The sequence below is a fragment of the Miniopterus schreibersii genome (assembly GCF_964146895.1).
Source record: "Miniopterus schreibersii genome assembly, chromosome: 1".
Taxonomy (NCBI): Eukaryota; Metazoa; Chordata; class Mammalia; order Chiroptera; family Miniopteridae; genus Miniopterus; species Miniopterus schreibersii.
In genome coordinates this window covers 8242031-8465022 of record NC_138101.1, presented here as the reverse complement: position 1 = coordinate 8465022, position 222992 = coordinate 8242031, and the positions used below count along the sequence as shown (strand labels likewise).

At 46.0% G+C, this 222992-nt stretch overlaps 6 protein-coding genes across 8 annotated transcripts; 3 read left to right on the top strand and 3 right to left on the bottom strand.

Annotated features, from left to right (window-relative positions):
- Nucleotides 1-6969: 6969 nt before the first annotated feature.
- DCAF16 (DDB1 and CUL4 associated factor 16) lies at nucleotides 6970-7800 on the top strand. Its single transcript, XM_081162206.1, has one exon. It carries the CDS (start codon nucleotides 7062-7064, stop codon nucleotides 7710-7712), a length of 651 nt encoding a protein of 216 aa, XP_081018332.1. The 5' UTR covers nucleotides 6970-7061; the 3' UTR covers nucleotides 7713-7800.
- A 12277-nt stretch (nucleotides 7801-20077) lies between these two features.
- FAM184B (family with sequence similarity 184 member B) lies at nucleotides 20078-81548 on the top strand. Of its 3 annotated transcripts, XM_081162172.1 has the most exons (18): nucleotides 20078-20378; nucleotides 44384-45136; nucleotides 45879-46014; nucleotides 47394-47533; nucleotides 48093-48299; nucleotides 53282-53392; nucleotides 57227-57334; nucleotides 64474-64580; nucleotides 65108-65237; nucleotides 66024-66236; nucleotides 69072-69225; nucleotides 72303-72466; nucleotides 73113-73282; nucleotides 74866-75012; nucleotides 76905-77022; nucleotides 78619-78723; nucleotides 79559-79758; nucleotides 80360-81548. In XM_081162172.1, exons 1-18 carry the CDS (start codon nucleotides 20232-20234, stop codon nucleotides 80451-80453), a joined length of 3204 nt encoding a protein of 1067 aa, XP_081018298.1. In that variant the 5' UTR covers nucleotides 20078-20231; the 3' UTR covers nucleotides 80454-81548. The 3 variants fall into 3 exon arrangements, with proteins under 3 accessions (XP_081018298.1, XP_081018299.1, XP_081018300.1); XM_081162173.1 differs by lacking the exon at nucleotides 66024-66236 and having other exon boundaries at nucleotides 80360-81547; XM_081162174.1 differs by lacking the exons at nucleotides 64474-64580; nucleotides 65108-65237; nucleotides 66024-66236 and having other exon boundaries at nucleotides 80360-81547.
- Nucleotides 81549-84738: 3190 nt separating this feature from the next.
- On the bottom strand, nucleotides 84739-91928 carry MED28 (mediator complex subunit 28). Its single transcript, XM_081162223.1, has 4 exons — nucleotides 91743-91928; nucleotides 89664-89730; nucleotides 89027-89139; nucleotides 84739-86795 (listed from the first exon to the last, which is right to left on the bottom strand). The coding sequence occupies exons 1-4, from the start codon at nucleotides 91899-91901 to the stop codon at nucleotides 86598-86600; spliced, it is 537 nt and encodes a 178-aa protein (XP_081018349.1). The 5' UTR covers nucleotides 91902-91928; the 3' UTR covers nucleotides 84739-86597.
- Nucleotides 91929-96215: 4287 nt separating this feature from the next.
- Nucleotides 96216-116124, bottom strand: LAP3 (leucine aminopeptidase 3). Its single transcript, XM_081144219.1, has 13 exons — nucleotides 115756-116124; nucleotides 113526-113641; nucleotides 112147-112201; nucleotides 111576-111681; nucleotides 110367-110526; nucleotides 108850-109014; nucleotides 107473-107631; nucleotides 105097-105221; nucleotides 103831-103919; nucleotides 102844-102946; nucleotides 99408-99487; nucleotides 97473-97582; nucleotides 96216-96764 (listed from the first exon to the last, which is right to left on the bottom strand). Exons 1-13 carry the CDS (start codon nucleotides 115855-115857, stop codon nucleotides 96575-96577), a joined length of 1560 nt encoding a protein of 519 aa, XP_081000345.1. The 5' UTR covers nucleotides 115858-116124; the 3' UTR covers nucleotides 96216-96574.
- Nucleotides 116125-131913: 15789 nt separating this feature from the next.
- On the bottom strand, nucleotides 131914-140283 carry CLRN2 (clarin 2). The gene is made up of 3 exons (XM_081144961.1): nucleotides 139761-140283; nucleotides 135184-135363; nucleotides 131914-132832 (listed from the first exon to the last, which is right to left on the bottom strand). Exons 1-3 carry the CDS (start codon nucleotides 140011-140013, stop codon nucleotides 132567-132569), a joined length of 699 nt encoding a protein of 232 aa, XP_081001087.1. The 5' UTR covers nucleotides 140014-140283; the 3' UTR covers nucleotides 131914-132566.
- Nucleotides 140284-143165: 2882 nt separating this feature from the next.
- On the top strand, nucleotides 143166-159359 carry QDPR (quinoid dihydropteridine reductase). Its single transcript, XM_081161509.1, has 7 exons — nucleotides 143166-143341; nucleotides 146262-146354; nucleotides 150055-150151; nucleotides 152165-152305; nucleotides 156144-156252; nucleotides 157564-157647; nucleotides 158693-159359. Exons 1-7 carry the CDS (start codon nucleotides 143246-143248, stop codon nucleotides 158796-158798), a joined length of 726 nt encoding a protein of 241 aa, XP_081017635.1. The 5' UTR covers nucleotides 143166-143245; the 3' UTR covers nucleotides 158799-159359.
- The last annotated feature ends 63633 nt before the right edge of the window (nucleotides 159360-222992 follow it).

Genomic DNA, 222992 nt, shown 5'->3' with positions numbered 1-222992 from the left:
TAATTCCCGAACCGTTTTAGGCACTCAGACGATAAAGTAATGAATATGGAAGCATTGGGGTTGCCCATAATTTCAAAATTATCAAGATGTCTAACTTCTCAAAAAGCATTTTAACTTAGTGCAAAAGTATAAAGGCCTAAGGGTGCATGGAACGTGCTGATAACATTTGTAAACTGGCTGTAGTTCACATGTGGACTGCCCGGAAAGTTGTGGTAAAAGAAACCTAGAAAGGGCATTCATTTTTTTAACCAAGTATATTCAGATTATCATTTCAACATGTTAGTAACATAAATAATTAATGAGATAGTTTACTTTTTTCCTGCTAACTTTGAAATTGGGTATTATTTTACACTAACCACATTTCCTGTGCTCAGTAGACACATAGAGTGAATGGTACAGTATTGGATAGTGCAGAACTATTTTTACTTTGAGAACCTCTATATGTACCATTTGTTTTTATGTAGAGTCCAACTGGTAAACTATAAATTAGAACAAATATTTGGAGGCATTTACTATTTTGTGGCCTTTAATTGCTCAGCTCTCTTCATGCTTTGGGTGCCTGCTACCTTTGTCGCTGTGTTTGTGAAGTTTCTAACAGTACTGTTTCCTTTACTGTATTTTAGTTGGCTGTCTTGCTGCCTCAAATGAGAGATGACTTCATATGAGGCATCTGGCCACCAGAGGTCAGCCTAACTATACTTTAATTTTTTTAGGATTAATAACTTTTTTGTTCAGTATTTTTTGAATATTATAATCTGGAGAATTTATTAAAAGATAGTAGATTGCAAAATGAAAAGATAACCTTTGCAATAGGAGAAGATATTTGCAAACCATTTATCCCAAAGGAGGTTAATATCCATAATATATAGGGAACTCAATGTCCAAAAAAACACACAAAACTTTCTTTTAAAGTAAGCAAAGATCCTGAATAGACATTTTTCCAAACAAGACATACTAATTGCCAACAGGTACATGAAAAGGTGCTCAGCATCACTAATTGTCAGGGAAATGCAAGTCAAAACCACAATAATATAACACCTTGCACCTGTTAGGGTGGTTATTATCAAAAAGTCAAAAGAAAACAAATGTTAGCAAGGATGTGGAGGAAAGGGAAACCTTGTACGTGTTGGTGGGAATGTAAATTGGTACAGTCAGTATGGAAAACAGTATGGAAGTTCCTCAAAAAATTAAAAATAGAACTACCATATGACCCAGCAATCTCACTTCTGGGTATACATTCAAAGGAAATAAGGTCACTATCTGAAAGATATCTCTGCATGCCCATGTTTATTGCAGCATTATTGACAGTAGCCAACTTATGGAAACAGCCTAAGTGTCCATCAGTGTATGAATGGATAAAGATGTGAGACACACACGCGCGCGCGCGCGCACACACACACACACACACACAGGAATATGCAGTCTTAAAAAGAAGGAAATTCTGCAATTTCAACAGCATGGGTCAATTGGAAGATCATTCAGCTAAGTGAAATAAGGCAGACACAGAAAGACATATACTGCATGATTCCACTTATATATAGAATCTAAAAAAGTCAAACTCAGTAACAGAGTAGAATGGAAGTTAGCAGTAGCTAGGGTGTGTAGGAAATGGGGAGATGTTTGTCAAAGGGTACAGACTTTGAGTTATAAGATGAGTGAGTTCTGGAGACTAAGTGTACAGCATGGTAACTATAGTTAATGATTAGTATGTATACTTGAAATTTGCTAAGAATGGATCTTAAGTGTTCTTTCTCACCACCCCCAAAAAATGGTAACTGAGGTGATAGATAATGTTAATTAGCTTGATTGTGGTAATCATTTCACAGTGAATGCGTATTTTAAACACCATAGTTTCACTGTGTTGAGGCTTACCTATTTCTTGAATTTTACTTTTGGAGCTATGATAAAAAATAACATAATAGCAACTTTGGGAATAAATATTTTCCTGTTCTTGGGAAACTTAGTCAAAGAAATAACAAAACTAAAGAATTTGTATGGTGAGACTGTTTAGTTCCGAAATCATAGAAAAATCATTCTTTAAAGGTAAATTCTACATGGGCATATATAGAGTAGGCGTGGTTAATTCAGTTTTGATATGGGAAAACTGTGCACACGGAATGTAAAGGAATACCAGTGATGGGCTCATTCTAGAATTTATATATGCCTACAAAGAGACTGTCTTATTTCTAAAGTAGAATGAGCCTTTTAAAGCATGCTTTGAGTAACACAATGACTGAAATGTATTCAATGATCTTGCAGATGGAATTTGGTTGAAATGAACATAGTAAAAATATAAGATGACAGAAGTATTTAAAGCCAACAGCTTCTCCTTTCTCAATAAAATAACCACTTATGGTATGTTTTGAATTTTCTTTTTCAGAGTGAACTAGGTAAAAGTATTATACACTTAAGTATTTGCATTCATGTTCATTCTTAAAGATCAAGTTATAAGCAGTTCTCTTTATATTGCTTTAGTAGCTTCATGTTTGTTGGTCCTGCTGTAATAAACTGTTTAATGTGCCTTTGTCCAACATATTACCAAGTCAGTTAAATATAATTTGGGAATTTTGTCTCCCTAAAATAAAAACAGAACATATTTGTATAGTTACAGCAGGCCTTCATCATTCCCTTACTAATTTTTTCAAAAAACTTCCTAAGTCCCTAATATGTGCCAGACACTGCTGGGAACTGAATTAGATAAAAAGAATGTATAGAAGCCAGAGAAATATTTTTTAGAGGACTATTCCTGACATGAAGCCGTAGCATACAATCTTATTACTACAACTCTGTGTATATTTGAAACTAGAGATGTTTACTGACTTTCACTTTGGAACTCACTCCTACAGAATGGCATAAATAGGATTTGATATTTTGGTTTTTGCTTTTTTTATTTAGAGCTATACCTTTAGTACAACCATATTGCAATGTATACTTCTAATGTGCTTTCACCACGTTTTACCTAGCCACTCTAGGTTTCCAGTGATGGAAACCTAGAACTCTTCTAAATTTTTAGCATCAAAGATGAAGCATCAGAATACATGTTGGTCTTATGAGAATTTCTTTGCTATATTTACCCAAGAGTAGAATTGCTAGATCATGAGATGTGCAGATAGTTTGACTAAGTAGGACTACCAATTGCTCTTCAGAAAGGTTGTCCCAGTCTATAATCTTTGGTTCCTAAAGGGGTTCTTTTAGTCTTCTCACTAACACTTGACATTGTCTAGCTTTCTAATTTTTTACCAAATAATGGAATAATGTGGTATCTCTTTACTCATATGGTTAATGGCTTATCGCTTTTCCCTTCTGTAAATTAGTTGTTTTTGTCCTTTGCCCATTTCTTTATTGAGGTTGCTACTTTTTGTTGTTGATTTGTAAACTTTGTTCTTTATGTCTTTAGTTCAGTCAAGAAATGATTAACTTTGATGTGATCGAATTCATCATTTTTTGGTCTTGTGATACCTTGTAAAAGGATTTATGTAATACATTTTCTAGTTAGTATTACTGGTACAGAAGTTAAGAGAGCCTGGGTTCAAATTCTGACTCTATCAGTAGATGAGTGAGCTTAAGCCTTGTGTAAATGGGAACAATAAAAGTACCTTTCTTATAGGGTTTGTAGGAGAATTTAAAATGAATTAACATTTAGGCAGTTTCTAGAACAGTACCTGGCAAATAGTAAGTGCTACATAAATAAATTAATGAATATTCATAAGCAGTTAATCTCAGATCCAGAAACTTTGTTGAGCTCTTGTATTAGCTCTAATTGTTTATACATTAGTCTTTTTAAAAATTAGATGACCATATCACCTGTTAATTAATAGTTTTATCTCTTTTCTTCCAGTTCTTATACCTGTCATTCTTTTATTATAACATTGATTAGAACTTTTCGTTCTTTGTCAGATCATGGTCATCCTTATCTAATTTCATTTTTCAAGGGAATATATCTAAAGTTTCTCATTTAGTATAATATTTGCTAAAAGATTTTGGTTGTTAACTTTTACCAAGTTGAGAAAATAACTTTCTTTTGCTAGTTTGGTAAGTGGTTTTTGTGCTTTGTTTTTTAAAGCATAAATAGGTGTTAATCAGGAACTAACAAAGGTTATCCACAGTTGATAAAATTATTCTTTGTTTTTTTTTTGTGGGGTTTTTTGTTTTTGCTTTATTACTGTGGTAGGTTACATTTAGACATTTTTCTGAAATCGAGATATTCTTTCCTGGGATAAGCTCAACCTGATTAGAACATAGTTTTCTTTTCTTTAATATACTACTAGTCTTGTTGAGTAATATTTGGGATTTTTTGCAAGTGAAATGAACATATACTTATTTGGTTCATAACTAGATTTAGAATTAATAATTATCCTCATGAAAGCTAGTCAGTTTATATACATTTTTCTTTTTTCTGGAACAACTTATATAAATAGGTATGAATTTTCTAGGAATTAATGGGACTCACTTATAAAACCATAGGGGCCTGTGTTTTAATAGGCAGTTGTTACCTTTTTATTTTATTTAATACTTATAGTTTATTCTATTGAAGTTACCTGTTTCTTCCTGTATGAATTTTAGTATTTTCTTCTAAAATTTCGTCATTTCATCTAAATTTTCATATTTTAGCATATATTTGTCATATTTTTATTTTTAATCTGTTACTTTAAGTCTTTCTTGAATAAGTCTCACCAGTTTTGTTTTTTTATTCATACTTTCAGAAAATATTTTAGTTTTATCAATCTTCTTTGCTGCTCTTTTATATACTATTTAATTTCCTTTATTATTTCCTTCCTGCTTATTTTACTATTGCTCTTTTCCAATATCTTGAATTGAATTCTTAACTTGTGGATATTTAAACTTATTTGTTTTCTCATCAGTGTGTTCAAAGCTATAAATTTCTTTGAGGGACTGATTTGGCCATGCCCCACAAATTATGCCTTGCAGGTAGTCTGTATTATCATCCTGTTTTACAATTTCTTAATATCCTTTATAATTTCCATTTTAACCCCTAAATTAGTTATGTCCCAAAATAGGATTGCTTTTAACTAACATTTAGTATCTACTTCTATTGCATTATGGTCAGAGAATTTAGTCTGAATGAAATGGCCCTTTGGAATCTAGTTATATTTTATAATTTAATGCATGATCTATTTGTGTGTATGCACATTCAGATATCTATTGGTTGGTATTATTCTGTTTACTTATGTAATCCTTAAAGTATATTAATATTTTAACTGTTTTCATGCTTTTTTTAAATCCCTGCTTATATTTCCCCCTTCAGTCCTATTAGTTGTTACTTGAGAAATTTTGAGTATGTGTGTTCAGGTGTATGTATGATAATAAGTACAGCAGGTCCTCAAATAACATCCTTCCCATAGGGGCTTAACTCTTGCTTATATCAATTAACCTATAGTAACAGCATTTTGTTTAAAGTTGCAGAGCCTATTAATGACATTACTATGAGGATTTAACTGTATATCACTTTATTCAGTTTATTTTACTAGTATTATCGTCCATCTTTGTCCCTTATAATTTTTGGCTTAAAATTTTTTTTTTTAATATATCTTTATTGATTTTGGAGAGAGGAAAGGGGAGGGAGGGAGGGAGATCAATGATGAGAGAGCCATTGATCGAGCCCGCAACCCGGGCATGTGCCCTGACTGGGAATCGAACCCCGATCTCCTGGATCCTAGGTTGACGCTCAACCGCTGAGCCATGTCCAGCCGGGCTTAAAATCTTTTTTTGTCAATGTTAAAATTGCTATCCCATCTTTATTCAGGTCGACAGTTGCATGATATTTTTTTTCATCCTTTTATTTTTGACCTTTCTATGTTTTTTTGCTTTAAAATGTCATTTGTTAGCAGCATATTACTGAATCTTGTTTTATTTTTTTAATCCAGTCTGAGTGTCTGCCTTTTAATTGTGAGCTTAACCTGTTTACATTCAGTGTAATTCCTATTGTATTAAGATTTTTACTTGCCAGTGTCACATAACGTGTAGAATGTGATCATATGATCACAACCTCTGGGGTCCCTGCAAGAGTCCTAATATCTAGCAGCTCTACAAGGACAGGTCTCTTAAAACTAATCCTACCAAGCATATCTAAAGGTAAAAATATATATATATAAATATAAAAGAGTTTTTATAGTTCTCTCTTTGGAGTTTGGGACATAAGGGATCTACTTTAATGAAAGTAATTTTATGGGCTAGAACTGCATATTTTAAAACAAATTGGCCCTGATATGTACCAACAAAGGATTAAAATGGTCCCAGGCTCTCTCCTTCCCAATTTTGTGATTTTAGGGGCCATTCCCAGTAGGAAAATCTACCTAAGCCTATAAGATAGAGATGGGAAAACCAAAAAGGCTTCTTGTTCAGCATCCATGTATTTGGATACTCATAGATAGACAGTAATATTACCTAGTGCTTTCAGGCTTTAATATCATGTGTCTAGTCTTCTCATTCACAGGTTAAGGCTACCTTTCCAGATAGTCCAACAGCTAAGTCACCAGTTTCCAAGGGCATTTGCACCACCTATGGAAAACATCGGATCCGTGCACACCAGATGTCCTTGACAACTCATCCCACCATTCCCCTGCACAAAATTTGCTGCACCAGCAGACTATGAAAGTGACCGCTGAGCTTCTTTTTATTACCAAGTAGCTATAATATCCCTGACATCAAAACAGAGGACACAAGTGTCTCTTCACAGTCATGACCAGTTGAGACCACGCTAAGAAAATCAGCTTGCCTACATGAGGACCCCTTCTCTTCTTGGGTAGCCAGGATTTAAAGGAGAGACTCTGACCTGTGCCACTGGTAAGTGACTAACACTTTTACACACACTGAACTGGTCCTGAGAACTGAGATGTCTTCTTTGTAAAGTGAAGACTATACAACATAATCTCGAAGAACCGCACAGTGGTGCAAGCCAGAGGCGTGTGTGTGTGTGCTGGACTCAGAAACAGGCAAGTTAATCTTGTTGAAAGGATTTTCCATCTTTTGTTTCTATTTGCCAGTGTTAGTGTTTTGCTGGCTGCAGCTGTTACCTTTTTCTGGTTCCTTCTTCTTTTCTAATGGGTCCCAGAAATCCCTCTCCTGACCCCTTGTCAGAATCAGAAAGTGAGGAAGAAGGAAGCACTCACTACCTAAATGAGAGTTCTGGGGAAGAGTGGGAGTCCTCTGAGGAAGAGGACCCTGTGGTGCCCAACCTCACACCTCTTGAGAGTCTTGCCTGGCAGGTTAAGTGCCTTTTAAAATACTCAACTACTTGGAAACCTTTAAATCCTAATTCCTGGTTATATCATGCTAAACTCTTAGATCCAAGCACACCAGTCCATATACTTCGGGAGATAGGTCTAAGGCTCTCCCATTGCTCCCATTGTGTACCCAAACTGGAACCAATTCCTGAATGGCCACCTCTGGCTTCTTGTGGAGTCCCACCTTTTCAGAAGCCCCTGACAAGTCCCAGCCGGCTTTCTAGAGATCATGCCACTCTAAATGGAGCACTGCAATTTGCCACCAAACAGTTAAGCCGAACCTTGAGTAGAGCCACTCCCATACCTGAATACCTAAAACAGATCCCTAATTCATGTGTTTCTGGTTGTTGCTGTGGCTGGTTAACTAAAACAGTTAAGGAAACAACCCGCACTGAACCCATCAATACCACTTACTCTTATACTGACTTCCAAAAGGCAGTTAACAAACTCCTAACTGCATCACTATAAAGATTCACCATTTGTTCTGATATCTCTTGTGTTTCTAATTCAGAAAATAGTACCAAGTTGCACAGCCCATAGCTGAGAAAGGAATGCCTCCCCAACCAAACCACTCTCTCCTGACAAGCCCAAGTACTACTAAGTACTGAATATCTATCCAAGAGGCCCATCACTCAACTACAGAAAATACACAGTGTGAGCATTCCCTTTGACAGATCCTGTGGATAAAACGAGAACATCAATAGAGAATTAGTCAAAAAGGACCATATTGCAAAGGATAAATTGACTATTCTCCACATTCAGTTCTCCCCCCAATTTACTCTGCCTATCTGAATGGACTCTAACTAGTTATCTAATTATTAACGGAAAGGAAAAGGTAGGCTACTACCCCTTTAGTTAGTAACAGCCGTTGTGGAAAGTGGGAAGTTATCTGCTCCAAATAATACCTGGCTGAGCAAACTTTTCTCTGACATTCAGTTATAGGGAGGTAGTTGAATTAAATTGAATAACTAGACAAAAGAAAATGGTGGGACTATAATTTATCCCCCAGCTTATATGGATAGGTCTACATATAGCATTAAACAGACAACTATTCTATAGAGAATGTATTTCCTGCGTCTTGGCACACAGACTTTAGTCGAAATAAAACACACTCCAAAAGACCAAAGTGAAAGGATTATTAAGAGAGCATTTATGTTTTCTGTATTAACTGCTAGTAGATTAAAGTATTTCAGTCTGTCTATTTCCTGGAGCAGCACTAAATGCACTTTCCCATCCATTGCAAACTTTTTAGCATCACTTCTAACTTTAAAGAACTTTACTATAGAAAATCTCATCCTAATACACCCTGAAGTTAGAGTTTTTTAGTGTCATTGTTTTTCTTCATAGATTAGCTTTAGATCTATCTGAACAAGGAAGTATATATACTCTTGTAAATGAGTCTTGCAGTGTTTATTTAGATGAGTCAAAATGTAGACGTCAACATAAATAAAATGCATGAGACTGTTAGATCTTTTCACATACCTATAATAAAGAGTGAAACCTGTGTATGATCCTGGTTAACTAGGTACCTACAGGGTTCAGAAAATAGATTGTTAAAGTTATATCGTACTGCCTTGTTCTAGTTTTGCTTTTTCCTATTCTCCATAACTAAGTGCTGTCTATAGTGTGGCATCAGAAACTTAAAGCATTAATGGAATCACAAATTCTATAAATGTGTAGCAACTTTAGGAGAGAGAGGAGTGTTTATAATCTAATGAGTATTTCTGCTGAGCCCTAATTGTCTTAAGGAAAAAAAAGGAGGGGATTGTAATAAGTAGAAAAAACATTTGTTAGTGGAAAATTACTAAACTGAAACCGTATCATACTGTTAGTGTAACTGAATGTATCAGAAACTGTTCCTATGTAGATGTTTTCTGTGAAACTGGTTTTTAAAATGTTACAGCCTGTTTTTCAAGGGGGAGGTGGGAAAGATAGATCTGAAAATTAAAATATGTTGATGTTTATGTAACCACAGTCTGTTCCTTCTGTGTGGGTGTGTGTGCGCGTGTGTATGTGTAAAAATGCCTTGCTCATAAATGCATTTTTGCTATTCACTCCTAAAGGATGCCTTTCCCCAGCTTTGCGGCTGAATAAACCAACAGCTTTGTACATGCTGAACAGAGTATGGTCATTTATTCTCAACAAATGAAATAGATCGTGCTTTGCTTAAGGTATATTCAACATTTACTAAGTGCTGAATAAAGTCAGTAGTTGTAGTGCCTGTATCTGTGCAGTGTCTCTGAGAGGAGGTGACTTGGCAACTCTAGAAAAGAAACATACTTGAAGAAGATAATGTGAAATGTTGTCAGTACCCATCGTGGAACCCACTTGTTTACATAATAACTAATTCCAGGTTGCACAAAAGGATAGGCACCTGAAGAAGCCTTAAGCCTTCACTTTTTGTGTGCCATGGATGTGGGGTTAGGGGTGAATTTACCACTTTCGTACTCACCCTACGTGGGCCTTTGGTAAAATGCAGTCACCATAATTAAGATAAAGAAGGGCACATTTATTCTCTATAGAAATATTTATCAAAGGACTAAGGAAACAATTTCTAAACCAATGGCCATTAATGTTATTTAAAGGTATTCTCTCTTGGTACAGATAGCCAGCCTCTCTTTGTTGAAGTTGTTCAGATACCTTAGGCTCAGAGAAGACCATAGTCATGTATTTTAAACCCATCAGCTTCCTAAGAAAGAAAAAGTCTGTGCATTGCAGAAAGACAGATGTTAGGTCAGCTTTAGGGAATTATCCTTGGGAGCTCCTATCACAACTATCCACCTAAAAAAATTGCTCTCATGAAAACTGTGTTTTGATATTAGAGTAGATTAGAGCAATTTAGGGACCTTAGAAGTCACTTGGGTTATTTTCTTTCTGATACATAAGTACTCATATCTTTAATAAATGATTCTCTGATTTTTGGCTCCAGTGTTAGAAACTCAGTATCTTTTGGAGTAGCCCATTAGTTTTAAATATCTCTTGTTAGAAATTTAGTCATTCATCTAATAACGTTAGGGAATGCCTACTGTAATCCAGATACTGGAAATGCAACATTAAATAAGATACTATACATAAGAAGTTAGTTTTAAAATATACTGATCCAAGATAAATTATCCCAAAGCTTTTGGCCATTGATGCTATTTCTGCTCTCTGGTAACATTAAATAAGCCTAATCCTTACAGTAGCCCTTAAATATTTGAAAGTGGGGTAGCCATCCAAATGTAGTGTAATTCATATGGAAGGCACGCTCCAACAATTAAACCCCACAAGGGAAAATCAGCTAAGGGTATAGATAAAATAAATAGGTATTTTTTACACAGATTTAAGTTGTGTATGCTAAATTCACAAGACAATGGCATACAAAGATCAGAGCCAGAAGTATTTTGCTCATATATATATACATATACACACACACACATGTATATATAGATGTAGATATATATAGAAAGTCTGGGTAAACGCCTGACTTAATGAGACAGTTTTGTAGAAGCTACTAGCATATGAGTCCGGCATGTGAGCAATATCCATTGGACTGAGGGAAAATTGAGGGAGCTGTACTACATGACACAAGCTACTTCTTATTTCTTCTATGCTATCAAATCTATGGTGTCTCTTTGCCAATTTTAAACAAAGTTTAGTTAATGGCTCTGTCTGAGTCTAATCATTGTATACAGTCTTCCACGTTCTTTCAGTTGGTGGCAGCTTTGGGATTATATAAAAGCTTTGGAAGTAGAACCAAGAAAATGGAAGGAAAAGGGGTATCACAATGACCTGACACTTGCTGGCTACCCAGCTCTGACCTAACATTTGCTAGCTACCCAGCTCCTGTTAGCTGTGAGAGCTATGACAAGCTCTTCTCAATGAGATATGCCTATTTAAAAATAATTTAAAATGGTGTGGCAGGCAGACAGTACCAGAGTTGTTTCTTATAAACAGCACTGAGTCAGCTGTTAAAATGTTAGCAACAGTTTGGGGTTGGATTATAAAACAGTAAATTGAATGGTGCTTGGGCAGTTTATTTGGGAAGACATAGATGAGTCCAACACAGGATATGAAAATCCCTGGCTAATTTGAAAAGTGATGCCCTATTCCCTGGAGTAGGACATAATCAGTAATCATCTAGGAGACTCAGGATCCTGATTGGCCAAGATTAAAACTGAGTTCCTAGTATATACAGAAACCAAGCTGGTATGGTGTCCAATTGGATTTCAACAGAAACCAGATGGAAGGGTCTTTGAGTTTGTAAATTAAGGAGCTGGTAATGTCTTCTTACTTGGATGACACTATGTTTAGGTTAACTGTTAAGCCCTTGCTCAATGTTACCTTTCCAGACAGTTTCCACTGTGGAACCTGATGCTCCAATATATATACTAGTGCTTTACAATGTATTAATTAGTCACTGGTCTAGTAGGGGCAACTTCCTTTGGAAGGTACCCGAAAAAGACCCTGGATTAGCTTTTATGATTGCACTCTGAACAACCAGAATGACTTGGTAATGTGGCAAGAGTTCTGTTGACACAGTTAAGCCAACCACAACCGAGAGAGAGACTAAATTCCTGTATCAAAAGCATTAATATTGGCCACAGCCTGTGCATTCCATGGGGACTTACCACAAAGTGGGTTTTATGGTGTTAGCCCCTAACCACCTGCCTGGTAGTGATGTAGAATTACCTAATGGCTTGAATGCTTTGGTCCAGAACCCAAATTCCTTCTTTGAATCCAGCTTTTTTTTTTTTTTTTTTTTTATGTTGGTCATTTTCTAGTTATAACATTTTTTTAAATGTGTTGGGTTGCTGGGTTTAGCACATAAAAATGCAAGACACCCAAATTTCAGATAAACAGTGAAATATGGGATATACTTATACTAGAAAAAAAATTTCATTATGTTTTCTGAAGTTTAACTGGCAGCCCATGTTTTATCTGGCAGCCCTATAAATGTGCTGGTAGCATTAATTCAGCTTGGGTTGTAGTAATGTAATTGTTGCCATGGGACAGTATGGTTCTGTCCATTATGTGGTGGTTTCTTACCTTCAAATTTCTTGATTGGGGGAGAGGGAGGCTGACATATTTGACACAAGATTAGAATGTTATAGGAAGGTGAGAAAGGAAGACCAATTACAGATATGAGAGTTTTTATGAAAGACACATTGTATTAGGCTAAAATAATCACATAACCATTAAACATTTCCAAACATTTTTATAATTATTAAAATTCTGTCTCAATAATAGCTAGATTGGGTTTGTTGTTTTCTTTTGTGTGTTTTTTAAGCAGTTACTTTCTCATGTTTGCAGTGAAGGGAAAAATTAAATATTTTTAAAATTTTAAATACTTGATAAGTAGCACAGTTCTGGCAGCTGTTCTTCATTGCAGGAAAGGTCCACAAATTTGGATCACCTATCTTTTCCTTCCAGAACCCCCAAAAGACTCAAGGATTTAAAGCACAAGGTACCCTGAAAGGTGAGGGTGAGGAGCAAAGTTTGAAACAAGGGGATTATTCGAAAGTTTATTTGTGCCCTCCTTCTCTAGCCAAGTGACTACTATACCCCTTTCTAGCCAAAGATTGGAGGCTTATATCTGGAGAAATTGAACCAAAGTCCCAGTTAGAATTGGGACCTGGGGGAGAGTGGTAGTGAGGTGCTGTACTGAAAACAGGAAGAGAGAATGCCTGTATTCTGAACATTATGAGCCATCAGTCCCTTCTGTCCACCCAGCTACATAATCTGGCAGCCAGGCTAATACCCAGCCCTGTCCACCCAATCCAGGAAAATGAACAATTAGAAAAACAGCTGCCCACTTGATTATTTGTTACAGTGAAACCCAGAGCCCACAAGCCCTGCTCATTCAGGCAAGGCTTTTGGTGACGAACTTACCATAAACTGATACCAAGAATAGTTAAACATTTGCAGAGACCTTCAGCAGTGAAAGATGAATACCAGAATAAAAGAGCCAGAGAGAAAACGAAATAATGCGGAAACATAAAACTCCCAAAGGATGCTATAAAAACATGAACAATCAGAAAATACAAGTACTGGAAAAAATAGGAGAGCCAAAATTAAACATTCAATAGGTGTGTTGGAAGACAAGCTGAAGAAATTTCAGAAAGTAGAACAAAAAGGCAAAGATGGAAAATAGGAAAGAACAAAAGGGGAAATTAGAGATCAGAATGGGATGCAGCATGTGAGAGCCTCAGAATGAGAGGACAGACAGGAGATGAAGAGAGGAAACAAAACTAAAGAACATGTCCCAAAATCATAGGGCATGAGTCTCCTAAACTAAAAGGGTCTGCTGAGTGCCTGGCACAATGAATTAAAAAATACAAAAGCACATCATGGTGTTTCAGGATACCAGGGTTAAAGATCCTAAAGGTTTCCCAAGGTGGGAAAAAACAAGGTTTACATAAAAGGATGTTTCCAGAATGGCATTTAGACTTCTTGGTAGCAACACTGGATGTTAGAAGACTATAAAAGCAAGTCCTTCAAATTTAAGGGGAGAAATTAATTCTGATCTAGAATTCTGTATCCAGACAATCCAGCCAAGTATGGGACTAAAATAAAGGTTAGACTTGCATGGTCTCAAAATTTTACCTTACCATGTACCCTTTCTTAGGAGGCCACTGGAGGATGTGCTTCACCAAAACAAAGGAGTAATCTAAGTAAGAAGGCATGGGATCCTGAAAACATAAGCTCTCACAAAGGAATGCAATGAAGGAAAGTCCCGGGATGACTACTGTGTCAAGTAAGTAGGATGGGGGTTTCAGAAAGTAGGTCTCTAGAAAACTTAGGGAAGATGTAGAAAAGAATGAGACAGATACTGGGAAATTAGGGGACAAGAATAAAATAATTACATAGAAAACTAGGTTAATGATAAAATAAGAAGTACACCACATACACATTTTTGGATGAATGTCACTGTGTCACAAAAGTAAATCTGAAATTTTATTTAAGTGTAATTATTACAGTTTTAGTAGTCAGATATAGTGGTCACATTAAAAATATAGTACAGTTGTATTGTCAGCAAATTGACTGATGATTCGGCATCATACACCACAATTGCAGTAGGTGCTCACCTTCGATAAGATGTGCATTGCAGAAAATTTTTTCAGAAAGTAAATATTATTCAGTAATTTGTTTTGTAAAAGAAACTATGTCCCTTGCTTAGTCAAGTCTCAAAATTTTTTATTTATAGAAATGATACATATTCTACAGCAGTATTTTCAACAACCTTTCATTTAAATTTTACCTTTGTAGGCTCAGAAGCGTAACGAATTATCGACTTCTTTAAAAATAATATTTTGAAATTCCATAGTTTTACATCTTCCATACTATTTTTGCTATCAAGATAGTTATATCCAGTGACAAATCCATAATATATTACTACATAACACTTTAGATTTTTTTCCTATGAGTTATGGTTGAGGTTTTTTCCTATACTTTGTTTATATTACTATTACATATTCTCAGAATAAATTTGACTTAATTGCAAATAATTGTGTGGTGATGTGTTTTTCTTTGTCATCATATCTATTGAGTAAACCATGCCAGACCAATTTGTCCATCTGCCTTTTTTTAAAGTAAGGAATAACATACCTACAGTGAAATACATAAAGTACACTAATCATAAGTGTACGTGATGGTTTTTCACATATGTATACACTCAGATCAAAATGTACACACTCAGATGAAAGAACAAAAAGTTTCTGATTCCCTGGCACCCTTTCGCAGTCTATACCTCCCCCAGAAATATCCACTCTTCTCTTAAATATCAATTAGTTTTGCTTGTTCTAGAATTCATGTGAATGGGATCATGTGTTGCTTCATGCTTAGCTCCTTTCATCAGCATAATATATGTGATTCATTCGGGTGTTTGCATGTATTGGTGGGTCCATTTCTTTATTGCTGTTGACTGTTCCATTGTGTTAACATGTCATAATTCATTTATCCATTCACTTGTTGATGGCATTTGAGTTCTTTCCAATTTTTGCCTATTACACATAAAGCTGCAGTAAGTATTCTTGTACCTGTGTTTTTGGTGGGTATGTGCACTTAACTGATTAGGAAAAAAATTACTAAGCAAAGGCTGAAAGATTACCTTAACAAATTTTTACTAAAGAAATCACCTAAGGCAGCACCTAGACTATCAGCGTGGTAAAGGTGAATTATTCAATACCTGTTGGGACAACTACTTAGCCATCTGGAAAAACATTATGCATACCAGCCTCACTCCATATATCAACATAATTCCAAACTTTAAAAAAATGTAAACATAAAAATGCTAGGAGAAACTAATCTTGGGTGGGGAAGGCCTTTCTAAGCATGATGAAAAGCCAGAAAATATAAAAGTATCAATACATAGATTTGCCTATGTAAAAATTCAAAGTATTTATAGAACATTATAAAACTAAAATAAATTACTAACTGGGGAAGATGTTTGCTTTTATATTATAGGCAAAATGCTAAAAACCCCTATGAAGAAAGATCTTGGAATAAGCATTAAAAATTATTAAAGACAATTTCAGGGATAAAAACGGGACAGGCTCCAGAGAACTGGAAAATGGGGCAGAAGGCAGGAAGCTTTTCTAGGATAAAGAGTATCTGATTATCTGGGTCACACAGTCAACCTTGTTTGGGGTGAGAAGTAAATAGTATAGAGCCCAGAGTTGGCTTGGCGTTGGACGATTGGCTGGCTGGTTATACTGCGTGTCTGGTCAAGCAGAACATTTTTAGGGACACAAAGTTGTCTAAGTTTCAGTTTGCTGACCTGGCACTCTGGGCAGGAGCAGCTCCACCTTGGGCCTAGAAAGTTATTTCAACAGAAGGAAAAAAAGGCAAGCAAAAGCGATATGCAAAAGGTTTAATTCAATTTGTGGAAAGGTGTTCCAGCAGCCCTACTAGTAAACAAATGGTGTAGGGGAGATATCCTTCACCTATCTGAAGATATTTGAAGATCAGTAGTGGCTGGCTTGGGCAAGGATATGGGAAAACATGCATTTTTGTGCACTATTAATGAGTGTACATTGGAATAACTTCCAGAGAACAGTATAGCAAAATATATCAACATTTAAAATTTTCTTACTCTTTGGAACTGGTTGTTCTAGGATTTATTCCTATGGAAATACTTGCACATCTGTGCAAAGATGCGTGTATGGTATTGTGTTGGAAGTTATCTTCACACAATGATAACCTCCAAATAAACTATCAGGCAGGCTATCCCAGATGTCATAGACAGGAAACTTGACATCTCAAAGTAAAGTGCTCCAGTCACTTGGTTTATTGACTCACTTTTAGGCAGAAGTCAGTTGGAAAGAACAGTGACAGTTAAGACATTTAAGATAGGGTGTCGGGGAGGTGAGAGGCCCACGTTACCTGAGTCCAGTGTTACGCAGTGTCGTGTCCTTTCTGCTGCACCAAACTTCCCTTCTGATAGTGTGGTTATGTGAACCACAGCTAAAGTTGAAAAGGGGGGCTGAGCAGATGGAAGATGCCTGGAGGCAACACATGCTTGCTCTGTCAGGATGTGCAGGGGCAAGTGTGCCTGGGCAGCCACCTCCCGAGGGCCATGTGTTTTCATCTGTGTTTCTGGGGCAGAACATACACGGGCCAGAATGGGTGTCTACAATGACTGGCACTTTAGGGATGACGTAGCTGTCCGCCTGAAGGTGGCATCACTTTTACCTTACAATTTGTTCTTTCCATCTTTTTCTGTTAGTAACACTCTCGTTCATTCCATCGTCCTCTTTACATAAATTCCATTCTGTCTTTATCATGTGTTACGATATACTGTCTGAACTTAACACATCTTAAGAATTCTTTCTCACATGAGTTTCATGTACCTTTCTTGGTTTTCCTGTTCTTTAAAACAATTGAATATTTTCATAATGCAGCAAACAAATTATAAACATATATAAAGTACCTTGCTTAAAATATAAAAATATAAAAGAATTGTTTATTAGGGCATAGGATAAATATGTTATTGTTGTATATAATGGAATCCTGGTTGTTAAAAATGGGAATGATCTTTATTGGCAAAAGAAAGAAATATGTGCATTTTAGATTGGATGAGTAGGGTTCAAAAACATTTCCAGCACCTCACTTATATTTTAAATAATATACGTATGTAACATTTTCTGGGCTGTACAGAGAAATGTCTGGAAAGATCTTCTCAAAATATTAACAGTTTTCTTTGAGTGTGGGATTTGGGGTGATTTTTGCTTGCTTATACTCATTTTTTGCATTATTACAGGTGAGATGGAGGGAGGTTCTACAAGCAGCTTATATTTTTGTAATCTAAAGAAAAAACTAATCAGTTATGGTTTTTAAAAGTTTCCTATGGCCAGCATTTTGCTCCGGGAAGAATAGCCCTTGAAGTCATCTAGACCACAGCCCACCTACTAGCTGTGTCACATCGGATTCTTGGCCTCCCTTGACTCAGTGTTCTAGTCTGTAGAATGAGGATAATGAGCACCTTAGTGGAGGTAACATGTCCAAAGGGCAGAGCACAGTCCCAGGGTCACCTTAGTGGGCCAATAAAGGCCCTTCCACCCCCATATCTGATAGAGTGCTGACCCCTCTTCTGCCCCTCTATTTCACTCCTGATAGTGTGAGAGGACCTACTCATCACAGTGCTGGAAAATCCCAGCAGCTGCAGAAGACTCCTTCCGAGCAGGTCAGCTTGTGGTACCAAGATAACAGTAGCTGCGGTCCAGCAAGACTGGTAAGGGAGTCTGGTTTTCCCAGTGTCTTCCATTATAAAGTCGAAAGTATAATATGACATTTTCTACTGGAAAATACTTTGGCCCCAGAACCTAATAAGATTGTATTTAAGTAACTAAAATTTAGGGTTATACCAGTATTACTAAACTTTAGTGTGCTTTTGATCATCTAGAGCAGTGGTTCTCAATCCTGTTCATACCCAACATCCCCCTTTTTATAATATTCATGTTGCTATCTTGAAATTCATAGGTAAGTTTTTAAACTATTGCACACATTTTTAAAATCAATATAATTTCTTAACAGTAACGTAAAGGAGAAAGAAAAGGAAAGTGGTTATAATTAAGCCATATGCATGCATTTCAGCATAGAAATACTCTGGTATGATTAACTGTATGACATTGTAGTACTCAGATGCTTGCTCATGTAGGTAGACTCACCACAAATGCGGCAGTTGTAATACAGATGTGTTGGATTGACAACCGAATACCATGTGCCACATGGCCATTGATGATGTTATTTTCCAAAATGGTGAACAGCTTTTGGTAAAGTTCTGGACCAAAAAGGCTAATTTCCCTTTATTGTTTACACACTGGTTGAATTCCTGTAAAATTTAGTATGTTAACACCCTACAGAAATTACTCTAAATACACAACTGGAGTAAGTAGAGAGCTTATGTAAAATACGGATTTCTGAACCCCCAACTCCAGAGTTTTGACTCGGAGTCTAGGACAGGGCCCAGCATCCACATCAACCTCCTGGCAGTGGTTCCGATTCAGGCATTGTTTCCTAAGTGAATGGGGGGATGTGTAGTTGTTCTAGAGAGGGAACCTAAAATGGTAAACTAGGAACCAAAAACTCAGGTTGGTCATTCCTTTGTAGTGTAATGTATTGGGGCAAAGATAAGGAATTTAGAATAGGAATGTCTCAGTTTCAGACACAAGTGTGCTACTTGTAATTGCTGGATGTGGTACACATTTCTTGTATCTATTTCCGCCCCTATAAAAATGGTTGTGACCTATAGTGTGGAAGGATGGGATTGTGGTTTCTGAGACTGAAGCTTGCTTGCTCTGTCAGGATTCTTAAAACTCTTGATATAAGGCATTGTGTAAAATGAAGTATATTGACCATGCTAACTGCTTATTATGATGACACTATTATTCACACTTATGGAAAATCTGAATGGGGTACTGTCAGCTTCCTAAAGGCCCAGAGTAAGCAAGCCACAGAGAAATCAGGCCCACTCACCTCTCCACACACACTCCTAATCCAGGATCATGGGCAAGGGCAACTCGCTTTCCCTGGCTTGGTTTACTTGGACTCAGCTCCGTGTTCCTCCATTCCTTTTTGGCTCCTCCTTTCCCACCAGCCTTTCTACCTTTCTATTTACCTTCTCCGCGCTCCTCCCGCCTCCCGCGTTGTGCGTTCCCCTCTGGGTTTCAGTCACCAGCTTCTCCGCTGCCCCTTTGGCTTCCTCCCTTTGTTTGGTAATCCCTGGCAATTCTCCCGCAACGTCTGGGCTCCTCCCCAAGATGGGGGAACTGGGGACTCCCATTTGCAGGCCTTGCGGGGAACCACACTGTGCACCCGGTCCCCTGCACCTCCTTGTCCCCAACACTTGCTCTCACCTCCCTGCCCCTCTTGGCATCCTGCCCCCCCTCCGCCCTCAGATAGGGCTTCGAGGCTCAAGAGCCGCTGGCTAAGTAAACTGGTAACGGTGCCAGGTTCCTCGTCACCCCGTTCACCCCGCAGCTCATCTTCAGGGGCTCCTCCCGAGACCCAGAGCACCCGCTGCCAGCGGCTGAGGCAGGCTCTTCCTCCTTAGCCGGGGTGCCCACCGCGGGCGGGGTCAGTCACCACCGAGTCTAGAGCCCAGCGCCACCCACGTGTCCGAGAGTGCCGCGCCCCGCCAGCGCCAACCTCTCCAAGGCCAGTAGCTCCAGGCCGAGTGAGCTCTACACTGCAGGCAAAACCCGCGCGGGCTGGGAGCGGCTCCGATCGCTAGGGGCTCGTGCGGCCCTCCGCGCCTTGCCGCAGGGTGCGGGTGCCCGCCGGGGCGGCGAGCCAGCGAGAGCACCAGGGGAGGGGGAGTGGGCGCGGGTGGCTGGGAGGCGGCCACCGGGCGAGCAGGGACCACGCGGCGGGCGGCGCGGCGGCCGGACTGCAGTGCCACCTCTCGGGAGAAAGCCCACGCGCTCACACGCTGGCGCGCGCGCACGTGCACACCGTGGGCAGCGAGAACACGAGCGAGAGCCCTTGAGCGCTGGACGCGTTTTTGCGATGGCTTCTGCCGTCTCCAGCAAAATTCATGCGCCCGGGACTTGCCCGTGCTCCAAAGCTGATGCCCACGGTGGCTCCTGCTGGAGAATGGATTGCGACCCCGAGATGCACGTGAAAATGTGCAAGAAGATAGCCCAGCTCACCAAGGTAAGGTGAGGCGCTGCGAGCGGGGTAACTGCGCTCCCAGGGCTCCCCCGGCCGGGGAGGGGGCACGGGCGGCCCCCGGGAGGCCCAGGCCGAATCCAGGCTGAAACTTTGTCTCCGAGGCCACCCAGGAAGGGAAGTGGTCCTGAATCTTGGTGACTTGCCCTTCTGGAGGCACCATCCTAAAGCAGCTGAGAGGATCCTTGACAAGGAAACTCCTACACCCTGCGTGCTGAGCAGGTGGTCTGTGCTAGGAATGTGACTAGAGTTGAATCAGTGCGTGTGTGCGTGCGTGCGTGCGTGTGTGTGTGTGTGTGTGTGTGTGTGTGTGTGTGTCTCTCCCTCCTTTGCCGGCTCTGCTCAGGCGATCCTGCGGGAATGTTGCGATTTTATTCATCGCCGTACTTTACGGTCCAGAGGTCAGGTGCGCCCTGTTTAAACACTCGATTTATTTATTCCTTCGTTCAGCAGGTATTTGAGTGGTGTGTTGAGTGCCCGTGGCTTGCGTGGCGCCGTACTAAACCTGGACGGCAGCCCAGGGGACTTACTATCAAACCGGGTGCGGACGTGTGTGGGAGTGTAAATAAGCAAGTGCAGGATTCACCATTTAATTATGGGCTTACAAAGGACCTTGGGAGGTCAGCCAGCCCATCTCCTCACCTCGTCCCAGGGCCCCGATGGAACCTGCAGGGACTGTGGTGTCCTCCTTGTGCAGAGCAGGGAAGACACCACTCTGCCCTTTATTAACCCCCTGTGGCTTCCCAATTTAGGAGGTCCTTGCCAAGGTTCCCCTGGTGTATCTTGTGGGTAGATTGAGGACAGCATCCCTCTCTGCCTCCTAAGGCTCCCTGTGCCTGAATTAAGTTGTTTCCCCCAGGGTTTCCTTTTTATCTCATTATCAACTCCAGGTCCAGGTTCTGTCCAGTACTGTATGGAACACGCTCTCTTCCCTGACTTTTTCTCTCCCACTTTCCCACACCTACTTTTTTTGTAGAATCACAGGCATTTTCCTCCCTATTTTGTCAGAAGGGAGCAAGCACAGAGACCTGGAATTGGACAGTAGCTGCCTTCTCCCCCCCAGCCTCCACTCCCATGTTAACTTCTCCACATTCTTTGCACATAACCCTGTCTCTAAATAGTGATCTCTGTAGTCAAGGATGGAAAAGGGGAGTGGGAATAGTCCCTTGGAGGTCATGGCATGTGCCGCTGGCAAAGGTGTCGATTCAAGGCACTGTAAACAGTATAAGTTATCTTCTCTATATGCAAAGAATCTAACATAATTTTAGAGGAACAAGGTTGAATTGAAAACTAAAAGACACTACTATATAATCAGTTGCTAAATTGGGTACTTCAAATTATGAGTGCTATAGAAGCAAAAACAAAGGATAAGTCATCACGGGTAAGAGCAGTTTGGAGAGATTTTGTGGAAGAGATGAACCTTGAGTTCACTGTGAATTTATGGAGTGCCTACTATGTGCTGGGTATTGATGTCATAAAACTGAGTAAGACAGGACCCCTACCCTTATGGTATGACAGACACATAAACAGGTCACTTCAATATAATGTAATCATTGCACTCATTAATATTTATGGCACACCTACTATGCACCAAGCCCTGAAGATGCAGCAGCGAAGAAAGCAGACATGACCCCTAGCATATAGTAGGTGGCCTGTTGCAAAGTGTGTTTTGCATTAGAAATCACAGTTGATTCTTACTATGTAATGCCCCTTTTACTATATGTCATGCTGATGGTTTAAATTAGACATTTCTGATAATGTTACTGATATCTCACCTTTCTTTTGGCTACTGTTTGTATGTCACATGTTTTTCATTTCTTCATATTTAGTCTTTCTATAAGTTTTGTTTTAGTTGTCTCTCTGATAGGTGAATTTAACCCCTTTGCATTTATTATAATCACTAATATATTTGGACTTATTCTTGCATCATATTTTGTGCTTTTCGGTTAGCACCTTTTTCATTCTTCCTTTCTCTCCCTCTCTGTCTTCTGTTGGATTAATAAAATGTTTTTTCATTTTCCACTGCTGGTTTGAGGGCTTCACTCTTTATGTCTATTCTTCTCAGAACTGTCTTTTCTTTTTTCAACTTACATACTTATATTGTTTTTAACAAAATAATCAAGTAATATTTTTCTTCCTACAAAAGCGCTTTACACACCTTACCCGTTTAACAGCCCTCCCCTTTGCCATCTTGCCATCATTGCCTGGAGATTTTTACTTTTTTAATTTAAGAATTGTTTTTATAGTCAAGAGTCAGTTAAATTTACTGACATTTCACCAATTCTTGTACTTACTATTTTTTTCTGGAACCCAAAGTCTTCCCTTTGGGTTCGTTTTTCTTCTAGCCTAAGTTCATCATTTAATAGTTCTTTCTGTAGGTGTCTCAGTGGGAGGAGGAATCCTTTGTATATTTAAAAATGTCTTTATTTTGCCCTCACTGTTGGATAATCATTTATCTGGGTATAAAATTCTAGTGAATCGTTACTTTTTCGTAGTACATTGGTGATAGTGCTCCATTGTCTTCTGAAACCAATTGCTGCTGGTAAAAGTTCTACTGCCAATCTGATTTTCATCCCTTTGTAGACAGTAGGAAAATGTGTAAATAAATTGTGGTATATTTGTATAATGAAATACTACCCAGCATCAAAAAGTATGAACTAATATGCACAACAACAGGATGAATCCCAAAGATGTTATGTTGAGCCAGCGATTTTCAACTGGTGTGCCACAAGAATTTTTAAAACATGCAGTACCTGGCTACTTAGGGGCACTGACCCATTTTCCCTGAGATTGTCAAATAAAAACATAACAATAGCCAACCCAACAATAGCCATCCAGTGTGAATGAATCAAAATAATACCTATTTTTTTGTCAGGTTGGCAAAAAATATAACACATTTTTTGGTGTGCCACAGAATTTTAGTAATTAGCTTATGTGAAAATCGCTGGTCTGTAGTATAACCCTTAAAATAAGAAACTCCTCAATTTATTCACAATACTTTGCACGTGGTAAACAGCTAATATATGTTTAGTGTAGTGAATAAATATCAGTACGCACATTAAATCCACCTGGAGAGCTTTTAAAAACACATCAGTGACCCGACAACTAAACACAATGCCTGATCCTAGACTGGATTCTGTACTGGATGGAAAAATGCTATAAGGAGATCACTGCATCAATTGAGAAACTGTAATATGATAATAGGGAAAATGCAAGTGTTTGTGTAAATGTTAAATGTACTGGCGTTGACAACTACACCTGGGCTATGCAAGAAAATATCTTTATTCTGAGGAAATGCACATTGAAATATGTCTTTTAAGGAAGTATGTCTTACTCTCAAAGCATTTTATTTTATAAATAAAATAGAGAAGGAAAGCCAATGATAAAACAAATGGGACAAAATGTTAAGAGTAGATGAATCTGGATAAAGGGTATGTGGATGTTTATTGTACTATTTTTTTCTGGCATTTTCCCCCTACATTTGAAAATATTTCTAAATAAACACAAAAACAAAAAGTATACAAGGCCCAGGCCCCACCTTAGAAGGAGAGGGGAGAGTGATGGCAGGGATTGCTATTTTTCCAAAAGCCCCTAAAGAGCTCTTATTGTTCACACAGTGTTAAGAACCACTGTTTTAGAACAACTGAAGGTTTACACTATAAAGTGGGCACAGAGGAGTTATTTAGGACAACAGGAGGTTCCAAATCCATCCCCACCTGTTAGCCTCTTAGGAGCTGTCTGGGTTATGAGATCCACTGTCCTGGCAGTGCTTGTGTTCAAGTCAGCTTTGTTTTACTTAATAATGGCCCCAAAGCCATTCACATAATTGTTAAAGCTGTTCTATTTTATTATGTTACTGTTGTTCATCTCTTACTGTGCTAATTTATAAATTAAATGTTATCTCAGTTATGTATGTATAGGAAAAAACATAGTATGTGTATATATATATATAGGGTTTGGTATTGTCTGCAGTCTCAGGGATTCACAGGAGGTCTTGGAACATAACCATCGCAGATAAGTGGGGACTCCTGTATATGTAAATACTTCCTTTTTTTCGTGGGGAGCTCTGGAGATCAAAGCCACTGTTTCTGTCACATCCAGATCAAAGGAACCAAACTGTGTGTCGCCGTGTCCCAGAACCTCACCAAGGTCTACTAAGACACACAAGCAGAAACAATGATATTGGATGGGGGTGGGTAGGGTTGGGTAGGGAGGTGGTAGGGATGGGGTGGGGGATGTTGTTATGAAGAATGGGCACTGAGTATAAAATTAGAAATATTAAGGAAAAATAATTATACTTTCTACTTGAAGTTATCTTTTAAATGAATTTAAACCTGATTTATTTCCAGAGGGATATTTCTTACTCTTGTTTGTGCTAATACACATAGATTTAATATAAACTGTTAATAAAACTGAAGACACCTGGAGAGCTAATGAACAATTTGAGGGTTAACCTTGGAATGCTCTTCCTCCTGACCCTCACTCACATGGCTGGTATCAGCTAAGAAGCCATCTCTTCAGAGAGGCCTTTTATGACCTTCCAGTCCAAGGGGACCAGCTTTGCTCATCTTGTAATTAGGAAAAATATTTCTTTCTTCCTCTGTGATTAGCTATGAGGTTTCGCTAACTAAGGAATGTTAAGTGGGCACCTCGCCCAGGGCCGGGCACATCGTGAACTTGACAGATGTTGGCTGTGCCTTTGCTTCTTGAACTGGAAGGACTTTAAAGGGACAGAACTGCTGCCCAGTTGTCAAAATCAACAGCCTAGAGCAAAGCCAGCCCTTCCCTGGAGCTGGGAGGCCAGGGCAGGGTCCTAAGGCCACAGCAGTAAGGCCTGTTGCTACCCAAGTCCTCAGCAACCGGCTGCCACTTGAGCCCTGTGTTTTCATGGCTTGGAGGTGTGCAAGTTTTATTGCACCCAGTTTCCCTTAGCTGCTTGCAGGAGCTTGTTTGGGGAGATGTGTAAGCAATTCTACACCAGTTTGCCTTAGGATTCTGGATTTGAAAACTGCAGATCTGTCTTAACAAGTCCTCTCTGTTGGAATCGTTTAATTTAACCATGTGATTCATGATGCAAAGACGGCTATCTCGCAGAAATCTTTTTGCCATAAACAGCATGAAGAACACCGTAAGTTGAGTGTCTTTAAACACTACCTAAGACGCCGCTACTTTTGCATAACTGTTTGGGTCTCTGCACTCTCCCTCACCTCCACTCTGGCCTTCGTTTATTCCATTCCCCACATAGCAGCGAGAATGATCTTAAAACTGACTCCAGCTGGCCAGTGTGGCTCAGTAGGTTGAGCGTCATCCCATGCACCAGGAGGTTGCTGGTTCGATTCCGAGCGCATGCCTCGGTTGTAGGCTTGATTCCTAGTAGGGGACGTGCAGGAGGCAGCCAGTCAGTGTTCCTGTCTCTCCCTCTCCCTTCCTCTCTCTGAAATCAATAAAAACATATTTTTTTAAAAATACCATGTTGCAGCAGCTTTGGCAGTTCCTCAAGCAGTTAAACAGAGAGTTGTTGTACAAACCAGCAATTCCATGCCTAAGTATATGCCCAAGAGAAATTAAAACATATACCTACACAAAACTGCTAACAGTAGTCACAGCAACATTACCCATAATAGCCAAAAAATGGAAATAAACTAAATGTCCATCCATTGAATGGGTAAATAAATGTGGTAGAAAGTACAGTGGGGATAGTGGTTGGGGGATGCAGGGTTTCTTTGTAATGAGAATATTCTAAAGTCAGTTGTAGTGATGGCTGTACAACTCTAAATAAACTGAAACCTGTTGAATCGTACACTTTAAATGGGCAAATTGTATGGTACGGATATCAGAATTATATCTGAATAGGTAAAATTAAAACAAGCAAGCTGAATCTTGTCTTTCCCCTGTTTAAATCCAGTTCTGAAGCAAGTTCCAGTGATTTAACAAATCAGTCCACCTTTGCCCGCCCTTTTCCATGTCCGTCTTAGTCCAGGCCATCTTCCCCTCCGGCCCCACCCCCTGTTGTGGCCCCTGACAGGCCTTGTGGTCCACTTTTGCCCTCTCACACAGTGACATGAATGACCTTTTAAAATATAAACCAGAGTATCTCATGTTTCCATTTAAAACCACCAATGGCTCCCCATGTCACTTGGAATTGCATTTGTTCACCAAGAATGAATTTGCTGCCATGGTCACTCAGGGTGGCTGCCGTCAGCTTTTCAGTGTCATGTCCTCGCCGCACCAGCCTTCCTTCGGGCCTTCGGGTGTGACAGGCTTGTGCTGCGCCGAGCCTTTGCCTCCGTGGTTCCTCTGCCTGCCTGGCTGTGCCGACTGGCCTGGCTCGGCGTCTCTCCAGACGGGGCCCCCCCTGGCCCGGACGGTGCTGCGGCCCTGCCCGCTCGGAGCTGCCCTCCGCGCCACCTCTCTTTCCATTTTTGCCTCCGGCTGTTTATTGCGTTCTCTTCTCCCCAGAGGACGTTCCATGAGGACGGGGTGTCTGCGTGCTCTGCCCTCTCCTGCACCTCCAGCGGCTGAACCAGAGCCTGCTTAGCGACTGGTGCGAGTTCATTGATAGGCTCGTGAACAGAACGCCCTGGGCCCCCCGTTTCTCCTCCGGTGAAACACCAGACTTCACCCGTGGCGTACACGGTCATCTTGGGGGCAGTAGGGAGGCTCCTTTCTCAAGGCCAGAACTTAGGAAGTGCTAGCATCAAATTCCTGGTTTTCTGAGTGCGGTGGAAAATGACCATGTGACAAATGGGTGGACTTCCCCTGTTCCCTCCTGGGCCAACGTCGGACTTAGTCACTCCAGCCCCTGACCACAGACTCAGGCTGTGACCAAACTTAGTGCTTCCATTTGGTCAGATGCAAATTCCTTCAGGACACTGGTGTTATAAGGAAAAATAAAAATAACTGACCTGTTATACATAGAAAACACCTATTTTAGAAAAATCAAATATACAGATAGGGAGAAAGAAAAAAATTTTAAAGCATTCCCAAACCTGTGATAACTATAGTCGTGTAATAACTAATAACATTTTTATATATTCTACTATACTGTTTCCCATACAGATAGAGACATAGTTTTAAAATAGACTTACATCGCCCTGGCCAGTTTGGCTCAGTGGTTAGAGCGTCGACCCGTGGACTGAAGGGCCCCAGGTTCGATTCCAGCCAAGGGTACATTCCTCGGTTGCAGGCTCGACCCCGGCCCTGGTCGGGGTACGTGCAGAAGGCAACCAACCGATGTGTCTCTCTCACACTGATGTTTCTCTCTCTCCCTCTCTCTTTTTCCCTTCCCCTCTCTCTGAAAAGCTATGGAAAAAATATTCCCCGGAGAGGATTTAAAAAATTAAATTAAATAGACTTACATTATTCAATACTGTTTTGTTACCCATTTTTTTCTCCCTTCACAATAAATCTTGAACTCGCTGAAATAATTTTTAATGGTTGTGTGAATATTGCATAATTTCACTTCATTTATTTAAGTAACATTTACGGAGCACCTATTTTTTTGCCAGGTAGAACCCTTATCTCATGGACCTTACAAGCAAGAGAAGTAGAAAGAATATGAACAAACAGAATAGAAAGCCTCTTGTTCATTGTCATTTGAACATCTGAATAATTAAAAATGAAAATCATAGAAGAAAAAACCTAACACATACAAAACATAATTTATATTTTTAAATGTAAGACGGGGTCAGCAAACTATGGCCAAATCCAGCCCACTGCCCATTTTTTGTATGGCTGTGAGTCAAGAATGGTTTTTATAATTATAAATGCTTGAAAAAATATCAAAAAGATTTTGTTACATGTAAAAATTATGTGATTCAAGTGTGAGTTCCAAATCCTTCTAAACCTTTAAAACTTTTCACTTCTGTATTCACACCTAATTTGATACTAGGTTTTTTGCTTTAGTAACTTGCCTTTATTCAGTCTTTCCAAAGCATTCAACCCAGTTTTCAGAAGCACACCACTTACTTTTGACATTCATATATAATCAATGTAGTATGGTGTTAAGTTACCTAGTTACAATAGCAAATACCACTGGCATTAGCAGGTGACAATGAATGTGAGCAGAAGTGTGGTGGTTTTCCAGTGCAAGGATGAAGGGTATTAAGTTGTCCACATGTTGATTGAATGGAGACTGGTTAAAAGAGCTTCTACTATTTTTATGCAAAAACTGAATTACCATTTTGATGTGTTACCGAGCAAGAAGTTCGAAAACACTGAACAGTCCGAGGGATCAAGGAAGGTTCCCTGAGACAGGCAGGGACTGTTATTGGTGGACATTTTGATTGATTCCAGTTTTCCATTATTATAATTAATATGGTGATGGGCCTTTTTTTTTTTTAATCCTTACCCGAGGATATTTTTTCCATTGCTTTTCAGAGAGGATGGAAGGGAGAGGGAGAGAGAGAGAAACATTGATGTGAGAGAGACACATCTATTGGTTGCCTCCCACACGCACCCCAACCAGGGCGGGGGATCGAGCCTGCAACTGAGGTACATGCCCCTGGCTGGAATCGAACCCAGGACCCTTCAGTCCTCAGGCCGATGCTCTAACCACTGAGCAAAACCAGCTAGGGCATGATAGGTGTTCTTGAGACTTCATCCCTGCACTCTTGCTAGGTTTTTTCCCTTGGGGTAGGTTTCTGTGAGCAGCACTCACTTTTGTTACAGTTAGACTCTTGTAAAAGAACATCTGGAAGATTGGGAGAGCGAGACCTGGAGAGAGGAGTATTCAGCGATCACACAGACAAGATGAACTGAAATCCTGACTTGTGCACTACGAAGCTTGCCATTTTAAAAGGCATTTACTACAACGCTCTTCTCTTGCAATCCAAACACCCGCACAGTTTCGTGGGCGGAACTCTCACAGTTACGGAGACAATGGCATAATTATTTTCAAACTATAGTGACATAATCTTGGGCTCAGGCTGTCAGTTCACATTATGACTGTTTAATGGACCTATTTGAAGTTACTCGCTATATTCTGAGCCTCCAGGGCAAGAGGATGTAGCTGGAAAATGCTCCCAGGTTGCTCAAGGCGTCAGGGAAACAGGCAGCTTTCTCTTTCACAGCTCAGGGTCCAGGGGAGCCAGCAGTGAGCACACCAGCGATTCTCCAGGTCTTGTTCCTGTCTCACGAGGACGCCTTTTTCTTAGCTGTGCAGCCTTCGGCACACAAAGCAGAAAGACCTACTGCCAAACTTTGACGTCACCATCAGAAATAATGTTGTGCCCAGTCTTCTGAGGCAGAATGGGTGTCAAATCTTCCTGAAAAGAGGTGCCCCTGCCTGCGGAATCCTGAACAGCTACCATAATAACCTTACTCCTTGAACTTCAGGCTCTTGTTTTGTTAACCTTGCAAAGCCCAACAGACTGTTCAGTCTTTTACTGCTTTGTGCTAATTGTACACTTGGCAGGTGCTGTCATCTCTTGATAACTGCTGTGGGAAACCAAAAATGGCCCCCCAAAAGTTATCGAATCCCTGGAACCTCCAAATGCTGCCTTATTTGGGAAAAGGATTGCTCTGCAGATATGATTAAGTATGTTGCAGTGAGATTGTCTTGTGTTATCTGGGTGTGCTTATACTTATAAGAGAAAGGCAGAGGGAGATTTGAGACAGAAGAGAAGACACAGAAGAGGCCAAGGCCATGTGAAGACAGAGGCAGAGACTGGAGTGATGCGGCCACAAGCCATGGAATCTGGAGCCACCAGAAGCTGGAAGAGGCAAAGAATAGATTCTCCCCCTGAGCCTCAGGGGATGTGGCCTTGCAGGCACCTTGATTTCAAACTTCTGACCTCCAGGACCAAGAATAAAGTTCTGTTGCTTTAAACCACGAGTTTTTGGTGAATTGTTATGACAGCCACAGGCATCAAATAGACTGACTTTCTATCATGATAGCCTCTTGACCGTGACCTAGGGCTTCTTCCTTCTCAGACCCCTGCTGAGGTGCTCTCCTCTGATAACTGTCAGAATCAATTCAGGAGCATATTTAATACAGATTAAAACCAGGGAATTAAAACCTTTGGGTGGAGCTCAGGCAACTGCGCGTTTTAAAAACGACACTGGTGACTGTGACTTTAGCCTAAAACTACTGCAGCAGGCTGGTTATCTCTAGTCTGTGTGATAGTTCCTGGCCTGTTGCCCCCTCTGGGAGCAGAGAGACTTTGCGTTTGTCTTATTTCCTCTACTTTTCTAGAAGTTCTGTAGGCCAGTTTTGCTCACATATTAATATTAATCGCAAATGGCCAGGGCCACCTGCAGCATCTGTCATTCAGCCAATCAAGGGTGAGGCCTGGGCATTTGCATTCTAAACCAGCCCAGGTGATGCTGCAGACTATGGTTTGAGCAAGCCAGATCCGGACTCGCCCTGGCGGGTGTGGCTCAGTGGGTTGGAGCTTCGTCCCATGCACCGAAAGGTCAAGGCTTTGATCTCTGGTTGGGGTGCGTACAGGAGGCAACCGATCAGTGCGTCTCTCGCACATCGATTACAGTTTCCCTCTCTCTTCCTCTCTCTAAAATCAATAAAAACATATCCTTGGGTGAAGATTTAAAAAATTAAAAAGATAATCCAGGCTTGATTTTGTCTTTCTCATTTCTGAACTTCTAACAGCTTGTCTCACAGCGCCTGCTCTCAATGACATCTCAATAATATGAGCTGGGTTACTCTGAGCTGTTAAATCCTTGAGGACAAGGACCTCATCTTATACCTTATTTATATGTCTCTAGCACCTCCATTAGGGCCAGGTCCCAGGGGGTGCCAGTAGGAGACATATTACAGGGCAGGTGCGCCCGCATCTGTAAGGATGCTGACGCATTGCTGGGGTGCAGTACACCCCAGGAAGTGCCAAGGGATGCTGCCAAAATGGCAGAACCCCCTGAGGAGAAGTTCTCCATGTCTTCAGTGAGCCATTCCCAGTTGGAGGTGGGACTTGGAAGGACCCTGCCGATTAATGAGATGAGCAGTAAAGTGCTCTGTGAAGGAGGGCACCACTGTTGAACCAGAAAGCTTCTGTTTTGCTGGGCTTGGGGCCAGAGCTGAATGGCTCCAGGCAATAAAGAGTGATGTGAAGATAGTGCTGTTTATGCCACCCCCACCCCCAATGTCCTCCGTGCGTGCTCCTGCTTGGCTCTCATCCACAGATGCTCCTGGCATCCCGATCCCAATGAAATCATCAGCAGAGTGCAAAGCCAGGCCAAGACGTGGGGAAACCGAGCAGGCTAACGCTGGTCACCCTGCACACCTGCCCTTGGCCAGTGCCCGTGAAGAAGCCTGAGCGTGATGTGAGGAGGCCTGCTGTGGGGAGAGCAATCTGTCTTTAAAAGTTTGTCTGCATTACAGTTTCAGTTAAGCCAGACCATTTCCAAGAAAGTGAAAAAGAACCTGTTTCTGGGTTTCGTTCATTTTCCTGCCAGGGGAGTCTGCCCTTGGAAAGCATGCCCCTCAAACATCTGCCAGTCCTGGCTCTTGCAAGCTCATTAATGGCATTTTCCCAGAGACCCAGAAATAGCAAATTCCATTAAAAGGCTTATCATTAAATACAATACAGTCTTTATGTGGGAGAAAGATGGCCTCTGAATAAAAAGTCCATTAGAGCCATGGGCTAGAAAAATGGGTCAGCTTCCTTGTAAAGGAGAAATTAATACAGCAGGCCAGGGCCAGCAACACTGCCGACATTCATCTCGCAAAGCTTCGCCTCCTCGGGCTGCCAAAGTGCATCTGTCCAGACTTGCTATTCCTGTCCTCAGCCCCTGGAGCAGGGCCCGTTTGTCCTGAGAAAGCCTATCAAATTGTCCGGCGACAGCCCACATAAAAATGAGGGAGGAGATTAGAGCTGAGTCTTGGGTTATGGTTGTGTGTGTGCGTGCGCTCTGAACATAATCGAAACCAGACCACAGGAAAGCAAAAGCTAACAAGTGACTCACTCGCTGACCCCTCTCTCCTTTGGTGGGAGAGAGGTGGCTCATGGCAGAGTCCATGAGCTGCTGTCCCCAGAAAAGAGCTGGTGCAGAGAAGCTCATTTCCAGAGTAGAAGGTGAGTGCTCAGAAGGACCATCCAGCATCCAGTCTCCTCTTTGTGACCTAGGCAAGCTGCAGGGCAGGGCGTAGTGGGCCCTTGGGAGCTGGTTGAGAGTCAGGGAAAGAACCAGCACTGAACCAATGGGAACTGGGGAATGAATGTCCCACTGAGAGTAGCGGGGACACAGCGTCTGAGAAGCACAGACGACAGAGGAGTGAAATGAGCTTGTGTCTGCAAAGGGAGAGCTGTTCCGCTGTGGGGGCCAGGGCAGCAAGGGGCTCCATGATGCAGAATTCAGGATAGTTGGCAGTAGAAGTAGGTGTTCTGGCCCGGCCGGGCGTGGCTCAGCGGTTGAGCATCGACCTAGGACCCAGGAGATTGGGGTTCGATTCCCGGTCAGGGCACATGCCCAGGTTGCAGGGTAGGCAGCCGATCAATGACTCTCTCATCATTGATGCTTCTCTCTCTCTCTCCCCTCCTTTCCTCTCAATAAAGATATATTTTTTAAAAAAAGAAGTAGGTGTTCTGTCCAATTTCAGTAAGATCCCCTGCTAGTGGGTTGTGGACAAAGGATCCACCCCCACAGAAGGAGGGAGTCGGCAGAGTGTCAGGTTCATAGCAAACAACATGGAGAACTTAAGGGGCTTGTAAGACATTGGAGGGGGGCTGTCCCGTAGGAAATCCGACGTACATTTGTGCTAGTTCGGATGTTCAGCAGACATGCACTTGCTCCTATCCCCTCCCATGCCCACGGGCAGAGATCATGCCTCATCCCACTGATGACGAGCTTCTCCCTGAGACTTGCTTTGGTCTTTGGAATGTTAAAGGATGTGAAAGGAGCAGAGGCCTTAACTGTGTTGTGCGGTTTGGTGATCACCTTGAAAAAAGCATGTACTGGGTGGCCACTGCCCCTACAGCCTGGCCCTAAGGGAGCAGACCTGAATCCAGCTCAGGGCCTGGAGCCAAGCCCAGCAGACATGGAACCTGAAACGTAAGGCAGATCTCAGCCCAGTCCAGCCTAGATCAGCTTAATCCCAGTTAACCTACGTGAGAATAAATGCACCTCGTTGTAAGTTCTTTCAAGTTTAGGAGGTGGTTTGTTACATGGCATTATTGTGGGCAATCCCTCCCTAAGGCAGGAGGGCTAGAACTCAGAAAAGATCTCTAAACTAGAGATTCAGTTTTAGGGTTTCTCAGCTCGTAGAGGATAGTTTGTTTATTTGTTCATTTAGTACAAGCCCACTCTATGCTAGGTATTTCCATTCATTGGTATGGAGGAGATTGTCCAAGATCCTCATGGAAATAGGTCTCTTGGCAACATTCCCAGGGAGAATTTGCAGAGGGAGAAAAGAAAGCTGTCAAAGATGGAACCTTGGGCATTGCTGACCCATGAAAAAGAGCCTTCAGAGAGGTGCCAGGAGACACAAGTGAAGGTGCTGTTTCAGAAACCAAGGGAGGAGAGCCTTCCAGAGGTAGTGTTGACTGGTGGCAGATGGTGCAAAGAGGGAAAGTGGGTTGGGCTCTGAAAAAAATCACTATAATTATAAAAGTCATTGGTGGCCTGGGTGTCATTTGAGTGATGGGCTAGGGTAGGGAGAGCCAGGTGTTGGCATCTGTATTAGCCAGCTCTGGCTGCCATAACAAAATACCACAGACTGAGGACTTCAGCAACAGGACAGTGAACTGATCCCTAAAGAGAATGAGTCCAGTGGAAGCAGGAACCTGGAGCTAGAGGGGACTGAAAACCCAAAGGCGGATGGTGTTGGGGTTCCCACTGTACATTTAATGGAAGTTCAAGCCACGTTTCCTTTGAATCTCAAGGATAGGATAGGATGCCCAAGCTGACGTCAGACTTGGACTGCCTCTGAGAAAAGTTCGACTGAATTTAAAATGTGTTGTCTTTATAACAGGGTTATAAATTATAAGGTCTGAATTGACCAAAAGAGGCCGATCCACCTTTTGCCCACCTTTTCCCAACTATCTTTTATTCCCATTTGTATTAAGCTTACCTGACTTTTTTACGCCCTTCAATCAGGTAAACTTTCTGAGCAGAAAGGGAAAATGACATCAGGTGCCGAGGTCATGTGCCATGTAGAGCACTGTGGCTTGGAGTGCATCGCATGATCCCCGAGCAGGGGGCACGTGTCACTCAGGCATCGCACCTGCCAAGTGCCATAGAAAGGCCTCCAAGAATCTTATTTATTATCCTTCTGCCTCACCATGGGCGCAGCCTCACTTATGCAATAAAAATGACAGGTCGCTCTCCCCCAGATGCTTCAACAAACTCGAGAGGTCAAAGCCATCTCTACCTCTTGCCTTGGGGAAAAATGCACGTCACATTTCTGAAACACATGCAAAAGCCCAGGCCTGAAAAAAATAGCCATCTAAATTATCTTCACAACAAAAAACAGCTCTTTGGCGAAGGAATGAAGAGGGAAACGTGGGGAAGTGGCTGATGGAAGATGGTATCTGGGCATCCGGACCCCTTTTCAACACAGCAGCCCGAGTGAGCTTTCGAAAATGTGGATCATGCCCGGCTGGGCGTGGCTCAGCAGTTGAGCGTCGACCTGGGATCCAGGCGATCGGGGTTCGATTCCCGGTCAGGGCACATGCCTGGGTTGTGGGCTCGATCAATGACTCTCTCATCATTGATGTTCCTATCTCTCTCTCTCTCTCCTTTCCTCTCTCTGAAATCAATAAAGATATATTTAAAAAACAAACAGATTAAAAAAAAAAAAAACACGAAAATATGGATCAGATCATGCTGCCCTGCTCAGGGTTCTCTAGGGCTTCCCATCTCACACGGGGTAAAAACCCAAGTTCTTCAATGACCTGTGGGACCTCCATGACCTGGCCCCCTCTCACCTCTGCTGCACTCCCCATTGCTCACCCTTCCCCAGCCACACTGACCTTGCAGATCCATGAACACACACACACACACACACACACACACACACACACCCCGCACCTCTAGGACTCTGCTCCTACACCTCTGCCAGGAGTGCTCTCCCTTGGGCACTTCACTGTTCACCCTCACTTTCATCAGACCTTCATTCACACGTTGACTTCTCCATGAAGCCTTCCTTCAGTGCCCTGTAAAATGTTAACTCCACCCCCTAAATATTCCTTCTTTGCTTTGTTCTTTTATTTAGCCTTTATCACTACCCAGCAAATTATTTATTTTACTTATTTAACATGCTGACTGCCTGACTCTCCAGAATGTTAGCTTCATGGCACAAGGATTTGGGGGGGTGTTAAGCGTGCTGGTAGCCCCACGACCGAGAACAGTGCCTGGCATATCGCGGGTTCTTGGTAAATATTCTCTAAACGACTGAACAAAAGGGGAATGTGTGTGTAAGGAGAAGTATGTTTCACTTTCTGAGGGTCATTTCTTTCTCCTTACAAGAAACTGGTGGTGGATATATTTGTTAAGAAAAATCATGAGTTGTTTGTTTGTTCCTATTTGCTACAAAGCTCCAGGACATGGCTTTGCAGCTCACTTTGCGTGGAGAATCAACAGTGAAGCCCGCTGCGCTGGAAAGGAAATACATGATATGAAACATAAGCCCCACGAGGCTGTACGTTACAGAGCACCTGGGGGCCTAGAGGTTGGCTCCCGGTGACAGTTATCTTTTATCATATTAAATACAGATAATCCTGAAACCACTCGCTCGCCGATTGTGTGTTATCTCAAGACGTGAAGAGTGTAAACAACAGCCCAACTGGCTCCTAAAAGCTACAGTGAAAAATTCCTAACTACCCCCCAAATGTTCCCTGAACTACAAATACCTGCATATGCTTTATATATGCAGGCATAATATTCATTTTCTATTGTCTTTGTCATGTGGGCCATTTAATAGATACAGATTTGTATACGATTCATCAGACATTTCTCATGAGCACCTATTTTGTGCCAAACACCGGGCAAGGTAGAGACACAAAAGTGAGCAAGACAAAATATGGACCTCTTATTACTTCACATCAGGTTTGGCTATGTGTAACAGAAAAACCCAAACTAATGAGAATTTTATTCCTCTCTCACGTAAAAGAGCTGCACAGTTAAAGGGTGAGATGGAGGATTCGTGCTTTTCTATTTCTCTGCTCTGCCATGCCAGCTGCAAGGCTTCATCCTCAAGCTCACCTCATGGTCCAAGATAACTGCTGGAGCTCCGGCCGTGGCACCCGCTTTCCACAGTGCTGGAATGAGAGGGGTAAAGAAGGGTATACCACCCTTCCCACTTAATGAGACCTCCTGGAAGCCCACATAATACTCTTGCTTAGATTTTCTTAAGTAGAACTTAGCCATGTGGCCATAACCAGCTGCAAGAGACTCTGGAAAATTGAATATATTAGCAGGATATCAACTAAAAATTGAGATTCCAGGGGTAGGCAGCGTGTGGAGCAGAATGCCGTCCACTGCTTACCAAGGCCAGGGGAGGACTCCAATTTCATGGAGAAAAGCAAAGATCATAACTATGCCAGCTACCAGACATGAAAGTCCAAACACTTCTACCCACTACTTCTTGGTGTTGGAGTTGCCAAGGAAAACACAGCGCAGTCAAGCACTGGAGAGAACAGCCAATGCTCTAGTCATATAAAGACAGGAGAGAAAGATCAGCTCCCATATTGTGCGTGGGTCCCTCCTGGCCAACGACTGCTCCAGCAGCCAGCACAGCAATTGTGCAGCAGCAGGAGGATCCTTCCCTCCCTCGTGCAGTTGCAGTCGGAAATACTGACAGCTGGGAGCATGCCTGGGGGCCATCGACACACAGGCTTCAGCAGAACAAATGAGCACACATTGATCTTAAACCTGGGAAAGATCTGTACACGAGGTGAAAAGCCCGGCACAGGCTGTGTGGGCCCTTTATCTTCAGGTAAGGAGGTGTTTCAGGCCCAAGGCCCTTCTTCCTGTGGTCGAGCAGGGGTGGAAAGACTGCCTGCATGAGACTGCCTTTCCCAACATGAGTGGTCTCTGCCACAGAACAGGATCTGGTGCCATAAGGGGCTCCAAAGAGGAATGGATATGTGGGAGCAGAGAAGGAAGTCATCAGTTTACCCCAATCTCTTTGAAAAAAAGAGAGGAACACCAATAAGAGAATGCTCATCTCTCTCCCTGTCTTCATACTGGAAGAGACCTGTCCTCAGGTTAGAAGAGATAACTCATGGTGCCCAGCTACCTGCTGAGGGACTCAGTGAATGAATGAACCCTCATGGAGGAGCTTTTGGAAAGCAGGTGACATTGGATCGGGACTGCATGTTGAGGATTTCACCAGGGAGAGAATGGCAGGGAGGCATTCCAGACAGGCGGAGAGGTGTGAGCAGAGGGGGCAGGATCTGAGTGTGCTGCTTGTTTAGGAATCAGTGTGTAACCCAGCATTGCTGTCACTTGGGGTCTGAGGGGCAGTGGCAGGATTTGATGCTGGCTTGTGCAGAGTCTTAAATGCAGGGCTGAGGAGTATCGTGTTATTGGGTGGGCAGTGGGGAGCCCCCCAGGCAGTGCTGTGAGCTGCTACCTTCAGTGCAATGACTTGGGATGCAGCATGGAGGAAGCCTGGAAGGAAGGGAGCTGGGCACCAGGGAGACATGGCTGGGATGGTGAGGGCCTGAGGGGCAAGGGGAGGAGGAGGAATGGCAAGAAGGATGGCAGCGAGGACTGTCCAGCAGTTGAGCCTGTACAGTCTTCAGTACCTGAGTGGACGTGTCCTGGGAGGAAGAGGAAAGGACCAAAGAGAACTTCTGGGATCCCACCTAGGGTGATTGTCTTATGACATCGAGAAGTAGGTTGGAGGATGGGGTAACAAGAGGTAGAGGATGACTTCACTGTGGGACACATTGTGTTGTGATTCCCGATGACTGTCCTCTAGATCATTGCCCCCTAATTGGCTCCCTCCTCCAACTCTGGTCCCCCTATGGTTTATTCTCAACCTAGCATCCAGAATGATCCCCTTTAAGTCAGATCATGGCCACCCTTCTCATCAAACCCACCAGGAACTCTCATCTCTAGGTAAAAGCCAAAGTCCTTGACTCTACAACTCAGGCTCCTCAAGATCCCCAGCAATTATGTCATTTTACACCATTTCCTGATTGTTCTTAAATATTTGTCACTAAATTGTAAGCTCCCAGGGTAAGGACCATGGCTTTCATATCTCTGCATCCCTCTGCTCCTAACATGGCACTTGATGAAGACAAGGACTTCCATGAATGGAGATTGTTGAATTGAAACTGGCTGGTTTCTGAATGTGAGCTACATCAGAGAACAAAAAAAAATCTGTAACACTAGACAGTAATGAGACTTGCCTGCTGTGGGATTATTGTGAGAATTAGATGAGAGAGGGTGTATAAAGCTGTGAGCCCAGTGCCTAGCACCTTATAAACTCCCAGGAACTGTTAGTTGCCATTATCAGCATTGTCAGAATCACCCTCACTGTCAGCATCACCATCATCATCTATTTGTGTCCTTTTAAAAGGGGCTGCTGAGCATCCCAGGTTTTGGAAACTGTGTAAGAATAGTCACTCATCCTGAATTCAGCACTGCAGGATTCTCTGTACCTCTGTTTGACACGCGATGAGTTCAGTACCATGTGTGAGTGTGTGTCCTAAAGACACCTGCTGCTTTTGCTTTTGTGCTGCTTGCAATGTCACCTGCAGGTTGACTGAGCGTGCATTCACTGTGCCGGGGCTTTGCAAGTTCAGCATCCTCTCAGGGTCCAGAGCACCTGAACTGAGAGCCGGAGAAATGAGGAAAAATGAGACATTGAATAGACAATGGTTTGTTTTTTATAATCGTCATCCTTACACTTGCTTTATTATTTTAAAAAACGCATTTAAGAAAGAAGCCTTCAAAGTTACCATTCATGTGAATAACTTTCCTTTTTTATCAAATAGATATTAGATAGAAAAAAGTCACATGATTAATTGGCTTATATCATTTTGGGATTTAAAAAATATTTTATAATTTTTCTTTCCTTTGATCATCTTAATTTACCAAGTAATATGTACTTTGTAGGAAACCAGAAAATGCAAAAAAGCAAAAAAGAAATTTTTAACAATTAAAATCCCCTCTAATTCCACCATCTAAAAATGACTATAGTAGCATGCTGAGATCCGTTCTATGAGTCTTAAATGAGTATTTCTCACAGCTCTCCAGGGGCATCATTCGCTCCCTCTGCGCCTAGGCCCAGACTCTCCACAGAGGTCTTCCTCACCCTGCCCCCAGAGCACACCCTGCCTGTCCTCGGGGCCTGCCTGCACCGACTGTGCCCGTAGAAGGAGCTATAAGCCCTGAGCTCTCCATCATTTGTTCTTTGACACTTTAGCTCACAGAGGGCAAAACCTGAAGAACTCCTGGCCTACCACATCCCAAAATAAGTGAGGGGTATTAATTGGCATTATAATAAGAAAGGAACTCGGTAACCAACTGTTGGGGCAAAACCAATTAAATGTCTTTATAACAGAACTGCCTAACCACGCCTCAAGCCCATTTGACCTTGAGCTCCCTTGTTCACATCCACTCCCTTTGGAAAATATCAGTTTCATTGAACCATTTCGTTACTAAGAGAATAAACTTAGTTTTCTCAGAGAGATTAAAGGACTTGTCTTAGATCCTGCTGCTTGAGAAGGGCAGGACTGGGCCTCGGAACTCAGGTCCCTTGTCACTGGCCCTGTGCATCCTCCAGTGCCCCACAGGGCATTCTTTCCACCTGGATGTTTCGCATGTGCCTGTGTGCGTGCATAAGTGCTTCTTGTTTCCTCTATGAGAGTAGAGACCAAATCCTAACCCATTGTTCTATTTCCTCCAGTTCTGAAGTTGGTGCTCTGTGAACCTCACTGGGCTTTCTTTGAAGGGTCAGGTCTATCAGCTGTGTAGACGTCTGTTCTTGCTGACACAGCATCCATTTTTCTGGCACTAGACTTCCAGTTTCCATTGAGATGCTGGCCGCTCACCCCATTTCATTCCTCAGTCCATGTGGTTGAGGAAGTTCAATCCCATTATCCGGGACCCCACATGACCTGAAATTAACCAATCGGTGTATTCTATCCCATTGGCCGTAGGAATTAGCGTTAGACCCATGACCCTGCTCAGGCGAATGGAGTCAACTTTGAGACTTACTGGAACTGTTGACAAAGAGAAACTCTTTCTGGGGACACACTGAGCTGACAAAATGTAATCTTGGTGCTTGCTGCCTGTGGCTACTTTGCCAAAAACCTGCCAAAGGATAAAGCCGACTCAGAGAAAAGCAAAACTGTGAGATGGTAAGAGATAGTCAAGGTGACATCATTTAAGAGCCTGGATCTATCTTTACCTGAAGCTAGCACTGGCTCTGGGCTTCTCGGGTACATGAGCCAAAAAATTGCCTTTTTCCCAGCCTGGGTTTGGGTTTCTGTTTTTGTATCTAGAAGAGTCCTGATTATTAAATCTGTACATTTCTAGTATTTGGTTGCTGAAAGATTTTAAAGGGGATTTCACATATTTTTACTGGACAGGGAGGCTCAGGCCAAGAAATGCTGAAAGGGCATTATTCCATAGCCCCTGGACTTTTCTTTTTAAAAGCAAAGACGAGACTTTTAGGAGAATGTGCCAAATACATTTTCTGCCCTTAGAACTGGCAGACTTTAAAAGACTGGCTAAGGGAAGTCAGCTAAGATAAGAAGACTGTCACCATTAATGAAAATAGAGGTGATTTTATACTTGATTTCATTATCAGAACCCACCCTGGCACCTCCCAGATACTCACTCCCAGAATGTGCTAATAGGAGTTTGGCAGCTATTGCTTTCCAAAAGAGGTCTGGATTCAGAGTCTGGTACATATTAGGTGCTCACTAAATGTTTATTGATGAATAATTTCTACTATTTTCTGATTTTATAACCAGGGGTGAGTAAAATCACCAAAATGCAATTTTTACCAGTTAGATAGGATAACAATTGCATGCCTTTCTCCCAAGGCAGCCCACCATAAATTTCACGTGCATTTAACACACCTGAGTGGCGTTCTCTCTTCTCTCTGTCATATAGAATTGTTCATTCATTTCTTTCATCACTCATTCATTTATTCATTTACCCTCTGTTGAATTCTGGACCAGGGGCTCTGCTAGATGGTGAGGAGACAATGATGTGTAACAAAACAGCCCCTGCTCATTCAGTAGCTTCTCACACAGGACCTACTGTGTGCCTCCTGGCCCACTGTTTGGAGACTGGACACAAAGTTGAGTAAGTCCTGACTCTGTTCTCCCCTGGATGCTTCTAGCAGCACAAGTCAGAGACAAAAGATGGTCTGGCCCATGAACTTGACCCAGTGTGGCCCTCTCTTTCTGGCATAGATGATCAGTGAGCAACATCTACCACCACCCATAAATTGAGAACAGAACTCCCTGCTGCTGTGCTGAAGGCCACGTGCAGCCAGAGCACAGAAACTCAGCCACGGCTGGGAAGAGAGCTTGCAAAGGTGACCCGTGTGTCATAAATGGATCTTTGGGTTTTGTTAAGGTGTTTGGACAAGGATATTTAGCTCGAAACATACTGTTTATCTGAGGATTATGCAGAAGATACAATAAGTGGATTGAAAAATGTTTAAAGAGATTTTTTCCCCCCCAGAGAACAGTGGAGAAAGTAAAAATTTATTTAATATGGGCATTCAATGTCTTTATGTTTCATACTGTGGGGTTGGCCTTGTAAAACTGCTTTGTGAAGTAAAACTGCTTTTGGGAAGTAAAAGTAACAGCACTCATTGTTGTATCACTTATATGGAGCAAATGGATATACATGTCTATGTAGATATGTACACAAAGCCTGCTTTCAGAATTTACATTTTTAAAAGCATAATTAAACAGATAAACTTGAGGAGTGGCTATTTCTGCTTTTGAGGTCACACAGTTCTTTCGTATGCGTGCTTACAGGTTTGCTGCTCCTACTGGATTACGTCTCTGTTAAAATATTTCCTGCAAGAGGCATTAAGATTCCTCTGTGCTGGTTTTATTCACAGAATAAAATGTATCACTAGCACATATGCACATCTATGGACTAAGTTGGCCAACCAAGGGAGCTGTTGCTAGTCTTTGCCTTCCCAAAAGCTGTAAACAAGTCATTCAGAATTTGAATGACAGGATGGTTCCTTGCCAGGTCCCGCATCTTGTGCAGCTCACTGGAAGGCAGGCAGGCCTGTGTCTGTGTGAGTGTTCGCTTGGGCTCGTAAGGGGGGGGCTCTAATTAAGAGCCTTCTGGAGAGACTGCCCTTACCTTTCAGCTAGGTCTCCATCTGAATTGGTTTGGGAGACATTTGGGCTGCAGTTAATCGGAAGCTCATGCCTCGCAGCTCAATGCCTTGTACAGCTAGGCGCCTAGCAACAGCTTTCTAATAGTGATGGTGAGATTTTAATTAAGCATCTTGGACTCCATCTAAAATTCCACTCCAAGCCCGTTTGCACAGCCCAGGAGCACAGCCTTCTTTGGGACCTGTTCCGAGCCATTTCCATTAAGGGAGGGACAGCAACTACATGACCTTTGCGCTTCTAGGGCATTTCCACACCCAAATCCAGGGCTCTGGCTATTCCTGAGTGTGCTGGGAAGCCATCAGAAGGCTTTGAGCATTGACCGGACAGGAATAGAAGTTGACTGACTTCAAGCAGGCTCTAGATGGCAAGATAGAAGTAAGGATTAAGAGGCCATTGTGGTCCAGGTGAGAGGTGCTCATGACCCAGATTAAGGGGAGTCTGGAATGGTGAGAAGTGAAGAGGTTTGGGATCAGCTGATGGGGTGGATGTGGGATGTGAGAGACAGGGTGGCTCCAGTAAATTTTTAAACCATTTTTTTATTGTGCTAAAATATAAATAACATAAAATTTACCATGTTTAAGCACACAGTTCTGTGGCATTAAGTACATTCACACTGTTATGTGACCATCACCACCATCTCTAGGACTTTCTCGTCCTTCCAAACTGAAACTCTATACCCATTAAACAACAATTCCCCATTCCCTCCGCCCTGTGGACCCTGGCAGCCACCATTCTCCTTTCTATCTCTGTGAGAACCTTATGTAAGTGGGATAATGTGACATCTATCCATTCGTAACTGACATTTCACTCAGCGTAATGTCTTCAAGGTTCATCTGTGTTGTGCCATGTGCCAGAATTTCTTTTAAAGGCTGAATAATATCCCATTATATGTCTGTATCACATTTTGTTTATCCATTCATTTGTTGATGGACGCTGGGCTAGCGTGAATAATGCTATGAACGCGTGTGTACCAATATCTACTCAAGTCCCATCTTTCGGTGGTTTTGGAGCTGAAATTCCAGAAGTGGACCTGCTGGGTTATTGGTAACTCTGTGGTTAATTTTTTGAGGAAGCTCCATATCATTTCCACAACAGAGCCCCATCTCACATGCCCTCCAGCGATGCACAGGGTCCTGATTCCCCCACATCCTCATCAAGGCTGATTTTCTGGTTTTTTTACAATAACCATCCAAACGGAAGTGAAGTGGTATCTCATTGTGGCTTTTATTTGCATTCCCTGCTGACTAGTGATGCTGAGCATCTTTCCACGTGCTTAGTGGTCCACTCTAAAATTTGACCTAAGCAGCTGGAAGAAGTGAGTTGCCATGAAGTGAGTTGGGGAAAACATCTTTTTACGTATTGCTGAATTCTATTTTCCAGTGTTTCGTGTCCCAAGGTGATCTTTTTTTAACCAATTAGAGCTTTAAACCCTCACTGGATTCCCACAGCGCTGCCGGGGTCCCCAAGGGCGCACTGCCACAGACACCCACTTGGGGCCTTTATGTCATATCACCCCCTCCTTTGCTTCCACCATGTCCCTGTTCCCTTACGGGTTTCTGCTGGGGACGATTCTTCCACACAACCCTCTTCTCAGGTGCTACTCGTGGGAATGGGCCGAGTCACCACCACAAAGGAGCACCTGTGGTCACTTGGCCCTAACCCCCCCACACCCCCGCACTAACGGCTCTGTGGCTTTAACTGCAGGTGATTTATGCCCTGAACACCCGCCAGGACGAGGCGGAGGCCAGCATGGAGGCGCTGCGCGAAGCCCACCAGGAGGAGCTGCGGAGCGCGGTGGCCCAGGCCGAGGCCAGGCTCCTGCAGGAGCAGGGCCGCGCAGAGGAGGAGGCCCTGCTGCAGCGCATCCAGGCCCTGGAGGGCGCCCTGGAGCTGCAGAAGAGGCTGACGCAGGAGGCGCTGGCCCAGTCGGCCACCTGCAGGCTGCAGACCAAGGAGCGGGAGCTGAGGGTGGAGGCTGAGCACGCCGAGCGGGTCCTCACCCTCTCCAAGGAGATGCTGGAGCTCAAGGCTGACTACGAGAAGAGACTGCGGCACCTGATGAGCCACGAGGCGCCCCAGTGGGGCCGGCTCTCCCAGGAGGGCCCTGACCCCAAGGCAGAACCGAGCTCGGGCCCCGAGATGCGGGAGGTCCTGCTGGAGGTGGAGCGGCTGCGAGTGGAGAACCAGCAGCTGAGCAAGGACTATGCGCGCAAGGCCGAGGAGCTGCAGGCCACCTACGAGCGGGACAACGAGGCCATCCGGCAGGCCATGCAGCAGTCGGTGAGCGAGGCGCTCTGGCAGTGGCAGGAGAAGGAGACCGACCTCCGCAAGAACTTCCAGGTCCAGGAGTCGGCCCTGCAGGCCCAGGTCAGGAAGCTGGAAGGGGATCTGGAGCACAGAGGCCGCAAGATAAGTGACCTGAAGAAGTATGCCCAGAAGCTGAAGGAAAGGATCCAGGTAGAGCAAGATCCCTCCCTCACTTTCCAATGGGATAATAAACATTCCCCCTAATTTTGAGCACCTGCTATGTGTCAGGCGCTGTGAGAAGCACTTGATTTCTACTGAAGTGAGCTTTATTATCCCCACTGAGTTCAACCACATTGATTCGGCAAATATTTATTGAACACCTACTATGTGCCAGGCCAGGGCTATGTGCAGGAGACACATGGTGAGTTAATTTTGGCCCCCGACTTCAGAGAGCTTAGACTTCCAGTTAATAGATGAGAAGACAAGACCGAAATTGAGGGGTTTAAGGACTGAACTAGCTGGGCACACAGCTAATAAGTATTTTTACCTTAGGTCAGCCTATTTCTAAAGACCCTGCTCATTTCATAACGACTTGCCCATCCTGAAATCCTTGGGACTTTGTATTCGTGGACAGCCAGACCACTAAGTCAGTTATGTGAGCCCCACAGACTTGCAGAGCCCCATCCTTAAGGAGCAATGGCTCATATTCCTAATACGTCCTGAGCATTTTTTCTGTCCCAGATACTTTATCTTATTTGATCCTCACAACATAAAGGTTAACTAACTTGCCCAAGGTCACACAGCCAATCAGAGGATGGGTAGTGATTGGATGAACCCTGGGCCACTGAATTCCAAGGACTAAGGGCCTGTGCTCTGCACTTCCCCGCGGCTCAGATCTGATGTTGGCTATGAAACTGAAACCTGAGAAATGAGACACTGTCTCTCTGTTTAGGACCTAGACATGCAGCTCAAGGAGGCTCGACAAGAGAACTCAGAGTTGAAAAGCACTGCAAAAAAACTCGGGGAGAAGCTGGCCGTGGCCAAAGACAGACTAATTCTGCAGGAGTGTCACATGACACAGAAAACTGGTGAGATGCCCTAGAATGATTTCCTCCCAGGTGGATGGTTAGCCGCCAGCTTGGACTGGCGCTGTTGAGGGAGCAGCGTGGAGGGGCAGGGCTGTTTCATCTGCTCCGCCTGGTGGGCCAGTCCCGTCCCTGGGAGACACAGGTGAGCCAACACCTAGCGCTGCTCCAGGCCAAATCTCTAAAAGGTGTGATGCAAAAGGAACCCTTGCTCCCAAATATTTCCCCACCAGGCCCACTATAGTGCCCGAACCTCTTAGCACTGGCTTTTCCCCCTCACTTAGACAACACTTGATACTCTTTAAAATTGTAATTTATTGAGATAGCATTGGTTAAATTTCAGTTGCACAGCGTCATTAATGCACCTGTGAACTCTATTGTGTGCTCACCACCTGAAGTCTAGTTCCCTTCAATCACCACATGTTTGGCCCCTTCTCCCCTGTTCAGCCTCCCCCCGCCCCCTTCTTCTCTGGTAACCATCGCACACCTCATATTTTCAACATTATTTTACACAGTGACGTTATTGGAAATTCCCAATAATTTTGTGAGATAGGTGGTGTCAGTATCACATGTCCACATGTCACAGATGAAGAACTGAGTCTGAGAAAGGGTAAACGGCTCCATCAAGGCCAACCAGACTGCTTGGTGACAGAGCTGGTGCTCGTGTCTAAGAATATCTGATTCCAGAGCCCCTCCCCCTAGGCCTCCTCATCAGAAAGTTCTCCAGTACCTATAGTGTGACCAGCTTGACACTGGGAGAGACAGCAAAGGCACACAGCATGGGTTCTGCCTCCAGGGGGTGCCGAGGACAGTTACATGGCAGCCCACAGCCGCTTTGGTATCACTGGCATGGCCCAGGCTGTGGGAAGATGAGGTGTTGGGAAAGGAGGAGCCACCCAGGACTGGAAAGGCGCAGAGGAGGAGAGGTTCGAGTGGAACCGGAGCATGTGGAGGGTTTTGAGCAGTGGTCTCCAAAGCAGGGACTGGGTACCTTGGGGAATGCGGGAAGAAAATGATCGATTTTAGTTATATTTATTTTTATCTTATCCTTGAAGTTCCTCTCAGTTTAAATCCTTTGAATGTACAGATATCCAGGATATGCTCAATTTTTTTTTTAACCTATGGAAGATACAATCACAAAATCTGAAGATAACTAGCTTAAGAAGAGAGGACAACTATGTGAACTCAGGGTGCTGCTCCAGTAAAGATGACAGTCATCACCTTGACCATGCTTGAAGGCCAGGAGGCCATGGAGCAGGGATTTCATAGGGGGTTGGTGGGCAAAATTGCTGAATAACAGAATGGGGTCCCAACTGCCAAAGACCTCAGACTGAGGCCAAGGCCAAGGGCATTCCAAACCATGTTGAACCTTTTGCTCGTAGATGACATGAAAACAGAGCGAATTTCAGAGAATGAAGTCTTAGGGAAAGCGAAGGATGTGGAAGCCCTCAGTCCCCGTGCTCAGCAAGATGAGAACCTTCCCAAGGAGTGTCCGTGTACGAAAGGAGGCCCGGATACACAGGTGTGTGTGGCCCAGCACTATGGGTGAAGACACAGGAGGCTTTGCCAGAATAGCTTCAGGTGGAGACCCATCCCCAACCACGGGGGATCCACCTAGAAGCAGCAGGTGCATGGCTCCAGGGGTGGACGCGTGGGTCTGAATTCCAGCCAACTTCCCGGCAACTTCATGTCATTAAAAACTAGGAGGCTGAGAACGTAGCAGAATTCTCCCAACTCCTTATCGTCAACTCCTGGGAAACTGGAAACTTGCTTTAGTATTCCCACTACATGTTCCCAGTCCAAACAAAGAAAGCATTCTTTAGAAACCATTACTCTGTGGACCCGACTATCTGGTCCTGTGACAGGAGATACACTCTTCCAAAGAGCCCTTTTCTGATGGTGCGTAAAGTCAAGTCTCTTACAAACCTCAAATGTATAGTCTTATAAACTTTATTGCACCTTGTGAAACAGGCTGTAAAACCAGCACATAAACATTGTAAAGGCTGCATAGAAAAGAAACGGTGGTTCCCGGCTCCTCACCCCCCTCCGGCCCGCTTACAAGGCCCTGTCTCTTTTTATAGACCGAGAAGGAGGCGAGCGTGGAGACGGAGCACATGAAGCAGCGATACGAAGAGGACCTTCGTAAAATCAAACACCAGACAGAGGAGGAGAAGAAACATCTCAAAGAGCAGCTGGTGAAGCGCCTGGAAGACCTGGTGAGGACACACAACGCGGAGATCAAGTCGGTGCGCTCGTCGGCGGAGGCCGACCGGAGGCGGCTGCAGGAGGTGAGATGGCTTCCACGGACGCGGCTCCCTTTCCTTTTCCTGACTCCCCCTTGCCTCTTTTATTTCTCCTTCCCTTCCTCAAACGTTTACTGAGCCCCTGCAGTGTACAGATCTAAGCTAGTTCTTCGTCCAGAGGGGCTTCAGGGTCTTTTGGAGGAGGTGGGGACACCCTAAGACCGTGGGCCTGGACTCATTGACATGGGCTAGAATAGTGCCATCTGAGCGTTTAACAGGCAAATTCAACTCCACTCAGCAAAAACAGAGAAATAGCGTGAAACAAGCACTCAGGCTGGCCGACTGCCTGGACTCAAATCCCCAACTGCGCCACCCTCTGGCTCTGTGACCACAGCCTGTTAATTTAACCTGGGCCCCTCAGAGAGAGATTCTGGGAGCCTCAGATTCCTCATGTATAAAGCTAGATGACAAAACACCTCATAGAATACGAGAATTAAATAAGGGAATCCATGTGCGAAAAACAAAGCATCAGTCTAGCGCCTGAGGCTGAGTAGGCTCTGCGCAGATGCAGGTAATTAATCAGCGCCTGGCGATGTGGGGGAAGATTTTCTGCCTCCGGGTCCTGTTCCAACCTCCCACCAAAGGGGGAGGCTTTCTGCTCAGGAGGAATGTAAGGCTTCATCTCTCCTGTTTGCTGGGAAAGCAAATAACGTATGTGAATGTTTTAGGAAAACAGTTAATATTATTGTGAACATAAGTGGGGCTTTAATTATAGCCATCACTCCATAGCCACGAGGGATACATTCCAAGACCCCCCTGGTAGATGCCTGAGACCTTGGATAGTACTGAATCCTATATACACTGTTTCTTCCTATGCATACATTACCTGTGATATAGTTTAATTTATTAATTAAGCATGATAAGAGATTAACAACAATAATAATAAAGTAGAACAGTTATAACAATAAACTGCAATGAAAGTTATGTGAATGGCTTTGGGGCCATTATTAAGTAAAATAAGGGTGACTTGGACACAAGCACTGTAATACCATGAGAGTCGCCCTGATAACCCAGATGGCTACTAAGTGACTGATGGGTGGGGAGCTTATACAGTGTGGAGACGCTGGACAAAGGGACGATTCACGTCCCAGCAGAACGGAGTGGGATGGTGCTGGATTTCATCACAGTGCTCAGAATGGCACACAGTTTAAAACATGAATTGTTTATTTCTGGAATTTTCCATGTAATATGTTTGGACTGCAGTTGACTGTGGGTGACCGAAGCCACGGAAGGCAAAACTTCAGATAAGGGGGTGCAATTGTATTCCAAGAAGCCTCTTTACAACCCAAGAGTCTATACCATCAGCTTGTAAGTTTTCCCTAAAAGATAATCATATGTCACTTAGGAATGCAGCATGTGTGACAGTTGAGAGTAGTAGGTACTCAACACATATGTGTTGGGTGAACGCGTGAATTCATGAAAGACCCAGACTAGTCCTGACTCTCCCACTAGCTGTATGACCATGGACAGGTCACTCAAACTCTGAAACCTGGTTTTGAAGTAAGGCTACATACTTTGAGGGCTCATTATTTGGATTTAATGTGGCATTATATCTGCACTCTTAGCTCAATGCATGGCATGTAGTAAACGTTCAATAAACGGTGGCTACAATTAGTTACCATGTGCATTGTGTGACATCATCTGATAATACTATTTAGAACCCACTAGGCTTTATACTTAAAAGGCACTTAATTCTTATTAACACATCGAATCCTCCCAACAGCATTACAAAAAGGGGTGTTCATATCCCCATTTTAGAGGTGAGAAAACTGAGGCTTAAAAAGGCTCTGTTTCAGCTCACACAGACAGTGAGTGGTAGAGGCAGTATTAAAACCTGCCCCCCGAGTCCATGGTTTCCCACCCCGGCGCCGGGGAGGAAGCAGCTGTATTGAAAGCACTTTTCTCTCCAGGAGTTGTGACTGGTTGCACAAATGCAATTCTCAGACTCACAGCTGAACAATCTTCCCACCCCGAGCCACAGTCCGCGGGAGGGACGGTAGCTCTCCCGGAGTTGCAGGTTGCCCTGGTAACCTGTCAGCCAAGCCTGACTCTGAGCGTAGAAATCCCACTTCAGCTTTAATCAGGGGGCAGGAGTCTATTTGGGAAGTGAATCGTGTAGAAATAAATTGCGTTTCTTCCTGGGTTTGGTGTGGGGACCAGTTTTTTACTTTTTGGTAATCACTATAAATTGAGGATATAAATTGTATAAATTAGGCCGTGCAGATTAGGTAAAACCTGGAAGAGGCCCCAAATGTAGGGTTCATGGACTAAAAATAGACAGCATCTCCCCTCTAGAGTGAAGAGCACACTATTTCTTTGAGTCCTTTGCTGTGGGTATGTGTATCCTGAATGCTACCTTAACCTGAAGAAGATACTCCAGGGGATGGGCTGGAGGTGACCCAGAAGGCCTGTCTGTCTTCTTTATCCACGGAATTAGATGCTATTAACACATAATCTTGACAGACAGAACACAGCACACGTCCTAGAATAAGCACTTGCCTACATCGATTCCTGGGGAGAGCGTGGGAAAATGTATTGAGTGCCTCCTGGGCTGTGCTAGATCCTGCTGCGTTCCGCAGCTCTCCTGTATCACTTAGGAGGCTCGGTGGCGAGCATCACACACACACCCTGCGCCGTTTAGGTGGAAGAGGAATGTAGTAACGGGTAGTAATGAGTAGTTTTCTGGAAGACCAGGGAACTGGGCAGCTACCCAGCCAGGAATGTCCATTTACTGAGGACACCCCCTGCTGCCACCTCTGAGCCCAGACCTGCAGTTTCACTGCCGACACCACCAGTACTGGACCCTGGCCTGGAGAGCCAGCCTGTCTCACATGGTAGCAACTAGACACATGTGGCTACGTATGTTTAAATTAATACAATTAAATAAAATTTAAAAGTCAGTGTCTCAGTGGAACTAGCCACATGTCAAGTGCTCAATGGCCATATGTTGCTAGTGGCGACCGTATTGAATAGTCTATCTTAGGGCACTGCATCATCACAGAGTTCCGTTGGTCAGTGCTGCTCTCGAATGACCAGTTCTTCTGCCCTGGAAACTGAAGTCGCTAGATCTGTGTGCCTCCTGCTTGTACAAAACCTGGGCTGGGCGTGTCTGGTGGAGCCTCAGTCACATGCCTATGCCCAGTTGCAAGGGAGTGTGGGAAGGTAGGTGTGCCGTTTTCAGGTTCTGTGGTGGAAGGAGGGCTCTGATGCATCAGATGGAGGATTTCCCAGACACCGGGAGGAGGGTCAGATGCTGAGCAGCCAAAAGGAGCAGCTCTCCACTCCCTGATTCCACCCTTACCTCCGCCCTGTGGGCAGGGGCTTTCCTGTTTCACACATGGGGAACCCAGGAGACTAAGTGACCTGAGAGTCACACAGCTAAGCGATGACAGAGCTGGATGTGTATCAGGCCTGTCTGACTCCAAAGCCTGTGTGGCATAAGAAAGGACACATGCCGTGGGCCTTGGAGAGCAGCCTTCAGGTCCTCACCTGCTGCTATCCACTCACTGTTTGTTTACCGTTTATTGAATGTGTACTCGGTGTTTTGAGCAATGCAGAGGTACAGGAATCACTCATTCCTTCAGGGGGCTTGCCTTCTAGTAGGAGAGACAAGACACACCCTCAAACACCAGACTCAAGTCAGTGTGTAAGAAGCACTGTGTCTGGGGAAACAGACTCACTGTCAGACTTTAAAAAAAAATCACCCCAAACCATTCTAGGTCTCTGTTTTCTACTTTAAATAATAATTATTGGTGTGCATGATTTTCTCAGATTTTATCCCTAACTTTTTTCTATCAACTCCAAAAATATTCCTGGTTATTTGGAAATATGTTGCTTAATATTGGGGCCTTTTCAGATATCCCTTTGCTATTGATTTCTCATTCAGTTCCCTTGTGGTCAAAGAATGGATTCTATAATTTCATTCCTTTTCAATTATTCATCTTGTTTGTGGCTCAGATATAGTCTATCTTGATGGATGGTCCTTGTGCACTTGACAAGAATATGGATCTGCCACTGTTGGGTGGAGTGTTCTATAAATGATGATTGGGTTGTGCTGGTTGATAGTGTTGTTCAAGTCTTATTTCCTCACTAATCTTTCTCTAGTTGTTCTGTTGATTATTAATAATTATTATTATTATCAAATTTAAACTGTCAAATTTTCTATTTCTCCTTGGTTTTTGCTTTATATAAATTCAGACTTATTTATTAGATGTATGTACACTTAGGATTATTGTCTTTTGAATGACTTAGCCCTTTAATCATTTGTGAAATATTCCTGTCCTGAAATCTACTTTGATAAAAATATAGACATTCTATTTTTTTATGGTCAGTATTGTACTGTGGGTTTTAATCCATTTCTTTACTTGTAACCTACCTGTGTCTTTCTATTCAAAATGCTTTTATGGTATAGCTGGGTCTCACTCTTTAATTCATTTTGACAATCTCTGACTTTTGGAGGTCATTTAGGCCATTTACACTTAATGTAATTGTCACTGTCTACCATCTTGCTGTTTTTCCTATTCACCACTTCTATCTCTTTTCTGTTTACCTCTTTTTCTGTTTATTTTTTACTCATTTAATATTTTTGGTATTCCTTTTTTATCTCCACTAATGACTTAATATCTCCTATATATATTGCCTTTACTATTTCCCTGAATCTGAGAATGTAATTGGCTTTTTGACTTATGGGACACTGAGAACTGTATCAGTAATGAGGATTCTCTTTCCTTATTTGACACTACAAAACTTAAAGCGAGGGGTCTACCCTTTCTTCCCCCTACATGTATCAGACTTCATGGTAAGAACTTAACACTTCTCTTCACCTTTTCTTATATCTCTAATTTATGTTCCTATGCAATATTTTATGACTCTCATAAACTTCTTTGAACCCCTTTGGGGCCAAGGCAGGGTGTATCCTGTTCATGTTTTTGTGCCTGGTGTGGCTAATTCTCTTAATCATCATTTAGGAAATAGAGGCACAGCTGGAGGAAGTGAAAAAGAAATCAGAAAATGAAATAAAGCAGTTAGAAGAAGAGAAAGCGGCTCTAAATGTGAAGCTCCAGAATTCTCTTCTCCAGGTAAGTCCCAAATCAATGCAGGGCTTGGGAGGGATGGTTCTGGGCCTGAGGAGTTGCGGGTTAACTGAGATGACAGGAATCTCAGGGAACTGCCCCAACCTTGTTACATTCAGCGTCCACAGAAGAAACAAAAGGGCTTCGGCACAAGAAAGCTGAAGCTCTCAGGGAGCATAACTTTAGCTGCAAGTAGCAGAGAACCTGACTTACAGAGGCTTATCAAAGAGGCATTTCATGTCGCACATGAGAGGAGGCAGGAGGCTGCTAGTGTTGATTCTGTGGCTAGAGGATACCAAGCTAGTAAACCTGCGATTCTCCTGATCGCTCCTTCACCCTGGCTCGCTATCCCTTCTGTGGGCATTAGACACTTTTGCCATCATGGCCTCTTTCCTTCATCAAAAATAAAAAATAAAAATTCTATTTTATGACTGCATTCATATGATGATGAATATAGCCAGGCTGTATCTTTTTCTTTCTGATTTTAAAAGAAATTAAAACCTTTTCATGGCCCCTAAAAGTAGCGTGGGCCCTGGGCACTGTTCCTGCTGCATCGAATGGAGAAGTCAGCTCAGGTTCCAAATGTCTGTTGCCGCTCCAGTTGTCAGGTCCAACTTTAAACCAGGAAGCAGGGCGGAGCAGTGATGACCAGGCCTGCCCACTCCATCAGGCATCAGAAAGCATTCGCGGAAGCCCCGCTGACTCCTCCTCTCCCCGGGGCTAACATCTGTGTCGCATGGCCAGCCTGGTAAAGCGAGGATTTAGCTGTCAGGCCTCGATGGTGGAGGCAGGCAAGGGAGAAAGGGGTAGGCACTGGATGTAGACCAGATGAACAACAGAGTTGGCTTCATGGGCCCACCTGTCCAGACCACCCAGAGGCCAAGGTCAAAGTTTAAACGAGCTGTTACCCATGTTACTAAGGAGAGGGGGCTGGAAACAGGGTTCACTCCTGAGGCTGATTAGACAAAAACAAACATCTAAAGAGATTTTCTTGCTTCCCCTGCCATCCCTCACACCTTCCAGATGAGCCCTGCACCCACCATCCCATAGGAACCCCTGAAATTGGTTCTTCAGCCCAGGCCGTGCATCACAGCCTCCTGGGGGAGCTTTGAAGATCCAGAGCCATGTGCAAAGCAGTAATGATGTTTAGGAATACACGCAGTGGAGTTCAGTTCAGAGACATGCGTGAGAATGGTACAACCAAGTTTGAGCCCGGGGTCATCTCTAGAAGGGAGAAAGGCTGACAGGGCTGGGGAAGCACAGGTGGCAACTGTATTTGTGATGTGTGGTTTCTACAGCCCAGTGATGAGTACACACATTATATTTTTCTCTAACCTTTTCTTTTTTCTTTTTTTTTAAAATATGTTTTATTGATTTTTTAGAAAGAGAGAGGAAGGGAGAGAGGGAGAGAGAAACATCGATGAAAGAGAAACATCCATTGGCTGCCTCCCTAGTAGGGATGGAGCCTGAAACTTGGGCATGAGCCCTGACTGGGAATTGAGCTGGTGACCTCTTGGTGCACAGATGGTGCTCAGCCAACTGAGCCACACCTACTGGGCTCTAACCTTTTTTCTATCTCACAAATTAGCATTTTTTTAAAAAAGATGAGCATGCCATGCCTTACACTGGTATATCAGGGGCTCTAGAGATGAGGTCTTGGTGAAAATTCTCTGCTATAGAGGTTTCTGTTCTGCCTCAGCCCAAGGTGGGCTGCCCAGCAAAGAAACCCATTTCTCTCTCCCTTTCTCTTTTCTCCCTTCCTCCCTTCCTTCCTTCATTTCCTGCATCCCGTCCTGTTGACCTATACTCCAATCTTCATATGAAATCGGGACCACCTCGCTCTGCAGAGCTCAGGGAGGCTTCACATATGTGTGTGGGACCAGCCCAGTTCTACTTCTGACTCAGACGCCTGGATCATCACTGGCATTTCTCTGAATGCCCCTTAGAACCCTTCTCTTTAAAAGTAACAATGGGGAATCTCTGTTAAGCACTTACTCTAGTTAAGATACTATCTAGGCAGTTTACATGTATTAACTTGTAATCCTTACAACCACTGAACTATTAGTATCTCTAATTTACAAATGAGAAAACTGAGGAACAGAGAAGGTAAATCTCTTCCTTAAAGTCACACAGGTAACAAGTAGCAGATCTGGGATTAAACCCAGGTAATGGGGCTCTAAAGACACCACTGTTAACCTCTTTGCGAACACTGCCTCTAGTGTAGTATGCTGCCTCTGATGACCGGGCCTCAATCAGGACCTGAGTGTTTACAGACGGCTGGGCATGACCTGGACATTGACCATGGACAAAGTGCCTCAGGCCTGCTCTTCAGCCTCCAGTTCTTCTACCACCTTAATGGTGTCATGATCTACCCACCCACCCACCAAAGACAGAAATGGAAGAGTCACCCTTGACCACATCCTCTCTCCTCCTCTCCCCGCCTCAGCCCGAGTCCCTGCCCTGCCCCACCATCACATCCAATCAGTTGTCAAGTCCTGAGGGTCCTTCCGCTTAAGGCCCTAGGTCCTCTCCCCTCTCTTTCCACCAATGCCTCAGTCAAGACCCTCAGAATGGCTCGCTCAGGCTATTTTTTTTAAAATCTGCCTGTAAATCTCACAGGGCTCATTTAAATATTTCATAAGCCTCAGCAAGATGCAATGTAAGTAGTTTCATAATCTTTAAATATTCCCTCCGCAAATATTCATTATGTAAAGCCAAGAAGACATTCTGATGGCCTTGCTGTTCTGGGATGGTCTCTAGAGTCTCGCGACAGCCTGGCCTGCATTGCCTGCCTCCACATACTCCCCAGGTCAGCCGATTCCAGAACCAGTGCTCCAAAACCCTAATCTGCTCAGGGCCCCACTCTTCTTTCCCTAAAATCTTTCATTCCCGTGTTTTTCACAGTTCAGGCCCAAGTTAACTTACTACCGCCCGGAACTCTGCTCCCTCCTGTCTACTCCTTCATGTTGGGCCCCCGACATGGAACCTTCCTTCAGTCCTTCAGTGCCCCTAAAGCTGCCCTGGACTTCCCTGGACAGTTTATTGTTGTAAATTATCTGCAATAGTACCCACCTCACAGTAGTTGTGAAGATTAAAAGAGTTAATACTGTAAAATGCTTAGGTCCAGGCCTGACACAGCCAACACACCATTAGTGGTCCTATTACTGTTTTGTACCTGTGTCTGTTGAATGTTGCTGTGATTATAAACATGTATCTGTCTTCGCCATCAGAGGACAGCTCCTTGAAGGCAGGGGGGATATTTTGATATCTTACCATTTTGCTCTCACTCTCTTCCTTCCCCTTCCCTCCTCATGCCGAGCTCGGTGCCTGAGAAGTATTCTGTTTTCTGCGAAGACTCGTTCGCAGTGCCCGAGTTTCCCTTATGGTTATTGGCCTCGTTCTCAAAGTATGGAGCAGGGACGCCGTCTGTTTAACTGACACTTAGCAGTTAGTCGGTGAATAATAATTATCATAATTAACGCTTTACAATTTAATAGCACCTTCTAGCTAGTCTTCTCTCGTATTATCTGTACAGTTATTAAACATTGTTTCTTTTCTTCACCAATTAACTTTTTAAAAAAGAGATAGTGTGAAATGGTGTGGAAGCCGCTGGAAACTACCCCCACGCCAGTACAGACAGGTGATGTGAGTAATGTGCCGGGAAGCGGGGACTAGAGAACTGGCCGGAAACACCGCGTGACCAGCTGATGATTAATGGCCTTTCTGGAAGCCCTGTCCCCAGAGCTGACTGGCCCAGGAGAAGGGATTCCCCGATTAATGCCCACATCCAGGAGACAGGACCCAGTTTCAGTGCCAAGCATTTCTGTTCTTCTCTTTTAGGTTTTAAGGCTGGAAGAATTTATCCAACAGAACAAGGCCTGTCCCCAAAGAGGCGAGGACGGGCCCCCGGAACCAGACTGCCCGCACAGCAGCGTTTTAGAGACCCAGGTGAGCTCTAGCTCCTCTGCTTTAATTAAGGCTATTTCTCTGTTTCAGCACTTCAGTGTCCCCTGCGACACACGCTGGCATTAATGGGCTCTTTTATTGGCTCCCTCGGAGCTGCCAAAATGCCTGGAGAAAATAAATCACCACAAAATCCTTCTGCAAAAGCTGCGAACAAAATAGAGTTCTAAGTAATTATCCACATGGCTTGAAAAAGAGCCAGGTTTGTCAGATGACTCTTCTCTCCCTCCCTGAGAGCAGCCTGCCCTGCGGATAGAGGGGCCCTAGACTCACCGGGGGCCTGTGGTCCTGTTCAGCACGCAGCGGAACAGCCATAAAACGCCCCGCTGCCTCCCTCCGCATCCCTGCGGTCGGTTCCTCCCACACTGGCCCTCCGCTCGCTGCCCTTTTGGGGACCGGACGCTGCTCCAGGTCAGAAACCTGTCCCAGTTTGAGTCTCTGTTTGGCTCTGGTGGCTGTATAACCGTCCTAGGTTTGTCATCATGAACTGCCACACGCTTGGTGGCTTAGAGCACAGAAATGCGTTCTCAGTTTTAGAGGCCAGAAGTCCAAGATCGAGGTGTCGGCAGGCGTGGCTCCTTCCGGAGGCCCTGAGGGAGGCCCTGATCCACGCTCCCCGGCTTGGCCCTCGCTGAGCTCAGGGTCTGCAGGGAAGTGCAGACGCCTGGGCTACACGGGGCTGCAGGGACACCTCATGAACGCCAGTTCCATTTGATTCAACTTAACGTGCACGTTATTTGTTACTCGTTCTTGCCACAGTCGCTTGTGGGATCCTAGGAAGTGCCAGCCTCTGAGCTGGACGCTACAGGGAAGAAATACGCAGACACAGACAGCGTTTAAGTGAAGTGGACATTCAGTAACAGCGTCAGCCATCCGGCGCTGTGTTTTCTATTTGGCAGCTAGCATGCACTTTGCAGGTGTAGTTTGTTCTTTTAAATTAAGTTTTCAAATAGGTAACCCACGCACATGGTGCAGAATTCAAAAGGTGCAGCAGGTGTCCAGTGACAAGCATGCCCCTCCCCCTACTTCCCCATTTGTTTTTTCTTTTTATTTCTTCTTTATTTTTTTTCCTCCTTGCAGAGCCATACCGCGTATGTGCAGGCGTGTTTTCCCCCCCTATAAATGGCAGTATACTCTCCTGCACTCCACTTTTCCTAACTTAAATTTTTATAGCTTCAAGGCTGTAACACCTCAGTACACTTCCATCTCAACTTTATTTATTTTTGAAGAAACAACTGCCCAGTTTTCTGGTGTTCCCTTGAGCAGAAAAACTACAATATATTCAACCTTCCCTTATGATGGATATTTAGGCTGTTCTTAGGTTTTCTCTATTACAGATAGCACGTCAATGATAACAGGTAACACAGAACTGTAGAGGGATGTAGCATCGTACGGTAGTTAAGTGAGCTCAGCCCCGAGCTGGACGCCTGTGGCCTTGCTGGCGGGAGAGGCTTGGACACACGCTTTGAAGCCCCCTTGCTTGGGCTGCCTCCCCTGTGAGATGGGATGGGGTGCCGCCTGCCTCCGAGGGTCTGAGGGCTAAATGAGCTCCTAGGTGTGCGGTGTTGGAAACGGCACCTGCCCTTACCTGTGAATGCTCAGTAGCTGCTAATTCTTTCAGCTGTGGAACTGGCTCGGCCCCATGCATGTGCCTGTTTTTCTTTGTCAGCTGCAGCTGACGTTCAGTATTTCCTTATGTTACTTTCAGGTGTGGTGTGTATGTTTTAACTTTTGACAGACATGCCACACTGCCTTCCACAGTGCTGTGGCCCCACAGCCTTGCCAACACTGAGTTGCAAACATTTCTGAGCTTGGCCGATCAGAGGATGTTTGAAGCTTAGTTCAAATATTGGTGGTAAGCCAGCTATCTTCCAGCCCAGAGAGTCAAAGCTTTGCCTAGGCCCTGGAGATACAGAGTCCTAGAGAAGTTCCCAGGGTCATCTGGGTGATGTGTGAGCATCACCTTGCAACGTGGGGCATTGCAAGGGGCAGATCAGCCTGAAAGGAGGCGACTGAGCAGGGCTCCAACAGCCCATGGCTGATCTGGGGGTGGAAACGGGGATGTCAAAACAGCGTGTAAAAGGACAGCTTCCCCAGTGACGGTCTTGCTGGGTTAGGCACTATAGAATTTAAGCCTCTTCAAGATTCGGGAGTTTTTGTTTAGGCCCTTGGCTGTTCTGCCAAAGCATTTCCGTGAGTCCAAAGAGATATAAATAATGATGCCAACTGAGAGCAGGCTTTACAGTCCACTCTGAGAACACGCGAGGGAAGGCCGCCAACCCTGGGCGTGTCTCCGACCCCACCAAAGTTAGCTGGGACCTTCCTGAACCTTTCGTCCTGGTCTCCCATGTCTGATGTCCTTGATTCACTTGGGGTCACCGATTTATTCACTGGTTTTCAGAAAGCCAGTTCGGTCTTGGTTATTCGGAAGGGAAGTCTTTTTTTCTAGAAGACTTCTCTGGTACCTAGGTTGCACTGCACTGGGGGAAAAGCAGGTGGACATTTTCATAGGTTTCACTGCTTGCACCTGTTCCAGGAGACAAAGGAGTCTTGGTGCTAATTACTATTCAAGCTATTTCACCTGGACGCTATTATTCACAAGGCACGGGGCTGGACACCCGGGTGAATGAGGCCTGGTCCTGGTCCTTGGAGAGCTCCATGTCCAGTGGGGGAAATCAGTGTACTTAAACTGTGTGATAAATGCTGTAATAATGACAGGAAGATGCTTGTGCAGCCACTGTGGGAGAGGGAGGTTTCTGCCCAGGGGATCTAGGAGTCTCACAGTGACATTTGCTGCCACCTGCCTAGACACTGAGGCTGCACATGACTTCACCAGGAAGGCAGCATTGGGAGGGCCACAGCTCTGGTCAAAGAGTTAGGACATGAATTCCACCCCAGCCTTACCCCACACCTGCATGGGGATCTCATATCGGAAAACCTCTCTGAGAGCAGTTTCCCCTTTACTCCTAGTGGCCACTCAGATAAGGCCCTGACGGTGAGCCAGGCCCACAGTGCTTTACCCAGTCCCACAACAACCCAGTCAGGCAAGTGTTATTATTATCATTGTTCTGCATACGGGGAAACTGAGGCCCAAAGAGCAGCACCAGGGCCATGCTGTATGCCACGTAACTATACTGCTTCTAGTTAGTAAAATGGAGGTGATGATCCCTGCCCCCCACACCCCAGAGACCTGTGGTGATGAACAGAAGAAAGCACACGAAGGCACTTTTCAAAACTATTAAACACTATAAATGTAAGGTGACTATAGTATCTATTACAGTCCGCTGTGATCGTTTCAGCAAAACCCCATTGCATTAGGTGTTCTATTTTAAGATACACATAATACACCTTTGAAAAGTCAGCCGAACTTGAGAATGACTTTGACTCTTCCCTTCCAGGGGATTTCCTGGGTGTGGGGGTTCCTTTAAATTAGGAACAATTGGAAGAGGTTACCTGCCTGGAAGATGAAAGACAAAGACCTAATATGAACACAGGTTGAAAATAAGCAGCTGTTTGCCCAGGAGGAGTAGGGAGGAGGTGTTTACTGTGGGTGGCTAGAGGAGCAGCAGAATTATTTTTCTGTGCCGTTTATACTCAGGTCACTTTAACACTGAAGAGAGCGTGCTGAGCTGAACCTGAGAAAATGCCTGATGGGGAACCGGAGAGTGTGGATGAGGGGTGGGTAACCCAGGGCACACCCAGGGTGGGTCAGGGCTGGCCCTGGGAGCAACTCACTGGGATGGATCCCAAGCTGATAACCAGAAAAGGAGCAGCTGCAGTGTCTGTTCCATTTGGAATTCAAGAGTGCACATTTGAAATAAGTGCTGGGGAGCTCGAAAACCCTCTGTCAGCCAACTCTTGATTGCCATGGTCAAGTCCATTTGTGAAATATTTAAATGGACCCTACCTCCTCTGGAATGATATACTTTGATCCAAAACACCAGGTAAACGGTATGTAGGAGAGAGAGGAAGGGGACGTTTCGTCATTTACATGGCCCGTTGGCCCCCCCACTGGACCATAAGTTTGTTGAAATCAAGAACTGTGTTTTGTTTATACTTCCTGCACCTCGCGTACCTGCATGTGGCTGATGTTTAGCACTTTCTTATCCATACACTGATACAGGACAGCTCAACAGACAGACTGAGAGAGCCATTTTGAGTCCTGGTAGCTAAAAGGTGAGATGAAGAACTTCAAAAATTTGCTTTGGCTGGAGGATGCTTTAGAAGAACCCTGGGGTCCTTTAGTACTTGCAGTGGGAGGGGATTCATCTCCTTCGGGAAGGGTGCCCCTGTCTCTGGTGTTCTGGGAGCTGGAAACAAGTGAATAGAAACAGGGTTACTGAGCCCTCCTCCCTGTAGATATGGGAAACAGCCTTCATCTCTCAGGCTGATTCTCAGTGTCGGCTGTGTAGCTACTTCTCAGCAGCACGTTTGTAACAACACGGTTTGAAATCACACCCAGTGAGGTCCTGATTCTGGCAGCTGGCGGTCGAGCCAACACAGCACAGCCAGGTGCCAGTGCGGTCACATGGAATGACCTGGATGGGAGTCAGAGGACCCAAGGGTTCCAGTCCTTGTGCCACCCTCCCGTGGCCACGGGACCTGAGACGTGTCGTCGAACTTTCCCGATCTTAGATCCCCATCCGTGACACAAGGGCAGCGGAGTCCTTCCTGCCCGCCTCAGAGTCGTAGGCACCCCCGAGTCAATGTGCGGAAACAGACAGATGCGATGTGGCGGGAGCAGGGGAGCCACGCAGGTGCGTCGTCAGCTGCTTCAGCATTTTTCACGCTCTCCTGTTTCTGGACGCCTGCCCAGGGTGCCTTTAAATGAGGTCGATAAGTTGGCCCAGCAGTTACATCCTGCACATCCCCTCCCGGCCTTTGCAGTGGCTCAGAGTCCATCTGAAAGTCTAATAACTGCCATGAGATCTCTGCCCATTATTCATGTTGCTTTAAGTTCCTTCTCCTGTTTTCCTTGACTGGGCTTACCAGCTGTTTGAAGGGGTTTTTAAAAAGTCAGCCTTCAGCTGTGTTGGTCAGATCTGTTTTTTCCTGTGTCCTTAATTTTATCTTTTGTATCTCTTTCCTTCTACTTACTTTAGGTTTATTCTGTTAGTCTTTTTCTAACTTCTTGAATGTTTTTTAATATATACATCTGAGGCTATAAATTTCCCACTAAGTATATATCATTAGCTGTATTTCAGAGCTTTGAATTTTACCTTTTTTTTTTTTTTTTTTTTTTTATTTAAACCTGCTTTCTTGTTACTTTCTCATTTTATCGCATTGCCATCAGATAGCATGATCTGTAGAATGTCAACACTTTGAACTGTGTTGAGATTTGCTTTGTAGTCTGCTGTGGGATCATTTTTTCTTTAGGGTTTTTTTTAATGTTCCCTAAGTGATAGGAAAAAAAGCATATATTCTCAGTTTGGTAGTTAAAATATACATATTTGAATTCCAGTTCTGCGATATACTCACTGTATGACCTTGGGCAAGTCACATATCCTCTCTTGCCTCTGTTTCATCACCTTTAAAATGGGATGACAGTGCCCAGCTCATGGAGTTGAGGACCAGGCACACACTAAGCACCATACAAATGTTATGGGAATTAATAGTCTTTTTTTTTTTTTTAGCTATTTAGTTTTAGCTTATTAATCTTGTTCAAATCTTCCAGCTCATTTTGTCTACCTGATATGTCAGTTTCTGAGAGGTGTATATTAAAATCTCCCCTTTTAGTTATAAATTTACCCATTTCTCCCTACAGTTCTGAACATGTGGCGTATGTTTTCAGGCTCTGTTGTCAGGTGCCTACACTTTCATTTTTAGTGTCTTAATGACCGATTTCTTTCATCAGGATGGATATCCATGTTGAACTTAGCCAGTTCATGTGTATCATGATTACTGCTACTATTTTGGTTTTGCCAACACATTTTGTGTTTCTGTTTACCAGAAATTTCCTTATAACCATCAGTCTTCCTTTTAAAACCTGGACCTAATTAACTTTAATCATTGTTTATGTATTTATATTGTAGCATTATGCTATTTGATTTTTGGTGGTGGTGGTTCCACATATACTGTGCAATTTCATCTGTATTATATCAACATATATTTATAACTGTGTCTCCCAAAGCTGTTTTGCTTAGACTATGATATTTGCTTCTGGGTTTTATAGGAATCAGAGTTGTCCAAGGTACTTTTAGTGCCCCAAATACCTGGGAGTAGGAGTCAGAGATGGGCCATTTAGCCTCAGGTCCACATGGAGGTTGTAAACTGGCCAGTGACATAATTTCTGAGAGTACACAGCCATGAACCAAACTCGCCGGGCCCTGTGACTACTGGCATGGAAACCGCAAGAATGAAGGAATCTGTTCCTAGCCTGTCTTACTCTACTGTTTGCTGTGGACAGTTGTTACCTTGACAAGCAGAAAAACCAAAATAAGAAAGTCTTTCTCACCTCTGTGCAAAGGGGAGAATAACATGAACAAATTCAATTCACAGAAAATTCCGAAGCCTCGACATTAACTCGTAGTTTCCACATTCTCTTCCCACCACACCCCATTTCTCCCAGCAATTTCCATGTTTTCTGATCTTTGGAATGAGATGTCACAGACTGCCACCTGGAAAATGGGAATAATAATAATAATAGTAATAATAACACCAACTGCCCACATTTACTGACCAGTGGCTGCTGCGGGCACTCTTCTCTGATCCCCACAACAGCCCGTGGGCAGGCCTAACAAGGACCACTCTCCGTGGATCATACACAGAGAGCACCACGAGGTGGTTCAGCATCCAGGCCCAGAGTCAAACTGCCTGCTTGCATATCCTATTTCCACTCCTCCCTGATGGTGGCACCCTGGACAAGTTACTTACTCTCTCCATGCTTTAGTTTCGTCAGCCTGTGAAATGACCGGTCGCCTGGAAAGCAGGACAGGAGGACCTGATAGGGCTCCTAAGCCCGGCACTGTGCTAGGCACCGAATCATCACAGGCCCCCCACCCAGCCTGCGAGCCGTGCACCAGCAGGGGACTGCGGGAGCTCTTGCCCCTCCGCTCTCCGGGTTCATAAACCACAGCATGGCTCAGGGAACTGTACTGTCTCAGGGTGCAACTGTCTTGCCCTAGGATCCATGCTTGAAGCTGAATGAGCCTTCTCAGACCCTGCCCAGAGGAGAAGAGCATCAAGATAAGTTAGCAGCTAAAGAAGGAGCCAGCGGTGATGAAGAGGACAGGTACAGGAGGTCGTGCAGCCCCTGAGGGCCCCAGTGAATGAGGACCCAGATGTGGGAGGATTCATTCATTCATTCATTCATTCACACATTCATTCTGTCCTCAAGTATTTGTCACTGCCCCTTGCATCATGCTTAAGGAGGGAACGGACATGTCTTATATGCCTTCAGCACAGCTATGGGCTTTTCCTAAACTATTTTATGTAGTTAGACCATGGAGACCCCTTCTTCTGGGGCCCCCAAGGACCCCATAACTAAGTAACTAAGCTCAGTCATCCTGACAGCTGATCGTCATTTATTCAGCACCCCCTAAAACATATCAGGAGGTTCAGCTGAATCCTGGTTGTAGCCTAAGGGCAGTAACACTTAGAAGTCAATATCAGGTTGTTTTTTAAATCCAAAGGGAATGTTTTTCATGCCACTAACTGCCCTGGGAGCTCCCTCGCCCCAGCAGGTTGGGAAGTTATCAGGGTGGCAGGGCCATTTCTAGCCTGGGATCTTCTGTGATTTTGGCCTCTGTGTCTTCAAAGGATCGAAGTTCCCCTCCAGGAAGGAGGTGATCTGCAGTCTCCCCTGGGCTCCTTGCTGAAGGAGAAGGCACCCGAAATCCAGCATCTGCGGGAGGAGTGGCAGAGCCAGAAGGCCAGGTTGCAAGCCCAGGTAGGAGGACAGCCGTGATAGGGACATGTGCTCATGCTGAGTGACACCCCGCCGCCAACTCATCCTTGCTGACAGCCTTGGACGTGGACGCAGGGCCTGACTCTCTTCCAAGCTGCGGAGGGCATGCTCGGTCCACGGCAAGGTGGGAGCCTTAGTTCTGTTCTTTCTTTCAACACCCGTGTGGCTCATGAGCTCCCACTATGAGCCAGGGGCCCTTCTCGGTGCTGGGGGTCTGTCCATGAACAAACCAGAAAAAAAGTCCTGTGTTGAAGAGCCTATATTTTAGCACAGGAGGTGGCTACAGACCATACATATTAGACATAAAAAATGAATAAAACCCATAATGTGAGAAGGTGACAAGGATGCAGGAAAAAGAGCAGCAGCGTAAAGGGGAGCGGGAGGCCGGCTGGTGAGGAGGGCGTGGGTGTAATGCTACGTGGGCTTGTCGGGGAAGCTTCAGTAAGAAGCAAAACTTGAGCAAGCACCCGAAGGAGGCGAGGGAGGCCTCGTAGGTCCCCAGGGGGCATGCTGGTCCCTCTTGGTTTCTCCTGGACCGTTTGCATCCTAGTCCTTCCTGCTCTTGCCCAGCACTTGCGGCTGTAGCTGCAGAGCCCCCAGGAGGCCTGCCGGTCCCCAGATTCCTCCAGCTTGAGGTTTCCACCCCTGAGAGTTTCCCAGGTGGAGGCGGCTCAGCTGGGTCAGGTAGACATTAGAAAGCTTGTATTTCTCGAGGGCAGTCTGGGAGGGTTGCGGGGCTGGGCTGAGGGCAGGCTGCCCGGCGGGCAGGTGTCGCAGCTGCAGCAGGCCCTGGAGCAGTGTGCCAGCAACTACCAGGAGGACCTGCAGGAGCTCCGGCGGCTCTCCGACCTCGAGAGGGAGAAGCTGCAGTGCCAGCTCCAGGAGACCATCCAGCAGAACCAGGCCGGGAAAGCCCAGCTTGAGGCCTCTCACCAGCGAGCCCTCCGCGTGCTGGAGAAAGCCAGAAAGCAAGAGCTCAAGGTGAGGGTGCTGGTGATGAAGCCCACCCCTGACTGAGCACTGGCCGTGCCGTCTGCGGGTGCCTTTTACGCGCCATCCCAACCCCTGCAGTAACCAAGGTCGTGATTATCATATCCCTTTTCCAGATGAGAGACTCAAGTTCAGCAGCTTGCTCAGGGCCACAAAGCAAGGACTCAGACTTAGGTCCGTTGGGTTTATTATACTGCTTTCCCTGACCTGCCTGGGACCTTGATAACAAGGACAGTTTTCTTTCCTGATTTGGGGATTGTCATGCATAATGCATGCTATCGAGTCAGGCTCAGCCCAGCAGCTAAAAAAGGGGGAGGGCAGCCCAGAGCTGAGAAAGACCATCTCAGCAGAGACCTTCTGAAAGGCTTGGGGAGCTGTGATGAGGGGGGTTCATCACAACTCCAGCAGGGGGGTTTGAACATGGTTCATCCATCACTTCTACCTCCTGCTTTCTCAGAAGGCTTTCTCTCCTGCTCTCTTGCAAGATGAGGCTCCTGCTAGGACTGCCACCAATGACATACTGTCCCTCCTCTGTCACAGCAGCCTTCATACTAATTACTTCTTTATATAATCATATCAACCAAACTGGAAGCCCCTTGAGGCCAGGAATCATCTCTATTTGTTCATCACCGAATCCTCGTGCAGCTCATAGTAGCTGCTTAGTCAAGGGTCTCATTGAATTTTTCAGTCTCTCTGGCTTAGTTTATCCAGGCTGATATCTAACAAACAGGAGTTCCAGAAAGAGACTGTGGCGGAGAGGATATTTTCAAAGAAATAACAGAATGAGATTCCTAGAACTCAATGAGAAAGACCCTTACCGAGGCTCATCTTGAAATTTCCAAACGTCTGGAAAACAGAAGAAATTCTGAAAGCTCTCAGTAAGGAAAAAAGACACCAGGCACAAAGTGCTTGAATCAGAATGTCATCAGGCATTTCAACTGCAGCAGGGGAAGGTGAAAGACAAGAAAGCAATCCTGAGCTGTTCAATTAAACTATTAATAAGTGTGAGAATTGAATAAAAGTCATCAGACATACAAAATACTAGGAAATTTGCCTTCTGTTATCAATTTACTGCCTCTTAGCTCCCAATTCAGCCTTCAGTGCCCGCCCTGCAAAAAATGATCTGGATTCTTGAAGCATTTCTCCTGGGCAAAGAGCACAGTGATAAGCTTTGTCAGCAGAGGGCGCTGGAGGCACCTTGCAGGAGGAGGGCGGCTTCTCTTTCTGATTCCAGCAACTACGTTTTTGCTTTGTTTCGGGCTTCTGGTGCACAGTTGTCCAGTGGTGTAAGTGTGTGTGCGGACATCAGGTAATGTTCTGCCTCAGTGACTTCACAGTGACCTCAGAGTCCTGGCCCAGACCCAGTGACTGCCTTCCTGTGGCCTCCTGATGTGGATGCCACACATTCCTGCCCTCCCACCTGCAGCCGGGGTGCCCTGACTCTCTCTGGGATCCTACGGATTGGCCACTCTTGCCTGCTCCCCAGACGTTTGTTTCCTGCAGCCCTCTCAAGGCAAACCCTGTCTCCCCTGGCCCTCGCGCCTGCGCGGGTGCCCCAGGCTCCCCGAGCCCCCGCCCACCTTGGCTCCCTGTGCTGCGGAGGCTTGTCCCTGCCTCACCAGTAACTGTGGACCCACTCTGGCTCACACAGCCCAGAGATCGACTGCCAGTGAGCTGCCACCAGTAGCTTCTCCAACACGGTCTTTTGCCAGCCTTTGCTGCCGTCTCCCCATTCCTGTTTCACGGGGCATAAAAATGTCACCAGGTGGAGTTCTCTGAGCCTTACAGCAAGTACAAGAGGAGGAACTATCAGAGAGTTTGAATAGCGGGAGACTTTGCTGCCTTATTACATAAACTCACCGCAGGATGGCTGGGTCTCCCCTGGGAGTAAGACCATTTCTCCCCATTTGCTGGGGATCGGCAGGGCAAGGCCGCTGCGGCAGTCAGTCAGCTGCCTCGGGCGCAAGGCTGGCTCTGTTCCCCCTAAGGGGAGCCTCATGCATTTGGTGGAATCCTGTTTCTCACTGTTCCCGGAGGTTGCAGGGGGGAAAGGCTTGGGCCCTGGACCCCGCAGCCCGTGGTTACCATCTTGCCTCTGCCATGTCCTGCCTCCACCATTCCCTGTCGACCTGTCCTCAGTCAGATCACTTTCTGAGCCCGTTTCTTCCTCTGTAAAAAAGATAAAGAGGTGAGGGAATGATGATTCCTGAATCTTTTCTGTGTGACCTTGGAAAAGCAAGTTTATCCCTCCTAGCGTTAGTTCCCTCACTTCAGAAGCGGGGCTGTGTATTAACTGGAACTCTCCGTTCGGAAGGAAAGAAGGAAGGGAGGGAGGCCATTAGTTTCCTATTAATGCTGTAACAAATTACTACAAACTTGATGGTTTAGCACAACACAGTTATACTATACAGCTCTGACACTCAGAAGTCCCCAAATCAAGGTGTTGGCAGTGCTGTTTTCCTGAGTGTGCTGAAATCGAAGGCATCTAGTCAGTGTCTGCCTGTCTCTCTCTCTCTCCCTCTCTCTTTTTTTCCTCTCTCTTTCTCTCTTCCCACTTCATAACACCAAATTCCCAATGATTGGTCCAGCGTGGAACAGGGTGCACTCTGGTCCAGTCAGCTGTGGACCAGGGTTAGGTTCACGTGTTACGAAATGGCTGCTGTGGCCAGGCCATCACTGCCATCCCGGGCAGGTTGGGGCGTGGACTGATAAGCCCTCTGCCAGAGGGCGGAGATTGCTCAGCTGGGGCCGAGGAGCTTGGCAAGGGGACAGATCTCCCCCTCTGTGCCCACTTTTATGCCTCCTTCCTCCCACTTTTCCCCACAGGCCACAGAAGAGCTCTTGAAAAAGGAATCCAGCCACAGCCTGCAGATCCAGCACCAGGCTCACCGGCTGGAGCTCCAGGCCTTGCAGGAGAAGGTCCGGCAAGAGCTCCAGGCAGAGCAGGAGAGGACACAGGCTCAGCAGGCTCTGCAGCTAGGTACACAACCAGCCACATCCCGCAGGCCCCAGCTGGGAACCAGGGACAGCGTGGGCCCGGGGGTCTAGAGGCACACTGGCCAGGGCGACTCCTGGCTCTGCTACCAACTAGCTGTGAGCCCCAGGGAGGGTGGCACTCGGCCTCACTTCTTTTTTATAAAATGGAGTTACAGGTGCCCCAGGCTCATAGGGTGTCACGTGGACTTGATGAGATATTGAACATAAGACACCTAGCACATAACGTGAGCCCGGTGAATGTAGATAATACCATCATCATCATTACTATGGAACATACACCACATTTCTGGGCCTTCACAAGAGTTTCATGGCATTGCCTCAACCTCTCCTCTCCATTCTGAAGATTCCTGCAGATTTGGGGGGCAGAGGCCTCCAGGCTCCTGCATGTTTTCTGCTTCCTTTGCCTGCCCGCTCCTGATGCCTAGCACAAAACTCACCTCCTCTTCAGTTTTTCACATCAAAAACCAACCACACAGAGTTACCAGAGGCAGGAAAGCTCTCCAGAGCCAAACTGCCTGGGCTTGAAGCCCAGCTCCCACCTTCACTAGCTGTGTGACCTTGGGCAAGTCACTTCGCTGCTCTGTGCCTCCATTGCTCAGCTGCAAAATGGGATTAATAGCAGTATGCGCCTTGTCGGGCTGTTATTAGATTTGCATGAGTAAACCACAGGCTACGTAAATTCACACATTGTATGCGGGAACGTATTTATACGTTTTACGTTGACTGGTAGTAGAGCGTGCAATAAAAACTACCCGCAAACAATGTGTTCACTGTTACTACCTCTGTATGGTCCAGCGTTGCGTGGCCCACTGCGGAGCCTCTCCATTCTGCAGATGATCTTTCTGCCTCATTTTATGCTTTTTTCTGCTCTTCCTCTCATTCTCCAGAGCAAGACAGATGCCTCTCCTTATTTCATGACCGTGTTGCCCTTACTCAGTATTTTTTCAAACCCAGACAGGCCTCTCCTTACAAGGATTATGGAGACAGCAGTTTCTTTCCCGCATAAATGAATAAGCTCAGCCTGCTGCCTGGTTGAGTTTTCATTAGACCGTGTGTCCTGGTGGAAGTGATGGGGAGCAGGAAGGAGAGAGGCCCCCAGATTTCCTGGGTAGCAGCTCCCCGGAGTGGAGGTAGTCATGTTGGAAATGCTCAGGTTAGCAGACTCTAAGGAAGGCTCATTATAGAAGATAAAACTCAGGCTGTGCCACATGTCTCAGGTTCAAGAGCCCCCAGGTTGAGATCAGGCCGGACATCCAGCAGCTGTTGGCACAGATGTCCCTGCCGCCTTCTCTGGCCCTTATGCTCACACAGCAGTCCGGTCCTTTCCGGGACAAAAGGATCAGGAGAGGCCCTGGGGACAGGCCGGGATTCTCAGCATCAGTCCCAGGAAGAAAGGGCTGGGTGGACTCCTAATGATGATAGCAAATCGTGGGCTTCCTGGGTGGTGGTGGGTGGGTGGGAGCACCTCCCATGACGACAGAGTGATATTACGGATTCCTAGTCCCTGTTACTCCTAGTCCAGTGTCAGTGTGAGACACGCCTGGCCCGCAGTGCAGGTCGGTGTGTGAGGGGCGAGAGGGAGAGTGTCCAGGAGATTATATGGTACACTGGGGTGGGGACCCAGGCATGCTGGATAGATGGGTGGGCGGATGGGTGGGTGGGTCTGTAGATGGGTGGGGGTGGGGGGCAGGGTGGATGGGTGGGTGGGTGAGTAGATGGGTGGTGGGAAGGAGGAGAGGGTAATGAATAAATACGCTGCAGTTCATGCTTTGCTAAAGGGTTTTATTGCAAGTTTGTGATAAAGGATTTCGAAAAAATGGGGTTGTATCTGGATTTTGTTTTTAAGAAAAGAAGCTTTAGAAATTACTTTATTAAAATTATACTGGGGAGAAAAGATAACCAAGTAAGTTTTTCAACAGAATGTTATCAGAATATATTAAGCTCTTATATGTGTTTAATATACTAGACCTTTGAGAGAAGCTTAGTGGGCATATGGGAAATCTTTCACAACTAATATGCTTTTATAATATCATTGATTTTCATTCTAAATATCATTTGTTTATTTTAAAAATACTATATATGTTGGGCACTTGCTATGTACTGAGGCCCATGCTGGATGCTTATCTTAGAGTTTATGGAATTATTGGAACAATATTTCAGAAGTTACTTGCAGTAACTAAAATATAGTGTCAAAAGTCCATAACAAAAAGGTATTCAACTCACTAGCCCTTAAAAATTATCTTCTTTTAAAAAAAAAAACTCACTGAATAGTGTGTGTTCCGTCAGAAAATACTCGTTTTGAAAGGATTGCTTCCCTTGCCTTTCAATCACACCAGCGCACCATTAGAAATCACTCGCGTCCTCAGGGGAGAAATTTGAGTTTCTGGCCATACCCCTCCCTGAGTTAAGGACGGCTTATCTATTTCTCCCGAATCATTCTGGTTTTAGTCCTGATTCTGTTGAGGTAATGTATAATCTCCTGCCTCCATAATCCAGCCGAGACCTCACACCTATGGGAAGGAGAACCCATGAATGTTTTGTCTCCTTAAGAGTTGGCATAAATGGTAAAATTTCTAACTTGAGACCTGCAACCCCAAAGAGGCTCCTGGTCATTGATAATCCCCTGTTCTCCCATTGATGCTGAGGCCCAGAATTGCCTCAGGGTTCAGCTCCAGCTCAGGCCATCCCACCCTAACCCACCACGTTCCTACCCACCTGACTGGTTCAGCAGTGGTGCAGAGTGAAGGAGAACCACTGGAAATGTCTAATCCTGACTCCACAACTTCCTAGCTGTGTGGCTCTGGGCTACTCACTCAACCTCTCTGAGGCCCAGGTTCCACGTCGTAAAATGGGGAGGGGTAGTACCAGATAGGATGGTTGCAGGGCTTCAGCGAACAGTTTTCCAGGGTTTAGCACAGTTAGTGTGCCATACGTGGAACTCTGGTTACTGTCATCTTGAAATAAGTCTGGAGAACTCTATCCAACGCCTTCAGCAGTCCCCACCCCCAGACAGACCAGCCTTCACCACGCGCCTGACCTTCGCCGCTCTTCCTTCCACAGAGTCCCTTAGGCAGGAGCTGCGGGAGCAGCGGGCCGCCTGCTCTGAGCACCAGAAGGACTTGGAGGCACTGCAGGCTGAGCTGCAGGCCCTGGGCAGTGCTGACAGGAGGCCGGCCATGGCCCAGTGTGCAGGGGACAGCGAGGACCACACTGACACCACAGAGGTCAGCCCCCTGACCCACCCGCCCACACCCCTCTCCAAGTAGTGAGGGCTACCGCAGACTCGTAAAGAAGAGGTCCTTGGTTCTTGATTCCCTTGTCTGGAATGGGAAAGACCCTTCTCCCCCTAGAGGATACCTGGCCAGCCTGCAGGCTTCCCTCTTTGTAAAGCAAAACACGGGTTTTATTACGTTCTGCATGTTATTTTTAATTCAAACACATCTGCCTCTCAGATTGTTGGTACCAGGCAGGGCTTAGAGGCAGCCAGTCAGGGTCACTTCAGATCTTCAGGAGAATGTCTCTAAGCTCCTCTCCCTGTCCAGACCTCCCTGTTCCCATGAGTGGGAGCAGCCTTGTCACCCCAGCTCACTGCCCACTCTCCGTGAACTTCCCGGCCAGACTTGGCCCATTGGCTCCTTCCTTGCACATCCGTAATTCCTACCCAGCTGGGGAGCACAGTGACCTCCTAGGAGCCCAGACCTCTCTCCCCCATCCGCTGTCTGCCTCTGGTATTCATCTAAAGTGCATCTGTATGTAGCCGTCTGTGGCTCCCTGCTGCTGTTGAGGCTGGAGGCTAGGTGGAGCACATCTGAGGCTCTTTGAGCCTTTTGAGCCTCCTGAAGACATCTCTCCTGGCTACCTTCTTCCCAGGATGGGGACGGCCTGGTCCTGGCGGGCTCCCCAAAGGGTGGCGCTGAGCAGACTCCAAATGAGGGGTGCCTCTTCTGGGAGAACTCGCAGCTCAAGGACACGGTGAGGCAGCTGCGGGCAGAGGTGGAACAGCACCAGCAGGAGGCGCTGCAGCTCCGTGACCAGCGCAGGTCAGTCTGCAGGCCCCAGAGCTTCCCTCCCTCCCTTCCCTCCCTCCACTGCCGCTTGGTGAGCCTCGGAGATCTAAAATTGGGTCACCCCACTGCACCTTTCCAAAGAAAAGACTCCCTAATCCACTAGTACTTCTCTGATGTTACTCCCTGGACACACAAAAAGTATCTAGGAATTCTAGGTCAAAACTGCAGAGGACTGGCCCTGAAATAGAGGTGGGAACCCAATTATTCTACAAATCAGGGAATGTATGGAATCAGACCAAATGATACCAAAAGTATCTCAAAACCAGCCTTAGGGAGACAGTGCTGTGTGCCCTTAACTAGCTGTGTGAGCTGGGGCAAGTCAGCTAACCTCTCCAACACTGTCCTCATCTGTGAAATGGAGATGGCACTGCCACCTCTCAGGGCTGCAGTGCTGTAGACCCCAGGGAAACGTATGTGAGAGGCTCAGCAGCGCCCCTGGCATGGGGGAAGCCCGGGGTAAACTGTGGTGTTACTATTACCTGATCCAGGTTGGACAGCTTGTTATCAGTCCTGAATTCACAGCCTTTCCCCCCACTTCCTGGAAAGTTCGTAACTACAATTTAAATTTCATTAATAGCTACCTGACTTTTCAGGCTGTTTCTTCTCGGGTGAGCTTTGGTAGTTTGTATCTTCCGAGGACTTTGTCCATTTTATTATCTCAGCTCCAGTGAAAGTAGTTGTGTGAGTGAAAGGCGCAGCTAAGAAACAGCCGTGGGCCCACTTGGCCAAGGTGAGACACCTCGATTTCAGTTTGGGACTCACCATGTGACAGTGACTAAGGAGCTGGGACCAGGGTAGGGAGTCCCAACCATTTCTGGTTACGGCCCCTGCAGTTCAGAAAAGCAGTGTTCCCTGTCCTGGGGGAAGGGTATAATCACACCAAAATGTGCACGTAAGGTACTTTCTGAGGGTGACACTCCCTGAGAGGCTTGTCTGTGTCACCCCCACACCGAGGTTAAGAAAAGAGAGCTGATGGTTGAGCACATACTTTGTGCTACAGACTGTTCTGGACACATGAACATGGTCATTCTTGCAATAGCCCTGTTAGGTGGCCACTGCTGTCGCCTCCAGATAAAGACACTGAGCTGGGCCTACTGTCACACGGCTAGGAAAGGACGGAGGAGGCCGCGGATGGACGCTGCTCTCCTAACCCCATCGCTCCCTGCCCTTGCACCTGGACTGCTGGCCTCAGGGTCCACCTTTCCGCAGTTCTGATACAGAATCTCCGCATCCAGGCCTCCCGCCCGCCCCGAGTGAAGGGGGTGCTTCCTGGGGCCCCCCTCCAGAGCTGCCTCCATTCCTCCCCCTGCAGGCTGCTCTTCGGGGAGTGCTGGGCTGGGAGGTGCTGAGAAGGGGTCCCCCAAGCAGGGCTTATCCCGGACCCCACAACTCAGATGCCCCGGGTCTCCTTCCCGCGGTGTCCTGACCTCAGATTCATAACCTCCCCACCCACTGTCTCCAAACCTGGCCACCCAGCAGAGGGGGAGGAACACCCCACGCCCTTGAGATGGGCCCCTGGAGCCGGGTCACCAGCTGTGCTTCGGTCCTGTCCGCAGGCAGCTGGAGGAGGAGCAGCGAGCCCAGCGCGCCCGGGAGGCCGAGGCGCTGCGCCAGGAGCACCGGAAGGAGATGCAGGCGGTGGTGGCCGACTTCAGCAGCGCCCAAGCCCGCCTCCAGGCCCGGCTGGCTGCCCTGGAGGCCGAGTACGTGAGCCTCGGCCCCAACTTAGGAGGGGCCGGTGGATAGGCCATTTTATGCGGGTGATTAACTCATCCCATGTCCCCAGGACTACCAGTTTTAAAACCAGAAGTCCTTAGTTCTAGGAAGTGCCTCAGTCCCAGAGGAACAGGAATGGTTGGTCACCTGTCACGTTACGACACTGCAGTCCCCTTTCGTGCAGGACCCTGGGGATCTGTGAGGAGTGGGACTGCCTCATGGACTTGGTTTGACCCTCACACTGGGGAGAAATCAGAAGGGTCAAGGCTACCTTTCTTATTAGCATTGGCCCTCTTCCGACACACATTATCTCATTTAATCTTCATAGCAGTCCTTCGAGGTGAAATTGTTATTCCTATGGACAGATCCTACCACGGGCCCCTCGTGCATGTAGGCATGCATTCGTGTATTCATTCACAAATATTTATTAGGGCTTACTGTTTTAGACTCTGGATTACCGTAGGGAACAAAACAAAGACTATGTGCTGATAGAACTCACAAATTCTAATGGGGATTCTGACCAAAAAAAAAAGGAAACAAATATTTAACTTCATATAGGTAGTGAAAGTGCTTGAAGAAAAATAGGATCAGTTTCTAGAGAGTGGCAAGGATGGGCAAGGGAGGCCTCTTTAAGGAGGCGACATCTATACACTAGGGGGCGAGGGAATGAGAGAGCCATCTGGAGAAAGAGCATTTCAAGCAGAGAGAACAGCAAGTGCAAAGGCCCTGGGGCCCGCTTCCTAAGCCTGAACAACCAGAAGGCTCATGTGGCTTACGTGGAATGAGCGAGAGGGTGAGTAGTAGAAACTGAGGTTGATGGGGTAACTCGGCGGGATAAAGGAAATTCTACAATGAACCGGAGGAGTTTGGATGTATCCACAGTACACTGGGAAGCCATTGCAAGTCTCTGAGCAGAAGTGACAGGGTCTGATTTCCTTTTTAACGGGGTCACTCTGGCTGCTAAGAGTCTGGGGGATTGGGGTGAGCATCAGGGAGACCAGGTTCATCAGCACTAAGTGAATTTAAATGTCACCTAACTGATCCTGAGCTTATGCTCTTAAAAACTGTCCTCCACTGTCTCCAATACAAAGCAAATCACCCGAAATCTGGAGTGGAAGCTTTTACCATCTGCCCTCTAATGGGTACTTACCACGTGCCAGGCACCCATTATCTCACTGAATCCTCACAACCACCCCATCGACACCCATTTTAAAGGAGCAACTGAGGCTCGCAGGTGACATGCATACCCAAGGTCATAGCTAGAAAAAAGCAGAGCTGGGATTAGAGCCCAACTCGTCTCACCTCAGAGGCCTAGGCTCTTATCAAATACAGTCAGTAGGCATGTGCAGTCCTAACCCTCCCTCTCCCCACCACCCGGAGGGCTCTTTCTCCAGCTTCAGGGGTGGGCCGTGGTACTAGCTGCCCTCGCCCCTCTGCCCGGGAACTAACTCATGCCACAGTCCATGCCGGCCAGCAGATGGCGCCAGAGCCACAGCGGTATTAGCAGGGCTTATAGGCATCGGTGGGGTGCGGGCCTGTCCCTGCTGAGGCCTCTTCTCCCAAACATCCCTGGTTCCTGAAGCCCCACTGAGTGCAGCATCTCTGCACACAGGCCATTGGTTCCTGGGCCCCTGCAGTCCTGCAGGGACTGACAAATGTCATACTGGGAGTTGGGGTCCTGGGCTGCACCCCGAGCTCTGCAGCCAACTCCACTGGATGGCCTCCGGCAAGCTCTCTGGGCCTCGGTTTCCCCTTTTGTGAACAGAGAGAGTGGCTGTCCAGGCTGACCACCCAGTGGTGCCCCTACCACGCCATCACCTCTCCTGCCTGCTCGAGGCTAATTGCAATGAGGGGCTAACTGCATGTCTGCTCGAAACAGGCTGAAAGACTCCGGAGAGAAGCCGGGGAAGGGGGCGTCCAGGCCGGAGGACGTGCAGCTCATAGGCCGCCTGCAGACCCGCTTGAAGGAGAGGGAGGAGATCATCAAGCAGCTCACGGTGAGGCTGCCAGCCCCCGGGGGGCCCTGCACGGACGCCGCGGAGTTCCTGGGGGGCGGTATTCACCTGCACCCGGCACTTTACCGGGCACCTCAAGTTTTAATCCTGATAACCATAAAACCACCTTACAAAAGATCCTTGGTTATTTTTTCTATAGTACAAAAAAACTCATACTCACTAAAACAGTTAACACGGGAAAGTAGAAGGCAAAAAATCACTCTGCTCCCAAGCCCCATAGCGTCTGCCCATGGCTGGTATTGGTTTGGGTTTTTTTAAACCAACAGAATTTGGAAAGATCTAGAACAGCTCGCCTTATGTTTGAATTTCAGTAGATCCAAGCAAGCCAATTACTCTTCATTGATCTTCCTTTTGTAAAAATGACCACCTGTTTTCCAGTTAGCAAAGCCACCCGCAGGATCCCTAAAGAGAAGAGTTTTCTTGGACTCCCTCTGATTCTGTACCTGGTGCCCCCAAGGCCTCACGGCCATTTCTTTGAAAGGCCCCTCCCCTCCACCCACCCCGCCCTTTCACTGGCTCCACCCACCTCACACTGGTGCTTGAGGCTCTAACCCAGCCTTGCGGCGCTCCCTGCTCTGGCCCGTTCTTCATATGGCCCATCGCACAGCTCCCGACGCCGTACAGTCAGCTCTGGGGACAGGGCGACAGACACTCCTGTCAGTATGGCCCACGGGGCAGAGCTAGTCAGCCCCGCCAGAAGTCCAGGGGCTTCCCACCGCCTAACCCCAAAGCTTCGCCCACGCACAGTGGAGAATCTATTGGTCTCCCCCTTACGTAGTCTCGCTCCACTATGCTGACCTCAGAGTAACGAGTGATCGTATGAAAACAGAAGTCCTGTCACAGCACAGCCCTGCTTAGTACCTCCCGTGGCTTCCCGTCTTTCTCAGTAAAATCAGCGGCCTGCAGAGCCTCCCGCCCTCCCACAGCACGCGCCTCTCGCGTCGCGTCCCACTCCCATGCCTGCCCCGCCGCTCCCGGCCACGCTCTTTCATGACGAGACACAGACAGTCAGGAGAACTTTACCACTAGCTGAAAATTACCCGATACTAACGAGGGGCCCTCATCTGCTAAGTGTGACAAAGGCGTGGTGGTTTTATTTTTAAAGAGTCCTTATCTCTTAGAGATACGTGTTGGTGGTTTTATAGGTGCAATTGTACAATGACTAGAATTTGCTTTAAAAATAACACAGAAGGAAAGAGAAAAGTGGAGGGTTGGCCATTTAGTGACTGTAGCTGGGGGTCTTCTTTCTTTGCCTCAATTACTATCTTTCTGCACCTTAATTATTAACGTTCTGCAGTACTCTTCCCAGATGCTACGAGTACCTGGATCTCTAACTTCCCTCCGGCCCTCCAAACAAGCGTGCCCTTTGCTTTACAGGAGAGGCTGGGGACACAAAGGTCCCAAGAGTAAAGGTGCTTCCTCACAGCTTCCGTGGGTGGCAGCTTGGTTCCCACTGGCGCCCCTGCCTGCCCTGGGCTTTTCTTCTCTGTATTCCACCCTCACACGGCCACCTTCCGCGGGGTCAAACCCAGTGCCGCGTGGTTAGGCTCATTTAGACTCAGTTGTGTTGTTTCCTAGGAGGAGAGAAGATTTCACTACGCAGCGTTCCCCGGCGCTGTGTCCCATCGGAACCGGTCCTTCTCTTTCAACCCTCACCCCGGGTACTTGACCCCTTCCATGAAGGTAAATGGGCTCTTCTAGTTTGCATTACACAGTCTGCCGGTTTCATTTTTCCTAAGGTGACTGTAGCTCATTTATCAATAGCTGGGATACATTCAGAGGAATACGCATTGAAAATAAGGCCCACAGAAAATAGGCCAAATGAACAGTGTTTATATCTGGCCAGGAAGACAATGTGCATTTTTTATGGGATTTTTTTCTTTTCCAATTTTTCTATAAATAAATGTGTTGCTATTAACAGTGGCTACAATAATAATTGGTAGGAAGAAGAGAGAGAAGAGCAGGAATCTTCTACTTTTTAACATTTTGTCCTTACATGCTTTCGGAATTTGTTACAGTAAGAACATTCACATCCAAATCTCTCATCTGCTATAGCAAATCCTAAAAGTGCTAAAAAAATTAAAATAAAATTAGTGTTTTTTATAACTCACAGGACAATAAACCTAAGCTGAACTGATGTGTGATCATTGATAATTTTTATATATCCCTCTTAGTGTAACAAAATGTAAGTTTCACTTCAGAAATATTAGTGCATTTGAGGACAGGATGGGCCCAGCCCTTGCTGCGATGTTATGTGGCCTTTTAAAATCTAAAAAGAGATTTTTGAATTATTAAACACATCTGTTTCCAGAAATTTTAGATAAGAGATTGTGAACATGTGTGTTTTTTAAAACACAATATAGATCAGAGGGGAAAGTGCTTTAAAAAATAATACGGAAGTCCATAAATAAAAGTATGGCCTCCTTGCTCTGTAGTTTCAGGTGGGTGGCCCCTACTTACTATCACAATAATGCTTCCTTTGGGTGATACTGAGAAGCCTTTCCTTTAATACAAACAGAAAAAGAAGATGGAAGAAGTGCCCAGCCGAGTGGTCAGCGTGCCCAACCTCGCCTCCTATGCAAAGAACTTCCTGAGCGGTGACCTGAGCTCCAGGATCAACGCCCCGCCAATCACAAAGTCACCCAGCTTGGACCCGAGCTCCGGGGGTAGCCGGCCTTACAAACCCACCCAGTCTCTAGATGTGAAAACGGCCACACGGTAGGGGGCAGAGCTGTGATTCCATTTTCCCAAAATAGGAGAAAGACTGGAATTCCAATCTGGCATCTGTTAAATACCTGGCATTGGGGCAGATACAAGGAACGGCAGACCAAGCCCTGCCTTGGAAAAGCAACAGTCCAGCCAAATGGGGAGATTGTGTGCCTTTCTTTAGAAGAGGGACTATTCCTGGTACCAGATTCCAGAATTCTTTTGTTCCTCTGGAGAATTTTTATGAGTGTATTTGAGCCAAACTGACAGCATATGTTGGGGAGCAAGATCTCAAGTGCTCCTCTTTTATTTTTTGTGTGGGGTTTACTTACTAATTTGTGCCTGAAATAAATGTTGCAAATATGCCTTATGGTCTTAAGTGAAACAATGGAGAACCTTCTGTTTTCACAACAGGAATTAGACATTCTGTGCCCACCCGTCCTTGACAACCGGCTTCCAGATACTAATGTTGGCCAGTGATGTTCCAGTATCTTTGGAAGAGTAAAGAAGCAGTTATCTTACCCTGAAAAGATGGTGGGGTAGTAAGTTGTTTATTGAATAATTTTAAAAACCTCAAAACCACCAAAACCTTTCTGTTTCTGTTTGTTTTTAGAACACAAGATGGTGAAACCACCCAACCCAAAGAAGCCCAGCAGAAACAGGGCTCTGCCCACCAGGAATGGTTTACCAAGTATTTTTCTTTCTAAATCGATCCTTGGGATCCATCACAGAGAGGACATTTGAAAAACATTTCTTTTTAAAACATTGGACTGAGGGAATGAACTAAAAAAACCAATCAACCAAATAACTTGCTTTGTAATATGGTTTGCATCCAGTAGCTCAAACGAATTTGAGCATTGACATTTCATACCGTTTCATTGTGGCGCCGGTTCATGAAAAAATCTTGACCTTAGGGTAAAATGAGTCGTGTTATCAGAAAGCATCGTAAATGTTGTGTTACTGATGACCTACCCGTTGTATCTCGTGTCCATAGACTGCACTCGCCTTGTGGTTTCCGTGGTCTGCTTGTAAAGGGATTTCATTTTCCATGAGGATGTGACTCAATCCACTTGAAAAGTGTTTCTATGTAAGTGATATCATTCAAGATGCACACTAACCTCAGTGAGAAGAGGAATGAAACCAAGATCCAAATAGCCGGGAGAGCCAATTAAAACACAAAACAAGGAAATCAAAACGACCAGGACAGGGCAGTTGCCGACCTTGACACTTGGAGTATTTTGATTTCCTAATCCAGGACATGAAGTAGATGATAGAGGGGATAACACCTACCTCAAAATGGGGCTTTATGAGAATTAAGCAAAATAATATGGGCAATGATTCCAGTTACAAATTGGAATTAAGTGCTGCCAGGACTTCTCTGTGAATAACTGAGCCTTGCCCCGCCGTGCATCTGTTCCAATGACTGCAGTGTCCACTTGGCCACTTGTGAAGGTTTCTAGATTATCTGTTCTTTCAAGTCAAAGATCTACTGAACCTCTGGTCTTTGGGTTTGGGCCATCTGCCTCATGGTGCACTGCTTCCCCATTGCATGGATGCTTGGTAGATTAAAGGGAAAGGGCAGTGGCCATCCTAGGCGTTGACCTCGCTGTCAGGCCACACTGAACTGTCTGACCCTCTGAAGGAGCAATGCGATTTGACAAGACTCAATACATCTTTTAATGGGCAAAATATGTTCCCAATCCTCTGGTGCTGGCCCAGCTAGGTGGCCCATAAACAATCGTCTATTCTATGCACTGTCAAAGCTTTGCTCTTTGAATAAAACTTTAAACAACTGGATGATGAAAATGGTTGTGACTTATATTGATTTGCCAAAGAAGGGTGAAATTAGATGAAGACTGAACTTGGAAATGGGAAGTTCACATTGACCTCGACTGTATCACCTTCAAATAAAAAGTGGCTGCTTTCATACTTAAGTCCTTTAGAGAAATGCAATTATAACTCAGAATTCATCATTTAAAGGTAAATTTACTAGCTAATCAAAACACATGGCCCCAATAATTTTTAACTGCAAATACTTGTTGCCATACATGTAACATGCAGTATTATTTTTCAGCATCAAGTATTTTGCAGTTGCCTTTTGTTTCTTGCTTAGAGCGAGCATTGTAGGATTATGTCTGTATCTCGTGTTTTACAGATGCACACAGATAGTTCTTCTTTTGTTTGCTGAAACATTTTCCCACCACCCTGCAACCCCTGATGACTAACAAGGTAGGCTTCACTTCACGATACTGCCCTGTAACTCGGTGTAACACCTGCTTCGGGAATGGAATTGTATTCATTGAGACTCTGCATCTGTTTTCACTCCTTTCTTGTTTCAGGTGAGTGAAAGATCTTGTTAAATTTCTAGATTCTACCCAATCATTACGTATTTGTTAACTAAACCTTCGCATGCTCCTATCATTTTTTCTTTAGGACATATTTCTTGAGCATTACAGTAAAGCTTCATAGGACACATGCTTAAGCTTTTTGTTTGATATGACAAATTACCATCCAGAAGGTATTTCTAACAGTTTTCCAGCTATTTACACCTGGACCAGCAGTGAGAGACATTCTCTCTGTACCCTAGATACTATTAAGAAACTCAACTTGATAAAACCATCTTCTTGGTTTCTATTCCATCAATCTCTCAAGAGCAACGTGATCTAGAGATGGTGGTGATGGTTTAGAGGGAACAGCGGAAACGAAGAAAAATGAACAGCTCGGGACTGAGTTGGGAAGGAGAAACAACAGGACTTTATAAGTCTCTAGGTTAGATTATGACAGAAGGAGGAAGAGTTAACATGTCCCTGGAGCAAAACTGGAAAGGAATATTGCTGCAAATGGTTTAACTGGGGTAGCAAAGAACTCACTGAATCCATGGCTGCAGACGGTGCACGTGAGCCCTTAGTAGCTGTTCTGGCATTGATACAACTCCCAACACAGCAGCTGGATTGAGGCTACTTGGTCTATACTCAGTCTCCAGGCTCCATCTGGGTTCTGCAGATTAAATGGCGCTATGATAGGGTCTGCCCTCCCCGAAACCTTTAGATTTCCAAGGGTCGCACTAACTAATCTCCACCGTCACCACCAGATGCAGTATTATTTTTGATCTACTATCTCCTATTAGCTTCTCAGTGGCCTGCTCTCTCCTTGCAGGAGATAACCAAAGGTGGCCCAGGCCCTCATAGTGGCCTTTGCCTATTAAGCACTGTTAGTTTATCACCATCTCTCTACCGGAAGTCAAGACAGCGTAGTGATAACCAGCCAACTCTACTGTTCCTATAGGCAACATTCCCTTTACCTTCCAGATGTTTGAGTCCCTGCACTGACAATGTTCCCTTCCACTGGAACACTTTCCTCAGGCACTGCTGGTGACATCTTCAGCAACTAGGCCACCCCTTGTGCCGGAAACTATCTGTACTTCCCACACCACTCAGAATGGGTCCTTCTTGCCAGCTGGACAGTGAGTGAGCCAGTCACCAAGCCTCATCCACCTGCCTGCCCTCTCAGACCAAGTCCATAGCAGCCACGTCAGTCAGGTCCTCCAGAGACAAACCCCAAGACACAATCAGAGGTGCAAGAAATGTACTGGGAATATCTATGCCGTTCAGCCAAAGGCCCTCAGAAACACACCTGTAGTTGAAGAGCTGGGTTTATTACTCGTTGCATAGAGGGAAAATGCTCATCATGGCAGGGCTTCTCAGAAAGGTGTTAGAACCTACTTGAGATTTTGGCATTGGGTGATTTGAGAGCCTAAGGAAGCAGGGAGTCACTTTAGTTACTGCAAGCTGTAAGTGGGGGCAATTCTGTGACTGTCTTAAATCTTACCTGTAGGGTGAGGGTAAAGCTGTAAGTGCTTAAAAAGTGGTAACTCAGGAGGATGCTTGGTATTTGGGTTGCACAGTGACCTTGTTTTTCTGTTTAGACAAAGTTACGACGCCGTTTTGGCACTTTATCCTGGTCTCCGAGCAGCTCTGTCTGAGGTTGGTGCTCTGAGACTGCTTATGTCCAACAGGAGAGTAACATAGCCAAGCAGCACCAGGTCAGCGTCCGGATGGCAGCGAAACTTTCTCTCCCCGCTTCGCAGGGGAAACACCTGTGAAAGAGAAATGAGAGGAAGCCGAAGCCAGGAAGAGCCTTGGGACTAGGACGCAGGGCTGACAGTTGTGAAAGGAAGGTTTAGACAAAAGGACAGCCCTCAAGAGTCTTGGCCAGGCTGATGGGAGCTCCAGAGCACACTGCCCACCAGGGGAGTCCTGTGTCAGGCAGAATGGCCTGGTCCAGCACCCACACTATGCTTAGTCACAGCAGGAAGCGCATGGTCTTCATGGGACCACTGCAGCGGGTCCCCGAAGGTGGGAGCCTCGGAAACTGCACTCCCCGCAATGGCTCCTCTGTGCCTCCAGAGGCCAGGACCACTCAGGAATGCCAGCATGTAGGGGGTGGGTAGAAGAGGAAACAGAAAACGGGAGGCGTGTTAAAGAGGATGAGTTTGAGTAAAGCTGAAGTGTCCATTCGATTTGGCCACAGCGAAGTGGCTGGACACTGTCAAAGCACAGTTGTGGTCACGTGGGAGGGACAGATGGCAGCCTGGAGAGGGAGGGAGAGAAGGGGAGGAGCTGGAGACTTGGTGAGGGGCAGGGAAGTGGCACAGCGCTCAAGAGTGGAGGGAATGGTGAGCACGGGTGATCAAGAGCTCCTGTGAGCAGCAGGAATGGTCCAGTAGATGGACGATGCAGGGGCTAAGGGGTCCCGTCCTAGAGAAGGAAGCTGTCCGGGGGCCAGAGCACCTGGGGAAAGGCTGGTCATTCACAGGGCCAGCACCTCAGCAGATGGAACAGGAAGGAAAAAGGTGCCCTGAAGATGTGGGTGGGTTTATCACGGGAGTGAGAGGGAACTCCCAGCTGATGGCTTCTTATTTTCTCATCAAAGGAGGGTTTTCTATGATCAATCAGCAAGATGTCATTAAAAGGAAAAAGATATTTACAAAGACAAGATTGAAAAATTATTTATTTGCTGGAAACTTGAATAAAAAATGGCAATAACTGATACATGTTAATTCCAAATATTTTCACTAAGCACCAAGTAGGACAGTTCCTGAACCTTTCACCAAGAACTTCTTTATTATTGAAAGATGCCTAAACCAGTTTATTAATCTGTTTATTTCAATTTTTAACGAAGAAACCCAAAGCTGCCAATCAGAGCTTCTAATCAGCACAAGATGGCCATGTTAACAGCCTTGAAGTCAAATAATGTGAGAAAAAAACAATCTTAAAAGTTTTGTTTAACCCAAAGCTTTAATGCATGTTCATTGAGGGCATTCACTCACCTCAAGCTGTATACCACACATGCACAAACAAAAATGGGTAATATGTACCACTCTGTATAAAAGATCAGTAATACATGATCCCTATATTCAGAGGAAAACGATGCCTAATTCTCATGAGGGGCACAGAGACAGATACAAATTACTAACCCTCGAGGGAGCACCAAGCAAGGTTGGTAGGAGACAAGAACTCCTGTGTGTCCTGCGGTGGGGTGGAGAGTCTGCAGGAGGGCATTTGGGGGCTTCAGGGACCAGGTAGCATCCAGGCCAGACGGCACCATGAGTGGACGTCGATGGGAGTGGGGAGGGGCCTCCAAGCCTGGAGAAAACAAAATGAGTCAAGACACCAAGGCCCAGAGGTACTGCCTGTTCAGAAGACAGTAGGGTGTTTGTTTAGGGTAAAGGGGTGTAACCTAGCCAGAGACTAAACCACCAAGAAAAGAGGGCCTTGTTCAGGGAGAGCCAGACAAGCACCAGTCTGTACTTCTCAGCAGCAGATCAATCAAGAATCGTATTGGGCTGTGTGACCAACGAGAGAATAAACCATCTTCCCAAACGCTGAGGCTCCACATGCCCTTTGTGGAGAGTAAGTCACTGAGGGTCACCCTGCAGGCCACTCCCCACCTGAGGCCCTGTCCCTTGGAATCAGTACATCCATTAGCAAGAACCTTATTTTATGGAAAATTCCTGCTCCAAAAAAGCAAAACACAAATCACACAAGCAAACAAAACTCAAAACAAGAGACTATCGCAGTGAGTCTGAATCCCCACACTTTACTTCTGCCCCAGTCATGCTACTGGGAACAGGGTCTGCTACTCAGACTGATTCATCACTGCAGAAGAAAACAAAATTTACATCACTGCTCCTACTGCAGCCCCCCAACCCCAAAAGTAAACATACATCACACAAAATATAAACTCACCCCAAATAAAAGTCAACATCAACTTAAGGATCCCACTGTAATATTTCTACACTAACCTAGGACATAACAATCCTCTTTGACCTATTTACAAAATACCTCATTCTGAGAGCTCTGGAAGCATTACAGACATTGCTGCATTAGATTCCTCTTCTTGAGGTAGTTCAGAGTCTTGAAATGGCAAATTTACGTGCTGTTACCTACCACCACTGGGGGTGATTAACAAAAAAGGCCTACAACCCAGATCTTCACCCTGATTAACAGATCAGAGCAGACAGGCTGTTTTTCCTCAAATTATATACACTAATCTTAAATTAGAAATACAGAGATTAAAAGTTACACAAAAATTTTAAAAATAAAAAGCAGGGGAAAAAAACTTTAAGAAGTTTTTTCACACTAACAGTTTAAACGTTGCTAAAAACGAACATATTTACTTGGTTTACCAAAGCGCTGCACATTTTATAAAGTAATAAAAAAAATAAGAGCTTATAAAAATAGGGGGGAACATTTTAGGTGGGAGCATGCAACTAAGATCATCTTGTTTTCTGGCAGAGTTCTCCCAAAATGTCACACCACCCAGAAGTGACACTTTCAGGCAGCTTCTACTCAGGTCTGCTTCATAGGCGCAGGGATGTTGGCAGACGCCTGCTCGAGGTAGGCCAAGGAGCCCTGAGGGATGTCAGCTGGCTTCTTGTGCTGCCCGTTGATGTCCTCCAGCACCTGCTGCCAGTGCCGCAGCTTGGTCAAGTGCTTCTGGACCAGAGCATCTTTCCGCTGCAATTCATTCCTCAGCTCTGACACATCCTGCAAAGGAAGGTGACGAAGTCAGGGCAACCTCTTGTGAAAACCGAATACAGTTCCTGAGTGAGTGAGAGCACTATTAAACCACACTACGCCCATTATTCTGCTTGGCTCTCCTATCTGAATAAACCAGAGCAGCTCTTCCAATGGCAGATGTCTGCCTAACACGGAGAGTTTTTATTTTTAATTCATTTTCTTTTAATAAATAATACCCAAATTATAATATCCCAAAGTATCAAAAAGCAGCCAAAAAGAAACCCTCTCTTTCCCATCCTGGTCCCCAGGCACTCAGTATTTCTGTCCAAAGGCTGAACCTAAAATACTGAGAATCTGAAACACATGGCTACAGCTGTTTAAAAGAATCCACAACCACTGTTCTATCATTTCAGATTACAAAGAGTTAAAATCTCAATTTCAAGAGCTTTTTTAAAGAAAACTGGCATTGTAATTCTTTATCAAGACCTGGCCTTGAACACACCTATGTTACTATTAAAGTATTCAAATCAGGAAATGATCTTCAAGAAACTATAAAAATCCTGGAAGAACACATAGGCAGTAAAGTCACAGACATCCCACGTAGTGGAATTTTCACTGATACATCTCCTAGGGCAAGAGAAACAAAAGAAAAAATAAACATATGGGACTACATCAAACTAAAAAGCCTCTGCACAGCAAAAGAAAACAGCCTCAAAATACAAAGGAACCCCACGGTCTGGGAAAGCATATTTGCCAAAGATGCATCTAATAAGGGGCTAGTTTCCAAAGTGTACAAAGAACTCATACTACTCAACAAGAGGAAGACAACCCAATTAAAAAATGGGCAAAGGACCTGAATAGACACTTCTCCAAAAAGGACAGATGGATGGCTAAGAGACACATGAGAAAATGCTCAACATCACTAATCATCAGAGAGATGCAAATTAAAACCACAATGAAGTATCACTTCACACCTGTCAGAATGGCTCCATCAACAAATCAACAAACGACAAGTGCTGGGGAGGGTATGGAGAAAGGGGAGCCCTGGTGCACTGCTGATGGGGATGCAGACTTGTGCAGCCACTATGGAAAACAGTATGGAGTTTCCTCAAAAAATGAAAAATGGAGCTGCCTTTTGACCCAGTGATCCCACTCCTAGGAATGTATCCTAAGAATCCTGAAACACCAATCAGAAAGAATATATGCACCCCTATGTTCATAGCAGCACAATTTACAATAGCTAAGATCTGGAAACAGCCCAAGTGCCCATCAGGAGATGAGTGGATAAAAAAAGCTGTGGGACACTTACACCATGGAATACTACGCAGCTGTAAAGAAGAAGGATCTCTTACCCTTTGGGACAGTATGGAAGGACCTGGAGAATATTGTGCTAAGCAAAATAAGCCAGGCAGAGATAGACAAACATCACATGATCTCACTCATATGTGGAATCTAAAGAACTTAATAAACTGATGAACAGAAGTGATTCAATGACATGGAGGCAAGGATCAGACTGATGAATCTCAGAGGGAGGGAGGAGGGCAGGTGGGTGGAGGGGGAGAGAGTAACCAAAGAATTTATATGCGTATATGCACAACCCAAGGACACGAACAATGGTGTGGAGAGGGACTGGGGAGGGGGGGTGGGATGGAATGAAATGGATCACTGGGGAGAAAAAGGGACATCTGTAATATTTTGAACAAAAAAATGAATAAATAAATAAAACTTAAATTTTTTTTTTTAAAAAGGGAAATGATCTGACAAGATTAAGTGTAAGAGCATCACCTAATCATTCACCTTCTCAACAGTTATCATTGAATTAAAAGAACATTTTAATTGGTCAGCTTGTGGAGTATTTTCTTCAAAAACTGCCCCCAAAATGATCATCTCAATTTAGTGTTTCTCATTAGGGGCACCACTGGCCTTTTGGGCAGGATGATTCTTCTCTCTTCCACACTGCAGGGGGCAGGCCTGGCCCAACACATTAAATGCCATTAGAACTCCAGTCATCCTGGCAACCCCAACACACTTCCAAATGCCCCATTTTCAAGCAACTGAGATAATGAAATCCTCAGCTTCGAGGAGCCTGGGACAGAACATTAATTTTTGATTCCTTGAACAACTAGCAACATTCATACTTGATAAAGCCCTACTATAGCTAACAGGAAAGGGATTTTCATTTAAAACCATTTAAAGCACAGATGGAACCCTGACAACATGTGCTCTTCCTAAAGTTGAGGAGAAAATGGAGCTCATACCTCTTTGATGACCTGCTCTGGTTTCTGGACAGATAGCTGCAATCTTTTTTGTAGAAAAAAACATTCTGTTTGTCTTGCAATATCCAGAAATTTCTGGATACACTGATCAACACCTTAAAAAACACACAAAATATTAAATCAAGAAAAATATTGGACACAAATATCTCCCTCCTACATGAACAGTCAGAATATCAAAACATCACCTTCTCATAGCTATAATCTGGGATTTTAATCCCCAAACCTTCCACATGTTAACCACATTAAATAGCAGATAATTTGTACTTCTATCAGGTGCATAACAGACCTTACTACAACACACAGTTCTTCTGAAGAAAGACAAGTAGCATGGCTCCAGTTAAAATGTAACTTATTTTAAAAGCAGTACACACTATGGTCTTGTTTGTCCTAATACCACTATGAAAAGTTCATCATTAAGTGGTCCATCGTGAATGACATAAGATGTCGATTAATAAGCTGAACAGAGAACCAGCAGTACACAGGCATGACCTGCATAAATCTTATCCCCCAGAAGAGTTCTCTTAGGATACCAGCAGGGCTGAAACATAGCAAGTGTAAAATCAGCAATCAGGAATCCTGCTAAAGGCAAGAACATTGTCCAAAAAGAGGGAATTCTTACCAGTTCGAATTTCTTCCTGATCCGTGCCATTGACGTAGTCCTGACTCACCAGAGAGGCGAAGCAAGCCTGTTGTGATCAAAACAGATCACAAAAGAAAAATGTGATTTGCACATCAAAAATCTTACTTCAGGGAAAGAAATGAATTCTCTTAAAGTCATTCAATGAGTTGATAGCATCTGGTTTGCACACCAGACAAGCTATCATGCCAGTGAAGAAACTCGGTAAATTGACCCCATTAGGCCCACAGAGGACGAGCCAAATGAGGCAGCTGGAATTTGTCAGCAGCCGATCTGGTCTCTCTCCTGCCACTCGCTCCTTTCCCCACTATCTCATTCCACACCAGGGCCTGGACCCCTATTCCAGTCCTACCCACAGCTCCTCCCTCCCATGCTCCTATGATCTGCGTCACCCATTCAGGACTCAGGTCAACCATCACCTCCTCAGAGAGACCACCTCTCTCTCTTTTGAAATGGTGCCCACCCCTCCTGCTTGAGCTCTAGCCCCAAGCCCAGCTTTGTTGTTTTTCAAAGCTGACACCACTCCATGCTTTTAGTGCATTATCAGCTGCCCCCTACCAGGAGGTGGGAAGTTAGCCTTGTTCACTATGCGCCTAGTGCGGGAATATTGCTCCGGGCTCAATAAACACACGCCAGTGACTGACAGGACCACCCACGAGAAGAACAGGTTGGTGTCACAAGGGTAAACAAGTCCCAAAGCGGGAGTTCTCCCTCAAGGGACAATGATCCAGATGTTTATGTGACTCAGCCAGGGGGCTCTACGAACAAAGGCGGCCTGACACAGGGCAGCAGGCCAGGAGAACCGATGGGAGCCGAGGGAGCAGGGGTCAGAAAGGAAGCCTCAAGCCCCAGGAAAGCAGAGTCCTGCCACCGTAAGCAAACACGCTTGGTAAGAGGCAAGTAGATCTGGGCCCAAATTTAAGCCACTGGCGAGATGTGAGGGCCCTTCTGCCTGCAGTTGCCACTATTTTATTTTATTTTATTGTTAATCCTCACCTGAGGATATTTTCCTGAGAGAGCGGAAGGAGAGGGAAGAGACAGATAGCGAAACACCGATGTGACAGAGACACATGGACTGGCTGCCTCCCGCAGGCGCCCTGACCGCCCGGGATCGAGCCTGCAGCCGAGGGACCTGCCCTTGGCCCAAACCGAACCTGCGACCCTTCAGTCTCGGCTGATGCTCTAACCACTGAGCGAAACCGGCTAGGGCACCACCCTCTGACTTACACAGAAAAACCGCAGGATACCCCAGGCAACCCCCTGTAATCGCTGAATACATCAGGAAAAGACTTCCCATTCCGTGTGACATTGAAAGATGACTCCTGTTGGATCTGGGGTACGAGTGGGGTGGCCCTGCTTGGTGAATCCTGTGCTGTTGGAAAGCACCCCACCCAGTCGCACCTGCCCGTCAAAGCTGGGCTGCTCCCCCAGAGCCGCGGGGCCGCCAGGCAGGGCGGGAGGAAAGCCGGTCTCGGGGGTTTTAGGGGGGATTCTCATACCCCTCAAAAAAGTGTAAACACACAGGCCTCTATAGAGACCTGGAGAGTTGCATGGCGAAGGAAATGTGTGGTGGTCTATTAAAAAAAAAAAAAGATGCTTTTTAAAAGTCCACTCATTCAGTCCCAAGAGTCCCACTGCTTCAGGATCGCTGAGGGCCGCGCCCCGCCGAAAGGCTGCAGGGCGCGGGCGGTGAACCCGCGTCCCGGAGAGGAGGCCGGTACCGAACACGCGGGGACGCGGGAAAGCGGGGGACAGAGAACCAGGGGGACGGCATCCGGTGGTGGGGAACCGGGAAAGACCCCAAAGTTAGGACCCGGCAAACGTCAAGCCCACTTGCTACCGGAAACGTCAAGTGTACGCGGCCCCGCCGGTAGACCTGAGTGGAACACTGGCCACGACTCCCGGTGGCAGCTAAAGCGAGTGACACACGTTCTCGGAGCCACTTCCCCCGTTTGAAGGCCGGGGTCCGGCATCCCTGAGGGAGATAACCTGCGCATGCGCAGCTTCCATTGCAGGCCAGAAGAGTGGGAACACGGATCCCCCTTCCGCGTCTCCTTTTACCTCGAAAGATGACTCCAACTCATCCACCAAGGTACTGGGAGAAGATCTCGGAGCTCCTGGCGCGGCCTGAAGGAGCGAAGCCTGGCCCGGGAGTCCCGGCGGCGGGGGTGGGGGTCCGGGAGGCTGCCCGGAGAACATACCTCCCAGCGGAGCCGCCATTTCTGAAATGGCTGGAAGAGGCCCACTGCGCCTGCGCGCAGCTGGCGTCCCTGGGTCAGGTGACCACCCTGGTCACGTGGCGGTGCGGCGCGCCGGGAGATTCTGTTGGGCGTCCCGGAAACCGGAAGCTTGGCGCTTTGGTCTCCTCCTCCTCTCGCGCGCGCGGGGCGCCAGCTTTTCCTTTTATTTTTCTTAAGCAGTGAGGACGCTGACTGCGTTTGACACAGTTGTGTGGGGGAGAGAACAAACTCGTCGGCCCGAGCCCCCCCCCCCGCGGACGCCAGGACGCTGCTGTGCTGGGCGGGCTCTGCCGTGCCGCCCGGAGTGACTCCGGCCGAGAGTCGTTCTTCGGGCGCCGTGTACCCGCGGCAAACGGCTGGAGGTACCGTTCATTCCGCACCCGTGTGCTGTGTACCAGTTATTAGTCCAGTCGCCGTGGCTATAACGAGAACAGGCAGGCGACCCTGCCCCGGATTCTGTCCGGGGCGAGGCAGGGAACAGAAACGACTCGCGTGGCGGCTCCTTACCGATGTGCCTGACCCTGTCCCTCTTAGGTCATTCTTCTTACATCAGAGAGGAAGTCGCTGAGCTAATATTTTAATAATTTGCTTTTTTAACACTTGCTTTCAGAAGGTAAAAATATTTCTGTTATATTTAATTTTACAGTTATATATGTGGTAATGCAGCACATTTATTGAGCCCTCCATGTCCCGTGTACTATTTAATGCTCCGCGTGCTACAGCGATCCTTCCAAGCCTCTGCCCTCTGCCCTGGTGGAGCTCACTGTTGTTTTTGTCGGAGAGGGAGACACACACGTAACTATATATAGCAATATCATGTAGAGATAGGTGCCCAGACAAAAAATGTTCCCTGGTCAGGGGATGGCTAGTGATGGGTTTGATAGGTGATTGGAAAAGGCCTCTGGAGAGATGTGCACTGGAGTGACTGGAGAAGAAGCTTAACTAGGAAAGCTTTCTAGACAGAGGACGGGTCCTAGCCTCAATCTTAGACTCGGCTCTCAGCCACTTTACCCTGTTTCATTTTCTTGGCAGCCCTTAAACGTCATCAGCAATGATCTTGTTTAGTTGTTTCCTTCATCACTAAGTTGCCTTACACACACACACACACACACACACACACACACACACACACACCCCAACTGGAATGCAAGCTCCATGAGATCAGGGCCTGCCTATCTTCACATGTATTCCCAACACCCAGAACTGTGCCTGACATAAAGTAGACATAGTCATTATTTGTTGATTGAATGAACAAAAATAGAATGCCAGTTGGAAACTAGTCTGCTTCAGCAGTTCCCAAACTTTTGGGTCTCAGGATCCTTTCCTTTACATTCCAAAAATGTATTGGGGACTCCCAGGTGTTTTTATTTATGTGGATTATGTCAGCCAATAGTTACCTATTCAAATTGAGAATAGGTAAAATATTTACCTGTTAAAACAGAGGTTTTTTTAATGGTTTTTATTGATTTTAGGGAAGGAGAGAGAGAGAAAAATCAATGAAAGAGGAACATCGATCGACTGCCTCCTGCATGCCCAGTACTGGGGATCGAGCCCGAAACCAGGGGATGTGCCCTGACTGGGAATCGAACCTCTTGGTGCATGGGACCACGCTTAACCGAGCCACACTGGCCAGGCAAAACTAAAAATTAAAAAAAATTATTTAAAAACTCACTACATATTAACATAAATATTATTTTAATTAAAAATATAAATATTTTCCAAAACCAGAAATAAATTAGTGAGAAGAGTGGAAGCATTTTACTTCTTTGCAAATCTGGTTAATGTCTGGCTCAAAAGATTGTATCTCATGTCTGCCTAACCGTAAGTTGCCTGAGAGAGTGGTTAGTGGTATCTCTCTTGGATTCACCCAGAATAGAGCACATTTGGATTTTGCTGAAAACACATTTCCTCGTGTAAAAAGTAGGAGAATACTACCTTGGAAAGCTGATGATGTATGTAGGGAGCTGAATACAGTACCAGATTACCAGTGAGAAAAGACAACATGATATATTTTGTTTAAAAATAATCTCTCCCCAGTACAGAAACAGAAGGTAAGCAAGTGGAGGCAGAACCAATAAGATCTAGGAGTAATCTGGTAATCCATACACAGAGAGATGTGATTTGTACAGTACCGGGGCAGTTGAGGCCAACTGTTTGGGAATGGACTGTGTAATAGAATTTGATTATGACTTACAGTATTTGAACGATTTTTAGCTAACATTTCCCCAGTATCATGATGAAAGGAAGTAGCCCAAAGTTCAAGAGTGGCAGAGCTGCAGCCACAGAATATGGTGGGCAGTAGAGAAAGGGCCCCAAGGAAATGGCCAGGCCAATACCATTTAACTGATATACCGAGTGACAGGGTATGCTTCCAGAATTATTCTTCCTTCAACCAGACTGATTTTCCTAAGGGCAGGGGCTACATCTTGTCTACTTTCCCATCTTGCACAACCACCTTCTATAATGCCTAGCATAGGTTAAGCATGGAGTAAAATGTTTGCTGGACCAAATTCTTCAAAACAGCAGCAGTACCTCCTCTTTCTGTGACCCTGAGGGCATTTTTGCATTTATTCTACCGTAACTTAAAACCTTTTAACCACCAAGATTTCACCCAGTTCATTTTCCATCCAATACTGACACTCCTGTGCTGTGAGCAGACAGTAATAGAGATATGGTCTGCCCTTACTGCACTTACAGTACGCACTATCCCTTTATAGCGAGGGCTTAGATACTGCACTATGTTCAGTAATGGATTCTTGTGCTCAAGGCCGTGTGCTGGGTTGCAGATGCTGGGCCTTGCAGATCCACTAATCTGGGTTCTAACCTTTTTTTCTACTTTCTAGTTCACAAACATTAGCAGTTTACTTTGAGATTTCTTTCCTCATCTCTGCAGTCACAGAGACTGTCAATTGCCAATCTTATTCCCTTTTTCTCCTCTTTTATCAGCTAATCTTCACCTCCCAAATCCCTGGGAGTAATATGCCTCACTCTGATTGATGATATCAGCACATTATGTGGGACTTCAGTGAAAGCTCCCTTTCCTCATCATGTAGCCTTCAACCCCAGCAGCCACCTGGACTGAGGGAGCCTGAGGCCACGGTGGTGACCCACATTTGTGAGCCCCTGGGGCTGCTTGACCTTTGGATTCCCTTCTTCAGCCACCTTTTAACACTGTTGTTCTAAACCACTGGTAGTTTGAATTTGCTGCTCTCCACAGCCATGCCTAGTGCTCACTAAAACCAATTCACATACCACTGCTTCAGATTGTGGCTCTGCAGATCAGCCAAGAATCTGTGAAGTACCTGGCAGGAGATGCCTGGGCATCGCCCAGATTAGATAAGCACATGGATCAAGGGCTTGCCAAGCCTTTTGTGTCTCACACTCTAGTAAACACAGGAGTTCTATTGTTCTTTGATTTATAAAAGGGCTTTGATAGAAAGCCTTCATCATATCCCTACTTGACCTTCTGAATCACTCAGAAGGAATCTTAAATGATTTTCGTTCCCTTCACAAGCTGGTAGTTCCACCTCCCAGTTTCCCCTTTTCTGGACATGGATGCCTGGAGAAACGCATTTACTCACTATTCCTGCCTGATTTTAATTCTAACACCACAAGTACGCACGGCCATTTCCCTTCCCCTTTATAAACCAGTTTAGACACTTAACAGTATCTTTTTTTTTTTTTTTAACAGTATCTTCTTAAATGTCAGGTTTTAAAAATATAAAAAATAACTCCATAACGAGCTTTTCCTGTCAAACTTCTCTAAGTCTTCTTTAAAAAGGCACACATCCTATTCATAGGTAATTTGATTAACCCCATCCTGTCTTCGAAATCTGCACAAATGGAATGCTGTTGATTGGTTGTAGTCCCAGGTGGTAAGCAAATAGCTTACCTATTGTCAGCCCCCTTTATGGTCTTCTTATTTCAGTATTTCAGATAAATTCCACATTCATTCAAGTCACTGAACTAAAAGAAAGCAGCGCAGTGTAACAAGAATGCCAGCTCTGGAGGCAGGCTGCCTGGTTAAATCTCTGCTTTCCCATTTGCTAGCTGTGACATCACTGGCATGTTACCCTCCCTGTGCCTCATTTTCCTCATCTGTTATATGGGGATGATAGTACCCACATCACAAATTGTAAGCTCATCAAGTGCCCCAAAGTGATCACTAACATTGAGGTAATAGCTGTATCACTGTGCCTCAACCTACTTCCCGTAACAGGGCCACAAGAGATTGGTTGTGTTACAGTAGTCACTGGGTTTACAGTAATAAGGAAATACCAGAGCCACACCAGGGAGCACAAAAAGCTGGATTTATTGTTTCTGACCATGTCACAGTAACTTTTAGTTTGTTCATGTTCCTGGCATCACAAATCTGAATACAGTTTTGCTCCTCAAAAATATATACTCTGAAAAATGATTAGGTAGTTTTTTAAAAATTCAATCATCATATATAGGATATATTAAAAATCTTTGCCAACCAAGACACTAACTTTACATTTTCAAATCTCTTCATAAATCAAGGCATACAAATTTCATTCTGTTCTACATTTTTAAACACCATCCTTTGTTTCCTTTATAAAATTTTCATTCATTCCAAAATATTTTGAAGCTCAACTGCTCATTTAAGACAGAAGGCAGGAATTTTAGAGTGAACTAAGAACTGTCGTGACTGAACCGAATCAAGAACTCTATCAGGGTCCTCGTGGGCCTCCCGGTCATGCCTTTACGCAGATATGAAATCTCATCTTTGTTGGTCATCACACCTGCTATGTCTAAATGTGCCCACTTCGGATGATTCACAAATTCTTTCAGGAAAGCTGCAGCTGTGCATGCTCCTGCGGATCTAAAAAGACAGAAATGATTGGTTTACCCCATGTACATGTGTATGGAACATTTTATTGAGATCCACCATTCTTGCTAAGTAGATTCCATGACCAGAGAGCAAATGTCAAGCTTATGAGACCTATTAAGACGTTAACCCAGAAATCACTTTCAGATATTTATCTTCAGACATGGCTTTAATTTTTTTTTTTAATTCTCACCAGAGGATATGTTTGTTGATTTTAGAGAGAGCGAGGGAGAAGGGGGGAGAGAAACATTGATTAGTTGCCTCTCGCATGCGCCCCAACCAGGGACCAAACCCTCAACCTAGGTATGTGCCCTGACTGGGAATCAGACCCACTACCTTTCGGTGCATGGGACAAGGCTTCAACAGACAGAGCCACCCAACCAGGGCTTCAGACATAGCTTTAAGCAGTAAAAGATAAATTCCAGATTCTCTTTTTCCCAAGGTAATGAATTCCTATATTATCCATCTCTTTCCCTTACCATTTGTCTAAAATGACCTTTAGATTTGAAAATATGCAAAATTTTGAGAACCAGTTAGGAAAATACCTTAAAAACTAAAGACACTAGAAATTGTGTTTATAAGCACTACATGAAAAGAAAATTGGATAGTTAAACCTTTTACGAATGGGCTAAAATTGAAAATGGTCATTCTGGCAACCAGTGATGCTTCTGAAAATGCACTTTTGTAGCTCATTTTACATACCTGTATTTTCCAATGTTATTAATGTCAGCAAGCTGGCAGTCTACAACCTGTCTTGTATAATGTTCAAAGAGAGGCATCCTCCAGACACGGTCCCCTGTTTCAACACTGGCCTAAAGAGGAAGCAGACACAACAGTTGGAAGACTGAATGAAGTAAGGTTTGGGGTAAATTCACAGCACTGAATGTGAAGTGTTCAGTGCAGGAAGGAAAGGGCTGTTCTGACCTGTTACTCTAAAACATCAAGCTACATAGCAAGTTCCAGAATAATTTTTTATTAATTAAAACATTTACTTAAGAATTACAAAAGAAACCACGTGTTTTATAAAACAATCCCACAGGTTTGTAGGGGCATTTGCTAAAATCAAAATTATAATATTACGTGTCTCAGTTTAAATTATTAAGCTGGTATCCATCCTATCGTATGTACAAGCTGTGCAACAGTGATGCTTGTCATCTTGGTGGACTGGGGAAACACATGCCTGGAACTGTACCACTGAGGCCCAGATTCCAAGACAAGGTGACCTCATTCATTCATGTAATCATTTAGACACATTCATTCCACATTTACTGAATGAACTTCTACTGAGCACCACCAAGTGTTAGAGAAATAAAGAACTTAATATCTGAGCCCTGGCTGGTGTGGCACAGTTGGCTGGGTGTCATCCTGTGCACCAAAAGAACTTAATACCTGAGCCATCAAAGGGACCAGTGTTTTAATACACTGTGGTGAAAGATGAGAGTGAAAAGTAAGTCAGGAAACAGCAATATAAACTGAGTAAATATAAGATAAATTGCACGTATCACTTTGACTCTTTCTCAAAGCAGCTTAAATCCAAACCTGACAACAATGTGGGTGCTAAGATAGAGACACTGGGTGCATGGGAGGCTAGAGGAGAGGCCCATGGCCCAACCTAGAAGGAGACAACTGAGCTGAGATCACGGGGGTGGAGGGGTGAGGCGGGGAGGTCTTCACAAACTATGAGATGATGAAGATGAAGAGGAAGCGGTTTAAGGTGAAGAAAGTTTAGGACCTTAAACCAACAGCAAGAATGTATTCAGGACATTTTGTATTTGCTCCCATTGGCACACAGTCGACTCCCATTAGTTACTATCTCATAACCAAGTGGTGGATGCACAGAGTCTGGAGCTCAGGAGAGACGGGACTAATCATCGGAGGGGCTAGCTGAAGCCACAGAACAGATGAGCTTCGGGTGCGGACCGTGAACAGTAAGAAGGGTGCGTGTCCCAGGACTGAACACCCACCAAAGGGGCAGACAAAGGAAAAAACTGGCAAAGGAGGCTGAGGAAGAAGTCAGTGAAGAAGGGGAATGAGAGGAGATTATCACAGAAGCAAAGATGGGGTGTCACCAAAAGGTCACCGAGGTACATGCTGTCTCTAGACAGCATAAGAGGCTCACAGTGGGGCTGGAGGGGAAAGCTGATGGCAGTGAACTTAAGCACGGGGCTGGGACAGGGTGGTGGTGACAGGAGACTGATGTTTGAAGAGGCTGGCTGTCACGGCACAGGAGGCAGAGCACAGCAATCGGAAGGCACCCTTATCACCTCCGACTAATGGGCCAGGGCAAGCCCTCTTTACACGCACGCCTACTTTGCTCATGACACGCATTCATTAAAGGCCACTCCTTCCTTCACGAAGCTGCCCTCATCACCTTTTCTACCTCAGAGACTCTACAGTATGGCCATGGTACATGGGAGTCATTTTACATCACTGTGAGCTACTGGAGCAGGAAGAAGGTGGGATCATACCTGTAATTTTGAGACAGAAAACCCAAAGCATGATAGATCAAGGTTATTGCATTTTCAATTCAAAGGCAAATCTACAGCATAAAAATCACTTTAACTGGGGCTGAAGAACTGGATCATTCTGAGGCTAGAATAATCATCCCCACAATTCAGGTCTGTGTGTGACTCCTACCTCAAATAGTTTGTTCCACAGCCAGGATGAATTGGTAAAGACCCCAGTGGCACCAGAGCCCAAAGCTATGTCCATGGCACCTGCAAGACACACCCTCAGGTCAGTGTTCCGTCTCTTCATGCACAATGCGTTTTTCTGTTACTCGAACCAAAACTTTAGCCTTTAAATATCTCCCTCGTTTTCAAATATAAATAAGCTTAGGAAATCCTTACTGTATGTACCTTTACAGTTTCTCAAGCTAGAATTCACCTTCAGTTGTTAGGGAAAATGCAAAAAAGATAATATTAAATATCACCAATAATCTCACCCCAGGGATAACCACATTTTAATATTTCCAGATTTTTTCTAAACTTAAAAAACACACACCATAATTAAGACCATACTGTATATGTCCAAGTATGTGTTCTTCCTTTTATGCTTTAAACATTCATTCCTTTTTTATAAACAAATGTTTGAAAGTAGTTTTAATGATTTTAAAAGTCCACTGGTATGCATACACGCACAACCCAAGGACACGGACAATGGTGGGGAGAGGGACTGGGGGGGGGATGGGACAGGGTGAAATGGGGGTCATTGGGGAGAAAAAGGGACATCTGTAATATTTCAAACAACAAAAATAAGATGTGCATGTGTCAACAAGGGAAATAAAAAAGGTGCTTAAAAAAAAATCCCATTGAGTAGAAATATCACAATTTACTATTGGATATTTAGGCATCTCTAATTTTTCAATATTTTAAATCACATCTCAGTAAGTATCTGCTACGAGTTTGATGCCTGTTTTTAAAAAGTCTGTTATTTTATCATATTTGTGTCATCTTTGTTTCCTTCTCCAACAAAGCTGTGTCCCATTAGCTGATTTCAGAAGTAAAGTTGATCATTTCATGATGTGAATTTGGTTAATGTCATTGGCCACACACAGCACCACAGTGCTTAACCTGACTCTACAGGGACGGAAGCAGGCCTTCTTCAGTCAGATACCCCTATGCCTTTATGATGCTGGATTATACACTTGTTCCAAGAAATCACAAGTAAATTACATTAATAATTGGTTCATAGTAAGAAATCACAAACAGTTAATTTAAAACAAATCACTATTTTGATGTGGTGACCCTATGCAAAAACCTGAGATTCTGCATGACATTTGGGCAACTTGGGTCTGTTGGGCCCTTTGTTCCTTCAGGTTTTGTTACTCTACCTCCCAATTATCTCTCAGACCTACATACACTTCCTTCCACCGCGACTGCTACCATCATCGACCACTAGATTATGGTAGTAGTCTTCTAAAAAACACTTACTGTGGAAAACGTCAAGTACACTCAAAGCAAAGAGAATACCATAGTGAACACACAGGTACCCATGAGCCAGCATCAACAATGATCACCTCACGGGCAGACCTGTTTCATCTACACCCCACACCCGATTATTTTGAAGCCAATCGCAGATACTGTAATAGTCACCCTTAACACACACACACGTCCACAAAAGTCAACAACTTCACACCATTCACCAGCCTAACTGGCCTGCCAGTGTCTCCTCTGGCCCTTCTACAGTCCATTCTGCACACTGGCGGGAGGGTCCCTGTCACAGCACAAAAATGACCTTACTGTCTCCATGCTTAACCCTTCAGAACTTCCTGCTGCACTGGCTCAGGACCAAACGCTGCAATACACCAAGGCCAGCCGGGGTCTGGCGCTCCAGCACGTCGGCCTCATGGGTCCCCGCACCCCCAGCCACAGTGCTCTTCTCAGTCCCACTCACGGCTGCCTGCTTTTGCCCCACACACGTGTGCCCTTGGCTGCTGGGATGCTCTTCCCTCCCTCCACGCAGGGATGCCACCTCCGGCAGATCCCAGCGCTTCTCAGACGAGGCGCCCAAGCTCCCTGCCCATCGGACCCGCAGCTGCACAGGCCCCCACACTCCTTTTAACTGTGCGGCTTATGCTGGTCTCCTGCAGCTTCAGACCCATCAGTGAGAGGATCTGCTGACCAGACGCCTCACATCTGTTCGGACCCCCTCTAAACCCAGCCACTAATAGAGCTGAATACATGCTGTGTTGATGACCACTCATTTGGCACCCACTGTATACCAGATACTATGACAGGGCTGGCTATTCCCTGCCTGTAGTCCATCTATACGACTGGAGGTGGGGGTGGGGAGCACATCAAGTTATATGTACACACTCATCAATGCTTTACTTTTGAAGTCAGTGGGTTTTCCATACTTACTCATTTATCCTCAAAACATTCCTATCCACCCCAAAAGTCCTGCATCAGTGTATAACTGTCTCAGGGAAAAGATGAGCGCTAACCACAAATAAGAATGTGTATGCTTCCTCAAAGGAACAGAAAATGACACACTTCCCTCAGGCTGGAAAAAAAGGGGGACTGATTCCTCATCTACAGAGGGGTGTACTGCTACCCACCCCACCACTGTCCCCAAACACCTGCCCCAGGACCTCCATCACTCAGCTTGAAGTGCTGGCTGAACTGAACAGGGAGACAAAGGACCGTGAAAATGCTGTGATACAATTGCAGCTTAAAGGACTCAGCAGCACGTTGGAGGACCACTGCCCGACCCACACCAACGGGGCACAGGGAGCGCCCTGCTAAAGCGCAGGCTCACATGACCAGGGGGAGAATGAAGAACAAAGGAAAAATGACCTGAATTTTAATCTTAAAAGAGGCACAGACAGAATGACTCCCCAGAAAGAACTGCTGGAAGATCACGAACATGGGATTTCTGAAATACGGCAACGCCCGCGGTCAGTCCCTTAGGAACTTACCCATTACGCTACAGAGCAGGTGGTGGTGGGCCTGCCTTCACCCCGTGCCCACCGCATGCAGGCCAAAGCACCCTCCCACCTTCACAACTCTGCAAACAGACTTGCCCCCAGGTATTGATGCTCAAGGGGGTCAAGCACCTTGCCCAAGGCTGATGGACTAGTAAGCAGCACAGCTGGGGGTCACCCCTGGGCTGGCCTTAAAGCCAACATGCTTCACAACACATTACGATGCCCTGCCTCAGTTAATGAGGATCTTACACGCCCCCGCTGGTACAAAATGTTCAGAAAACTCTGGGCATCAGATACATCGTGATTAATTTTTAAAAACTTGATTTTGGAATTTATCACTAATCTTTTCATATATGTAGCAAATGGTCCTAACAAAACGTCTCAGTATCGTTTTTGGACGTCATTCTGGAAGGGCCGATCTGACCTACTTGTTATTTCTTGTTTTAAAGCTATAGCTTGGCATGTTCTAAAACAACGAACTTTTTTTCAAAGCAGTTTACAACTGCTGCACAATTGCTCTGGTGAAAGATCTCTGAATGCAAAGAAACAAGCCAAACTTCAGTAAACACTGCCCTGAGTGCATGTGTGCTATATGCCAACACATGGGACTCTCCTCACACAGGCAGGAAGAGCCCGCTGTCTGACCTGTTAGGGTGGCAGCATTGATGATGACCTTTGGGTTAAAGGTATGTGCATAACAGAGTGCGTCAGCCAGGATGAGTCTCCCCTCGGCATCGGTGTTATCCACCTGCAAAGAAAAGCGTGAAACAATAATGAATATCAAAATTAGACACATCAATGATCAATTCAGAAGTGAGAAAAAGCTGGTGCGATGTTTGTCACTGAGCATCAAAAACATGCGTCAACTTCAGTTAGAATAGGAATATAATTAATCTGAAAAGCAAATATTTAATAACCCCTGTACCAGAGCTGATGACTCTGGAAGTTGAAATCAAGAGACAGCATCTGATGTCATTTTACCAACAAGTTTCTAACAGAAGGGAGAAAACTCCAAGATTTCTGCAAGCTGAAGAATGGCAGTCTGGACCTCCAAACCCAAGAACTCTGCTGCTTCAGCAACTATATATATATTTTAGGTTCCCTTCTTTCAAAGAGGCCGGACTGTTATGGGCAGTATGTGCACACGTCCCAGCAGAGGACCCGCTGCCACATCCCCAGAAATGCAGCGCCCGTGACTGGGGACAGTGTTCCCCCAACACACCTACATGGAGAGAGTTGATCCTGGCACAGGTACACTCAGAAAACAGCCAACTTTCAGTGCTTTGCCACACTCTGCGGGGCTAGCTGCAGATCATGGGAATTTGTGTGCAGAGCACACAGGATGTAGGAGGAACAATAAGAGAGGAAAAACACTCTTAAAATTCCCACATAGAAGTACTTTTGACTTTGCATGAAAACCACTTGAAATAAAGACACCGCCCTCCCCTACACAACACTCTGAAAATTCCCATAGAGAAGTACGTTTGACTTTGCATGAAAAGCCAGTTGAAATAAAGACACTGCCCTCCGCTACACGGAGCCTGCCCCCTGCACCCATTCAAGGTGTGTCTGTGGCTGAGGGGGATTCCTTCACTATCGCAGAATGGGGAAGGCCATCTTCCACTTACAAACCTGTATGGTCTTCCCGTTCTTGGCTCTAATGACATCCCCAGGCTTGTTGGCCTTACCGCTGGGCATATTTTCACAAAGAGGGGCCAAACCTATTGGGAAAAAAATAAATGAAGGAACATGGCATGTGCTGGGTCCACATATGCCACCCATAGGAGAGATGCCACTGGTGGGCCATCGGAAGTGTACTAGACAGACATCACCTTAACCAAGTGATCAAATTCAGCATTGCTCATGACCCAACTGACATTACATGCATCAGCAACAGAAGAACATGTCACCTAACCTGATTCTATCATGAAACAACCAAATAAATCCAAATCCTGGAACATCACTACACAAGCCTGGGCCCTTCAAAACCTCCAATGTCATGAAAGGGGGGAAAGGCAGGAATAGGGCTCTAGATTAAAGAAAACTAAGGAGGCACGGCAGCCACATGCAATGTAGGATCCTTCATTGGCTCCTAGGTTTAAAAAAATAAATAGAAATAAATAGGTGTGTGTAAACACACACACACTCAACATTTTTTAGACAGCTGGGAAGTCTGGAATTAGGTTACCATATCAATCCTTGTAAATGAAATGATATTGTCGTTACACAGAATGTCTTGTTCTTAAGAAACACAGGTGACATGTCATGATGTCTGCTACTTAGGAGTTCAGGGGCGAAGAAAAAGACTATGATATTTTAAAAAAGGACTATGGGGGTGGGGGATGTCAGAGAGACCTGGATTCCAATTCTAACTTTCCGTGCTATGGATGAGACACACTGGGCATGTCTCCCCTCCTCCCTACCCCAACTCTGAAACATGGCAGACTCCCAGCATTGTGTCTGGCATCCTGTATCACACAAAGAGCTGCTGTGTACAGAGCACTCTTTCAGTTTCAAGCATTTACTGTGCGTCATGACATTTAATTGGCCACAACCCTATGGTGCAATCACTAAATGATCCCACAGTGTCCTTCCACTCTGACAACTGGGCATTTTCCACCGGAGGAAACCACAAACTCCACTTTATGTGTCCCCGACTGCTAACCACTTTTTGCAGAAGTAAAACAAATCAGTTCTAGTTAGAGCCCATGATTGCAAAATGCATTTAACTCAATCAGTTCGGGCAAGACTTATCCCAACTAAACAGCTTCTACTTGATGAAAAGCTACTTCAAAACCTTGATCTGTTCAGCCTAGAGGAAACCATGTGTGTTATCTTAGTTCTACCATCTGTCTGGATTCCAGAAGCTCTCCACAACACACTCCCTCGCCCACTCACCAATGACGTTAATGGGCAGACCAAGCTTGGCGGCAAATACAATGGCTGAGCATATAGTGGCAGCTCCTCCCATGTCAGCCCTCATGAGGTCCATATTTGCAGAAGGCTTGATGGAGATGCCACCACTATGGGGGGAAAGGACAACATGCAATATTAATACAAAGGAGGGCCACTGTCTCAAAAAAGAATACATATCCTGAGGGCTAACTACCACATAAAAGCACCGTCTACCTGGCAAAGAAAATCTGAATTTTTAAATTGAGAATCTGAATGATTTCAACATGTTAAAAGCTGATATTGCAGCGTTTATAAAACTATAGATGGGTGTCTTAGCTCATTTTGTTTCTATTTGAATGAAATTTAAGCAGTGCCCCCAGAAACACTATTACATCATGCAATCAACCCTGCTCAAGTTCCATCCCTGTATTTCCTCACTAACTCCTGGCCCCACAAAGATGTGTATCTTCAGCAAATTTTATGACTCAATCAACTTACCGAACCTGAACAGAGGTCTCTTTCCTTACAAACTATTAAGGAAAGCTGACAAGCTCACAGAAGATGGAGGATCTTACCCCACAGAAGGACTGGAAAACAATTCCCCCCAAATCCCCAAGGTGCACCAGATCCTGCTGATCGCCAAATACAACCTGAACCAGGCACTGGCACAAGGAAGGCGCTGACCAAAGCCTCGGAAACAGCACCCAAACATGAGAGCTGACCCGGGTTTCAATTAACAAGAAACCCAATCCACTCCCCCAAACAGCTTTCCATAACTAGTGACCTTCTGCTTTTAGGTGTAAGAATCCAGAAAGCACTTGCTCTGCATGTCAGGCATGGAGTCGGGGCTTCAACTCTGAGTTCTGGGATCTGCTGCCGACTTGCCCTGGTGACTTTGGAGAGTCTGTTCCCTGCACAGAGGTCTCTTTCCTTACAAATCAGATCCTAATTCCTACTCACCTCAGAAGCACTAGATAGATGGCTGTCACTGAGACCTAGAATTAAAGATTATCTACTGACTCAGAATAAGAAAAGAAACCCTCTTGGTCCAGGAAGTCCAGGAATAACCCCATGGGGGCAAAGGCAGTATGCTAGCTCATCAGGTGACCTACCTACTTACCACTTCTAGCTCAGGGCCACTTTTGTTCTGGGAGTTCCACTCTATCTCTAGGACTTTCATTCTAAAGTAACCAAAGATCAGCAGTTATCTTTGTTCACCTTCTAGATCTCTCTCAAATGCATCCATTCCTTTTCTACTGCATCCATCCTATTGGAGGCTACTACCATCTGTCATTCAGATGTTTGCGTGGCCATACGTACTCAGGTCTCCCTGTATCAGTCTTACCCCCTCATTTCATTACCCACACAACCACCAAATTTTTACCCCAAAAAAGTCTATCTCAATCAAAATCCCAGCAGATGTGTATAAAAATGGCAGATTCTAAAACTAAGAGGCAAATAAATGCAAAGGACACAGCCAAAGTAATTTTGAAAAAGAAGAGCCAAGCGGGAGGACTCAGTTACTAGACTTCAGGGCAAGACAGTAGTAATCAAGATACCTGGCAACAAGATCCTGGTGGAAGGACACAGAGCAGCAATAAGTCAACAATTATATGGTCAACTGACTCAACAATGGTGCCAACTCAGTTCAATGTGGAAAGGATAGTCTTTCCAACAAACAGTGTTAAAACATGGATATCCATATAGAAAGAAAAAAGGGGGGAAAAGAACCTCAATGCATTCACACCACACACAAAAATTCAAAATAGATCATAGCCTAAAAGCTAAAACCATAAGACTTACAGAAAAACAAAACAAAACAAAAAAACACAGACTTTGGCATAGGCAATTGTTTCTTAAACAGGGCAAAAGCAGCATGAACTATAGAACTGAAAATGGATAAATTACACTTCATCAAAATTAAAAACTGCTCTTTGAAAGATGCCACTTAGAAAAATGAAAAGGCATGCCTCACAGTGGCAAAACTGTATTTTCAACATGTATATCTGATAAAGGACTTGCATCTAGAATACAATTTTAAAAACCTATAACTCAGTAAGACAAACGTTTCTAAGAAAAGCAAAAGATTTGAACAGACACTTCACTAACGATGTACCAATGGCTAATAAGCACATTTTTTATCTGTAGAAGGTACACAGCGCCTATCTCCTAAGGGTAAGATCAGGACTAATAGATGTGAAATGCCTCAAAGTCTCCAACACACAGTGAATATTTTATAAATGGCAGTTTAACACATTTAAAGTTAACATATAAGAGATGACTAAACACCATGCTTTTGAAGCAAACCCTACACCAAATAATACAAGTGTATGCAAAGCATTCACCAAAACACAAAGCAGAGGTACAGTAAAGACCTACCTATCGAAGGTAATTCCCTTCCCAACAAACACCACAGGTGCGTCACTTGCATTGGGGCTGCCTCTGTAGTGAATTTCCAGAAAGACTGGTGGCTCATCTGATCCTTTGGCTACACTTAGGAATGATCCCATTTCCTGTTCCTCAATCCAAGATTTGGGTCTACAGGGCAGAAAGGGAAAAAAAGTAAATATATTTTATTATCTCTATTTCAAAATAACTCAGAAAAAACTCATCCATGTATAAAAAAGTCTAACTATTAGTTCTTAAAATAAGCACATGTCAATGCTTAATTAACACATCCTATTTGGCTCAGTCATTTGTTTCTGAGTCTATTTCCTCATCTATAAAATCAGGTCAGTCGTACCTCCATCAAGATTAGCTGCAGAATTACTAAAAGAGTTCATGCCTGATACATAACACAACGTCAGGTAATAATGCATAGTAGATTGTTACTTGATTTTTCCCCCCTAGCCTACTCACATATTTTTAAAGTTTTAGTGTAAAGATAAGGCTCTGAGACCATAAAGGGTGCTTAAAGATAGTTAAGGGGCCCATTGCTTTACTTTTGGGCCTCCTAAAAAAAGACAGACACAATCAAGCAATCAACCAACAACAAAAAAAAACCAGCAAAACTACACTTTACTATTTCCTTGTTTATTTAGAATTGCTGGAATCCAGTCTTTTCTGTGTTGTCACTATTTCTCAGTTTCAATCCCGGTTTGAGAAGTCTGGTTGAGTGGGGAAACTAATTACTTCACAAACACAGGACCAACGGTAATATGACGGGAATGGTCCTACGTGCCAACCAGCCAGCCAGAGGCCACATTGCTATGCTTCTGGGCTGGGGGCACAAAGGGCTTTGTGTTGCCTTCTGACCACTGTAACGAGGCCGAGAGAAATCCTACACTCCTACAGGCAGACCAGCAACAACCGTAGCCAAGGAACGCTCCTCTTGACTTGCCTATCCACTTGCTGAACCTATTAAACTAGGGCTGCATTGTGGAGAGATGGCCACCAAACTTCAGAAGGAAAAAAATATTAAAATGGAAGGTATGGCAATAAAAAAAGCACTTCAAAAGGAGCAAGGCTGTCTCATGGGGGATTTTTAATCACTAACTCACTCTAGGTGTTTTATTCAAGTCCTGCCCCTCTGGAAGCACTGCGCACTTCTTTGATTTAGACACACTACACTTGGTGGGTCTGGCGCAGCTGTCTCAGTTTAATGGGTCACGCCAAGCCCATGGGTCACCTGACCCTCCCTGCTTCTGGCTGACTTCCTTTTGCTCCGCCACAAGCCTTGCAGTTTCCCACAGGGTCTCCGCACACTGGCTCCTCCTGGCTAACTTCCTATGAGCCTAAGACACAATCCTGAATTACCTGATGTGGACTTCCGTCTTACTACTAGCACTTTTGAGATTCTTCTCAATAATTTCGGCAAATGTGCTTGGCGTCATCTCGTTGGCAGGAGTCTCCATCAACTGGCGTGCCAGGTTCTGCGCAGAAGCAAAGAGGACCCCTTTCTGCCAGGCCTCCTGGTCACCGCTGGCAGAGGGAAGCACAGGGTCACTGTCAGAACCGCTGGAGACCGTCAGACTGACCATGTCATAGCTTGTGCAATCAAGAGGAAGACTACACAGCTGGTGGACATGTGGGAACTGGGGTCACTGCTGGATCTGACCCAGGGTGGCTGACAGTGCAGCACAAACAGCTAGACAACATAGCCGCACTGTGTGACCTGGGAGACCCAGTGATCGTGTCACCTCAGAATCCTCGTGTGTATGAAAAGGGGTTGGACTAATGGGTCTTTGAGCCCTAAATCTACCACAGCTGACAGAGGCGTCCACAGAAAGGCACACTGTGCCCTCCTCTGCATCAGGAGTCATGCTTCCCCAAGTGCTAACTGTAGAGGGCCGAGGGTGTCCTGCTCGATGCTGATGGAGAATTGAAGGCCTTTCACCTAACTTTTGCCTGGGACAGGGCTCTCTCCGCCAAGCCACCAGAGGGCAAGAATCAGCTCCAACAGAGAAAAGATGTGGCCATGTTTTGATCCTAGCTCCTCTTGCACACAGTAGGAATTAGTATGAGCAGTGTGGAGACAGAAGGAACAGGAGCTCATGGTTTGGGGGATTACCACTTGCACTTATGCCTTTCGATCACCCTGAGCCCTATGGAATCGGAATTACAATGCCACTAAACAAAAGAAAATGGAGCAATGAGAGATCTCAGTCACTTAACTGAGGTACCAGCCAGTGAGTGTCCGGGAAGCCAAGATTCAAAGCCAGGCTGATGGGCCACACAACCCTCATTCGCAACCATGACATCACAGCTGCCAACCACCAGACTATGCCGAGACCCCCATTGTTCTCACAGCATCATCTCCTGAAGGGTTCACGCTGTCTGGTCCTGACATCAGGGACCTTGTCTCCCAGAACCCAGAACAGAGCTGGAATGTAGTAGGTGCTCAATAAATCTGCTGAAAGAGGAGTTTTCCCACGAGACCATGAGGGCAAGGACCGCTTCCCTTCATCTGTGAAGCTCTGGCATTTAGCACAGTGCTAGCAGATGCTGATGAAATGGGAACTATCTGGGTTGAAACCCGCTGGGACCTGGCATCTTGTTCCCTCCCTCTTCAGGGAGCCACCTTGGTGTGGCTTCCTAGTAACCAGCAAGCATGGAAGGGCCTAGGGAGCCACGGGGAGACACGCACATGATGAAAGCCAGGAGCAGAATGTGGGGTCAGGTACCATCCTCTTAAAATGGCTAAGGGGACGGCAGAGGTCCCAGACAGGCCATGCAGCAGTGCCCGATACTAAAAGGCAGGCGACTCATGTCCAAGAGGCCCCGCTGTCAGGACACCAGGGAATGCAGCCCTGACCTTGGTTCCGTTCCCTCACCTCCCATGGAGCTTCGCCGACACCACTGCCTTCTTCTTCTGCTTCAGGTTATCGTACTCATAGAGACCAAGCACCGCTCCCTCCGCAGCCGCCTGCGCGTCACCACAGGGATCCACCTCCACGGAAGAGATCTCCAGGTCCTGAACCTGCCTGCACCCCGCTTCGAAAGGACAGAGGAACCAGAAAATCAGAGTCAGTCAGAGACAACTTGAACAGCAGAGGCACGGTGAGGTGTGCTGAGAAAACAGCAGGACTGAGGCTCGAATCCAACTCTGACATTTGACAGTTCTGAGCCCCCATTTCCTCTTAGGTAAAATGAGGGTGTGCACACACCTCACAGGTCAGGGAGGACCGACTGACAGATCACATGACTGGTCTGGCTCCTCATAGAGTGATGAGGACTACTAACTAGTATTACTTCTGATACGCTAGGGTTTACTGATGAGGCGTCCCAATTACCGGGAGCTTGCCAGATTAACAATGACAAAGATGTGAACTGGAAATCACACCCAAGGAACTGAGCAAAGTCCATTATTAACACAGCACTTTATTAATATCAGGTCAGCAAAAACTCCCCCATCAAAGTTATGAAATAATCAGTCACCATGAACTTTGAAAGTTAATCGAATAAGCATATATGATACACCCAGGGCCAAAGATCAATGAAGCTAATTCTCCCCACCCTGGCAATGCTGTCCACAGCATCCTAACCAGTCTCTGTGTGGGGGCCTCATCCTGCCACTCAGCTCCAAAGGGACTCGATGGCACCCTCAACTTTTAAACTAGCCACACGATAAACTGGGACCTGTGGTAACTAGTGATAAGTACCCCACCCTTTGCATCCATTTGCTCTGATTTGTAAATATGACACTTCATGTGGCTTAAAAGTTGGGCAGCACCAGGGTCGCATTACAAAAAGGAAAAAATCCACACACCAGAACTTTCTGCTAAAATCAAGCCTCTGAGGTCAATACTGTGAGAGTGAAAAAATGGCCGTGAGACCTCCAAACACAAGCTAAAGAAATAGAAAAATAAAATTCCGCAAGCTAACCATTTGTATCTAACATAAGACCAAACATGCTGGGTAAGGGAAACTGAATTATTTCTCTCTGAATGTGGTAGGGGTGGTGATGGTGAGAGAACCAAAAGAGTATAAAGAGTTTATCCTTAGAAATCTCCACCAGTATTAACCCTCAGAAGTAAAATAACCTGCAACAGCCGCTCTGATGTTTTCTTTGCCTTCATGCCAGTTTTCCTGGTCATCCACTCCAACCCCCTTTTTGCCGAGGCCAACCACCACCACGCTGGAGAAGTCCTGTTCCAGAAACACACAAAATCAACCACTCTGTACCTTTAAAGCATTCATTTCCACAGGAAATGGTATCTAAACTCAACTACTGTGGCCTCAGCACATGCGAAATCAGTGTCAAATTTGGTTGTTGGGTTTTCTGAGCCCTACATTTAGCTAAAACTTTGTAACATGTGTGTTTGAAAGGTAAAGAGTGAGAATAATCCTGCAAATAATTCTTCTATGTAAGAGTGCCTTAAGTCCCACAAACAAAGAAAGAAAGCCTCCGGATTAAGTGATACAAGAGAGGCAGTACTTTCTGACAGCAAGTCACCTCTTTACAATCTTAACTAATACTTATGGCTTAATACTAGGACTTAAAGCAATACATAGACTCCGATGCAAGATTTCCTGCACGGGTAGGCAGTCACAGTCCTTGGCATGCAGCAGGTGCTCACTAAGGGTTTGCCAAACCTTATCTTCATCTCATACCTCATGCAAACCATAAAAGGTTCGGGTTTTGCCTGCCTTCAGCGGAGGTCCAGATCTGAAAGAAATAGTTGTTTAAAATATTAGTTTGCTCTGCTCCTTTGAGAAGTGACATATATGTACCTTTAGCATTATTAAAATACTCTACTGCCAAAAATTTAAAATAAAAAAATTAAAATTAAAAGGAAATAGTCTGCTGCTTCTGTTAATTTGCTGCACTTATGTATTTATCAAAATATGGAATTTTCTCAGGCCAGGTTTCTTAGATGCAGCATTTCTGAGTCTAGCTCAAAAACTACTTAGCATACTTCCAGGTTAGATTAAATACAAACTTATTTGAAAGCAAATATGGAAAGCATGGGATGGATGGATAACATGTGGCCTCAAAGGGGAACCACTGGTGAAGGCTGACCAGAATCATAATTCTTTTTAATATAAGACACCAGCCCCAGCAGCGGGCTGGCTGCAGTGTGCGTGGCGTGGAGGTAGTTTATGGGGGCTTATCTGCAAATAGGATACCAGGCAATTCCCTCACAAACCAGGTGGCCATGCAGGATTATGGCCTGGATATCCTGGTGCTGCTGAGAGTTATCAGTCTGCTAATTAAGAGGGTATGCAAATTCTGTTACCTAATGATTAGACAATTAGGCAATTACTATCATTATTAGACTACCTGTATTAGATCCAAGAAATTATCTATAATCCCAGTAAGATATAGTTGCAGAGGTTTATGTTGACACTTTGATTTCTGCCAAATGTGGCCTGCAGCTCAGGACTTGAAACTCCAGCGTTTCCCACCTTCTCTAGACCCTGGCTAACCCAAGAGAGGTCAGAATCTCAGGCCCACCTAGACTTGCTGACCGCAAACCTGCATTCCAACTGCACCCTCAGGAGATGCGCACGTACCCTCACATTTGAGAAGCCCTAGGAACTCAAGATGTGCAATGAAGGCAGCAGTGCCCTTAGGCGGTTCTGAACTAGTCCAGGGACATGAGGTCCCCCATAAGTGTGGGGGAATTAAAGGAAGAAACAGAGGCTGTGGGAAGGTGAGCGGGAGGGTAGGATGAGGGGTGGGGAGAAACGAATTTCAGCCAGGAGGATGGACAGAGGAAATGTGGTACTTTCCAGACCCTTCTGGGTCAGTCTTGCACAATAAATCTGTGATATGGTTGAGGTGGCCAGATTTCCCAGAACTGCATACCCACTGATACTGAAACACAAAGTACCGAAGTACATTCCAGAGACACAGACTTTCACTTTCACTTTCACCAGCAGTGTCCAGCATGCTTCCAGGAATTTTTATTTACTAATAACAAAGCACAGAAAAATACTGTTTTGTTTTAAGGCATTTTAAAAACTAGCACCCACAGGCGAATACTTACATATTCAAAATTTCTCTCAGCTTTCCAGACACCAGTTTATCAAAAGTCTCTCCTGCACTTGTAAACTGTGGCACATCATTTTCTTTTTCTCTGGTGTAGATTCCTAAAATAAGGCCCTAAGAACAAGCAGAAAAAATGAATATAATCTGGGCCCCCAAATTCCAAAGGAGCAAATAATTCCACCCAAACCGTGTCCCCATCAGGTCAGAGAACAAAACCAAAAAAGCAGGTGCTGGGCAGGCAGTTACACTCACATCCTGTCTAATGTTTCAAATTCCTGCCAAAGCAAGACTAGAATTACTACCTGTCCTGGGTCTTCATGGTCCCTTCCCAAGAAAGGGTTCTTACAATATAAAGGGCTCCCTTTACATTCAAGTAAGAGCAGAAAGGTGTTTTGTTTAAGAAAACAATTCCACCTGAAATCTGGTCAGAAAGGGTTCAGAACATGAGACCCCAGAATCTGACCAATTTGTCACATTGATTACTTTGAGCTACAGGTATTTGGGCAACAGCAAACGTAGGAAGGGCTCTCTGACCTCCCACTTTCTACCCCAAAGCAGGTCATAAAATGTCCCATGAGAAAGGTGGTATCCCTGTACCAGCAAGAGAACATGGTTATCACTGCAGACTGGGGGTCAACACCAAAATGGACGTGTACAAACCAGACCACTAAAATAACCCTCATCGTCCACTGGTCCTAGTCACTGTGACACAATTTACTGCCCCTCACCCAAGCCCCTTTGTCTTGTAATCTCCCCACAATTTTTTGTTCTCTGTTAAAAGAGGTATATAAGTTTGGGGACCACAAAATAAAGACCTTTTGGGTCTTTATTTTCCTTTTGAAGACTCCATGTCCACTAAAATATCAAATAGAACTTGAATGCTTTTCTCCTGTTAATCTTATGTCTTTTAATTCTTTGGCCCAGCCACAGAGCGTAGGAAAGCAGAAGGAAGTTCTTCCTCCCCTGTGCGAGTCTCAGGGGTTCTGGGAGCTACCCGAGTCAAGCCCACGGCCAAATCGAAGAACCCGGCCAGCTCCCAGGCCCAGAAGGAGAGACAGGGTGCAGCTTCCCGGAGGGCAGGAGCAGAGCACTCCGCCCAGCACTCAGGGACCGACCCCCGCAGGCCCCAAATAACTGAACTAAGGAAACTCAGACATCACTCTTTGCCTTTGCCCAGCAACTGATGACTTTAAAAGTGTTTTCTGCCTTATGGCAACTTTCTGAGATGGAAAAAAGAAGGCGTAATCTCTCCCCTGACAGGTGAGGAAACCGAAACCCGGTGTGACATACTAGCCTGCGGGCAACTGAACTCCGCGGGAACCCTGACCCCTTCCCACAGAATCACGCTGGTACCTAGAGGGAACTGTGCCCTTTCTGTCCTTGCCATCGGAGAACATGGGCTTCCTTGGTGCTGGTCGCCTTTCCAGGTTCTAACTCTCCCAGGACCGCTCTTTCCCGGGACTCCGTGGGACCAAGGACGGAACTGAGGAGACAGGGCACTGATGCCACCTGGGCAGACTATCGCACAGGGTCGGAGAGAGCACGGCAGGCGTCTGGTGCCCCTGCCACCTGACACAACCAGGGCCTGAGCTCCAGCCGCTAAGGACAGCCATCTCCTCCTGGTCCTCGCGTAGCTCCCCATCTTGCGCACCTTCCACCCTCCCACTCCCCTCCCCGGACCCTCCACACCCCAACAGTCGTCTCAGTCTTTTTGGAGTTCAAGCAGGTGGCGGAGGCTTTTCTTCTGAAGACACTCTCCTTGCAGTTCCACGCAGAGATGGGTCTCTGTGCAAAGCCCCTACCCCCAGAGGCCCTGGTCCCCTGCAGAAAGCCTTGGGGCAGGCACCCGGTTTCCCGGCTCGCGCCCCAGCGGAGGGCGGGCCGTGGGCCCCGCCGGCCGACCGGGACCGCAGGTGACATTCGCCTCGGCAGACCTGGGCTCCCCCAGCTCGGGCGGCCGGGGCGCGGGCGGCGGGGCACCGGGAGCGCTGGCCGCCGGGTTCGCCCCAGCGCTCCTCCCGGCGAGGCCGGAGCGGGAACGCTCGGGGTCCTCCGCAGCCCGCCCCGGCGGCGCCCAGGCTGCGCTCTGCGCCGGGAGGGACCTTCTCTTTGAGCCCATTTTTGCAACTTGGCGCAGAAGCCCGGGTCACTGCGGACTCGCCCCGCCAGCCCCGTGGCCCGCGGGCCGGGCTCCCGGGGCGGCCCCGGACCCGGGCACGGCCGCTCACCTTCGTCATGTCTGCGGCGGCGAAACCCCGACTCCAGGAACGGTGCACCCCGAGACGTCGGACGGCGACTCGCCCCACGGCCGGAAGAGGCAGCAAGAACATCTTCTCCTCGCGGCCCTGGCGCCGCCCTTCAGCGAGCACGTGGCGCCCGGAGGGCGGCCGCGGGCCTGGGGGCGGGGCCTCGGGGCCACCGGCGCGCGCCTAGGCGCGTGGCGGGAGGGCGTCTAGGGGCGGGGCTTTCGAGGGCCGGTCCCTGCGTGCGCGGGCGAGCGAGCGTGCGTGCGCCTCCTGCGCGGGGCAGGCACCGGGGCGGGGGGACGGGGGTGCAGAGCTAGCGGCCATGCTCTGAAGACAGGGCGGCGCTGGGATGGGCGCGAGGCTGCGGCGGGGCTCGGGGCGTGCCAACGTGCGCGTGCGCCTGGGCGACGGGGAGGGGCTTGGGGACGTGCCAACGTGCGCGTGCGCCGGGGCCAGGGGCGGGGCTCGCGGAGGCGCAGGCTGGAGAAGGGCGGAGTCTGGGCTGCGATGTAAAATCGGGGCGGGGCGGGGCGGGGCGGGGGCGGGGCTCGGGGAGCCCGGGAACTAGGAGCCGGTGGCTTTACCGCAGGGGCCAAACTGTAGGCGCGAAGCTCCTGCTGAGGTTTTTTGAATTCCTGCCCTTTTTCCCCACCCCAGTTTTTTTGAACTTACATCTGGTCCAGAGGTGTAACTCTGTAGGGCAGTTAACCCAAATACTGTTTTTGAAGAGAGGAGCTTTGCGAATAGTGTTCGTTGTTTTAATATATTTTTCTTTTTTAGAAGGGATTTAAAATGTTTTGTTGTAAAAAAAAGCACACAGTTGAAAAAAGAAAAGTACAAGGTTGAATGTACAAGGTTGAAAGTACAGAGAACATGGGAAGCTCAAGGAGGCATACGAAAGCCGTCCTAAATGTCACAGCTGATCCCAGGCTTAACTGGATTTTGGGTTTAAGCTCAGGGCCCAGGGTTAGGCCCTATGCACAACCCCAGTGCGCAAAGTCTCCGCCTTGGCCCCAGTCGCAGAAAGGAGACACTGTCCGTTTCATTCTCCAAGGGCTGGCCCAGCAGGGACTGACTGACCTTTCTTGAAGCCTGGGAGAGTCAGGGATGATAGGTCCTCTTCGGCTTCCACCTCCTTTAGGTAGTTAAAGCAGAGCTGCATCATACACTCAGTAAATTCTCCAAAATTTATCTATATTCGCTTCAGAAAGAGAGAAATCTTTGTAATCAGTTTATAACTTTTCTTGTTTCAACGAAATCAAGCTGCAGTTTCTACAACCAAAAATTAAGTGCTAAAACCTGTCCCCCAACCTTGTGTTTGAATGGGGGGGGGGTCTGTGAGCTTCAGAGGAGACCATGGTGCACAGCTGTTGCTACTGTCTCCCCAGCTGAGTCGGCTCCCTTCATTTTACTTGTCTGCTGCTCCCAAACGGAATAACTTGTTTCCTGGCATATCCTCATTTACTTTTTTGCTTCAACGACCACAGCATTTACGTTTTCATGTGCCTAATGGGATATAGGAGAAAGAAATTTCACAGTCCCCCAAAAACTTTTGTCCTTGCTGAACAGTATTATTGACCACTGTGGGATGTAAGATTTAGTCATCCATCAAACTCGAAGTACAAAGCATTTACTATATTTTTCTGTTAGGAACCATGAGATACAACCGAATTTGTGTCCCTGTCCTCAAAGGCTTTATAATCTAGTAGAGACAAGAGATATGATGACTGTAAAGGGGTAAAAATCAACAGTGTTCATACAGTTATATGTGCATATGCTCCAGTTCCTTCTGCCCCCTTGTCTGCTTGACCAAGACTTTGGTCTATGCCATGTCCTCCAGGAAACCTTCACTGACATTCCACATCTGGGTTATGTGCCTGCCCTTTGCCCCCACAGCAACCTGTCTGAAAGTACTAATCACCTGTGTGCTCATTGTTTGTTACCCTGAGGCCTCTTGGGAGCCATGACTTTCATCTCTGGATTTCCAGCGCCTGAATCTGGAGCCTAGACTGTGGCTGGCACATACACGAGGTGTTCATAAAATGTTTGAATGAATGCATGATCGAGGTCTAATAGATGTAGCCTTGATAATTAAAGAACGGGATAGGTCCCACTCGTGTCCTTCAGATAATAAATGCAAAATTTTAAAAAGCGTGAAGTGAGCCAGTAGAATGAGAAGGATGCAGATGATTGAGGAGGACATCAGGATGTGGAGAGGTGTGTGGGAGGGCGTTGGCTTGGCTTGGGGTGTAGGGATCAGGCCTGTCTGGAATAACAAGTGGTTATAAAAGACAGTGAAGCTGGATTAAAGAGGATTTTGAAAGGCTAGAAGAGTTTATTATTGATGTGGGAGTCAACATGGACTCAGTAATGTTCTTTGTAGAAGCTAGGAGGAGTCAAAGTTATGTTTTAGTATGATTGCTAGGGATTGAACTAAAGGGTGGAGAAAGACTGAACAGTATAGGAAAAAGCTGTATTTCAGTGGAAACCTATGCATGGTCCAGAGAGGCTGTGAGGAGATGGCCTGGTCTCAAGGAGGGGGCATGGTCTATAGATGCCCCTTAAAACTTGCACTTTTTAAAAAAACTATTCCACAGAGAAGAGTAGCATCATGAGGAGCGTTTGATTTTCATTTGAGGCTATTATGTACTTTGTAGGAAGAAAGTCAATTTGTATTTCATTAGATGTATGAGAATTAAGATAGGGGGACTTTGAGTTGATCGGGACCTATATTTCTGGTTTGGTCCACTACTATTTTAGAATCTTTTACCAGATTGGGTGACATCATTTTCGGGGCCCAATGCATAATGAAAATGTGGGCTCCTTGTTCACATGATTAAAAATTACAAGATGGTAATGGCAGAGCGTGAAACCAAGCTCAGGGCCCTGCTAAGTGTGTGGACCTGTGTGGCCACGCAGATCGCACACACACAAGACTGGCCCAGTCCCTATACTGCAGATTGGTAGGCAGAGGGCTTCCTGACTGGACAACCCCATATGTGGCTCTGAGGTTGGTTACTGTGCTCAGCTTCATGACACTCATGGTCACCAAAGCCAAGGAAGGAGCAGTGACTACTGACTGAGTGCTCAGGAGTTTCAAGTGCTCCTGAAATTAAGCAGCACAGTGACAGAACATTTTATAAGTGCCTATTATGTTATATGTACAGTTCTAGGTTCTGGGGAAACACAAGTGAACAAACTCTCTTCCCTCGTGTGACTTATATTTGAAGGGGGATGGAGTGACAGACAATAAATTAAATAAATAAAATAGATAGTATGCCAATGGTGATAAATGCTATGAAGAAAAATAAACTAGGGAAGAGGGATAGGGCTTGAGCGGAAACAAAAGTGATTTAAATTGAGTGTCTAGTAAGGCCTCACTGAAAGGTAACATTTGAACAAAGACCCAAAAGAAGCAAAGGGGTGAGTTTGACAAATCTAGGAGCATCATTTCTGGCAGAGCCAACAGCAAGTGCAAAGGCCCTGTGGCAGGAGCCTTCCTGCCTTTTTAAAGACACAATAAGGAGGCAAGTGTGAAAGGAGCAGAGAATCGTAGGACAGGAGGTCCAGGTGGTAACTGGTTGGAGATGGAGAGACCAGATCACTTGCAAAACATTGTAAGTCGGAAAAGTGGAGGTATGACATGAGTAACCTACATTTTCACGGGATTTGATGAGGATGGAAAAGGCCTTTGAAATTGCTCTTGCCAAGATAAATAATCTCCACTTTGCAGAATCCACTGGACTCTCCTCAGTCTTTACTCTTGCTCACTGACCTTTCAGCAGCATTTGAGCTTGTTGATGACTCTTGTCCTCAAATCGGCATCTTTATCTCCTACCTCCGAGGCCACACCTTTCCAGTCTTTTTTCCTCCATCTATTCGTAAGTGTAGGCCTTCCTCAAAATTAGGTATGTGGCCCTCATGTCATCCAAGCACAAATACTCTACTTGGGCAATCTTATCATTCCCCTAGTTCCATTCCAGCTATGTGCTAATACTTGCAAAATTGGTATCATTAACCAGGGTGACTCACCCAAGCCCCAGACCCATACATCCAACTGCCTGTGGCCTATTTCTACTTTGATATCTCAAAGTCCTTCAAACTCAACTCGTGTAAAGTGGAACCATTTTGTTCTGCTTTCTCTTTCCTTAATCCCCACCAAGTCTGCTTCTGCTTCTACTTCTGCTTCTGTGTTCTCCATCTCAGTTAAAAGCAGGGCATCCGCCCTGACTGGTGTGGCTCAGTTGGCTGGATCTTTTCCCGTGCACCAAAGGGTCGATTCCAGGTCAGGGCACATACCCAGGTTGTGGGTTCCAAGGGTCGGTTCCAGGTCAGGGCACATACCCAGGTTGTGGGTTCCATCCCCCACTGGGGTGCACACTGGAGGCAACCACTCGATTTTCTCGCTCTCTCTCTCTCTCTCTTTCTCTCTCCCTTTCTAAAATCAATAAAAAAGCATATCCTCCAATGAGAATTTTTAAAAAAAAAAAAAAGCAGGGCATTCACTTGATTGCTTAAGCTAGATATTTAGGAATCACCTTTAAGTCTTCACTTTCCCTCACTTTCTGTGAGTCCGTCACCAAGTCATCTTGATTCCAGCTTAAACGTCATGGGAATTGTCTCCCTCTCACCCTTGCTTCAGCCACCGTGTGGGACAAGCTCTCCCCAGTGCACAGCAAGCAGACGTGAGGGGACGCCCTGGACTGGAGGGTGAGCCCTAGAGCGGAGGAGGGAGGCAAGAGTGAGGTCAGACAGAAGGTCAGGCGCAGGTGACTTTACAGGTTTGGGGGCAGGAACCCAATGGCTTCTCTCCTCCCCATTAAACAGAGTGGAGGCCCCGCTGAGCGTGAAGTGCTCTAAGATCAAAGGACTGTGGTTGAAAAAGGCTGGGAAATGCTGCCTCTTGTTGCAGCTCCCTAGGTGTTAGCACTTTACAAGTTTAGAAAAATCTCAGGGGAAAGAGAAACCGGTCATATTCTTTGGCCTGAACAAATGAATGAATGTTTGTGGTGAAGGATTAATGTTTTTTCCTCCACATTTATTTCTAAACTCTCCCTTACCCTGCACCCCACACCCCAGAGAACAATTTTCCCCCCACACAACGCTGGAAAGCTCTGGGAGAGACTAGAGCTGCGATAAAACACTCGTGGAATTCCACCACTGGAGGCCTACATCTAAGCTGAAATCTGCGTGGGATTAGAGTATCCCGATCAGGTTTTTATTAAAATCTCCTAATGTTGCAAAAGTATTCCAATATAATTTATTTTGTGCATTACATATGCCAAACTGATATTGAAAAATGAATTAGGGTTCTTATCTGAACATCTGATTTATTGTAGGTCTTACTGCAGAGCTGTGGAGAAGTAACAGTCTTTTTTAATAAATGAAGCTTTTGGGTCTGAATAAATGAAGCGGGTGAACTGGATATCCATACGGGAAAAATGTGAGTTTTGACCCTTACCTCACATCAAACACAAAACTCATTTCCAAGTCAGTGTGAACTGTAAACGGTCAAACTTGTAGGAGACAACACAGGAGGTGATATTAGTGAACCTGAGGTAGGCAAAGATGTCCTAAATCGGGAACCAGAAACCACTACAAGAAAGAAGACGGATAAATCCAATTACATTACAATTAAGAACTTCTCTTCAGCCCGGCCGGGGGTGGCTCAGTGGTTGAGCATCGACCTAGGATCCAGGAGATCTCGGTTCGATTCCCGGTCAGGGCACATGCCCGGGTTGCGGGTTCTATCCCCAGCCGGGGACGTGCAGGAGGCAGCCGATCAATGACTCTCATCATTGATGTTTCTATCTCTCTTCTTCTCTCTGAAATCAATAAAGATATATTTAAAGAAAAAAAAAAAAAAAGAACTTCTGTTTAAGAAAAATATATCAAGAGAGCGGAAAAGCAAAGCAGAGCGTGGAAAGGAAAAGATATTTGCATTCCATGGCTTTTGCTCGGTGGTTAGAGCATTGGCCTTCGAACTGAAAGGTCCGGGGCTTGATTCCAGCCAAGGGCACGTGCCTCGGTTGCAGGCTCGATCCCCTGCCCTGATCAGGGCGTTTGCGAGGGGCAGCCAGTCGCTGTGTCTCCCTCACATCGATCTTTCTCTCTCTCTCTCTGAAAAGCAATCGAAAAAATATCCTCGGGCACGGATCAAAAGCAAAAAAGAAATACTGGCCCGGCCGGGCGTGGCTCAGCGGTGGAGCGTCGACCTAGGATCCAGGCGATCAGGGTTCGATTCCTGGTCAGGGCACATGCCCAGGTCGCGGGCTGCAGCCGATCAATGACTCTCTCATCATTGATGTTTCTGTCTCTCTCTCTCCCTCTCCTTTCCTCTCTCTGAAATCAATAAAAATATATTAAATAAATAAATAAATAAATAAATAAATAAATAAATAAAAGAAAAGAAAAGAAATACCGTAAATGAGTCGCAGGCAGACACTGTCGCAGTAAACTGGGCTTGAGAGCCACACTGCGCACCTCAGAGCCACCTCACCGTGCGACTTTGGGCGCATCATTCAATGTTTCCTGCCTTCGTTTCCTCAGTATGCCCACATCCAAGGGCCGGTGTGAGGATTACATTAATCAATACAGATAACCAATTTGAATAGAGCATCGTACATTAACAGGGCCCTACCAAGCCCTGGCTGGTATGGCTCGGTTGGCTGGGCATCATCCCCTGCACGGGTGGGTTGTCAGTTCGATTCCCGGTCAGGGCACCTGCCTGAGTGGCTGGCTCGGTGCCTGGTAGGGGGCGTGCAGGAAGCCGCCGATCGATGGATGTTTTGATCTCATGTGGATGTTTCTCTCTCTCCCTCTCGCTTCCTCTCTCTCTAAAAATCAATAAAAAATCTTTTTAAAAAAAGAATTGGTATATTTTCTAAAAAATAAAAATAAAATAAAATAATAGAGTCCAACCAAGGTTAGCAATTCTTATATGTCCCCTGCATGTTTAAAGGTGAATGCTTGTTGCAGAGAAGTTAGCATACTCTCCTCATCAGAGTGACTGTCGCTGATACACCTGCCATCACATTTCCTAGTGCCCAGCAACTGTGTGCCCGCGGGAGGTGCCACGCCATGAAATAGGAACCACCCCTCCCATAGTAACTGGGAGGCAATTCTCGCTTAATTGACCTGCAAGGATCTTGGCCATAGGGTCCTTCACCCAACAATTTTGACACATTTATAATCCCCTCACATAAAATCACAGCACCAACTGCACAGCTGGGCAAGCCACTGCTTCTGGTATTAAATTGGGATGGTTTTCTGAGAGTTAATGGAGAAAACAAAATTCCTAGCATTTCAGGCCTCACCTGTGAGTCTCCCCTCTGGGTGGCAGAGGCTCGAGTTCTTCCCCTGCCAGGGAAGCATCGCCAGGCGGCTTAGTCCCAGTTCCGCCCTGTGTCAACCGGCTTTCATTGGCGTCACTGGCATAATAGAAGCGCTCGTAAAGCCAGCACATCTCTGGAGCTGCTCTAGTTGGATCTCTCTTCACCCCTGGGGAGGTGGCCCGCCTTCGCCTTGGGGTGAGGAGCGATCATGAATCACCCGGCCCGTGTTTCTCAGAGTGCGGCTGTGGCCCTGGTGCCTGAGGTTTCCCTGGGGCGCTTGTAAAGACGCGGGGCCTGGTTTCTCACCCCAGGCCCTCTGACTCAGAATCTCCGGGAGGGTGAGCTGAAAGTTGGCTTTTTAAAAAGCTTCCGGGTGAGCCTGAAATTTGAGAACGACAGAAATGTGTGCCTCTCAATCCCACAGAATCTAGTTCTAGAGTTAGAAAATCGGTGCCCAACAACTCGAGTGGACTATAGTTGGTGGGACTGGAGGCCAGTTGCATCTATGTAGGAACTGAATTTGAGGAAGAGATTTGTGAAGTGCCAGGAAGAATGCCTGAGACATTGTGAGCACACAGCACGTGCAGTCATGCTTTTCCTGGAGCTATGGAAATGGTTTGCCTTGCCTCTGAGAAGTGAAATACACAAAAAACAGATTTATTTCATTTTTATCAAGCCCACCAGTGAGTTCAAATGTAACTCTAAACTGCGTCTTGAGCACTCTGTTTAAGATTGGGGTAGTTTTCTTATCTGCAGGGAGTGTATCGATCAACCTACCGATTCAGGTAATTCTACACCTACGTCAGAACCCTCAGCTGAAAGTCTTCCTAAGCGAATGAATGAACAAGTCCGCTGTGGCCATTCTTGGTGCCACTCACTCCCCACCACGGTTGGGTGATCTAGGACTCCTGACCTCAAGTACATAGAATTGCCCGAGGCTCTTACAAAAAAGCAGTTTCTGATTCAGTGGTTCTGGGACAGGGCCTGAGACTCTGCCTTTCTAACAAGCCGTCTGGAGATGCTGATGAGGCTGGACTATGAACCACAATGAGCAGCAGTTTCGCTTAATAAGCACCATCTTATTTCTGATCCCAGGAGAAGCTTTTCTGAGGCTCTGTGGTCCTGGGTATCTCTGAGTTGGACTGCCGGCCCAGGCAGGGGGACACCCCTGTGGACTTTCCTCTCACAGCTCCTGACGCAAATGCCATGTTGGCTGCCAGTGAATCATAACAGTCCTCTCCCTTCTGTACCTGACTCAGGGCTCAACTGGGAGTCTTTCTAACCAGCTAGTTCTTTCTCTGGGAACATAAGATTGGACTTCTGGTCTGTCTGTCCTCACATGTCTCCTGAACTGTTGACGATGACCATGACTCACCTTAAATGTCTCCTAAGCCTTCAGTGGCCCGGTGGTGTCTGCATCCCAGGATGGTTGTTTCTATTTTTCGATTCTTGTCTTAGCTTTCAGGCCCACTTGAGCTTTCTGTTCCTCAGACACCTCTGGTCTTAATCACCTTTTTTGTCAGGACTCTAACCTGGGATGACTGGCCTCCTTCCCCAGCTCCCCTGTCATCCAGCCTTAGCAGGGAATCCAGTCCTGCTTGCCTATTAGAGCCAAATCTCAAGGTCTTTATACTTGAGCGTGTGCCCACGTGCCTTTTACAGAAATTCCTTGCATTCTCCTGCCTCCATGAGCTGAGTAAAGATGACAAATGGTCTTCTCTTATTCTCACCACTAGCGGGGCTGGGACCTTCCTTGAACCATTCCCTGAACTCCGTCTCCTTGGAGACTAATCTTCCTTGGGATGTGAACGGAGGTCTTTAGCGAGTGACCACTCACTTCCTGTCCAGCAGTTTGTTCTCAATATTCTGCCAGAGACAAGCTGATCTCAGGAGTGGAAGTTTCAGATAAACTCCTTTCTCTAATAAAATATTACTGACTTAAAAAAGGAAGTATTATTGGATCTCACTGTGTCAAATATATGCCTTCTACAATTTTTCCTATTGCAAAATCATTTCTTTTCTTTTTTTTTTTTTTAATACTTTGATTCCAATTTGGTCTCCACAATTTAGATTCATTAAATTTAAGTACTTAACTTTGCAGGCACTGAATATTTTCTGTGGCACCAGCCACAAACTCGAGCACATCAGTAGTTTCCAAATGCCAACTAGAAACTTTCAACTGGAGAACTCAGAACACACACACACACACACACTTAGGAGTCTACTACCTTCTTTTTTGCCTGCTCCCAATAGATTCTGATTTAGTTTTTTAAAGCTCACCAGGCAATTTTGACCATCAGCCAGGTTTGGAAACTATTGAGATGGTTCCTGTGTATCTATCTGTCTTTCTATTCATCCATCCATCCACCCATCCACCCATCCACCCATCCATCCATCCATCCATCCATCCACCCATCCAATCATCCATCCATCCATCCATCCATCCACCCACCCACCCATGCATCCATCCATCCATCCATCCATCCACCCATCCAATCATCCATCCATCCATCCATCCATCCATCCTGCTTTTCTTATTCCAGAGAAGATTTAAGCTATTGCCTTAAATGCAGTAACTTAGGAAATCAATCATTTAAGAAAATAAATTAAATATCAATAGCAGGTTAATCTTTATCTGCTTTCTTATAGTTTTGTGTTTTCCAAATTTTCTTGGCATGTATTATTATAATGATAATATATTTTAAGGAGCGAACTTTTATGGATTAAAAAAAAAAATCAGTCAGGACTGCCCTATTTCTTTTTGTACTCGATGAGTTGTCAGTTAACTAAATACTTTATTTTTAGAACTTGTTTTCCCCCCAGAGGACTAAGAAGAAAACCTTTTATGGCTGTGACTTTACTGATTAGTGGTAAAATATAAGACCTCTAAAGTTCTAGCAGTTTCTGTCCTCGAGGGTCCTGCAACACCCCCCTGAGAAATGATTCCCATAATACTTAGCCAGCAATTTTATATAAAATATAAAATATAAAGGGACTTTTATTATTTGATTGAAACTTGAAATTGCTTATTAGGATCAGATTGAATCTGAGTTGGAAGAACCATTCAAGGTCCCCTGTCCAGACAAGGGTGACACCCGGGGACACAATGTGATCATAGTCAGTGGACTGCCTCCCCCTAGTGGTGAAAAGTGATCATACCACTTCAGTTTTTAAAAATGTGTTCGACCTCAGAATCACAGTTTATAAACACCAGAAATTTATTTCTCACAGTTCTAGGGAATGGAAGTCTGAGCTCAAGGTGTCAGCAGGGCTAGTTTCTTCTGAGGCTCCTGTCCTTGGCTTGCAGATGGCCTGGGACTTCACAAGGGGGTCTTTGTGTGTATCCAGGTCCTAATCTCTCTCTCTCTCTCTTTTTTTTTTTTAAGTATATCTTTATTGATTTCAGAGAGAGGAAAGGAGAGGGAGAGAGAGATAGAAACATCAATGATGAGAGAGTCATTGATCAAGCCCACAACCGGGGCATGTGCCCTGACCAGGAATCGAACCCCGATCGCCTAGATCCTAGATGGATGCTCAACCGCTGAGCCACGCCTGGCCGGGCTCTCTCTCTTTTTTAATATATCTTTATTGATTTCAGAGATAGGAAGGGAGAGGGAGAGAGATAGAAACATCAATTTTGAGAGAGTAGTTAATTGGCTGCCTCCTGCACGCCCCCTGCTGGTGATCGAGCCCACAACCCGGGCATGTGCCCTGACCGAGAACTGAACCGAGATCTCCTGGATTCTAGGTCGATGCTCAACCGCTGAGCCATGCCAGCCAGGCTACATGTGATTTCTTAAATAAACACTTGTAAAAACAAGCAAAGAGTACCATGTGCTATGAACAACAGGCAAATAAACAACTATCTTGACAGTCGTATCTGTAAGCACTTCTAATAGGGCGGAGTAGGCTGTTAGACATGTGCAGAGTAGGGACTATAAACCAGGTTCGGAAGGTCACCAGGGTGGAAAGTCCCAGGTGCCTAGCAACTGGAAAAATCAGAGAAAACTTTTATAGCTTAGGGCCTTCCCCCAGGGTGACATTTCCTCCCCAGGCTTGCCCTAGTTACGTGATTTAGACCCCCTTAGAGGAGGAACGAGGGGGGCAGAGAATAAATAGCCTCATAAGACCCCCATATAAGTCTTTGCACAACCACTCCCTTAAGCATTAAGCCCTCAGGACAGTGAGGTTCTGACCCACATCAAGTAATCTTAGGAACAAAGCCTCTGGTCTGCTGACCACAGAGTCAGAGTTTTGGTCAAACTAGAGATAACATCTAGGCCTTAGTTGTGTTTCAGCTCCAGGCCCAGAAAAGCAGCAAAACCTGTCAGAGTGGCTGACTGGTTGCTGACCTCAGGACCAGCTGCATTGACTCTTGAACCCCCCCACCAATCAGTGGAGACCATGACCCTAAAAGGTCACACCTGGAAAGCTGATGAATATTCTGTTGAGATCCTCCCCTGGGACCTCCTCTAAGGTCCCCACCTTTGGAAATTGGATAAAAGTCCTCAAGGCAAAGGACTCAGCTCTCTCTCCCCTTCTCCCTCTCTCTCCCCTTCTCTCTTCTCTTCCTTCATCTCTCCCTCCCTTTCTCTCTCTAAAATCAATTTGAAAATAAGATTGAAAAATCATAACATTTTAGAGTGAAAAGCAAAATCAGAGATCATCTTATTGAAGTTGATTATTTTACAAGTGAGAAAACTAGGTTTCTAATTCTTTAACTCAATAATCGGTAATTCGAGTTGCTACTCAGGGTTTTGTGAGAATGAAATGAGATCATGTGTGTGGAGGACTCAGCACAAAGCCTGGCACGTGGCAAACAGCCAGTGGGGAGGGGGCCTCACTCGTGTCCAGTTGCAACACTATCTGCATGCTCATGAAATCATACCAGCAAAGGAGAGGGCAACACCTAACTTATTTGGCAAGAATTTCACGTGGGTCTTAGTAGCTTAGGTGTCTGATGAAGTCTACTCTTACTGTACAACCACAACTGAAAGGAAAGGCGGAGGAGCGTGAGTGATAATCTGTCAATGAACACAGGGGGTAGTCACCTTTAAGGGACATATGCAAATCAGTCGTCTATTACACTGCAATCCAGGTCACAAAATAACAATTGGCCTTTACATGGACTGGGATGGGCACTGTGAGCCCATGGGACACCTTGGTGAGCGTAAGGAAAAGGCCCCCCTCCCAGCCAGGAGCATCCCCGAGGGTTCAGGCCATGACAAGCCAGGGGAAGACGGACTAGATCTGAGCAAATACCCCTTGGGTGGGGGGGGGCAGGAGGGCAGGGGGGCAGGGGTCAACCTGCACAGCCGTCTGCAGAAGCCCTGGGAAGGAGCCTCACAAGTCTTCCAGGAAAGGCAGTCGTGGGCCAGTGGGAAAATGGTGCCCTGACATTATGTAGATGGGGTTGAATCCTTTGTCCACTATTTATCAATAATGTGACATGAGCAAGTTATTTAAGTTCTCTGGAGCTTGTAAAATAAAGACAGCAATACGCATCTTGAATAATTGTTGTCAGACGTAGGAAGGATGTCCAGCTCCCGGCCCACACTGGGTGGTGGGTGTTATCACGCAGTGAAACTTTCTCCTTCTGTGAGTGAGGAAATGATGACCCGGAAAGGGCTGGGCCGCGCCTAAGGCAGGGACACTGTCCCCACCCCCACCGACCTGCAGCCAGTATCAAGGCTGCCGAGGTGTCAGGCAGGAAGTGAGTTGGTGACCCCTTTTCTGGGGGGTGTGTGTGTGTGTGAATATAACCATCTTAATGGGCTCTGAGGGTGAGGTTTTACTTTCATACCAATTATATACTTACAGCCCATTCTGGTGATTTTGAAAATTAGAGACTTAATTTTTAAAATGGAATTTATTTCATATTTATTTCATATTTATGTCATATTGGCAACAGGAAGCCTTTTAAGTGCAATTTTGGGGAGATTAATAGTCTGTGAATCACCTTAATTACTCTGTAAGTGGGAATAGAGAGGAGCCCTGGGATGCACCATTCCCCCTACGCCCCTGGCCCACCGGGTCAGGATGCTGTGTTGACACCAAGTGGGGCTCCTGGGCTGCTGAGGCAGGGGGGTGACTGCCCCAGGGCCTGGGTGTGGACCAGTGGACAGGTGAGCTGGAGCGAGCGGGTACTTGGTGGTCACTCAGGGGTCTGCGGCCAGTAGGATCCAAGACAAGGACAAGCCTTCCAGCAGTGACTGGACTCCAGTCAGTTGAAAGAACGTTTCATGAATCATTATTCCAGCCTCAGACAGCGCTGGGGGGCTGGCAGGGCAAGCAGCAGTCCGGGGGGCAGCAACCCAGTGAGCCCAGCCGGAGCACCCCCAGAACCAGCAGGAGGCCAGGAGATGTCCTGGAAATTGGGAGTGTGTGTGTGCCTCCCTCTTCCATAACCTGACAGCCGCCTTCTGGAGAAAGGCAGGGACAGAGAAGGCTGAGCATTACCTGGAGAGTTAGTATAAATGATCAGGTCAGCTGGAATTTAAACTGGACTGGGTGTTTATTATTATTTTTTGCTTATTCATAAAATGACAGATTAACCGTTGTCAAAATAAAGGAGCTACATTTTCTCTACACATTTGAGTGATCCTGCAAGTGAATTGCGTCAACCTGATTATCTCCAGCAACATTGCGGCTGCACCTGATGGGCCGTGGCTTAAAACTTCTAAGGTGTTACAGACGCTCCTGGAACTCTTCTGAAAGTTGTGACCTCTGTCCCTGGAAATACGCACACATGTACAAAAGCCTGCACTTCGAGTCCTTGGAGCACGTCCATCTGATCAAGGTTACCATCTTGATAAGGTAATTCTGCTATTAGGAGCAAAATCAAATTCACTCTGTCCCTACATGACAGTCTGCACATACCTGAGGGCTACAGTCATGTTGAAGGTCTGGCTGGGCTCCGGGTCTAGTGGCTGCATTACGTGCTTTCTCAGCGTGTCACCCCCAGCCCCTCGGAGAATGAAATCTCTGGGGGGCAGGGATTTTTGTCTGCTTGGTCATTGCTCTGCTCCCAGAGCCAAATCAGTTTCAACACTCGTTGAATGAATAGCTGTAGCCAGATCCCCAGGTGTTAACCTATGAACTGTTGCCTGAGAATTCTGTATTTGTTATGGATTGTTTTTAACTGGCAGCAGGGCTTTATATTAAACTCGGTAGGACACTGACATTTTCACGTGTAGTCAGCACTGTAGTCTGTCACCGTCTTTTGGATCCATCTCTTACTGAGTTAACTATCCCTCCCAGCCATGTGCTATCTGCATATTTGATGAGTGACATCAGTCTACTAACTAGTACTGCAGCTGTGTCTGGGATGGAGGTAGAGGGCTGGAAGCAGCAGATGGGCCCCACAGGGGGTCACAAGCAATTAGAACAGAAGAAATGCCATGGAAACCTCCTGAAGCTCAGCATTAAGCAAAGGCAGAGTGAGTTCAAATCGTGTCATGTAAAATGGAGCTAATTTGGGGGATTAGATAACTTTTACTTGGCATGAAGACAGGAGAACTGGGAAAGGATTCACCCCAGCTGGCATCATGGGAAAATGAATTAATAGGGTTGTATGCCTGTATGAGTGAGGATTCTCCATAGAATTAGAATCAATATAATGTGTGTGTGTGTGTATACACACACACATATTTATATCATGTATGTGTATATATATATGTCTATGTATGTCCCTCTCTCTCTCTCTCTCTCTCTCTCTCTATATATATATATATATATATATATGAGAGATTTAAAGGAATTGACTCACATGATTGTGGAGGCTGGCAAGTAAAAAATCTGAAGGGTAGGCTGGTGGTCAGGAGATTCAGGGAAGATCTGCATTTTAAATCCAATGGCAATCGTTGGCAGAATTTCCTCTCTCTCAGAACTGGAAAGTCTTTTTCTTAAGGCCTTCAACTGATTGACTGAGGCCCACCCACATATGGAGAGCAATCTGCTTTATTCAAAGTCTACTAATTTAAATGAAAATTCCATCCAAAAGATACCTTCACAAAAATATCTAGAATAGTGTTTGACCCACTGTCTGGGTACTGTGGCCTAGACAAGTCTACACTTGAAATGAACCATCACAGTATCTCTTAGGAACACCCAAACCCAACGCAGAACATCTGTGCTTATCCAACAGGTGAATTAGTTCTAGTCCCACTGGGTATTCGCAAGCTTCCGAACCCTCCTTGTAATTTCATACCTTGTGTCTCCCCTCATCACTGACACATCCTGGAATGCCCTTGCCCAACCCTGCTTCCTTCACCACTGGAAAAAACCTACTCATCTTTCAGAGTTCAGATCAAATGTCACATCTGGGACACTTTAATTCCACATCCTGTCCTGAAGAACTCTTCCTTCTCGGCCCTTTAAGTCTGCGCTGTTACAGCACTGGTCACACTGCGCTGCAATTGCCTGTACGTCAAACATCAGGTTAGCAAAGTGGCTACAATTACAAACACTGGCTCCAGCTGCCACGATTCAATTCCTGACCTCAGCAAGTTACCCAACCTCTCTGTGCCTGAGTTTCTTCATCTATGAAATGGAAATAAAGCCGTACTGACAATCTGTGGTTGTAGTGAGGACCTAATGTGTGTAAAACTCTAAGGACAGTTTCAGCATGGAGTAACCAGAAAGATGGTTATTATTATTTTTTTTAATCCCCACCTGAGGAATGAGGATATTTTTTCCATTGATTTTTAGAGAGAGTGGAAGGGAAGGGGAGGAGGAGGAGAGAGAGAGAAACATCGATGTGAGAGAGACACATCAACTGGTTGCCTCCCGCACGAGCCCTGACGGGGCCAGGGGTCAAACCTGCCACCAGGTACATGCCCTTGACCAGGAATCAAACTCCAGACCCTCCGGTGTGCAAGCCAACACTCTAACCATTGAGCTACACGGGCCAGGTGGTAGTTATTTTTATTCTTAGTGCTATTGTTGCTCTCTGATTCCTGTGTCCTATGGAAAGATTCAGTGTTTCTGGGGGCAGGGACATCAACATATGCCCCCTAACATTGCGTGGAATAGCCCAAGGTCTGTAGACATCTATCAGGGTTCAGTGTCTTATGTTTGCGGAATGCTCTACAATACCCAAAGGCTGGCGGCATTATAGCGCTCTGAAACCTCATTCCAATCCCGTGAGGTCATTCCTATCCCCATTTTACAGATGAGGGAACTGAGACCTAGGCGTTCAGTGAACTGTCCAACGTCACACGCAGCTGGCAAGTGCAAAGTCTCCAAGTCCAAGTCCAAGGTGAGTGCGTGAGAAGGACAGAGATGCCAGGAATTCGAGAAAGTTTTTCTTTTTCAGCCCAGGTACCACCTTTCCTCCTTTCATCTCCTCCTTCCCGTTGCCCAAATCATGGACATTCTGGACTGGGAAGCTTGCGAAACAGACGAGGCCTCCGCTCCTACTGCAGAGCTGACTTGGGAAAGGCTGTGGCCAGGAGGCTATTAATACAAGATATCCTCGGCCGTGACCGTGGCCTCCTCTACTTTGGTCTGGATCTCCGGGAGCGGGATCTGACTGATGGCCACCACCAGCAGGTTGGCGGCGTGGGCCGAGGCGCTGGCCACGCAGATCCAAAACGACTCTTCGTACTTTTCTTCCACCACGACAAAGCGGAAGAGCCTCTCCTGGAAGTTGGCGATCCGTTCGGTCAGGTCGTGGAACCTCACGGCGGCCATGAAGCTGGTGATGGCCAGCGCCACCACCCCACCTGGAACCCAGAAAGGAGGCTCTTAGCGACCCCTTGGCAGGAGTAACAACTTTATGGGCGGTGGCGTTTCTGTGGCATGCGCATCAAACTGGCTTTGGGTTTTAAAATAATCCTTAGGGAGGCACAAATTTTAAATTGCTGCTTAAGGCAGCAGCTAAGCTGCCTGCGTGAGAGGCGGGAGGTGGCCTTTCCCCGGCCCTCGGCCCCTCGCGCTCCCGCCCGGGGCTGCTCCTTCCCGCCCGCAGGCTGTTCCAGGCGGAGCTCTCAGTGTCTTAGGGTGGGATGGAGGCCCGGGGCGGCTGGGGAGAGGTGAGGGCACCTCCCGCGCAGACTGGGCTTTCAGCCCAGGGGGGATGTTCTCGCTTTTCAATGGTCCTCTCCGAGCTTCAGGCTAAGAGGGAGGGATGGAAGCGGGAAGGGGAGCAGAGGGGAGGCTGGGCGCCTCCAAACTTCACTGCTCCCTGCCTATTGCCTCCAACTTTGACCTCTCTCCCTCTCTCTGTCTCTCTCTCTCTCTGTGTCTCTCTCTTTCTCTCTGTCTCTCTGACTCTGTCTGTCTGACTCTCTCTGTCTCTCTCTCTGATCTCTCTGTCTCTCTCTGACTCTCTCTCTGTCTCTCTCTGAGTCTCTCTGACTCTGTCTCTCTCTGACTCTCTATGTCTCTCTCTGACTCTGTCTCTCTCTGTCTCTGACTCTCTCTGTCTCTCTCTGACTCTCTCTCTGTCTCTCTGTCTCCCTCTCTCTGTCTCTCTCTGAGTCTCTCTGACTCTGTCTCTCTTTCTCTGACTCTCTGTCTCTCTCTGACTCTCCCTGTCTCTGACTCTCCTTCCTTTTTCTACTGTTTAAATTTTAGTTAATACTTAAAAAAACACATTTACTATGCTTTTTGTTTAGAATCTAATTATTACACCTTCATTGAAGAAAATATGGACACCAGAGAAAATCATAAAGATTAAAGTACAAATTTACTTTTATCCTAAAAGCCAGGTATAAACACTTTAAATATTTTAGTATCTTTCCTTACATTTCCTTCTCTTGAACAAGATCAGTGTTATGGTTCTTAGCATTTTACACTTGATTTTCCCCCTTACTTGGGCATTTCCCCACATTGTCAAATATTCTATTAGAGCACCGCTTTAAACTGGTACACAGTATTTTATCCTAGCAACACACCTAACTAATCAAGTTTAATTAAGTGTGATCTTATTTCTAGGTATCTAGATTGCTCTTAATTTTTGATATTACAAAGCGTGGCATCGAATCCCTTTTTGTGAATATCTTTGTGTTCTTTTCCAGTTATTTCCTTAGCAAAATCCCCATTGGAATTGTTTCATGAAAAGATATTCATATTTTTATGCCTTTTGATGCCGAAGTTTTATCAAAATGCCTCTTTTTAATACTCTGGTCAGTGGAGCTTGAGAGCCTTGCGTCTGTGAGGAAGGAAGCTGACAGAGATAAGCATTTACTTAAGGAGCAGGACTGAGCGCTTTGACAGGCCTGCACCGCCGAGGCCCAGGACAGACCAAGGGGACGCCTTAGTCCAGGTGCGGCCAAGCAGGGACAGAAGCGATGCTATGGGACGGCCACAGTCCCAAACACAGGCAAATGCATAATAATCGACTTGCAGACACCGTATTCTAATATAGGATCAAACCATGGTGCCTGTTTTTGTGCTTCATGGTCACCCTGCGTAAAGTAAAGGAAGTGGAAGATTACTGCTATGCTACCTTGACACTGGACCTGGCTTTTCACAGACAGCCCTCATTTCTCAGAATGTGCTATTTTCATTACAGATGATTTTTAAAGTTTATAATTGTGAATTAATTTCTGTGTATCAATATACATCCAAATCAACACACACACACACACCCCTTTTGCAGTAATGTTTGGCTTGGAAAATAGGTCACGATGGTCATAAATGAGACCATGAATTAATGAAAAGGCAAATGGCTAAGACTCAGCTCTACCTGGGTGGGAATCCCACCTCGGCTGCTCAATGCTGTGTGACCTTGGCTGTGACCTTCAGGCTCCTCATCTGTAAACATGGGTCTAATAATCCCTCACACCCCTTACATGGAGGTTGTGAGGTTTAAAAGAAACAGGCGGGTAAACCCCCAGGTTTTTCCTCTTCTGTCATTTGTGAGGGTTCTTCCCAGCCTCCCAGCAGCTCCTCCGGCACACTAACCGTTTAGCTCTTTGTTGTGACAGAGGTTCTGCCGCACTGGGAAGGTTACAGACCCAGGGAAGTGAAGGCTGAGGCGGGCATGTTAATTCCTCACACCTTCCTAAGTTCTGGGAACTCAGCCTGGGGACAGTGGGGACATGAATTTTCCCCCAGGGGCCTTCCTTACCCGCCAGCACGTTCCACAGGCAGATGCCCCCAGGGCCATTGACTGCCTTGTAGGGAACCTGGGTCATGTTGAGAATGGCGAAGCCCATGCTGACCAGAGCCAGGGCCAAGGCCAGGAAGAGCAGCAGCAGGATCATCACGTGCAGGCCTGCGTTGAGCTCCTTCACCAGCTGCGGGAAGACTGCAGAGAGAAGACACGGCCATTATTGCAATGCCAAGCTCGGCTCAAGTTCATAGGGCCCAAGCTTGCCTACCACGAGGCTTTAATGAATAGAGGGGTGCGAGGGCCGCGCAGCAAGCGCTGGGCTTTCAAAGAGCAGGAGCACTCCCCAGATGAAGTCATGGCCCCAGACTTGCCACTTGTCAGCTGACCAACAATTCTCTCTTCCTCGGGGTTGAGGGGGGAGGTGCAAAGTCAAAATGTGTCCTGGTTGGCAACTGAAGTTGCATTGACCCTGCAGCTCTGGGATCTGGTGTGAGCTGGCGCACGTGAGCCCAGATGGCGTCTCTTTCAAAGGAGGCTGGCAAGAGAGTCAGCGAATGAGGGCCGATCACAAAGCTTGAATCTGGGTCAGAGAGTTGCCTTCATGAAATCAGAATTGGTCTCAGGAGTATCTGCGAAGAGGGTAGCAGGGTGTAGCCAAGTGAAGCCTAGATCTGGCATCTGAAGATCTGGGTTCAAATCCCAGCTTTACTCATTTGCCACAACTGCAAAATAGGGTCCTCTAAACCCTGCCCTCCATTCCGCATCTTACAAGATTGTCAGCGGATCAAGCGTATGGATGATAACGCCCACTCCTGGGCACTGTGGGAAGCAAGGACCATCAGCTTGCGTCCCTCCTAATGACTCAGCAAGGGAGACATTATTTCCCGTGTCTGATGGGCACTTACTCCTTATGTTGCATATGCATGTGGCAGGATAATCCAGGGAAATATTCATTTGTATTTGTTTTCTCTATATTTGCCACCATGTCCTAGCTGTGAAGATTGAATGACGTAAGAGTATTTTAAATATTGCCTGGGAAAGAGTCAGTTCTCAAAAGCGTGGCTATGGTTGTTGCCGTTACTATTTTTACTCTCTGACTTGGGGAAAGTCATGTGACTTCTCAGAGCCTCAGTTTCCTCATCAGTGCAATGGGGCTAATAACAGCATTTACTGAGCAGAGTCACGGACCAAGCATTTTACATTTGTCGTCTCCTTTAACCCCTTTAACCCTCCAAGGAAAGGAGGTCGATTTTATGAGCAGTTTTTCCCACAGGCTTGGAGACTTTAAACCCCTTATCTTTGGGCAAGGTGACCCTGAACTCTACATATAGGATGATAGTCTTGTACAGCATACGGTATACAGAGTTCAGATCACTGTTTTCAGTAGCTATAAACGAAGACTTTAGTGATGAAAACTACCCACTGTTCTGCAGCTATTCCAAGGCTTCTACTCCACACTTCCTGGTCAAATTGGGGTCCATCTTTGAGCTCCAAACTCCCTCCATCACCATTTGACACCACTGACCAGCACCTCTTTGTCCCCCTCAGGAGCCAGGACTCAAAGCTTTTCTGGTTTCACTCCCCCCTCCCCTTTCCCCTCTGGGCCTTTGCTGGCTCACTGCCTCCCTTTATTCATGGAAGGTTGGGGTCTCCCAAGCCTGAGAACTAGAGTTTTTGTTCCTTCGCCCTTTTAAAAAAATCTTCTTTTAAATTGATTTTTAGAGAGAGAGGAAGGGAGAGGAAGAGAGAGATAGAAACACAGATGAGAGAAACATCGATCGGCTGCTTCCTGCAGGCCGCCTACGGGGATTGAGCCCGAAACCAGGACGCGTTCCCCGACTGGGAATTGAACTGGGGACCTCTTGGTGCCTGGGACGACGCTCGATCCCGAGCACACCGGCCAGGTGCACTTCTCCCTTTAGAGTGTCCTTTCCACTCAGAAGTTTCCAGACCCTCCACGTTAAGGTCTTAGTTTTGATCTAACTTCCCAGTTCTGTGTTTCCATTTATAGTTATCTCCACCAGGTTATCGCGTCAGCGTTGGAAACCTTACCCTGGAAAATAAACTTCTTTCCAGGGGCTTTCTCTCAGTAAGGCTTCTCTCTCCCTTTTCCTTCTCTTCCATCTCAGTGCCCCTTAGATGTTTTTCACACTTTCAGCCCCTTTTTATTCCAGACGTGGTAGCTTAGGCCTGGGTACCTAATTGTTTCATAATCCCTTCTTCAAGTGCAATCCTGAGAACATGTGACTAGCATCCTAACCAGACACTTAAAACAGAAAATAATCACCTATGGGATTGGCAAGGATAAAAATATTTGCTAAGACACTGTGTTGGTAAAAGTGCAGAAAGGGAGGCATTGTCAAACTGGGTAGGAATATTAATTCCTACACCCTCCTCAGAAGGCAATTTGGTAACGTCCATCGAAGCAATTTCACGAGAGCGCACCCACATGTGCTCAAAGCTGTACATATTGGCTCTTCATCACAGTAGCAAAAGATTGAAGAAAAACCAAAATATGAAACTGCCAGTCCTGTGTTCTCGGAGGTAGAAAAAAAGACCTTAACTGGGTGTGATGTACAGTTGACGTTTTCCCCCTAAATTTTTATTTACTGATTGATTGTAGAGAGAGAAAGAGAAACAGAGACTTCAATTTGTTGTTCCACTTATTTATGCATTCATTGATGGATTCTTATACGTGTCCCAACCGGGGATCGGACCCACAACCTTGGTGTATCAGGATGTGGCTCTAGCCAATTGAGCTACCTGGCCAGGACTACAGTCGACTCTTGAAAAACACGGATTTGAACTTCACGGGTCTGCTTACATGATGATCTTTTTCATCTTGTAAACAGATGGGGTAAACTTATGGTATGGATCGATACAGTACAGTACTGGAAATGGGTTTTCTCATCCTTGCGACTTTCTTAATATTTTCTTTAGCTTACTTTGTTGTAAGAATATGGTATATAATACATACATAACCCACTATTTATGTTATTGGTAAGGCTTGTGGTCACTGTAGGTACGTTTTGGGGGAGTCAAAAGTTATACAGATTTTTGACTTTGTGGGGTATTGGTGCCTCTAACCCCACGTTGTTCAAGGGTCAACTATATATTCTTTGGTTTTCTCTATGAATGGTTTGGAAATTGAATCTCTGGGTTGAGTTTCCTTTTAACATGTCCTTTATTTGATTTCTATGTTCTTGTGTGTGTGTTTGTATTTTCAGCCTTTTATGTTTTTTTTTTTTAAATTCTCACCAGATGATATGTATTTTTAGGGGGGGTAGGGGGAGAGGGAGAGACAGAGAGAGAGGGAGAAATACTGATGTGAGAGAGAAACATCAATTGGTTGCCTCCCACACACGCTCAGACTGGGGATCGAACCTGCAACCTAGGTATGTGCCCTGACCTGGAACTGCACCTGCAGCCTTTCGGTGTCCAGGATGATGCTCCAACCAACCGAGCCACCCAGCCAGGGCTATGCTATGTTTTTAGTAGAGCTATTTTTTCCAATATCCCAGTTCCAATTAATTATTGGGTAAATGCAACTATTCCTAGACGCCTTTTTTCTTGAATGCACATAACAAATATGTATTTCCTTCATGTATATAAATGATGTCAATTTGCTTAGAGTATTTGTCAGTGGCCCAGCTTCTGTCTTTATAAATTTAATAAGATACTAACCCTGGCCAGGCTCCTAAGAACTACAATTCTGAAATACAGAAATCAAATAATGAATTAAATTCCTTATCCCCTTGCATCAGCAATATGTTGATTAATTATGATTTTGTAGAACACTGTTCTCATCAGCGATCTGTTTAATTCTAAAGGCTTGTAGGATATAGCCTTTTATTTTTTGTTTTCCTTCCCAGAAGACCCTGCATAGGCCAGTCACAGAGTCCTGCTCTATTTACATCCAGAGCAGCTCAGCTGTGCCTGTCAGCCGACATGTGTGCCCGCACGCGTTCTGGGCCAGCAGCCTTGCCTGAGGTCTCCCCGCCAGCAAACACACAAGCTGGGCTTGGACCAGGGTAGTGGCCGGAGCCCCTGTCCTCTTATACAAACAGAGGTGGGAGCAGTCGCTGCTCCCTGAAGGCTCGTTTCTGCAGGCAGCCTGCCTGCTGGACGGCTGAGCGCCCGCGTCACGTGGCGCGGCTCTGAAGTCCCGCTCTGCTGTTTCCTGGCTGGGTGACCTCAGGCAGGTTACGCAACCTCTCCGAGCCTCAGTGTGGTCCTCTGCAGAATGGGATCATTAATAATTCCTTCTTTATAAATGTGCCAATAAGGCTTAAGAGGCAAGGTGTACAGCCCGAGTAGAGTGTCTGACACATGCAAGCGCTATTAAGCACTATTAAGTAGTTCTTATTAATAGTGGTAAACTAACAGAAATGCAAATCCCTATTTCTAATGTCTCCATGAGCCTCTACAGGGGGAAAAAAGGTCTCTTCTGAGCAAGAACCCCTGGCCAGTGGGCTTTGCGATTATGCCTCAGAGTGAGACAGAAGTCGAATCCCACATTTAGACATAAGCACCCTCCACATTCAAAAAAAATAAGTGTTCCAAAGCATCGTTCACGCCCCAAATATACTCACTCGTGAACTGGGACTGGCGGCCCCCGAGCCCACACTGCCGCACCTTACACCCTCGGAAGAGCCCGTAGTAAATGTCCCCAATGAATTTCACCAGCTCTGGATCCGTGGCGTTGACCAGGTCCGCTCCCGTCTGACAGAGGATTTTCCCACTCAGCCAGCGGGGCACTGCCAGGGCGACGATGATGAGGGCGAAGGACGAGAAGCTGAGTAAAGATGCCAGCCCGTACCACACCTTTTTGAACCATCCAGGCATCCTAGTGGGCACGGGTCACCCCCCAGGTGTCCGAGCTGCAGGGGGGGCGGCTGACATCTTCCGGGCACTGGGCAATCCTCTGGTCCGAGGTCGGCTCTTGGAAACACAGCATTTCAAGGTTCCAAGCCCATCCCCGGGCCTCCCCGGGCGCCTGCGTCCACGGCCGTGTTTACTACGAGCACGTCTAAGTCCCTGCAGGGCCGGGGCCGCCTGACAGCGCAGAGTGTGTTACTGAAGGCCGTAACCCTACACCTCCCACTAGACTAGGTTTCAGCCCAGGGTTTAATTGTTCCTCCTTTCAAGTATTTAAATCCCCCTGGTGTGCACCTCTTCACGACGGGGACGCCATCAGCAGGCACAACCGGGTGGGTCCGACTGTAAAGAGACACCAACAATTTTCAAAAATGCTTGCGGCGGAAAGAAAATAAGACAATGGCTGGACTTGCACACTGCCAACAATGCATGGGATCAAATGTCGCTCGCTCCGGCGTGTGCCCGGGCGCTTCTTTCTCTAAAATGTCACGGCTGTCAGAATCCCCAGAACTGCTATTAATACCATGAGATGACCTCCGTGCTCGGGCCTCTTAACTGAAATGTATAAACAAGGCTTGATGGCTCCTGGATTTATCCCTGGGTGAGTCTGCCGTGGGTGAGCCTGCAGCCCGGGCCCATCTGTGACCGCTGGGAAGCCTGGATCCCAACACTTACCTTCCTCTCTTCCGCCCCCTGCCTGTCATGTCACTGAAATGGGAAAGTGAGTTTCTAACGTGTTGGCAAATAATGATCACGCTGCCGGGGTGTTCTCTCTTTTTCTTTTAATCTGTAGGCACCAGGAATGAAATATTCCCATATTTCTGTCTTATACTATGGCTTTGAAATTTTGACTTTTAGTCTATTGCTTAAATGTCAATATATTATCTTGTGAGACTGGCAACAGCCACTGTCCATAGTTTTAAGGAGCAAGATTGGGCAGAAGGGTCAAGGCAAAATTCCATTTTTGGTCACAGAAGTCTGGGCGGGGGTTCAGATTTCCTTGCTAACCAACAGGAGTTTCAGGAACTTTACCTGGAGGGAGCTGAGAGGGGAGAGGGACAGAGGAATGGAAATGCCAGATTCCTTCCCCATAATCAGAGTTCACTTCTGTGGTCTCTCCACAGTGGACCCAAAGAAGAGTGCCCCCAAAGCTTCTGCAGAGCTCGACCACCCACAAAGGGCTTTCCCATACGCTGGCTCGCCCCGACGCTCGGTAACCCTCCGTGGTGGGCAGGGGATGCACTATTCCAGCCATTTCTCTCCCGAGAAAACTGGAGGTCAGGTCTTTGACTTGCAATAGCTCATCTTCATCACAATGACCTTAAAACAGCAAATGTTTTTCCGGTAATAAATAACAAAATACATATAAAAAAAGGCTTGGCACATGAAGAGTTCACCGATAATGATTTTCTATTTAACATTGAGCTTGCTTTGAGACGTAGGAAACGTCTACTGCTTTTGCATCACATTTCGGCCCCAAACGATGGACCTATGTCAACTTTTGGTGTTTTAGAGGTTAAGCAATTATTTTTAGAAAAATTATACGGGAAACAACTGATTCCCCACAAGCTCTTGTCAGGACCAGCGGAGGTGTGGTTAAGCAGAACTGCTGAAGACCTGGGTTCAAATTCCTGCTCTTCTGGGCAAGTGCCTGGGACTCTCATGACTCAGCTTCCTAAGCTGTCATAGGATTGCTGTGCGAGGTAAAATGAAATGGCACAGGCAGGTCTCTGGCATACAGAGGGCCCCAAATAACTGCTGTTCTCTCCATCCAGTCTCCTAGCAATTCTGTTTCCGGTAATGACGTTTCTGATAATAAAATGAGCTACAGGATGCAGCCTGTTTTCTCAGGATGCACTCCTGGCAGCCTTATCTGGCACAAGCCTATTGAGCAAACATGTGTGTCTGCTGGGTACAGGGCCTGTGTTTGGGGCAGGGTGACACAGAGGTGCATAATAGGGGATCCTGCTGTCAAGGTTACAAGCGTTAGGACAGCGGTTCTCAGCCAAGGGTGATTTTTGCCTCCCCCCTCCTCGGGGGACATTTGGAAATATCTGGTGATATTTTTTATTGTGATGACTGGAGGGGTGGGGCGCTGCTACGGGCATCTAGGAGGTAGAGACCAGAGATGCTCTAAACCTACTAAAATGCACAGGACAGCCCATCTCCCCACCCCATGCTGCACAAAACCGACAGAGCTGCAACTGAGAAACCTCGTCTCAGGGGCACAGGCCATGCGAAGAAGTGAACTAATTTGCAAGAGAGAAAATGCCAGGCTCTGTTGGTGGGGCACGTGGTGCCATTTGGTGGGGGCTCACATATGGCCACAGATGTCCAAGGACAGTATTACAGGACTTTACATCATTGAACTTGTGTCCCTACCAAAACAAAGGCCTTCGGTGCACTCCTATTTTTAAGCAACTTTGTAATCATTTCCCACAGTTGTGTTTTTTTTTTTTTACTATTAAAAGCATTAATTTGTAAAGTATAAACACTTAAAATATAGCATACTACAATTTTTGTATCACTTGCTAGGCAATTTTTAACGCTTAAATATGCCCCCAAGTAGGTATTTAAATACCCCTCCCCCCTCCCCAACTGCGAGCAGCCCGGAGCTGACAATCTCTAAGGGGCCCAAGTGAACTGCAGCAGAAGCAGCGGCAAGAGCAGTATCACCGACGCCCAGCCGGCATTTACCGAGCTCCCGCTACTCGCCTCTCACGCTGAGTACGCCAGCCTGGCTTTTAAAATCCCTCCGAAACCCGAGGGGGCCAGGCCACCAGCGCCCCCACTTCACCGGCGGGGAGACTGAGGCTACGAAACGGCAGCGAGGGGAGCGGTGCCGGACGCGGGCCGCCTTCGCCCGGAGCAGCTCCCGGGCTCTGCTGCTAAGCGGCGGGGGCCGCCCAGGCCCCGCCCAGGCCCCGCCCAGGCCCCGCCCAGGCCCCGCCCAGGCCCCGCCCAGGCCCCGCCCCGCCCCGGACACCGGCCCGCGCAGGCGGCGGGCGGGCCAGCCGGGCTGCAGGCCCTCGTCGCCCCGCGCGGCCGCCCGCTAGGGGGCAGCAGCGGGCGCGGCGGGCGCGCGGCGCCTCTCGGCCGGTTGGCTGGCGGCCGGGGCGGGGCGCGCAGGGGCGCGGCGCGGGGGCTCCGGGCGCAGGGAGCCGCGGGCGCCGAGCGGGAGCCGAGCGGCAGGCGCAGGATGGCGGCGGCGGGCGAGGCGCGCCGGGTGCTGGTGTACGGCGGCCGCGGCGCGCTGGGCTCGCGATGCGTGCAGGCGTTCCGGGCCCGCGACTGGGTAACTCGGCGGGCGCGGGCGGCCGGGGGGCGAGGGCGCCCCGAGGAGCTGGGGGGCCCGGGGTCCTCCCGGTGCATCCTGGGAGGGCGGCCTGGAGGAGGCGGGGTCCCTGCGCCGTCCGCCCGGGGCCCGTCCGCACGGCCGTTCCCGCCTCCGAGCGCGCGCTCGCGCGGCCGTGGGCTCGGGGCCTTTCCGGGGGGGGGGGTGCCCCGCGGGCTCGGTGGGCCCGGGGAGCCCGGCGTGACTCAGGAGAGGGGCCGGCGGGCGGGGCGGGCCCGGGAGTCGCTCCCTCCGACCCCGGCTGCGGGCCCCGCCGCCCTGAGCCGATCGCCCACCTTCCCCAGGCCGGGTCCGCATCTGTAAAATGGGGGTGCCGGTGTATTTGCCCCTAGGGGTGGTGAGGAAACGGCGCTCGCTTGCGGGGAGCCCGCGCCGGGTGGAAGGTGGTGGGTGGTGGGTGCCCGGTGCCCGCCGTTCCTGATGCCTCTGCCCTGCGTCCTGCGGGGCCCACAGGAGGCTCCCAGCGTGTGTCACTGGCTCGCGTTTATTTCGTGTGAATTCACTTTAATTCACTCGGGGGAGTTATTTTGAGCTTAAGGCAACAGACCTTGTGGGTTTGGGAGAAACTTTTCCCTCTCCCTTCAAAAATTTAAATTAGAGGCCTTGCCCATAAGAAGAGGTATTACCAGAAATATTTTTTAAGGACCTACCTACCTACAGGGCAGTGCCAGCTTCCCGATACTGGACATCTGCTTCTCTTATGTCCTTCAAATGACCTTTCTCCCCGTGGAGGCCCGAGGCGCCCACCTCAGCTGTCAGGCAGAGCTTTCTGCCTCTGACCTCCCGTGTGCGGGGTTCCCATATGTGCCTATGTGATTACGTCTGGTTATTTCCTCTTGTTAATCTCCGCCTCGTTGATTTCATTATTGGACCAGCTGGAAGAACCTAGAAGGGGAGAGGAAGGGGAGAGGTTTCTTCCTCCCCCTGTTATCGATACCCCTGTCCATTTAGCCCCCAGTGGACCCCGATGCAGCGAAGGCTCAGCCCCTCCAATACTGGCGGCGTCTTTGCTTTGGGGACCATTTCAGCTACTTTGCACAATCAGCTGTTCACTCCCTGAAGGAGGCAGGTGGGAGCTGAGCTGGTCGCAGGCCAGGAACCCTGACCCCCGCCTCTGAGCGGGGATCGGTGCACTCCCGGCGGAGACTCTGCCCTGTGTCCTCCTGTCACTTGCTCAAAGTCCAAGCTGGAGCTCTGGGGAGTTTTCCTGAGGGTTCAGTTAGCAGCCTGGGAGAGGGTGCCCTGGGACCGGGGGGGAGGGGGGGCCCAGGGCTTGCTTCTGGCTCAGAATCCGGTCTAGGAATATGCTTCTAAGTGATTCTGAACATGCTGCCCCCCCTTCCTGCCATACACTGCCCTGGAACCTAGGAAGTCTGCATGGACGGAAGGAAGGCGGTGACAATTGTAACGTGTAAGGAGTTCCAGCCAGGCCAGGCACTGTGTTCCTACATACCAGGTCCCTTACGTACTCCTGTTTGTTTGTTTTTAAATATGTCTTTATTGATTTCAGAGAGAGAGGAAGGAAGAGGGAGAGAGAGAGAGAAACATCAATGATGAGAGAGTCATTGATCAGCTGCATCCTGCACGCCCCCTACTGTGGTTCTAGCCCGCAACCCGGGCATGTGCCCTGGCGGGGAATGAACCTCCATCTCCTGGATCATAGGCTGATGCTCAGCTGCAGAGCCACCCCAGCCAGGCCCTTACATACTCTTACTTTCTTTTACTCTACCCAGTAATTTTACTACAGTAGTCCTGTTGGTATCCACATGTGACACATGTGAGGGCTGTGCTTTCCCCTGGCGGGGGTGCTTTGTATTACCTTTGAGTTGGTGGTGGAATTTGGTGAACTGGTTTACCTTTGGCTGTCCCACCCCCTTCATTCCTGGGAGTTCTGGGATAGAAACTTTTCTTTGTCTCGGTGTCTCCCTTGGCTGGTGACAGAAGAAGTGAGTGTTCTTGAATGGATGCTGTGTTCTTCCAAGTTTGTGGTAGGTAGAGACCTTTATGTCTGGGGCCTTCAGACCCCAGGGCCCTGGAGCTTTCGAAGAACCCTGTGTCACCTGTGCTGGCAGCCGTAGCCTCCTGTTTCACTTAATTCTCACACTCACTCTGTTCATTGTTAATCCCCACTTAGCAGCATGAGCTCGAGAAAGCCACTGTATGGCAGAGGCAGGATTCAAACCCCAGTCTGCCTGATCCCGAACCCAGAGCCATCCTTCCCTCTGTGCTCTGCGGCAGGGGTACAAAACTCTCATCATCCATGGGCCGAGTCCAGCCTGCCGTCTGTTTTTGTACAACCCAAGAGCTAAGACTGCTTTCCTGTTGTTAAATGGTTGAAAAGAAATCAAAAGAGGGATAATATTATGTGATGTGTGAAAATGATATGAAATTCATATTTCAGCACGTGAAATGTTTTTGGAACATAGCCACGCTCGTTCATTCACTTGTGGCCTATGGCTGCTCTCCCACGGTAACAGCAGGGTTGGGTAGTTGCAACAGAGACCACAGAGCCAGCACAGCCTAAAATATTTCCTCCCTGGCCCTTTACAGAAAAAGTTTGCAGACCCTGCTTGAGGAGGGTCTCTGGAAGTGCAGGGTTTGGCTTTCAGAGGTGAGAGTGGAAGAAAAGGAAAGTGAGGCCTTTGGAGGCGGAATGGGCTGGGCTGGGCTGGGCTCGGCTGGCGTGGACTGGCTCAGGTCAGACCTCCCTGTAAGTGCCAGAGGTCAGTAGCTAGACCCTTTCTCTCATGGGTTTTCCTTTAGGCCTCCCCTCTGTCTCCACTGCCCCCATTTCTGGGCATGGACCTTTAAAGGAATAAGAGCTTGTCGCCTCCTGACCAGAGCTATTTCTTTGCTGCAGTGGGTGGCCAGCATCGACGTGGTAGAGAATGATGATGCCAGTGCCAGCGTCGTCGTCAAAATGACAGACTCGTTCACCGAGCAGGCTGACCAGGTAGTTCCAGAGAAGGACCCCCCACGCCTGGGGAGAAGTGCCCACGGGTGACGTGTTCTTCCTTTCTCAAATATTCTTTCTCTAATTATGAAAGCCATGTGTACCCATTGAGGGACATTTGGAAAAAGTGGAAAAAGAAACACAATGAAGATAAATTACCTATTATCTGTTTCTAGTTAGCCGACTGCTCACATTTGGTCCTGTTTTCCTGTCTTTCCTGTGGATACTAAATGTTATTAGCATTGCAAGTTGAGATAATCTTGCATTTTATATTTTATGATCAGCTTTTAAAAAACTTAAATAAAATTTAATTTCAGTATTTCTTCAGATCACTTAAAAAACACACCTGTCTGTGTAGTTTTAATTCTGTGGATTGGCCACAGTTTTTTTAGTTCCCACATGTTATACATTTAACTTTTTTGCAGTTTTTTATTTTTACCATTAAGAAGTGGTGAACGTCTTTTTCCCCATTACCGATGATTTATTTAGGATACATTCTAAAGAGTGGAGCTCTCTAGTTCAAAGCAAGAATACCAACAAAACAGGTTATTTTGAATTATAAAGTGATGTACTTATTGTACAACAAGAAGTCAAACAAAACTCTGTAAATGTGTCAGTCAGTGGTGAAGTGCCCCTGTGACCCCGAGACCGTGTCCCTCCCAGAAGGAAGCTGTTAGCAGCTTGATGGATGTGTTGGTATCAGTAGCTGAGATGCTCATAGGTGGTTCCCACAGGCCACCTGAAGGATGCTCTGTGTGGTCTTCCTGCCAGGGCTCCAGGCCACATTCCCCAGGAAATGACATCCTTCTTTGTGAGATGGGCTCTCAGTGAGGCAGGTGGGCACGGATGGCAGCCCCATTTATAGCCGAGGGGACTGAGTTTCAGACACTAACTGACACAGCCAACAAGCTAGCTAGTGGAAGAGTTGGGAGCATGGATCTCCTAACAAGAGACTTGTTCACAGTTTATTAAGAACTATAATAAGTCCAGGGACTGTTTTTCATTTAGTTATGCCCTCGCTAGTAATCTGAGCACAGCACTTTTTTTAAAAGCAGCCTACATTGGTTTATTTATTTAATCTCACCCGAGGATATTTTTTCCATTGCTTTTCACAGAGAGAGGAAGGGGTGCAGGGTGGGTGGGGGGGGGAGAGAGAGAGAAACATCGACGTGAGAGAGACACATCGGTTGGCTGCCTCCCGCCCAACCCCTGACCAGGGCTAGGGATCGAGCCTGCAACCGAGGTACGTGCCCTTGGCCAGAATTCAACCTGGGGCCCTTCAGTCCTCCAGCCAACGCTCTAACCACTGAACCAAATGGGCTAGGGCTCCTCAGCTATTTTTTATAACATTTAAAAAGTGATGCATGTATGATGTAGGAAATACAGTAAAACCAAAAGAAGGGGGAAATTGTGTCTAGTCCCATTATGCAGTTAATGTGTTGTGAGATTTCCTTCCAATCCATTTCTCCAAACGTGCACATGTATAAATTTAAAATAAGAACACCCTAAATCTTGAGCATATTGCCCTGCTCACTTTCTCTTTTGAAAGCATCAGTTAGACATAGGTTGGAATATGAAAAGCCAGCTCCCTTATTCCAGACAATGGATTTTTGTTGTTCTTTTTTTTTTAAAAAAAAATATTTTTATTTTAGAGAGGAGGGAGAGGGAGAAACATCAATATGAGAGAGAAACATTGATCGGTTGCCTCCCGTGCGCGGGGATTGAACCTTCAGCCTGGGTACGTGCCCTGCCCTGACCAGGAATTAAACTGGTACCCTTTTGGTGTATGGGACGCCGCCCAACCCACTGAGCCACCGAGGCCAGGGCTTTGTTGTTCTTACGTTTTATAATACGGTCCTATGTTTCCTGTGCTATTGGCCTTACCAGGCTTAATAGGAAAACCTGACGTAGCATTGTTGTGTGTCAGGCACCATTCCAAGTGCTGTATTCACGTTAACTTGCTGAATATCTGTAACACCCCAGAACAAAGTTTCTGATTTATCTTCCTTTTAGAAATGGGGAGTCTGAGGCACAGAAAGGCCCTGGTATCTGCTCACGGTCAAGCAGGTGGTAGGTGGCACAGCCAGGATTTGAACCGGGCAGTGGGGGTTGGATGTCTGCTCTCCTAACTGCATGCTAAGCTGCCTCGGCAAAGCAGCTCCGTGTGAATGAAGTAACAGAAGGTAAAATCAATCCAGGGGCAGCCCTGGGCTCTGAGAGCAGCCTGCCAGTGTGTTCCTGCAGTCAGCGTCTCCTCTTGGTAGCTGCAGGTGCTGATGGCTGTGTGCTTTTTGAGTGTGAAGTTGTCTGTATCTGAGACTTGACTATACAGTGTATTTAAACTCTTTAACTTCTCCTACAACCCCCCTTCCCCTCCCCCTCAATTAAGAATTTCCGGACAATAGCATGACATCTAGTTTTTGTTTGTAAAGCTCCAGAAGAGGAAATTCAACCGTAATACATGTCAGATTGCCCCCCTGGGCAGGTGTTCACTAGTGACAGTGAAGAGATGCAGAAATGAAGAAGGCACAGAATCTAGAAAACTGGGCAGAGAGCAAAAGTTAAGCGGGAGGAATTAAAAAATGCTGCGGGCCCCTTGCTTTCTTAAAATTAGGACATACAGATGTCAGGGGAGATGATCCAGCCCCCCGCAGCTGGGGTCTGGGCTCTTGGCAACAGAACATGGATTAAGAATGAAGGGAGGGCCCAGCCAGGGAACCAGGGTGGCAGGAGGGAGGCCAGCAGAGAAAAGTCAGGATTAGGTGAGATGCTCATGAATAGGGCCAGGGGGACTTCAGGGGTTTCTTGAAAGGAAATCGCTAGGTGTGGGGTGTAGAGAGGAAAGAATGGTTTCCACTGCCAAGCGTTCTCTTTGAAGGAATAATCGGAGGCTCACACACTGCTGGGGAGAGGGCAGGGACTGGAATGTGCCGCTGAGACAGATACTTCGTCTTGCGATAAGTCTTCAGAAACCTAATCGTAAGGAAGCAATTGGGAGGCGTCATCTCAGCCCTTCCTGAGAAATGGGGAAAAGGGCCCTTGCCAATGGCTAGAGTGGCCCCTCTCCAAACTTTTGTTTTAATAAATTGTAGCAGAAGGACATACATGTGTTTTCAACACTTAAAAATTTTCAGTCAAACAGAAATTGAGAGAGAAATAAAATAAACCCCCATGTACTCTGTATTTACCAACATTTTGCCATTGACTATATTTTTGTTACTGCTTTAAGAAAATAATTTCTCTTTAGCATTTTCTCTTGGAGTTGCAGTGAGAGGGGTTTTTATATTGGGGAAAGAGTAGAATCATCTCAGATTATGATTCTGTGATTTGCAAAGAAAAGTCTAGAAAGAAATATGCAGAAGGTTAGCTGCAGGCACTGAAGCTCTAGGTGACCTTTTAAACCTTTTACCAATCTTTAAATTAATTGTTTTGTTCCAAGGATGCTTATGGCCCCACCCTTTAGAGGGCTCAAAAGAAGATTCAAGATTGCTTTGTAAAAGTCACATTGAAATGTAGGTGGGCCTTACTGCCCGAAATGGTTATTATAGATTCATCCTACAGCTAGTGTTTAAACTGCTATTTGCCAGATACTGTTACCCGCCTTAAAAGAGAGTGAAAAACAATGTGAAGTGTCTGTGCAGACGGCAGCCTGTTTAGGTTTGCCCGAGCATTCATGATCTTTCTGCCCTTTGCGGTTAAGGTGACGTCTGCGGTCGGCAAGCTCCTGGGTGAAGAGAAGGTGGATGCGATCCTTTGCGTGGCCGGAGGATGGGCTGGGGGCAACGCCAAGTCCAAGTGTGAGTCCCCTTCCGAGCTGATCATTCACTCTGTGGGCAGGGGCTGGGTCCACGCCGTGCGCCAGGCCAGATGTTTCCCTGCGTGTCCCAGTCTGTACAGTAGCTCTGTGAGGTAGGGACGCACACCCCGTTTTACAGACACAGTGACAGCTTCCCATAAAGGGATCGGGGAGGGGGACATTGAGCTTGAAGTTTAGAGGCAGAACAAAATCAGCGTTATTCCTGCCCCAGTGTTACAGGGCCTATTACTGGGAATCGGGGGATGTATAGGAAATGGGGAGATGGTTCCGCAGGTCAGAACTCAGAATTGAGCTTTTTTTAACGCCAAGTACATTTTCCAACTTCTTTATTATTATGAACATTTGCAAACACACAGAAAAGCTGAAAGAAAAGTTCAGGGAACCCCCGACACCCTCCATCTGGACTCTGTAGCTGCTAACATTTGCTGTCCTTGCTCCCTGGCTTCCCTGCGTGTGTGCTCTGTGTAGGTGTTTTTTGTTAACCTCTTGTAAGTAAGTTCACACTTCACCGATTTCAGCATCCATCCCCAAAGAGTGCACTCGTTTCCCTACGTTATCATGTCTAAGAAAATTACAGTGATTCTGTAAGATTAGTAATATCCATCCCACATTCCAATTCCCCAATTTATTCCATGGCTTTTATAGTTTTTTGTTTTCTTCCCCCTAAACATCAGGGTTTATGCCTCATCTTGTTGTTGTTTTTAGTCCCTTAACCTAGATTTTTTTCTTCCGGCGATAGAGTTGGTGAATCAGGGCATTTTTCATATGAACGTGTCTTCCTGTTTCTTTAAATTGTCATTTACCTTGTTCATCTAGCCCTAGTATTTCCTGTGAACTGGAATTTAGATCTAAGGACGGGCTTAGATTCAGGTTAAATATTTTGGAGGTGAGAATCCTTCCTGAGTAATAAGTACTTCACGCTAATCACATTGGGACTGTCACCATGTCACACGGCCCTGCCCATCCCTAGTGATGCCAAATTTGCTGCTTGGTCAAGGGGGTAGCCGATAGGCGCCCATTATAAATGTCCCTTTGTCTGCTTGCAGTTACTAAGTGACCAGTGGGATGGTGCTTTGGCTTTGCGTGTGAATATCGCCTTCCCAAACACCTCAAGAACCCCAGCTTTCTAAAACCTCAGGGTTTTAAGCGCCCATGGGTTACCCCTGCCGGAATCGGTTATTCCAGTGGGGGTTGGAAAGCGGTAGGGGACAGCTGCCAGCTGCCAAAGTTGCATATGTTACCACTTGTTTCTGCTTCCATTTTTAGCAAGGCCAGAGAGTTAAAATAAATGTGAAATGGTTGTCATTTCAGCTTTCTTTTAAAGGGTCTTTAATGCTGGCATTAAACTTTCGGCCATAAAAAACATAGCTCTGTAAAAGCCCTTTATGTTCATGGGGTAATATTCCCTCCACTTTTTATCATAAGTAAAACCTGACTTAGAATACAAGGTTCCTTTTTTTTTTTTAATTCTCACTTGAAGATATTTTTCCCATTGCATTTAAGAGATTGGAAGGGAGAGAGAGAAAAAAACATGAGTGTGAGGAAGACACAGGGTTGGGGCTAGAGCCTGCAATTCAGGTGTGTGCCCTTGGCTGGAATCGAACCTGGGACCCTTCAGTGTGCGGGCCCACGCTCTAACCACCGAGCCAAACCGGCCAGGGCAGAATAGAAGGTTCTATTACAAATCTGACGCCCTTCCTAAAGCAGAACAATCTCTGAACGGACGCCAGTCCCAGTCCTGCAGGGCTGTTCACAGTCCTCACTTATTGGCCAAAATGTTGCCAGTTTCCAGATGAGGAAGCTGAGACTGGGGCGATCCAGCGGCCTGGATTCGGACCTGCATGTCCGACCACAAAGCCCTTGCTGCTTGTACTAGACCTTGGTGCCGCCCGGGCCGAGAGGCTGGCGCTGCCTGAGTTTCAGCGCCGTGAGCTGTGCTTCCCTGTCAGTCCCCACGCCAGGGGCTGAGCCCACCTGTTGTTTCCTCACTCAGCTCTCTTTAAAAACTGTGACCTGATGTGGAAGCAGAGCATGTGGACGTCCACCATCTCCAGCCACCTGGCCACCAAGCACCTCAAGGAAGGAGGCCTCCTGACCTTGGCCGGTGCCAAGGCTGCCCTGGATGGGACTCCTGGTAAGCCTTCGTTTCCCCGCCTGTGAAATGGGAATGCTGATGCCTGCTCGCTGGGCCTCTGGGCACTTCCATGAGCCCTTTACGCTCTGTGTGGGTGGGTTTTGCTTCCTTGAGGCCTGAATCTTCTCAGGAGGACTCCTGATCCTTTTTCTGCAGTGTCCTCCTGTTCCTGGTGGTGAAGGAATGCTGTACCCTGCCCTCCCCCCGCCTGATTTATTTATCCATGACCCACTCAGGGAATGATCGTGTTGAGTAGGTATGAATTAGTTAATGAACACGTATTATCACCATCACGTCGTGTTCATGTGTCCCAGGGAAGCAGCTCGGCTGCTGGAAACTGGGTGATAGAGTGAGAGAGGCTGGGGGTGGATTCCTCGTCCCAGCTGCTTGGTTGCAAACAAATTATGTATCCGTTTGACCAAATTTCTGCCTAGTTTCCTTGATTGTAACTAGTGACAGTGTCACCTGCCTCTAGGAGCAGCTGTAAGCATGGGAGATATTAACATGTATGAGGTGCCCAGTGCATGGGAGTCTTCTCAAAGGTCGCTTCACATATGTCCTCATCGGGTCCTGGGGCCAATGGCATTATTGGTCTTTTTCCACTTATAGGTAAGGAAACAAAAACTTAGTGTAGCTAATTCACTTGTAAGTTGTAATCTTACTTTGAACCAGAATCCCAATTATTTCTAAGCTGTGTGCTTTTCCCATTATATCAGGTGGGTCCAGGCTTCCTTTGCATTTTTTACTCCCTGGGTTAGTTTGCTAGGGCTGCTGTAACCAGGTACCCCGGGTGGCTTCCACGGCAGAAATTTGTCTCAGAATTCTAGAGGCTGGAAGTTCAAGGTCAAGGTATCAGCAGGGTCAATGTCTTGATTTCTTCCTGGCGCCTGTTGTTTTTGGCTTGTTGGTGGCCGTCTTCTCCTGTGTCCTCATGTGGTTGTCCCTCTGTGCCTGTCTGTGTCCCAGTTCCCTCTATAAGGACACGAGTCACTACATTAGGACCTACCCTGATGACCTGATTTTAATGACCTCTTTAAAGACCCATCTCCAAATACAGTCACATTCTGAGGGACGGGGGGTTAGGACTTCAACATATGAATTTGGGAGGGGGCACATTTCAATCCATAATACTCCCTTTCAGACAGGGTTAAAGGAATTTAAGTGGCAGTTTGCAGGGTACAGCTCAGAGGCAGAAAGTGTCCACCTCCACTACCTGAGTTAAACTTCTTTAATAAAAAGGGGGGGCTGTTTTTTGGCTCTTTAGTGTGTTTAGTGTGCCGGAGACCTTGAGTACCCTTTTCAATTTTTTTTTTTTTTTTTTTAATATATCTTTATTGATTTCAGAGAGAGGAAGGGAGAGGGAAAGAGAGAGAAACATCAATGATGGGAGAGTCATTGATCGGCTGCCTCCTGTGTGCCCCAACTGGGGATCAAGCCCGCAATCAGGGCATGTGCCCTTACTGGGAATCGAACCGGGGAGCTCCTGGATCCTAGGTCAGTGCTCAATCTCTGAGCCACGCCCCACCTGGCCCATCTTCAATTTTAATGCAGCTCACTGAACTGTGAGGCTCTTACAAATCAACAATTTCTTGGCTCTTATTTTCTTACTACGTGTCTCGGAGCATATGATCCTACCAGTCCATGGCTATTGCAGTCAGTCATTAAAGCTGTGTAAATGTCAGATGTTAGTTTGGTTGAGCTCTGATTTTTATTAAAGGCGACGGAGAGCAGAGGCACTGGAAAGCAAACAGAGAAATGAGTAAGAGCTTGACATTTAGGAAAAAAAAAGCCCAGGACTGAAAGACTAATTTTTCTGAAGGACAAACCAGTCTCCTTCTTTCCTTTGGCTTGTAAGTATCGTTTTGTTTATAGCTTTGGGTACTGGTTAAGACTGCACACTCTGGGACTGCACAGGTTGGGTTTCTGTTCTGTTTTTCTGCCACTCACTGTGTGATAGTTGGCAAGTTCCTTAACCTTTCTGAGCCTCAATTTTATCATCTGTAAAATGGAGATAAATAATGAGGTCCTTTATATAGCGGTTGTGACTTACAGACATCTTAATGGTTGTAAATGTCTTAGAAAGGTATGACCGAGGCAGCAGTAAGTGTGCACTGGTGTTATTTACTCCAGGCTTGCTTTTTCTCAGGTCCTCTTGCTTCAGGTGTTCATGTGTTCATCTCTGAGTTCTTAGTTAGATATTGCTAAACTCATTTGAGTCATGAAATCTTTCAGCTTTGATTCAGACCCCAGAAAAATCTGGGGAAATCTATGTATAATTTGAAAGTAAACGATGAAGAGGCTTAGTAGTCCTTCAAACCCAAGAACAGTTGTTCAAAAATGAAAATTTTTTTTTTTTCACTTGGGAAGATACTGAGAAACCCCAACCCTCTTATTCCCAGGGCTGTACTTGTAGATTATCTGCTGGAGGGTAAACTGGATTAAAATGCTGGTGACCACTTTTGTTTTGCTGTGCTTGGAAATCAGTCTTGAGGGACTGCCTTCCCTATAATTGGGAAGAAAGTGTTTATCTTCTTATGAAATCCGCCCCCCCTCCCCATTTCTTGCAAATGACCTCCTTACCTGCATTGTGCAGAATTCTGTAGAATTAAACCGTTAGAGCTGCGGGTTGCTTATTGCGTCATCAGATCCCGGCTCTCATGTTGTTTGAATGAAGAGTGAGCCCTGGAGTTGGCTGCGGATGGGGCTCGATGAGTGAGACTCATAAGCTGGTTTTTTTTAATCCCTGCAGAGTTTGTCCGATCTTTCTGCCACTGTTGGCTCCCTGCCCCTGATTAAACGGAGAAGCCGGGGATGGTGAAATATTCCGCTTGTGCTTCTAAATAACTGTTTGAGACCTTGACCGGCTTTTGCAATTTGAGTTTGCTTTGGAAGCGGCTTAGTGATTGGTTCCCTGGCTGGGCTATAATTCTCCACCTCCCTCTGGACCTTTGATGCCTCCTCGGCTGTTACACTTTAAAGAGCATGCTTGTTGGCTGTTTTTAAAGAGGCTGCTGACTCCTGGAAGAAGTTTTGTGAAGGAAGAGAGGTGTTTACAGCATTTAGTGAGCATCCACAGCTGGGTGCTATGGGGGCCTTTAGAGAGGAGGGGCCCTGTTCCTGCCATGTGTCTGCAGAGCAGGCAGAAACCTGTCCTAATAAAAGGCATGCCTTGCTCAGTCAGCAACAGCCACTGATCAGTGGGAGCAAGGGAAGACTAGTAGGCAGCATCGTATACATATGTCAGAGTTGCTCACACTTTACACGGGGAGGTGGGCTCTGGGGCACATGACTTCTGTGAATTTATATGGGAAACATTACCGAGCTCCTACCCTGTGCTGAGCCCAGAAATAAGTACATCCCCAATTTGCAGATGGGGTAACTGAGGTTAGAAGGACGGTGAGAACAGCTCGGGATTTCTTTAGTGGTAAGTGGAAGAGCTGGGATTTGAATCTGTGCAGCCTGACTCCAAATGACAGCTCGATTTTGCTCATAAGCAGTTGACCATCCACGGGGTCAGAACCCAGCTCTTGCCTGGCCTTTTGCCTCTGGGGCAGCCTCAGTGCAAGTGTGTGTGTGAGCTTGGGCGTGCCGTTCACCCTGTTGGAGCCTTGGTTTTCTCAACAATCAAAGTAAAAATATGTGCATCTTTATGGCTTTTGTGATAAATGTTAACTGTCAGGTGACAGGGTGCACGTGAAAGGTTACGTCCCTTCCACGCTCTCTCCGTAGATGTCCACCCTTCTCTTCTTCCAGGCTTCCTGTGGACCCTGGCCCGGTGGTCGTTGGACACACCAGCGGTCGCCAGTGGTCACTGAACCGTTTTCTCCCCGTTTCCCAGGGATGATCGCCTACGGCATGGCCAAGGGCGCCGTCCATCAGCTGTGCCAGAGCCTCGCGGGGAAGAACAGTGGCATGCCGCCCGGGTCTGCCGCCATCGCCGTGCTCCCGTAAGTGCTCGGGGCCTCTGCCCGCCCCTGCCCAGGGTCCACGTGTCCTAGAGCCGCTCTCCCCCAGGGACTTGTGTGTGCCGTCGCCTCAGTTCCTAAAATTCATCCCCGGCGCTGAAGAGCCTTCTTCGGGTGTCGCATGAGCCTCCAGGCAGATGGATGGGTCTGCCTGTCTTGCCTCTTTATTTCTTGTTTCCTTCCCTTCCTCCCATCCATCCCCCCCTTCCTCCTAATCATACCCTACACATTTTTATTTTTTTAAATCCTCACCCAAGGATATGTCTTTATTGAATTTTTTAGAGGGAGAGGGAGAGGGAAACATCAATATGAGAAAGAAACATCAGTGGATTGCTTCCTGTACTTGTGCCCAGACCGGGAATCGAACCCATGACCTTTTGGTGTAAGGGACGACGCCCAGCCAACTGAGCCGCACCAGCCAGGGCTAGTGTACACATTTTATTTTAATACTTGTAGTCCTGTGTTTCACACCATTGGAGCTCTGTGGAAGGGAGACTGTATTTAGTCTGTGAGGGTGCGGGGTGGGGAGGAGCCTGAGGGAGGGCACTGGAAACTGGGCGACGATGGGCCCAGCGAGTGATGGGCATGATCCCCACCAGCTGTGCAGGTGAGGCGGCAGCTTTGGAGGCCGAGTTCCTTTTGGCTGGAAGGGTCCTGGGACCATCGGGCTCGCCTCTCGCCTGTAGTCCTATAACGAAGCTGTTGGGACTGCTGGGGGCCTGGACCGTCCAGCTTCCTTTCATTCGTGAGCATCTGTGGCCCCGTGACCTGGTCCCACAGCGGTTTTGAACGATTCCCAAGGCCTGAACGTCCTTGGGAAAGTCGCACGCAGCTGGATTCTGTGTTCTCCCTGAAAAGCCTACGATTTCGTGGGAAATAGCCGCAGAACGAGGAGGCCGTCTTTTCCCCATAGCCAAAGGGTGTTATTGTCACACTTCAGAAGTCCTCAGAGTGAGCCTGCCACGTTTCAGGGAGTGAAGGGAGACTTGAAACAGCAAAGCCGGTTCCTTCCATAAAGACTGTATTTTTTAAAAAGCCCAAATGTGGCTCTTTCATTTTGTTCCGTTTGCCCAACGGTGAGCCACAAAGCGCCACATGGAATTAGGCTCGGATGCGACCTCTGTGCTCTGCCGGCTTCCTGGCCTCTCTCCGACTGTCATCCCGGGATCTCCCCATGGGAGATGCTGCCTCCCGTGGTGCTAGGGGCTCCCGGCGCGTCTTCCTGCCCGAGGAGGCCGGGCAGCTGGTGTTATAAAGGGAGGCACAAGTGACGAGCTTATCTCTGCACCCCAGGATTACCCTGGACACCCCGATGAACAGGAAGTCCATGCCCGAGGCCGATTTCAGCTCCTGGACGCCCTTGGATTTCCTCGTGGAGTGAGTATCACAGTCATGACGTCGGTGACCGGCAGCTCCCGCCCCCTTTCCCTGCCCCCCAGCTATGGGCAGGAGGGCACGTGTGTTCTCTTGGCCTAACCACACAGGTGGTCTTGGGCGTTCCCTGGCCTGTGAGTGCCCGTAGTACCTTAGTGTGGATCTCATAGAGTGGGGGGTCGGTGGGCTGGTGGAGCTGCCCCCGGCTCTGCCCGGCCCCTGGAGATGGGGTCACGGCATGTCAGCACTTCGGGAATTTCAGCAGCGCTTCGCTTTTCGAGCCTTTGTCCCTTCCCTGGAGTGGAGCTCGAAAGACTTGGACGTTAGACGTCAGTTCTGGTCCAGGTGTTACCGCTGGACACTCAGGAATATCCCAGGACCTCGGAGTGCTTGCCAGTTAAAGAGGGTTCAGGGTCCCAGCTGGGGGACTGTCAGAGGGATGGTGCACTCAGCACTCAGAGGAAGTGTTTTAAGCAGCAGCAGCTACTTGTTCAACCTCGTGGATTTCTTAGGCCTTTCCCTATTCTGTCTTCTTCGAGGGGGTCTTCTGGACTCCCTCAAGCGGGGTTGGCTATTAAACGCCCCTGTTCTAGCATTTAATGTATTTTACTCTAATAGTCTGTGTTTTGTATTTATTTCCCTATTGCTTGACAGAGCTGTGGGGTTCCATGTTTACTGTTAATAAAAAGAATGAGTTTCTTCTTTCTCTCTCCCAGATTTCTGGGAAGGTAATACAGCAACGTATTAAATATTGTGCACATGTCTATCTTTTAGAATGAACTGAAGTTTTTTTTAATTACTTAAAATCATACTACTGTGTTATAAAGTACTCCAACAATGCAGGAAAATACAAAAATGAGAGTTAAAATCTTGCCAGCTCCTGCCACTCGGAAGTTAGAGGAGTGAAGTACTGAAATCTCAGGGAACCTGGTCTGTGTCCTCGATGCCTCAGTGGCCTTTTCACAGCAGCCCCCAAGCCATTGATGTGAATATAAGCACATATCAGATTTTTGCTTTTAAAATGTAACGCTCTTCTCGTTTGTTCTAGAACCTTCCATGATTGGATCACAGAGAAAAACCGACCAAGCTCAGGGAGCCTGATCCAAGTGGTGACGACGGAGGGAAAGACGGAACTTACCCCGGCATATTTTTAAGCTCCATCTCAGTGCCCGAGAGGAGCCTGCCAGGAAAGCCAACTATCCCAGTGTAGCCTCGTCTGGCCGTTTTCTGTAATTCTGTCTGTGATATGAGATAGACCTGTTTTCCTCTCACCTGATGTGCATTTGCCTTCCTAAGGTGGTGTAAAATGTTTGTGTGAAATAAAACCGTGTGGGTGGAGGCCTGCAGATAGCGCTGTCACCCATCCATGCTGACCACCTAAGCTTCGGAGGCCTCCGAACGGCCTCTCTGGGTCGGTGTCACGCTGAGTTGCTTTTGAGACAGTTTATCTGCCCCTGATAATGCTGTCGGTTCAACTAGTTCAGAGGTTTGTTGTCATCGGGGGCAGTTGGGGGCCTGAGTTACTGTTGAATGTTACGTTTCTGTCACACATGTAGTTTTTGCAGCATTGAATTAAACTGCCTTAAAACTCCTTTTGTGGTGTAAGCAAAACCCATGGATTCTGTCAGATGTCTTTCCTGTGCGGTCGCCAAGTGTGTGTTAGGACCACTTGTGATTATTTGGAGTTTATCTTCCTAATAAATGCACTTCATTGATGTGTTGTCGTCTGTAATTGAAGCGCGTCTTGTACACAGTTATAGATGAATGCACTAGAACCGCGGGCTGCTAGCGGGCTTCAGTCTGCTGTATTCAAAAGGGGGTAGTCTTAAGCCCTGAAATACGTTTTTTGTTTGTTTTTTTGATATGAGAGAGAGACACAAGGAGAGAAACATCCACTTGTTACACTTATTTCTGCATTCATTGGTTGCTTCTGGCTTGTATGTGCCCTGACCAGGATCAGATCCACAGCCTTGGTGTATTGGGACGATGCTCTAACCAACTGAGCTACCTACCTGGCCAGGGCCTGAAATATGTTTTTTCAACAGTGACAGGCATGACTCTTCCTTGGGCGCGTCAGAATCTGAGGTTGCAGGTTGGCCCTGTGCATTTAGAAGCAGCTCTCCATGGGAGTGACACAGGCTGTTCTCACTGAGAACCAGTGACCCATCCTACCCTTTGTTTTACACACGGGGAGACCGAGGCTACTTAGCCCCCTCATTGCCAATAGGTGGCAGAACTGAGCTCAGAACCCTGGGCACCAGGTTGCTGTTTTTACAGGCCTGTACCATGCAATTTCTTTTTTGATTTTTAAAAAAATTTTTTTTATTGAGATAAAATTCACACCGCAAAATTAACCATTTTAAAGTGAAAAATTCAGTGGCATTTGATATGTTCATGATGTTCCCTCACCACTAGCTCTGTCTAGTTCCAAAATGTTCATCACCCCAAAGTGAAACCCTGTACCCACTAAGCAGTTACTGTCCTCCCCCTGCCTCCAGCCCCTGGGAACCACCAGTCTGCTTTCTGTCTCTATGAATTCACCTGTTCTGGATGTTTTATGTAGAGGGAATCATGCACTACATGGCCTCCTGTGCCTGGCTTCTTTCACTTGGCGTGTTTTTGAGATTCATCCATGTCAGAGCAGCTGTTAGGACATCACTCCTTTTTGTGGCTGAACAACATTCTATTGTTTGTCTAGACTACAATTTGTTCTTCCATCCATCTGTTGAGAGACATTTGGGTCGTTCCCGTCTTTGGCTGCTGCGAATAGTGCTGCTGCGGACATTCGGGTACCTGTTTTCAGTTCTTTTGGATCTGTTCCTCAGAGCAGGTTGCTCCTCCGTCGTCGGGCATTTCTGTGTCTAACTATTTGAGGCGTCTTTCTTGGTTCTTGACATTCATTCTTCAGGGTGACATCCAAGTCTTATAGGAAATAAGATGGGGGCTCAGAAAAGTAGGACTGGTTTGTTCCATCGCCCTGTGCTGTGGTCTGAATGTTTGTGTCTCCCCTGATTCATATGTTGAAACCCTCCTGCCGGAGGTAACGTGAGGAGGTGGGGCCTTCGGGAGGTGAGTGGCACTTCCTCAGTTGTCCTGCCTCTCTCACCCTTCGTCCCTCTCTTGCCTGACTTTGAGGCATTGGATGCCTGCAGAAATGGGCTGGGAAGAAACCTGGGAGGCGAGGCAGTTCACACTCTAAGATGCAGCTGTTGACCTTTGGGGCTTCGGAGCTGGTGGATTAATCAGTGTCCTCCTTCAGGAGGTCAACATGAGGCACGTTCCTCATGGCTCCTGAGTCCCAGTGGGATCAAACCCAACTGCCCACGTGATCCAGCTTCATAGAGCACCTTGTAGTGACTTTCCTTCCTGCCCAGGTTCACTCTTCCCAGGCCCCCATCCCTCCATCTCTATTTCCTAGGACCACTTCCCAAAATAAAGTCTATCATCCTTTATCTTAGGTTTGCTTGTTGGAGGAGATCTCAAACTATCTTTAACTTTACCACTGCCTTTGGCAAAATTAAAAATAGAAGAATTATGTGTCTATATTTCTCCCTCTTCCACCTGCCTACAAGGTCGTTAAAGACTGTGCCTTATTTGTCATCCACGTAGTTCATAATAAATGCTCATTAAATAAATGGCTCAGAGGTGGAAAGCACACGATGAGCTTACAAATAGCAGCTGAAGGGAACTGGAGAGCTTTGCATTTGTAAGATGCTTCTCAGCCTTACCTCAATCACCTCTCCAGCATCTCTAGGAGATAGGTACATCACTGTCCTCACTTTACAAGTGAGGTCCAAGCTGAGTCACCCAGAGTCCCCCGCTAGGGGGAAAGGGAGTTAGGGTTTTGAACCCTGGTCTGATCCCCAGGCTGGTCTCTTATCAATGCTATTGTTGGGGGGCTACAGAAGCTTGCTATGACTGGAGCTTAAAGTGCTGGTGGGGAGCACATGGAGAGGAGGTTGTCTTGGTTGGCAGGGGATGGATCGTGAAGAATCTATGTCGAGGGATTTTTACCTTGCTGATTGAGCCTTTCCAAGTTTTCTGGTCTTTTAGAAAATACAGGCAGTTTGAGGAATGTCCACGGGGGGGCGGGCGTTGGCAACAGATGCGAAAACGTGGTGGTGGAAAACCAGCCTGCAGAAACCTGGTTCGATTTGCTTTTCCTCATGGGGCCTCTGCTCAGCTCTGAGTAGATCTGGGATCGATTGGTAACCTCAAGCACTGGAGACTCGCTGCTGTTCGTTTTTCCTCCCTCCCTCCTTTCCTCTCCCCCTTTCTCCCCCGCATTCCTCTTGTTTACTTTCTTCGCTGAAGCGCAAAGTCAGGCCTAAAAGAGTAGTAGATGCTTCCTAAATATTATCAAGCTTGTAACATCTTTCAAGTCCAATCCACATACAAAGAGATGACCACACACACCACCACCACCACCACCACAGTTTAAACCACTCGAGTATACACCAGCCACTGGGAAAAGATCTTATCCCCTGTCGCTACGTCAGGAGTCCCTGCAAAGTTTCCATCACCCCTCCATACTAGGCGATGGTTATTGATTGCATTCTAGGCCTCACTAGCATTTACTGAGTTCCTACTGTGTGTCAGGCATGGTGCTAGATGCTTTCTTATATTATCTTTTTAGTTCAAATGGGATTGAGAGATGTAATCAGTCATTTGGGAGGGCTTTTGTAGGCTCTCTCTATACAAGTCATCCTTACAAAGCAGTTGTGATAGCCCAACAAAGACTTAACCTAATCTTCCGTCCTATTCGAAGGACCAAAGCCCAGCTGACCCTTCAGGCTGCTTGAAATACAAGCCATTAATGACAGAGTTTTATGCATAATCAGACACCTCTAGTGTGCAGCTCATTTAAAAAGCAGCAACTCACCCTAGCCGGGTTGTTCAGTGGTTAGAGCATCGGCCCACAGCCTGAAGGGTCCCGGTTTGATTTCGGCCAAGGGCACGTACCTCAGTTCCAGGCTTGGTCCCTGGTCGGGGTGCGTGTGGGAGGCAACCAATCGATGTGTCTCTCTCCCTTCCACTCTCTCTGAAAAAGCAATGGAAAAAATATCCTAAGGTAAGGGTTAAAAAAATGAAATAAAAATTAAAAAATAAAACAATGAAACTCAGCAACTCCATGGATGTCAGTTGTTCCTTTAGTCAGGAAACGGTCCATGTACCAGGCGTTGTTACGTGAAAGCAAGCACCCAGGTTAAGTTCTAATTAAATGTTATTGTTGTTATTTGAAAAATAACAGCTCAGTGTTGGTGTCAAATGGACTTTTATCAGCAGATGGAGTTATGAGCATTGAATCATGTTAGGGCTGAATCACATGGGTGACACTGCTGAGAGCCTTTCCTGACTTCAGTTAAGGACGAAACAAAGAATTAATCTGGTGAGAATGTAAATGAGGGAGTCATTTAGCACAAGAAAAGGATTCTGTTGTATTTGGTCTTCTCTGAGCCTCAGCTGATGCTTTGTAAGCGGGCTGGACATTGCCCTGCGTGGAAAATTCCAAATAGATCTTGTGTCCCTGGTTGACAGTTCAGTGGACAAGTTGTTCCCTTTTCCTCTGTGCAGTTTCCCTAAACCGACAGTCTGAGCAAGGAAATGAGTAGCAGGGTAAACCAGGGGAGAACTTTGAGTTTTTAGCGAGCATGTACTTATCAAGAGGACAAACAAATCAAGAGTCATCTCAGGATGGGCGGTAAACACTGATCGACAAGCTGCTGGAAGGCGGCATGGTGGCAGCCTTGAACATCGGAGATTTATTCACTGGTTCTAGGGATGTCCTCCTGTGGGCCGGCACCTCGGGGTGCCCTGGCCACCCAAGATAGTTAACTGCCTTGAGGCCCTTAGAGCCCAGAAGACTGGGAAGGGTCTACAATTCAGGGTGACTGAGAAGTGGACAGACCCCACACCCCAGGTCTTTCTGTTTCTATCTGTGTGACCTTGGACACGTCGCTTCTCCAAGCGATGTCCTGTTCACACCAGAGTCCAGGGCAGCAGACTCTGTAGAGAGAATCCTGAGCAGGTAACTGCCGTCCATAGTTATGATTAAGTGAAGAGCAGGAAATGTGACCACAGTGAAGAAAGCTCAGCTGTTGACTTAAAAGGAGGGCACTGCTCTGTTTTTTGATTCTTGAACTGCAAGACTACCTTGAGAAGAAGCCTTCTGTGAACTGGGAATTAGGAGGTGCTCTGGATAAAACATCTGAAGGCAGGAGGCCTCATTGCCGGGTGGAAAGAGGGGCCCAGAGAGCCCGATTCCCACTCTAAGACCCTCCATACACGTTTTCCTCCCCCCTTTCCAAGTACCCTTCTTCCAAACAGCAAATTAATTTCTAGTTGTCCTTCATAAGCCAGTTACAGCCCTTTGGAGCATAGGCTTTCTATGCAGCTAAAACTAATGGGAAGAATTGGAAGTCAGCCTTAGAGAGGGGTAGAAATAATGAGAATTGGTTGTGTCTCCCATGTGGCTGTGTCTCCCACGCCTTCCCGCACCCCCGGGCAGCCACCCAGCCAGGTTCTCCGTCCGCAGGCCGCAGCACAGGCCTCCAGAGAGAAAGACAGTTGCCGAGCTCGGTTGTCTCCTGCTTTCGTTTTTGCCTCTGAACTTTCCTTAAACTTGCACCAACTTACTTTATGATGCATTTCAAAGATACTTTTAAAAATTTCTTTTAGTATTTTAGTGATTCTTCATTGGAAAGGTGATTCAAAGTACCTGGCCTGTCATCCTGCCAGAAATAAAGTCCCATCAATTATTACCCAAAAAAGGCAGTTCTCGTCCCAAGTTCAGGTCTAGCATTCATTTCCAACACTTCAGGATGGTTCTCGATTTGTCTTGGCTCCTCCATATTTGAGCACACAATTGATCATGTTAAGCCCCATGAGTACCTGTTTGAAGCCAAAGATTTGTTACCTTAGACGCGTGTATACTGAGCTCTATGTCCGTCTCAGTGCTATTAGGCTTATAATATTTACACCTCCATCAGAGTATTAGCACTTTATTTTTTCAGGTTTTCACTCATTACATGAGATAAGAATCCAGTGCTCTATAACTTTACCAAACAAAAGAATAACTGATTTAAAAAATATATATATGTCTTTATTGATTTCAGAGAGAGGAAGGGAGAGGGAGAGAGAGAGAGATAGAAACATCAATGATGAGAGAGTCATTGATCAGCAGCCTCCTGCATGTTCCCCACTGGGGATGGAGCCCACAACCCGGGCATGTGCCCTGACCGGGAATCGAACTGGGATCTCCTGGATCATAGGTCAATACTCAACCACTAAGCCACGTCGGCCGGGCTGAATAGCTGATTTTTATAAACTGCTTACTCTGCTACGAGCTCTTTGTTAAGGAAGCCTTACCTCATTTAATCCCTGGGTCGGAGAGCATCTCTGGATCATGTTATAGGACTACATTCTGTTCTGTTAGTTATTAGAGAGAGAGGGAAGTTTAGGGAGTTGGAAAGGTCACTATGGAATAACATGTAGTACCCGAAAGAGAGGAATGGCATTCTTTCCAATTTCAACTCCCTCAAATAGAACTGTAGTAATTTCAATGAAATGTTATGAAAGCATAAAATCTCTTGATTATATGCTTCAAGGAATGCTAAGTCTAAGAAAGGCTGTGTGCCAATAACTCCTAAGTTCTAATTGATTTGGGGTTAATTTGTGGGTCTCCCTTATCATGAGCCACTCTTACTAGTTGTGACCTTGGACAACTACTTAATTCTCTGATTCTCAGTTTATTTGGCTGTAAAATGGCAGCAACCATGACAACCTTAAGAGGTTATAAAATAGATAAAATAACTTACCATTTGTAAAAAGCATATAGTTTGTAGCTTGGAACTTCACAGTCATTGAAAAATACATGTGTCCCCATTTTCTGCAGTCTGGCAATTATTCAATGAGTATTTGTTGGAGGTGTTGAATTATGTTGTTAATAAGCAAAATGGGGTGTAATATTAAAATAAAATTAGTCATTGCAGTTGGAAAGAGGGCTGAAACCTTTCAAACATTACTCTTTTTTCCTTTCCTGGTCGGGAAGCACTTTGAGGCCACATGTCCTGAAATGGCCAATTTTTTGCTTACTCGCTTGGTGTCTTTCCTAGCTCATGCCTAAGCACACTCCTGTGAAACAAACGCCCCCGGGTGGACAAGCCTGTCGATGAGAAAGGGGGGGGCTGCTCGTCCCCCCGGGCTCTGTGCAGGAGAGGCTTCTGCTCTGGGGGATGCTGAGGACACTGCCTGGCTCGGTCCCCTAAGGCTGGCCCTTGGGATGGAAGGCAGGGCTGGGAGGAACATGCTGGAGCTTATCAATACCCAGTTTTCCTCTCCCTCCTGGGTCCACAGAGGACTCCACCACCCAGCCTCCTTACCCACGAGTGGGGGGTCACATCTGGTTTCAGCCAGTGCTGCTGTGGCTCATGCAATACGTGTCACTCTGAGCCACAGCACAGGACACGCAGACAGGAGATCTCTGTGCTCTCTCTTCACCTCGTCTTGAGATGTCAGCGGCACCAGGTGAGAGTCACCTGCAACGCTGAGCTACGCACTGGGCACAGTTGCCCTGGAGAGCTGCTCAGACCCACAGTGGATTCTGAAAAAGTAAAATAAACGATTATAGCATGAAGGCACTGGAGTTTAGGGCTGTTGGCTGCTGTTTCATAATCTAGTGGATCTGACCTCTTCAGAAGGGTTGGAATGGGGTAGAGTAGTCCATGCTACCCACTAAGTGTCTGAAGGTTGTGCCAGACAAGTGGTCCTGTCTTACATTGTAGAAGTGAGGGGTGAGAAGGGAAGCGATGAATCTAGGTAAACTGCAATGGAATTGCTATGTAAAATGATTCCTGGTGACTTTTTCTGGGTTTTGAATTAGCCTGTAAACTTTCTGGATTCCAGACTTCTCAAGTAAATTTTATACTCTGCCAGGCTCAAAAGAACCCCCCCGAAGACCAGTGCTTTCCAAATGCCTTGAGCAGAAGCAGCTAATTAGGTGCCCATCCATGGCCGAGCTCCTTCGCAGGCTGGGAATGGTAACCATGAGACCTCAAGCTGTCATCTTCCTTCGCTCGAGGTGAACAAATTTGGGTCAGCATGTATGGACAGGGGGCTGAGCATCTCAAGTCGTGTGCTTGGCTCTGGGAAACAAAGATGAATGAGGCATGTGCCCTCCCCCCGAGAGAGAGAGCGATGCAGACATAACTGGCTACACAAGGTAGCCTGGGGAAGGGCTTCAGCAGAGGCACAAACAAAAATTCAGGGCACACAGGAGGGAGAGAGGACGCATTCTGATTTGGGGGTTGCTGGGAAGACTCTACATTGGAGCTGGTACTTGAAAGATGAGAAGGACCTTGACGGTTTTCTGTGAGATGTGAAAAGCAGCCAGTGGTGCATCTCTAGCCTTTTGGATTTTTATTTCTATGCTGCCGAGCACTAGCTCTGGAGATGTGTAATTTGGGCATTTTCAAAGCCCATGTAACCAGAGATCTGGGCTAATGGGAAGGAAGATAGTCATAACATTGTCACTGAATACAAGAACTTGTTGATATATTTTGTTAAAGTGCTCTTATCAATGATTTATTAAATTTTTTTTTTGCTTCCTGCATTAAAAAAAACTTGCTGCAGAATCTAACCCCCCCCCCCCCCCAACACCCAGCTCTGGCCCTTGGCAGCCTTCCTGAGTGGAGTGTGTTTTGCAGATGTGGTTGTTGACATAACAAATTTTGGAATTCAACAACAACGGATGCATGTAAGGGGGTAAAAGCCCCTGAACCAATCGTCCGTGGTATACAAAGGTCAGCGACTCCCGAACTGTGGTCCCCAGAACGTCTTTGGAAATATAAATAGATGTAACATTTTGTAAAAGGGTTATGTGCTGTGTTTTCAATCAGTATGCCAGCTATCAATTTATTACCTCTGAGTTCCAAATTCTCCCCTGAGGACAGCGCTAGCTCCATCAAGGGGCTTTAAGCTTTAATAGCGAGCATGTTAGGCTTGGTCAGGAGAGGGTGCTAGAGGGACATGGCAGGAGGGCAGGATGCTCCTCCTGGGTGCCGGTTGCGGTTTGCTCCTTCCAGCTTCCGATGCCCTTTTCAGCAGCACTCGGCCAGCTGTAAGCTCAGAGCACGCATTTCTTCAGCAAGCTCACAGCCCGGCCCAGCCCCCTGCCAGCCTCTCTGATGTGGACGTGGGCACTCGGGCTGGCACTGCCTGGGCACCCTCAGCACCCGCTGCTCTGCGCCCCGGAGGGGTGCTTCCCGCCCGCCCATCCGAGACCATGGGCCCGCTTTAGCTGGGGTGACCCTACCAACTTCTCAGCCCTTCGCAGCCACACCTTTTCCTTTGGAGCCTGCCTTGGGGGAGGGCCCTTTGATTTGGTCCCTACTTGGGTGCTACCCCTTGGCCCTCTGGCATTATTTATAGTTCCCTTCAGTCTTTATAGTTGTTCCAAGGTTATGTTGCAAAATTCTTCATAGTCAATCATTCTTTATATTAAACTCTCCCTGTTCAAGTTCATGTGTGGCTTCTGTCTCCCCACTGGATTCTGACTGTGATGTTACAGCAGTGAATGGCTCTCAAACATTTATCCTCAGGACCCCCTCAGACTCTTCAAATTACCGAAGACCCCGAAGAGCCCTGTTCATGCAGGCTATATCTATTGATATTTTCTATGTCAGAAAGCAAAACAGAGATATTTTAAACACATTTATTTATTAACTCCTTTAACATGATAAGCTATTTATGTAAATAATTAAAATTATATTTTTCAAAACAAAAAGTATTAGATGAGTAGTATTGTTTTATATTTCTGCACATATCTTTCCCGTCTGGCTTCATGAAGACAGCTGGATTCTCATCTCTGCTTCTGCAATCTGTTGTGATATGTTATCTTGAAATTTTATGAAGAAAATCTGGCCTCTCACAGATGGACAGTAGGGAAGGAAGGATTATGGAAATAGCCTTTTAGATAATTTTGGATATTCTTTGATGCAACACCAAAGCTCAACAGGTGGTCATTTTCAAGAGATTAATTGCAATGTAGAATCTGAAATTAAAGTCCATTGATGTAGCTTGTGCTTTGAGTGTCTTTTACCACGACTGATGTGTCATAGGTTTTCAATTAATACTCCCCGATGGATACATGAGCAAAAGAATGGAAAGCTACCCTGGAAGTAAGATCACTTTTTTTGTACACTTCCACACCATTTATCGTTTGTACCATTTAAGTGGCACTTATTGGAAGTGCCAATATCATCCTACTAAGTGGACGATCAATTGTTATAAAACAAAACTCTGACAGTTGCAGATGGTGGGTAATACTGGAGAGCATGTCCCATACGTAAGAATAGATTTGGATTTGTCCCTCCAAAATGATGGAAGACTTTTGAGAACAAATTAGAATGAACTAGTTCTAAATTAATTAATAATAAATACCCAAACCATTCCTGCTCCAATCCTTGCCCTCACAGCTGGAAGAAAGAAGCTGCTGCGGAGTATAATTGGACAGATAAGAGCCTTAAGTCCCACCATTGCACATCAGTGTGGCATCAAGTTAGGAGTAATAGCAGCTGCAGCTTAGACATACAGATGACGAAGCCTGTGAGCAACGGCAGACAGACAAACAGAGAACTCCCCTCAGTTGGCCAGCGAAACATGGTACACTCCTCCCCGCATAGCCTGGCATAGGATTGAATGTGGGGATTAGAGAGGGTCCCTGAAAAAGCAATATGATCGCTGTTAAGGTGCTGACCCCATGAAGAACTTTGCAAACGCTTAGATGGTCCTGGCTTTACATACATGTCCTGAGATGCTTCCGATAGAAAATTAGTTCATTTCTATAGTGGTTCGAATTTTTCACCCAGTTATTGGAAACAAAATAAATTTGGAAGTTCGTTCTGTTGAAGGGAAGACATCTGACATTATGGTGGACATTTCAATTAAGTTAAAAAGTTCAACATGGAATATGCAATTAGTCTTAACATAATAATACACATCCGATTCCTGGTGCCACACGGTATCAAGGCAAAACAGCATTTTTACTAAGTTATGGAGCCTGTGGAGTAAAGTTGTACTCTGAATTGGTTGTATGGTACATATAATTCGCAAGGTATCCAAATAAGCTGTGATATTCTAATTAACAGAGAGCTTTCCCTGTCCAATTTTATGCAATTTTTATACACGTTCAGTTTGAATAACTGAACTACAAAATTTTTGTGATTAAGCTAATGTTGGGTTAAAAACAAACCTAGCCCTGCGCAGGTGGCTCAGTTGGTGGGAGCGTCACCTGTACACCAAGAGGTTGTGGGTTCGATCCTCAGTTGGGGCTCATACAGGAGGCAACCAAATGATGTTCTCTCTCTCTCTCTCCCCCCCTCCCCCCTCCCTCCCTTCCCCCTTCTCTCAAAATCAATAAAAACATATCCTTAGTGAGGATTAAAAAAAAAAGCAAAAGCCCCCTATAATGGCAATATATGCCTTTTTTTCTTAGGCTGTCTACTAATAATCAAAAATTAAAAATGTTTGAATTTATAGGTAAGAGTCAGTCGAAACGCTCAAGAATTTTAAATTCATTAAACATAAAATGCAATTTGGAAAAACAGTGCAGGCAATTTTTGAAAACATGGAAAATGATAAAGCCATTAATTCGTTAGAAAATACTTCTGAAATTGTACTAGAGACAGATAAATTGAAGTATTTGATGTATAAAGAATAATTATCCTGTTTGTTATTTTAATGTTCAGAAAATCAATATAAAGAAAATTTCCTCCCATTTTGTTCTAATGATCATCAGTATTTTTTTCGAAAAATATATTTTTATTGATTTTAGAGAGAGGAAGAGAGAGGGAGAGAGAGAAACATCAATGATGAGAGAGTCATTGATTGGCTGCCTCACGAGCCCGCAAGCCTGGCACATGCCCTGATCGGGAAGCGAACCCCGATCTCCTGGATCAGAGGTCAGTGCTCAACTGCTGAGCCACGCCGGCCAGGCTCAAATTTTTTTTTTTTTTAAAGAAAAAAACACTTTTGAAAGCAGTGTTTGAATAGAACTATTTGACAGGTCTACCAATTTAATAAAACCAACTTGATTAGTAAACACATATTTCAAAAAGTGTATAATTTTAATTGAAAAAGCTTCTTACTGTAGAAAATGCCATAATTTGAAGGGTAATTATCGGGTCATTCTAGGGGTGGGAGCGCTCAGCCCCACTGGGAACCCGCGAGGGGGTGAGCGACGAGGGCCTCCCCCGGGGGAGTGAGAGCCGAGGCCGCGCAGGCAAAACCAGCGGTCACCCCCCAGTTCTAGGCCGGGACTCGCTTTTCTGTGCCTTGGGTGCTGCGGTTCCGCTTCCATTTTCCCTTCTCCCTCACTCTCTTAGCTTATCACGTTTCTTCCCCGTGGCCCCGTTGGCCAGGACCTCAGGGCAGATTCCTTCTGAGCCCTGCCAGCAGCCCCGAGGTTCTCCGCTTTAGACATTTCTAAAAGCTGCAACAGCCCACGGCTCAGTTCACTGCAGAACATACATGACGCTTAAATCATTGTTCTCAGCTGCAGGAGGAGACACAGAGCACGGCGGCTTTCAAACAAAGCCTCAGGAAGGAGGAGAGATCCTAAACGCTGGACGTGTAACCGGCATATGTCACTCCCGCCCTGGGGGGTCCCCTACAGTAAGTTGTAGCTGCCAAGGCAAAGCCGTCACTCCATTAATCATAAAGTAAGGGGGGAAAATGGGTATCGATCTGAAGCAGCTCCATCCTACTCGTTCAGTATTAATTGAAAGTTATTCCTCGGATACCATTTCAAAGAGGTCTTCGGAGGCCCCGTAGAAAATCACGTCTAAAATATTCATTCCAAGGTAAGTGAACTCAGAGTCGAGCTTCTATAAACAAGGTATTTTAAAACCTGAACTAGATTTCAGGTGAGTGACAGAATGGCTTCTGAGTTCTCTTTAGATCTCCTGGGTCAAGAACTCACCTGGGGGTGCAAACCGGGGCCGGTCAGAGGCATGTCCATCTGGCGTGAGGACCATGTGCTGCCCCCACCAGATTCGCTCCTTGTGAGAGCACATCCGTTCGTTCACTTGCTGACTTATTCACTCACTCTTTCTGAGCACCGGGATCTTGGTAGGACACCAATCTGGATATAATATCCTACTGATCTGGGTATAATAACATCTTGGGTTAAAAGCTTATATAATGCTGACTATATGCAATATATTGTTCCCAAAGCTTTCTACATATTAGCTCATCCAACCTTTGCTGCATCTTATGAGAGAAATGCGATCATCATCACCTCCACTTTATAGGAGAGGAAACGAACATAAACCACCAGTGGTCACCCCCGGTCACACATCTGGCAAGTGGCACAGCCAAGATTCGGACCCAGGCAAACTTGCTGTAGAGTTTGTGCTCTTAACTGCTGCTCTCTGCTATGTCTATTAAAATATATATATATTCTATCTATAGTAACATCTAAGATGTCCTTTGTGACTGTGAAACGGTTTAGCCGAGCATGTCTATCCCTACGCTCTACAACAAGAACCAAGGAAGTCATGCAGAGTCTGGAGAGGTGGTTTAGGTGGGACAGTGGCTCATGGAAGGATTCTGTCTAAACGTATTGACATCACATAGTAGACTTTCCACAGAGAGTTGTGGAATAAATATCTTTGTGATAATGGGAGCCAATGGCTATTGAGTACATATTATGTGGTCAGCCCTCTGCATTCTTTTTTTAAAAAAATATATCTTTATTGATTTCAGAGAGAGGAAGACAGAGGGAGAGAGAGAGAAACATCGGTGATGAAATAGAATCATTGATCTGTTGCCTCCTGCACACCCCCTCCCGGAGATCGAGCCTGCACCCCGGGCATGTGTCCTGACTGGGAATTGAACCTCGATCTCCTGGACCATAGGTCAGTGCTCAACCGCTGAGCCATGCCAGCTGAGCAGCCCTGTGAATCCTATCACTTGTTCCACATAACCACCTGTGAGGTGTGTGTATTGGCAGCATTTGACAGAGCAGGAGACTGAGGCTTAAATCCCTTGCCCACAGTCACTCTAGCTCGTAAGTGTGGGAGCAGCATTTGAATCCAGGACTGTATCACTCTAAAACTTTGTCTTCTTATCACCAGGCCAAGCTCCTGCCCATTACGAATGAAACAGGGCTTTGTCGAATGAATAGGAGTTTCTCATGTGGCCAACAAGAGTGACGAGCATTCCAGGTGGAGGGAAAAGCAAAGGCATTTTCAAGGTGAGGCTCCGACAGGTTAATTAATTTGCCCAAGGTGGCACAGTGGAGATTGAGAGTTTGAGTGTGTTGCAGAGCACTCATTAAGTGCCCAGGCTGGAAATGATGAAATGAGAAACTGGAAGAAGTTTCTCTTCTTTAAACCCCTTTTTCTTTTCCACTTGCTATGTAAAAGTGAAAGGACTATTGATTGGTAGGGCAGAATGTGCAGTTAGAAATGAGATTCCCGCTGAAAATCCTTTAAAGTCTCCATAATTAATTTATTTGGGAGGCGAAACAAGCTGTGCACGTGGAATGAGTTAAGATTATTAACAGGCCGGCCTGGGCTGTTGCCTGAGGCTGCACAGCCTGATGGGGGATGCCGGGATTTTAGGTCTGCACACCATAGCTCCATCACCCTTAAAATTGTATTCTCGGAATCAATTATTGATCACACCCTGGTTGGAGCGTCATCTTTCTTAGCTGCTGCAGCTCAGCTCTGATCCAGCTCCTGCCCCCTTTCCTGCCCTGTTGGGCTGAGCCAGGAGGAGGGGGCCTGGAGAGGGGGGCTGAGGGCACTTCAAGTCACGCTGACAACCCTCTACCCCGTTCCCCCACGTTGCTTCTCGGAGTAAATCCAGTGGAAACACTTGATTGCAGGAAATCCAGCCTCTGAGAAGCCCCTTATCACCCGACAGGATAACCTGGGTTAGAAATGATGCGTTAAATTCAAGAGGTGGCAAAACTAATCTACGCCGATGAGGTTTGGAACAGTGTTATCTGGGTGGGGGGAGTGTTGGCTGGGAAAAGGGTGTCGGGGGGTTCTCCGGGGAAACAGGAACGTCTGCCGTGAGCCTGAAGGTCTCCTGGTGCAGTGAAGCTCTGAAAGGCTCCCTTGAGTTGAAACTGCAGGGCCAGCAGGCCTTAGCTCACTCACGTGGGGAGGCGGGAGGTGGAAATCCTGCTTTAGGCAGAAGGCGGATCAGTGGTAACGACTGAAGGCAAGAGACAGCCCAGCACCTGCGGACCTGCAGGTGAGTCGGCCCGGCTCCAGGGAGTGGGACCGTTGACGGTGACTTCTGACTACACAGGGGCCAGTCTTGAAATTATTAAAGGGCCAAATATGGAGGTAGAGTTAAAAAAATAATAAAAATTGCCTTTATTCAAGTCTACAGAGTAAGAACTGCAGTGAAATTAGGAAGGTGGTGGGAGTAGAGGGCCAGAGTTATCCCTTCCAGGATGGTTTGTTAATAGGTATGAGGCTAAGATGATGGTGCACGTATTCAAACTTGGCAGTGGAGGAATTTAGGAAACAGCTTTATATATTTCTCCCCCAAGGGGAGAGATACAGGTGGGAGATTCTGCATCAGCCAAATTTGTTTTGATTTCTTTCTGTTGGAATGTATCCCCCACCCCCTGGCCAGCTGCAGTAGGAAGTGACCTTGAGAGTTGGGATGGAGGTTATTTTAATGTAAATAGAACGTTAGAAAAAATCCTTCCAGGAAGCAGGACTCAGACAGACTCTCTGACAGGTCTGAGATTTTATTGTATTAAGTGGGTCTTCCTGGGAAAAATGCGACTGAGTCTGGCCACCTCTCACCCTGACACAAGCTTTCTTCAGGGAGGGACATACGAAATGTCATTATGGAAAGCAGAAGGCCCATTAAGAACCCTCTGATAGAGCTTTTATTTGGTTGGCCCTTTGCTAATTTAATAAAGATTGCATATCCCCAGTGGCTGGTACTCAGAAACTTGAGATGTTAATTCCTGAAGGGCTCAGCAGAGTATTTTAAAGGAGAGCTGGAGACGCATTTCCCGATTTCTAGAGAGGGTGATGGGCCTGGCTCATGTTCCAAAGGAAAAACCCTGTGCACCGAGAGAACGGTGGACGCAATGTCATCGGCCTGGGTTGGAGTCCTGACTTTGACCCTTTAGGGCTATGTGACTTGTCTGAGTGACTTCACATCTCTGGGCCTCAGTTTCCTCTTCTATAAAGCACCTCTGCTTTCTATAGCAATGTCTACTTTCTAGAATGGCAAACATTGAATAAAGCAGATAAAATGCTCAACCTGGTGCCTATAACACTAAGTAGTCAAGTGAGTCGGAGCCGAGAGAGAGGGCGATGGCCTGGGGCCCGGTGCACTGCAAGGAGAGCTTTGCTCAGACGGGCAGCTCTGGCCGTTGGTCTTCAGGATTGGGGCTAGAGGCTCCAGTTAGGTCTAAGCCTTGGCCATGAGTCCCAGAGACATCTGGGGAACTGGCCTTTGTTTTAGTTCCACGCTCTAAATTCAGCAAGTGTAACATCTGGACCAGGCTGCATTTGTCCGGGGAGGCTGCGGGTGATTAATGACTGTGCTTGTGCTTGACCATACAGTGTTGTAGCACATTTTCAATCACACGGTGAATTGTGTAACTCCGAGATTGATGAGGTGCACCTGCTCCAGGTGCAGGGGCCTCCAGGAGACATCCAGGGCGCCCCCAGCGTGGGGCGGGGCAGCTGAGCTGCTGGGAAGTCAGGCTCCTTTTGCAGTTGTTTGAGTATGAAATTCAAAATATGTGGAAAAGTCTCTTAGGAAATCAGATTTCTTTGTAAGAGATATATATATATATATATATATATATATATATATATATATATATATATTTTTTTTTTTTTGCATGGCTGGAGCCTCCTGTGTGTGATGTCCAGTCTATTATGCATTCCTTGATGCTCTGAAGTGATCATTTTCAGGTTATCTTGGTGACTGCTTCATCAGGTAGAGGGGGATCTGTGTGTCACCGCTCTATTGCTAGAATTATTTCAAACCCCACGCCTGGGTGGCCCTCTGGAGTTGCCAAAGAAGCAATAGAGGCACAAAACCATATTATTCTCAACACCTCAAAGAAACTCATGTCCATAGTCGCCCACCCTTAGGTGGCACAGACACAAAAGACCACAAAATTTATTTTCTCTTGTTAGGAATGTATCAGCAGAATAACATGGTGATTAAAAATAGGGCTCCTACAGTCAGATTTAGGGGTGTTTTTTAAAAAATATTCTTTTATTGATTCTTAGGGAGAGAGGAAGGGAGAGGAGGAGGAGAGAGAAACGTGGATGTGAGAGTGAACCATCCATCAGTTGCCTCCTGCACACCCCCTCCAGGAGACTGACCCCCACAGCCTGGGCATGTGCCCTGACAGGGAATTGAGCCAGCAGCCTTTAGGTGCATGGGATGACACACAACCAACTGTGCCCGCACTGGCCAGGGCCAGACTTAGGTTTGAATCATGGCTTGGCCACTCGTCCGTGTGACTTTGGGGATATAGCTTTTTGGGCCTTGATTTTCTCATCAATAAAATGGGAGAAATAATAGTCCTGACCTTGTAGGATTGTTGTGAGGACTCAGGGAGTTAGTGCACAGAAGTCACATAACATAGCGCATGGTGGTCAGTGGGTGCTCCATTCACACTGGCCCTCTTTATTAATGAGCCCCATCTTATGTTGTTCTTACAGAGAATTGATGTTCATCTGTGTCTTTGTCTAAAATAATAAAACTTTGGAAAACGAACCATTCCTTCATAAACAGCATTCATTTACTAGTTTGAATCTGTCAAAATTTGGGATCTAAGTAGGAGAAATAAAAATGGGGCTTTTGGTGGTTAAAAAAAAAAAGGAATCACTGACCCATAATATACACGGGAGGTTGCAAAGCACAGATCACAGGTGAAGGTGGCCTCCAGAGGACTTTGATGTGGACAGTGTTTGTTTGGGGTTAAGCTTGATTTAGCTGCTAATGTTTAAGAAGCAAAATATTTCACATAAAAATTAGCATATCTTTTCGGCTTGTGTCTGGCCTGTTTTACTCCTACATGTTATCTGCCTGTGGAAGGCACAACCATGGTCCCCCAAAGATGTCCATGTCCTACTTCCTGGAACCTGTGAACATGTTAGATTACCCTACAAATTTAATTTTAATTTGTTACCCTAACAAATTAAAGTTGTAGACGGAATAAAGCTTACTGTTTATCTGACCTTAAAATCAGGAGACTATCCTGGATGGTCTGGGTGGGCCAATGTCATCACAAGGGTCCTTATAAGTGGGAGAGAAAAGACAGAGGGCAACGTGGTCATGGAAGAACAGTTAGAGGGATGCCACGCTGCTGGCTTCAAAGACGGAGGAAGAGGCCATGAGCCAAGTCATGCCGGCGGCCTCTAGAAGCTGGAAAAGGCAAAAAACCAGATTCTCTCCTGGACCCTCCAGAGAGGGACGCAGCCCTATCGACACCTTGATCTCAACCTGGTGAGGCCGTGTTGGACTTCTGACCTCCAGAACAGTAAGATCATACATTGTATTGTTTAAGCCATTAAATGTGTGGTAATTAGTTATAGCAACAATAAAAAATGAATACACTGCCCGGTCCCCTATTTATCCAAAAATAGGCTAAAACTGTTTTTGCCTGTTCTTAATCTTCGTGTTTCGTATGTTACTCTTTTGAAGTGCTTCATAATCCTGGCAAAGCCACTAAGCCGAACAGAGCTGCGGGAGCTCCTGGCTTCCCTGCTGGAAAAAGGCAATCAGGGAGTGTTTGCTGCCTTTGATGTCAGCGTATGTGGTGGCATCTGTAAAGGACTTCCAGCTACACAAGAGAATGGTGCTTTTGATATTTAGAAAAGTACTGAGTGGTAAGAATTACTGTGGACTGTTGTGTTCCCTACTGTTGGGAGATTAGCCCTAGATTTCATGTGGTTTGGAGGGGCTCAGCATTTCTCTCAAAGAAAGATTGCCTGGCTGGCTGGGTGAATTCAGCAAGGAGGGGACGGTCGTCTGAAAAGGTGTGGTTTCATTTGTCTCTGCATAAATGATTGTGACAGTGAAGACCCTTGGAAGGAACTGGGACAGAGTGAGGTAGGAAGAAACACAAGTCTTCTGAAGAGACCCCGGAGCAAGGGGCAAGGGCCTTTGGAGCAGACGGTGCCAGAACCTAGTGTACATTAGAAGTGTGGAAGGATGTGAGTCCTGTAGGCAGAGAGGCAGCCAGAGAACCTTTGGGAATGGGATTTGGACACCAATTCCTGTGTGTGGAACTTTTCCCCCAACCGACAATTAATTCTCTGACACCAGCTGGGTGTCCTACAGCTCAATTCAGTTCTGACAGTCTACCTGGCAGTAGAGTCAGGTCCCACGGGTTAAAGGCTCTGTTCTACAGGACTGAGCTTCTCCTGCTCTTGGCCCTCCTGGTTCTTGGTCTTCAGACCTCGAGTAGAATCCATACCATTGGTTCTTTGGATTTCAGGCCTTTGAGATACCCCGCTGGCTTTCCTGGGTCTCCACCTCGCGGATGGCAGGTTGTGGGATGTAGCGTCCATAATCGTGTGAGCCAATTCTGTAGTTAAGTCTTTTCCTGCTTATCTGGGTTTACCCCATTGGTTCTATTTCTCTGGAGGACCCTGGTTAATACAGCAGGGGACAGTGGACATCTCTCCCGTGTGGAGACTTAGGAATGAATGAACGTGGGCTCCTCACGTGTCCCGTAAGCTGCGGGGTTGTGTTTGGCAGAGGCGTCCTTGAAAAAACAGCCTCATGACAGCTGGGTTAGGAGTCACTCTGATGAAGGCCGAGGTCTCTATGAGATGGGGCTCTTGGTTTATGTTTATTTTTGGTCTTAATCTTGAACAAATCATGATATTCACGTCACCTTGGGATAAGTGGAATTGTGACATCACAATGTGCTCTTCTGGCGTCATTTACTCTATTTCATATTCTCTCAGGTTTCTGACTGTTTTCATACTCTGGTAGGATGCTGGGAGTTGCACTGGGCTGGGAGAGGGGCCGATCATAAGGCAGGGACGGGCCTGCTGCCCACGGTCTTTTCTGTCCGACCCTCCCCCGGGCCTCCCCCCCGCCAGCCGCTGCCTGGTCCCGGGTCTCAGCATGGAAGTTCAGAGTGTTCCTCTGTGCGGAGGAGATCTCCCGGAATACTATTTTCCTTCTATTGCTAAGGCTTAAAACCTGGGAACACGGAGACCCTTCAAATACAGAATCTTACGTTCCAATGCTTTGATTGCTACCAAATCCAAAAGTTTGAAATTCACTTCAGAGGGTAAATTTTGCCACCACGAGGAATGTTTATAATTTGTGTCTCAAAGGCATGTGACTTTAAAATTCCTTTCTGTCTCTCTAGCATTTGCACTGTGAGACTGAGCTCTCCTCGGATACAACCCAGTCCCCTCCTTCAGTGTGACAAATTCCAAATGCATTTTTCTAGATACACACACACACCAGCATGATCTGCCAATGACGTCTTAAAGCCAGCTTGACCGAGGAGGTTTAGTGACCTGAAATAGCTTGAGCAGTGGTGTTCACAGGTTTGTGACTTAAGCCCAGGCTTGAGTGTGACTGGTCTGGGGAGCAGGGGGAGATCACACACGCAATAACCACTCGAAGCAGAGAGACCCTGGGCCAGACACTGTCTGCCCTTCAGTCCTCCCCTGTGGCTGGTAGTTCACCAGGTAGGAGCGAAAAGATTGTGGGACTTTATACTAAACAGAAAACAAGCAAAGCATGTACAAGTCTGATAAGAATTACCTCTTGCAGAGGCAGAATTTACCTGAAGTCTTTGGGCATAAGGAGGGGATTCCAGCTCCTGGAAGGAGCTGCTGAAATGAGATTTGAAAGTGAATCCACAGGCCCGGCTCAGTGCACCGATTTATGCTGACAGTTCTGAGCAGTGTAATCACTGTCATTTTTCTGCCTTGAGCTACTGCCCCTGGCTTCTGGGAATAGGGCTGGAGTATTTCCCACTCGGTGACGTTTATTTACCACCCCCCATTCATAGCAACGCTCACCCTTCATCTTCCATCCCTCAACCTCCATGGAATCTCGCTTTTAAAAAGAGGCCCCAGTCCCGTTTTCAAACGTTAACACTAAAGTATGAATCAGGTGACAAAGATTCATTTTTACAATTATTGAGGTAGATTTTCAGGTCTCAGGCAGCTGGGAAACCGCTGACAGTTTCTGATCGCAGTAAGCATCTGGGCTGAAACGAGATGGTAGTCCAGGCCCGCGGTGCCTGCCCTGTGGTGAGACAGGTCTGTGGAGTGAGCCCATGGTGAGAAGCTCTGACTCATGACTGCATCGTGCTGGGAGTCTTGCCCTGAGAAGATGGCCTTATTGGAGGTGAAGTTCTCATCGGCGTGTATGTGCATGAAGCACCCCTCCCCGATCTTCAGTCCTGTCCTGACTCTGGCCCAGGGTTGGTGGCTGTTGGGCACTTGCTTACTCTTTCGTTAACTCTACGAGTTGAGGGGCCTGCTCTGTGGCAGTGTGCAGATGAGTAAGAGCCGGTCTTGGCTTCTGTCAGCATCACCATCCTCATCTTCACCATCACCATCACCATCACCATCACCATCACCATCACCATCACCATCACCATCACCATCACCATCACCACCCTCATCTTCACCATCACCATCACCATCACCATCACCATCACCATCACCATCACCATCACCATCACCATCACCATCACCATCACCATCATCATGGAAATCGCCTTCGTCCTGATTGTTGTTCCTAACGCTCACTGGGAGTCGTCTCTGTCCAACGCTATTTTAAGGACTTTAGAAGTATAATCTTATTTAACTTTTACGACACAACAAATTAGATATCATAATTCCCACTCGGTAGTGAAGCACCTGCATCTCGGGGTGGTGAAGCATCTTGTACTAAATCACAAAGTGAGTGACAGGCAGGGGACTTTAACAGCTATCTGTTTGACTTCAAAGCCTGTATACTCAAAACCATGCCATGTTGCCTCTCTTAGAGGTCTAGCTAGCTAGTTTTCTAAATAGAGGTTTTGTCATGACCCAACTCAGTGGGATTGGTAAAACCAGATTAAACAAAAAACTTCCTTAAGGTTGCTTGCTGAGATGAAGCGATGCTCTTCTCTGTGATTTAATTAATTAGGGTGCATCTAGCTCTCACTGCAGTCGGTGGAATACAAATGTTTTAGAACTTGACATTACTGTTTGGTTTCTTGCTGCTTTGACTCTGTAAATCTTCAGATTATATATTTGCAGTGTTTCCCTCCTTCCTAATGGGGCATTCTCATCTCATACATGGCTATTTTATTAATTTTCTTGACTTCAGGACAGGAAGAGGTTGGGGAAATCTTTAGCTCAAAGGATTTCATAACATTGGTGGCTCGCAAATTTTATCTGTGAGCTACTTTCTGCCAGACTATCATTGTTTCTCGACAATGTTCAGGAGCTTGGCCTGTGTCCACTTATTTACTTTATAACAGAAACCCTGGATTAAGGTATAAGGAAAAAATCATCCTGGGGATAGGCCTAAAAGAGAAGGGGAGCTTTGATCAGAAGAATGTTTAGGTGAAAAATATAAACTGTCATTTGCTCTAGCTTTAGTTTTTATCCTAAAAAAATGACAGGGGTTGAGTCTTAAATATGAGAATTATTTTATAAAAAAGGAGAGAATTGTTTAAAATTGAAATTGAAACATTTGCTGGTGAGGGTCCCTTGGTTATAGTGAAATCTGGGAATGTGTTTTCTAAGCTGAGAGAACTTCTGGGTTCTCCTTATACGCACCCTAAATTCCTTTGGTGGGTTCAACATTCGGGGATGGGTGGGAGAGGGTGGGAGCTTAATCAATGGAACAAGCTAGTATCTCAAGCCCATTTGCAAACACCCCATGGGAGTAGGAATTCTCCTGTCTCTGGGTCCAGAGTTTTCTTTCTTGCAGTGGTGGCGATGGAGTAAAGCTGTGAGGAGCTCTGGGCTCACGGACATTTAAATTATTTACACTCACTGCAGCCTTGTCAATGGAGGAGGCATTGTAGAAACTCAAGGACTTAGATACAGTGCCTGATCTGACAATCAAGTTTGTTTCCCTGTGATCCCATCCTTTCCCCTGCACACCCCCTCCCAGACTTCTTCCAAGCCCCTCTCCTAAGCTAATTGCCGAAGGTTGCCTTTAGGTCCAGTTTCCTTCATTTGCCTTGTTGCCAAGGCAACTGGGTTAGTTGCCTGTGCTTTTTCAGCGTTAACTGGATGCTCTGTTCAATTTCCTTGGTCATTTGTGGAGGGTTGTTTCTATGCTGCATGACCTTTTCAAAGCTTTAAATGACCCAGAACACTACAAATCTCATTGTCCCCAGGCTAATAGGTCACTGGGAGCCTAGGGACAGAAGGGTCTGAAAAGACAGATTGGAGCAAGGCAAGTTCTGTTTGTCCCTATGGTCTGAGGTCTATGCACCAGGCCTTAGGCATAATGGGCCACCTATAGCAGACATCATGCTCCCGTGGGGCAACCCTGGCACTTGGGATTCTTTACACAGCCATCTTGCCCCTGCCTGGCATCGGCCTCTTGCTCTGGGTCCCAGCAAGTGTACAGTCCCCATTCCCTCCTTTCAGGCACCAAGGTCCTGGGGCCACCTAGCTTTGCTACTGAGCAGGTAGCCCAGGCCCTGGCATGTGGCAACATTTGCTAATATTTGTTGAATTGTATGTGAAATAATCAATTCTTCCCTTTAGCTTCCTGAGACCTAAGTAACCAATATATCAGTGAACAAATCTTTATTAAGCCCTGTGTTAGTTTGTTCAGGCTGCTATAACAAAATATCATACCCTGGGTAATTTAAAGAACAGACACATTTGTTTTCTCACACTTCTGGAGCTAGTGTCCAAGACCAAAGTGTCTCCAGGTTTGGTTTCTTCTGGGGCCTTTCTTCCTGGCTTGGAAGTAGCTGTCTTCTCTCTGTGTCCTCACATGGTCATTCCTGTTGTGTCTTTTGGTGCCCAAATTTCCTTCTCGTGTAAGGCCCCAGCCAGGTTGAATGAGGGCCCACCATAATGGCTCATTTTCACTTAATCACCTCTTTAAAGGCCCATCTCAAAATACAGTAACATTCTGAGGTCCTGGGGGTTAGGACTTCAACATATGAATTTTGGGGGGGACACAATTCAGCTTATAACAAGCACCCACTGTTTGTCAGGATCTGTTCTAAGCTCTGCAAGCAAAAGGAAGAGTGATTTTCAAAATTCTTGACAATTGCTATGGAATGGATACTGAGCATTCAGGGCCGACCAGGCCAAGCAGAAAGGCCTGTGGTACTTAATTCATGTACACATATTTGTGCCCACTGGCTTGGTCTGGGCCCCAGATGTGGCATCAGATAGTCCCAGTCCCATCCAACTTGTAGCCTAGTAAGAGAACTAACTGGAAGAGCATTTCTAAGAGTGCTGAGTGTTGGGAGGGTGGTTTCAGGTACTATGGAAGTACAAGGGGGACTTCACCTCTTGAGTGTTTGTGAGGGTAGGGAACCATTCCCTGAAAAATGCTTCCACTCTTGGCCAAAGTTTTCATGCCCAAGGCCTCTTACACAGACACAGGTATTATGTCCCCTCCTCCCTGGAGAGATGGATGGAAATCTGGTTTCTTTCTGCCCTTTGCACTCCTCTCTTTCAGAGGAAGAGTGACAGATAATACCTGAGAAGATAAAATTAGGGGGTTACCTTATGTTTTGCAGAATGGTGTGGAATATTAAGGATTAAATAAAAAATAGGTGGGGTAGCAAAGTAGGCTAAAGTAAGGGAATGGGCACAACAGGACCGGAGTAATGAGGGTAGAGGAGCCCTATTAAGAAGACTCAGGGAAACTTATTCATCATAATAGTAGCTAACGCTCATTATGAGTCTCCTCTGCATTCAGCCAACATTTATTAAGCACGAGCTACGTGAAAGGAACTATTTTGGACATTGGGAAGATGCAGCAGATAGCAGAGAAGGCAGTTACTTTTGTGGTGTTTGCAGTCTAGGGGGCTAACTTCTTTTAAATGCGACAGTGGGTGCTGCCTTGTGCCACTCAGCTCCCCCTGCGGGACAGAGGCACTCATTCCTCCAGCTGCGGGCTCCCGGGAATTGTCCTTGGCTATTGTCATGTAGGGTCATTCTCCCTCCTGGGGCATCCTGCATCCAGTGATTAGTAGAGGAAGGATATAAAGGGCCATTTAACCTAATGAACACGTCAAAGACCTCTGAATACCACGGAGGTGGCATCTCAAAGATTTTGCTCTATAATGTTGTCATTGGTGTTAATTTTGAAATTACCTATAATTTTGGTTTTGATGTTTACCTTTACTCAGAAGTTATTTAAAAGAGCTCTTTAAAATTTCCAAATGGTTATTTTGGGGTTAGACGCTGCTGATTATCTTTTGTTATAAATTTCTATTGCCATTGAATTGTGGAATAATCTGTAGTTTTAAAACTTGCTGAGATTTTGTGTGTCATCTTTATATTTAAATGTTTCATGAGTGTATAAAGGGCCAACACTTTGTCTCAATTCCAGACAACTCCAGAAGGGCTATCCCAGCTCCAGAGCTCCCATGGGATGGGCTGAGGGCCCTGTTGTGACTGTATCACATCCCCCCGTCAATCAATCCTGTGTCCTTCACTAGGTGACGCTTTGGGTGGGACACTCTAAAAACTTCCTGCGGCAGTCTCAGCCTTAGAGTCTCAGATGGGAAACCTGACCTAAGACACATGTAAAAAAAAAAAAATACCACCCACAACCCACATTTTCTGACATTTTATTATATCCATTTTAGGAAATTAAGGCTTAAAGAGGTTGAGCAACTTGCTCCAGAGCACAGAGTTTTAAGGTGTCGGAAACCTTTCTGCCTGATACCCTTAAACGTGGCTAGGAAGCTGGGCCTCAAGGGATGAGCAAGACCTAGGCAAGCGTGGGTTTTGATGATGGCTTCTCCCAGCTCCCAGGAGATCACTCAATGGGCTCAGTGCCTGCGTAAGAATCAAGTCATTTACTATCGATCCTGAAAAGCCACAGCTCTCTTTTCCTAAAGTGTCTGTGAATGCAGCATATTGATTTCAGAAAGACAATCTAAGCCAATTCTTTAAAAGCTATGAAAATATAGCTTTTATTAAAAACTTGAATCTATAAAGCCATTTGGATTTCTCATGATTGTGTTCTAACTGCTGACTCTCATCCAAGAAGAGCAAATGCTAACAAAGGACAGAAAGGGTTGATATTATTGAAAGACTTTATAGATGTGAGGCTGAGTTCTCTCACTAAAGCACTGAGGGCTTCTTAAATCTGTGTGCGTGCGTGCGTGTGTGTGTGTGTGTGTACTTAATAGCCCACAACAGCTTTTTCTGTTGATTACGTCACTTGAGTCACACGAAATCTGGCAGGTAGGTTTTGGTGTCCCTGTTTTACAGACAAGGAAACTGAGACTGGGAGGGATTCAAGTGCCCTGGTTTTATAATTGCTGCTCTTATTTCTCCATTCAAAAGACTAGTTTTTATTGTATTGATCGACTTTTAAAAATTAATTTTTAATTTACAGTTTATTTTATATTCCATTGATGTATATTTTATTTTATTATTATTATTATTATTTTAAAAATGTATCTTTATTGATTTCAGAGAAAGGAAAGGAGAGGGAGAGAGAGAGAGAGAAACATCAATGATGAGAGAGTCATTGATCGAGCCCGCAACCGGGGCATGTGCCCTGACCGGGAATCGAACCCCGATCACCTGGATCCCAGGTCAACACTCAACCGCTGAGCCACGCCTGGCCAGGCACCATTGATGTATATTTTATATATAGAGCAGGGCAAAAGTAGGCTTACAGTTGTAAGTACACAAAACACAGAGTTTATTCTTGTATTATTATTTATTATTGTATTATTTTCCATACAAATGACTATAAGCCTACTTTTGCCCCACCCTGTATTATGCTTTTCTTCACCTTTCTCTGTATTTACTTTTCATTTTTAATTTCTTAAGTTTAATACTTAGATAATTTAACCTAATGAACACATCAAAGACCTCTGAATACCACGGAGGTGGCATCTCAAAGATTTTGCTATATAATGTTGCCATTGGTGTTAATTTTGAAATTGCCTATAATTTTGGTTTTGATGTTTACCTTTACTCAGAAGTTATTTAAAAGAGCTCTTTAAAATTTCCAAATAGTTATTTTGGGGTTAGATGCTGCTGGTTATCTTTTGTTATAAATTTCTATTGCCATTGAATTGTGGAATAATCTGTAGTTTTAAAACTTGCTGAGATTTTGTGTGTCACCTTTATATTTAAATGTTCATGAGTGTTTAAAAATGTTATATTTTCTGTTGTGATTTGATTAAGCTTGTAATTGTGAAATTCAAATCTCCACTTCCATATAGAAATACAATAATTTTAAAAGAGATTATGTATTCATCCATCCTAGTGCTTCTATGGATTATTTAGTTTCTGCTTGCCTTCCTAACAATTTTACTTTATATATTTTGAAATTATGTTGTTAAGTACTGTTGTAGGTATTTGGTGGATTTTAATTTTTAGCAACATAACAATTTCTGTGTCTCACTTAATGTTCCACCCCACTGAATTTTATTACACCTGAAATTAACACTGATGCTATTTCCTTTTGAGGAGGACAGTTTGGGGAATAGTATCCTAGCATTTGCCCGATTTATCTTTCTCCAACATCTTATTCTTAAACTTCTGAGGTCTTATTTTAATGTGATTCCTACAAAAAGCATAGAGATAAGTTTTATTGTTTGTTTGGTTTAGTTTGGTCTTCATGACCAATCTGGGAGTTTCTGTATGATGAATATAACCCAAGAATACTTGTTGTGATTAATGATACATTTGACCTTATTCTTACTATCTTATTTTATGTTCTCTTAGTTCCTTTTTTTTCTTCCCTTTGTTAAATTTACAATATTTTTGTTACATTTTTCCTCTCTAGTTCTTTGGAATACAAACATGCAATTTATATCTTTCTAGTAGGTTTTTGAAATTATCGATATACATTTAAACATATATAAGAATCAACATCTAGCATTATTCTCAGTGTGCTTAATCTGCCACAGTGTTCAGTTATCTAAACCTGTTACCATGAGACTGTGGTTCCTGGTTGCTTGCATTTTATGAAACAGTAATATTTCTGAAAAATAAATTTTGTTAAATAAGGACATTAAATAACAACAACCCTGCTTGTCATCTGTCACCTCCCATTGCCACCATTCATAACAGACAGGGTATTTTAATGCCAACCAACTACGGAGAACGTAATAACGGATAATTTGAAAAAACTGAATAAATATGTATGTAGCTTTATAGAAAAATCCATGTTTTTTCATTTCACTGTGGAACTATGAAAACTCCCTCATGACCTGATACTGGAATGAAGACCGGCTTTGGGAATCATAGGCTCATAACTCATCTTTTCCAGTCACATTTTCCTCCCTCCCATGTCCCACTGTTTTGTTTCTGGAATATTCCAAGCCTTCTTCCTTGCTTGCTGCTTTCCTTCCCTTTCTGCCTCCCTTCCTTTCATTCTTTCTTGCTTCTGTATATTTGCAAATAATTTTTATCTCTTCCTGAAATATCTTTCCTGAAATAAACAGAGGTGACATTTTATATGAGGGATAGATTTTTTTAGAAGAATTTACATAATTCAGAACTAACATAATTCAAGATTAATTTTCTCACAGGTCTGACATAACTATTTCTGATGGCGGGTATTTCTGTTTAACAACTCAAGTGGTAATGGTGTAAACCCTGCCTGCAATTCATTGGCATAACAGCAGTGAAAATAAACAAGTCCCGATGAATTAAACAACAGTTTGGAAATTGCATCATTTAAAATTTTGTGCATGAGTTGGGACTTTATTAATATCACTGACTTCCAAATTAATTTAATGCTGTATAATATGCATTGCCCTTTATTTTAACCCCTTCTCTGATTTCTTATCAGTGCTCGACTGTACCTGTGATATCACTGCAGTAGTTGGATCGGGAACCTGCACCCACTCTCCCCAGGAGGGCAGATGCTGTTCTGATGGGTGTTGTCTCAGCCCTGATTGCCCAAAGTGCATGTTTAGCTAGTAAGAGTACAGAGCCTCAGGGGAGGGTGGGCCTATGTCCGTTTTTCCAGGGACAGCCCTGATTAATCACCTTAGCCACCACGTGGTCCCCGCCTTCAGGGCTCACTAGCAGCAGGGCCCCTCGAGGGGACCCGCTCTTTGTGCATCTGTTTCCAGGTGGCAAACTCACCTGCACAGGGCCTGCCACATTTTTTGGTCTTGCCTGGGTCCCTGCACCCGAGGGGATAAGTTAGGGATGCTCTGTCCCACAGACCCTGCCATCCAAGATTCAGGGCAAGGGATGAACTTTTCTAATGCAGCATCTGCCTGAGCAGAGGTGCGAGGTGATCCCAGGGCCTTCCCTGCTGCTGGGAACAGCGCGCTGGGCTTTCCCGGCCTGAGCCTGCAGCGCCCTCCGTAGGGTGGGGGAGCCCTGAGTGTGGATTCAACAGCCCAGCCCCGTGTCTGGTGGCTGCGTGGCAGGCAGGGGACCCTTTCCCCACCTTCCCGGGTGCTGCTCCTGGAGCTCCCGGGTCCGGCCTTGTTTGTATATGTTTCAGGCTCAGTGCCAGCAAACCTCGAAGCTCAATATCCCTGATTAAGTGAAATTGCTTTCTTGTTAAATCATTACCTCTAAATAGACGTCGTCCTTCTGGCTAAATGAACTATCTTCCTGACTGTGTATTAAGTGTCATTTTCCCCTCTGCGTGCATGGGGACCATCTGGCAAACGCCACTTATTGTGTCCCTTCTGGTACCTGCAGGCAGATAGCGTTACCCTGAAATTCTGTTTCTCTGCATTGAAAAGCCACAGTACATCCAGCATTGCCCCGTTGAGCTTCTGTAGTCCCACAACTGAATCATTTTCTTCTTTCCTGGATCTTTTTCAATTATTTTTGTCATCCTTCTGTACATGTGGAGACCAAAAAAAGGGAGCCGGGTCCGGGGAAGGGCCCTCACTGGCCTTTCATATGCTCACCGCTCAGCTCGACCCTGATCTTCCTTCTAGACGCGCTGCTCACTCCTCCGGTTCGTGTCCATTGCGTCCCCGTGGGCTTCATTCCCTTTCTAAGTCCTCGCAGGTCCTCGGCCCTCTTGTGCCTGTGGGTTTCTTTGTTTTCCTTTACAGCCTAATAGCTTATACTTAAAGCCTATTGAACTGCAGCCTTGATTTTGGGGTTTGTCGAGGTCACAGTCAACTTGACAAATAATATTGTGGGTTTTTAGCAAGTCTGTCCAAATCTTCATCAACTATGTTGGTTGCTACCAGGAACTGATTGTTATGTATTTGTTTGGTACTTTATTTTGGAACTGTAGTATCTGATACAGTAGCTGCTAGCCACATGTCAACATTAAACATTTTTAATAAAAAAAAAATTCAGTTTATCCCACTAGCGACATTTCAGGTGCTCAGTGGTCACACGTGGCCTGGGGCTACCACACTGGACAGCACAGAGGTACATTTGCATCACTGCAGAAAGTCTCTCAGACAGAACCGGTCCAGAAGGTTTTCCAGTTTGAAGAATAGTTTTGGTAAAGGAAAGGGGCCACGTTGGTGACCTCAAATCACAGAACCTGAGATTCTGAGATTATACTCTAGTCTAGTAATCCCAGTATTTTTACTTCTAAGAGCCTATGTATAGATTTTCCCATTAAAAAGTCCTGTCTTGCAGGGTTTTTATTAAATAATAGACAATATTTTCCCTCACTTGTTAATTCAGGGCATAAACAAATATGATGCCATCTGTTAGGAGGTAGGTAGGACTATATTGAGCCGGTATAATCCTAGACAAAAATTTAAAAAATTGTTCTTAATTTTTATATGAAAGTCTAGAAAAGGCAAATCTGTAGCTATTGAAAGCAGTTTAGTGGTTGCCAGCGGCCAGGGCCTCGGATCAGCAATGACCACAGAGGGAACAAGGAAACCTTTAGGGGTAGTGGAAATGTTCTATAGCATACACATTTGTCAAAACTCAGGGAAATGTATACCATAAAACTGCTAATTTTGAAAATGTAAGTTTAGCTCAATAAAGCTGATTAAAAGAAAAAAATTAACTGTTAGCATTTGTTTTTAGTTTTGGGGCCTTACCACAGGTGAAGGTGTATTTTACCTTCTAAGCCTTGAATTTCTGGATAGGCTCTCAGGTCCGGTTGTCTTCCCTCCTCCTAAGCGTTTGAACCAGCCCTCAGACTCCCCAAAGCGAAGGCCCGGTGTTGTCCGCAGCCTTGGCCTTGGCGGGCTCCCTTCTTGCTGCGTTTCTCTTTTCTTTTTCTCATCTGTCTATCAGTGGCCTCCAAACTGATGCTTCCACTCTAGGGATTATGTAGCAGTAGAAGCTTTGTAGTTTTCTCACTGGTTAAACCTTCTGTTTTCTGTGTGTGCTTTGCAATGCGTATGACTCAGTACAGTTTTATACTTAGGGAATTTGCAAACAGTGCCGGTACATACTATAGTCGATTTTTAAAAATTATGGGATGCGCAGCAGGTTTGTGCTCCCCGTCGCCTTGATTGGCCATGCACCTCGAGCCTCTCTCCCGCCTCTGTTTCTCTGGTCTTACTTAGCATTTGTATTTTTGCCTTTCCCTAACCAGTGTTAGCCTCTTGCCCTACCTGTATCCCCTTGGACTCCAACCCCAGGCAATGGCCTCTGGGCCAGCATCCTGAGAAGCAGCTATAACCATCCCACTCTCTTAACAAAGGGGTGACTTGGGCTCTCTTTATGGCCTTTGCAAACTGTAGCAGCCCAGGGGCTCTAGGCTGGGAAACTTTGGTTTTAGTCAACCACAGTAATGTTTGTTTTTTTTTTGTCTACTAAATTGTACATTTTATTTAAAACATATTAAAACCTTTAAAGAACCAGCTTACTATTGCGGAAAAGGTGACCTATATTTTAATTTTTGTCCAGCTTATTGTGGCTTCTTTTGTCCAGGCTTGTCCTGCTCCCAGAATATTGTACACCATATAAAAGGTGGCATTTTGCCAAGTCTCTGTTCTTAGTCTCACTTTTGAACCCCTGACCTTGACCTAGCCCATGGGCCTCCTTTCATCGCACTTAGGAATGACACTCGTCCCAAGCTTCTGGCTGAGTTTTGGCTTCTCCCTTTTTCTCGTTTATTTGCTCTTGCAAGGTCTTATCCTGCTGTGTCTGACCTGGACTTCTTTTGACGAGGACCTGGACCTGCTCCCAAGCTGCTTGGTGAGGTCTTCTTTGGGAGTGACTTTTGCCCAAGTCTTCATACGTTTGACCCACTTGGCTGTTATTCTTGCCTCGTTTCCCCCAGTCTTTTAAGTGATGTCTAATATTTCTTCAGTCTCTGAGCTTCATTTTCATTAGATTGTCTCTGGGTGATTTAATTTATGAGCTCGAAGAGACCTTAGAGCTCATCAAGTCCAACCCTTTCATTTTCTCAGAGCATGAACTAAATGGAAATGACTCGCTCCAGGTTGTAGAATTAACGAAAAGAGAGCTATCCTTGGCCTTTAAGTCTCTGGATTTTTTTTCTGGTTGTCTTTTTATTTAACCAACATTCCCCAAATTTTGTTGCTAAAAAAAAAAAAAAAGGTCCTGTGATCAAACCAATGTAGGCAACAATGGCTTAACCAAATTTCACTGGGTTTCTTTGCTGAGAGAGTTTTTTGAGCCTTAAAGATGGAGATTCACAATGTGAAACTCAGAGGTGGGTGGGGGTGTACTAGAAAACAGAGTTCTCTATTCACCCAGAATTATGCTGGAGAGTGTTCCTTAGAACACTTGGTAAATGTGTGTGACGCTTGTCATTTCTTCAAGGACAGAAGCCCTTGAATGTTTTATGGGTAATCAAGTACTCATTCTTCTACTCACCGAGGGTTCTTTTTAAATGTAGACTATTTGATTCTTGAATCATCCTTACTCAATGAGGTCAAAGTGCAAGATTTTAAAAGAAGACGGTTTCCCTCAAGTTTGCATTTTACCCCCTGGGGGGACTATGTGTGGGATTTTTACATTCTGCTTTGTGTTTAAGTTGGGGCCCTATTTGTCAAATCTTTAGGCTTGGTTTCTAAATGTCAAGGTTAAATGGAGGTGAAACCAAACAGGTCTAGGGAAGCCAAGAGGCAAGTGCTCATAGTTAATCCATGTCTGTTCTCAGGGGTGTAGCCTTTCCCAGCCATCAGCAATCAGACCCTGTTATTAGCACAGAGACGCTCAATCACCCATGTGCATTAGCCAAACTCGATGTGTTGATTAAAGATACAAATTACGTGATGTATTTATACATCAAAATAAGATGGTTTTAGGTTCACAGGAGAGCATTTGCTTTGTGTGTGTGTGTGTGTGAGAGAGAGAGAGATGTGATAAGTTACCACAAAAATCTCTAGTTTGCAATTTCTTTTAAAAAAGCAGTCTCTGGCAAAAATCTATTTCCCCCTATCTGTCCTCGTATCATAGGGAGATTATTTAAAAAATTAGTGTGACTATGATGTGAAATTTCTAGTAAGTGTGAAATCAGTTAAGAAATCAAATAAACTGAACATTTTAGTAGCCAAGTGGGACACTGTATATACCGATGAGTGTTATAAAGCCTCAACTCCGTGTCGGTCACACAGAAAGTGTGATTCTAGCTGCAACCGTGTCACTTTAAGGAACACTCTCATTTCATAAGGAGGCGTCTTTAATGGAACTAATACATTGTTAATCACCTTTCAAAATAAGCTGCACACACGTGTGACCGTTGGGTGGAGGAAGGAGTTAGTTACAAAGGGCTGGGCAAGATAGCTGAATTATGTTTTATCTTTTATAAAATTAATAGAACAGGGTGAAAGAATTGCAAGATTATCTCATATAGAAGAAAGCACAGCTGATAGCGAGGAATCATCCCCAGTGTTTAGATGTAGTTCAGCAGCCGCCCCCTTCAACCCTCAGGTTCGACCCTATGGGCCGCCAGGATCAAGTTCTCCACGCTCATGCCTCCTCGGATGCTCACCTTCTAGAATCCCTGCAGCCTCTCAGTGTGGCCTACTTGCTGCAGAGAGATGAGCAAAGGCCTCATACAGCCCTTACCTTCTCTGACAGTTCCTCTAATGAAGAAATGCAGTTACAGTCGTTCTTTTTCTTTGACCCTTTTACCTCTTTGCATCGAGCCCAGAACACAGTGGGCTGTAAGATGCACCCTGTTTCAGGAACCGCTAGGAAAGGAAGATGCTTCCGCTTAAATGATGGCATGCCATTATTTCTGGGGTGCACCGTAAGCTTCAGATGCTCACGTTTGAGAAAATGTGTACGTTACCATCAATGAAATATGGGCCCATAATTTCTGGACCCATGTAGAAAGCTTTGTTTTCCATAATAATTCCAGGGCTATTCGGGAGTTAGCTTGCCACCCTGACATCACCGATAGAGATATGTACAAGAGGGTTTGAATTTTTTCTGTTATGTATTTGGATCTTTTTATAATTATTTAACTTTTCATCTACTTAGGATTTATCTTCCTAATTGTGAGATTTTTCAAACTAGGTCTTCCAATCTAGCCCAGAGTAGTGACCCTTGCAAATAGCAGGTATCAGTAAGCATTTCATTTATCCTTCCGTTCATTTATTCAACTAATGCCTGTGCTTATTAAGCACCTGCTGTAAGTCAGGTCCTGTGCCAGGTAGAGGGAAGCGGTGAGCATGGCACAGGCTCTCTTCTCAGGGATCTCACTCACCAGCGTGAGAGGAAACAAACACAACATCACAGCACAGAGTGTGAAGCGATGTGATGCAGAGGTTCTGGGCGGATGGAGCACAGACAGGGCCACCTCATGGAGACTTGGGTCAAGGAGGGCTTCCTGGAGGTGGTGAGGTGAGCCATGCTGGGGGAGGTGGGTGTCAGCCTCCCAAGTAGAAGCAGAGCACATGCCAAGGTCAAATGTCAGGAGAACGTGGAGCGTTTGAGAAACTGAAGGCTCAGCAAGGGCGGAGCACAGACTTGAGAAGGCGGTGGGGAGATGAGACCTGAGACTGGGCATGTAAGTAAGCAGCAGATCATGAGGCTCTTAATTCTTTATTATTATTATTATTTTAACTTTTAAAATTTTTATTTTTAATTCTTTAATAATTTAGTCTGTCCCCTCTCTCGTCAGTGGGTCAATCACTTAGTCTCTTTCATGTAGTAGAAAGAATCGTGATCATACATGTTTACATAGTGTTGACACTGTTCCAGGTGTTTTTACTAAATCGAGCCATTTAATAATCACAGCAACCCATATGGGGAGCATGACTGTCATCCCATCTTTCAGATAGGAAAACTGAGGACCAGAGTGGGTCAGTTGCCTGAAATCCTGCAGCCGCGAATGGGATTGAAACCCACGCAGTTTGCCTCCATAATCAGCTCCCTGGACACCGCTCTGTAATTCCCTTAATGACCGGTGACCGGGCCTGCCCTCGTCACAGCTGTGTCCCTCGGCGGCTTGTTGGAGTGACAGTGAACGGGAGGCCAGAATCCTCCCTGCTGACCACGCGGGATGCGACAGGACGCTGCCTCTAGGTGGAAGCGGGAAAGAGGGCAGCCCGCACCCAATAACGGCGGGGAGACACCCGCACAGGAGGGGACCCCGGCCAGGACCTGCCCCACCGCGGCCCCTGTGGGGAGGCCGGGAAGGGTCAGCGGGGGAGCCCCGCTCAGGACGCGCGGATCCGCAGGTCGGAGCAGGCGAGGGGCTCGGTCGGGATCTTGTGCTTAGTTTAGAGACAAGGGCTCATCCTGTCCTTGGGGATATTTTGTCCAGTGACGTGTTGTTTGGTATTTTCCCCCTTTTCCTTTTCCTGAGGGAAGGGGCCATCAGTCCACTTTTCCCTTCATTCCTGTTTATTATACATTTTATCAGAAAGTATCCGTTTGGAAGAATGCAATCTATTGTAAATTAGCGGAGATATCCATGCACATACCCTGCAGTCCTTATGAAGTGGGAATAAATAGTAGAAAGAAAAATAGACGTAAATTCCTAGTTTTGCCAGTGTGAAGAATGGATTTCCTTTTCCTACTGCTAAATACTATGAGAATGACAAGGGAAGGCTCCCGCATCTTGCCCGGTGGCCCTGGGAGGTGAACTAGAGCACGTCTGGACGGTGGAAGCCTTTACTTAATGATTAAAAATGAATGTTGTGTGAAAGTGAAAAATAAATTCTAAACTCACTTCCCCAGTTTGTTTCATCTTGTCTTGCTAATTTTATTTAGTACATGTCTGGCCCTTCATTTGCTTTGCAGGAAGCTTTTCCTTCTGTGAGGCCGAGCCAGTTGTTAGCACCAAGTATTCTGGCTGTGTCTTCAAGTTTTCTGATATGCTCTACATCTCACCTCTCAGAGTCAGGATGCAGAGTTTCCTTTGAAAGAATTGGCTAAACATTCGGTCATTTTAAAAGTGATGATCTTTTCCTTTGGGGATAAAATGTGATTTACGTTTTTCAAAGTAGTTTTACAAACGACGCTGCTGACTGGACTTTAGAATAGGTTCCTGGCATCACGCTCAGGGGTAAAGAAAAGGAACACAGAAGCCCCATAATCCAGGTAATTTCCTGCTGAGGCTTGAGAGCTATTTCCTGCTGTCTGGGTGTCTTTGCTGCCACGAGTAAAGGGGGGTTGTCTGCCTATATCCCATTCCATTGTAAGCCTCTTAGCCCCTGGTGTGCTGGAGCTGGTTCACACTGGCTCTGGCAACTCTCCCCAACTCCTCATCTTGGTGGTTTCCCAGTGGTAGCTCAAAGCCGCCCATGGTGGAAATATTTACACCAAGGAAATTGGCAAATCCTAACAATGAGGCTTCCCGCACCTGGGACGGCAGGTAAACCTTTACTACCACACCACTGCTGATTTTAATTTGAAAAATGCAGAGTATATTTTTACAATAAATATTGTAAATTTGGGTTTCCTCTTAGCTAAAAGCCAAATAGAGTTAAGTAAATTAACAGTATGTCTTCCTTCTTAGCCCGACGCAATGCTGGTGGTTAATGTTTGATAGGTGACTGAATGAACCATTTGAGAGTTTCTTGTCTCCAAAGTTAGTGAGGACTGGTTGGTTGTGTTCACCACGCAGGTTTATTTTATCCTCAGCACAGAGCTCACCTGCCACTTTCCTCCTGTTTCCAGCCTGGATTTCTTGCCCCAGGCTCTCTATCTGCTGACTCTGTAAAATATGACATTGATTGAATTCTAGGTGCCTCTCTACACTCCAAATTCCTGAAAGAGAACACGCGGGACCCATTATCTGCTTCTCTGAGCAGAGTCTTTGTATATCAGAGGGGAAAACCAGAATGTTGTTTACAGAAAGTAAAATCTTTTGGGTTCACAGAGTAAAATTTCCTACCTGCTTCTGCCCTGAGGGGGCCTTGAGGAAGGGCCTCTGTCAGTTCTGTTTCAGGCCGCGAAGTGTCGCTTTGAGCTCTGATTTCATGGGCGTCTTGGGATCCTGAGGCCCCAGGATTGGGCAGGAAGCTGGATTGTCTCTGAAAACACTTCTGACGGGCTTTCCCTTGATGTCAGTGGCTTGCTCATTGGGTGGCTTGCCGGTGCTTTGGACTCCAAACTGTGAACCACGAACTTCGTCGAGATCTTTCCCTTCCCCCTCCTACTTACTGATCTCCAACTGCTGCGCTCTCCCCTCTCTGTCTTTGAGGACAGCGAGGGGTGAAGGAAGAGGCAGTGTAGTTTAACTGACAAAGCGCAGGTTTGATGTCACACAGACCCGCGTGGCTCCCCCGCTTACCAGCTGTGTGATCCCAGGGCCGGTTTCTCTGGAAAATGGAATGAATAATACCTGTTCTTCAGGGTTGTTTCCGCTGGGAGGGTAAATGAGAATTACAGGTAAGGCCATGGGCCCTGTGCCTGGCCCACCGCAGGTGCGGGGTGAACGGTCGTGCCCTCTAGTGGGCATTCCCTGTAATAGCAGCAGGAAATGCAGAACGCTTGCAGATTTCTACTCACTGTTCTGCAACTTACATGCACTTATTTCGTTTTATCTTCAGAAAAACCTCTGTAGTCTCAAAGATTAAATTTAACCTCCTCAATGAAACTTTTATTTATGTTTTTAAAAAATATATCTTTATTGATTTCGGAGAGAGGAAAGGAGAGGGAGCGACAGAGATAGAAACATCAATGATGAGAGAGTCATTGATCGAGCCCACAACCGGGGCATATGCCCTGACTGGGAATCGAACCTGATCGCCTGGATCCTAAGGTCGATGCTCAACCGCTGAGCCACGCCTGGCCGGGCTTATTTATAATTTTATCTGAGGTTATCCCACCTACCCATCCTGCTTTCCCAGTGCCCCAGGATAGTCTCTTTGCACCACTTACCATATCTGGAATTATACTTGTCAGTTATGTATTTATTGTCTGCCTCCACTTGTTAACATATAAGAAACTTTGTTTTGATCTGAACTGTACCTCCAGTGCCTGACATATAATAAATAATTAATCCATATCTTTTTAAATGAGTGAGGTAAGTACTGTTACTACCTTCGCTTTGCCTCATGAGGAAACACAAGCTTAGATGTGTTAACTGAACAGCCTGAGTTCACAGAGCTAGTAAGAGGTGCAAAAAACCCACCTGGATTGGAATTTGAAGTCTTGGATTCTAGAATCTGTCCTTAATTGCTCTCCTGCCCAGGCTTGTGTTCAGTGGGTGAAGATGTCATAGAAAGTCAATGTGTTCCTCCAGGTCTTTGCTAAGTTACATTACTAGCCCAGCATTGTATTAGGGGATATGAGATGTAGAAAAGAAACTTAATTCAAAGGTCTTTGTTTGCAAGGCCGTACGTCCTGACTGGAAGTGAGGTGTGCCGCCTGCAACGGGAGCAGCACCAGCACCGGCTGGGGTGAGCGCTCAGCCGTTGAAGGGGGCGGCGCGGGCTGAGTTTCACCAGGCGGAGGGGAGAGGTAGGGCCGGCTAGCAGCCGGGGCCCAGCTGATGATGAAGCACCACTTTTGCTACGTTAGAGGCTGGGCTTTGCCCCCTCTGCCAGTGGGATAGGCAGTGCCCTAGGAAAATCTTTATAATTACACCTGGCAGAGTGCATCGTAATTAATTCTGCATATGTCTGCATTTCCCATTCATCACGAGCTCCGTAAGAGCGGAGGACCATCACTTACTGTCCCTCCGCATGTTCACAGTGCACGGCAAGTGGAGTGTACGGCAGTTAGGAGGCATTTAATGTTTGCTGGGAAAATGAACAAGTGAGTTGAAGAAGCCTGGAGACAAAAACAGCGTTGGCTTTCGTGCCTGCTGTGGCCTCACCTCTGCCGAAACGCAGCCAGGAGTAACTGACCCTCGCCGATTAACTTGGCCAGCCAGTGGAACCACCAGGAGCTCCTTAACGCGCCTTTCTTTCTTAACTTTTGCTGGGAAATCATCTTTCTTTTCCCCTTTCAGTTCAGTATGGGTCTCTAAACAACCATAGCCACAAAGAATATACTATGTAAAGTGGTCGGCTTATCGCAGTTTGTCTGTGACTCTCCTGGGAACATCCCCAGTTGAGGGCCTGTCAGGACAGTTGCTCACTACTTCCACATTTATTTGAATCGAATGCGCTGCCCCTCTTCTGTCCTACCTCCCATATTTTTGAATTGTTGGTCCCTGTCTTCAGAACCAGGGCAGTTTAGTTGTGCTGGGCCCAGGGGAAGAAATGGGAGGAGGAGGGAGGGTGACCATCTGAGGACACTGGCAACTAGACAGCCAGGATTCTGCCCTGTGTAAGTAACCGCTGAGCTTCTGAAAACGGCCCAAAGCCCTGGCAGGATGGGGGCCATCGATTGGTTTAATCAATTTGATGAATTCCTCAAACTTAGGTCTAAGTTAAAGGACATTGATGAGAAATCCTTACAATATATAATGTAGATAGATTGACCTGTAAACAGCTATGTACCAGGTGACTATAAACAATTGGCATGCAGAGTTTTGCTTTTTCTTGGTGTGCGTACTCTATTGTCCCTGAGTGTTTCAAGGCAAAGTGGTAACTTCTCACTTACAGTGAACTTCGCTACCTGGAATGCAGCCGATAACCCAGCAGCAGGACAAAAGGCTTCTGAGTAGCCAAAGACGGGCCACCGGTGGAATACACGGCATTCATGCCATTTAGGTAATCGAAGAGCTCTTTAGGCCCTCACTCTTTGCCTGTAGAATGCTCTACACACAACTTAAAAACCTATGTTATCTCTTCTTAAGCTCTCAGCAATGGGAAATGGGCAGTGTGGAGGCTGCTGGAGGGCAGCCAGTGGGACAGGTGCCCACACAGCCCAGAACACAAAGCGGGCAGGAAAACTGTAACAGAGTACGCACTGGTTGGGGTCATTTAGTTTGGAGGCACACGACGGCGTTCCCTCTGTTAAAACCTGAGCGTGTCATGGTGATAACAATGGTGACAATGTTGGTCACGCAGAGGGAGCTCTAAGGAGGGGCTTCTAGGCTGGGGAGGCTGCTGCCAGGCCCTGGCCAGTTCACCCCCGAGGTCTCCTGGGGCCAGCTGGCGCGTCTTCCCCATGCTGTGCTCTCACCTTGTGCTCCCCCAGACTTCAGTGGCGCCCACCAATGAAGTATCGTGAGTCTTGGAGAGAACAGGAGTAGAACATTCGAGAAAATGAGGTGAAACTCAACCCTTTGAGGAACCCAGTAACAGATTACGATCTGTAGCCGCTAAGCCACAGGGGTGAGTTCCTCCCCACCCCTCACCCAAAACAAGAACGGCAGCCCAGTATTGATGCCTCCCGATCTGGGGAGTAATAACTGGGTTTTATGGCCCTGGGGAGTGAGGAGGCAGCTCTACCCCCCGACTCGTTTAGGCAGGAGCATGTGTGACACCGTGTGGCCAAGAGCCCCGGCGAACCCCAGCAACAGTGTAGAGAGATGGAGTGCATTGCGGATCTTGCTATGGGCAGCGATTTCCCAAAGCTTGACGTCGGACCCGAGGGCACCCCGGTGGGTCTTGGGGAATCCACAGCGATGTAGCGGGGTGGGCGGGACCCCAGGCTTTGGGGAGTTCCTCACCCTTCCCGATGCTGGAGCCCTGCCCCGTCTCCACGGCCTCCCCACTGTGGATCCCCCTCTGGACACCCTTCCCCAGCTTTCCATCGGAAAACTCTTACTGTTAGGACCCAGCTCCTCTCCTGAGCTTTATCCAAGTTGGCTTGTACTTTTTCTGTTGTATATCTGTCCCTCCCATTAGATGAAAGGCCAGTACATTATTTTTTTTTTTTTTCTGAAAAGGGCCAGATAGTAAATGTTTTAGGTTTTTCGGTTTGTCTGGTCTCTGTCACACCTGCTGAACTGTGACATTGCAGCGCGTAAGCAGCCCTGGAGGATGCATAAATGAATGGGTGTGGTTGTTTCCCACTAAAACTTTATTTATGAGCACTGAAATTTGAATTTCTTATAATTGTCATGTGTTGTAACATATCCTTCTTGTGATTTTTCTTTTACCATTTAAAAATGCAAAATTGTCCTTAGCATTCTTAGGCCATACAAAAACAGGTAGCAGAACAGATCCGGCCTGTGGGCTGTTGTTTGCTGAGTCAGTTTTCTATTGCTGTGTAACAAATCACCACAAACTTAGCAGCTGAAAGTAACACGCGTTTATTATTTCATAGTTTCTGTGGCTCGGGGATTCAGGCACAGCGTGGCTGGGTCCTCTACTTAGAGTCTGAAAAGGCTACAATCAAGGCTGTGTTTTCATCTGGGGGCTAGACTAGGCGAGGGTCTACTTCCAGCTCATTTAGGTTGTTGGCAGAATTCATTCCTGCGGCTGTGTGACGGAGGGCCCTGCATTTGCTGTCAGCTGCAGTTCCTTGCTACCTGCGCTTCCTCAACGTGGCTGCATGCTTCATCGAGCCAGCAAGGAGTCTTACGCAGTGTCATCGAATCATAGGAAGTGACAGCCCATCAGCTTTGCCATATTGTGCTCAATAGAAGCAAGTCACAGATCCGGCCTGCATTCAAGGGCAGGAGGTTATACAATACGTAATACAATATACAATGTATATAGTATGCTAAATAATATAATCCATATAGTATTCTACGTATGTTTAAGAAGGTGGGAATTGGGTGGGGGTCACCTTAGGGTCTAGCTATTAGACCAACCCTGTATTCGTTGGTGAGCTCTGGAAGCAGGAGCTGTGGAAGTGACTATGAATCATTTTGGTATCTTCAGCGTTGAGCCCAGGGTCCAGCACAGAACGGGTGCTCAGTAAATGTTGATTGAAAGACTACAAGGATTGCCTGGTTGGTGTGGCTCAGTGGCTGAGCACTGAGCTATGATCCAGGAGACTGCGGTTAGATTCCTGGTCAGGGCACAAGCCTGGGTTGTGGGCTCGATCCCCCAGTAGGGGCCGTGCAGGAGGCAGCCGATCAGTGACTCTCTCATCATTGATGTTTCTATTTCTCTCTCTCCCTCTCCTTTCTTCTCTCAGAAATCAATAAAGACATATTTAAAAAGAAAGAAAGAAAGAAAAAAAGACTGCAAGGATGGTTGCTTACACACAATCAAAATAGTAGAATAGAGTTCTTGTAATTCTTCAGGGAACTAGTGATTATATTGCAATCCTTCCTCACGCAAGGCTGTTGGTAACATTGAGATGTGCTTGTGGGAAATGGGATTCTGAGCAGAAAATGAAATTTGTCCCTCATTCTTGGATGTGGGTTCATAGCTACATTGAGTTCATTGGGTATCAGGAAAGCTTCCTACGTGGTGAATACTGAGTTGTTGAGACCACACTCCAGTCAAACCACATAAAATCAAAATGGAAAGAGCTCTAAACAGGGTGCTGGTATGGTGAAAATTTTCCCAAAATAGTTTTCCAATCAAGCCAAATGTAGCTTTTCTGGTATTTATTCCCCTGGATGAGTATAGCGACAAACAAGGTGAATTTTTGTTTAAATAAAGACTGTACACTTTTAAGCAATAACGGGAAGTAAGAGAGAGCTAGAATGTGAAGTCAGCAGGTAAAAAAATACTGAAGAGGGTGTCTATGGCGTGAACTAGACTGTGGGCAAAAGCTTCCATCCTGCCAGACTTTCCCCAAAGCCCCACTTACTGAAAATGTCCTAACTGAATCGCATGGAACCACATTCTGAACACCTGTTTCATCTGCCAGCTTTTATCAAGCACCTACCTCTATTGCCCTCTATGGCAATTTTCGCCATGTTATTGCTCATCTAATTACCCATCTATCTCTTCAGCTTCTGTTTATGGTTTGCCTGGTTATTTTTTTCCCATTCAGAGAAGAATTGGGGGCGAGAGTTCCCTTGTATGTCATTAGTTTTGTATCCTAAATGGAGCAGATGGTTTCTCTAAATGCACATCTGGTTGTGGACTATTAAAGAGCTTAAACTGGGCTCTGCCAAGGTAAAGCAAGCCTTGACTTTCCCTTTCTTTCTGGAAATATCGTCTTTCATTGAGATGAAAGCAATCATAAAAGTCAGAACCTGAAGTTTTAGAATAGCCCAGTGGCCGCTTGTGGGCTTTGCCATGAGTTGCTTTGGGTCCTCATCTTGCCAACATTGTTCTTAGCATCACCTTCCCAACCTAAGGGGGCAGAGAGAACGGCACCCATGAGGGAGAGGCAGAGTCTGGCTTATAGTTTGGGTTCTGGTCTTGAATACTCAATTTCTCTTGGTCTGTTTCACATTTGTTCTTTGAGATGACTGAGCTAGGATCATCTTTAAATCTTCAAACTCGACTATAATTCAAGAGTTATCATCAGGATTCATAAAACAGTTGGTGGCTTCAGGTGATGTTTAGATTTGTTTTTCTGCATTTAAAAAAAATTAACTTATTGTTTTTGCCTTAATAAAATGTATGTATAATTAAAATTATACATTTATTAATGAAATTCATACAGGAAAATACCTTTGTTATAAATCTCTAACTCTTGATCTCCTAACCAAAAACACTGAAAAAGTGCCATACTGAGTGGCTTAAAGTACAGAAATTTATTTCTCATAGTTTCAGAGGCTGGAACTTCTAAGATCAGGGTGTCAGCATGGTTTCTGATGAAGACTCTTCTTGGTTTGCAAATAACCCCCTTTTCACTGTGTCCTCATGTGGCAGGAACAGAGAGAAAGCAAGCTCTCTTGTGTGTCTTCTTATAAGGGCACTAATCCTATTGTGAGGGCTCCACCCTCATGACCTCAGTTAGTTCTAATTACCTCTCCAAAGCTCCATCTCCACAGGGGTTAGGACTTCAACATTTTAACTTGTGTGTCTGTGTGTGTGTGTGTGTGTGTGTGTGTAGGGGGGCACAGTTCAGTCCATAGCATTGCCTAAAACTTTCCCATACCTCAGAACTCAGGTCCCCTGCTGCTTCCTCCAGGAAGCCTTTCTAGATTCTTGGGGGTGGGGTGGGATGGGGTCAAGGGCTCAGCTACTTTCCTTTCATATCGAAAGCACCGGGGATACACATGGATTGGAGCACTTGCTATATTATGTTCAAACCCCTTGTTTACATCCTGCTTCTCCTCTAGGACAGGCTGTGTTGGGTTCATTACTACATCCCCAGCTTCTGGCACACAGTAGGCTCTAAAATATGCTTCCAGAGCTCAAGAAACTACTAGGTGAGGAGACAACACCATAAATAAATCATAATGCAGTCTGATCAGTGTAATGACAGAAGCAGGTTCAAGGTACAGAGGGGAGAGATGATTAATTCCGTCACCTGGGGAGGGTTTTTCAGGGGCTGTGACTTCTGAGCTGGGGTTTGCAGGGTGTTTAGGAACTGGTACATCAGACATTGGTGTGGGGGAGGAGGTGGTGGGGATGGGATAGCCATGCTTGTACTTTGTGTGATATTGGGACATAATTAGGCGTATGTGACAACTCTGCCTTTGGGAGGTGCATTTTCATTAGGTAGACGGGAGTAAACTGAATCAGAAAGCAGGGCTGCAAGAGCTAAGTGTGAAATTATTTGCTATTTGCTGATAGGAGAGTTGGCCAATAATGCTGTTATCAGCTGGGTGTCCTCTGTGCCCCTACCTGTTCCTGGTGGAAGTGGAGTTCTTGGCTTGCCACAGGCAAAAGAATGTCCTGAGGCCTCCATGGGAGGATGAGGTGTTGTGAAAAGCTTTATTGATGATGTAAAATTAAGGGGTTCCCTTCCAAGGTCCCCTTTCCCTCCGTCTTGCCATGGAAGAAGTCCAACCTTGTCTTCAGCAGGGCTAGGATGAAAGCCACTGCCCAGAGTTTCTGCTCCATATCAAAGCACAGTGCAGTCCAGCATTTGGCTAGCTTAGCTTGTGTTCCCAGCTGCAGTCCGCTGCGTGTGTGATCTGCTGCTAAGGCCACATGGCTATGGAGGGAGGACGGGTGAGTGTGGGTCACAGAGCAAGTGAGAAACAAGAACTCAAAAGTGAACAAGCCAGTGAGAAAGAATCCTTTGGGGATTATAACTGAGAGTTTAACCAATTAATCCTTCAGGACTTCATGTGGTTGCAATGGCTCTACCCCCTCTAGCCAATTATCTTTTTCCCAGGTTAGACTGACAGGCAAACACCTTCCCTATGTCACCCCAACTTCACTGTGCATGAATCCATTTCCTCCCTTGTTTGATTCCTTCCCCCAGTGATCTGCATGGAATGGACCAGTGGTTCCCTGAGGAGTGTGAAATTGCAGCTTCCTGGTGAAGCTGCCCAGATGACCGTGCTTATAATGTCTGGCCTTCCCTTTGCTCTCTTTCTAGTGTTAATATCAGCTAGCTAATTAAGAGGATAACAATGCCACAGTGGTTTGCAGAGAAACAAAGGTATCTGCAAAATGATTCAGAAGAGGACTTCCCCAGCCTCCCCCCCCACCGCCCCCCGCACAGAAGGGCAGGTGCAGTCAGAGGAGGGGTAAAAAGAATAGAATCTGTGGACAGGAAGTGTTCATTCTTACAGTTTTTGACCATTGGGTGCCATTCAGTAATAGCACTTTACTCATAAAACACTGGTTGTAATGACATCCCCATCACCCATCACTGTAACTGGGCTTGTTATTTGCACCGCCCACCACATAAAGCACATTAAACGCATTATCTACTTAGTCCTCAGGTCATCTGTCCAAGGTAGGCAGTTGTTGCTGAGCACCTAGGGAAAATTCTCATTTTCCATCTGAGAAAAATGGGTTCAGCTAAGGTTAAGAGACCTGGAGTTCTTGTCCCCCACCAGTCCTGGCTGGCTCCTGTTCCCCATTCAGGCCTCTGCTTAAATGTGGCTCCTCAGAAAGGCCTATTCTCACCAGCCTCAGCAATCTGTCCCTGGGCTCCCTCCAAGCACCCTGTTCTTGTGCTTTGTATTAGTTTTCTATGGCCACAATCTTACTTAAAGCAACACACATTGAAGATCTCAAAGTTTCTGTGGGTTGGAACCAGTTGCCCAGCAGAGCCTGGTATGTGGCAGGTGCTCAGTCAGCATGTGCCGAATGATGGAGGGGCTTATTCAGGTCACATTGTTCATCCCTGGTCACTCTGTCAGCAACACCTCTGACCTTTTCCTACAGTCACTTCCTCCCATGAGCATAAGAGGGAAACGATGCGATACTGTGTAGGAAGGACCATTGTTCAGCCTGCTGAAAGCCTCCAGAGACTGCTCTTACCAGGATTGTTCGGTTAAAGTGTGACTTACTTGGCAGAAGGTGATTTCCGGAGCATGGCAAATTGACTTTGATGTCCACCAACAGATGTAATAAATTCTCTTCAGCTTTATTTTCTGTTTGTCATCATCACAATTGAGGATCTCAAACATTCCCTTCTAGGATTTGAAAAGAGGGAGGGAAAATTCCATTGTTTTCATTGTTTAGCCTTGGAAGAGATGAAAGCCAGTTAGGATTTAATAAAGAAAATAGCCGCGTGGTCTGGTGGGAAATGTCAGATGGGGTAGGTTTGAACCCTAGTTCCAGTTGTAGCTCTGTGACCTTGGGGAAATTCCTTAACCTCTCTGGACCTCAATGTTCTCAACTTAAAAAGCTTCTTACGAGGCAGGGTTGTGATGGTTTTTGAGAGAGATTTTGTGTGTGAAGCTGCTGATGTTTATAAGGCACTCCAAAAGTGGTAGTTACTCTCATTTCTCATCAGAGACTAGAGAAGAGTAAAATAGCTTTAAAATAGTGAGAAAATGAAATGTGCAGATAAGGCAGGAGGTACACCTACCTCTCCACAGGCCTGGGCAGAGAAGAATATGCCCTCCAGCTCCTCTTAGGGCTGGGCAGGAAGGGACAGTCTGGGCAACACCTGCCTTCCGAACATGGGGCGGGGATTTGCTTTCTGTGGCTGCTGAGAGAGGGCAGTCCTCAGCTTAGCCGGTTCTCATGCTGTTATTCACCAGGCGCTGCAGAAGCCAGGGGTTGGGGTGTCTAGCAGCACCCGTCAGGTCACAGTAGCCTGAGAGGGGTGACGGATTTTCACCATTGCTTCTCGACCCACCAGCTCCGAGCAGGGCGCCTGCTCGCCTGATACCTTTTGAAACTCGAGCTTGTGTGTGTTCTTGTTTTCTCTCTGTTTCCAGAAGGCAATCACTCTGTCAGCTTCCCCTTCTTCCAGGGAAATTGTGTCCCAGGCCACGGAAGGCAGTGGTGTTTTGGCTTTGGTTTTGGGTGGGCTCACCAGGAATTAGAGAGCGAAGTGGGTGCCTTTGGGAGTGGGGAGGTCAGCTCTGGAAGAGCAGAGAGGAGGGCCCGGGACAGGGGTCGGTGGCTCTGTAAGTTGCGGGGGCCCATGTCCTGGGCCTTCAGGGCACCTGGGGCAGGAGGTGGCAGTACCCTAGAGGAGGGAGGCTGCGAGGGGCACGAAGGTTAGGCTTCAGGTTTCAGAGCTTCCAGGGCTGGCCAAGGCCCTCACATCCCAGCCTGGGGGCGCAGCAGGTGCCTCTGTGCTCTGCCATCTACAGACCCCCCCACGTGTCCCTGCAAACTGCTCACTGCCATGGGTGCGTCTCCACAGCCTCAGAGCCTGCTGTGCAATCTGTGGAGCAGGCTCCCGTCCCAGGGAATTAGCACCCTGGGGAGCCGCCCTCTTCCAGTGACTCCAGGGAGCCAGAGGATAGACGCCCAGCGCCCCGGTCCCTTGGTCAGGAGAACCCTTGGGCGTACTTTGCGGCGCTTCCCAAACTTTCACATGGACTAAGCTCTAGTTGCCTAATCATTCGATGGCTGTCTTTACCTCCCTGCCTCCCCTCCCCCTCCTAAATTGGTACCTGCACCTCCCAAATAAACTACCGGTTCTCAAGTTCTTATCTCAGGGTCTATTTCTGGAGAAACCCCAAATGAAGCATCAGGGAAGCAACAGAGGGTCCCTTCCCTCGTAGAACCGTGACAAGGACATTGAGCACATCAGCAGGGACGAGTGTCAGCCAAAGACTGTAGGAGTCTTTCTGGGTTTTCTGTTGTGAGATGGATCCCTGAACCTCCATCGTCTCAGAGGTGGGCAGAGTGTAGGAGAGGAGGCAAGAAGTCCGCCTAAGGGGCTGCCGGGGAAGACTGAAAGACCAGCCCGGGCCCAGGCGACGGCATGCTGTGTCACGGCGCCCTGAGCTTGTGCCCGCCTTCCGTGGACCCTGAGCTGTTTCACAGCTCTGCTGCGCTGTGGCAGGCGGAGGCTAGTGACAGGACTGTTGTCCGCAGAGATGCAGATTAGTTATGTCTGTGGGAGTAAGGTGATCGTTGCTCTGTGGACAGATCCATTTTATGTCCCTTGCAAATCCCCTTTGGCATGTCTTACCTGCCTAAGCAGCCGTGGCTCTTCGAGGTCCCCTTTAGTCGCACCTACTGGCTCTCTCCTTAGGGAACGAGCTACATACGGTTTTCACATGTGTTCATTTTACATTTGTATGGAAGTCATGATTATACCCTTAAAAAGTTGTATCTGTTAACGTGGTTAAGGTTAAATTCTCCCCAGCGCAGGGTCAGATTTAAGGAGGCCTCTGGAGGGATTCACAGGAGCTCCCAACACTGTTGACTTCAGGGAGGGAAACGGGGTGACTGGGGGCTGAGGTGGAAGGGGAAATGTTTATATGTATTCTTTTTTAAAAAAATTTCAATCATTATCTATTCAAATGAATTAAAATTGTCAAGAAAAAAACTAAATGAACTAAATAAAAAATAAATTTAAAATTAAATTGATAAACATAAAGAAAAAACCAAGACTTTAAAAATATTTAGTAAAAAATAGTATCTCCCACGGCCCCTCTGGGTCGTGCCTTTGGAGTGAAGAGAGGGTGGATAGTTCTGCTTATTTTGGCTATTAGCTTCTCTTCTGTGGATATCTTTAGAAATACTGCAAGTGTTGAGAGAGAGAGATTAATACACATATTTTGTGTAAGGATCATCTTTGCAGTTGTACACAGGCATAGCAGATGGGAGTTCTCCACAAATTCAGGCGTTGTCAGGAACAGTTATTTCAGTTTTTCCAAATTATTTTCCCAATGTCATAGCTTTAAAAAGTTCATTTTTCTAAGGGGTCACACATTAAAATGATGCAAAAATTCAAAAAGCATATTAGTTATAAAGTGAAAAGGAAGGATTTGAGTTTTTTATTTTAAAAATTCATGCGATTTTGTTAGATTTCATAGTGTAACTGTGCTTGCTTTAGAATAAATATGCACTGGGAAGATCGGTCCTGTCTGTCCTCTCTTCTCACATCACAGGGCACAGAGCCCTGGGTCAGGAGGCTCCGCCCCTTTCTGACAGGCCTGGCCCACCTGCCTCTCCAATGAGTGTGCATTATGTTACCTTGGTGAGAAACTAGTGAATGAGTGGGAGCTGTGCAGGCCTTGCTAGCTGATTGACAGAAAAGAAAAGAAAAGGAAAGAAAAGAAAAGAAAAGAAAAGAAAAGAAAAGAAAAGAAAAGAAAAGAAAAGGTTGTTTTTGTTTTATCGCAGTTTAAACAATGAACAACAAATTTGGGGGGGGGGGTTAAGGTTTAATAGTTGAATAACTTATTCAGTTGTAAGTTTATGTCCACATTCTGATAATAAAAACAAATCTACTTCTAGGTTCCACTAATTACTCGTCGAATGCTTTAAAGATGTAATGTGTTTTATATAAATGCTTAACTATAATGGGGTGTTGTGTTTGGTTTTGTTTTCTTAGGGATAGGGATTCCAATTTTCTTTTTGACTAACTAGGTAAAACAAAGTAATAACATTGGTTTTTATTATAGGGTGTTAAGTACCTGACAAAGCTGCACGGTACTTACACTGAAACGGTGCAATAGGTTGGGTTTCCCTGAATTCTTACTGATGCGCAGAGGCAACTAAAGTGTTTGCCAGATTCTGGGGCTTGGGCTTTAGTCTAGAACACTCATAATTCACCTTCATGTCTCATTTTTTATCCAAATAGCTTCACCTTAAATTGCATAGTTTCCTATTCTTATTAAAAATTTTTAATGTTGACACTATTGCAGATGTCCTCCAATCCCCCCCTTGCCCACCTCCACCCAGCCCCTGAATAGTTTTCTTTAACTACCTCTTCTAGTTTTTCCCTGAGATAAATGACACCCATTTTAAGTGTTCCTGAAAATAATTTATTTATCAACACAGATAGCTAAAGTTATACCTGTAGTCAGAGCTGCACACATACGTACATATTTATGCAGTTTAAAATTTTGCCTAAGTACCCAGAGATTCAGAAATCCTAACACACCTTAGCATCTAGGTCTCCATTTGTTTATCTATAACATTGAAATATCAGTAGCTGTCTCGTAGATTTGTTGAATGGATGAACTGGTGTATATGTAACATGCTTAGAATACTGCCTGGCACAAAAGAAGTACTGCAAGTATGTGATGATAATGATGATGATGATGATGATGATGGTGATGATGGTGATGATGCTGATGATGGTGATGATGGTGATGATGATGATGGTGATGATGATGATGATGATGGTGATGGTGGTGGTCATGGTGATGATGATGATGGTGATGATGGTAGTGGTGATGATGATGGTGATGATGGTGATGATGGTGATGGTGGTGATGGTGATGGTGGTGGTGATGCTGCTGATGGTGGTGATGATGATGATGGTGATGATGATGGTGATGATGATGATGATGAGTGGTAGTAGTAAAATTTAAGTGAAGAAGAGGATAGGTACAGAGGGTCAAAAAGAGCAGAAAGTGCCAACAGTAGACATGAGGAAATGAAGGGACAGAAGGGTGTAAGACTAAGAGTGGGCTAAGCTAATGTATTTGTAATTTATCCTAAAAATCAAAGTTTATTCTAGAAAATCAAGCCATTAAATGACTCCCAATGATAAGTGAGATAATCAGATACTTGTTAGCATTTATCCTAATGAAACAATAAAGCAGGTGCCCAAAGATACAAGTTCAAGAGTGCTCATAGAAGTGTTGCTTATAAGAGCACAATTTTGGAAATCACCTAATGGTCAGCAATAGAGAACTAATTAAACAGTTTATGCCAAAATCATGATAATGCTGACCTATTTTTATGTCTTAACATGAAAATTGTGCATGATAGTTTGTTGAGTAAAAAACACACACAGGGTTTAAAATAGTCATATTATGTATTGTTTTGTAAGAATATATATGTACCTAAATGTTGGTATGCGAGGAAAAGTCTGGAAAGATATGCACCAACATGTTAACAGTAATTACTTCTTGGCTGTAGAATTCTGGGCGATTTAAAATTTTAATAATTTTAATTTTCTTATCTATTTTTTCTATTCCTTTTATCAGGAATACGAACTAGTGACTTATTGAAATAACAAAAGGAAAGAATAGTGGTTATGTCCTGTCACACTAATGTTGATCATAAAAAAAAGGGAAACAATTATTTCATCCCAGAGAGAAATTTTGTAAGTGGTGCTGGGGAAAGCAGATTGAAGTGAGTGGGAGGTGAGAGGCAGAGAGTCAGCAGAACCTCCTGGAATTGGAGAAACGAGAGGAACCAGCACCTAGAGGCAGGGCCTGGAGAGGGTGGGAGGCGGCTCACAGGCTTGCGTCCTACTGCTTTTATTCCTCCAGGACGCCACTTACCTCCTCTCTTTCTTGACAAATCTGTCTCTTGAGACAAAGGCTCTCAGCGTGCCGGCTGCTGGCACGTTGTCAACCTTCTCAGGTATGCTGCCAGGTTTTGATTAAAGTGTAAAACTGTGTTTTTGCTGCAACTGCGTATACCACGGCAAGGCCTTAGGTGTGCGTGTGACATTCTAATCTAAACAGACCCCAGTTCCGTGCCGCTTCTGAACTTTTTATACTTACCCAGCAGCATGACACACACTGGCCTTGAATCGGGGTGGGTGGGTGAAGGAATGGGTTCCATTTGGGTCATTTATGAACTGGGTGTAATTTTGGGCAAATCCTGGAACCACTAGGAACTTAAGTTTCACTCACTGTGAAGTGAGTGAGTATTAGCAAAAATGCCCATTGTGAGGGGTGGTTTGAGGTTGAAAAACCATATAACGGATGTGAAGATGCTTTGGAAACACCAAATCTCATGTGTTTATGGAGCACTGTATACATGTTACGTAACATGCTGTGCGACCTACGGATGCGATGATCCTATGTCCACTTTCTGCCTGGAACAGTTACTCACCAGTATCTCCCCCATCACAGCATCCAATAAGATTTGCACACATATGGTTGTCTCTATTTGTGTGTTTTGGAGTTTAAGCCATTGACTTGTTGAGACAGGTCACAATTTATAGACTGATTAGACATTGAGTGCTAGGAACTGATTCAGGGAGCACTTGGGGGTGAATGTCACAGTAATTCTTCACAGTGAAGGCTTTTTATCACTGGCATGTGGTGTCTTATGATCTAGACTTTTTCATGTCTGTCTTTAGGTGGGGGCAGGAGAGAATGAGGATCTGTGAATTGGTTGTGGTCCTTGAAGGGTTAATGCTTCCTATGCTGGAAAATGCTATTCAATGATTACAGTGGATCCAGCCATCACCACCATCCTCAGGAAGTCTTTTCTAGCTCAATTAAAGCTGGTGCTTTGGGGAGACAGACAGAAGGGAGGGGGCCTGCCACAGACTTGGTGACTTGGGTAGGGGATACTTTGGCACACTCTAAATGCGAACTTCCAGGCTCTTGTTAGAAAATTAACAAAAAGTCTGTGGATAAGGCTCATTCCACAGGGCACTGGCATCTTTAGATGAGTTATGCTTTTTAAGTTTTTTTCACATAATAACTACCACTTACATAAGCAAAACCACCCCTAAGGCAAACACCGTTCTAAATGCTACACATATCCTACCCAATTTAATCCTCACAACAACCTTCTGACACGGGACCTTTGTTTTTTCCCATTTCAAATAAGGAATCTGAGGCTTGCAAAGTTAAATGACTTGTCCAAGGTAATGCAGCTAGTAGGTAGCAGAGGCAGGGTTTGAACTCAGGTAGTCTCCTAAATTTTGCCCAGTTGCCTCCCAAATTTAATATTCACAATGGTCCTTGAAATAGTCAAGATAGATGTTATTATTGTCACGTTTTTGGATAAGAAACTCAAGTTTTGGTAAAGTTAAGTGACTCAACTCAAAGTCATTGTTGCAGGCCCTGCTAAGCCTAGTGCAAATCTCCCTTCTCTGCACTAGACCTTGATGAATTCGTTTGATTGGCAGGAAGGAGAGGCCAGTCAGAGGGCTTTATGAATACTGTGCCAGCCTATAGTATCCAGTTATTACCTCCTGGGGTTGGGGGGGTGCTATCTCCCCATGTCAAACCCTTCCCAGCCCCACAGCTGCTCAGTGTGGGGGCTGGCGAGGGGAATGTCAGTGGGATCCTGCCTGCAGCCTGCAGCCGAGGCCGTGGAGGGACTGGCTCTACAGGGATAGGGGCTCTACAGGTGCCTTTACAGTTTCCCCTGAGATCACAAGTTGTGAGCCCACATCGACATCTGATTAGAATGTGCAGTTTGCCTTTCTGAGGACAAATGTAAGCAAGCCAGATTTCTAAACAAAGGGGCTTCTTAGGCAGGACATTTGCAGATGTTATTTATTTTCCTCTCTCACGGCAGATGTGTAGCGTGTCCTTCAGGAAAGGACACAGGACCTTGGCAGTCCCTGCTTTCAAGGTCAATGGTCCCCTTCTAGCAAGTCCATTCTGCCTGGGAGGAGAAACGCAATGGTCTCTATCCCATTTGGAGGGTTGCCCACCAGAGTCACAGTGATGGAGTCTGGACAGGAGCCCAGGGCTTTGAGCCTCTCACCCATTGCTTTTCTGTGACCTCAGTGCCTCTTTTGAACCTTTTGAACATGATTTTGGTGCAGTTGCTCAAGGTTCTTCTGCTGAGATAGAGACCTTGGCAGTGTCTCCAGTCCTTAGCTTTATAATGTTCGCCTTTGCCCCTTTCACATGCCCCCCCCCCCCAAGTTTCTTCTATAAACTAAAACCTGTTTCATGGGGTTGCTGTGAGGACTAATGACTTACTACATATAAAGCACATAGTAAGTGCTCAGTAAATACCAGCTCTTATTATTGTTAGAACTGGGGGAAGGGAACAGACATCTGAGTATCAGGCCTCCGGCTGGGTAGTCCGCGTGTGCTATGTCATTGATGACCCAGGGCAGTCTCTGAGGTTGGCACAATTGCTGGTATTTAATTGGAGTCGAGGAATCTGATGTTTTGAGAGATGATGGATGTTTATAAAAGTCACATAGTCTGGTCTGTCTGCAAGGTCTGTGGGCTTCCCACTCCCCTCTGCCTCCCATGGATGGACAGACTTGGCAGGTGGTTATCAGAGGGTTTAGTGAAAATCCAGATTGTGATTCAGTTCCCCAAACCTCACATTAAAAAATAAGTTAAGAGTTTGAAGGCAGGTGTGAGTTCTTAAGACATGGAAAGTGATGTACACACACCCCATAGGTTAGACAGTAAGAAGGATATTGTAGAATTGAAAATGCTTTCTAAAGGCCAATTGAAGACCGAAAGTGTTTGGAATTATGATGTGTTGGGGTTCACGACAGCTGAGGAAAGATGTTCTTGAGGGGGTGATGGTGTAAAGACGACGTGACCAGAGTAGGAGAGCGGATGGTCTGAAAATCCGCTCACTTGGGCTTCACTGGAGGCTCGAGATTTCTTTTCCGCACCTTCTCTCATTTCAGGGCTTTGAGCAGTCTCGGCTGTGAGAGCCCTGTTTTTGGTCACGGGTCTGCTGTAATGTGGGGACATGAACTTGAATTGGGAAAGTGCTCCGAGGAGCTTCCTGTGAAAGTGGCTGGTCCTCAGAGGAGAGAAGACTAGTAGCCATGGCCTCAGGGGATGCTCTACCCCAGGGGATGGAGGGGCTGAGGCCAGCACCTCTGGACACACCTGACACGGGCTGCATGGGGTAAGAGGACACGACATGTTTAAATACACACATGGACAGGCGCCCTTGAGCCTCAGGACTGAGGGACTGAGAGGCTGCGGGCAGGGGCCGGGTGGCCGGGCAGGAGGCCTTAGAAATAGCAGGAGGGAGGCGCTGAACCAGGGCGAGGGGACCGCCAGGAAGGACAGCACTGTGGCAGATCAGAGGAAACCAACCATCTGCCTCGGGCCCTCTGACCCTCTGGAAAACTACTGAACTGTGTCAAAATTACCAAAGTAAATGCTGGAGTCCACAGCGGTGCCTTCTTGCATCACCGAGACCTGCTGGTCTTGCTCGGGGAGCCCTTCTCCCCACCGCCCCTTCTCCCCACCAGTGTGTCCCCACAGCCCCTTCTCCCCACAGCCCCTTCTCCCCACAGCCCCTTCTCCCCACCGTCCCTTCCCCCCACCGTGTCCCCAATGTGAAAGGGCTGGTATTCCAGGGACACACTCTCCGCTTGGTCGCTGTGGCTGCCTTCTTGAAATCTCACCTGGGGGCCTGGGCGCTGGCTGAGTTAGTGAGTAGGCCTGCTCCCTCCCTTCATAGAATTAGCCACTGAGTCATGGTGGGATTAGACGAGGACTTTTTAAAACCATTCGTCCCAAGCCCGTTGGTGGAGGCGGCGAGCCTCCCTACTTCGTGAGACAGCCCCGGCTCTCAGCGGGGGAGGGAGTGAGAAAAGCCCTGAGGACCACGGGCTCCCTTAAGGGTAAGGCGTGTGATTCTGAAGCTGCACATGTGTTGCAGGTAGGCAGAGAAGACCCTCCTTCTTAACTAATGCTGCTCTAAAGCAGCAGTCGGCATCGTCATCAGGGCATTGGCGGTGCCTGGAGACCGTCGGCTCTTCCACGCTCGCGGGTCCTGTGTTCTGGATCCGCCAGGCGGGGCCTACACACCTGGGAAGGGCAAGGTGACCTTGGAACTTGCAGGAACTCGTCCTTGGGGAAGGGGAGGGGGAGGCATATGGCCCAGAGGAGGGCCCTGTGGCACTTGGTGTCGTGTGGCAGACCCAGCGGTGGAAGATGGGGAGTGAGAGAAAAGCTGTCACAGGGCTGGGGCTACACAAGGTCCCAGGCTCCACCTTGGGGTGTGGGATGTGCTGGAGTTGGGGGAGTGGAGGAACAGGACCGTCGAGTCAAGAAAATGAACTTGCTTATTTCTAGAAGGATGATTTACCAGCGTGGATGATTCGCCAGTTGGGGTGGGGTGGGGATCTGGAGGGTGAAGCAGGTTAGACATTTATGGGAATTTCTAAAATCAAACCATATCATAAACAGGCAACTTTTGACTCAAGCATTTGCCATCACACGTGTGTTCATATCCCATTTCGTGGTAATTCTTGTGTTCATTTCCTACGGCTGCTGGAACTACTTACCGCAAACATGGTAGCTTGACACACACATCCATTCCCTCACGGTTCTGGAGCCTCAAGTTCAAACCAAAGTGTGGGCAGGGCCGTGCTCGCTCTGAAGGCTCCGAGGGAGCATCCTTTCTGTCTCTTCCTCCCTTTCACGAGTCCCCAGTAATCTTCGCTGTCTCTTGGCTTGTGGACTCATCATTCCAGTCTCTCCCCCATCATCCCATGGCTTTCTCTTTGTATCTCTGTGTGGCCTCCCCTCTTCTCATGAGGACACTAAATCCAGGGTGACCTCATCTAGAGAACCTTAATTACACCTGCAAAGACCTACTATTCCCAAATAAGGTCACATTCATGGATAAGGGGGTTAGGACTTGAGTATACCTTTTGGGGATCACTATTCAACCCACTGTGCTCTTATTACCAAGAGTGAGAATAGATGGTGTCCGTCCACTCAGCTCTGTGCTAGACACTGTGCCAGGAGAGCAAGAGCATGATTAAGACATGGGACAGGGCCACACACTGCTCATAGTGCAGCAGGCCACAGGCAGGCAGAGACAAGGCAGGCCCTCCTGATCCAGTGTGGCCGGGCCTAGGGCAGGGGGTGTGCAAGTTGCTAAGGAGCCCAAGGGAGAGGCACCTAACTCTGCCTGGGGTGGGGCCAGGATGGGCTTGAAAGTGTCCCAGAAGGAAGCGTATGCAAAGAGATGGACAAGGTAACAGTGGGGGGACAGGCTTTCCAGGTAGAAGGTATAGCACATGCAGAGGTTCAGACAGAGGTGAGAGAGTGTGTGTGATGCAGCCCAGGAGCTGCAGGTCTGATTGGGAAGCAAGGTGGTGAGAGAGGGAACAGTGAGACAAGGAGGGGTGAGGTCATGAAGAGCCTGGCATGTCACCAACAGGGGTTGGGACATTGCTCTGAGAGCAAGTGGGAATCCAAGGAAGTGCTTTGGAAATATAAAGTGCTGAAAAGATAAATAACATTACTAATATTGTTTGGCATATGCTGTGCATTTGTACTTAGTATAAGGAATTTCATTGCCTGGGAAATGTTTTGGGCACTGGAAGGAAAATATGAGTGTTTTGGTGTTGCTAAATTTCTTTTTCTAGTCAGTCTGACATTAAATTTGAGAAGAAAAACTAATTTAAGAGGAATGACTGGAAATAACCCTTCCCTCCCCTCCTGGCAGGAGAGAAAATTCAAGAAGGCAGATGGGCAGATAGTCAGTTGTGGTTCTGTCCACACAGGAACACTGGCACAGGGGCTGGTGAGGTGGGCCAGGCCCCAGGAGATCTCCAAGTCAAGGCCGTGGTCAGGGAGGGGCCCCAGTCCTGAGGAGCACTGGGCCCTGCCAGGGCAGCTGAGCCAATGGTGGAGAAAGGTTCAAGCTCTAGCCTCTTCCTTGGGTTGGGTCCATGAGGCAGGCAGGGGTTGCTGATCCCCCAGGGGGTTTCCAGTCTCTTTATGCACATAGCACAGCTTCCACCGTTTACAGTCATGACTGTCCACCAAGGTAGCCAAACTTGGACAAGAGAAGTAAACCTTCCCTAGAACCTTCTCCCGTCTCCTTCATGCCCATCTCATGTTGCTTGCCCAGTTTTGTTCATTTTACCTGTTTACTTGTCTCCAGTCCCTGTTGCCACTGTGTGGTCTAGGCACCTTACGCTCTCCTATGGCCATGGCTCTCTTTTCCTTATTGGCTCTCACATTGCCAGCCTCTCTTTGGCTTCAACTCAGCCTTCTAGAAAGCGGCCAAAGTGGTCTTTCTAGAACAAAACGAGAATCCTGTGCCCCTTGTTTATCCCCCACCCATGGCCTCTGCCCTCGCTCTGCTCCCAGCTCCACCACTGTTCCCAGTGCAGCCTGTGACCCAGACACTCCTGACCAATCGAGCCACTGGGCCAGGGCTACAGTAAGTATTTTCTTAACTGGATGTAAATGTTTTTGCTTATTGTAAAGCATTTTGACAACATAATAATAAAAAATAAAAATCTTCAACAGTGTCCTCTCTCTGAGATAGGCAGATACCCGTTTTGGGGATATTTTTTCCATTACCCTTTCATATCTAAAACAAAACTGAAACCATATCCTCTTGAGCACCAAGCTTTCTTCCTCTTACAATTATATGGTAAGTATATTGTTAGAAAACATGGTTTTGATGGAAGCAGAGCATTCTGGGAGGGGCTCAGAGTGCCACACATCTTTCCTCTTCTCTGAGTGTCTGACCATTGGAATATACACCTAGGGATCAATAGCTACTGATGAATGAAGAACTCTTTTATGAAGCGATGCTCAGGCAAGCTCCCAAGAACCCATCTTTCATCATTTGGTCGAAGATGGATTGGAGAACATAGCTTAGCCTAAATGAATCTTGAGACCTGCATGTGTGTGGTTGTTTGTGTGTGTGTGTGTGTGTGAGAGAGAGAGAGAGAGAGAGAGAGAGAGAAAGAGAGAAAGAGGGATGCCCTCCCCTGACGGCTGCAAAGCAGGTAGAGAAATATCAACAGTATCCTACTCCCAACATTTCAGATAGTATTAGTTCAAGCTGAGCTGTGTCAACGCTCCTAAGTCAATTTCACTGTTCAGAATTGACATGTTTTGGTGGATACTGGTCACCCCTAAGAATCATAGGTAGGCGAGAGCCATGGCCTCTGCACCCGTGACCTTGCTTACCAGGTGATATGTGGCCGTGAGGTTACAATGAATTCTGCGGCCCATGCCAAGGTATATTAGAAGTAGGACCCCCAGCAGTCATGGGTCTGATCTTGTAATTTTGGGGAAGCTCGGGCTCTCTACTCTTTGACACTCTTAAAAGCTCCTTGCAAGAAAGGTTTACTGTAGGCAGATGTAGCAATGTGCCATCCAGAGGTAGGATTAGCGAGCTTTCCAGTGGGATCAGGCAATAGAATTCTCTGGCAAGTGGTGCAATGGAGTCTGAAAGGTAGACCGAGTCAGGTGTCCCACTGATGTCGACTGTCGGGCTCCTCAGAATTTATACCCCATTCATGCTGTGGTGGGGATACCTGTGTGGCATTTCAAGCCAGTCTGCATGTTTGAACACTACGCATTTCAACATTATTTCAAATATTCCTTATGCTTAGTCTTATATTACAGACTAAGAATTTGACATTTGACGTGATTGTCATGGAGTTTCTGTTTCTGGGGTTGGGACTTCTAATTAGGATCTTTCAAATGTTAATTAACACTCCTGGGATATACATTTTTGATAAGGGTTCTTCAATAGTTAACTAACCTACTCTATACGTAAGATTAAAACTAACTTAGAAACACATGCACACACACACACACAACATTTCCTATACTGATGTATTTTAAAATAAATTATAGATATTATAACATGAAAAGTCTGAAAAATTTGGAGGACTGTACAATTCTCAACTCACTTTTAAAGCCTTTAAAATTGAAAAATTGGTCTAGAAACATTTTAAGAATAGGTTTATTAATGAGTTTCTTGGTTCACACTGGATTTGTTGTTAGAATAAAATAAGTCGAGCGGGAGTAGGTTGATGCACGAACTATTTTCTAGTTTTTCTTTCCCCAGGCCATTTTAGTGTTTTTATTTATTTATTTTTTTAGTGTTAGATATTTGGAGGACAGGGGGTTACGCTGATCAAAAATTATGTTAAAAAATAAAATAAAACAAAAGCATCCCCACAAGTAAACAATGGGCTAACAGTGGTAGAAATATGATAAATAAAGTCCCCAGTTTCTCTTCCCCAGTGACTTCCCTGTGCCGTTTACAGCTGCTGCCGCCCAGAGTCTGCGTGTCTTTTTGAGGACGTGTGAGGAGTGCTCACTGCTGTTCGCTTCTGCTAACACAGCTCGATCGGGGATTCCTGGGGGTAGAGTGGGCACATTCTTTTATGAACTGAGTAATTAGGCCATCTGGTTATATTCTCAGAAAGGTGCTGGGACTGGAGAATTAACCTCAATACGTATTTCACATGGCTGCTATGGGAGTCAGGAGATAAAGTTTATGCATGGGCTTTGTAAACTGTAAAGAGGTATTTATTTACCATCACTGTGATTGCCAATAGCTTCATAAACTCTTTCTCTACAGAGCCTGGCTGCTTATGCATGTTTTATTAACAGGTAATATGTATCCACAGGCCCTCACATTTTTAAGGTTTATCATTCAGTCAGTCGGTAAATACACAGCGGACCTGTCCTAGCAGCCGTGGGCAGAGTGCAAGCATCAGCTGCGGCTTCTGCCCTGGGGCCCATGAAGATGCAGCAGAAACCCAGCAGACACTGACCCATTTCGAGAACAAAGCAGCGTATGCTTGTGTCAATTTGCTATTTGGTTTCAGCAATTAGAGAAGGTGATTCTGGAGGCCAGCTTAGTGGGCACAGATTCCAAGGGGCTCCTTTGCATTTTAGATTTTTATTTATTTATTTATTTACTTATTTATTGTTAACCCTCACCCGAGAATATTTTTTCCATTGATTTTTAGAGAAAGCAGAAGGGAGGCAGGAGGGAGAGAGAGTGAGGGAGAGAGGAGATGAGAGAGAGAGAGGGACAGACAGATGTGAAAGAAACACATCAATTGGTTGCCTCCTGAACATGCCCAACCCAGCCGGAGATGGAACCTGCAACCCAGGTACGAGCCCTTGATCGGGAATCGAACCCGTGATCCTTCGGTGTGTGGGCCGGCGCACTAACCACTGAGCCACGCCGGCCAGGGCTCCTTTGCATTTTACATGTTTTTCGGGAAGTTGGAAGCTGGTCATTCCCCTTACTTTCCTGCTCCTTGGGAGTGGGGAGTGGACATCTGGGATCGATTTGGGGCTAGTTCCATTTTCATTTGCTTGAGTTTTCTGTAGAAATTTTCCACGGGCCTGAGAGCAGCGGGGTACGTGCGCTTGCCTTGATTTATGTCTGTTCTTTGCTCCCCCCAACAACCACCGTAGGTCATTTGATTTCCTGTTGGAACAGTGATTCCTCAGGACGGAACCTTGTGCCTTAATCTCTTACCATCAGCTTCGAGCCGTTTCCCGCTCTGCTGTTTGGTGCTCGAGGAGTATTTGGTGATTCAGTGACGGCTTTCGGCCCAGAGGAAATCCTGTTTGTGTCCACAAGGAAGTGTTCTGTAAATTACAGAGAAGTGGAAACATTTCTGAATGCAGGAGAGGATCTGGGACTGCATGGCTGTGAGTGTGTGTGAGGGAGTATGTGAGTGTGTGAGTGTATGTGTGTATGCATGTGTGTGTGTATGTGAGTGTGTGTATGAGTATGTGTGTGTGAGTGTGAGTATGTGTGAGTGCATGTGTGTGTATGCATGTGAGTGTGTGCGTGAGGGCATGTGTGTGTATGTGCGTGTGCGTGTGTGCGTGTGTGCTGCAGTGTGGTGCCGGGAAAGCAGAAGCGAGCTGGGGATCCTCTCTCCTCTTCGGATTGTCTTGTACTCGCTTCCTCAGGTTCCTTGTATCTGTTGTGCGTTTGACGTTTGCTCCCAGGACCTCAGACTCTAAGGGAGTCACTGTGAAACTTAACGAAGAGGAAGCTATTATGACGACAGTGATTGAAAGCTGCTCTTATTCTTTTGGTAAATAACAACTCATGGGAGAACTAAGCATCAGGCTCCCTACAGCCCACTTCCAGGAGTCTCCTCGTTGGCAGGGACATTCAAGTCTCAACATCCCTCCACAGTCCCCTCCGATCTCTCCCCTACCCTCATCACTCGTCAGTGGCAGGGGGCGCATCACCAGAAGTCGGAGTGGTCAGTTGGCTCCCCCAGTGTGCACACACCTGCCTCCCCAAGGCTCCTGCAGCTCTCTTCTCACGAGTTCTTGGCCTCATCTAACTTTCCCACCAATGCCCCGCCCTGGAGAAGGCGGGCTTTGCCAGACGTCTTGGCATCCAAGCGCATCCTGTATACCCCCTCCTGCCTTGGCCATCACAGATCTGAAGCGCCACCATTTCAGGGAGCGGCCCAGGCACTCCTGGCCTGGCATCGTCAGAGCTGATCCTGTTGTCATTTGTGTGGTTACTTACTACCTGCCCAGTTCCTTGAGGGCAGGGACCTGGTCTCTTGTATCCTGCTGGAACAGGACCTGGCACGTAGCAGAATCTCAATAAATACCAGTTGAGTGGATTCCACATTATATAGACCCTGCCTGTCAACCAGGGGAAGGAAACAAGCATTCTAAGGTGACCAGGGAATGCAGGTTTCATGGATTCCTGTTTAATGGGACAAAATTGAGAAGGGGCACTAGCATCTCTACGGATGTGGCTCTGAGGGGTCCCTTACTAGGTCACATCACTGGCTGGGTCATGAATAGGGGTCTCTCAGAAGGACAAGCAGAAAGGAGGGCAGAGGTGGGACGGGCGGAGAGGGCCCCAGGGGGAGCAGCAAGGGGCACAGAGCAGCCGTGAGAGGTGGGGCCTGAGAGATGCAGCGGCGCTTTGGGCTACAGGATCAGTACCTTAAAAACATTATTTTATATTCAGATTATGAATTACTGCAATCCCGTTGTAAAACTAAAGCAAAGTAGAAGTAGAAAAGGAATTAACATTAATCTCACCACTTGGTGATCATTACTGGGAACATTTTGGCGAGTGAACGCTTCTCTTCCTTTTCTCTCTCTACATACTCACACTTATATTAGCTTAAAGTATTTGATCACACAAGGTGGACTAGTTTTGCACCCTGCTTTTTTTCACTTGATGCCATTTTAAATGCTTTTTTAAAATTTAGTGTGATTAAAAACGTTTTGAAAACATCACTTTTAAGGGTTATATAATCTTCCATCCCCTGGTTCCATCATAAGCCCCACCGCTGTACACTTTGCTTCCCGTTTTCTTTTTTGTAATTATGAATAAGTTCGTGAGCATCGTCTGTGTGTATAGATGACTGCCTGCGCTCTGCTCGGCTCATTCAAGCGGGTGCTAGGAGAGGACCTGCTGGGCCGGAGGCGGCGATCGATCTCTCACCCACTCAGACACGTCGCTGCGTTGCTTTTCCGAAGGGCAGGAGCAGTTTCTAAATGAGACCCCTCCTGGGAAGGAGCAGGATCCACCAGCTCCGGAGAGATCACAGTAAATAAATTTGACTGATCTCAGTCTCCTCCTATTCTCTGTTCACTCACCTTCTACTCTTCTGCAGTAACTTTAGGAACAGTTCTGGGGAAATTCCAGACTGTCTCTGTGGTGCTCAGAGCTGACAGCGAAAGGAACTCTCCCCATGCTTGGGACAGAGCTGCCAAGTGACAGCAGTGACTTGCCAGGGGCCCAGCTTCCTGATGGCAGGAGGAGACTGAGTGAGACACCTCAAGGGAAAGGTGACCGGTGGGGGAAGAGCAGGGATCTGACCTGGAGCGAGACCTTGGAGATTCTCATTTTTGTTTTAGGAAGATCGGGATTTCCTGGTGCTCATCACAGCAGCACCCGTGTTCTCTTTGATTGACTTTATCATAAATAGACACTAATCATTTTTTGTGTGTTTTATAAACCAGGGGTTCATTTTGTTTGAAAAAGCGCTCCTCTGAGGATGCTTTCTAACATCAACGTTTTCTGATTCTACACGCTGACTTTATTATCCCACATGATGGGTGGATAAACAGAGGCATCCATA

Coding starts and splice junctions, on each gene's coding strand:
- QDPR (XM_081161509.1), top strand. CDS start 143,246: ATGGCGGCGGCGGGCGAGGCGCGCCGGGTGCTGGTGTACGGCGGCCGC. Junction 143,342..146,261: donor CGTTCCGGGCCCGCGACTGG/GTAACTCGGCGG, acceptor TCTTTGCTGCAG/TGGGTGGCCAGCATCGACGT. Junction 146,355..150,054: donor TCACCGAGCAGGCTGACCAG/GTAGTTCCAGAG, acceptor TTTGCGGTTAAG/GTGACGTCTGCGGTCGGCAA.
- LAP3 (XM_081144219.1), bottom strand. CDS start 115,857: ATGTTCTTGCTGCCTCTTCCGGCCGTGGGGCGAGTCGCCGTCCGACGT. Junction 110,527..111,575: donor CATCAGAGCGGCTGTTGCAG/GTTATTTTACTT, acceptor GTCCTTTCGAAG/CGGGGTGCAGGCAGGTTCAG. Junction 107,632..108,849: donor AAGACGGAAGTCCACATCAG/GTAATTCAGGAT, acceptor TCTGCCCTGTAG/ACCCAAATCTTGGATTGAGG.
- FAM184B (XM_081162172.1), top strand. CDS start 20,232: ATGGCTTCTGCCGTCTCCAGCAAAATTCATGCGCCCGGGACTTGCCCG. Junction 48,300..53,281: donor ACCGGAGGCGGCTGCAGGAG/GTGAGATGGCTT, acceptor ATCATCATTTAG/GAAATAGAGGCACAGCTGGA. Junction 75,013..76,904: donor CTGGCTGCCCTGGAGGCCGA/GTACGTGAGCCT, acceptor TGCTCGAAACAG/GCTGAAAGACTCCGGAGAGA.
- MED28 (XM_081162223.1), bottom strand. CDS start 91,901: ATGGCGGCTCCGCTGGGAGGTATGTTCTCCGGGCAGCCTCCCGGACCC. Junction 89,731..91,742: donor AGTTGGAGTCATCTTTCGAG/GTAAAAGGAGAC, acceptor TGATCACAACAG/GCTTGCTTCGCCTCTCTGGT. Junction 86,796..89,026: donor CAGAGCAGGTCATCAAAGAG/GTATGAGCTCCA, acceptor CTTCCTTTGCAG/GATGTGTCAGAGCTGAGGAA.
- DCAF16 (XM_081162206.1), top strand. CDS start 7,062: ATGGGTCCCAGAAATCCCTCTCCTGACCCCTTGTCAGAATCAGAAAGT.
- CLRN2 (XM_081144961.1), bottom strand. CDS start 140,013: ATGCCTGGATGGTTCAAAAAGGTGTGGTACGGGCTGGCATCTTTACTC. Junction 135,364..139,760: donor CCGCCAGTCCCAGTTCACGA/GTGAGTATATTT, acceptor TTCTCTCTGCAG/TCTTCCCGCAGCTGGTGAAG. Junction 132,833..135,183: donor CCTGTGGAACGTGCTGGCGG/GTAAGGAAGGCC, acceptor TCTGGGTTCCAG/GTGGGGTGGTGGCGCTGGCC.